The sequence below is a fragment of the Medicago sativa genome, chromosome 6 (genome assembly GCF_051527215.1).
Source record: "Medicago sativa cultivar Bolivia chromosome 6, Bolivia_mono, whole genome shotgun sequence".
NCBI lineage: Eukaryota > Viridiplantae > Streptophyta > Magnoliopsida > Fabales > Fabaceae > Medicago > Medicago sativa.
Window position 1 is genome coordinate 22,225,591 of NC_140754.1, and position 288,358 is coordinate 22,513,948.

Below are 288,358 nucleotides of genomic sequence, written 5' to 3' on the forward strand. Positions count from 1 at the left end.
TCTTTGACACTTATCATGCCCCAACCCAACCCACTTCAACCCGATAGACCAACACGTATAAATGGATTAGAGTAAGTCACTCAAACCGAACCCGACCCAAATAATAGTGGGCTATGCAACCTGTTGGACCAGTTAGGCCCATATCTGCATATAAAAAAAATTATGTAAAAAAAGAGACGCAATATTCATGAGAGCTACTCTTTTTTAGACATATTATTCGTATTTTGGGAGAACCATGGATCCTAAATGGGGAATGTATTGATGCAAATATTGAGGGAGCACAGTTTGTTCATGCGATGTCTATTAACAATCTGATGATGCCTAATGACAAGAGATGGAATGAGAATACTGTCAGGCACGTTTTTAGTGCTGAATTAGCGAATAAAATTCTGAGCACACCCTTTGTTGCTCATGTGCAATCTGACCGTCTGGTTTGGAAAGCTGAAAGGAATGGGAAATATTCAGTTAAGAGTGCTTACCGTTTGTGTGTAGAGGAACTCATTGATACTTCACATCTTTGTTGTCCCGGTAAGTGGTCAAGCATTTGGAAACTTAAAGTACCCCCCAAGGTTCGGAATTTGATTTGGAGAGTCTGCAGAAGGTGTTTACCAACGCGATTCGACTCCATGATAAAGGAGTACAGTGTCCTACGAATTGTGTGAGCTGTGAATCAACTCCTGAGGATATGGCACACTTATTCTTTGCGTGCCCTTTTGCTATACAAGTATGGAACTTGTCGGGGCTTTGGACTGATGTTAGTGCTGCAAACTTGAGTGCAGATTCTGATATAGGCACTGTGTTTACATTACTTGATACGCTTACGGCAGAACAGAAAGTGATTTTTGCTGCTACGGTGTGGAGCCTTTGGAAACACCGAAATTTAAAGATTTGGGAGGATGTAGCGGAAGTGGCAGCAGCTGTTGTTGACCGTGCGCGTGTGCTGCTTTCTGAATGGCAGATTTCTAACTCTAGAACACTAGCTGATAGCCACGCTACTGTAGCAGCACCAAACACGCTGCTGCATTCTCAATCTGCAGATGCTGATTCCGCAGCTGATGCCTTGGCAGTGTGGCAGAAACCAACTTCTGGTCGGTACAAGTGTAATGTCGATGTCGCGTTTTCTTCAACAAACAACCGTACGGGCATTGGTATCTGTATTCGTGATGAGGAAGGGGCTTTCGTTTTGGCAAAAATGACAAACTTCCCTTGTCTGCATCAGGTTACGGTTGGTGAAGCCATGGGCTTATTTGAAGCTCTCCAATGGCTTAGTGATATGTCATTGGATAATATCGACTTTGAGCTTGATTCTAAAATTACTCGTGATGCATTCCACTCCTGTAGAGATGATGTCTCTGAGTTCGGACATGTAATCGCTTCTTGTAAAGCTCTCTTTTCCGCATTCTTCATCAACTCCAGAGTGGAGTTCACTAGGCGACAAGCAAATGGATCGGCTCATGCTCTCGCAAGAGAGGCTACATTTCTAGCTAGTCCCATAATTTATTATCATATCCCTTCTTGTATTGAAACAATTATTATAAATGAAATGTAATGAGTATGTTTACTTCAAAAAAAAAACAACAATGGTAAATCAGACAAATTATTTCTTTACAAGACTATTTACTGGCAACAATGCTTATCATGTGAAATATTGATTAAGAAGGATTGAACCAACTTTATACTCATATGCAAATACATCCACATAAATTAACATTAATTAAATAGACCACATGCATTAATGGAAAGAAAAAAAAATGACACCGCCCCTAAATACGATTTCCTTGTGCATAGCAATGAGGAAAAGCTTTGAACTAAAAGATCTATCTTGATACATAAAAAAATATATAGATTTAATGAAGTGATGTCGTGAGATTAGCATCAGATAAGATAAGATAAGAACTCGTCAAAAGCACGAACATAATTAGGTTTTTTTTTTTTTTAGTTTGTTTAGTTTGAGCCATATATTTTTAAAACATGCTAATTCAAAACTATTTGGTTAGTTTGATACATGTTAGTTAATGCAAAGCACCCACCTTTAGAGGACTTTACAAGTTCTAACTTGACTTAGGTAAATCGTGGATACAATTTTGGAAAGAAGGTTAAAATAAGAGTTAGATATTCACTACTTATCCTTCTTTTCAACAGAACAAGCAATTACCAAGCATCTTTCAAAAAAAAAAAAAAAAAGCAATTACCAAGCAATCATGTCGTTCGAACTAGGTACTAAGAGAACTATTTTATGACATATAATACCTGAGGAGACCACATTTTTAGAGATAATGTCACTTTCTATTTTTAGAGACCAAATTTAAATGAATCCTAGAAAACTACATCATCAAGGCTTTAGCAGTGGAAATGGTCCCAAACATAAGTTTTGTATCACATTCATCTTCAATCTCTAGAATGATAAAGTCTACTAGAAAACTTGACACATTCCACATGTAAGATTACATCTTCAACTATTCCATGAGGGTACATCGTTGTTCCATTGGCCAATCCTATAGCTATTGGAGTTGGCTTCTCCTCAAGCCTAGGAATCTTCCTCCAAGTTGACAATGGCATGACATGAATATTTGAGCCAAGATCACACAAGTTAACAATGGAACACTAAAACATCATGAATCCGATTTCTAAATATATTCGCCTTTGATGGAAACTTCGTACGAATGGCAGTACAGCTTCTTCTGTTGAAATATATTCGCTCCTCTTCTAGTGGATCGAGTCTCAGTTGCAGTAAGTTCTTCAAAATTTTCAAACAGCAAGGATATAGGGGGTGGTGTCTCCTTCAAGTGGAATTGACCTTCAAAAATGGGGTACCTATTGCCCCCTCCCTTTAGATATCATCCCGACCATTACATCGATCCAACATGCCCAACCGCTAGTGTGAAGCTACAAAACAAAAAGGGTTACCCTAGAGAACTTGGCAAAAGGCGACATCAACAAGTTGAAACTTAGCTTCTTAGATAGCTATAAAGTCAAGGTTGTTGGACGAGATGGAGTACCAACCTTATTCTTCCTAATTCCCCCCTAAGAACTTTAACCTTTGTTTGTTTCTAGAGAAGTTGAGAAGAGAGAAATATGGAAGAAAACAGTTGAAAAGAGACGATTGACATTCTTTTGTTTGGCGTAGGAGAGAAGTTGGAGAGAGAGAGAGAGAGAGAGAGAGAGAGAGAGAGAGAGAGAGAGCATAGACCAAAAAAGCAACCCCAAGAGTAAAGCTACTAAAGACCTCACTTTAGGCCTGCCAACTAAAAATATTTTTTATTAATTTTATAAAAAAAAATGGCTCATATACAGACAAAAATTGCCACACATATCCAATATTAAACTTTATTGACCCAACTGTGAGACAAAATTGCAAATTTTTTCTTTTCTCCCTACACTTGCAAAGAAAAACGAGAGAAATACCGACAATTTGTAAAGAGAAACAAAAAAACCTATTTTTTTTTATGAAGGGACTTATTTGTCTATTCAAAAAATTATTATATTTATCTCTTTCTTATTTCTCTTCTATTTTTCTTGTACCAAACAATCAAATCAGTTACATTTTTCATTTCTTTCTCTCTTTTCCGACTCTCTCTCACACATTTTTCTCTTCACATCTTCTCATAAAAACAAAACACACTCTTAACGTTAATCGACCCCTTAATCATACACAACCTCTAGACTCCTATATCCTCGCTATCCTTTGAGGCAACCAACCTAGACTACTCACAATTGCTCCATTACCAACTTTGAATGGAATCATCTTTTAGACCGGATAATATAGACATTGTATTGCAATGTCATCTATGTGACCAATCGTGCTATTATTGTCATCAATATGGTTGATAGGAGTTGGTTTGAAATTTGAAGGATAAGGTTAAAAAAATTATTTTGCTTAGTCCACGACATGAATTGATGTTAGGTATCTTTTCCCATTTTTGGCTATTTTTTCGTACAGCAAGGATCAATGTTTTATATCAGTATAGCTTTTTAGGATTGTCATAAGATATTTTCATATCATCTTTAAGATTTTATTTTTGAAGTTTTCAACAGCATTGATCTAAATTTTCAACAGCATTGACAGGGACTTTACACATTGTATAAAATATACATGAGCTGGAGTTCGAACCCTGAATTTATTACTTATTTGTCAAGGTGAACTTTTTGCCATTATCAGTACCGGCTCAACACATTTTGAAGCCTAAAACGTACTATAATCTAAGGTTTTTTAATGACAGAAATTAATATAAATTCATAGGTTTTATAAAAAAAAAACATTACAATTAAAAAGAAAAATAAATATTGCATACAATTGCATTATATAAGTGAAAGTGATGCAAGTGTAGCACTTCTAACGAAAAAATAGTGCACATTGTAAAGTCGTATAGGGAACTTATGAACCCGTGTTGTAAGCATCATAAAACCTCGCGTCTACCCTCTTTACTACATGACAAAGTTGTATAATTCATTTGTTGTGTAGTCTTTATTCGTTTGATATATATACATAACTTTGTTTATTGTGAGACCTTTATTCTAAATTCAAAATTTAAGGGCCTAAAGCGAGGGTTTAGGTTGCCTTACCCTTACGCCGCCCTGACCATTATGATATTTGACAACAAAAATATATATGATCGTTCTAATACATAACAAAAGCCTCATATTATTTAGAAATTGAAACTAACGTTAGTTCATAAACAACAATCATACTTTTCAACCCAACAAAACATATTTTGCAAAGATAAAATCTTAATGATTCATACAAAGTTAATGGCGGACAATGCTTTGAAACGTAATGTTGTGAACTTGAGGTCAGAACAACTATAAACTATACTTATAAACTATACTTGAATTTAAAGAGTAATTACATTAAATTTTTCTTAACTTAGATAACTACACTTACAATATTGAGGAAGGTAGTAGACCTTTAACCTATTTCAAAGATAAATTTATCTCTACCGACAATATCAATATTGTTGTTATATTTAATATTTTTACCTAAGTTTGAATAGAGGACCTTGTATAAATATCAGATGATGGTTGTCATTTAGTAACCAAAAAAAAAAGATGATGGTTGTCATTTTGTCTAATGAAAAAACAAAAATCATAAACCTATTTCTCAAAAATTGTTCCTTGAATATGGGAGAGAAGAGCTATAGTACTATTACTTTTCTTCACCCACCGGAAACTAAAACAAAGTACGAACCCGACAAAAACATTTACTAATATTTATGACTTTCTAATTTTTTAACAGAAAATATTTATGACTTCTAACTATCACAATCCGACTTTTAACTTCCTTTACCAACTTTCTTTACCAACATAAACAGTGCCTAAAATAAAAATACTCCCTTACTTTATTCTTTTTTATTTATTTATTTATTTATTTTTATTTTATGAAAACCCTACCTTAGTCATTCCTATATAAATTACCTCAACTATACTACTATTGTCTCACACAATATCATATAGCCCTAGCTATCCTTTTCAACAACATTCACACACAAAAAAGAACCAACAATGTTGAAGCATTTCTATATGATATCAAACATAATGAACATTTTGTTCATGTCACTTTTAATAGTAGTAGCTACATCATGTGTAGGTTGTTTTTATGTCAATGATGAATATTGCAATCCTCAACCATCAATATTGATAAAATCATTTTGTTTAGCTACTTCCTTAGTTTACTACATTTTCATGACTAGACCAAACAAAATATACCTAGTAGATTTTGCATGTCACAAACCAAAAAACAATTGTATTTGCACAAAAGAAATGTTGTTGGATAGAGCAAAACATTTTGGTTTTCTTAATGAAGAAAGTTTCATTTTGATTCATAAGATTTTAGAAAGGTCAGGTGTGGGACCCATCACTTATGTTCCTGAAGCATTATTAGAAATTCCACCAAGACTAACACTTGATGAAGCAAGGAATGAATCAAATTTAGTTCTTTTTGGAGCTGTTGATGAACTTCTTGAGAAAACCAAAGTTGAAGCTAAAGATATTGGAATTCTTGTGGTGAACTGTTGTTTATTTAATCCTACACCATCACTTTCAGATACTATTGTTAATCATTATAAACTTAGAGGGAATATTTTGATCTATAATCTTAGTGGTATGGGATGCAGTGCTGGTGTTATTGCAGTGGACTTTGCCAAACGTCTTCTTGAGGTATTTTTGTCTCTCTTTATTTTCTATAAATATCTTAATTTATAGTAAAATAATTAATTATTTGTCAAAAAAAGAGTACAAAATTATTTAAGGAAACTTTATTTTTGTGATATTGCTTCTTGTTTGTCGGTACTATTTTATACTTGTTTGTTGGTACAATTATATATTGACAAGAATACAAGATGTTTTTTTTTTGTTTTTTGAAAGATGTTAAAGACCAGACATTTTCATTTTTTTTTTTTTTAGTAAGTAAGACCATTGAGAGACCCAAATATTTTAATACTAGAGGTAGCATATATATATATATATATATATATATAAAAGAATGTATATACATTATAATTGTTCTATATAGTTTTTCATATTTTTAAAATATTAAATATTTTTATTTTATCTAAAAGGTTATTGGAAATATATTTATACAAACGAATAAACAATTATTTAACCATTCATCAATTTCATATAGTTTTGCATCTAATTCTTTATAATATTAATAGCAGAGATATTCCTTCAAAAAAAATTAATAGCAGAGATATCAATATGTATTTATGGTTCAAAATATTATTAAAAAAATTATAAAAGAGTGGGAGCTAAAGCACCCTCAAGCTCCAACCTATAGGCCCGTATCTGAGTAGGACTAAGGTAGTTCGGTTTTAGTTGTTTTTTTTTGGTTATTTACATATAGCAAAAGGGTAGCTTTAAATATTTATTGTCTCACTCTAACTATTTTTCTCTATAACAAAAAAATACAGATAATTTTAACATAATGATAGTTATTAGTTAATGCTCTCTGCAGTCCCAAATTTATACAAATAAAAAAAGTGTAGTTGGTCTAAATTTAGATCAATAACATTAGCTGTATTAATTTGAAGGAAAATAGAAAAATTTGCATATATTAGTATATTTTAGTGACTAAATAGAAAAATAGTGATACTGTACCAAAAAAAGAAAAAGAAAAATAGTGATACTTGAGTAAATAAATTAAATATTTACTCAAATCATTAGCTATTAATACATAACATATACATAGTTTGTCCTCGTGAGTTTAGCTCAGTTGGTTGGGACAATGCATAAAATAAAATATGCAAGATCCGGGGTTCAAACCCCGGCCACTACCAAAAAAAATAACATATACATACTTTTAAATTTATTGAAGAAGAGTAAATTTATTGAAGAAGAGTTTTGCTATTTATTATGGTTCTACTGAACTTAAAAGATTAGTCTTTATATATAGTTAACCGCAAATGATACAAATTCACACGCAAAAAATAAAACACATAGTACATATGTTTCACCACTGTATCTATTTCACCACTATATGAGAACATTTTTAATTGCAAACAAGTAACTCCATATATTGTTTTCTCATATAATTGGTCCAAAAAAAGTATCTTCCAGTATATGTGTTCAGTCACAGTGTCGATATGTTCATACAGTTTCACTGTCAATCATCATAGGTCCATTATTGAATTAAAGATTCTGACACTTTCATAATAACAATAATAATGATACTTTTGCCAACAAAAAAAACAAAAATAATGATGCACATTGTTTTGAAGTAACTTTAATACTTTTTTTCTTTAATACTTAATTTTATACTAGTACAATACAAGATATTTTATAATTTTTTTTGAATGAAGATATTTTATAATTGATGGTCGTTACTTGTCATACTGAAGTAGAACATGATTGTTAATGCTTACAAAGTTAATACACACATATACAAATAAAACTTATCAATTATTTTCTATTTTTTGAATCCTTAATAAGTGAGCTTAGCACATAACCCTACAAATAAATTTAACAAACATGATCTTCAATTTCCTTGCTAGCTACATGTAATTTGTTCCTAACTAATTAAGCTTGATTATTTATGACATGCAATTACAGGCACACCCAAACTCATATGCTTTAGTGCTAAGTACAGAAAATCAAATCTCAAGCATATACAAAGGCAATAACCCTTCAATGATCCTTACTAATTGTCTCTTTCGAATGGGTGGATCGGCGGCCCTACTCTCAAGTCATCCATCGGACCGTAGCCGCTCAAAATATCAGTTGATGCATTCGTTGCGCACTCACGTAGGCGCCGATGACAACAGTTACAATTGCGTCTTTCAAGAAGAAGACGAAAAAGAAATACTCGGTGTTAAACTATCGAAGGATCTCATGAATGTTGCTAGGGATGCACTTCGTACACACATAACATCGCTCGGTCCATTAGTCCTCCCAATTTCGGAAAAACTCAAGTATGTGAAAAATTTAGTTGAGAGGAAGATTTTGAAGAAGAAGATCGAACCATACATGCCGAATTTTAAGTTAGCGTTCGATCAATTTTGCATGCATACGGGCGGTAGAGCGGTTCTTGATCGGATGCAAAAGAGTCTTGAGCTTGATGATTTTCATATGGAGCCTTCAAGAATGACACTATATAGATATGGTAACACATCATCAAGTTCTGTTTGGTATGAATTGTCTTATTGTGAAGCTAAGGGGAGAGTTAAAAAGGGACATAAAATATGGCAAATGGCTTTTGGATCTGGATTTAAGGTTAATACTGCTGTTTGGTATGCTTTGAAGAATGTTGATCCTAAATCATTGAAAAATGCTTGGATGGATGAGATTGATGATTTCCCTGTTCCATTGCCAATGAACAAACATATGATTAAAGCTTAGTTTATAACTTTCATGTCATGTTTGTGGTTTATGTGTCTAGAAAGAATAATTAGGTTTAGTTTTATGTGTGTTATGTTATTTACTTGAGAAAAATTATGTACTCTAATGTTGTGTGATGTGATGTGTGCTGAGATTATTGATTATAATATTCGGCCAGTTATGTAGTTGAATTGAACTGAAATTTCTATTTAATGATTGATGAAAGTTTCCAACATATATTAGAATATTCACATTTTGAATAGTAATGAATTAAACTCAAGTTACTAGACCACATCTGGTTGGTGTGATAGGTAAAGAACTCAAGTGATTTGATTGAATATTGACTTTTGTGCATAAAGAAACTTGATTTGGAAGAAAAAATCTATCTTGTATTTATAACATGAATGATGATGAAAGGAAATGTGTTAGATGATGTCATGAGCTTGATCCAGGTTCATAACAACATCTGTGTTTAGATTTGCCGTATAATTTTTTTACAGTTTTTTGTTAAGTTTCTAAGATGAGTGATGACAAAAGGGAATGTGTTCAGAACAACGATGTTGGAACTCCTTCCCTCCACCATCACTCATCTTATAATAACCAACATGTTCATAACAACATCCAACATTAATTTTCTTAGTTCTTTGTTGAGTTTATAACAAATGCAACAAACATGCCTATTTAACTAAATTTTTGAGTGTCTTGAACCACATAAATTGTCGGTGCATCATCATTAACCACACAAAAAATGGGAACCGTAACAGTTAACTGTTGCTAGTGCCAACAACAGTTAACTACTGATCTAACCAACGACAGTTAACAGCAGCTGACACCAACGACAGTTAACTGTCGTGGTTTCCTGATAACAAAAACAGACAACTTTCTTGATAGAATTGTTGTTTTATTTTACATATAAACTTTACTTCATTCATACTTTGATTCAATCATTCATAAAATCATCTTACATTCTAACCAAAGCCATTCATTCATATCATTTATGAAATAAATATAATACAATCAAATCATTCATTAACACAAGAAATGATCAAGTCATTAATTTACATCCCCATTAAAACCAAAACTAAAAATGATCAAGTAATTAATCCTACGAATTACATGAACAAGTCAAAACAAAAATAAAGCATTGTGACATGTCCTGCCCTTGCCTCTGCCTCCTCAACTGCCTCCTTGTTCTGCTAATGGAATATGTAGAAGCTGGTTCGTAATCACGGTAGTCCTCATATGTGAAGTCACCACTCAAACCCTCATCACACAAGTTGATGTAACTCATTACAATACTCGGTGAATCTAGCCTATCTTTAGCATGGTCATGCTCAATTATTTGTTCTCATTAGCTGGCCTAAGAGGATCTCCCCCGATAGAACCATACCAAGTATCCTGATGTGTACTGCAATGGAACCTCAACCACCAAACCCCACTATGTCTAAGGTATGACGTGCACACGGAAATCCAAGAAAGCCTGAACTACATGGGCAACACCAAGAACACACACATATAATGGTGATATAGGGATGTCTTGCACTTGTCTGTATTGACTCTTCACCTGCTCAGGTAAGTGGAGAAAAACCTTATCTTGACTGCACATAATTCACCCAGAGTACTAACACCGATCAACTCCGTCATAGGCACAACTCCTACCTCCTGAAGACCTTTTTATTGTGACTTAGCATCTACCCATTAATGGGAATGTGTAGTAGACATGCCACATCATCCAATGTGGCGATCGTCTCTCCCGTAGGAAAATGGAAACTATTAGTCTCCTCATGCCACCTCTTGAACAGGGCAGTAAGCATAGCAATGGATGAAAATTTTTAGAGGGACCAAAAACCTATGAAATATTCTAGGGGGATTAAAATCAAATATTGATATATTTAGGGGGACCATTTACTTATTTAACCCAACATCTTATTATCTCATTATTAGCTAGGCTTGAACAAACATTACTGTTTTTGTGGAGGAAATCTAGATTAGCATTGTCTGGATGTATTGTCTGAGAAAAAAAATGTGATATTTATAGAAATGGACCACAATTTCTCAAAAAAAAAAAAATAGAAATGGACCACAAGGGATGCTGTTACTAAGCATTACCTTTGTTATTTATTACACATTTGCTTTAAATTTAATGACACTGGTGGATAAGCTATTGCTGAAATACTTTATCTTCCAATTAAGAGAAGACACTGACATTGAATCAGGAGTTCGGTCACCAGCTATTCAAGCAAAGTTAACGGTCCAAATTTTTTTTTTTTTTAGAAAAGAAAATAATATATTATTCTATATGAAATATTAACTTTGAGTAGGGCCGACAATGAATTGAATTAACAAGAAACTAGATTGAAACTTAATTTAAAAATTAATTCATTGAATTTGATTTATGAATCAAATGAGCTGAATTTGAATTAAAAATTATGTTCGTTAAATAAATAAGTTAAAATTAAACTATGTATTCGACCCATTTAATTTATAAGTCAACTCATTAAAAGTTGACTTTGAAGTAGGAATAAAGATACTTGACGATGATGTTGCAAATTTCATTTTAAAAAGAAATAAACACCATTTAAAAGTTAGCATTCATAGTTGCAAATCTCATAAATTTATCAAAATTCAATTCTAACAGTTCTTGACAACAAATTATCCTTATCTAGTTAAGTAGTATGCAAAAATGGACAACACACTATATTGAGTAATGTAAAAAAAATAAAAAATATCATATATTAAGTTATACTTGTTCAAATAAAACATTCTTTATATACTCCCTCCGATCATTATTATAAGCAAATTTTTACTTTTTAGATTCATTCAATAAATAATGTATGTAGTCTACAATATAGACCACATACATCATTTATTGAATGAACCTAAAAAGTCAAAATTTGTTTTTTTTTTGAACAAGCCAAAATGAGATATATTAACAAAAAAGTTTTGGTCCCTAGCACAAGGAGTGCCAAAGGAAACAAAACAAGATTACAAAATAGTACTGATCAAAGCCAAAAAAGACAGCACGGAAAAATACATCAGCCAATCCCCAAACAAGCAAGGGGACGCTGCCACCACATATGATAACCAAATGGAAAGCATACATTTTTTGCTTTCAACCATTTGAGAGATGTAATCTTAACCTTTTCAAGTAATTGCTCTGTTGTTTTTGTTGTGTTGGCAAAGAGTCTTTGGTTTCTTTCATTCCAAAGAACCCAAATACCACATAGCCAAATCAAATGAAGAAAAGACCTTCTTGGAGCATAACCAGCTGAAGAGTAAACAAACTGATAATAATGGTCTGAAACCTGTCGAGGGTCCACAGAAAACAAACCAATCCAAGTCTTAATTTGTTGCCATAGATCACCAAAAATAGGACAATGTATGATTAAGTGATCTATTGTTTCATTTTCTCCACATCCTGTAACACATAATTGGGAATCATTAGAAATAACACCTCGTCGCATCAAGTTATCCTTTGTTGGCCATCTATTGCGGAGAAGACGCCACGCGCAAATAGAAACCTTCAAAAGAGCATTCTTATGCCAAGGAGCATCAGAAACGACGTCATGGTTATGTATCTCCTGCCGCATGAGCATTTGATACACACCACAGACGGTGTATCCATCACTAATATTAGGCTGCCAAAGCCAGACATCTAGTTCAGTAACCTGCAAAGTAACGATAGTAAGCATATTCTTAATTTCCACCAGCGACTCCTCCTCCCAAGCTAACAAACGTCGCCTCCACCTCCAAGCCTCCCCATCTTCACCCCAACCTAAAGCGTACATCTCTCCCACCGACAAGTCCTTATGAATCTATAAATCATACAACCTCCTAAATTTGTCCATTAACGACACCGTCCCACCCAACAATCCGACCAAAATAAAGTATTTAAACAATTACCTAAACGTTTTGATATACTTTCTTCAAACCAACTACAACCCTCCACACCTATGCCATTTTGAATTCTAATTAACTCCCTCCACCAAGATGAACCTGTCACGCCACCCTCTCTTAACTGACCTCTCTCCTCTCCATAGCGAGAGGACAACACCTTAAACCACAGACCCTTCCTGTCCACTAAACACCTCCAACACCATTTACCTAGAAGGGCAATATTAAATTCATGTAATCTCCTTACCCCCAAACCACCAACCCCCTTACTCATGCAAATAGTATTCCAATCTACCCAAGCAATTTTTCTATGATCCTCACCCCCACCCCAAAAAAAAATTAAAATAGATTCAATGAAGGAGATTATACCTGCGGGAGCTCTGAAAAAAGAAAGGGCGTAGACTGGCAGTGAAGACAGGACAGACTTAAGGAGAATCAAGCGGTCACCATAAGACAAATTTCTACTTTTCCAATCAGACAGTCTAGATTTTAGGCGCTTTATAACCGGATCCCAAAAACTCAAGCGTCTAGCATCACCACCAATGAGCAGCCCCAAATACATAAATGGAATTTTACCAATTTTACAAGACAAAATAGAAGCGGCTTCTTGTAGCCAAGATTCAGCAATATTAGTACCAACCAACATGCTCTTGTGGTAATTTACCTTCAAGCCAGACATATTCTCAAAGATAACTAGAATTGCTCTCAAAGCGCGGACATTCGCCCAACTCTTGACACCTAGTAGAAGCGTGTCATCCGCGAATTGCAAGTGGGAAAGCACAGTGGGGGTGTGCGTTCCTATGGAGTAACCGGTAAACATATTTAAGTTAACTGCTGAAGACATTAGAACATTCAAACCTTCAGCTGCCAAGAGGAAAAGAAAAGGCGAGAGTTGGTCACCTTGTCGCAATCCCCTTTGCAATTGAAACTCCTCAGTAGGGCTGCCATTTACGAGAATCGAAGCTGTTGCGGTACTGACACATTCCTTCATCCACTTATGCCACAAAGTTGGAAACGCCATTTTCCCCATAACATCATCAAGATAGCCCCAATCAACTGAGTCAAACGCTTTTTCGAAATCAACTTTAAATAAGAGCAACTCTTTTTTCAATTTGCGGGCCTCATCCACAACCTCGTTAGCTACTAGAATACCGTTAAGGATTTGGCGATCTTTTACAAACGCTGACTGAGTGTCTGAGATTATCGTTCCCATTACCTGACGCAAACGGTTTGCCAACAACTTCGCCAAAATTTTATATAAGCATCCCACCAGAGCAATGGGGCGGAAATCAATAAGACATTGTGGATTGTCGATCTTTGGAATAAGAGCGATGAAAGTCAAAATTTGCTTGTAATAGTGACCGGAGGGAGTACCATTTAAAAGCTAACAAAAAGATCTATAGATCAATTTTTTAAAAGCTAACAAAAAAATCTATAGATATTTTTTTTTATAGAAGCATTATCCTAAAATATATGTTAGAAGTATAAGGATTAATATCGCATTTATTGATGAGATCAACTGCTTCTGTGAAAATATCTAAAGTTACAAATATTTTTTTAGAAATAAATTGTGTCATATAAAGCTATAAACAATATTGTACCAAAAAAAAAAAGCTATAAACAATGTCTATAATTCTTATGAATACAATGAAGGTAAATAAAGTTGTTTTAAGGGTCTCATTATTGCTAAGTTGGCTATTTAGTTTCAACACTTAAATATCTCGCAAATATGCAACTTTCTCTAATTTTACTATTGAAGTTTCACATTGAAAGATATAGTCTCTTACGCTTAGGGATGGGAATAGGCCAGACCGGCATACAGGGGCCTAATCTAGCCTACGACAGGCCAGGCCAGGCCAGACTTTTTTCTTAAATAGAGAATGCCTAGGCTTTTTTTTAAGCCTATTTAGCTTAAAAGGCCAGGTCACAGGCTTCTCAAAAAGCCTCTTAAGTCTATTAGGCTGACCTATTTAACTAATATGAATAATATTATTTATTATTATATTATATTTTGTACTTTAAATTAAAATATAAATTTGTAAACCTTTTCAATAATTTAAGCTTTATTAGTATACATTAATTTTTTGCATATATAAATGTATTATTATAAACTAGAATAGAAATATGATACAATATATAGTCGAATTCCCTAAAACCTCGTGTTGATTATCAAAAGATAGTTTAATCTAACTAAACTATTAGTTCGCTAGTCCATTTAAACTTAGATCACTTTGCTTATTTAAAGAAGTTCATAAGATATAGGCTTTTAAACAGGCTAGCAGGCCGTATCAGGCTTTCAGAAGGTCAGACTCAGGCCTAAAAAGTAGGCCTATGACAGGCCGCAGGCCAGGCTTAGACTTTAAAAAATTATGGCAGGCCAGGCTTAGGTCTTGCAAAGCCTAGCTCGACCTAACCTATTCCCATCCCTACTTACGCTCTATTCTTCTTTTATATAAAGAGTATATATGGCCCTTAGTAAAAAAAAATTATTGATATTTGAGATTAAAGTTTAAGAAACAAATGTAGTTCCTTTGTGTATTTTAGTTCATTTGATTGACACTATAGTATTTGTCACAACCATATCTTTTTAAAAAAATATCTCTATATGATCAGAACCATACTATGCAAGAATATACCAACATGTTTGTAACTATGAAACATGGATACTTCAAAACGGAGACGTACCCGTATCGGATACCGATACTCCATGGATACTCGCGGAAACGCACCCACGAAATATCAGAATTTAATTTTTAAAAAATATTTTATTGGATACTTATATGATACTTCACAGATACACAAAGATACTTCTAAGATACTTCACAAATACGTATCCTAGAAAAAGATGAAGGGTGAAAAGTGAGACAATGTTGTAAAAATTCAGTTGAGATGTATATGATTCAATTTTAGATACGCATCAATAGAATTGTTTTTCAATGAATCACTTAAAATATACTTCTTGTGGATGAAGGTAACGAGACATCGGTGATTCAGTTAATCAACATTAGATATAATATGGCTTATAAGAAAATTTTACATTTTTTTATTTTGATCACATGTATTATTTTAAAAAAATTGTGACTTTTATAATAACATAAGAAAATTTTACATTTTTTTATTTTGATCACATGTATTATTTTTTAAAAATTGTGACTTTTACATAATAATGAAGAGAAATCAATGTTTATTTTCTTCACGTATTTTACATACATATAATTTTTATTATAAAAATTCTGTCAACTTATCTTAAACATAATGTATCCTAAACTTTAAAAAAATCGTGTATCCGCGTATCCGTATCGTATCGTACCCACATTCGTACCCGTATTTGGGCTTCATAGGTTTGTACCTTGTGGGGCTTCATAGATGTCTCATTATTTCTAAGAATTTCATAATTTCAATGGCTTTTTGTCAAATGTTTGTATATATTGATATATCCTATGGATGATTCTATTTAATGTGCACAAGTAAAATAGTTTTGTACCATAAACAAATATATTTTTTACCCATTAAATCAATACATCTGATCGTGTCAAATTTGATTAAATGTGAGATTTATTGATCTAACTGTTAAAATTAATTTTTGTATAATGCAAAAATTATCTTAATAATGCATCACAGGATTAACTCATTGGCAGGAAATGTGTAACAACCCCAGGCTAAAACTTGGCTGCCGCCTGCCAACAATTATTACGATGCTTCTCACTCACATCTACCCTTAAAGTGATATATTTAGAATTCTGCTCTTTACCCAACATATTTTGCTCGCGTCCAAATGAAATATCGAAAATACCCCTGCGTAAGTTAATCACGCAGTGTAAGTTAACTAACGCAGGTGTTATACCCAGCGTGAGTTTACTCACGCTGCTTGAGTTAACTCACTCAGGTGTTACCCCCCACGTGAGTTAACTCACACTAATTTTCAAATCTTATTGTGGGTTATGTTTCAATTGATATTATTTTGGCCTAACGTGTTAAAATGGCACTTAGATAGAAAAAGGTTGACATTGGCTTCTTTGGTTTTCCAGTACCCTTAGTTTCATTTTTTATATGTGAAAAACCAACTCTTCCAAAAGTTTAAGGGTGGTTTGTTCGTTAATGGCTACACTGTTAGTTGTGAATCATACCAACAATAATCAATTCCTTCAAGCATCAATAATCAGAGAGCCATGTTTTTTTATTTTGAAAACTAGCGTGAGTTAATTCACGCGGCGTGACTTAAGTCACGCATGTGTAAAACTAAGTCACATTTGTTTTACATTTGTGTGAGTTAACTCACGCAGGGGTATTTTGGAAAGTTCAGTTGGGAACGAGAAAAACATGTTGGGAGAAGAGCAGGATTCATATATTTATGAAAGGAGTTTTTTCTTAAAGAGCGTTGGACCAATACAGAGTCCAACTGAGGAGGTAGCATTCGTCTTTGATTGGATTTTGTTAGAAAATAGGGTCTTGCTAACAAGTGTTCTAAAAACACCTTTTAAGGATTTTCGATTAAGATATTATTCATTGAAAAAGTTTAATGTTCCGATTTCTGTTACATTACATGCACAAGTTTTCATCAAAATGTACTATTTAAAGTCTTTAAAGAGTGTATTTAGAGCACTCGTTAGCATTTTCCTAGAAAATATACTCACTTTTTTTTAATTTTTTTTTATATGTTACTAATTTCATTGTCTGCTGCTAGCAAGGAAGTCATTTAAAGGCAGAGCAAAACTCGTTATGCAATAATTCACAAAAATTAGCATTTTGAAGATTCGGACTGCGATCTTGAAATGAACATATTTCAAAGTCTCAAATCTACATCATTATGTCAACCCTCGAGGGAGACCCCAACTAGTCCCTTACCCCTACAATAAATCTGAATCTTGTCCTTCCATTCACTCTCTCCTTATCCCTCCTACCACAATTTGTTTTTATCTCTTCAAATTTTAGAGAGAATATCAATCAACAGACAAAATATAAGGAAAGAAGATCAAGAAAGAGAGAAGATCAATAGAGAGTGCTTAGAAAGAGACGATCCAATTTAATTTACATCACATAGACCAATTCAAATCATCAACTGCAATCTCCAACTCCTCAACGCCTAAAATAATTCTTCATCATTACTAATCAAACATGTAATGATGAAGAAGAAATCATCCATCACGTTACAACTAGAATTACTTATTCTATAAATTGTATCACTTGGACCGATGCTAATTTTTTAAAATTTAAACAATGAGAAAAAATTGGAGTTTTGAAATTTTAAAATATTGTGAAAAATCTGAAATTTGAATTTATTTTTTTTTGTTTCAAAATTTTGGGAATATTATTTTTCCCTTGAATATTTGTTATAAAAACATGAAGAGCAAATTAAAAGTGGGATTTACAAGAAATGATGGGTATAATAACCTAGGGAGGAGGTTCCATCAATGAATACTTTCTTAATTTAGAATCCATTTTCTTAATTTTGTTGACTGACCCTAAGAAAACCCGTATAATTTTAGGGCTTCGCAGCAATTTAACTCAGATTTACGACAATAAGAATACCGATATTTACTTTTATAAAAATTATGGTGTACGACGACCCTGAGTAGGGAACAACGACGAGAGAATGCGATTGATTGAGTGAGAACGAAGACGATTGAGTTAGGGTTCGTGTGAGACCAGGAGGGGGGAAATGATTATTGAGTGAATGAGAGTTAGGGTTTGTGTAAGAGGGAAAACAAATACGTTTTCTCAGAGAAGAGGGTAAAAACCTTTGAGCATTTTGAAAAGAAAAAAAAAACATTTGACCTTTTTAAATTAAATCCATACATATAACAATCATTTTTCATTTAGTCTACATAAGTAATTCTACATTACAATCTGCTGGTTGGAGAGCAATTTATTCTGTTCAACTAAGTTATTGTCAAATTTGTCATAAATGGCATGTTCCAAAAACAAGATGCAAAATATTCCAGCTAAAAATCTTAGCAATTCCAGCTGAAACCATTCAAGTCAAATTTTTGGCTGTGAGAAGAAGCACCATTGTCATCATGGGAATTCAAGTCTAGTTTCATATCAAAGTTTGCTAGTCTATAATCTTGAGAAATTTTGTCACTATTAAGTTTAAGTTGAACTCCACTAGATTCAGCACTTTTTCTTCTTTTCCATTCCTCACCCTCTAAATCTTCCTTTGTAATATTTCTCCCCCAAAAGTTTTCTTCTTCATGAACTCCTATGTTCATAGACAAGAGACTTGACGTCCTTTCTGGTACTTCATCCGGTCCTATTTATAAGAAATAAAAGACTAAATCACACAGACAAAAAACACGTTCAAAGAATGAAATTTGTCGATTATCAATAGGACATGAGGGAGTAAAAAATTACCCTTTAGTACTTTATCATTTGATGAGGGAAGAAACATCATATTCTCCTTCACTTCTTCACACAATGGGCCATTATAAGCTCCATAATTCATGCCCTTGTTATGTATTTCTTGGTCTCTTTGAGAGTCCTCACTATTGGTTAAGAAACTCCCCATTGAATAATCAATGGTTTCACCTTCTTGTGTTTGTTGAGGCCAAAGTACATTCATTTCTTTTAGTTCTGAAAATTTGGAATCAAGGCTTTCAGTGGATACTCTTGATGCTAATTCAGATAGTTGAACCTTTGCAGCATCAAGTCCCATAGCTCCTAAATTTTGTCTTCCTAGTGTTTCCTTAGCTTTTTCAAGCACTGATTGAAGGTACTTCCCTTGAGCCTCTATTCGTAGTTGTAAGTGTCGTTGTACCTGCTTAAAGACGCATTTAGGTATGTTTTGTAATTTTGATAAATTTAATAATAATTGTGACGGCGCCTCAATTATATTAGGATCAAAATGTTTGTATACTATATTGGAAAAGAAGCAACTATAACACTTGCAAACTTCACTACATTTTGATGGGAAGATTTTGTTATGAAGTGATTTAAAATTTGGTTACTTAAAGTAAAATAGTAGTTACAATTACAAATGATTGTCGGTCATTAGATTAAGTAAACTCGCAACTTACTCCTAGAAGTAGTCAGACATTGTTAGGTAACGAAGCGATTCTCTCACACGATGCAGCAGAGAAACAAACTTTTTTATGTAAAAAAGTTGTACCACATGCAGTAATATGTTGTCTTAGTTAAAAAATCACTGTACTATGGAAGATGATCCAAATCTATTAGGTTAGCGCATAGAATAAGAGAAATAGAAAAGGGTAAACCGTAAATCATTGATCATTTTTGTCCATGTGTTGTCAATGTCAAGCACATATGCTATTCAAAGATATCATTTGAACTAAAATGACCGATGGTTTACAATTTCAACGACTTCATTTGAATTTATCGTTTTTCAAGATCTAATCTAAAAGGTCCTATAGGGGCCAAATTGAGGATTCAAATCACTTGATCTTTTTACAAATGTATGAATATAAGTATTTGAAGTTAAAGTTCAAAAGACCTTCTATACCTCAAGCTGCTCATGTAATCTTCTTTGCACTTCAATTTGCATATTTAATGCTTCATTTATATCTGAATTTCTGGATTGAGAAATTATTCTTGTTAGTGTTTCCTCACATTAGAGAATATTCTTTTATATTTTGAACAAAATGGAAACATTTTGACAATTAAATATTGTTCTTACTTGTTTGTTTGGAGTCCTATGCTTAAATCTTTCATATGAATTCCACTTGATTCTGACATTCTGCTTGTCACTACTTCTGAAGTTGGTGCTAGTAAGATAAATTCATTTTCATTTTTCAAATTATGTGCTTGATAAAAGAAAAAATTTGTGTTGCTCATATTCTTCTTATGAAAGACATGGAAATAATATTTAAAACAATAAAATAAAATAAAAATGTTCCCTTACCAATTTTACTGCTGCCAGTATTTGTTTGTCCATTCATGCTTCTACTGATCCTGTATTTCTGCCATCAAGAAAGTAAATCAATAACTAAACACAATTCCTTCAAATAAAAATAGATGGAAGATTTTGTGCAACACATGCAAGATTTTACTCAAATAAAAATATAGAATGTCCAAAACTAAAAATTATTTATATGGTATAAATACAAATAGTAAAAGGGCAGTGATGTATAATGTATTTACCTGTAGATGACTCTTTAAATGGTATAATGTAAGTCCAGGAATTCCCATAAGTTTCAAAACTGTTTTTGGTGTAGCTTCTGCATGAAAATAGTAATTAAATTAGCTTCAAAATTGCAATTTTCATATGCACTAACAGTCCAAAGATGTTTTACACTTTAAGCATCAATCTTAAAGGTTATATAAATGATGGATCACATTGGTTGACAGTGAAAAAAAATTTACAATTAATTTGTACATATATAATTTAGGTATGAATAGACTCACTATCTGCTCCTCCAAGTTGATTGACTGCTTCAATGAAACGTTCATGAAGATCTGGTGTCCATTTTAGTCTTGGCTTAGCATCAGTTGAAAGAACAAGTCCTGAATCTGAACTTCCATTTCCTCCTCCTTGCATGTGCATCCTTAAAGCATGCATGTTCCTTGCTTGTTGCTGATGTTGCTGATGATGATGGTAGTACATTCTCTTCAATAGAAGGAAAAAAAAATTATCATAGTCATTACTCAAGTCAAGATGCACAAGAAAATTATTCTTCTCAAGATCAAGGTCTTAAAGAAAACAATATTTTAAAAACCAAACTTGACATCGAACTAACAAGACCTTTGGATCATAGTTCAACTGCCTTAAACCGTTAGAACCGGGATGAAATCGCTATTGAACCGTCAAAATAACTGAACCATAGTAAAGGCCAGTTCAAGATTCAACCGATTGAACCATCATGTTCGGGTTAAAACACATAAATAAAGTTTTGAGATCATGATTTGAGTTGCGATAAAGTTCTTTTTTTAGGTTTTTGTATTGACCCGATTTCCACAATATGAAAAAATGTGATGCGATCACGAGCACAATTTAAAACTTGCTAAAGATCATTCTTTTTACCAGTCGACAAATGAAATTGATTTGTTCTAAAATCTTCAAGAGCACTTCCTTAGGGTTTCAACTCAAATTGTGTCAAGTTTCTATAACTCTTGCATCCTTTTTTCTTCTAGACAAAAAAAAAATCTAAATGAGTGTTAGTTGCACTCATAGATATCTTTCTCTTTATAAAGAAAATGCTCTTAGGAGAGAGACCTTGTGATGAATGGAATAAGAAACAACTCAAAACTATACTATAAACTTAATGTCTTAATTCAATATATACACATAAGTACTTAAAAAGATGTGTCATTCTTCTTACTTTTCATCATTGTGGGATCTCATTCACTTCCACTTTTTTATTATAGGAGCAAAGAACTTATCCAATAGAATTGTGTGCAATATACTTTCTTAGAAACCTCACACGTTGCATTTAGAATCAAATTTATTTGTAATAAAAAAAAATAATAAACAATCAAATTTATTTGACCTATGATCAGTTTATGCCTGCATATGTTTTTGTTCCCCTGACAAATGGAAGAACCTTATTCCAAAAGTTAAGAGAAGAATTCAAAGTGACATGAATTATAGAATAAACTTTTTTTTTTTTTACTTTTTCCTTGAAAGCATCAGAAACCACACTTCACATGTTTGTCAAGAAAGATTCTTGACTTGGAATTCTATCAATTAGTCCTTGTCACTCACATAGGTAATTGGGGCAATTTGGAGTATAAATTTTACTACTTTATGTTATCATCAACACTGCCAATGGGAATTGACCAATTGAAATCTTCATTAGATGGAAAATTATGCAATAATTTCATTATATAAAGTTGGACAATCACAATATATATATATATATATATATATATAAAAGGCAGTGGAGGAGCTACAATTTGGCTTAATATAAGGCTTGAGACCATAAACATGACCTTATGAAGAAAATTTAAAAATTACATATTCATAATATATGCAAGAAATTCAATAAATACTACCACATTATTTAAAATTTGTCTCATCGACTTTTTCAAACAAAAAAATCCTTAATAGCCAAAGATGAATGATTTGGAAATTTGCTAAGAAAAAAAAAACAAATCAAATAACTTACGGTGGTTAAAATTACAGTTCGGTATATTTACAAGGATCAAAAACATAATTAAGTTAAAAAAAATTATATTCAATCGTAGTCGTTGATTGGATGTTCAAGGGTCATTATGCTTATAGGATAAATTTACAGTTACTAAAATTAATCGTTTAAGTCTAAAGTTGTATATGCTCACTCTTTCTTTTGAAAGGACTTCTTGTATTAGAGGAATCAAATTTCTTCTTATTAAAGTATCTAAAAATATAAAATATTATATCATAGATAGAATTGAGAATTGAGAATAGTTATAAAAATGGAAAGCTGATGTTCACTCCTTAGAATTTCTTTTTAAAGAAAGGAACAGAATAAGAACACATTCCATTTTGTCTTGTTTGGTAAGTTTGATGGATATGTGGCCAACAAAGAATAAAAAAAATTAAAGGACCTTAGATTCATGATGCCGGCTTTGCCTTGACGAATCCTAAGCAGTTAGAACCATATGACAAAAGAAAAATATTAATGAGTTTATTTTGTTCCTCTATATCATGAACATGCATTTTGATTATTGAATGTGTTATGTGTTGCATTGTCACTAATCTTTAATGTATTAAATTACAAAAATATTTTTAAATGTACTTTGTCTTAGTTAATTTGATAATTGAATGTGTCATTTTTTAGTTAATTTATTCTTCGAATGTGTCTTCTGATAATCAGTTTAATTTGTAAAATTACTAAGCAATGAAAGTTAATAATCGGATGTGTCTTTTGGGAGGGAGAGTACTACTTGTCCTTAATCCTATTGTATTGATCGTGTACCACTTGTACTTATTTCTCATTTGCTAATCAAATCTTCTTTGCTATTAAAAAAATGTGACTATGGTAAAATCTTTCAAGGGTATTTTGGTAATTTCAATACATTCTATGATTATGGTGACATCGTCTTCACATTTAACGACCAAAATAGTGATTAACTTCTCTCATATTGGTTTAAATTTCAAGGAATCTCACAATTTTTAAAATTAGTTCATTTTTTTGAATTTCACGTATATTTTGTAGATCTCACAAATTTTAGAGTCTTGCTAACAAACATCCTAAGGGTATTGTTTAAGAAATTTTGCATATGCCAAATGTAGTATTGATCTAGTGAATTGAATTTTTCAGTGGTTATGGTCGTAGTGTCCCATTGTGTGTGCCAAATTTGTTGTCGAATTTGAAAGTTAGTCGAGGTATAAACTAATAACTCTCAACAATTATTCTCTTCTTCAATCGATCCCTTAATTTGCGAAAGGAACTTTGTCCCTCAGTTGTGACGTGTGGGTTTCTTAAATACTCCAAAGAGTGTTAAGTACGTTATTTTTGGGGTGTTCAAGCTACTAGACTAAGAAACTTATAAATGAAAGATAAAGTACAAAACGGTAAATGGATAAAAAAAAAGCATAAAATGATTTGTTAGATTGAGTTTGTGTGTTGAAAAAGTGCACAAGCTTAGTATTACTAGGAAAACACTTGTTCGGATGGCTCAAACGATGGGTTGGTACCCCATGTTTCGCTTGAATATTCCACTTCGCGACATATTCCAGTGATATTAGCTACATGTGTGCAACTTTCCCTTATAATGTGGCTTCGTGCTCATAGCATACATCAGTTAGTAGCGTTATAAACATGAAACACGAGTTAATTGTTCAATTGTCTAGTTTAATTGAGTTTTAACTAATTATGATGTCCCCGTGACCTTCGTATACCTCATTAGACTTGAAAAAGATTCGACTAACATGTATTTAGATGTATTTGTACCCATCAGGGCTGGCGCTATGCATAGGCCAGGGGTACAATGGCCTAGGGCCCAAAAATAATTTTTGTAGGAAGGGGTGTATATAGTAAAGCTTCATTTTATAGGGGTGTATATAGTAAAACATGTAAATGGACCCCAACAGACTTAAGCCCGATAATTCTTCTCTTTTTTTTTTTTTTGCAAAACTATTTCAAAAAGCCCCAAACCCTAACATACTTAAGTCTTACCGACCTTCAATTTCTTTTTTTTTTTTTTTGAATTTCCTTCTCTCACCCTACTCACTTCTCAAGCGCCTTCGTATTGATCATTTTTACCGTTTGGATTTTATAATTTGAATTTTATTTGTTGTATTTCGGATTTTATAATATGAATTGTGATTAACTAGTTTTTTTTCAAAACAGTGACAAAAACTATTAAAATGACATAAATGAAAATCACAATTTATAAAGACATAATACAAATTGTCAAGAATTGAACACTTTTTATATTTGATCAAGAATTCATAAGAATCAGCGATTTTCTATTGTTGTTTATATGGCAATTACTTTTGTGAAGAATAGATTCGAAGAAACTACAACCTTATGACTTTGAGATAAAAGTGAAGCTTTTTTTTTTGTTGATATTTTGTAAAAACACTTATATTCTCCATGGTGATATATATATATCCTAGTTTATCAGGGCTGGTTTTTTTAGATACGTTTGATATGCCTACATATCATTTTACTTAACTATGTTGGGTTTGATTTGTCCCCCCAACTTTTTTTGATCTGTTATTATTTTTTATTAATATTACATAGGATGAGGTGCATTTGACACTCGATGTTTTGGGATGTCAGCATAGTTGGGATTTCAAAACATTTTATTATGGTAACTTAGGGTGTCAACATAGTTGAGAAGTCAAGTGCCATAATTAATACCTGTCGAATTCATCGTTTATCAAAAAAAAAATTATGAAGTATTATTTAAGGGGCCCTTTTTTCAAATTTAACCTAAGACCCATAAAATGATAGAAACGGTCCCGGTATCCATATAACCTGCCATCTACTAAAAGAAATACGCCTAACCCTAAATCACATGTCATCTAACATGCATTTTTTTAGTTGGAAACAAAATGATTAAGGGCGTTATAAAATGAAAAAAAAATATGATATAAAAAGTAACATAGCTTTCTAGGAGGGTGTATTGGATTAGGATTCTAAGAGATTTTAAAAGACTTTTTAATTATGAAACAATCTTGTGGTATTCAATCAAGACTCTTTGCAACTTAAAAAAAATCTTGTAGTATTCAATCAAGACTCTTTGTCATTTGAGGTATTCAATCAAGACTTTTCATCACTTAAAAAAAGTGTCGTGGTATTTAAAATCATTCAAATTTCGAAGGATTGTTTAATAAATTGGATTTTGATGGATTTTGTTTCTAGTGAAATTTTAGCATGAAAATGTTTTTCGTAAAACATGAGATCTCTTATGATTGTTTTTCTTTTAAAATTTTACTATCTCTCTCTCTCCTCTCTCTTCTCCATTCTCCATCTCTCCCTCTCCTCTCTTCATCTCTCTCTCTCTCTCTATCTCTCTCTCTCCTCCCTTCTCCCCTCTCTCCCTCTATCTATCATAAAAAAATAAGAGTATGTATTGAGAATATTATGATAGAGAATGTGTTGTGATCATTTCATTCCGATGAGTCCTTAAAATTCATAAAATCTATTGAAATATTATAAATCCATAAAATCATTTGAAATCTTTTAAAACCTTACAATATAATCTTAAGAAATTTCATGTTTTCATGAAAAAAGACATTTTCATGTTAAAATTTTACTAGAAAATCCCACAAAATCCATCAAAATCCAATTTTTTAAATAATCCTTCAAAATTTGAATGATTTTGAATACTACGAGACTTTTTTTAAATGATGAAGAATTTTGATTGAATACTAATATACTTTTCTAAATGACAAAAAGTCTTAATTGAATACTACAAAAAAAAAATTTAAATTGTAAAAGTCTTAATTGAATACCACAAAACTTTTTCATAATAAAAAAGTCTTTTTATTATGGCAAGATTTGTGTATGGTGTAAATGACATAATTATATGTTGGGAGAGGAGCACTAGAGACAACCACAAAGTTACTATGCTTTTCATAAGGCTACAAAATGTTAATGTTTCTACTTCTAATTGGAACTTGGTCCCAATGCATGTCTATCACTATGAGACCCACCATACTGTGTTGGTGACTCGTGAGTATCCGATTTGGACTGCTTTGGTTTTTTTTATCGTATTAGTCACTGAATCTGAATTTCATTCATTCCACAAAAAGCTAAAAAAAGGAAAACATAATAATCAAAAAGTGTCACATTTGCACGGTATTTCATTAACTACAATTAATCTCAGTGTTTTGGTAAATAATCTAAAAAATACATCTAAAGTTTAAATGTATAGTACTAATTTTACAATTGAAATCAACCAAATTACCATTTTTTTTAAATCGTGCACGATCCAAACACGACATTTAAAATGAGATTGAGAGAGTAAAGAAATATAATAATGAGATGAAAGAGAATAATTATAATTTTATAAAAAAAATATTATTAATTATTGCTGTGTTTTCTTTTATCATATATAAAAAATCATGTTAAGAACAAACTCTTTAACAGTATTTATTTCATTATACTATCTTTTATTGATCGAAATTCATACGAGTTCCATCAATTTATGTGAGGTCCATTAATTTTTGGTAGAATGCATATAAATTTTAACCAATAAAATAAAGTGAGTTGAAATAAGTATGTTAGTGTGTTACAAGCAGTTCTCTGAATACAAGTCAAATGTACTTTGTGCTAAATTTAGAACAAAAACATTTGAGTTTGGTTTTTGGATTGCTTAATCATAATTTCTTTTTTAAGTAATTTAGTGGTTAAAATTTCATCTCTTAAAGGTGAATAAGTGAGGTGTTTGATGTTCGAACCTCGATTCTGGTATATTATAATGTATTGTCCCTCTTAGTGATTTATTTTTTAAGTTAAACTAGCACATATAAATTGCACAAATGAGATTTGAACATGAAATCTTAAGAAGAAACACACTTCAAGGTCTCAAGACAACAACACCACAACACCAACCCAAATGAGTTAAGAAAAATCATTATTAGTAACGATGATAATGATATTCATAGTATCTTTACAACGATGATTTGAACTTTATCACTTAAGATTACCAAATCAATTACTTATCGGAATTGGACACAATCAATCTTTTTCCACACTCATGCAATCAAGACACAATTAGTCGTCCGATTTTGATCAAATGGCCTAAAACTTGAATATTTATTTTAATTTTATAATTTCAAAAATACCAAACTTACATCTCAATCGTCTAATCATGATCAGACGGTCAAAATGCTCGACTGCCTGACCGTAAAAATTTGGTGAATGCACCAAATCCCTTTTAGGGTAACACTAACACCTAGGCTTCTCCTTTATATTTGACCCAAAAGATTCCCTGACACAAAGCCAGGTTGGTTCGTGTGTTATTGAGATTCACACTCTCAAACTCTCATTGTCACACAAAAATTTTCTTCCATCATCAATCACACAAAAAATTCCACCAACATGCAACAACAACATTTTCATCATCTCCACAAACACCTCACATATCCAAAACCAAACATCCTAGTCCATAAAAAAAACCATTTTCAAACCAAAAAATTCATCACTCACAACACTACCACTTTCAGTTTCACAACCAAACCCTCAAATTTTCTTCATATAAAAAATAGAGTTATTGCACCTGAAAATGACACCAATATTAATGTTGTTGAAAATGACACCAATGTTAACATTGATGTTAATGTTGAAAATGAAAACTTTATCAAGAAGAATCAATGTCCTGAGAAAAAGAGTTTCTGGGGTGCAGTTAGTTTGATAATTGGTGCAGCAGTTGGTCCTGGAATGTTAGGTTTACCATCATTGACAATAAAATCAGGACCATTACCATCAACAATCATAATCTTGATTTCATGGCTTTATGTGATTTCATCAATAATTCTTGTAGCTGAGCTTTGTTTTGATGCAATGGAAAATGATAATGTTGATGAGGTTAGTTTCACAAATCTTGCAACAAGAACATTAGGTCAAAAATTTGGTTCATTTGTTGCATTGGTTTATACAAGTTTATGTTTTTCATTGCTTGTTGCATGTGTTGCTGGTATTGGATCAATTTTAGCACCAATTTTTCCAAGATTTAGTAGTTTGGTTCTTCATTCATTGTTTCCATTTGTTGTTGGAACATTGATTGTGTTTTTCCCTTTCAATACTATTGATTTTGCAAATAGGGTTTTGTGTTTTATGATGCTTGTTTCGATAACCGGATTGGTTGGAATTGGAATTGTTGTTGCTAGAGCTAATATAATAAGCTCTTTTGGTTCAATTTCATGGAAATTTTCGTCGATTTTGCCGATTATACCGGTTGCTGTGTTAACATTAGGGTTTCATGTGATTACTCCGTTTATATGTAAAATTGCCGGTAATACTATCGATGAAGCAAGAAAAGCAATACTAATCGGCGGTGTTGTTCCTTTGGTAATGGTTCTGTCATGGAATTTGATTGTGTTGGGACTTGTTGGGGCAAATAAAGGTCCAAACTTTGTTGGTGATCCTATTACCCTTTTGCTTTCGGTGAATCCTTCTGCTTTATCTGCTGTTCAAGGATTTGCTTTTTCGGCTATGGCGACTAGTTTGATTGGTTATGCTGTGAGTTTGCCTAAACAGATTCTTGACACTTTGGAATTGGTATCTGGAAAAGGTGCGGATAATGAGTATGGAAAGGGAAGAGTTGGATCGGTTTTCTATGGCGGCGGTGATGGTGTTGGTTATTCAGGGAAGGTTGGATATGGAAGTTCAAGAGATTTGATGAATGAAATGAGATTGAATGAAAAAAAATTTGATGGAATTAAATTGGTTGTAACATTGTTAGTACTTTGTTTTTCGGTGTTTATAGCTTCGTATTTCAGGTCTACTTTTTCAAGAGCTCTTGATTTTGCTGGTGTTTATGCAAATTGCTTTCTTTTTGGGATTATTCCTCCTGTCATGACTTATATTCATCAACAATCCAAGAAGGGAAAAATCAGGTATATGGTTTGTGTTTTCCAAGTGATGCTAATTAGAGTTACACATTGATTTCACGGTGTGAAGTACTGACACAGGCACGAATATCAGACACGACACTGACACGTAGACACCAATAATAATTTAAGAAAATGAACTTGTTGAATGTAATCACGTGTGTCAGTGTCGTGCCAGTGTCGGCCACTGTGATGTGTCTGACAACCGGCATGCCTTCAATTCAAAATGTTTGTGTTACAGAGTTTCACATGACAAAATTAAGCATTCAAAATTCATATCGAAGGAATGGCCGGCTGATTTGACTCTGTCACATGTGGATTACTCCATTTTCTCAAATTACTACCACTGTCAACATGTCAGTATTCATGTCGTGTTCGATGTTTGTGTCAGTGCACTTCATAGCAGTGCACACAAGTTATACATATACATTTGTTTTCAATTAATTGATTTTTCAGTCCCTTAGCATTGCGAATGTAAAGGCTGTGGTTACTGATATCTAACTGTCTGTAACAATTGATTTTGCAGGCCATCTTTCATTCCAGGAGGAAATATGACACTTCTGCTACTTTTCATTGTCTCAGTCATTTTGGGAATTTGGCATTAGATGTTCTTCAAAAGACAAGGCTTAGAAGGATTTGGTTCAGCTGCAGTGAAAGTACTCTGCGGTCACTGCAATCGGTAAATTTCAACTTCTAGATTGAGATCGGACAGTTTATATTTCAAATTTGTATTCAAAATATGACATGGTTATGATGGAAATCAGAATATAAGTAATCTAATCTTAATCCAACAGTCGAGATCTATGAATACAGTAAATGAAGAGTATTTTGACAGTAGACAATTCGGATTCGGCCTAGAAACAGGACAAATTCTGTTAAGTACTAATAATGGAGTTATGAGAATAAATCTTTTTTTTTTTTTTTTTTTGCATTCTGTCAAGCATTCAAGCCTTTTTCATCCTTTTTGATATTCTAACAGTTCATAGTCAGTAAAAAAATCATTTGTTTTTTGTCACAATGCAATTGAAGTTTGAAATGATATTAAAGCAACAGGATTTGATAAAGGAACTATATGATTGTCAGATAATGGAATACATGTCACCAACAAATTAATTTTGAGTGAGATTATGTAGTCTTGTCTCCAACTTATTATAATTTATAACCCTGCTATAATTGCATTAGAAATACACTTTAGAATATTCACTTTATAACACTATGTATGTTAGTGGCTGAAATTTGGATTTGGATTGGATCTGGTTTTCACACTTTTCACCTTTGATTACTTTGTCAAAAAAAAAATTGTGAAAAAGTCTAAATCCTAGCCACTTTTTTTTCTTGACTAGGTTGATCCACTTCATGATTGTGGATTCTAAGCAGTATGAAATCACTGTAAAATGTTTTTTATGTTGGGCCATTTAGGACAAGTTGTACAAATCATTTAATATATCAATCATATAATGATTTGAGGTAATTATTTCCCTGAGACTGCTTACTTGTTAAGTATTGAAATTTCAATATTATAAATTTGTTATAGCCAGTGTTACTTGTGGGAAAAACAGGGTAAAGCTACGTACAATATACCAAATGATAGGACCGTTTCCTGAATCCTACATATGTGGGAGCTTTAGTGAATAAGACTGTCCTTTTATAAATTTTTTATAGTAAATGATTATAAATTTGTTATAGTAAAAGTTACTTGTTATAGTCTATAGCGATGAAGTTCGATTCCTACTGATAAAAAAAAAATCTCTGATGACATAGGATTATTGTTAAGACGATTTTAGAGGATCTTAACCTTTAATTTAGAAGAACATATGTTGATTCCTACTTTTTAGTTAACCATGTTAAAGGATGAAGTAACGACGGTCATTAAGCACTAATTAATCATTATTGAGGAACTAATGGGGACACATGAATTCTTCTCTTCCCATCAAATTTTTTTCATACGCAAGAGACAAAGGTTGTTCACAAGGGAAGACGTTCGTAGTGTTTGTTAACGGTTGCAATGATAGGGACTCATTCAACACTTTCCCTGACAGAGAGATAGAAGGGAGAATGAATACATGTCTCCTATGTACAACTTAAATAATAAAAAGTTGTAGGAACATTTGAATTGCTACAAAGCAGGCGCAAACCCGCAATTTCTCTCACTTATAACACAATCGGGTTTGATCAAACTTGTTATCCAACATAATCAATTATCTTCAGTTCGGGTTGGTTAAGATCTCGTAAGTTTTCTTTCAAACCCAAACCAATCCAACACACCGACAAGTATGTTGGTTTAGGTCGGGTAATTTTCTCATAAAACATAAATATGACTGGGTACTCAGAATTTACCTTTTCAAATTAAGAAAAAATAATAATCAAATGCTTTTTATTTCACTTAAATGCTAGTACCTACCAAAGATTATCAATTGAAATTTCAACAGCTAAACTAAATTTAAAAACTTTTAAATTAAATCTATGAGACGCCACCTCAAACGAAAGAGTTTTACATTGTAACTCAAGGGATGAAGTTCAAATTACATATAAGAGAGTTGTAAAATGATCATTATTATCACCGTTATTAATGATAGTTTATTATTTTTCAATAAAAGAACACTTTTAAATTCATTTTTCATATATTCATTGACAAAGAAAGAACTCAAAATTTACTTTTAATAGATTAGGTTTCACATCGGGTCAAAAAATAAATGAATTTGGTACAGATGTTCACGAATATGATGAAATCACAAACTTTTATCCTATCCAAACCATTTTGATGTTGGGCAAAAAAATTCATATTGTTCCAAACTAAAACTAAAAAGTTGAAGAGAATTGTTCTATCCGCCCTTCAAGTATGTCGCTCAACCCCTAAAAATAAGCCAATTGGAAGTTATGTCCTAATAAAAAAAAACCGATCGGATGATAACTCCAGGTAGATTTTGCGATCGGAAGTTACAAGTAAATTCGAGAGGCTTTTGAGCAACTCGAGGGGTGGATAGAGCAATCACCATGATTGAACTAAATACTTTGGGTTGAGTTGGATTGTGAGATAGTTTGGACTGGCCCATATTGCAAACGGCCCTAATAGTGTGGGAAAATTGCTTTTCTCACATGTGTTTTTTCTTAAAAACACATGGAAAACACTGATGAGCCAGCTGCAGTTGGCACATATTCACTTAAGTGCAGTTCCTGGCAGAGCATCAATTGTGATTTTGCGTGTTTCAGTCGAAAAATTAAAATAAATCAAAGCTTAGTCGGAATACTACAAAAATTTCCAGATCCTCTATATGTATTTTTATAGATGTGTCTGCAAAAAAAAAAAAAAAAAAACTTAAAATTTGGTGTCTAGGTCGATGTTTTGATGTTTTGGTGTCTTGAGTTTTAGGAGCGTTAAAAATTCATATTTAATCCGTCCCTTGTCGGAAAATTCAAATTTTTTGTGGAAGATGTTGTTTTTTTTTTCCTAAACATGCGTGCAAAAAATCATGAAAAAATTAATCATCTAGGTTACTTTTTCGGACGTGCACTTGGAAAAAAATTGCGATTTTATTCAATTCGGTTGAAAAATCAAAATAAATCGAGACTTAGTCGAAACTTTACACACTCCTTTATAAAAATACATAGAGAAGATCTGCAAAGTTCCGTTGCATTCTGAATAAGCCTTGATTTATTTTAATTTTTCGACCCGCAAAATCACAATTGATAGTTAACTATCGTTGGAGGTAAAAATGTATTTTCCATATGTTTTTAACAAAATACACATTTAAGAAAAACAATTTTCATAATGTGGAAGGTTTATTATAGATCCATCAACCCATAGAACTTCTGGAAATCTAATTTTATTAAAATAAGAAATATGACAAGTATGATGAGGTTATAGCCATATTGATATCGTTTTCAATGGGACACTCATGAAAATATATGATGGAAGCTCATCATTGGTTGGTGAGCCACCAACACCACCCTTTCACCCCATATTTTCATGCAACAAATCAGGGTTTTCGGATTCATAAACAAGCATAGTTACATAAGCACTATGATCATTTTCCATTTTCTCCCACCCCTAACCCCTTTATAGATGGATATCTATATTTCTCTTTCTTTTCACAAATCATTTTCACTACCTTTCCAATTTCTCACTCCTTATTAAATCTCATGAAATAAAGGTTATAAAAAAAGACACCTAGATCAATTAGTGTAACATTAAAACAAAAGTCTAACAAGTCACCATAACACCGGCCACATATATAAAGAAAAAAACCATAATAATCTTTAGACACACATACACCTCAAGAAAGAAATAAATGATATAATTGATGAAATATATTGGTGATACGATAAAAAAAGATAAAATGAGATGTTGAATAAGTCTTTAAAAATTATGGTGTTGAAATTTAATCACTCAAAAGCGATAACAATTGTTGCTTAAGTGAGTTCAAATGACAAAAGATTGCATAGAAAAATGATATATTATGGCGAAAGTTCAGACGCTCAACGTCTCTATTCTTCATCGTTAGTGTGTGCATTTTGCCACTAAATTATTTAGGGTTAAATATGTTTTTTTTTTTTTGGTGAACGGGTTAAATATGTTTTAAGCTCATATAATATCACGAGTTTTCAAATTTAGTTCCACTACAAAAAACGCGCAAGATTGCGGCGGTTTTTTTGAGGGAGTTTTAGAAAACCCCCGCAAAATGGTTGAATAAGTGACGCATAGGTGACAAATACTAATCAATCTACGGCGGTTTTGAAACCCCCACAAAATTCAAGGATTTTTTTTCGCTTTTCACCTATCCCGCTTGATTTTCACTGGTGGCGCACTTGTGTTTTTCATTTCCCTCTATTTTATTTTATTTCATTAAAAAAAACATATTTATCAATAATATCACTCACTCTCTCTCCAAAACCGTCTCACTTCTCTTCGTGAAATCTCCTCTCACTCATCATGGAAACCCAGAACCTCACCTCATCTCATCAACCTCATCTCATTGACCTCTCTCTGCAACCTATTGCCTCTGTCAATCCTCTCACTCTCACTCTTTCAGAAACCCTACGCAGCTGTCAACCCTCATGAAGGAAACCCTTTCATCGCTCTATCGCCCTCTCCCTCACAAAGGTATTTTTATTCTTTTTCCATAGATCAATTTGTTCTATCAATTGCCCTGTCTTTGAATTATTTTAATGAGATTGATAATTATAGGGTTTGATGTGGTTGATTTCAATGAAAAATTGGGATTAAGAACAATCAAAATTTGGATGCTAAGTCATTCTTCTCACTCGAAACTCATCTATAAAGGTAAGTTAATCACAATACCCATCTTTGAATATTGATTTGTTTGCTGCTAGATTGTGATTTCGGGTTTTAGGGTTTTTGATTTGGGATTTGCTATTCACATGCTCCTTCAATTTGGGTTTTAGGGTTTCTGATTTGGGGTTTTTGATTTATATAAGAGACTGTGTTCCAACTACTTATTCTAGTCTAATGTTCTTATTTTATTCTAGTTCCATACTTTACTTTGTTTTGTAGGAAATTTATGCCAAAGATGCTTTGGCAAAGTCCATATATATGCTTGCTTATTCAACTAATAAGTAAATCACTTATTTAGACATTGTTACTGAAAGTTCTGATCTTTGATTTGGATTTAGTAGCTATTTTTTGTTTATATTTTATTTGTTTTTACTGTTTGAATTCAATCTTGAGTAATTGGATTCCTGAAGGCTTATTTGATTTTCTTTTGGATTCATTATGAATTCATTCAAAATTTTACTCTTTAGTTGAACATGGTTATGACTATGGTTTTTGTTAACTTGTAAACTTCATTGTGGTCTTTGGAATAGCAGCAATATGATTTGCTTGTTATAGTTTTCTTAAACTAACTAAAGCACAAATTTGTAGTATGAAAAGAATTTGCATGAGCTCATTTTCTTTCTGTTTGCATTATTCAATGTTCTTCTCCATGTGATGACTCTTTGACAGCTTGAATTGTTGCTTATGAGATGTTAATTTTATGATTATGATCAGGTATCTAATCAGTACAGTAGGGGATCTGTATAAATCGAATCAAAGGAATCCGTTTTTATGGATTTTTTTTAAGGATCTCGTATAGACGTGTCACGCATTCAAAACCCTGTTCGTGGACTTTCTTGTGTCACACGTTCAAAACCATGTTCGTGGACTTTCTCAGTAGTCATCTCTCTAAAGTTAGTAAGGATAAATTTCTGGATATTGGTTCTGAGTATGAAAGGTAAACACTAATCAAGCATTTTATTTGTTACTCCAATCCTGTAATGGGCAACATTATGTCTATTTGTGTTCTCTTAATTGAGTTAGATTTGAAGTATCAATTACCATGCTTGTATGTAAATCTGAGTCCAAAATATGGGATAACAAATGCTAAGGCCCCCCTGCCACAGATTATTATTTGATAGTTTTGGTAATCTAGAGGGTTAAAGTTTGGAAAGTGGCTATTCAATTCTCACATTTTATGGTTTTTTGGGTTCGGATTTCTGTCGTAGTTTTATGTATTTTTCGGCCAGTTCCTTTATCCGTTCATCATTCTTGATTTTCTTTGATTTTTTTTATTGTAATAGGTTGTTTTTTGGGCAATTGGAAACTGGTTCAAATTATAAAAGCTTGGTTGTGAATACCTTATTGTGTGGTCCATTTTAAAAGCTCTTCAATTTTATTCCTACAGGTAAGGATCAATGATAGCTTGCTATACATGTTTTCCATATTTTAAACAATTCGTTGAGTTTATATTGTTAAAAGTAGATTTGTTGGGTTTATATTGATTTATCTGTTATTTTGATTTGTTGGGTTTATAATAAAGTTGGGTTTGTTTACCTTTTTCATACATTGTGAATGGACAAATATATTTTCTTATATTTATCATGAGTTTATCAATCACTAGTCATTATGCTGAGAATGAGAATTTACTTTATAACAGGACCAAGGAGCAAGAGGAAGAAATGAACTTCAAGTAGTGGGAAGAGGTCTTCTTGGAAGATTGCAGAGAAAGAAGGTTCCAAAGTTGCAGAGAATGGAATTGCACCTTGTGTTGGAAACTGGAGTAGCAACAATACTGTTTGCTAGGAATGTTGTTGGGGATTATGTAGAAAGATTGCATTATGTGCATGTAGCTTGGAAAGAGAAACAAGAGGATCATCTAGTTCTAGGAATGTTTAATGTTTTTTGTTCATTTAGTATAAGATTTCATTTTTGGTATTATGAATCTTGAGTTGTATTATCATATTTTATATTTATAGTATATTTTTTGTTACGATGGCTATACTTTAAATCGATTTTTTTAGTTAAAGTTTTTTTTTTGGTTACTTTTTTAGTTAAAGTTTCAGCATTGTGATAATTTTTTTTTAATACATTTTTTACAATTTGAGGGGGTTTTAAACCTCCGCCTAAAAAACCCCCGCAAATTATATAAGATACCAGCGGTCACCAAAAACCCCCGCAAATAATTTGTGGGATTAGTATAAGCGGGGGTTTTGAAAACTCCCGCAAAACATCTTGTGGAGGTTTAAAACCGCCGCAAAATGGCAAAAAAACCGCCGCAATCCAGGCGCATTTTTTGTAGTGTTCCTATAAAATTTTAATGGTAATTTTAGTCCTCAACAATATTGTAATTTGTAAGAATAGTCCTTATTTTGAAAACTTTTTACAAAAAATGAATACTTTTAGTCCTCCAGAATAGTCTTTATAAAATGCAAATAGGGAATAAAAGTGAATAAATTTTTTCTAAAGACTAAACTTGAAAGCTTATAATTTTGTAGGACTAAAATCATATTTAACTCAATTATTTAAAATAAAAAGTTATATAAGGGGAAGTTAAGTTCTTAACAAGCATAAAAGCACAATGAAAGCTTTGCTTAGAATGGAAAGGAACGTGCATTTATCACATTTTCAATTTCATCAAATCAAAACCCCCAAAAACTCCATAGTCACAAGATCAATGATGGACCTTTCTTTTCTTCCAATATATCCGATATAGCATGCCTTACCCGTACACTTACTTTATATTTCCATTATCTTATCCCATTTATATGATATATATCAAACATCTTTTTAAACTATATACCTTTTAAACTCTTCCTTAATTTGTTCCTTTCTTTCTTTAGTTCACACACTCACATGTATTTTCTAGTTTTGATCTCTTCTCATGTTCTTATCTCTTCTTTAACTTTTCCTCAATTAATGACCTAAGTGACACAAACACAAAAATATAGACAAAAGAAGAGATAAAACAAAAAGATAAAGATAAACTCACACATTTATTTGCATACATAGTCATAGAAAGCATAGCTTGAGGAAGGTACATTCATACCTTCAAGACATGTACCTATTTAAGTTTTTTGTGTGTATGTATATGAAACATGTGTATTTTGTATAAATGTTGGAAAAGAGATGTTTACCTCATAAAAAATGTTGGAACAATGTTTTCTTATGTGTTGATACTACAAAAAAAATTAAGGAAAAGAGTCCCGGTTAATCTGGAATTTAGTTGAAAAGTATATAAAGTGCAGCCAAAAATTGTTATGTATATCCCATTATAGAAAATTGTTAAATAGGACCAACAATGGATTGATTCAAGTGGTAATGGATTTAGACTATTTAAACATGTGGCTAAATGTTCGGTTCATGACTCATGCATATGGAAAAAAATCCGGTTGAAAGTGGAGAACCGACATCGTGTGCCTCACAGATTCCCAACGGAGATTAATCATCGTTAAACGATGGATAAAACTTCGAACCAATATCAAGATAACAAAAAAAACTTGATAAATAAGGACTAATTTAGCAAACAAATTAATAAGTTAAATCGGTTGCTAAATTAATCACTAATATTACCGACTAATGACTTATTGACGTTTCATAAACCAGTCTTTAAATCATCCACGTCGTCATTTAACGATCAATTTAGCAATCTATTAGAAAATTTGATCACTAAATAAGTCGATATAAAGACCGAAATAATTCGGTCACTAAATCAATTGTTAAATAGAATATTTTTAATACCGGCCAAATAATAAGCCAAAATTCTATCAAAATAATTTGAGACATTCAGTTGTTGTTAAATATGTTTTTGGTCCCTACAAAATAAAAAAAAATTCAAGTTTAGTCTCTATAAAATTTTAATGGTAATTTTAGTCCTTCAGAATTTAGTAGTTTGTAAAAATAGTCCATATTTTAAAAACTTTTTTAAAAAATGGACACTTTTAGTCCTCCAAAATTGTCCCTATAAAATGCAAATAGGAACTAGAAGGGAATAATTTTTTTGTAGGGACTAAACTTAAAAACTTATAATTTTGTAGGAACTAAAAACACATTTAACCTATTTTTTTAATCACTTAATCATGAGAAAGTGGTTTAAGAAAAGAAGAAAGGAAACACCCATGATTTAATGCAAAACAGCTTGAATTGTGAAGTTTTTGGGTAGGTAGTAGAGTGTAGGCATGTGACTACTATAAGTTTCTTTGGACATAAGATTCATATAAACGGCAGTCAAGAAACTAATACACCGTTGTTGTTGGTATTTCGTCACTATAAGTTTCTTTTTTCTTAGAAAAGAAAAACTAATGTCGTCACAAAATACAGTACTGTTATTGTACTCTGTTTCAAATACAAAGTATCGGACCGAAAATATGACGTGTTTATACGTCGGGACAATTCTCACGTCACAAAACGATTTTGTGGGGTCGTGATACCATCTTGAAAATCATGGTTAGGTCTAACCTAATCCTACAAAACCAGCTTGTGAAGTGAGGACTGTCCCGCTTATAAATATCTTGTCAATGTGAGACATTTTAATACATCCTCTCACGACCAACGTTGTTGGACTTGGTTCGTAAACATAAATGGTGGTGGTCCGATAACGAAAACCTCATAACATGTCACCTAATAGTTCTTAGAGATTCTGATACCATTTTAGTAACGTGGTCGGACCTAACAAAAAATATAGATTATCAGGGTCATTTTCTCCAAGAACCGCAGTATTAATACACAAAAATATTGCACTCCTTCCATTTTATGATTATGGAAATTCACTCTTAAGAGGCATCTTTTCTGCACATATTCAGGAAGTTCTTCACGTGCTTTGTTCACTTGCTTAACTAGTGCTTACTCATTTCGTTGAATTTTGTTCTCAATTTTAAAAAGTACTCTTTAGTCTTATGGTAATTATTTTATTCTATTGGCAATTAATGCTACTTTGTATGCATGAAAATTGCAGTATGAATTGGTGCCAGCTTTTTGAGAATGTTTGAAAAAACTGACGTAGAAAAAAAAAATAATGAACACAACCAAAAAATAACAACTTGAAAAATGTAAAACCCAAGAAAAAATCATGATTGTTGTCTGTTGACAACAACAAGATGATAACATTGCTAAAATTGTTAGAACATATTAATAACCCTAATATACCCACTCTTTAAAATAAATACCTAATTTAAAATAGGGTTTTACTAACCGGTGTCCAATGGTTAAGGATGTCAATAATAGAAAACTTTCATTAAAAACAACTTTCTGACTTTCATAAAGTTAAACATTTCACTTTTCACCAATTTCCAATGCATAATTTATATTAATCTTCTTAACTAGTGCCCTGCACTAGTTAGCATTTCCCTTTAAAATATTTTCGAATAATATGCATTTTATAACGAAGAACTATAACCGATCATATATAATTAGTCTTGAAATTTGTATAAATTACAAAATCTTTGTACATAAATTTCTATGTGAGAGACTATTCTTGATGAGTTTAAATTTTTCTTAACGATTATTGTATCTCTAAGTTTTTATTTTTTGACTAAATTATCTCAAGTTTTTCTATGAACTAAATCCTTATTTCACTTTGCCATCATATAATATAGTTTATATATAAAATATATTAAGAGCATATATATAATTGAAGCGTATCTTGCGGGGTACTTGAAACATAGAAAGGGCAACAATAGTCATGCCTTGGTGGGAGGCACTACCTGGATAGAGCCACAGTCTTTATTAAATTCTAAAGTTGAAAAAACTAATGCAAAATTTTCCTTGGGAATTAATGCTTCCCACTCTATTGGTGAGATGTCACACATAGATATATTCCACAAATCATAAAATACTATATAATATGCATTGAAGGGTTTTATATTAATCCTAATAATTGATTTATTTTATGAACAAAAATTTAGATTATGATCTTAATTTATACAAGGTCAGATAAAACTATGATCTTAATTCAGTCATCCCTACCAATCTCAATTGATATGTAGGTCCAAAATTACTCAAGAGTTTTTTTTTTTAAGGGAAAATTACTCTAGACTTAATGTGTTTGAAATATCAACAATAAAAGAAATTGATATACAATACAAGTACTTTAAAATATACTAATATATTCTTCAATTACATACAAACCTTGAATTAATTACACAATAGCTGTTAATGAAAAATACATAAGAAAATGAATTAATAAAACAGACCCACAATTAGCTAATATAAACATAAGGAAAATGCATAAGAGCATGATCCAGTCCCTCTCCTAATTGTTATATATATGACCCATGAATTAAAAAAAAAAAAAAAAAAAAAACCTATGTAACTATTAAAATACCTTGATGACCATAAATCTATACATTAATATATGCATAACCAAGAACTAATTCTAAAATCTAAGGGATTTTTTTTTGGTTTTTTTGAGAGAAAATCTAAGAAGTTATAGGATATATAATAATGAAATTGATATGATAAAATCCATGCTTTCTCTCTTGATATCATGTGTCTTCTCTTGAACATTAACTCTTCAATAGCCATTCCCATGATTCAAGATTTGAGAGGGGACCAATTGAAGAAGGTTCCTCAAGTTCTTCATACAATGTTGCATTCCTTCCAATTTCTTGCTTTGAAACAACAGATGATGTCTCATTGTTTATGTCATTGCTCAAACATGTGTCTTGTGAAATGCTCACCATAGAATTGTTGGTAGAGAATTGCTCCATCTTGCACTCTTTATTTTCCAATCCATAAATGTAACCATTGCTATTATTCCCTTGATTCATGTATGAATAATTTGATAACATGTTCTCATTCAAGGGTGTGTTTGGAATTTGGATTTGAGTTTGAGGTTGATGTGATGAAAATGTGCTTCTTTGCATTAATGGACCATTGAAATTGGTGAGATTAGTTTCATTGTTCATTAAGTAGCTTGGAAAACAATATCCATTTGATGATGAAGGTGATGGATTGATTCCTTTGAAGTCATGATCATCAATGGTATTGTTGCTAAAAGGAGGATCCACAAGAGGTGGAAGTGAAGAAAAATCCAATAAATCATCACCTATTGAGTTCACCCTTAAAAGATTGGAAAATGAAGTAGTTTTTTTAACTTCAATGTTGTTCTTGATGAAAACCTTTGACACAACCCAATCATCCTGCAATTATATATCATATCAATATCATGCATTTCCAAGAAAGAAAGAAAGAAAGAAAAAGTGTAAGGTAGAATCTTTGACAATTGAACTCTAGAGAAAGCAAAAGGTGTGATGAAGGGAGAAAGGACCACATGAGAAAGAAACTCATATAACATCACAAAAGTCACTTTATAAAAAAGCATAAACAAAATTATAGCAAAATTTAGATAAAAAGAACTCATAATTTTGGTCGGATTTTAAATTACAGTTGCAGTCGAAATGGAAATTTTGTCGTAATTCTTAATTTGAATTTTGTCGCAATTCGCAATATCTTAAAAAATTGCAGATAAATAAAACTGATGAAGCGAAAATTGCGATCGGTTTCAATTCAAGTACAATGGGTCGATCACAAGTAATGTCTCTCTAATTCATCTAATTTGCGAGGAAGATTAAACATTTTAGACTAATGAACTAACCACAATAAAACATTGCATTAATTTTTATATTGAAATTAAAAACTATTGAAAAGCTTGATCATTTCCTTTTCTAAATCAAAAGAAAATGGTAACAAAAGAAAAAAATTTAAGAGGGTACCTTTGCATCCCTAGGAAGATTGCAAGTTGCTAATGTTCCATCCAATCTAAATTCATGCATGACCCAATTGGTTTTCTCTCCTCTTGGAGCTCTACCTTTATAGAACACAAGAGTTTTCTTCATACCAACAAGTTGGTTACTTTTCCCTTTGTAGATCTCTTTATCTTTTCCAGTTGCTTTCCAATAGCCTGATTCAGTTGCTCTATTAGTTCTTGTTCCAGTTGGATATTTCCTATCTCTTTGACAAAAGAAATACCAATCTTTCTCTCCCATCTTAGCTTTCACTACAAAATATCATAATCATATTCATATTGTTAAAAATTATGAACAAACAATCATATATAACTAACTCCGGATTACCAGAACCCTTTATCCGGATAATCGGAGAGTTAAGATCAAAACATAATAATCATAATTTCATATAAACAAATGAAAACTAAAAAAGAAAATAATACTTACTTGGTAAATCCCAAGGCTCACACCTATTCAAATCAGCTTCACCAATTGCAATTGCACTAAAATTACTATTCAATACCTTCTTAAGCAAATAAAAAGTAATGATTTCATCATCATTAGGGTGAAATCTGAAACCAGCAGGCAAATCAAGAGGTTCATCACTTTTGTTCACCACAATAGGTTCTTGTTCTTCCATGATGGATAATGAAAAAACTATATAGTATATAATAATATGGTTTTGATTTTGAGGGGTGAATTATATATTATAGCTTGGTAGTATATCTATATATATGTGAGAAAATTGGTATAAATAAAAAAGATGAGAATCTTATATGAAAGAGGCAAAGAAATTTCGAAGAAATTAAAGGAAAGAAGAAAAAAATGAAAAGAAATGTGAAGAATATTGGAAGGGAAGGTTTAAAGAAAGGAGAAAGAAGAAAGATATGATGTGTTTAAATAGAGGAGAGAGCTTATGTTATGTGTGTAAACAGCTCACATATAGATACGTGCTATGGAAGACACTTATTGGAGAAGCCTAATTAGAAAATTTTGCTTTAATTAAAAATAAAAATAAAAAATTATGATAAACAAAGGTGAAAATAAGACAAGATATAATATAATTAATAAAAGAAGAAAAAAAGAAAATAAGACAAGATATAATATAATTTATTTTTTTTGGTAAACAGATATAATATAATTAATAAAAGAAAAAAAAAGATTATGCATGTAAAAAAATATAACTAACAAAGAGAAAAAGACTATTAAAATATATTTTTTGTGAAAGGAAAATTTAAACATTTTTTTGTTTTTGGTGTTAATCCTACGGGGTAATAAGGGAAAATGAACGTTGATAATCTCGAGTTAGAATGAAAGAATTGTTCCACCTAAGAATTAAGCTCGAATTCACCAATTTATCATTGTATAAACTCATTAACTATTTCAAAAAAATTGTTTGATAAAATTTGAGTTTTTTTTTTTAAATACGTGTATTTGAATCGTATTGTATGTCCTATCTTTGTGGCATTTGATAATTCATTTGATACTTGCTTCAAAATGGATATGACAAAACCGTCTTTTTTTCGAATAAGATTAAAATTAAAATTTAAAAATACTTAAACAAAAGAATAGAAAGTTTATTATAAAAAAAAAAAATAAATAGAAAATGTCTGCACCAAAACAAGAATAGAAAGTTTGCACAGTGTGGACCCTCTTTCTTTATTTTATGGGTCGTGGACCCCTTTCTAAGGAATGATCAAGGACCCTCGATAAATGAGGTCATTATATTTTAAACATCAAAAATCAATATAATCTAATATTATAAACCACTAAAAATTTTGGTTTTTTTAACAAGACGAGATGAAATATATTAGGGTCTTGTTAACAAGTGCCTCCGGGATACTCTTTAAGTATGCTAAATTAAGCTATTATTTTTTTTAAATGTCAAAATTTTCAATTTCTAATGCACTGATTACACAAACTTTTATAAAAAGTTACTATTTATGGTCCTTAACCAGTGCTTCGGGGGCACTAGTTAACATTTCCCAGTATATTATTATCCGAACAAAGAATTTTACCAATTACACGAAGAGCAAAAATAGAAGTCAAGATTACACCAAGTAAATTATAGAACTATACTCCCTCCGTTTCAAAATGAGTGTCGCTTTAGCCATAAAAATTTGTTTCAAAATGAATGTCACTTTCAGTTTCCAATGCAATAATAACTTTTTCTTTTCAATTCTACCCTCCAATTAATATTATGCACACTACTTCCAAAGTTTACTTTTAAAACATAGTTAATAAGGATAATTTGGTAAAATAATCATTCTCTTTCTTTTAATCATTGCATTTCTTAATATGTGTGTAAACATCTAAAACGACACTCATTCTGAAACGGAGGGAGTGGCAAATATCAAAGTAACAAACAAACGTAACAAGTTGAGTGTCAAAACCCAAATACATAATAGGATTAAGCTACCAATAATGAATATCAAAAGTTAAATGTAGAATTTTTGCTTTCAACCACTAAAATGATAACAACTTTACTTTATTGAAGAAATTAGAATTCCTAGACAATTCATTTCCTTTCAAATAATTCATAAACAAGTTAACCAAATAATATGTAAAAAAAGACCAAACAAATTTATTCGGAGAAGCCTCATAGATTATCAAAATGCAAAAGTTGATAAGACAAATGTAACAGGTTCATTGAGTAAATTCCTAGACAGTGCCTTACGAAGAACCAAATGCTCCCAAAAAAGTTGCATACTAAAAATAGATGATCAATGCTTCCCTCCATTTAGTGGCTGCTAACAGATAGATTGGAAGTTGAATGAATGATTCCACGCCTCACCGTATTGTCTTTTTTACGAATTTGATTCCTTAATAATTGTCAAGCAAAAAGAGATACTTTTAGCGGTACTATTTTGTTCAAAATAATATCATTATGTTTAGCTCGAACTGTAAGCTCGATTGTAGTCAACATATTATACACACCATTGGCGGTGTAACCTTTGTCTGACGCAAGATGTCCTCTCCACCTACGGTTCACACCCACTTGCAAAGAAATGTTATGTAATAGCTCACTACAATCTCATACATGCTCCCCCCCCCCCAAGAAAATCATCGACACCGCCATTCCAAGCATCTCTCGTACATCAGACTAACTCACACATCTTCGCCATTGACAACAATCGAGTCTTGGGTAGATCAAACATACGACTTTACCTATCATATAAAGTACCCCCTCCAACCACACATCCCACTAAAATGAACATTTTGTTCACATCACCAACAACCATTACCAAATTGTCATCAAACCAACTATTCACTGCCAACCCCTCACCCCTACAGATGCCATCATTTGCCCCACCAAGTTAAATAAACGGTCATTGGGTAATCTTCTTAGAACTTTTTTCTTCTTTTCTTGGTTGGTTTGTGAAGTTTGCTATGGCGGTGGATACTAGTTTATTTAGGAAGAATGGTTTTATCTTTAATCATTCTAGTCAAAAGCACCTCAGACGAAATTTTGGGTAGCAATATTTTGTCCTTGAACGCCCCTCATATTATTGTTATGAATCATCTTCAATCTGTGAGCTGGTGTGTTTCGTGAGGAAAAGGTTCTTGTGGAGGTGTTTTTCGTGATTGTCATGGCGTAATTGTAGCAGCTTTCTCTTGCAACTTTCGTAGATGCTCGATAACTTGTGTTGAATTATGCGGTTTTTACAATGATCAATCATAACTAAACATCGTGGTGTTCAACTGCTTTTCAACATCTCTTATCTCAAAGTAAGATGTTATGACCTCTATCATCTAATTTATGTCAGCATCGTGTCTATTGAAAAGCTAGGTTTTGTACTTGCAGTGAGTACAATATCTGAAACTAAGGTTTAGTCTGTTTTGGTCATGCCTTGAGAATGCTCTCAAGAGGGGTATTTATAGTCTTTTGTGGGCTTGTTTTTATGTGACTTAGCCTCCAAGCAACTTGGGCCTTAAGTCATGTTTAGAACGTCTAGATGCTTCTAGAAGCCTTCTGAGGTGGCGCCTTTTGGGCCCTTCTGGAGGGCATTGTGCCATTAATTAAATATTGACGGTCCACAATCTCCCAAACACGAGTCTTGGGACAAAGCGAAGTTGAATTGTGAAGTTGGCGTTCCACAACCCCTCAAACACGAGACTTGGGGCAAGGCGAAGTAGTTAATTATGACCTTGAAGATTTAGATTTATTCATTAAAAAAAATATAATAAACAAAGCTAAAAAAGGTTTTTTTTTATGAAATAAAAGCGAGAAAGGTTTTAATACTTTTTAAATACGTTTCTTCAAAAAAAAAATACTTTTTAAATACGTATATTTGAATCGTATTGTATGTCCTATATACGTGGCGTTTCCTCATTATTTTATGCATCTACATATTTGAAAATGGGATATCAACGAAACTGTCTTTTTCCAAATAAACTTAAAATATTTTGAGAAAACAGTAGAAAATTTGTATCTTGTGGACCCTCTTTCCAAGTGCAAATAGAGCACCCTGGATTAATTGAGGTCGTTGTATATTTAAATATAAAAATAATTTTTATATAAGTTAGATATTTATGTACATTTACAAAAAAAAAAAAAAATAACCAAGGGGATATACAACTCACTTAATAGAAGAACAAAAGATAAGAAAAATAATATATATATATATATATATATATATATATATATATATTAAAAAAAGGTTGATTTCTGTCAAAATAAAAAAGTTGATATAATCATAAATTAAAACAAATTTATAAGATATTCAAATTTTATGAAACCAAAGATACCCTTTTTACTTTCTTTTCTATTGTATTTCTCTTTCTTACCTCATTCTCTTCCACTCTCACATGTATAGTGAGAAAATTATTATTCTATTTTTGAAAGTTTCCATCACACATATTTTCATAGTAAGTTTCCCTCACACATTTTCTACTACCCCTCACGAACTTTCTGTTCATAACTAACTTTGAATACAACAAAATATATACTTTTAGCAACAAAAAAAAAACTGTTTTCTACTTTTGTATTTTGGAAATTATGTAGGAAATATCCTTTGATAAGAGATAGATAAGTGAAACTTTGTGTTTAGTAATCTGTCTTGTGAATATTCATAAACTTTAATACTTATTTTATACATTTATATTCTATTAATACTTAGTTATGGGAACTAATTAGACATTTGGATGGAAATATCATCACCAAATACCAATTCAGCTGACTGCCCCATGTTTTGCAATTTAGATCTTTGTGCGGATTTTCCTAAAAAATAACGATTTCGATGCATATCGTTTGGTTGACGTTTGTTTAGGTTATTTGAAAAGAAACGAATTCTCGATTTTTCTGGAACAAGAAGAAAGTTTGATAAGATTGATTGACAAAGTTAAGTTTAAATCGTTTTGATGGATAAAAGCAAAAAGTTTTGCTTTTATTTACGAAATTAATCAGCGGTGGGCAAATCCATTAGTGTATAGAGTGATTGTAGTTTTTGCTCGTCTAATTTACTAAATGCATTTTAAGGTATACGTAAATCCGATTTTTTTTTTTAATAATGGTATACATGTGAAAAAAGTATTCATCAAAATAATATAAAGTTCTATTTGGATCGATGTCTTTATCTACTGGTAGCAAAATACCTTAAAAACTTCAAATAGGTGCTATTTTAATTACTTTAAAAAGATTGTTAGAAGAACTCTCTTTTCAACACATTCTATCATTGATGGTTGGAATCGGCAAATGCACCAAATCATATCAAGTAATAAAGTAATAAGTTAAAGTTTTAATAGGGATTGTTTAGGTTATTTGAAAAGAAGCAAATTCTCGTTTTTTCGGAAAAAGAAGAAAGCTTGATAAGATTGATTGACAAAGTTAAGTTTACATATCGTTTTGGTGGATAAAAGCAAAAAATCCTGCATTTAATTACGATATTAATCGGTGGTGGGCAGGGACGGACATATTCAAAGGCCATGTGTGGCTAAAGCCACACATCAAACTTCTCTATTTTTTTTTTTGGTACATCTCTATTTTTTTTTTATTATGAGTAATAGTCATTTTAGTCCCTAAATGTGTAACAGATAATCACAATAGTCTCTCATTGTAATAGTTTCTGATTTTGCACTTTGTTAGTCAAAATAGTCCCAAAATGACGAAGACATAGACTATTTTGAAATATTGCCAAAAGTTTCTCAATTAGAACCATGTTTCTATATTTTTTTCACACGACGAGTGACTTAATTGAGAAACTTTTGACAAAGACAGTGACTATTTTGAAATATTAATAGAGTAAGGGACTAATTTGAAATTCACTTACAAAGACATTTATCAAATTGGTGGTTTACTCGATTATTTTGACTAACAAAATGTACAATCAAGAACAATTTAAAATTTTGATACATTAAGAAACTATCTTAACCCCACATATATCAAATGTCTAGATCCGCCTTGGTGGTGGGCAAATCCACTACTGTATATAGGGTGATCGTGGTTTTTGCTTGTCTAATTTACGAGGCACTTTTTAAGGTATACGTAAATCCAAATTTTTAATAATGGCATACATGTGAAAAAAGTATTCATCAAAATAATATAAAGTTTTAGTAGCAAAACAGTTGTGAGATTTTTCGGAAAGGTCATTAACTTAAAGGCAGATGATGATGACGATTATATTAATAATATATTTGACTATATTACATTGTATTCAAATACTTACTAATTCTAAGGCAAATGATGATGATGATGATTATAATAAGAGGATTCTTAATAGAACTCTCTTTCAACATATTCTCTGTCATGGATGGTCAGAATCGGCAAGTGCACTAGATCGTACAAGTAAAAAAGTAGTAAGTTATCATCTCCATAGGGACGGTCGTTTAATTTGGTAATTAGTTTGAATTTATTTGAAAGTAAATAAAAGAAAAGATTTGAAGGTGGTTGCGGGGTTTTAATTGTCTAGATCAATGCGAGATTAGATTTTGTGATTCAGACGACGTATAACAGTGATTGAAGAATCCTTGAATCTCCCTTCCGTCTTTGTTGGAATTAACTCGATTAATAATTAGTTTATGACTTGTCTGTTTAGATTTAAGAAAGTAGAACATGACCTCGCGATGAATCAGTGGAAGTTTATTTTAATATTGCTGCAATTCAACCAGTTACAACTGTGGTGTTCCCTTAAGACGAGTCATAGCCCTAAATTCATACCTAGATTCGATTAGAAGAATTTAATTTAAAAACTAAGCAATTTACTACTGTCTTGCTAGGATGGAATTCAGGTTGTCAATTGTAACACCCATACTAGACGTATCTAGAAAGTCTAGCATGTGTATTAGTTTAGTACTGGATACATTAAAATTTACAACTACGAATGAATATATATACAACCAAATGTGTTCGTACATAATAATACAACTCAACTTTTCTAAAGTATATTAGATGCATCCTTGAATATCCACATCGTCCCGCAGCGGTACGAACGAACACTTGTCGCATCATCCATTCGGCTACTAGCTTGCTAATCCAACCTGTTTATCTGAAACGAATAAGGATTGGGATGAGACATAATGTCTCAGTGAGTTCCCCTAAATCCTAGGCTATAGGTAACCTCAGGGGAAACCTACGGTCACCACGTGCCTACATTACAACCTGACGATTGATTATACGTGTGTGGGGACTTGCATACTTAGACGATAGTGCATACTAGAGCCGTCTTAATCTTATCTTAACTTGTTATAGGCTTCACTTCCTATACGTGTCATGGCAATCGAGGGGGAAATCTAAGACCGCATTGCCAAGAATACGCTCTACGTATCGAGGCCTAAACATAACATATCATGACACTAATCTAAACCGGACGATTAGGGGAAACCTAAGATCGTCATCGGTATCACGTTCTTTACTTGCTCTAATCCATGCCTTGTACTTATCATGTAGCATCTAATGCTCTTGTTCTTGAACATAAACGTGAATGGAGTCATTTTCGCATAATCATAAACATAACATACATATTCGTATCTAAGTTCATTCATTATGTTAGCGTTGAACAAGCAAACATTATCTCGATTCATTTTACGGAGAGCCCCGGGGTGGAGTAAACCCGAGTACAATCCCATACATACCGAAAATACCTAGCTAAGGTAATCGGACTCCCTCAGTAACGTGCGGGCCCCTCTCGAAAGAAGCTTATCCCGTTCTCACGTTACCTACGTCTTACTTACTCATTTACCACGGATCCTTAAGCGATCCTAAGTGTGATAAACTACACATACATATCATGGTCTTAACATTCATAAACATTCATGAAAGGTTTCTAACCTATACATGCATACTCGTTTACCTCGGATCCGGGGTCGATCCGATTAGTAGTAAACTACCTCTATATTCATTCATATTCATATCTATTCATAAGTGAAGAGTTTGCTATCAATTCACGGCTTATCTTACATACCTAATCATTCTTAGTCACGTGCGAAGAGAATATACTTCGCGTCTTAACCTACATAAGGTTCATGCTTAACTTCTAGTTCTCGACAAGCTATATCGAGGCTCTACTTTAATCCCTTTCTTAATTCATTGCTACCCGAGTAATATCAGCTTAAACTCTCTTAATTCACTCTTGCCATTTATGTTAAGATTGCCATGATTTTCATTTCAAGAATCGTTTTATGTTATGTGCATTGCCTAGATGTCGTTTTGAAGTTATAAAGTTATAAAACGTTGAAAGAAAAGCTTCGGAATGCACCACGAACCCTGAACTTTTCCAACAGGCCAAAGCAAGTTGGCCAAGTCCAGAGAGCTGCGCTAATAGCTCAGCTGGGGCGTGGCTCATCCTGAGAATTTCGCTATTAGCATAGATTTCGCTAATAGCGTGGCTCTTCGGGTCTGAGGTACAAAATTTCCAGTTTTGACCCAAAACTTGTCCAGTTTAATCCTGCAATGCACCATAATCATCCAGCAACATATATATACATTTATAAACATATTTCATGGCAAACTAACATGTAATTGACAAGAATTTATCAAATGTACATTAAGGTTTAAAACCTCTCATAAACATAAATCACTACTTTCTAACATGAATTTACACAACCAAGGGAAGGTAAACTATCTATGGAACTCACCTAATCATGTTTCTTGCATCTATTCAAGCTTCAAGCCCAAACCCTAGGTTTTGATCCAATTCTTGATCCTTAGCTTTCAAACCAAACCATGCTTTAATCCTCTTCTTTATGTGTTTCTTGCTTGCTAAGCTGCCTTAATCCATGCTTGATCATGACTTGGAAGGAGTTTGGATGATTTAGAGTGAAGAGAGAGGGCGTGGGTTAGAGAGAAGGACGAGAGAACTCTTTCTCTCAAAACCTAGAGAGAGAAAGTAGAAGAAATTATGAGGTTTTCACCCCCAAAATCACTTATATACTCCCTTGCGCGAGTTACTTAAATGCCCTTCGTCTCAGTCGTGTTTATCTGACCCGGATACTTAACTCATGCTTAACTGATATTACTTATAAATATCTTCCGTCATACTTAACTTTCTTCATCATAATCACTTTCCATGAATCTTAGTCCTCTGATACATTTAACAGATGAAATTTCCCATTAGCTGACGAGCGGGATATTACATCAATCCTACTAAGCTCCATCTAGAGATACAGTATAGAAACAAACATATACAAATTAAATCTAACTTTAGATCATAAACTGTATAAGAAACTTTATTAATTGAATCCAACAAATAAGAAGAGGTTCATCATGGAACCCTGAACAAAGAGGTTTAGTTGCTCATGACAACCGACATTATTACAAAAAATATATAACATACCCTGATGAGAACAAGAAGAAGATAAAGATCCTCTATCTTGAAGCTCTGATGCTTGATCCTTGCCTTGTACCGCTAGCTTTTTGAATGCATAACAGAGTGTGTAAGGGTCTCTGTTTATAACACATCATTACTTAGAGGTTAAGAGAAGAAAACTAGAATTTTTCCACTAAACACATCTTAAAACCCAAGAAACCAACACTCCCTGACCGTGCTCATGCGTCCCCAATACTCCCTGGTCGTGCTCATGCGCAGGGCGCATAGAGTGAGTCGCAGGACCACAGAGGCTGTAGCAAATGCTGCCTCATGCGCAGGGGCGCATGGTGCAGGCTCAAGGACGCTTCTGGCAGCCCCTCCTGGCATGGAAGAAGATGAAGAAAAAGAGGGAAAATTAGGTGGTGATAGTGCACTATTATAAATAATAAACCTCAAAGATCCAATGGTATATTTTTTAACAAATAGATTAAACTGTTAAGATTACAAATTAATAAGGTTTATGGTGGATATCCTATAATGTTAGTGCACCTAAAACATTTGGAGTTAACTCCTTAACGGAAGGGACCAAATTGTGTAACGGAGATATATTTAAAGGACTTAAACGGATTAAAAATTAATTATGAGACCAAAGTGATACCATATTGGAGGATCTTCAAAGGGATGGCTTATTCTTAATTGAATGCTTGAATCCAAAGGCATTACCAAAATGTTAGGCATCAATTGGCATGAATGTATATAAAACATTTGAGAAATGACTTGTACACTAGAGATTTCTCGACCATCAGTTGAAACATAGCTCCATTCCATACCCCCGGCCTAAATAGATAAAAGCCTTTAGCAGACGGGCAAGTGTAAAAGCATAAGGCAGAGAGGACATTTATCTCGCCAAAAGGTAGTTTAGGAGATATGGGAGATTATAAGAGCGGGATAACTGCAAGTGGTTCTAGCCAAAGAAAGCATAAAAGGATCGGGAGAGGAGGAAAGAAGGGGTGATCACTTGGAAAAACATAAAAAAAAAAATTAAAAAAAAATACATCACCCTTGATTGAAAGAATACCATCAAGTATAGGAACGATTGTACTTCTTGCAAGTACAACTTCAATATCGACGACATGACTTGACTTGAATTTCATGACAATGCGCTTCGCACCAGATGTTTTACTTGGTTTAGTTTAAATTATTTAGTTAATTGAATCAGTCGATCCTACAAATACATTAAAAAAAAATAAAAATAAGCAAGTGACCTAATTAAGAATGTTTGTCCATAAAAATTAATAAAAAGCATGATATTTGATTTTTGTATAAATTAATTTTAAGAAAATCATTTATATTATTTTAATAACTTAAATATTTGTATGTGAAAAGAAATCAAGTAAAAAGATTAATATGTTAGCATAATTTTCTTATATAATGTTACTGTGTACTTGAACGAAGTACAATAGCTCTAACCCCAACGACGATGTGCTTTTCTAGAGTCAGAGTGATAGGTAGTGAATTTAGGTCAAAAGGTGTCCTAAGGCATATGTTGGGTGAGGAAACCCTAGAAGAAGTCTGAGCGGGTTTATCCAACGCCTCCTAGGCAGGCCCGTTCTAGTCACGTCCTCTTCGCCTAGATTTCCAGCCCACGCCCTCAGGAGCGAAGACTGAGTCGGAACTTGACTTGGACCCTAGGACTTCAGATAGATGGGCCTTGAGGCCGCTTGTTAGGCCCATGTGCTTCGTCTTAAGTGTCTATGGGCTAGATGATTCTGGACAAACCGCCACATGGAAGACACGTGGGCGGCTAAGGCATTTACAACTGGGTGGGACCTGGGGTTAGTTTCTTAGCGGTACACATCCCCAAACATGAGGCTTGTAGAGATGAAGTGATTGAGTAAGGTATCTTTAACGCCTACATTAAGTGACTAATTCTTGAGTTGGCTGCACATAATGATATGTTAAAATTACAACTTGAAAAATTTTGGTATGCTTTGGTCGAAACATGGAAGGTCCATTATTTGGGTCGTGACATTTCATCCTAAACCAAATGATGTTTCACAGGTTGAGACAGTTGGCTATTAATCAGACAAATGACATTACTAAAGTATATTAAGTATATTGCCTTTTGAACAAGAAAGCTTGTTTTCTTCTTAATCAATGCTCACCGTCCAAATTTAGAAAAACTTATTCAACATAAGCTTACTCATTTTCCATTTATATCAGTTGAGCAGCATTATATACAAAAATAGCACATACTTTTGACACCTAATCAGAATATGATTTTTTATCTCTATTTTAAATTCTATGTATATGATCGAATATACTTCTATCTATAGGTATCTTTAATTAATTTAATTTAATTTTCTCTGAACAATTCAAACTTCAAACATAGACCAATACCTAATTATATGAACGTGTGCCTAATAAGTAGTTATTATATTTATCCTATCTACTTTGGGTCAAAAAAAAAATTTGTCCTATCTACTTACCTTAATTAATGAAATCCAATAATTAAAGAGTGTTTGAGTTATTCAATTGATTTGAGTCAAGATGTAAAAATGTTGAAAAAAAGTACTACTACTGGAACATTAAATATCCAAAAATATAAATAATGATATCCAATTTAGACCAATCATCAGAAAGTACAAAATGAAACATCGTTCTCATTTCTAAGGTTAATCATACTATAGTTAAAGAACTTTGTTCGGTAAAACAAATTAAGAGGATTAACATTGGTCATGCATATTTTAATGGTTAATTAATGTATCTAAAAGTCATGAGTGATATGTCACCTTATAGATTTAGTGCATCATTCATATCTATCCGTGCGTGCATGAGACGTGAGTGAAAATAAAACTATTTAGTATTAAGGCCTTGTTTGTATTAGTTTATTTTAGTGCTTATGCAAAACAGTTAATGCAAGTAAATATGCTTTTATAAATTATTTATAAGTTTGTTACTGTAGTTTATGAAAAAACAGTTTATAAAGGTACAATTTTCGTTATTGAAAACTTATGAATTAAGATAAAAACTTATTTATTTGCATGAACTCTTTTTCATAAGTTCAAAATAAGTTCAATCCAAACAAGGTCTAAATCATGAAGAAAAAAGTATAGGACCAAAATCACTAATTATGTTGATAATATATAGATTTAAGAAAAGAGAAATAGAGAAAGATATATTTATATGTAACTCATGATAGTTACCTTTATTATTTATAAAACAATCAGTTTTCAAGTCAGTTAATGAGTATAAAATCATTATATACACCCTCCGGTCACAAATATAAGCAAAAGTCATATGTTTTAGATTCATTCAATAAATGATGTATGTGGTCTTTATTGTAGACAACATACACCATTTATACACCATTTATTGAATGAATCTAAAATATGAATTTTTGTTTATATTTGTGACCGGAGGGTGTAAAGTTTATCATAATTATCAATATCTTTGAAGGTTAATTTGAAGCATAGTTAGGTATATCAATAGGTCATACGGAAGTCTAATCCTATATTTATTGCTAAGATCCAATTAAGTACGTAATATATTATATACAAAGATTAGTTTTCCTATTTTTTTTTAGTTTTGGAAAGAAAAACAAAAGAGATGGTAGGTAAAGTAGCTTTTGACACAAAATTCAAATAATTTGATTTAATTATTAATCAACGTGGACAAATTCTTAACAATATAGTAGTAGCATGCAATCATGATGAATTAGCTAATAAATACAAGCATAGACTAAAGAAAATACATAGATTATGTTAGAAAAAGCTGTCATTAGTGGTTTTGAATTCAAAAGAAGTAAGGTGCAAATATAAAGTGATAGATACATTAGCAATTAAGAGCAATTAAGGAGTTGAAAAACTTGAAAAGACTGAGGTTCAACAAAATCAAAACAAGTAAGTGGGATCAGCAAAAAAAAACTACAATTTTAAATTAAATAACAACTAGATTGATTACCCGTGCGCCGCACGGGTGTTATGAGCTGAAGATCTTTGCATAATGATAAAATGTAACCTAAGGTTAATTGAAGAGCGGGAGGGTGAAGAGCTACGTGTAATTGCTTTGGAAATAGCTAACCTACGGTTTTAAAAGCAAACTACGTCTTGAATTTTAAAGTGCAAATATCATGGAAGAGCTAACTAATAATGCTAAAACCATGCCTTAATAAATGCATAGGAAGTGGATGGAACGTAAAAATAGGCAAGGCAAATTTCAAATTGAACATATAGAAGGAGGGAATTTTTTTTAGGGTTTAGAGGATTAGCAATTAATGCAACAGAATTAGAGGGGAAAATTAGGTTAAGTGATGGCAATACCTAATAAGCTATAAGAATAAGTGATTCAAAATATTTAAGTTCATCAATGTTTAATAATATATTGTTTACAAGTTTTGTTGATTTTGACTAAAAATTTGATGTTTGTGTTTCAGCAAAATTGTGGTACGATTTCGAGAATTCATTTTGGTTCAACAATAATCGGCCCACGATTTGTAGAAATCGGGGCACGATTTTGGATAACGTTTACTTGTATTGTGTACGAACTGAAAAATTTGGGCACGATTTTGAAAGGATCTGAAATGCTATTTAAGCACTCTTTGACCCATTTTTTGAGCAAGCTTGGTGAATATCATGGAAACCAAAGGAGAGAACTTTTAAGGTATTTAGATACTAAAGGTTGAGGGTCTTTGGGTGAGGTTCAAAACTTTGAGATGTGAATCTTGGAGAACCAAAAGAGGGGGCTCTTGGGAAGATGGTTGGTGCCTTTTAGGGAGAGATTCATGGGGTCGGGAAACACATTAATGAAGAGTCTTTGTGAGCAACTTGGGTGAGTCTTGGAAAACCAAAAGAGAAGATCTTTAAAAAATCAAAGGCTATGGGTTGATTCTCTTTTGGGGGTTAGATTCTAGAGTGAGAAATAATTGAAAAACATTTTGGGTGAGTGAAATCATTGAGTCTCTAGTTCTTGGGAGAAGATTGGAAAAATGCTAGAAATCATGTTTGTTACTGGATAGCTTGTTGAAGCTAATTTCTTCGAACCATTTTGCATCTCTTTGTAAAGAACTCATTGATACCGGATTGAAGAGATCAATCTCTCCTCTAGAGTAGGTCATTGTTGGACCGTACTGGGTAAAGATTTCTTGGTGTGTTGTTTTCTTTTCTCTACCCTCTTGTTTATTTTTTTATTCGACTGTGATTTTGCTTTACACTTGGTTTCTAGATTGGATCTAGATTGTTGTTGTTGTTGCTTGTGGCTATTTTGGTTATTAGTTGACACTAATACTTACTCCACGATTCTAAATTTTATTGATGTGAGATTTGAAGTTACCGAATTCACGAATCCATCTCAAGTTTTATAGTAACCATCACTTTCGTAAATACTTTAAGCACATCATAACAAATCAACAAATCCCAAGTTTGTTAAAATAACAATTCTTTAATTTTTTTTTTTTTTACTCTACACATTACTCACTTTAAAATATCTAAATTCTTGATTTTAAGTCCACATTACTCACATTAAAAGATCTAAATTCTTGATTTTAAGTCCACATTTTCTTAAAATCACATGTTTTGGAAGTGTACTTCCAAACTATAATTTTTTTTTTAAAGGTACATTATCGAATAACACAAAAATTGTACTTTTTACAAAAGCGTACATCTAAAATTATCTTGGAGGCAAGAAAAGTTTCTCCCAAATAGTCTCTTTTTTTTTTTTTTGGGTTCCACAAATGTGTTGGAGCAACAAGTTATACTCCTGCAATTAATTTTTGTTATTTATATTTGTATTTAAGATGTGACTTTAGTCAATTATGTAAAACCTAACTGACTAGAGGTATCAGAAGCCCATGATATCAAGATAAGAAAACACACATTAAGCTTAGCTAATCAATAAATAATTTTTTTTTCTTTCTTTAAATAGAATGAAAGTTTCCAGGGATGTTACATTGATCACTACATTCATCTCTGAAGACTACAAAAAATACACAAACACAATGAATATAAATTAGTATTTCAAAGCTGCAAAATAATTACAAATGGAAAATAATGAAGCCATCTTCTATAGTTTGTTCTTTAAGTGTAGGCTCATTTACAGTCGAATTTTTACCTGATTGTGATTCTGATCATCATGAATGACGGTAATTTCTCCTTCAAGGAACTCTTGAAGTCCTGATAAAACTCATGTTCCAAAATTTTAAGGCATTGGTTCTTATACTTGTGTCATCGTATAGATGATACAGCTTCTATGGCGCTGCCTAGGGGCCATGCAGCTTCAACAAGAGAATCGTGATATTTAACTTGCTTCACTAATGTAATATCCTGCAATGGATCAAGGCCTGCCAACAAAGGGAAAGAAATCAGTGCAGGAAGATAATTTCATAGATTTTGCGAAAAAGCATCATCGTCGTGCACAACTGTTCCAAAACCAGAACAAAACATACCGAATCCATCAACAAGCAATGTATACTGGTATACAAGATCCATGCATAAATATGGAAGGTTCCCATCGTCAACAAATGGATACGTCAATTTGGCATCTTCGAGTTTTGTTTGACAAGCTTGTTTTGCAGCATTCTTAAAATCCACAGGACGAACTTTTGCAACGGGTGACTTTGGATTAGCAAAACCAGCCTAGGAATAAATAGTATGATCATTAGCATGGCAATGTTGTTGCATTAAATCAAGGGATTAATATAATTATTTGGACTAAAGATTGACTTTAGTAATAGAATACCTGAGCAGCCCGGTCGAAGAAAAATGAAGCGACAAAAAGGTTCTTCTGTCCATCGCCGCCGCCACCATTCCATATCCCACCAAAAGTACACTTCATATGTGCACAAGTTGATTCATTAACTGTGAGAGCATTAAGAGCTATGCTTTTGCATTCATTCAAGTTTGAGCCAGAAGGGGAGGATGATGCATTAAATGACTTTCCTCCATACTTGTAAGATCCTAAAGATAAAAAAAATTATATTTAAGAAAAATACTATTTGTTTCTGGCATCAACTCAGAATCTGGTATAAAGAAAGCAAAAGCTATATTTACCATCATAGCCAGCTAAGATGCAAGGGTTTCCAAAATCATCAGAAGCCTTTAAAATCTCTGCACGAGCTGCTAGTAAACCATAGCGCAAGTAACTGAAATCAAAATATTAAAAATTAGTGACCATGGAAGATGAAATTGAATTGCAGAGCATTTATCACTCTGAAAATCACGGTAAACATTACAACAGTAACTTGATACCATATCCTGAAAAAACATAAAATCTCAAATTGCCATGTCAACAGCTTAAGAAGAAAAACCTGTGAACATAGAGGTAATATTTTCTTCCCCTTAGGAACATCTCCTTGACATAGGGTTCTCCTCCATCAGGTACTTTTGGAGCTTCGGCAGCACTTGTCTCTGAGATGGCGTATGCCATTTGAACAGATCCGCCTCCAAGATCAACCACCCCAACAGTTTCTGAATAATCTCTTCCCAACTTTCCCAATAGATAGTTAATAGTCACCTAAAATAAAACAAAAAGCAATCGTAAGACAAAATAAATGCTCCAAAAATGTTTCTATGCAATGTATGGCTTTAGTTACTAGGATGGTATATGAACTGTGTCGGTGTATCTTAACAGGGCCGTCCCTATAAAACTGGAGGCTCGGCTCTCGTAGTAAAAATAGGCCCCTAATAAAAAAAAACGCACAATATTTTTAAGAGATTAATCTTTTATTTAAATTGAAAATAACACTCTTATAATGGTTATTAGCCACCGAAATTAAAATTAGCAATTATTTTTACTAAAGACGTGCTTGTTAATGAAAATAGATGACAAAAAATTCAAGATATATAATAGTTTTCTACATTCATAGATAATTTTGAAATGCATTTTAAGTTGTAATGGCCTAGTAGTTGTGTATGTAATTGAGACTTTTATATTTGGTTCAAATTCACACAAATTCTCGGGATTGAACCTCAAGACCGATGACTCAAGTGCATTCTATTTTACTACTAAACTATTCCAATATATCTATTGATTTTTTATATTTTATTTTATATATCTAACACTTTTGAGTGCTATATTAATCTATTTATTTTTGAGGCTCCTAAGATTGCGAGGCCCGGCACCGTAGCTCACCTTGCACATGCCAAGGGCCGGGCCTGTATCTTAACAACTTGAAATGACAGGTCAGATCTCAAGCTTTCCAGATTACCATTTTCTTTACTTCCAATACAGATATAGAGAACATATTTGTCTCCTAATAAATAGGAGTTCCTATAAGAAGATGCTCTTCCAAGGGTTTCCCCTTTTTACAATAGAAGAGCCACTATATTCACTAGATGTATTTCTTTGAACTAATCAACTACCCTATTTAATCCTAACTACCCTTTATTCTTTGTCCTAACAATACCGCTTCCCCTAAAATTTTACAACTTAAATCACTTTCCATTAAAACAAAATCATCTACCCCTGGGATCTCCCCATTGGGAAAATGAACATAAAACATATGTAATCCGCCACCTCCAATTTTCTGGAAAAGCAAGCCAGTTCTGCAACTTTGGTTTGTCTCCTAATCCTTGCTTGCACATGCATCCTCTCTTGCCATCTCCAGGCATTCCCAACAAATATTTTTCCTTGAAATGTGGAGCTTTATCTGTGTGTTCTAAGACAGATTGTTCTCCATACTTTCTCCTTTCTATTAGGTACTCGGGCTTTGATTATTAAGTTAAAAAAATGGGCTTGCTTGAAAAACATTGCTTATTTTCCATGCTTAAGCTAGAAGAACCCACATGCAAAAAACAATTTGGCTTGGTCCATTAGTGCAATAATTAAGTTCAGTTGGCTTAATGGCCCCCTTTTCTTGGTCTAGATGATTCTCAAAACTGGAATCCTGAATTCTATTGTTTCACTATCTTGCAATTTGTCTATTTACCATGAAAATATATTGTTGTCTTCTACAATATTTGGTTGCTATTTGATTACTTCTCTATTAGGACATTGGAAAATTACAAAATAAGTAATTAGATCAGATTATGTTGATATTTTATTTACTGCCTTTAAGGAGTGAATATTTGCTTTCAATTGCTTCCAATTCCATTTAGACAACTTTCTATCTTTAGATGATTTGTTGAGACATTTGTTGTAATTAGCCTGATGTAGAACCAGCTGTAAATTGTGTACATAATCATGCCTTTGTGCATCAATAGAAGTACGCAATTCTGCCTCATCCTATTTCCTTATGGAAGACGAAAAGGTTGAAGGCAGCAAGATAGATGATAAAAACATTAAGAATGAAAGTGGTTCTCAACTCTCAATCAAAGAAACAGATCTCTCCATATGATCTGTAGTCTAGTAACTCAGGAAACATCATAACCCAGGTACAACTGAAGGGTGGAAGTTATGATGAATGGGCATGTGCAGTCTGATGCTTGTTGAGGGTAAGAAGAAAGTTTCAATTTGGTTAATACCTCCTGATTAAAATCTCTGTCCTTTCGGGTGTCTTTTGTTATTAAAAATCAAATCTCGAAAACAATATGTTCAAAGTCATTGCCTCCTGCTGTTTACTACCCCTGATTCTTGGCGAATTTCTCGATCTGTTTTACTGGTAGTCAAAGGGACGATGTAAATACAGAATTACCCCGATTGGTGGTATACTGCGTAAGGTAATAATCAAGGGGTTCAAATCAGCATTCAAAAACTTGATTCCAGTAATTCAGAATGACCACGGCACCCTGTCAGAATCGTTTTGGTATTCGACTTTGGGACATGGAAAGAGTTTTTCAGAGTGGTCCTTGGCTGATTGACAACTTCAAGCTGATTTTGAAGCTGGCTTTTGAGGAGGAAACTCAGACAGTGCCTCCGGATGCTGTGGAAATACGGACTCAAATCCATCAGCTTCCCTTTGGATTCATGACGGAGCACATTGGAATTTTGGAGGGCAGTCGCATTGGAAAGTTTATCAAATATGATGAATATAACAATGTTGGTGCTTGGAAAGAGTTTATGAGAGTGAAGGTTGCGATGAATGTTCATGAACCTTAGAAGAAAAGTTGGAGTTTTGAAAGGATTGAAGGTGGCACGGTGACCGTCCATTTCAAGTATAAGAAGTTTGGAAATTTCTGTTGTGTGTGGTGTTCTGGGCCACACTGAAGTCCTGTCCTAACAAAGTTGAGCCAGGCTACGTGCAGGTAGAGAAAGGATGGGGTCACTATCTGAGGGCGCACCTTGGAGGTTCAGGGAGCAGCGCCGCCACTAACAGATGGTTGCGAGGCGGTTGTGTCTGCCACTTAATTTATAGTATTCCCCCTTCAGTTTGAGAATTAACAGTAATGCCATTATTGTTTCCGGCTCCTACGTTTCTTCCTCCGGCGTAGACATGATCACCTTGTAGCCATCTGTTAGTTGTGGCTGGCGCTCTGGTAGTGACGCCATCCTTTCTCTACTCTACCTCCTCGTAGCCTGGCTAAACTTTCTTAGGACAGAAAGCTTCAGTGTGGCCCAGAACACCACATACAAAACAAAAATTTCTAACCTTCTCTACTTGAAATGGACGGTCACCGTGCCATCTTCAATCCTTTCAAAACTCCAGCTTTTCTTCAAAGGTTCATGAACATTCATCAGAACCCTCACTCTCATATAATTCCTCCAAGCACAAGCATTGTTATATTCATAATATGGGGGAAGGACGAGTATTATTAATAGTATTTCTAGCCAACTAGTCACAGAGATAGACACTATCAAAACCATTACGAATTGGAAGCTATCTGATTCTGATCTATGCAGTGCTGTCAAATAGCAGCTGTAGCGGCACTTTAGCGGTATAGCACAGAAGAATTTGAGCGAACTGTTATTGTTCCGCGACACGCAATTTAGTACAAGGTGTTGTCAAGTAGCAGCTATAACACTGTAGCATAGCGTAATTTGAACGACGACTATTTTCCGCAATCCGTGATTGACAGCATTGGATTGATGTCACTAAAAGATTGTCAATCCTCATCTAACCTAATTTCTAAATGCATTTAAAAGTTATAAAGCCAATCAGCAATAATTTCATGAAACATACCCATTGAAAAGCACCTTCTTGGTTTCCATCTAGCACAGCAACAGCATTAGGCTCGGATTTTAGAGTACTTCTTTGCTTAAGCAAATCTCGGACCTTACATTAACAAATCATGAAAGCAGCATTAGAATTTTGAGTGTATGTTAGAAAGCAACATTAGAATGCTGAATATCACCAAGCAATATTTACCGCTTGCAAGATCCTATCAGAAGCATCCCCTTCCAAAGCCCTCAATCCTGCAGTTGCCTGCATTAGCATCATTTCATTAGGATACATATAATTCATATGAATAAAAAAATTATAAATAAAAACTATACGCACCCCAACTCTAACAGGTGTCATGGAGCGAAACTCCATAGGAACAACACTTTCCGCTTTATCCAAAAGAGAAACCAGAGATTTTGCTGCCTGTTGTGGATCCTGTGCATAAGCACTCAAACCAGGTTTTATCTGTAACACAATAAAAATTGTTAGCACTAGTTAATAGAATCATGTTTTACATTTGAAAGATAAAATAAAAAATTTGGTTGAAAAAAATATGTTTAATTTAGAATTTAATCCTTCAAATCTTTACCTGGAGAAAAACTGACTAAAAATTGAGGAACCCCAAACACATATATCACATTTTCTTCAATTAAATATATCAAAATTTACTTAACCATAAGTTTCTTGCAAGTGGTTTAACTGATTAAGGATGAATATATTATTCAATTAAAAAATGTTATGTTTGATTAATGGAAGGTACTCAAAACTCAAAATCATGTATGTTTAGACACAACACACAGGCATTGGAACACATTAAAGGAAGGATCAAATTACATTGCTTAGATAGTATTGCACAACTTGGAGCATACCTTCAATGTAGTGTTAAAAAAAATTTAATCAGTGTAGTCAATCATAGATCACAGAAAATAGTGATTTGTTTAAACTCTGCTACGCTACAATGCTATCGTGCCTCTATAGCCAGTACTAAATAGCGTATCGCGGCTATTTGTTCAAATTACTACATAGAGCCAATATTACTAATTTTAGGAACAGTTCTTATACTGAAACAGTTATAAGGCCAAAAAGTGATGAATTGTGAGACCCCTTAACGTAAATTAACAACACAACTATGATTCTTGCATTGGAGTAAAAATGAATAAATGTTCTTAAATCTCATGCGACAACTTGAGCCCACCAAAACAACTTAAATACATCAAACATTGTTCTTTTTTCTCTTTTTGTAGATTGAGTGACAAACACCGCCTGAAAACTCACACACACACAGCGAAGATCCCGGATTTGAACCTACGTAACTACAAACAATATCCAGCCTAACAATCTCAGCTTTGTTTGTAGCACTAGATGAGGGATACAACAATGCTTATACATCCCATTAGAATAAGTAACAAGTCTAATTAACTAACTAGTGTAACTGACTATTGTGACTAACGATTACATCTAATACGTTGAGCTAGACCTTAAAGACACATCAAACATTGCTATTAATCTCCATATGCTTGTTGCTTATTATCATATCATATACGTAAATTTTACAAAATCCATACTTGAATTGAAAGCTTATACTATATAAATCATCTCTATAAAGTTTCTACATAAATCTAAATCATTGAGTTACATCAAAACTAACAACATTCATCGCAGATACTTACGATCTCTATAGCATTTTTTATCAACGTTTCAATTATGTTATTTTCTCAAATTACCATCAGTGTCAACATTTTAGTGTCAGTGTTTGGTGTCACTATCATGCGATTATATTCAATTATGTCATTTTCTCAAATTACTCGTGTCAAAGTGTCAGTGCCACCGTCGTATATGTGTCAGTGCTTCATAGATTATGATTCATTAAAAAACGAAAATCACCGGTTACACAAACCTGCACGAAAACCTCGAGATCATTACCAATTTTCACAAGCTCAAGATTCCGATCAAACCGAAAAACATGAACACGACTACCAGAACTTCCAGCATCAAAAACAACAGCAAACGAATCAGAAATTTTCCGATCAGGCGAAATCTTCCGATGCGTGAGAGCATAATCTTCAATGGATTCGTTCGAAGAAGTGGAAGGCATGATGTAGAGTATGAGTGTAACGAGGAGTAGAGGAAGTGCGAGCATTAGAAACGCGCCGCGGATTTGGTAGAACTTGTCGCTGAAGGAAGATGATGACTCCGGCGATGGTGGATGGCCGGAGTTTTTGAGCATTTTGGTGGTTTCGAGGTCCATTTTGACGGTGGTGATTGGTAACGGAATATCCCCGGCGGTGGTGACCGGTAACGGAATTTCCCGGTGGTGGATTTAACTGTTTTGTTAGGTAGTTTGAAGTGAGTGGTTTTAGTTGTGTTAAAGTGAAATGAAGAAAAACGACGACGTTTTATGGATTCGAAAAATGACAATGGGAAGTGAAAATGATGCACTTTGATTATTCTAAGAGGAGTTAGATTTGCTTTGTCTCATTGTCTCGGATTCGATTTTCGATTTTTCGGTGTCGGTTTTTGTGGATCACTCATTTAGTTTTAAATAGGCTTTGTAAGTGAACGATAAGATTGAATTCTTCGGATTAGTTGGTCCCCGTGCTAGATATGAAGTTTATTTAAAAAGAGAAAAGAGTTACTCCCTCGTCTCAAATTAAACGTGGTCATCTTTGAATTGAGCACGATTTTTAAGAAAATGATAGTTATGTTGATTTTAATGATTAAATTAGTTAGGTTCTTAAGAAAAGATTATGAAGCATGGACTGATTTAGGTATTGTTCCTCCGTAATCGTAGTTATGAATATTTCTTAACGAGTTTTAATATGATCATATTTATAAGTTATCATATCTTGTAAAACATGAGCAACACTGAATTCTATAAGCGTCCAAACCTCTATTTCGCCTGCATGTTGTCTTCCTTGTTTTACCCTTCCTTTAAGGGGTTGTTGTCTAACAAGTGCATAATGTCCATCAAAACGTACCTATAATTTATCAACTTATATAACCACCGTAATTTACAACTAAAAAATCTACCACCACTGAAAAATCCACCACCATAACAACCAGCGAAAAATCAACATAATTATATAAGTTACGGTGGTGGTAGATTTTCGGTGGTTGTTACGTTTGCCCCTCCTTTACTCTAGTGATCACATAATTTTACCGGGTCCCAAATTACTCTCTCCGTCTATTTTAATTGTCACTCTAACATTTTTTCTCCGTTTTAATATAATTAATTACTTCACTAACTACAATTAATATAAGGGTTTTAGTAATAGATAATAATTTTACCATTAAAATCAACCAAACTAGTCGGTTCTTCAAGAACTAGCACAATCCTTAAAGGACGATTATAATGAAACGGAGGGAGTATATAACTTGCAAATTCAACACACCAAAGAAATAACAAAAACTATTGAACAAATTACAAAATGCTTTCATTGATGGAAAAGAGATCTGAATTAAATTGTTTCAAAATTATTGAATCATTCTATTACATGAAATGGACCTGATAACAAAATTATATTATCAGATGAAAGCTAAAGTCCTATAAAGCAGCAAAATACACGAGAATGAACAAGAAGTGATTTTACAAGAAAAAGTGATTATACTAAAAAAAAAGTTACTTATTAATAACAGCTTGTATAGGAACCATTATTTACTATGCCTCTTTACGCTTTTTCTGTTTTTTTACCACTTGTTGTGGCGGGAAAACAGCACGAAACATCCAAGCAGCAAGTATTGCTCCAATGAATGGACAAATCCAGTAAACATAAAATTGATCCCATGTGTGGTGCCAGTTGTCTAAGTATGCCCAACCATATGCCTGCAAAAATAAAAAGTATACCAATCATTAACATGGTTATCAAATAGAGATTCAAATTGCGAATCAAAGACCTATTTTTTGAATTGTGAATCGAAAATTATAATGAATCGTAAGATATATTATCAATAAAAATAATGGATATAGCAAATATAAGCTTATTTTTCAGCTACTAACGTCCGAATAATTCGAGTCATAAATCTAATGACAAAAGAAAAGCTACTGGTTATACAAAATTGACAAAATAAAGTGGTCGGCTACACTAAAGAGGTGATGATTCATTGTAGTGAATCGGGATTTAAGATGACATTCGTGTTCAAAATAGAAACACTAGAGATTTCTATCGACCTAACGTCTGAATAATTCAAGTCATAGATCTAATGACAAAAGAAAAGCTACTGGTTATACAAAATTGACAGAAACATCGTGATAGGCTACACTAAATAGGTGATTATTCATTGTAGTGAATCGGGATTCAAGATGAGATTCATGTTCAAAATAGACACTCACACAAGAGATTTGTATCTTTTTGATTCAATTTAATATCAAATCAAGATACGTCTCGCATGTTTTGTATGATACCGCTAACCATGATTCCTCGTACATCTATGCACGGTACACCCCAAAAGGAACTTATATTATCATCAAATGGTAATGATCACAAGCAAAAAATTGTCAAAAGGATTAAGGATTATCATCATGAGAACGATTAAAATCACGAGAACTTCAAAGAAGTAAGCTACAATGCATGGAGTAAGACTTAATTATTGATTGCTATATTGACTATTAGAAAGTCAATCATAGCATGCTTTCTTTCAAGCTAACAGATTTACATCTACCATACCAATGACATTCAATGAAATGGTTATGAAGTTTGTAGTTGTAGGTAAGATGTTTGCCGTGAAACTAATCATAGCCAAATTAAAGCAAGATTAGAGTAGTTCATCTAGGATTTTTTTAAAGACAATAAAAATTAATGTGAGTAGGAAATCCTGATATATCCTGTATAACACGGCAGTAAAAGAAACATACTGTCGATAGTTTACAGTTGACACTTGATGATAATGCTATCGTTAACAGTATATCGCTTTGGAACTTTTTCCTTGTGCACGATAGAGGAGGAAGAGGATGAAAATTTGCCACCAGTGTACCAATATCATACTGACACAGATACAGCATACATGCACGACACTAACTTGTAAATATTGACGGTAATTTAAGAAAACAGAAGTGATTGAATCTAATTACTATGTTGGTGTCATGTTTTGTCAGCAGTGTTGTCCATGGTGGATAGCCAAAATCCTGCCATACCGGCCGCTTTGTGGCACCGTCATAGCAGATTATAGTGGGAAAACCCACCATATCGGCTGACATTTACCATTGCCGCGAGTCCGAAAACCGCCACCGATATCCTCCATGGCATCAATATTCGATAAAACTGTGTGTCAACACTAACTACATGTTTTCAATCTGAAGTGTTGGTGCTACATAGATCAGAACTAACTCAAACTATTGAGAAAGTGCAGTCCGAGCCAAACTATAAAGAAAGAGGATTTGCATAGATGCATAGGTGCTGGCACATTAATGTTGGACAAATATAGCAATCGTACAAGAAAAAAGAATTACAAAAACAAATGGAACTAAAAAAAATTAGAACGAACAATGCCATAGTAAACTATGATCAGGTTTCCCCTCATTTTAGGTGACCGTCCTATCCTGATTCAAGGGTGTAGATGGAAGATCGGTGATGGCTCTAAGATGCAGGCTATGCCTGATTCGTGGACTAGACATTCCACAACAAACTGGTTGCCCTCTGTGTTGGAGGACCATTTTATTTTGTGTGAGGACATGTGTGGCGCGGACACGATTAAATCCGGATACAAGGTTTGAATGGCTATGATTTTAAATTTATCACACAATGTGGTTCCGGGAGGTTGGAACTCTATCTGGAAAATTAAGCACCACCGAAGGTAAGGAATTTGAGGCGTATTTGTATTTGTAGAGAAGGCCTACCAACTAGAATGAGATTCCAATCAAAAGGAGGGGGTCTGTCCTCTTGTTCTATGTGCAACGATGGAGATGAGGATGATTACCATGTGCTCTTTGAGTTTGCAGTGAGTAAGCAGGTGCGGGAAGCGGCTGCTTTGCTGGGGATTATGTATAAATGGCTGCAGTCTGGCTCTCCAAACATATTCTGATGGACATAAGTACTCATGAAGAGAGTGACATAAGTAGTAAGCTAGAAATGGTAATTCAGTGTATTTGGTAAAACCGGAATAGTTGGATTTGGAACCAGGCGAAACTTACAGCAACACATGAGTATGTTAGCTGCTTGTTGCGTGCATATCGGTTGAACGCTAAGGAACCTCACGGTGCTAAAGTAGTAAGGGCTGTTACCGATTACGTTATTTGGACAAAGCCATCTCAAGCGTGGGTGGTGAAATGCAATGTTTTTCTAATAGGAGTTCATAGCAGGCTCGGTTTTGTTGCAGCCTTCACATCCTGGACAGATGAGGCTATGCAGGTAAAAGAGGGCGAGGCAGTGGCACTACTTGGAGTCATAAAATGGGTGAACATCATGGGATTTCAACATGCTAATTTTGAGACTGATTGCAAACTTCTCATTGATGCTATCCTCGGGTCTTATTGTGAGATTAGCGAGTTTGGACTTTGGTCTATTGTTTTAGACATCAAACACTTTTTATCTATAAATTCCGACTTTTTGGTGAAGTTTATTCGGCGACAAGAAAATATGGTTTATTTATGAAGTGAGAGATAGTGTTCTAACCTTAAATCAAATAGATATCATACATAAGCAAAACAGATTAGGCCACCCACATGATTAACAACCAAAAAGGTAGCTAAGACAGATTAACAACTTCAAAGTTTCAAACTTTAGGCACATATCAGAATATTTTTTTTTTTTTTTGAAAAAGACATCAGAATATATTAAAAAAGGAATAAAAGAGAATTTAGGCCACCCTCATGATAAGATGATGTAAGCATACGAAAACCAGTACACTGAAACACATACGGAAACAATGATAACATGAAAAACGGTGAATGAAAAAATGAATCACTTACAAGGATAGGATTCATTGATGGTCCAGTGTAAGCAGAACCGATGAGAATCATAGCTACGGTCGACACGGACATCAACAAAGTCTTCATGAACTCACTACGAGGACCTCTGAGCAAGATGAAGAGAACAGCAAAAGTGATTGAAAATGTCAACACTCCTTCTGCAATAGCTCCAGTATGCAAATCAACCTTCAAAGCAGGTCCTCCAATCATGTGACTATATTTTGATGGTATTAATTCCTTAATTGCCTTAGCACCAGCCACTGCACCTAATGCCTGTGTAACATAACTCGTTAATTCACTTCAATCTATATAAATTTCTCTAATAAGATGCTCAAATTCTATAAAGAAGCAAAACAAAACCAACACAAGTCACAAGTTAAGCCCTGCAACTACAATTGTCATATGGTTAAAGAAATTTCTGAAAACGCTTGATGACTGCAAAATTTCAGGTCAACATAGGCTATGTTTTCCATGAAATCTACGTGTATCCTCTGCAATCCAGATCGAGATTGGGACCGAGAGAGCAAGAAGGATATGACATCTCTCCAAGTAATATATTTTCTATAAGGATCTCTGCTAAAGAGATATGAAGCACATACACGAACACCAGACATGCCGACAAAAGTAATAATTTTGACGTGTCTGTATCGGATACCGAACACGCCTTCAATCATAAGTGTATGTGCTACATAACTTAAGAGTATCTGAATACAGTACACATTCTTCTAACTTGCAGACCTAACATAATTTCACTAAGCCAGCCTATTGGGTTTGACAACATACCTATAAGGCTATAACATTAAGTGCATGTTCGGATTCACAATGAATTTGGAAAAATCACGATATGCCACCGTGATTTTGACAAAAACTACACTTTTTTAGTTTCAACAATATCAGTGTCCGTGTCATCGTTATTTCATCGAAATTTATCGTGATCTATGAAGAACTGACACGACATAGACACCGGATACAACAGTAGAAATAATTTGAGAAGATGATTGTTTGAATGTAATCACATGTATCAGTGTCGTGCCGGTGTTAGATGCAAACACATATCCGATACGAAACTCACCTTAACATAAATCATCTAAAATCATAATCCAAAATCCAAAAATAAAAAATAAAAAGACCCTTTTGAAATAAATAAAAACCTGAGCAGGGAAACGAATAGCCATAGAGACAAGAGTATCAGAACCAAGACCAGCAGCATAGAAAGAAGCATTTCCTGTAGGGTTGAAACTTGCACCACCCAAAGCATTACCAATGGCAGTAAAAGTAAAGATAATTATGAATATTAGCAATGTTGTAATTATAATAAATGGATAATTAACACCATTATATGTCACAAATTGAAGATCAAAAGCTTTCATAATTTCTGTTGTGACTAATCCAAGTGTTGAAGATATAAACATCCATGTAAAAGTCAACACAAAATCTCCTATTGCTGCTTTTATTGGATTCACCATTTTTTGATTAGATCACACTCTAATATCAAAAAATCAACAAAGTTTCTTGTTTCTTTGATCTTTGTTTGTGAATTTTTAATATGGTAAAAATTGTGACAAATAAGAGAGAAGAAAATAAATAGATCAAAAAATCAACAAAGTTTCTTGTTTCTTTGATCTTTGTTTGTGAATTTTTAATATGGTAAAAATTGTGACAAATAAGAGAGAAGAAAATAAATAGATGTTTGGTTTTGGATCATAGAATATAGATATTAAAAGTATATAGATTGACTTAAAATTTAAGGAAGTTCCGGAATATGTGTTCAGATTCATAGGATGATATTGATGATGCATAGCACTATCTTAGGATAACAACTAAATGCCAAAAACAGAAATATATGTGGTCCCTTAAATTAGATCCAATAATAAAGCACCGATATGTACAATTTTATCTCCCTAGAAAAAAATGTACAATTTTATCATAACACAAATTTTATTACTACCACTAGCGAAAACACGAGCACGTCTTTCCGCTCTATTTTTACTGTGCTAATTATGAATTTATGAAATTTTGATTTTGATTAAAACTAAAAATGTAAATTTTGTTGATTTCTAATTATGACAAACCAAATTAAACATGATTATCTTTTTTTTTTTTGTGGTGGCCGAGGGTTCAAACCTCGAACCTTGCATATTTTATTCATTGTCCATACCAACTGAGCTAAGCTCACGAGGACATGATTATCTAATATCTTTTGTGAGAAACGGGAACTTTTCATATCAGTCATTAGATTTAATTAATGTATAAGATTTAATTATTTGTTTAAAACCTCTCGTGTCGTGTGTACTCACCCTAAAATATTTGACGCTCAGTTTATTGGTTCTCTCCAACATTCCAAATCTTTACCGGATTAGGTTTTACCTAATCTTTACCAGATTAGGTAGTTTCTCTAAAAAAAAACGTGAACAGAAAGGACTAAAAATAGGAACGGAGCAAAACATAGGTGACCAAATTGGTATATAAGTTAGCTTTTTTTTTAGAGAAATTAACAGAAAGGACTAAAACTAGTGACGGAGCAAAACATAGGGGACCAAATTGAGACAATCAATTAAGTTAAGGGACCGGCTGATTGAATAAGCCTAAAAAAAACTTACTTGTATTTTCAAAATACTCAAAGTGACGGTTCATGAAGGTAGGTTCAGTCGTAGGGAATTGAGTCACTCTTAAAATCGGAGTTCCATTTATGTTGTCAATGTAAGACCTTATTTGGCGAATGATCTATAAATACTTTTTTAGGTGTTTTTTTTTAATCTTAATGCAAATATTTTATGACTTATTTGTAAAAAAAAAAATATATATTAAAAGACTAACTTGTTATAATCATATAATTTATAGTACCGCAAATGATATTTGACCAAATGATAACCTGATATTCTAAAAATATGTCAAAATATTACAAAATGACAAAGATGGGATTAACTTGTCCAGTGAAAATATTTTTCCCGTGTTTTGTTAAGCATCAGGGATAAATATTTCTCCCATATTTTTTTGTATATTATTGATAAGTGAAATGTATTTATTAATATTTTTACTTTATACTAAATATTGAAACAATTGTCAATTTCATCGGGTTACCTAAAAAAAATCATAGGAAGGTGGTTTTATAGTATCCAATAGAATGAGATAAAAACACTTGAACATCATAAAACTAATTTTTAGTAAATGTAAATTAAATATAGAACTTTTTGTTTTGCATTGTAAATATAGAACTCGTTTGTTAAGGATTAATAAATTGATTTTGATATTCAATTTAAAGATTATTTTTGAGATATTTAAAAAATATCAATTTTGTGTTTGTTTATCGAAATAAAAATCACTTATTTAAAAATCACCAAATTTACTTTGTTTGTTGCAAAATGATCTCCATCTTTTGATACTTTACATTTATTAAGTAAAGAAAATACGACTCCGCCGCCTCTCCCCTTACCCCCAAACTCAAACTTCCATTCCACCTCCACCAAACCGTTCAAGATGTAGCTTCAATAGTGGTGCGATGAGACTCTTCTTCGCATCACCCCTTCACTGATCTCTCAAATCTAGATCCGTTGTTGTTTCTCTTTGTCAGAACTGGTACTTTGATCTTTTTTTTGGTTGGTGAAACTTGTAACGGTCAGGTTCTTGCAACTTTGTGTCGTCGCCCGCAGAGACATCTTGTTTGATTGTTGTTCTTTAACAATGGTCGATCTATTTTCTGATGACCGTTTGTTCTCCATTCAAAAATGGCAGAACGTTGTTACAGCGTCGTCTATGGCGGCGGTCGTCCATTGTTGTCATATAAACCCATTGTTGCTCTCCAACTTCAACATCAGGGTCGGTTCTTTATCCGAAGGCACAATCCAGAATCCGCCTCTTCTTGGTGGTGGGTGATGGTTTGTGTTGATCGAAACATTGGTTGTTATAGTTGTTGATCTATTCGTCGATGTATGTGTTTGAATATCCTTTTACAGTTTTGGTTTCTCAAGATATGTGTTTCACGCGTGGTTCTGTTCCCCCAAGACCATCCTTAGCGTGGTTGTTACTGGATGTGCTTCGTAACATGTTTTCTAGGCGAGAAATGGTCATGTACTTGTTGTTCGTCTTTGCTGCGAGCGGTGTGTTCGGGTGTTACCGTGTTGGTGGTGCTCGTGGTGCTCAGACCCATTGATTGATCATCCCTCGATCTGGCCTTCAATTGGTTATGAGTTGCTTTCTGTTGGATTTGGATAGAAATGGTCGTGAAGCTTACGGTCGCAGCATAGTCGGTTGCAGGCGTAAGGGTTCTGTATCAATCTTAGCGGTCGAATCTCTCACCTTCACAAAGTTTGGTACTATATAACTTGGGGAGGTTTCAAAATCCTCATCAATATACCTGTTTGATGTTGGACTGTTTGGCTCGAAAGAGACGTTATGCTTGTTGCTGTTGTAAGTTGTTGGTTCTTGGATTCGTTATGTGTTGAAGGTTGGTCCATACACTGCACTTTAGACATCCACTAGTGTTTTTTTTTTGTTTGTATCACCTGATTGGGTTGACATACACTTTGTGTAGATTTACTGGTAAACATTATGTCCCCCCAATTTTTTTTTTTGTATTTCTTTTTTCATTTTTTAATAATATATATGAGTATCTGGCAAAGACTTGAATCTCCAATGTCTTCTAATTCTTTTTTATGTCATTGTGCTCTCGATTTACCAAAAAATCTCCATCTTTTGATACATGTTTTCCCTCCCCTCAACAAAAAATATATTTTAAAAAATGTACCAAACAAATACAATATTCTTTAAAGTATACTAGAAAAAAGACAAGCACTCACATGTCCGTCTTTTCACTCTTTTTATTGGTTAACATTTGAGAATTACTAGACTCTTGACCCGTGCTATCGCACGGGTCTTTTAGAGTTGAGACTCTAATTTTTAACAATTGATATTTAACTTAATATATTAGACTATATGAGAGTACTTGGAATTCATTAACAACAAAAGAAATTTTAGATTGTAAACCGTGCAAAACCTAAGAATGACAATCAATCTGAGACGAAGAGAGCGCTTCAAATGCTTGAGAATTTACTTATACCGAAATCGAATTTACTTTTTCAATCAAAATGAAATTACAAAAAGAAATATATTTAGCTTACATTTGAACCATGTATATATCAATTTATTATTAGAATATAAAACCTGAACTTATATTGATCTCAATTTTCCAAAACATCAGGTAATATATGTGAAGCTTACCACAATCTACCTAGAAAATAACCTTTGTGCTAAGTCACCCAGTTATACTGCCATCCTTAGGGAAATCTTCCCAACATTTAAGAGGTATTTGCTTAAGAGTATCTTGGCTCCATCTTTTCTGATAAAACAATAGCTTTGAAGTACCGACTTTTCATATCTATTTGTAAGTTTTATATAGATCTTTGTACGCTCTAGTGTCTCTGTTTTAAGTTGCACTTCAATTAATTTATGCAAAAATGTATGCCAAGACAGACACTCTTGAAGTCCAAATGTATGGATATTAGCCATGAGTTCTTGAGCTTTGTTGAAGGATTTGATTTTGTTCTTATATCACACCTTATCTTATCATGTGATAATCTAACATAAGCCTTAAATCAACCTTTCATTTGCTAGACAGTGTACAAAAATAAAAACAATTACATATTTTTTTTTTGAATCAGCTAAAATTTATTCACGTCGAGTTGTACAAAAAACCGTACCCCTAGCGGATAAAAACAATAAACGCGGGACATACAAAAGGTGCCGCATATATACGGAACACCTACACACCACAGTGCCGAAGAAAAAGGCCTAGCACAACTAACCCAAATAAAATTCTGATGCTAAAATATGCATCCAAGGAAAAAGAAAGCAATGTTACTAACAACCATATAAATGAATACTAACAGAACCTTTCTAAGCCTAGTTGCGCATACAGAAGCCTCAAAATCACCCTCATGAGACACTGAATCAGTGCATCAGACCAGCAGCTAATCACGCCTAACAGCCACCTGCACACAGTGAGGATCATCCATGAAAATAGCAACAGCAAACAAAAATTGAATGAGCATTTTAAGGCATAAAATTAAAATAATAAAAATTGAACCATATCAACAGCCAAAGCTCTACTCCATAAATCAGTTTAAAATTGTCATTGAAATGTTTCAATTACAAAGGTTAGTATTAGCACACATGTCCATGTGTTTGAAACTTAGATCAGTTGCATACATTTATAAACTCTTAAAAGACACAATTTTTCTATCTACACTCTTAAAGAAGAAAGACACATGATTAGAGGCACACTTTAAAATAGTTAGTAAAACATGATAATTGAGGTAAAGGGATATTAACTCATAAAACAAATTCAAATCAATTCAGGTTTAATATGCACTTACATGATTGGAACAACTTCTGGTTGCAAAAAAAAAAAAAAACCAGATGAAAATCCTTTTATGTTAATGAACAACAACAATTATAAATCTTAAGATACTTAATTAATTAAAACTTAAGATACTGAATTAGAGAGGTGTGAATCTTACCATCAGTAAAATAAACTCTACCATTCTTCTTCTCCACTTTCACCTCAAACTTGGAAATATTTATGAACTACCCACGTGGAACGTCCTCGACTTCATCAAGTCACTTTTCACGACCTTGCACACAACAACAGATGAATTAACCGGCAGCCATAATCACTAGGAATTTCAACATCAGTTTAATTAGTAATGAAACAACACAACAACAAAAAACAAATATGACAGAAAAAGTGGCATATAATTAACTAAACAGTTATACGCGTAAATCACCTAATAAGGATGCATTTGCCAAAGTAAAAAGAGTCTGCAACTTGTACAAATATGTATAAAAATGCAATACTACATTCGAGCATGCTCGACAAAAACTACTATGCAATATGAAAAATGCGACACAGCATATAAGCCTTCTGAATGGAGTACAAACTATCGCATCACTATGCTGATGCAAATGCTGCATGTAAGCCATGTATCTGCTAAACCATCAAGAAGTGAAAGAATTTACTAAGGAAAATAGTGCAGCACTTGAGTATTTTAATTCCACAAATTTAATAGACTCCACAAATTTAATAGACGGCTTTTGCTAAATAATGATTGGCATGCATCTCCTTTGCATTGCAGCTTGCTTTAGAAATCACTTAATACCCACCAAATCATCAAATAATTCAATCTGCAGGAGTTAAAACATTGGAACATATTAAATCCTCATAAAAAGCATATATTTTGTATTGCCAACTGACTAAAATTTCTTGGATTCTCACCTTAAATGATGGGGCAGATAAGACCAAGACTATGACCAATGCATAATCAAGTATATAAGAGATTTTGTACAAATGAGTTTCCTACAAATGCAACAAAGAAGTATATCAGATGTATTGTACATGAGTTTCCTACAAACACAACAAAGTATAAAATAGATTCATCCATAGACTTGGCGATTAAGAGAGGAAAAAAATACAAAGACTCATCATAACATAGTTCATCAACCAACATCTTTAAATATCATGAATGGTGAAATAGCTATGTATGTTGAGATAGTACTCCACCCTCATAAAAGGCCACGAAAGTTAAAAAAACACACTCATAATATAACAATCATACATACATATTAGCATAACTGAAAAGAGAAACTGAAAGTCACCAAAAACATATCCCATTAATTCTACAAAATAAAACCCATAATGCAAAACCATACAATATAAAAAAAATCAGTAAAACTTAAATGGCAAAGGAATTCCAGTTTGCATTCCTTCTTCATGTATGCTAAATTGTTATCTTCCTTCTAATCTTGAGTATTTTTCTTTTGTGCTTCCTCCTTAATTTACTAATTTAATCTACAAACAGTGCCTAAGATTGTTCATATAGCAAATTTTACATCTGGAAGTTGACTACAGGGGTCATCAAGTCCATATTTATTGCAAACCTTTTATAGAACCTTGTAGTGCAACTTCAATAATTTCAATCTTTATCTTCACAAACCAAAACAAAGTATAAAGGATAAATCAATCAATTTTATTAGCTTTACCTTGTATGGACTTATTATTGAGTATAGCATACAAATACACAATTAATTGAATAATAACTACTAAATTTACGTTGTATATACTTATTTCCCTTCTTTAAGCCCCATAATATCCATTTAAATTAAGGAGTCCCTGAGAACCAAAGTCACATTTTCAACATATCATTGATTCAACTTTCAAATATATGTCCTATAACTTAAACCAGAGCAAAATCGTAAAGAATGCATTTACAAAAAATAAATTGAAATGAATCCTTAACACCCGAGAGTTGTTTCTTCAAAAAATTCAAAACTTTGACAAAATCAAATAAAAACTTAAACTAAAAAAAGACATTGGTTTCTTACATAGTGGCAAGGTCAAAAGCCTTTTTTCCTCTGATTCTACCTGCACCTGCACAACACAACAACCAGGAAGAACAAAAACCAAAAATAAAATACAAAAAACCCTAAAATTAGAAATGGTGAAAGGAAGAAGAAATCAAACCTATAACAATTATCATAAGAGAAAGTAGCGACTGACAGACGCCATCAAAGGAAATAGTAGTGGAAATGAGATGCTGAGATAGATCGCAAAAGAAGATGAAAGCAGTGGGGGAAAGAGAGGAAAGCATGCATACCAGGGAGAAGAGAGAAACGAACATGGGTGTAGCTTGGCCGGAGGGGATGGCGCAATCGTGAGAGAGAGGGAGGGAGTTTGAGTTTTGTTGCGGATTCGATGAAAAACTCACACCAATAACAACTTGATGTGTGGAGCAAGGGATAATTAAGCAACCAAAATCAAAGTGTATGGAACAATTAACACAAGCCAAAAGTAGAAAACAACAGCGAGAAAAAAGGAAGAGAGAACACAAAGAATCTGTTTACCCAGTTCGGTCCAAATTGACCTAGTCTGGGGGAGAGAGCAGCCCTCCGTTCCACTATATGATGAGTAACGTTACAAAAGAGATTTCAATGGGTTACAAGAATAAGTCTCCCGCCTAATTCTACCCAAATCCCAGCCTCTTCCCGTAACCAAGAGACTCAATCCTAATAGTGTTTCCCAAGGTGAATCAACCTTCAAACCCTAGTTTGTTGCCAAGAGACAAACTCTATACAAACCCTAGTTTGATTTCTAAACCCTTGTTTCAGCCCCCTCTATCTCTCAAAATAGTCTGATACAAGGCCTATATTTATAGTAAAAGAAACTCCCATAAAATTGTAACAAATCTGGCCCAAAAATACGTTTCTGAAAAATAACAGCACGCGAAATCGGCCACCGATTTTTCCCAATCGGCCACCGATTTTTCCCGAACAGAAAGCCTCCCAAAAGGCAGCCAAAATCGGCCACCGATTTTCCAAATCGGCCACCGATTTGTACTTTCAGCAAACATCAATTTTGGCCTCCAAACTCCAATTTTGAGTCACTTTCACAACAATCTCCACCTTGACTCCAAATTAGTGATGATGCCCATTTAACATCAACACCTTGCTGCTCTTTCCCTTGCTTCCCACTACGCCGAGTAGCTCCACAAGTTTACACCTTAATCTCTTCAATCATCGGAATGCCTTCCGCCCCTTTGAAGATCCTTGTGCCCAAACTACTCAAGGAATTTTAGGTAGTTCCACAAGTACACACCTTAACCTCTTCAGCCATCGGAATGTCTTCCGCCTTCTCGAAGATCCTTGTATCCAAACTACACTAGGAATTTCAGGTAGTTCTACAAGACTACACCATACCTCTTCAATACGAGACATCTCCCGCTTCCTTGAAGATCACCTTGCATCCAATCACCCTTGGACTTTTAGGGTAATTCCACAAACCGTGCTATACATTCTTCAACCTCCGGAATGCCTTCCGTCTTCATGAAGAAAACCCTTGCTCACCACTAGAGCATAGCACCCAAGGTCCTCCATAGTCGTACCACTCCCGGTGTGTTCAACTCCACCTAAAGCTGAGCTTCCAACCTCTCAACTAGCAAATGAGTACATCCCACTATGTCTTCCTTGAACCTCCACCTCAACCGGTAGATCATGAGTATTCTTACCACCGCCTCTCCAGGCTGATGTTGAGTGTTTAACGTCTCTCCAGACGATCACCGCCCCACTAAGCATCAATACCAAGGTGACCAACATCACCTTCATCCTCCAAACAACACCACACCATCAGAGCACCTGCATCCTCATAACCCTCAGTGACAATTTGTGCGGAGTTACCATTAATCTCCGGACAATCCTTCTTGAAGTGACCCATCTTGTTACACTTAAAGCATTTAAACTTTGTCTTGTTACTACTTTTTCCCCGGTTACCTCTACCTCCACCATTCCCTCTTGAAACACTTAGGCCTTCCCCGTTTTCATCAACTCTCAAGTCCTTCGACTTAGTCAACTCCTTGGTTCTCAAAGCTGCTTGAACTTCTTCCAAGGTAACAGTGCCTTCTTTTCCATAGAGCATGGTATCTTTAAACGATTCAAAAGATCTAGGTAGAGCACACAACAAGAGTATAGCTTTATCTTCATCCTCAAGATTCACCTCAATATTCTCCAAGTCATCAAGGATTTTGTTGAACTCCGTAAGTTGCTCCATGATGGCCTTTGACTCCACCATCTTGAATGAGTAGAGTTGTTGCTTTAGGAATTGCCGATGAGCCAAAGACTTTGTCATATACAAAGATTCCAACTTTGCCCACATCGATGCCGCGGTTGGTTCCTTTGCTACTTCTCTCAAAACTTTATCTCCGAGGCACAAGACAATGGCACTCCTGGCCTTGTCCACCATCTCGGTCTTCTCCGCTCGTGTCATGGTGACCGGTAACGGACCTTCACCCTTCAAAGCTTTCTCACACTTCTGTTGTATTAACACCGCTTCCATCTTTACCTTCCATAACCCAAAATCGTTATCGCCGGTAAACTTCTCAATATCCCACTTTGAACCCATGATACTTGATTATCCTTTGACCTTTGCCCCACGGTGGGCGCCAATTGTTGCGGATTCGATGAAAAACTCACACCAATAACAACTTGATGTGTGGAGCAAGGGATAATTAAGCAACCAAAATCAAAGTGTATGGAACAATTAACACAAGCCAAAAGTAGAAAACAACAGCGAGAAAAAAGGAAGAGAGAACACAAAGAATCTGTTTACCCAGTTCGGTCCAAATTGACCTAGTCTGGGGGAGAGAGCAGCCCTCCGTTCCACTATATGATGAGTAACGTTACAAAAGAGATTTCAATGGGTTACAAGAATAAGTCTCCCGCCTAATTCTACCCAAATCCCAGCCTCTTCCCGTAACCAAGAGACTCAATCCTAATAGTGTTTCCCAAGGTGAATCAACCTTCAAACCCTAGTTTGTTGCCAAGAGACAAACTCTATACAAACCCTAGTTTGATTTCTAAACCCTTGTTTCAGCCCCCTCTATCTCTCAAAATAGTCTGATACAAGGCCTATATTTATAGTAAAAGAAACTCCCATAAAATTGTAACAAATCTGGCCCAAAAATACGTTTCTGAAAAATAACAGCACGCGAAATCGGCCACCGATTTTTCCCAATCGGCCACCGATTTTTCCCGAACAGAAAGCCTCCCAAAAGGCAGCCAAAATCGGCCACCGATTTTCCAAATCGGCCACCGATTTGTACTTTCAGCAAACATCAATTTTGGCCTCCAAACTCCAATTTTGAGTCACTTTCACAACAAGTTTGTTAAGGGAGAACTGGAAATACGTTGCGAGAAGAGGAAGAAGAAAGTAGTCGTATCAGGAGAGAGAGAAAGAGAGGGGAGTTTGAGTTCTAGTATGAGAGAGATGATATCAATTAATGATTTGTTTTTTTTTTTTTATGTTTATCTGTTTAGTAGGTTGTGATCAGAATTATTGATAATAGGAGTGATTTGTTTTTTTTTTTTTTTTATGTTTATCTGTTTAGTAGGTCGTGATCAAAATTATTGTTTTTTTTATGTTTATCTATTTAATAGGAGTGATCTGTTTTTTCAAAAAAAATAGGAGCGATCTGTTTTAGGTTATAGTTATTTCGGAAAAATAGGGCTATAGTTGTTTCGGAAAAATAGGGTTATAGTTGTTTCGGTATTAAGCTTTGGCTTAGGGTCAAAACAGGAAATTTAATCCCTAGGGTTTAGGTTAAAATTAGGGCTAACATTAGCTTGCGAGTTAACTTTTATAGATAAATAGATAGATTGATAACAAATTTCGGATATGGCCAAAATCATAAATAAGGATTCGGCTGACCAAAACTATAGCAAAACAAATTTCGGATTTAAGTGAATTGATAACAAATTTCGGATATGGACAAAATTATAAATAAGGATTCGGCTGGCCAAAACTATAGCAAAATTTTTTTTGGATTTAAGTGAATTGAAAACAAATTTCGGATATGGCCAAAATTATAGCACACTTGATAACAAAATTCGGCTGGCATTAATTAAGTAAGATGATCAATGGCTAAAATTGAATGACGCCTAAATGTGCAAGATCCAATGACTCAGAAAAGTGGAGGGAGAAATGGGGGGAAAATATTAGGGTTAGAAATAGCTGTAGGGGTTAAGCTTTATTATATACTAGTATTTGGACCCGTGCGATGCACGGGAAGTTGATTATGTCATTAACTAATTAATGTGGTAGTTTACAATGAAATGAAATAATAGTTATTGTACAAAAAATAATAGTTATTGTTAATTCATGAATTGATACTTCCAAAAGACGACGACGACAACAACCAAACATTATCCCACTATGTGGGGTTGACTACATGGATTGAAATATGCCATATTGTTCTATCACAAACCATATTTAGATTCAACTTATTAATCTATAAATCTTTCCTCATAGTTTCTGTTATAGTTCTTCGAGGTCTTCGTATACCTCTTGTAATATGACTATTCTCTATTTGATTTACTCTTCTTACTACATAATCTACAGGTTTTCACTCTACATGTCGAAACCACTTAAACCTATTTTCCACAGTATTTTTTTTTTGAGCAACACAATATTTATATTATAGGTGCTACCCCAATTATCCTATAATGTTGTAATTTCTAATCTTATCCCATCTAGTTTTTCCACACATCCAACACAACATTCCCATCTCCGCACACTTACTTTATTCTCATGTTGGTTCTTAACTGTCAATACTCTGCTTCATAAAACATCGTTTTTCTGACAACTGTCAGGTATTTTTTTCACTTCAACTTAAACGACACGTTTGTATCACAAAAAACATCTGAGACTCTTCTCCATTTCAATCATCCAACTTGAATACAATGATTTCCGTATGTTTTTATTTCTCCGTCCTTTTGTCCTATGAACCCAATATTTTTTGTTGAAAGAATGAACCCCAGAATATTTAAACTGTGTAACTTGTATGATATGATCTCCAACTTTCATCTCTAATGTCGAACTACTTCGTCTTTTCCTAAATTTACATTACATATACTATGTCTTACTTCTACTCAAACGAAAGTCTTACGCTTCTAAGATTTGTCTTCAAGTCTTCAACATCTCATTCTATTCATCCCTCGACTCTCCAATTAAGACTACATCATCAACAAAAATCATACAACTTGGTGCTAGCTATTGGATGTGTTTCATAAATACATCCAAAACCAATGTAAATAGATAAGGGATTAGGGTTGACTCATGGTCATATTCTTGTTATGAAAAATCATTGATAGGGATTAGGGTTAACCCTTTGGTCCAACCCTTGTTATGAAAAAATCATTGATGATGCTTCCAAAAGACAAATAATAAAATTCCTGAAGTACATTAGACTTCAACAACATTTTCGACTCCAAAAACATGTCTAAGAGACTTAAGAACTTTTATAAATAAGATACGCGATCATTTTCTAAAAAAATAGAAAAACATCAAAAAATTATGAAGTAAATATGGAACAACTTTTTTGACTCCAAAAAGTTGTCTAAGAGACTTAAGAACTTTTATCAATATGATACACGATCATTTCCTAAAAAAATAGAAAAACAGCAAAAAATAATTAGGAAGGAAATGTGGAACAACTTTTTTGGTTCCAAAAAGTTATCTAAGAGACTTAAGAACTTTTATCAATAAGATAAATAAGATACAGGATCATTTTCTAAAAATATAAATAAACAGCAAAAAATTAGGAAGGAAAAGTGAAACAACATTTTTGGCTCCAAAAAGTTGTCTAAGAGACTCAAGACCTTTTATAAATAAGATAAGATACGTGATCATTTTCTAAAAAAATAGAAAAACATAAAAAATTATGAAGTAAATATGGAACAACTTTTTTGACTCTAAAAAGTTGTCTAAGAGACTTAAGAACTTTTATCAATATGATACACGATCATTTCCTAAAAAAATAGAAAAACAGCAAAAAATAATTAGGAAAGAAATGTGGAACAACTTTTTCGGTTCCAAAAAGTTGTCTAAGAGACTTAAGAACTTTTATCAATAAGATAAATAAGATACAGGATCATTTTCTAAAAATATAAATAAACAACAAAAAATTAGGATGGAAAAGTGAAACAACATTTTTGGCTCCAAAAAGTTGTCCAAAAGACTTAAGACCTTTTATAAATAAGATATGATACACGATCATTCCCTAAAAAAATAGAAAAACAGCAAAAAATAATTAGGAAAGAAATGTGGAACAACTTTTTCGGTTCCAAAAAGTTGTCTAAGAGACTTAAGAACTTTTATCAATAAGATAAATAAGATACAGGATCATTTTCTAAAAATATAAATAAACAACAAAAAATTAGGATGGAAAAGTGAAACAACATTTTTGGCTCCAAAAAGTTGTCCAAAAGACTTAAGACCTTTTATAAATAAGATAAGAACTTTTATCAATAAGATAAATAAGATACAGGATCATTTTCTAAAAATATAAATAAACAACAAAAAATTAGGATGGAAAAGTGAAACAACATTTTTGGCTCCAAAAAGTTGTCCAAAAGACTTAAGACCTTTTATAAATAAGATATATATAAGATATATAAGATATAAGATGAACGGTTTTTTTTTTGAAATTTTGATTAAAAGTTAAAATATAAATGCCTTTTCCTTTTAAATTATAACAAATCAAACTAACCATGATTATCTATTTCAATGACAGTAACAATATAACACAAAAATATACTCCCTCTGTTCCTTTTTAAGTGTCGTTTTAGGGTTAATTTTTCGTTCCTGTTTAACTGTCGTTTTGGTATTTTAAGGGTGTGATTTGTCAATTATACCCTTTGTCAATTACTCTTATATTTTTCAATAAAACTAATTAATGTTATATATTTCGAAAATTAAAGTTTGTTTTTTAAACAAAGTTTGTTTGTTTTTTTTTTAAAACAAAATTTGTTTCTTGTTATATTGAAATTTAAACAAAATTTTGTTACCTATGATAATGGTATCATTGATGCTCTCTTATGTCTCCTCTTCTAAGTTATCTTCATATGACTCCTCATAATCAAATATAGGTTGGTTTGTTAATGATGTTTCAACAAGGAGTAAATCTTAACTTTCAAATATATGTCACACAGTGTGAATCTAACATTGGTTTAGGTCATAATTGTAGCCTTAATTTTTATTAAAGGAGTTGGAGGAAAGTTAATTTTTTCTTAGCTTTTGATTAAAGTGAAGTTGGAATAATTTTGATATAGACTTAAAATAATTAAAGATATATGCACAATATTTAGAAAATTGAAAATTGTTTGTTATGAAAAAAAGATAAAGCGCGCAAATAAATAGAAATTTGTTGGAGAAAGAGAGTAGTAACTAACAATCGTTTGTTACATATTGAATTTATTGGAAAGATAAAGTGTGCAAAAAAATAGAAAATTATTAGTGAATTAAAATGAGGGTATAATAGAAAGAAAAAAAAATGCAAAAATACGCTTTGCTATTTTTGTATTAAAATTCTATTCATTATATATGCTATTTGTAGCGAAAATTGAGGGTAAATTTCAAAAGAGAAAAAACCTGTCAAAACAGACAAAACATGTTTTTTTTATCTATATTTATACTATATATAAAGAAAATAACATGTTTTGGCTTTTTGGGATGATTTTTATCTTTCCAAAATTACCCTCAACTTTCAATACGAATAACACATATAACAAATAAATAAAAGTAAATTCAAATATTAAAATAAAAGTGTAACAAACTATCTCTCAAAAAAAAAAAAAAGTGTAACAAGCTAGATGAGTATATCTATACTTACTTTTTCATTATCTCAATTATACCATTTAACAACTTTTTTTATATTAAAGATTTTTTTTTTTTATAATAAAGATTGTTGTTGGTGTCATTAACAAAAATAAAAATTTAAATTATATATTTTTGTTACATTGTTGGTGTCATTGAAATTAAGGATGGCAAAATGGGTTGGACCCGCAGGGTTAACCCATTTAACCCGCCATTTTTAGCGGGGTGGGTTGAGATTTTGAACCCGCTACAAGTAGGGTGCCCGCTCCGCCTAACCCGCTAAAAAGCGGAGCGGTGACAGGGCACGGCGTGTTGGCCCGTTGATATGTCAAAAAGAAACTCTCTTTTTTACTTCTTGTTATTTTCAAGTCACAATAAATTTTCAAATTGTCACCTCCATATAGTGTGAGAAAAAATTCAATTAATTTTATCTCTTTTGTTTTATGATTATAGCATTTGTATTTGGAACAATTAGATAATTGATAACTCATGCAGTTTTTATTTTCAATGTCTTATTGATTTATTATAGAACTTTATAGAAGATGTAATTTATATGTTTGAATAATTATAGAACTTTAGATGATGTAATTTATATGTTTGAATAATTATTTTCATATTTTTAGTGGAGCCAATAGATATATATTTAGATTTTTTTTAACTTGACTTTAAATTTATATATTTTTACATTGTTTATGTGAAGATTTTAATTAATATTTTTTTAAAAAAACATTGACGGGTCAACCCGCCGGTCCGCCATAAAACGGGGCGGGGTGAGATTTCCAACCCTATTTCTCTAGTTGGTCTGCCCTGCTCCTCCCCTTTTTAGACTGGTGACGGGGCGAGGCTAGACGGGACATGTTGGACCTTTTTGCTATCTCTAATTGAAATAGATAATCATGGTTAGTTTGGTTTGTTATAATTTTAAAGAAACAAACAAAACTAACATGATTATCTATTTCAATGACACCAATATAACAAATATAACAGAAATTATTTAAGGGAAATCAACCCATAACTAATTTTTAGGAGATTTCCCCTTTTTGTCCTTATATCCACAAGCGTAGCTTCTCATAGAAGTTAGGGTTTTTTACGCTAATATTTCCCTTCTTATCTTTTCCTTCTAGATTTTCTAGAAACAGTTTTTTTTTTTTTTTAAGGAAGAAACAAGTTAGAAATTTAAAATATTTGTTTGTCTCTTTTATCTTTTCTTTACAAAAACGACGTATTAAAAAAATACATGGATTCATTGATAAATAAAAAAAAAAAGATATTGAAAAAACAAAAACAAAACAAAACAAATTTTTATATATATAAAAAAAGATATAGATTCAAAATAACAAAAACAAAACAAATTTTCATAAAAAAAGGAAGGAAAATTTCTAAATACTCTCTATCGTGTATATATAGGAAGCCCTTATTATTAATAGCTCGCACCAACTTGAATAAATAAAAAGTTTTAGTCTCTCTCTCGCTTCAACTGCAAGGTACAATTTTCTCTTAAACATCGTTCATGTGATCAAATTTGTTTATTTTTTATTTTATTTTTTTATGATGAGTTTTGAACCTAAAAGTGTGAGTTTATTTTGTGTATTATTTGATGTTTTTGTTATGTAAGTGGTTTTAGAACTTTTGAAATTTAAAAAGAATGGTGGATGCAATTGCATTATCTACCATAAACCCTAAATAATCATACGGTATAATCTAATTAATAAGTAATGATATTCCATTGCAGAATTGGAAAATGGGGCAAGCTTTGGGATGCTACCAAGTATTACAGTCCAATGTTGCTATCAAAGAACACTTTGGAAAATTTGCTGATGTTTTGCAACCTGGATGCCATTGTTTGCCTTGGTGTCTAGGTTACCAGATAGCTGGTTGGTTGTCGCTTCGTGTCCAGCAACTTGACATTGAATGCGAGACAAAAACCAAGGTTTGTGACTCTTCGTTTATTAAACCGCGCCTATTCTGCTTCATGATTCTATTATTTTGTATCTGACTGTCATGAATTTGTTTGTTAGGATAATGTCTTTGTGAATGTGGTTGCGTCTGTACAATACCGCGTTGTGGCTGAGAAAGCGCCTGATGCATTTTATAGGCTCACCAACACAAGGGAACAGATCCAATCATATGTTTTTGATGGTATAAGGAGTGATTTTTTGCTTCATTCTATATTACTTTGTTTTCAAATTAAATTATATGAAATGTCAAGGTGAAATCGGTTTAAACATGCATCCAATGATGTGTTACTATGTGAGTATGCCAAGTTACACTCATTAACAATGTGTAACACATAATTGGATGCATGTGTAAACATGTTTACACTAACAATGTATATTAGTTTTATTATTTTGTCTTATACCATAATTGATAATCTAGTTGTTTGCTTCTTAAGCTTACGATATTTTGCATTTTTATTTTCAGTTTTAAGGGCCAGTGTGCCAAAGTTGGAACTGGATGCTGTCTTTGAGCAGAAGAATGACATAGCAAAGGCTATTGAAGAGGAGCTTGAGAAGGTGTTTATTCTTTTTTTTTTCGGCTTTCATCTTTATATATAAAATGTTTCTTCGGTAGATCATCATTGAAGGTTGTAATCATCCTCATTAACTAGTTCGTTTAACCATAATGTTTTAGGTGATGTCGATGTACGGATATCAGATAGTCCAGACTCTCATTGTTGATATTGAGCCTGATGTTAAAGTTAAGAGAGCTATGAACGAGATCAATGCAGGTAATATATCCGAGTTCCTCAACCAAAAACATTTTTCTTAGCATTGTCAAATGGCGTCATGGAATTTCACAAACAACTATTTTCCGCAAATTACACCCTATAGCTTGTTTTTGTGTTGGTTTTGTGTATAAGTATGTTGGCACATTGGTTTAGTTAGTACTTATGTTCGTGGTCCGCTATTTGGTACAAAATGTTGTCAAACATTAGTTATAGACATAGTGGCACTATCGCGTAGGGGTGTTCAAAACCGAACCAACCCAATAGAAAAACCGCAAACCAAACCCATCCAAACCAAAACCGCAAAAAACTGCACTTGGTTCGGATGAATTCGGATGACTTTTGCACTGAACCGCGCGGTTCGGTTCGGTTTGCGGTTTGCATCTCAGCAACCGACCCAAACCAAACCAAACCGCAAGAATAATGAATATTACTTAAATATGCACTGGCCCAATTACATAGCTCAAGAATAATCTCTTTTGATTCGATTTTTCTATCGTTGCACCATCAGGTTCGATTATAATTCTTTTCCATCTCTTTCAATTCATTTCCAGTGATGAATTTGTTTTCTTTACTTCCCAATAATTTGTTTCATGCTTATGTTTCTTCTTAATTTTACATATTTTGATATAAGTTTTACCTAATATTTTATCATATAAACATCAAAATAAAATGTCCTATGTTTATTTTGTAACAAGTTGGCAATATTAGAGTTAATGTAATATTTTTTTATCCCGCGATAAACCGCACAAACCGAACCAATCCAATCCAAACCGCACTGGTTTGGTTTGGTTTGGTTTGGATGACTTTTTAAAAATCAACCGAACCAACCCAAACCGCATGCTTTTTTATCTCGCGGTTTGGATGACTTTTTTGCTCAAAACCGAACCAAACCGCACCGCGAACACCCCTACTATCGCGTAGCAGTGTTTGAATTGAACAAACCGCTATTTTCCACAATCCGTGGTTGACAACACTACATTTGACAGAGGATCAACTCAATTTTGACAATGTTCATAGTGAGTCCAAACAAATATATTGGAACAAACTTTCATGTCTTGTAGCATGTTCTGTTTTATGCCTTTTGTGCGTGTAATTTGATTGTCCATAGCAATTACAGTTATATCTGACCTTTTTTCGATTTTGTCAACAGCTGCGAGAATGAGATTGGCTACGAACGAGAAGGCTGAAGCAGAAAAGATACTGCAGATCAAGAAAGCTGAGGGAGAAGCTGAGTCCAAATATCTATCAGGACTCGGTGTAGCACGACAACGTCAAGCCATTGTGGAAGGAATGAGGGACAGCGTGCTCGCGTTCTCCGAGAATGTACCTGGGACAACAGCTAAAGATGTCATGGACATGGTGTTGGTTACACAATACTTTGACACCATGAAGGAAATTGGTGCATCCTCAAAGTGTTCATCTGTGTTCATACCACATGGTCCAGGTGCTGTTAGGGACATTGCAGTGCAGATTAGAGATGGTCTTCTTCAAGGAAATGCTGCAAATTTATAAGTGTTTTTGGAGTTATTATAAATTGTATACATTAAAATGCTTCTTATGTTTGAATGCTTGCATTTTTGTTCTTATACTTGTGTATTTTCCCGGATTTGTCCGAGTTACATATATAATCTTTTTATTCGTGTTATATATCTTTCAATATCTATATATGTATCTATCTATATATATATATATATATATATATATATATATATATATATATATGGGGTTTGCTAGGATACACCCACTAGTTTTTATTAAGGTGTGTTTTAGCAAAGATATAACTAAAAAGTTGTTAAATACACCTTAAGGTGAATGTTGCTAAAACACACCTTCTAAAAAATAAGTGGGTGTACATTAGCAACTTCTATAGGCATTTGCTAGGATACACCCACTTATTTTTTAGAAGGTGTGTTTTAGCAAGTTATAACTAAAAAGTAGTTAAATACACCCTAAGGTGTAGCTTGCTAAAACACTCCCACATAAAAACTAGTGGGTGTGTTCTAGCAAATCCCTATATATATATAAAAGGAATACCTGGTTTGGGGTGGCGTTTTTATTATTAGCGTAAGACGGACACTCAGACGTCTTTCCACTCTTTTTATTGTGGATACAAGAGTTTTTATGAATTTTAATTTTCATTAAAATTATAGTTATAAATATTTTGCACTTTCATATTGAAAAGTAAAAAAAAACTATACTTATATTTTTCATTGACACTAATAATATGACAAATATAATTTAAATTCTAATATTTTTTAATGACACAATATAATATTCTTATAGGTAAATTTGTTTAAATGTATAATTTGAAGTGAAAAAAAATCCCAAAATCATGTATTCATTTTACCTATAACTAGCAAAAAGACGGGCACGAGTGCCCGTATTTCCACTCTTTTTATTGCGGTAACATTTAAAAATTATGAACGGTGTTTTTTTTTATGAAATTTTGATTTTGATTAAAACTAAAAATAGAAATGTTTGTTGCTTTCAAATTATAACAAACCAAACTAACCATAATTATCTATTTCAACGACACCATCAATATAACAAAAAATATAATCTAAATTCTGTTTTTTTAATTACACCAACAAGAGTATAATTGGGATAACGAAAACGTAAGTATAAATATACTCATCTAGTTTGTTACACTTTTTGACTTTTTAAAAAATAATTTTCTTATTAGGAATTTTTAAAGAGTGCCCTTAAAACATTCATGATACTATTATGAAGGTGTTTCCTTTCTCTTAGTAATTTGTGTTTTGTTTCTTATAACAAAAACTATAGGGTGTAATGATACCCTCGAGAGTAAACCAAAATTCACTTTAGGGAGAGAAATTACTTTTAATTTTGAAATTTGATGTCGAAGGAAAAGGAATTTCTAAATTATAAGGTTTAAATCTGAAGGAAAAAAATTATTATTTTTTAAAAAAAAATCTGGGAAAAAAGGCTTTTTTGTTTTTGTTTTTTGTGTACAAAAATCTTTGTTTTTTTTTATAATAGGATCAATTGCAGCCATAAGCTTATGAATTGTGAGATTAATTAATCTGAATGATGAAAATGTTTGATGCACACTGGCATCTACAAGACCCAAGAATCATAAACAAGACACCACAACTGATAAATTGCTTAGGTCAAAGTTGAACACTTATTCCATTGTTTAGGTTAGAGTTTAGTGTCTGAGCGACCATCCAGATTAGCGTTTGAACACCATAAATTGTCTAGGTCAAAGTTGAACTCAACCGTTTAGATTCATGCACTGGTCACCAAGACTTCCCCCATCCCGTATGCCATGGATACACATATTTTAAGAGTGACATGTATTATCCCGACATTTTTTTTATTTAAAAAAAAAAACAAATATATGTGCATTCAACATGTATGATGTATCAACTACTTCACAAAGTATTCCATACTCCCTCCATTCCTTTTCTTTTGATGTTTTAGCTCTTGACACAAGTTTTAAGGAGTAATTAAAGTATATAAATATTGGTGTGTGTTTTACTTAAATGTCCTTATTTATCATTAAATTCACATGTGATAAACCAAAGGTCACAACTACTTTAATAGTTTATTGTGTTTTCCAACAAGGGTAAACTTGAGAAAACAATAATAAATTCACTAAAACATCAAAAGTTTTGGAATATAGTTGAAGTTCTAAAACATCAAAAAAAAAAAAAAAAAGAATGGAGGGAGTAGTTAATAATTCCATGTAACTCAAATTAAAAACTCAAATTAAAAATACTTGACTGAAGTGAAGAGTAGATGCAATAGATGCAATTAATTTAATTTAATTCCATGTAACTCAAATTAAAAATACTTGACTGAAGTGAAGAGTAGATGCAATAGATTAAATATGTGAAGAGTAGATACAATAGATGCAATTAATTTAATTAAATTCCATGTAACTCAAATTAAAAATACTTGACTGAAGTGAAGAGTAGATGCAATAGATGCAATTAATTTAATTAATTTATTTTAATTTAATTAATTTATTAATTTAACAATAACAAATTATTACTAATCAACACTCCTGATCAAGACAATTGTTTTAGACACCTTGGTGAATATAGACTTGTTTCCGTCGATGTGGGATTATTCTAGTTCATATCTTATTTTAAAGTTGTTAAAGGGAATTTTCTTATTCTCATGTAATAAACCAAAATTATTAGTTGCAAACAGGATATTTTCAATATATAGAACCAAAATAATACACACACACTTCCACCGACCTTCAGATTTATACTGATCACAAACAAAAAATTGTCAGAAGGATTAAAGAGTCTTATGATGAGAAAGATTAAAACCACAAGAACTTCAAAGAAGTGCTAGAATGCATTGAGTATAACTTAATTGTTGATTGCTACATTGACTGTTGGATTGGAAAGTCAATCATAACATGTTTCCATTCAAGCTAATAGATTTGCATCTACCGTAACATCCCAAATTGCTTTTAGGATTGCCGACTAACCCCACAAACCAACACGAGTCTTTTCAGCGTGTTTTGTCCTCACTCGCACGTTTATCGGGAAACTTCCCGGTAGGTCACCCATCCCAAAATTGCTCCAAGTCAAGCACGCTTAACTGTGGAGTTCTTATGGAATGAGCTACTAAAAAGAAGATGCATCTTGTTGATATGGGTAGTACCTAACAATTCTTATAAGCCTTCCTTCAACAATGTACTCTCATACCTACACGGCCTCCGGATCCCTCTCATTCCGATGTGATTCGGTTTCTCTTATTAACGTGGGGTCATCCTTACAGATAGTGCCCGTTCCAACTGGCGGGAAACTTTCGTATCCAATTGGCGGGATATCGAAAGCCACGTCATGGGTGTTACATGCCCACCAGCTTCCGCCTGGTTCGTCCCCGAACCATACCGTACTGGGAGAGGTCTGCTCTGATACTGGGAGAGGTCTGCTCTGATACCTTGTAACATCCCAGACTGCTTTTAGGATTGTCGACTAACCCCACAAACCAACACGAGTCTTTTCAGCGTGTTTTGTCCTCACTCGCACGCTTACCGGGAAACTTCCCGGTAGGTCACCCATCCCAAAATTGCTCCAAGTCAAGCACGCTTAACTGTGGAGTTCTTATGGAATGAGCTACCGAAAAGAAGATGCATCTTGTTGATATGGGTAGTACCTAACAATTCTTATAAGCCTTCCTTCAACCATGTAGTCTCATACCTACACGGCCTCCGGATCCCTCTCATTCCGATGTGATTCGGTTCCTCTTATTAATGTGGGGTCATCCTTACGGATAGTGCCCGTTCCAACTGGCGGGAACCTTTCGTATCCAACTGGCGGGATATCGAAAGCCACGTCGTGGGTGTTACATGCCCACCAGCTTCCGCCTGGTTCTTCCCCGAACCACACCGTACTGGGAGAGGTCTGCTCTGATACTGGGAGAGGTCTGCTCTGATACCTTGTAACATCCTAGACTGCTTTTAGGATTGCCTACTAACCCCACAAACCAACACGAGTCTTTTCAGCGTGTTTTGTCCTCACTCGCACGCTTACCGGGAAACTTCCCGGTAGGTCACCCATCCCAAAATTACTCCATGTCAAGTACGCTTAACTGTGGAGTTCTTATGGAATGAGCTACCGAAAAGAAGATGCATCTTGTTGATATGGGTAGTACCTAACAATTCTTATAAGCCTTCCTTCAACCATGTAGTCCCATACCTACACGGCCTCAGGATCCCTCTCATTCCGATGTGATTCGGTTCCTCTTATTAACTTGGGGTCATCCTTACAGATAGTGCCCATTACAATTGGCGGGAACCTTTCGTATCCAACTGGCGGGATATCGAAAGCCACGTCGTGGGTGTTACATGCCCACCAGCTTTCGCCTGGTTCGTCCCCGAACCACACCGTACTGGGAGAGGTCTGCTCTGATACTGAGAGAGGTCTGCTCTGATACCTTGTAACATCCTAGACTGCTTTTAGGATTGCCGACTAACCCCACAAACCAACACGAGTCTTTTTAGCGTGTTTTGTCCTCACTCGCACGCTTACCGGGAAACTTCCCGGTAGGTCACCCATCCCAAAATTGCTCCAAGTCAAGCACGCTTAACTGTGGAGTTCTTATGGAATGAGCTACCGAAAAGAAGATGCATCTTGTTGATATGGGTAGTACCTAACAATTCTTATAAGTCTTCCTTCAACCATGTAGTCTCATACCTACACGGCCTCCGAATCCCTCTCATTCCGATGTGATTCGGTTCCTCTTATTAACGTGGGGTCATCCTTACGGATTGTGCCCGTTCCAACTGGCGGGAACCTTTCGTATCCAACTAGCGGGATATCGAAAGCCACGTCGTGGGTGTTACATTTACCTTACCAATGACATTCAATGAAATGGTTATAAACTTGATGATAATTCGATCATTAACAGTATATTTCTTTCGAACTTTTTCCTTGCGCACAATCTCATATTGATACAGATACAGGCACAACAACACTAACATGTAAATATTGACAGTAATTTAAGAAAACAGAAGGGATTGAATCTAATTACCATATTGGTGTCGTGTTGTGTCAGCAATGTTGTTCATGATCAAACATGAGACATTGAGAGAACCACACTCCAAAATGTCAAGCCAACAGTTTATTATTTTCTTATCAAATTTCAATAATTTTGTTTAATTTATATTAAACTGTTAATTGACATATAATTTGGGACAATAATGTTTATTTTCTCAACAAATTTCAATAAAACAAATTTCAATAAGTTTGTTTAATTTATATTAAATTGTTAAATTAAATCCACGTATAATCTGGGACAATATTTTGAACGTATTTCCTTCCTCTAAATGATTTGTATTTCATTTCTTATAACAAAATCTAAATGGAGTAAATCAATATTCACTTAAGAGAGCGAAAATACTTTTAATTTTAAAATTTGATGTCGAAGATAAAATAATTTTTAAATTACAAGGTTTAAATCTGAAGAAAAAAAAAATCTGTTTTTTTTTTCTTCTGTTTTTTGGGTACAAAAAAATCTTTGTTTTTTTTTTAATAGGATAAATGGAAAAAAAAAATTGAGAGAATAAATGGGAATTTGGTGACAGAGAAAAACAGTGTTACATAATTCCCATTTCCATTAGAATCACACGTAACAAAACAACAAATTGAAGCCATAAGCAGCTTATGAATTAATCATCTGAATGATGAAACTGTTTGATGCACACTGTCATCTACAAGACCCAAGAATCATAAACAAAGCACCACAACTGATAAAAACAGCACAAGACAGTGGTGTCTTACACTTTGCTGTTAACGGAGTTTCTGAACAAGATTGGTTTTCTGTTAAACAGTTGTCGGTTACTTACCCTTCTGTTCTCCCTTCCTTCGGTCTCCATCCCTGGTTCGTTCCTTTTTCATTCATTCACACTTTTCTTATCCTCTTTTTTTGCTTAATTTAATTCCATGTTCTATATTTTTTTTTGGATAACAAGTAGTCACGGAAATTTCAAAATAGTGTTAGCAGCCAACACTTGGTGGGATTTAGTCCCAAATCGGATATATAGGATTCTTGAGAAGAGTTCATAAAGAGGAGGCACTCCTCACCGTATAAGCCGGTTTTGTATCGATGAGTTAGGCCTTAGATTTTCATTTCAATTGTTCATTTTGTTAGTCAAAATATTCATATTAGTCTTTCAATATACTTACTTACTCATTGTTATATTAGTCTATTTACTTATTGTCATTTTAGTCTCTATATGAAACGAGTTATTGTGAATATTGGGAGATTGTTTTAGCGTCAGAGACTATTTTGACTAACAGAGTGCACAATCAGACATATTTTGAAATTTTGATACAGCTCATCACACATTCACATATTCAGGGACTAGAGTGACTATTACCCCCTATTTTTATATAAGTCACACACGCCGTCTAATATAATTATTAATCCGTGCTCAGGGTCACCACTAACTGTAGAAGTATAATGGGTTAATATATGTTTACCTTGTAACATTAGCGGTTTCTGGTTTACCCCTGTAAAAAGATTGTTTAGATTCCAACCCTATAATTTGAAGATTCTTTGGTTTTGGACCTTCATGAATTTTGACAGTACATAATCTATATATGACGGGGGAAAATCGAAATTCGCTCAAATTACACAGTGCTACAGTAATTTAAACAAATTTTTTTACAAAGGTGAACCAAAAACAGCTAATATTACACGAGGTAAACATATATTAACATTTGTGGTTAATTAAGTTGAATCGATGGTTAGTGAGCTATCTGATCTTAAAATACTAGTTAGCCATTTATTAAACTGCGTTAAGCACGTGTTTGAACTGCATTAGCCATTCAGAAATTTGTTGAATTTTGTTGTCTCAAATCGATGTTCAAGTAACATTTCTCTGTAATTTATATCCCATGATGCACATATGCAACACATGATATTGATACCGTAAACACTGAAAGGGATTGAGTGTAAACACATGTGTTGATTTTGGAGACTGGCACATGTTAGACATGCCGTCAATCTAACTTGTCAGTGCTATGTAAGTTTATATCTGGTCTATATTTTTCAGGTATGTTGCAGAGAGGAGCCCCAATTGGTTGAAGACGTTGAAGGAGTATTTTGACTCTACACCCTCTGCTGCAGTTGGAGAGGTATTTTATTGTTCTATGAACACAGTATTGACAATGTTCTATAAGTATGTTATCAATGCTTGAGATTATTATTTACTTTTATGTTTTAAAGTGAATTGCTTGATCTAGAAAAGCCAAACCTTGATTTTGTTTGTAAATGCACTGCATGAACAAATTGAAAAATTAATTATGCACTTTATTTTATATTTTTTCCCTTGTTGTTGTTTTGTGATTTTCATGTAATAATCTAGCAATGACAGTTACCGTGCAATTTCATTGTTATCAACATTTTCTTTGTATTGACTATAGATGATAATGTGTGCGTTGAATTTGAAACTTGAAAGTACAATAAAGGATAAAAGTGCGTGACTCTATCTATGTATATAGTACCAAGATAGCAGGTGTTTTTGGAAGATTACAGCCTCAATTCTTTTCACTTTTAGATGCAGAATATGCCGTAGTTCATGTGGCTGGCTTCAATGCATTTACATGAAGATATGCATGTTACTAGTTTTTTAATAAATTATAAATGAAATTGGCTTTGTTCTTATTTGAACACGTCTAATGTAAGTTGTGTACGAGTATGACTCTATTGAATATCGTGAGCTTAACAATTGATGTGACTGAGTTTTTCTTTTCTTCCACAGATTGGATTGGACAAAGGATCCCAAGGAAAGAAGATTGATTTTTCTCAGCAGGTATTAGCTAACAGCTCCCCATTCGTTGGCTTTCCAATGTATTTTTCGTTGATGATTTTGAAACTCTAATCGGTTCACTTGAATCAATAATTAGATGCACTTTTCTCTCGCTATTGTTTATGTATGCATACTACTGTAATCTGACTATTTATGAAGAGTTTGTGAGAAATTGCGAGAAATTTGAATCTTTCTGAAAATAGAATTTCAGTTCTTATGTGAGTTAGACGATATAAGATGTTTATAGAAAGGCCTAATAGAGATTTAACTGCAATAGAATTTCATAATTCTATTGTAATTTAATAGAAAATCATTATTAAAATTGTGTTTAAATTCAACCTCTAAAGTAGTACATACATCTCATATAAGGATTCAAATCCAATCCTATGACCTCAAAGCGAAGAATGTCATTTAATTTCCATATTATCAAATAGAGTTCTGGACTTCGTGAAAACCTGATTCTATTGAAGATAAAATGACACGAAGCTGTAACTTTAATGTGAAACACATTGACTAATCAATAATCATGTATCAATGACAAAAGACGGTCCTTTCTTGCTGAAGAATGTTATCTGAATTGTTGGTTGGCTAATGCATTAAGACATCGTCTCTATGCAGGTTGAAGTATTGAGGCAGCAGCTTGAACTTGCTAAAGAGTTAAACAAGCCAGCATCTGTACACTGTGTTCGTGCTTATGGTGATCTTCTTGAGTTAATGAAGTATGCATATCTATTCTTCTCTCTTTTGTTGCGATTCTTACTTTAAAAGATTACTTGACAATAATGATGTGAGGACGTATTTTTTAAATGGCAAACAACAATATTGTCAAAGTTGAGTTTCATGTTGGAATACAAAGGAGGGGAGGGTGTGTGGGATCATACAACGAACCATAAGATCCGCCGAAATGCAAAATCATATATATACTTGTATATTTGCATAGAAAACAAAATGCATAAAATAACATAAATCACATAAATGACTTAATAAAACTTAAATTGAAAATTCATTAGATCTTATAAAATTCATAAGTCACCTCAGTTTTTGATAACGCATAGAACCAAAACCTAAAAGAAAATAGTCCAAATCTAGAGATCTAGAAAATCATTCAAGCAATGATCATAATATTCATCCTTCATGTTATTTTCCGTCTCCATTCTTTTCCATGGCATCTCAAACATCTTCAAGTTCATAACCTAAATTAAGAATTTCCAAGTTATCTACATGTGCACCTCTATTATTAGTCAGTTAGTCTATGCAAACTGACTGGAATTCCATTTCTTGGATGTGAACATTCTTGGCAATGTTCCCTTTTTGTCGTTCAATTCAATCAAACCCGTTCCTTTGGTAAAGTGATGCAATAAATAAATAAGACCGCTCTTTGAACATACGATGGTTGTAATCCTCTTATGATGTGAAGCTGTCTCTTTATGGGTGAGTATATTCTTCTCAAAGTTCTGCAATATTAAGTCAAAGGAATGAGATGCGCAAGGTGTCTGTCCAATGTAGCTTTTTCCTTTTCTCCACTAATATCTCTCTTTATAGTTTTCTGCATTATTCAATCTACAAGAGGAGTAATTAGTGTTTATTCTCTGTGCTAAGGTGCGTTGAATCTATTCTACTTCTTTACAAAGGATTTAAGATAGGCGGAACATTAATTCTAAATCTATTTCCATCACTACCCCTCAAGATGGACGAAAATGATACATAAGAGTGTTTTCTCTCTTCTTCCATTTCCTCTCTTAACAAAAACTAAAGACTTGTTTGGATTGACTTATTTGAGTTAATCTACTAAGTACTAACATAAGCACTTGCGAGACTGTTTGGGAGAGCTTGTGAAAACAGCTTATGACACGTTCATAAGTTGTTATCAGCTTCTCCCCATGCTCTCCATGATGGCTTATGATAACAACTTATAGCTTATATGCAAACAATTTGAATTTATTTTTTCTCTATGCTAGAAGTGCTTAATTAAGTTGTTTATTCAAATAAGGCCTAAACAAATGCACCAATGATTAAAAAGAACAATCCATTTTAATTCAAGAGAACATGAACAGTTTAAACAATTAACTCAAGCATAAACATACTAGAAACTGAACACAGAACAAAAGCAGAAACATACATGAAACAATTTCAACTATGATCATCACCAATACAGAACACAAAAAGGCAAAGGATTATTTGGTGATTATTACCGAAAAATCAAGAGATTCAACACTGTGAGTTTTATCGATGGCAGCATAAGATGGAAACGTTGGATTTGTATGAGTGGTAGCATAGTTTAAAAACCCCGAAGCAAGTTGTGATTGCACCAAGTTTGGATTCAAGAATCGCACCCTTTGCGCTATTTTGTGCATATCCTCACTTGCACTTTCGTATCCACAAAAACTTGAACAGTTCACACCAAAGAACGTTCCCTTTCCTCCCTGCATTCATCTCCTAATTTCCCTCCAAAAAATCTCTCCCGAATACGGTTTGGGATCCTGATAGAGATGTGAATCAAGTGGTGGACATTGACAGTGGGCCCAAGCCAAAGATTTGGAGGGTCTACATGAGAAAGAAGGGAGGACAAGGCAAAAGGAATGATGACGTGGCTACTAAAGGGACTTGAATATGCCTATTTAAGTGAGAAGGATCAGAGGGAATGATCAGCTTAGCTTTCTGTTATTTGTGTGGGGTCACTAGTTGAGTGATTTCTTGGGGAGCACTGCGTGCTTGGGGCTGATAGCTCACTATCAGTTTGTTATTTTGTTTTATTCTCTTTATCAGCCTTGTAATTGTTCTTCCATTAATACAATTACAGAATTTCTTTCATATCAGTTCCTTATTATTTCACTGTTCCATTCATCAAATCACACACACACCTATCAATTGGTCCGACCTACCGGATCCAAATCACCACCGTATCAGAATAGTAGATGCCAAGAAAGCCTAAAATGGCAGATCGTGTTGATGCTTTAGAAGAGCAGATGGTTGGTTTCAAAACCACACTGGAAGCTTTAGCTCAACAGATGCAGCAACAAAGTTTGATTCTCAGTGAACTAAGCAAACAAATTGGTCTGAAGGGTACAACTCAGGAAAGCAATTTTTCCACGGGAGAATCCTCACAAGGTGAATCTCGTTTATCGGGGAAGAAGGTGAAGCTACCGCTGTTCGAAGGTGACGATCCCGTTGCTTGGATCACACGAGCAGAGATCTATCTCGATGTGCAAAACACCACCGATGACATGAAGGTGAAGCTGGCTCGCCTGAGCATGGAAGGTTCAACCATACACTGGTTTAATCTTCTGATGGAAACAGAGGACGACCTATCCTGGGAAAAGCTCAAGAAAGGGTTGATTGCGCGCTATGGAGGGAGGCGATTGGAAAATCCTTTCGAAGAACTGGCAACGCTGAAACAGAGTGGAAGTGTTGAAGAGTTTGTGGAGGCCTTTGAACTCTTGTCCTCGCAGGTAGGACGTCTTCCTGAAGATCAGTATTTAGGGTACTTCATGAGTGGATTGAAGCCACAGATTCGTAGGAGGGTTCGTACTTTGAATCCCCAGAATCGGATGTAGATGATGCGTATTGCGAAGGATGTGGAAGAAGAGTTGAAAGAAGATGATGATGAAGTTGGGAGGTACGGAAGCAAAAAGGGGGTGCAGGAACGATTTGGACGAAATGATTGGGCTGGGTCGTTGCTTCGGAGCCGGAGCGGGTTTAACCCGAAAGAAACAAACAAATCCAACCCGAGTCAAAAAATTGGATCTACTGGGTCAAACACAGTCTCTACGTCTTCGCTAGCTTCTACTGGAAAGAAAGGAGAGAACGAGACAAGATCTGAGAAGTGGAAAGGGATCCGCAGTATCCACTACGACGAGATGGCGGAAAGAAGAGCCAAGGGCTTGTGCTTCAAGTGCGGGGGTAAGTATCATCCTACCCTCCATAAATGTCCAGAGAGATCTCTTAGAGTTTTGATTCTGGGGGAAGGAGAAAGTTTGAATGACGAAGGTGAAATCATAGCCATGGAGGAAGCTCAGTCCGAGGAAGAAGATGAGGACGAGGTGGAATGTAATTCTATGGGGGTATTGGGAAGTTTGGGAGAGCACCGTACTATGAAGATTGAAGGGAAAATTGGGAACGTTGATGTATTAATGCTGCTCGATAGTGGTGCGAGTCATTGTTTCATCTCTCCACAAGTAACGAATGCATTGGGGCTAGAAATCACGCCAGAACCGTCACGAAGAATCAAACTAGGAGATGGGTACAGGGTACCTTCTCTAGGTGTGTGTAAAGGAATTGTTGTGAGTATGGGATCTGTGCAGATCAGTATTGATGCAATAGTTTTTGAATTAAGTGGCTTGGATTTGGTTCTGGGCATGTCGTGGCTGACTACTTTAGGTGAGGTAATTATGGATTGGAAGGCTCTCTCTATGCAATTTATGTATGAAGGAAAAATGGTGAAGGTGTTGGGACAAGGTAGCAGCCTAGAGGAACACAGTTATCTTAATACATTTCTGGGGGACAAACAAGGTAGGGTGGGAATGGATTGGTGGTGGTCTCAACATCAGCAGTTAGAGGCTAATGAAGTTACAGTGCCAAAGGAGCTGCTTGCAATCTTGGAACAGTACCCTGCAGTTTTTAAGGATCACATTCAACTACCTCCAGAAAGATCCCATGTGCACCACATCAAGCTGTTTCCCAACCATGGAACTGTCAATGTCAGGCCTTATAGGTATCCGCATCATCAAAAAGAAGAGATTGAGAGACAAGTGGCGGAATTACTGCAAGCAGGAGTAATTAGACCCAGCATGAGTGAATTTTCTAGTCCGGTGATTTTGGTAAAGAAAAAAGACAAGAGCTGGAGGATGTGCGTAGACTACAGAGCTCTAAACAAAGCCACTATTCCAGATAAGTATCCCATTCCCATTGTAGATGAGCTGTTAGATGAGTTGCATGGATCAAATGTGTTTTCAAAAATTGACCTTAAATCGGGATATCATCAAATCAGAGTGCATGATGATGATATCCCCAAAACAGCATTCAGAACTCACAATGGCCACTATGAATATCTAGTGATGCCATTTGGATTAATGAATGCCCCTGCAACTTTTCAAGCAACCATGAACGACATATTTAGACCTTTTTTAAGGAAATTTGTTCTTGTATTTTTTGATGACATCCTCATTTACAGTAAAAACATGTCAGAACATCAGCAACATTTAAGGCAGGTCTTATATGTTTTGTTTGAACACTGTTTTGTGGCTAACCAAACTAAGTGTAAGTTTGGTTGTACCCAGATTGATTACCTGGGCCATATCATCTCTGGTGAGGGAGTGGCTGTTGACCCTGAAAAAGTGAGGTGCATCTTGGATTGGCCTAGACCAAAAAATGTGAAGGGAGTTCGTGGGTTTTTGGGACTCACTGGGTATTACAGGAAGTTTGTCAAGGACTATGGGAAATTGGCAAAACCTTTGACTGAATTGACCAAGAAAGACAACTTTTCTTGGGGTCCAGAAGCAGATGCAGCTTTCCAGCTGATGAAGAATATCATGACTTCTCCTCCTGTGTTGGTTTTACCTAACTTTTCTCTACCTTTTGAAGTAGAGTGTGATGCTGCTGGTAGAGGAATAGGAGCAGTTCTCATGCAACAAAGGAAACCTATAGCTTTCTTTAGCAAAGCTTTATCTCAGGGCAATCTGGCCAAATCAGTGTATGAAAAGGAATTGATGGCACTGGTCTTATGCATTCAACATTGGAGGCATTACTTATTGGGAAAGCAATTCACAGTGTACACTGATCATAAAAGTTTGAAGCATTTCTTGCAACAGAGAATTACTTCACCTGATCAACAGTGTTGGCTAGCTAAATTGTTGGGCTATCAGTTTGAAGTAAAATATAAACCAGGAATGGACAACAAAGCTGCTGATGCTTTGTCCAGATGCTTTGATGATACTGAGTTGAGCACTATGATTTCTTATCCACAATGGGCTGACAGGAAGAAATTATTAGATGAAGTCAATGATGATCCAGAAATACAACAGAAAGTTCAGGAAGTTTTGTTTGACCCTTCCTCTAAACCGGGATTTTCTGTGCAGCAAGGGGTATTGTTTTATCATGGAAGATTGGTTATCTCTTCTAAATCTGCATCTATTCCTCTCCTTCTGGAGGAATATCATTGTACTCCTGCTGGTGGTCATTCAGGGTTTCTCAGGACTTATAGGAGGCTGGCAGATAATATTTACTGGGTGGGAATGCAAAAGGCTGTTAGAGATTTTGTGAGAGCTTGTGATATTTGTCAGAGACAAAAGTATGCTGCTACAACTCCTGGAGGGTTACTTCAGCCTCTTCCTATTCCTAATGGTATTTGGGAGGATCTCTCTTTGGATTTTATCACTGGGTTACCCAAGTCTAGGGGATATGAAGCTGTCTTAGTAGTGGGACTTTCTAAATATAGTCACTTTCTTCTGCTTAAACACCCTTATACAGCCAAATCCATTGCTGAACTATTTGTGAAAGAAATAGTGAGGTTACATGGTATTCCCAATACTATCATTAGTGACAGAGACCCCCTGTTTGTTAGCCATTTCTGGATGGAACTGTTTAAATTACAGGGTACTAAGCTGAAAATGAGCTCTGCATATCACCCTGAAACAGATGGACAAACAGAGGTCATAAATAGGTGTCTAGAAAGCTATCTGAGATGCTTTGCATCTGATCAACCAAAGACCTGGTCTAATTGGATTCCTTGGGCTGAATTTTGGTATAACACCACCTACCATGTTTCTATTGGTAAAACTCCTTTTGAAGTGGTTTATGGGAGACAACCACCTAACATTTTGAGGTTCTTATCAAATGAAACTAAAGTTGCTGCTGTGGCTCTGGAGTTGAGTGAAAGAGATGAAGCTCTTAAACAGCTCAAAGTGCATCTTCAGAGAGCTCAAGAACAGATGACTATTTATGCTAACAAGAAAAGAAGGGATGTGAGCTTTGTAGTAGGAGAATGGGTTTTTCTGAAATTATGCCCCCATAGGCAGCATTCAGTGGTCAAAAGGATCAACCAGAAACTGGCTGCTCGTTTCTATGGCCCTTTTAAGGTTCTGGCTAAAGTAGGAGAGGTAGCATATAAGCTGCAACTGCCAGCTCAATCCAAAATTCATCCGGTGTTCCATGTTTCTTTACTCAAGAAAGCTATTGGGGATTATCAGGTGCAAGGAGAACTTCCTAGAGAGTTGGAGATTGCAGAGGAAGTAGATGTCTATCCAGAGAAGGTCATGGGCAGCAGGTTAACTGTCAAAGAGGGTGTGACTGTCCAGCAGAGTTTGATCAAGTGGAAGCACAAGTCACTGGAGGATGTCACCTGGGAAGATAATGCAGTGCTACGTGGACAATTCCCAGACTTCAGCCTTGAGGACAAGGCTGTTTCTAAGGAGGTGGAAGTTGATAGAGATGTGAATCAAGTGGTGGACATTGACAGTGGGCCCAAGCCAAAGATTTGGAGGGTCTACATGAGAAAGAAGGGAGGACAAGGCAAAAGGAAGGATGACGTGGCTACTAAAGGGACTTGAATATGCCTATTTAAGTGAGAAGGATCAGAGGGAATGATCAGCTTAGCTTTCTGTTATTTGTGTGGGGTCACTAGTTGAGTGATTTCTTGGGGAGCACTGCGTGCTTGGGGCTGATATATCAGTTTGTTATTTTGTTTTATTCTCTTTATCAGCCTTGTAATTGTTCTTCCATTAATACAATTACAGAATTTCTTTCATATCAGTTCCTTATTATTTCACTGTTCCATTCATCAAATCACACACACACCTATCAGATCCCCCTTCCTTTCCCTCTCCTAATTCTCAAACAAAGTCTTACAGAAACTACATTAAGGATGCTGATCCAGAGTTGAGAAACTTCTACAAAGAATGAGTATTGTCCAAAACCATCCAACATACACAATAATTGCCTCGAAACCCTCGTTTATATCTTATACTGTGAGTATATAGCAACTACATGACTGTTCTGCGTAATACATAACTGCCACATTGCCGAGTTTTGCATCCTAAGCCTCCTTTAGGCTATGTTTGGATTGATTGAATGTGATGGAATGGAATAAATTAGGATTCCATTGTTTGGATAGTCATTAAAAGGATGGAATGGAATGGAACTCAATGGTATGTATTCCATCACATTCCATCACTTACTCTTATTTTGGTTACCCCCCAATTTGGATGGAATGGGATGGAATCCTCAATTATTTTATTTTCTAAATTACAAATATATCCCTACCGTCTCTACATTAATTATATTATAATTAGTTAATCCTATTAATTCTATTTGTTCAACTCTTCCTTCATCTGTTCTATTATTTTTTTGTTCGAAATATATAAGTAGTCTGTTTCTCAAAAAAATGTAGTCTATTGGTTCATAGTTACAGAAATTATCATCGTGGCCTCCTCTCAGGCCCGGCCCTGAGGGGGTGCAAACAGCTCAACAGAGCTGGGCCTCCCTCAGCCATGGGCCTCAAAAAAAAAAAATTAATACCCACTAGTACTACTGCCCTCCAATTTTTTTTTAACACCCCCAGCCATTTTGTGTCCCCTTGTTTTAGCCTTTTAGGCCTATTAGAATTAGGTCCTCTTGCTTTTGGTGTTAGGTGGGGGTTCCTCATGTATACAGTAGTAATTTTCACCTTTGGGTGTACCGCATATATACGGCACCTTATATTTATCTTTTAAAAAATATAAATAGAAGATTGCTCTTTTGAAAAAAAATACGTTTTGATTTTATCACTGACCTCTTTTCATTCCAAGAGCCGAGCCTCCGAATTCTTAGGGACGGCCCTGCCTCCTCTACCAATTTTTTTTAATCATCGTAACTGTCACAGTTCCTAGCGTCATTTTTGTTTGACAGGAAAAAAAAAAGCTTGCTGCACTTTTTAATACCTATTATTAATAAGAGAATTAGTAATTTTTCTCCATTTCATCTTATTATACTCTAATACGGTTTAGAAAATGTAGGATTTCAACTTTTTTATTATAATTGTATATTTTGTAATCATTTTAATATAAGGGTAAGATTGGAATAAAAAGTTATAACTTCCTTTCCGTTAACTTTCCAAACAATGGAAATGTAAATTTGTTCCGCTCCATCATAAAATACCCAAACAATGGAATGGACTCTCTACTCCATTCCGTTCCGCACCATTCCGCTCCGCTCCGTCACACTCCATCAATCCAAACAGAGCAAGGTTAGACTTTCGAGTCTAATCAAAAAGTAAGATATGCTTTTCCATTTAGAAGTCTATGCGTTGTGTGGATTGTTGCCATAATGTAGACATATAACTCGTAACTGTGATGTAATAAGGAAGAAAGCATTCTGGAGAAATAGAAAAGCTGTTCAAACCTATAAACATCCCTGGACCTTAAAAAAATTCTGCGCCCATATGTGTTTTTTAATTCTTATTGTTATTATGGTAATTGATAGATACGTAGATTCTCTTTCTCTAATGGAATGCAATGGAAAGTGTTTTAGTGATATTATCAGTGATTATTATGTAGCAACCTTAAAAAATTCTAAATGTTCCAGGTCTGTGGGACCTTTTCCTGCTGGTGTTATCCTTCATTCTTACCTAGGTTCAGCTGAGATGGTTCCTGAGTTTTCAAAGCTTGGTGCTTATTTTTCCTTCTCTGGATTTCTTATGTCACTAAAAGCTAATAAGGCGAAGAAAATGCTGAAGATGGTGATTTTTATCACTTCTATTCTATGATTGATGCTCAATGTAATCTTATACTATAAATGTCAAAACAGTGACATTCTTATATTCTATTCTATTTAGGTCTCTTCTGATAGGATGTTGTTGGAGACAGATGCACCTGATGCACTACCAAAGTCGAACATAGATTCTCTTTTCTTTGTTGAAGGAGATACTTCTCTTGACAATGTGCTTCATGGACAAAGAACAACTTCATCCTCAACTTCTGATTCTTCTCCCGCTAATTCGTCCCAAGTCCTAACTGATGCTTCGATGTTACCGAAAGATACACTCAACCATCCGGCTAACATTCATAACGTAAGTGGCTCAAGTATTTTCCTTTATTGTCACTTTTCCCTTTCAAAATAATCATCTCTTATATCATCAACTTGGAGATATATTATCGTTTTAACTATAGAATTGAAAACCTTAGTTTGAGCTTGCTCTCTGGGGAAAAAAAAATGGTTTTCTGGTAATTAAGAATACATGAATATATTGCATTTTCTCCCTCGTGAGCTTAGCTCAGTTGGTATGGACAATGCATAAAATATGCAAGGTCTGGGGTTCAAACCCCGGCCGCCACCAAAAAAAAAAATTGCATTTTCTCCCTTTGAAGCTTTCGAAACCTAGTTCTCAGCTGCTTCTAGTGTCAGAAATCTTTCTCTTGATATAGTTTCATGTATGGAAGGTTTTTTGAAACAAATTCACCAGTAGGTTTCTTTCCCCATAAGGAAAGTTGTTCTCATGTCAAATATACTTTATTAACCCGAAGTATGAAAATGTAATGCTATCTTCAATGCATGAGGGTGTTTCCATCTTAAATTGCAATTTTAGGGATGAAGGATGGCAAAGCTTTAGAATCAATGTTTTCAAATTGAGACTGAATTTGTTAGTTCAACGAGTTGAACCGAGAACCGGCTAGTTTGCTGGTTGGTTTGACCCCCGTCGTATTGCAGTCTGGCTAACCGTTTCCCATTTTTTAAATTTACTTTTACTTTTTTTATGCTTTTTAACTTTCTTTTTATGTATTTGACATCCCGAATGAATATAATGACATGGAAGTCTCACTGGTTTGGTATCGGTCCGATCTTTAAAACATCATTCTGATAAATTGACATTCTTGATTTCATTTTACATACAGGTACTTGATTATGTTGCATCTATGCTAGAGATTACAAAAGAGGAACTAGCTGAATTAAGTTACCAGAATGCAGTTCGCTTATTCTCCTATGAAGGATCAAAATTACTTCAAAAATAAACAAATTACAGGTTCTTGTAAAAAAGAAAAAAAAGATTTTGAGCATAGCAAAGCTACTACATTTATGTTGATGACAGAAAGAAGTAAAAATAAATAGTTTCGAGATAATCCACCTAGACACTGTCTTGCATAAAATTTAGTCGCATTTGTGATATCGACTGTCGAGTAATGTATATTTTGATGATGTAGAAATGAGTTGTTAGGTGAGAATCTACGTAAATTGCGCCGCATTGACTCAACTACTACATAAACATCGCATTTGTCACATCATCAAAATTTAGCCTCAAAACATAGGCATCTTGAAAACTTTGAGGCAAAAATTGTCCAATTCCAGTGCCCATTTTAAAATTTAGTGTTCTTAATTCCTTAATTTAGTCCCTATAAAAGCAAAATAGAATAAAATTGGGCAAAATTTAGTCAGATAAACTTGAGAAATTGTGAATTTTATTAGGATTAAACATATTTAACTATTCATACTAGAAAAATTGAGATTTTTTTTTTTATCAACTTGAAAAATTGAGATGATTATTCACCAATTTTAAGTATGAAATATGTGTCATAATTTTTTTCAAGGTAGACCAGATCAACAGTCATATGATTTAACTAGTAATTTACAGGTTTAATAAGTGATCAATTGTTTTGTCCGAGTTTGAACTCAGGACCTCTAACTCTTTATTTTTAGCTCAACTAGTTGAGCTACTCAACTCCCCAAAATTTGAGTCAAACTTTTTACTCTAACTTTTCTTAGTATTGTGATTTTTGTTAGAATGTCATATATAAAGAAATGAGGGAAATACCATATAAACTATATCAATATATTTAAGATTGAGAGCCTATAAGGAAAGAAAACTAAAAATTTAAATATTGAAATTCATATTTAAACCTAGATAAATAACCATAATGACGTTAACAAGAAATATAAAAAACTAAAATTGTTATCTCTTTTTTTGTGGTGGCCGGGGTTCGAACTCCGGATGACGTTAAAAAGAAATATAAAAAACTAAAATTGTTATCTCTTTTTTTGTGGCTCTTTTTTTGTGGTGGCCGGGATTCGAACTCCGGACCTTACATATATTATGCATTGTCTATACCAACTGAGCTAAAATTGTTATCTAAAATTAGAGAAAGTCTTACATAGATACAAACATAAATAAAATCATTTAGGCGCGCACACAATAATGAAAAAAAAAAATAAATGATGGTTTTTTCACATCGTTCAACATCATCAAACCTATTTATCTTTATAAAAAAAACATTTATTTGAGTGTGCTCAAACCTTTCATATTTCTCCTAAAATTAAATTAAGATATTCCTGGTGTAATGCTGCCAATCAAATATCATGCTTTGCTTTGTGCTTTAAATTATACTATTCTTCAACATCACCAAATATCAACAAAAGGATAAGAAAATATGACCCAAATCATGAAACAGTAACACACAAAAAACAAAGAAAGAAGGCCCCCACCAACTTTTTACATAAAAGAATCCCTTACCTTAATAAGAGTCATCATTCATTCATTCCAAAAAAAAAAGTAGTGATATTTTGACAATCATTTTGGTACAACTTTTAAGATAACTTTGTTGTTATCTTGTTTCATTGATCAAAAATAATAGAGAGAAAAAAAGAAAGAGAGAGAATAAAAACATAATGTGAGTATTAGAGATAAAGTTGTACAAAAGTTGTACCAAAATGGTTGTACAAATATCATTTATCTTCAAAAAAAAATCTTTGAATATCCATCCATATGTAATGTGTTGTCCCCTCATTTCCCAATCACAAACAAACAAACAAACACCTAGCAACTCTTATATAAATAAAATTTATTTGAGGAGTGTTATTTGAACAACTATTTGGTTGACAACTTATAAGACAACCATAATTTACAAAGAAAAAGTAGGTATTTGAACAAAAATCAAAGCAATATAGAGATAAAGTAAAAAATAATGCGAGTATGAAAGAAAAAGTTGTAACAAAAGTTATCACAAAGTGAATATTCAAATATCATTTCTCAATTTATTTATGTACACATACGAATGATAAAATTTAAACGTGTGTAATGATGCTAATTAAGTAATGTGACTAAATTAGTTTTCTTTTAAATTTTATTATGTGTTGGTCTAAATACTTTTGATTTGAAGTTGTGTCAAACCAAATATTTTTCACAAACACCTTCACACTTATTGCAGTTGCATATCTACATGAAACAACGATAGTACAAGGAAGAGTGTTCAAAGGAGTGTGACCCAAGACCAGAGAGAAAGATTGACTTTTTTGTTTTCTTTGTTTTATTTCATTTTCTTCTTCACTAGTTTTGTATTTTTGAAATAAATTACACATTAGGTTCTTTAAATTTGAGGTTTATAATAGATTGATCTTTTAAGTTATTTTAATCACATATAAGTCATTTAAGTTTGAGGTTAGGAAAAGATTAATACGTTAAGTTGTTTTGGTCGCACCATTAGTCCTTTTGTGAATATTAGATATTTTGCAAGCGTACGTGTCTTTTCTATATTTTGTGTGTACGTGTCATGTTTTAATTTATGGTATCAATTTGGTTAATACTTTTTGAGAAGAATCTTATGAGTAGTGTCGCATGGAAGACACAAGCTTTTGATAAAGTATAGAGATATTATGAGAAGCAAAGGCTGCACCTGATGAAGGTGATGTTGTGGGAACCACTTCAATGACTCTTACTAGTATTCTTTATCTCTTAAGTATTGAAAATTGTTGTATAAACATTTGTTTAGGTTGAAAAACACATGTAAATTACTCAAATTCTTTTCGGCAATTAATTGTCGAATTATAGAATCGGCTGCAGTTAACTACCGAGAAAAGCTTCGACAGTAAACTATCGAGGAAAACTTCGACAGTTAACTACCGCAGAATTTCAAACCTGAAATTAAATAAGGAAATACACCTAAATTTCCCTAAATTAAATTTAATTCTTTAATCCTTTTAAGGAATTAAACATAATTCTTTTTATGATTTCATTCTTCATATGATTTTGTTGCCATAAATGAAGAAATATGACAGATGAATAATATCTGCAATCGGTAGTTAATGGACCTAAAATGATGATTCAATTAAAAAAAATGCAACAACAAAAACGTTACAAATGATAAAATAATTATATTTGTAATTATTAGTAATTAATTTCATTGATGTCTTTCATTATTCATAGGTTTGACTAACCTATTATTACTTTATACTAATATTTCAAATATTATTACTTTAATTAACATGAAAAACGCAACAACAAAGAAAAATGTCTGCCATCGGTAGTTAATTGACATAAAATGGTGATTCAATAAAAAAATGCAACAACAAAAAAATTATAAAAAGAATCATGTATTAAAGAATTAAATTTAATTAAGGGAAAATTTAGGTGTATTTCCTTATTTAATTTGAGGTTTGAAATTCCGTGGCAGTTAATTGCCTAAGTTTTCCTCGGTAATTAACTACCGAAGTTTTCTTCGGCAGTTAACTGCAGCGTGTTTTTAATTTCTCGGCAGTTAACTGCCGCGGAGGCATTTACATCTTTTACTGATGTTTTTCAGCCTTCTCATGTGTCAACCGCAATTTTCATAAGTATTGGTATAAGAAATTTGGTGTACTTGGTCAAAATTTTACTTGACCTAATTTCGTTACCTAATTTTGTTTATATTTTGAGAGGAAAGGATGATCTTTTAAAGATACGCTATTGAGCTGTTAGATAAGGATTCCTTTAACTATTTAAGGGTGTTCGTGAATAGCATCAATTGTGATGAGACTTACTATTTAATCTAATCAATTTTTATTATTGGTTTTTGTTGGGTAAAAAACTAGCAACTTTCTTATTCAAATCTGAATCTTGTGATGAAGATATCGGTGTTTTTGAAACAAAATTGATCCAAAATCATTTTTTAAAAGAAGAAAATTGAAGAAAAAATCTAATGAGAGAAAACTAGGACCGACTTATTAGAGATTGATAACCTATTACACCCTTTAATGGCAAATGACTCCAAGAAGGTTTCGGATGCTTTTACTACAGGTGTAGGTGATAATAGTGAGATTGGTTGTATAATAGATGCATGATGTAGGTTGTTGTTTCAAATTAAATTTTAAAACTCTCATGTCGAGTTTAATAAAAGACAAACTAATAGGGTCGCTCACAAGTTAGTTCAGGTAACACCATCCAATGCTAGCTCCCACACTTATGATGTACCGTCATGTATTCAACATATTATAGATAATGAAAATCGTTGCTTCCTTCAACAAAAAAAAATTGTCCGATTTCGATACCCATTTTAAAAACTTAAGTGTTTTTAATTTCTTTATCGAGTCCCTATAAAAACAAAATAGATTAGAATTGGACGAAGTTTATGTAGAGACTAAACTTAAAAGATAGTGAATTTTATCAGGCCTAAGTATATTTAACTCGTTTTACTTGAAAAATTGAGATGAGTAATCACTACAACTTTTTATAGAAAAGAAACCTCAACCCTGTTTGAGTCTTCGTTCATTCCATAAAATATATCCATGCGTAGTAATTGTTTTTTTCAATGGATATCCATGTGTAGTGTTGTCTCCTCCTTTTCCTACTATCATTCTTAAATTTTAAGTATGGAATACGTGTCATAAATTTATTTTATTTTTTTTCAACATAGCCCATATCAACAATTATATGATTTAATTAGTAATTTACAGATTCAATGACTGATTCATTACCTTGATCTAGTTGATCACTAGTCTGGACCAGATAAAATCAGATAAAATTTCTCTGAATTATCAAAAAAATTATATTAATAAAATTATAATAATCATTGAAAACTCACACATATGTAGAAAAATTGAAATTTAAGCTCTAATCACATCATTTGACCTAGCAATTTTAACATTTTTTGCAACTAAGTTAAGACTTATGAATCAATATCATGCTTTATTGAGCTTTAAATTAGACTATTCTTCATTGTCATTTCCTTTTTACAAAAGCACAATGGTATTCATTCATTCAAATTGATAGAATACATCAGATACAATAATATGATCAACATTACTAAAAACGTAAAGGGTGAATCTGCGAACAAACTCACAACACACAAGTTAATAGCATACAACGACAAAATGCCTACAAATAATATGATAAAATCTAGGTTTAATAGCAGTTTTGGTCCCCTAAGTATTAGGAAGTTGCGATTTTGGCTCCCTAACAAAATAAAATACAATTCAACCCCCCAAGTACTGTCTCTTTTGCAGTTTTGGCCCATAGGCCAATTTTCACCAATTCAACGCCGACGTGGACGCATCCTGTGTAATTTTCAATTTAAAAATAAATAAAAATGCCACGTGTGTAATTCTTTCATTAAAAAAATAAAATTATTTTTTTAAATTTTTTAATTAAAAATAAAATAAAATAAAAAACAAAAAAAATTAAAAAAATTACACACATGGCGTCCACGTCAGCGTTGAATTTGTCAAAATTGGTCTGGGGGCCAAAATTGCAAAAGAGGCAGTACTTAGGGGCTGAATTATATTTTTTTTTGTTACGGGGCCAAAATCACAACTTTCTGATACTTAGGGGACCAGAACTGCTATTAAGCCTAAAATCTAAATCACCAGAATACCCATTCTTTCATATTTGCAATGTTGACGCCCAAATTTGAATATGTGATTGACTGAGCTCGTCTTTTAATAGGAACCAAACGAACACCGCAACAATACGCGAAATCAAACAACACCGCACAAGACGACGAACAACACAATGCCGCACTCGGATGCCGAAATCACGACAAAACATAAAAGAAAAAACTTGATGTACGTGGAAATCACTTATTTAGATTGAAAGAAAGATAAAAAGGATGCAGATAAATCATTATAGGTAAAAAAAAATGACCTAAAACCACCATCCTAGACTAGTGAAAGAGAAAGAAAACTTAGAGAGAAGATAAAGTTTTTCTCACTAAAAAATCAAGTCCAACTATTCTTCATTGTCGTGAAATATCAACAAAAGGAGAAAAAAAAAAGAGTCAAGATCCTCTTCATTTATTAGTCCATCAATTTCTTTCATTTGAAGAGATATTAACATAAAAAAGATTGAAAATAATTTAATAGCAGTGAGACTCACTTAATGATATGACTCACTCCATACTTTTTTCTATCTATCTCTCACCAAATGACTCGATCCATTTACTTTTAGCAAATTTACGTACATGCTCTCATTGTGATATCTCTCTGGTTTTCGTATCAATACATACATTTATTTGTATACCTCTGATTGTCCTACATGTCCTAAAAATGGTTGTTCAAATAAGATATCTCATGATTAAATGACCTTTGAAAGACACTAACACAATTGATAGATGTTAATATGTCATTTGCGTAGGTAGAGTCCAAATATATTCGTTCAAGATTATACACATAAAACAAAACAAAAATAGTGACCAAAACCTAAAGCAGTTACCAAAACAAATTTGTCACCCTTAGAGAGAGGCCAAAAAGATATTTACTCTAAAAGCAACACCATCTCCAATTCTATATTTGAAGACAGTACCATCTCCAATCTCCATTATTTCTCCAGTCATCTTCATCCGTCGATCTGAAGATGGAGAAACCGCTGTCTCCAAGCCAAGTGTTTTGAGCTCACTGAAGAATTTGGCACTCGACTTGGAGCAGAGCGTTTTGAGGTCTTGGAAAATTCTGAAGCACCAAGATTTTCTACTGTTTCATATTTCCAGTTCCACCTGCACTCATCAGCCATAATATCTGTGAAAAGCTAAGTCCACAGAATTTCATATGATACAACAGATTTTTGTTTTTAATTATGAAGAAATGTTTTCAAAATTGAAAGTGAAAACGAAAATCTGAATTGTATTGAAAGAATGGTGGTTTTTAAATTATTTATTGTTCTGGAAAACCAGTTTTTCCATTAGAAAATGTGGTTTATCATTGTTTATATATATATTAGTTGGAATTTTATGTTATTATTCATATGTAGAGAGAGAGAGAGACCTTTAATTTTTTTATCCTTAAGTTGCTAATAATAAGGAGGTTTGATTTTTTGGGTTTGCAGTTTGTTGGCGGCAATGATTGGAGTAGAGAGATGATATCTTGTTGAGCCCTAGATCTGCACCATATGTATGTATGTATATACTTAGGGTTCCTTTTTACTTTACTAAATTTATACATATTATTATTATTATAACCCCTGAAAAATTTATACATATTATTATTATAACCCCTGAAAATATACATGGATAAAACTTTTTTTTTTTCATTCATATGTTAGGTTATTTCCTCTCTCTCGTTCCTTTCATCCACCAAAAACATAATTTTTAATTGGTTATCGAAAAAAATTATAGTGATTCATATCTTAAATTGAATCATATACATCTCCATTGAATTTTCACAACACAGTCTTTTTTTTTACACTTCATTTTTGCCAGGATACGTTTCTATGAAGTATCTTATAAGTATATATGTGTATATGTCGAATATCTTATAAGTATCCAATAAAATATATATTTTAAATTAAAATAATTAATTCTGATACTCCATGGGTACGTATCCGAGAGTATCCGCGGAGTATCGGTATCCGATACGAGTACTCCATTTTAAAGTATCCGGGCTTCATAGTTAAGTACTATATATTTTTTCCAAGATTTTTTGTGTTTTTATCTCTCCAAATGGAGGAAATTGAGACAATTGTAAAAGGAGAGGATCTTGACTCACTTTTTTTAATCTAAGTGGATAGGATATTAATTACTCCCTCCGTTTCAAAAATGAGTGTTGCTTTAGCCAAAAAAATTTGTTTCAAAATGAATGTCACTTTCGGTTTTCAATGCAATAATAACTTTTTCTTTTCAATTGTACTTTTCAATTAATACTATGTTACAATACTTCCAAAGTATTATTTTTTTCTTTAATGAAAAACAAACCAATAGTTAATTAGGATAATTTGGTAAAATTGCTATGACATTTGACTACTTTATTCCATTCCTTAATGTGTGTGCAATTGGTTAAAGCGACACTCATTTTGAAACGGATGGAGTAATAAAAGATGACCTAAGTTGGCCCATGTATAGAAAATATACCCTTGCCTTATTTGAGTCTTCATTCATTCATTCATTCATTTCCAAAAATATCTACCTATCCATGTGTTGTCTCCTCATTTCCTAACGACAACTCAAACAGACATACAAACATTACCTCATTTCACATACAAATATTCATTCATCTTCTTCATGCAGTTGCAGCTGATCTTGTCTTGTAGTAAAGGAACAAACAAACAATAGTTACAAGGAAGAGTGTTCAAAGGAGTGTGATCCAAAATCAGAGAGAAAAATATCGACTTTTTTGTTTTCTTTATTTTTATTTTATTTTCTTCTTCACTAATTTTGTATTTTTAAAAAATAAAAAGTCCTTATTCAGTTTCTGTTTTTGGATTGTTTGGTGAGTTCAACGGACATCTCAAAATTGCAATTATCATTTTCTTTATGTAGGTTGGTATTCTTCTTCTCCTTATATTATTGCTCATTATTTTCTCTTCTCAATATTTAGAATATATATTGTTGTTTTTTATGACAAAATATATACTCCATATTGTTATTATTAGCAGAAAAATCTATGAATTTTTTTTAAGGATATACTATTATTCTTAGCACTGCTAATTTTTATTTCAATAAAAAACTATGGCTATCAACATTTTTCTTGTAAAACTGTACTAAATAAAATGTGATACTGTGTTGTACAAAAAAAAATAATATATGATACTGTATAGTTATTTCCTAATGTTGGTTCATTGTACCCCTGGCATGATTTTATTGAGCCTATTTATTTTTTTAAAAGGATTTTTTGTGTGTTTTCTTGAAGCCCCATTTTTAGCAATATTTTGGAAGGAAACTCTTCGCTACTAGCAGAGGTGCTTTGATGTTGTTGTAATATACTTTGGTACCTCTTGTACGACGATATTTCGGACTTCAAAGGAAATATACTTGGCTTTTCAAGAAAAATAAAAATAAAATATTAATGTTAAAAAGAAAGAAGAATAAACAAATGATTCTTCCCTCAAAAATAAATAAATGATTATCGTAAAAAAGAATAAATAAATGATTGTTAATGTTAAATAGATATATTGATATTGTAGTGATTTTTGGTAGTGTTTGGTAAGATTCATATTCAAAAGATAACTAGCATTGGGAAATAATTCATAAATTTGATCAAATGTGATATATGAAAAATAACTCGTAATTTTGCTTAAAGGGATAGATAGACTGCCAAAAGTTGCTTCAAATATATCTTAATTGACTAACGATGAAACAAGACAACAATAAAAAATAAATACACAAGAGAAGAAGAGATGTCAATAAATAGTTTATGAGAAAGATGCATCAACAATAATTCTTTAGGTTTAAACACTTCAAAAAAATTAATCTAAAAAGGATTTAGGATAAAAACAATTTAATCAATTAAATTTCATTATAATAAAATCAATAAAATTAAATATTTATTTGATAATATTAAATTCCAAAAAAATTAGTTAAATACGATAAAATACATTTAATTGTAATAAAAATGTGGAAAGAATGACATTAATGTGCTCATCTTAACGCTAATAAGATGAAATAATGTTAATGAATTTCTTAATGGCACAATTTAAAAAATTTATATAGTAAACTTTATAAAAACTTGTGAATCAACACATCAAAAATCGAAATATTAGATTTTTTTAATTAATATGTTTTAATTGAAAATATTCAAAGAGTGCTCTAAGAGCATCTTCAATAGAAACCTAATTTTTTTGATACTTAAATGGATTTCACTTGTACACATCACTCATTTATAATTTTTTTATAACTAGTAACTAATAAGTATTCAATTCCTCCAACTCAGTATCTTACACAATTTTTTTAAATGGAACTCACAAATCAACTATCAATAACTTTATATCATTACATATTAATTTTTAAATATTAAAAGGGTCATGTTAACTTGTGCCCTAAGGGCACAAGTTAAAGAGCTTAAAGTAGAAATTAAAAATAAATTTTATATTGAAAGTATAACGTTTATAACTTTTAAGACATTGAATACACAAGTTCCAATAAAAACCTTTTATATTTGGTTTCTTAACTTATGCCCTAAGGGCACAAGTTAACATTTCATATATTAAAAAATGAGAGTCTCAATTAAGATTAGGGATCTTAAATGAAACCATTGATCTTATAGAACTCCTAAAATATTTCTCTTCAATGAAATACTCCCTCCGTTCCTTTTTAAGTGTCACTTTTGGAGGAAATTTTTTGTTCCTATTTAACTGTCACTTTCAAAGTTCAATGCAACAATAAATGTTGTTTTACCAACATTACCCTTAGTTATTTATTGTGGAGAGAGAAATATATGAAATAAGATATTAAATGACTAAGACTATTATAATAAAAGTATAGATTATTGTATAAGAAAAAGTAACATTTATTGAGTGTCTTGGTTTGTGTAAAATGTTAAAAAGTGACACTTAAAAAGGAACGGAGGTAGTATCTATTAAGAGAAATGATATTTTGACAACCACTTTTGACAACTTTTGGACAATTTTCTCTCTCATACTCACATGATGTTGTTATCCTCTCACTTCCTTTTTCTCTCTCCATTGTTTTTGACCAATAAGAAGTGAGAAAAACAAAGTTGTCAACAAAGTTGTCATCAAATGAATGTCAAAATATCATTAAATACGGAGTCTTAAATGGTTAAGACCAACAATTGAGAGATTTAACTACACTCATAAAGCGTATCTACTTTGAAAAAAGCTACATAGAATTGTGTGAACTCTTGAGAAGGTAGTGTACGTGTCCTATGTCACCAAGCAGTTAGATATACGTGTCTTGTTTCATGAGTAGTGCCCACGAAAGATAGAAGCATTTGACAGAGGTGTTATTACATTATTTTTGAAAGGACAGAGGTGTTATTACATGGTCATTGGATCCTTAAAAAAAAAGGATTACATGGTCATTGGTCAGAAGAGATATAAATATTTTTATGCTCCATTCGGTTCTATTTATAAAAGAAAATTGACTTTTTAGATACATTGAATAATATATGTATCTAGTCAAAAATCTAAAACAAATACATAAATTATTGAATGTTTCTAAAAAGTAAATTGTCTCTTGTAAATAAGATCAGATGGAGTATTTAAGCAGACCATATTGAAACTTTGTCTTTTTAACCTTTTCTACAATGAATGTGTGTATTTGAATAACTCGGTTGTCGTAGATAATATGTGTTATATTTAAAAATGGGGTTTGAATTCTGAATACTTTATTTATCTATTTTAAAAAGTGAATTTTAACCATTAAGTTATATTCCCTCCGTCTCATATTATAAGCAAAAAAATCACACTTATTAAGAAAACTAAAACATAGTTTGCAACATAGTTTTTTGTGTTATCCTTGAAGTAAATTTTATAGGAAGATATAAAAACAATTTTCATTGGTTATTAGTTATTGAGAAAATGAAAGAGAGAGCAAATTGAATACACTTTGCATTTAATTTTCCTTTGAAAAAGATAATTTTTTGAAACAACATAATTAAATATGATAAAAGTTGGTCTTTTTTGCTTACAATTTGAGAAAAAATGAGTTTTTTTTGGCTTATAATTTAAGACGGAAGGAGTATAAAAAAAAAAGAGAGTTATGTGGTTATATATATATATATATATATATATATATATATATATATATATATATATATATATATATATATATATATATATATATATATATATCCAACCAAGCTCAACTCCTTTTAATAAACAAAAATAAAATATATTAAGACTATCAATACATTCTAACCGGCACAAAGAGTGACAAGGAAAAATACAAAAGTAACATTGATTGCTTTCAACCACACAAAAAAATAGTAACTTAATTTCATGTACAATTGTTGTAAAGATTCCTTTGTATCCTTAAAAATTCTACCTTTTTTTCCTTTCAAAATCACCACACACAAACAGATCAAATAAAAGATAGAAAGGATCCAAAAGTTTTACAAAATCCCCCCAACTGACCAAATTGAAGGAAATGGTCTGATATCGTATCGACATAAATTATACCAATCCAATGTCGAATAATGTGCCATATAACTCTTTTTAATATTTTCTCTAAAAAAAAAACTCTTTAATAAAGTAGAGATATTATTAGAAGCAAGAGATATTATATCAATGTTATTTAATATTCAAAAATCAACAATTAGTTGACAATTGTATAATTACATTATTTATAATTAATTATTGATGTGACTATAAAAAAGAAAAACATTTAATTAAAAAATAAAATAATACTTATACACACAATCACGGTGTTTGACATTAAAAAAGCTGTTAATTTAAGGGTAAGATATCAGGGATCCTTTAAGTTTGAAGTTTGTAATAAATAGGTTATTTATGTTATTTTGGTCATACATAAGTCCTTTAAGTTTACAAACAGTTTCAATTTAGTCATTATGATAATCAAACATTACAAAAACGATGATGTGATATTACGTTTTTGTATGATGTGACAGTTAAGGAGATGATATTAGCCACATCATATCACAAAAATGTCGTGTTTGACCCATCAACATGCCAAATCATACACTTAAAATGACTTATGTGTGACCAAAATAACTTAAATGACCTATCTGTTACACACCTCAAACTTAAAGGACCCTTGATATAATTTAGCCTTAATTTATAAAGTTTCTCTTATGAGATGGGGAGTCTTTGATGGTCTCCAAATTGCCAGAGAAAGAGGTTTTGCGATAGTTGAGTTGCACATTGATTCGAGTGTGGTGGTGCATATCCTGCATACAACTAAGGATTGTAGTGTTGTTGGTTGGCGTCTCATTTAAGAAATCCGCTGATTGGTTGCTTTGGAGTGGGAAGTGAAGATTTGTCATTCTTATCGTGAGGAGAATTCGTGTGCAGACGCTCTTGCAAACATGGGTTGTGAACATGCGTTTGGGTTGAGTGTGTATGAGCAGTGTCCAACTAGACTTAGTTATCTGGTGTTAGCTGATGTTATGGGGATAACGACCCCTAAAGTTATCTTTGTTTAGTTTCCTCCTTACTAGGGTTTAGGCCCCTTTGTTTCCCAAAAAAAAATAAAAGTTTCTCTTATGAGAAGTGTTGCATGCACGGCTGGACATGTCATGTTTGACTATAATTGAGAAATGATGTTTTCATGCAATTGATAAGTTCAAAACCGTCAAATTAAGTTCAAATGACTCAAATTTCAAAATTAGGATTTTATATTAAACTTAAAAATGTCTTTGTTGACCAAAAAAAAAATATCTTCAAATTTTAATTGTTTGATCTTGATCGGACGACAACTATCTGCATTTAAGGTCGGTCATACATCAATATGTGCAACATGGGATATGCACACGACCTCCAAATTTTGAAGGCTCAAATTCCCCAAAACAATTAAATAAAAATGCTTAAGGGTTCAAATTTTAATCAAATTTATTTATTTTATTTAATTATATCACTAAATATCAAATTTTGAGGGCTCCAAAGTATGTAGGTCTAAATCATGCATATACTACTTTTGAAGTGTTCAAATTTTTGCAAATATTGTTTTTAACCTCCACTATTAAAATACACCGATCATTTTTATTTATAATTTAATTCTCATTTTCTCTCTTATGCTTGATAGTTGATATTCCACGTAAGAAAATTGAGAAAAATTTCAATAAAAAGAATCCAAATCCGAATATATACACGACAACTACATAGCCATCTGTTGCGGATTCGATGAGAAACTCACACCAATAACAACTTGATGTGTGGAGCAAGGGATAATTAAGCAACCAAAAATCAAAGTGTATGGAACAGTTATAATCACAAGCTAAAAGTAGAAAACAGCGAGAGAGAAAAGAAGAAGAGAGAACACAAAGAATCTGTTTACCCAGTTCGGTCCAAATTGACCTAGTCTGGGGGAGAGAGCAGCCCTCCGTTCCACTATATGATGAGTAACGTTACAAAAGAGATGGATTACAAGAATAAGTCTCCCGCCTAATTCTACCCAAATCCCAGCCTCTTCCCGTAACCAAGAGACTCAATCCTAATAGTGTTTCCCAAGGTGAATCAACCCTCAAAACCTAGTGTTTGTTCCAAAGAGACAAACTCTATACAAACCCTAGTTTTGTTGTTGCCTTTCTAAACCCTTGTTTCAGCCCCCTCTATCTCCAAGTTTACACTGATACAATGCCTATATTTATAGTAAAAGAAACTCCCATAAAATTGTAACAAATCTGGCCCAAAAATACGTTTCTGAAAAATAACAGCACGCGAAATCGGCCACCGATTTTTCCCGAACAGAAAGCCTCCCAAAAGGCAGCCAAAATCGGCCACCGATTTTCCAAATCGGCCACCGATTTGTACTTTCAGCAAACACCAATTTTGGCCTCCAAACTCCAATTTTGAGTCACTTTCACAACAATCTCCACCTTGACTCCAAATTAGTGATGATGCCCATTTAACATCAACACCTTGCTGCTCTTTCCCTTGCTTCCCACTACACCAAGTAGCTCCACAAGTTTACACCTTAATCTCTTCAATCATCGGAATGCCTTCCGCCCCTTTGAAGATCCTTGTGTCCAAACTACTCAAGGAATTTTAGGTAGTTCCACAAGTACACACCTTAACCTCTTCAGCCATCGGAATGTCTTCCGCCTTCTCGAAGATCCTTGTATCCAAACTACACTAGGAATTTCAGGTAGTTCTACAAGACTACACCATACCTCTTCAATACGAGACATCTCCCGCTTCCTTGAAGATCACCTTGCATCCAATCACCCTTGGACTTTTAGGGTAATTCCACAAGCCGTGCTATACATTCTTCAACCTCCGGAATGCCTTCCGTCTTCATGAAGAAAACCCTTGCTCACCACTAGAGCATAGCACCCAAGGTCCTCCATAGTCGTACCACTCCCGGTGTGTTCAACTCCACCTAAAGCTGAGCTTCCAACCTCTCAACTAGCAAATGAGTACATCCCACTATGTCTTCCTTGAACCTCCACCTCAACCGGTAGATCATGAGTATTCTTACCACCGCCTCTCCAGGCTGATGTTGAGTGTTTAACGTCTCTCCAGACGATCACCGCTCCACTAAGCATCAATACCAAGGTGACCAACATCACCTTCATCCTCCAAACAACACCACACCATCAGAGCACCCGCATCCTCATAACCCTCAGTGACAATTTGAGCGGAGTTACCATTAATCTCCGGACAATCCTTCTTGAAGTGACCCACCTTGTTACACTTAAAGCATTTAAACTTTGTCTTGTTACTACTCTTTCCCCGGTTACCTCTACCTCCACCATTCCCTCTTGAAACACTTAGGCCTTCCCCGTTTTCATCAACTCTCAAGTCCTTCGACTTAGTCAACTCCTTGGTTCTCAAAGCTGCTTGAACTTCTTCCAAGGTAACAGTGCCTTCTTTTCCATAGAGCATGGTATCTTTAAACGATTCAAAAGATCTAGGTAGAGCACACAACAAGAGTATAGCTTTATCTTCATCCTCAAGATTCACCTCAATATTCTCCAAGTCATCAAGGATTTTGTTGAACTCCGTAAGTTGCTCCATGATGGCCTTTGACTCCACCATCTTGAATGAGTAGAGTTGTTGCTTTAGGAATTGCCGATGAGCCAAAGACTTTGTCATATACAAAGATTCCAACTTTGCCCACATCGATGCCGCGGTTGGTTCCTTTGCTACTTCTCTCAAAACTTTATCTCCGAGGCACAAGACAATGGCACTCCTGGCCTTGTCCACCATCTCGGTCTTCTCCGCTCGTGTCATGGTGACCGGTAACGAACCTTCACCCTTCAAAGCTTTCTCACACTTCTGTTGTATTAACACCGCTTCCATCTTTACCTTCCATAACCCAAAATCGTTATCGCCGGTAAACTTCTCAATATCCCACTTTGAACCCATGATACTTGATTATCCTTTGACCTTTGCCCCACGGTGGGCGCCAATTGTTGCGGATTCGATGAGAAACTCACACCAATAACAACTTGATGTGTGGAGCAAGGGATAATTAAGCAACCAAAAATCAAAGTGTATGGAACAGTTATAATCACAAGCTAAAAGTAGAAAACAGCGAGAGAGAAAAGAAGAAGAGAGAACACAAAGAATCTGTTTACCCAGTTCGGTCCAAATTGACCTAGTCTGGGGGAGAGAGCAGCCCTCCGTTCCACTATATGATGAGTAACGTTACAAAAGAGATGGATTACAAGAATAAGTCTCCCGCCTAATTCTACCCAAATCCCAGCCTCTTCCCGTAACCAAGAGACTCAATCCTAATAGTGTTTCCCAAGGTGAATCAACCCTCAAAACCTAGTGTTTGTTCCAAAGAGACAAACTCTATACAAACCCTAGTTTTGTTGTTGCCTTTCTAAACCCTTGTTTCAGCCCCCTCTATCTCCAAGTTTACACTGATACAATGCCTATATTTATAGTAAAAGAAACTCCCATAAAATTGTAACAAATCTGGCCCAAAAATACGTTTCTGAAAAATAACAGCACGCGAAATCGGCCACCGATTTTTCCCGAACAGAAAGCCTCCCAAAAGGCAGCCAAAATCGGCCACCGATTTTCCAAATCGGCCACCGATTTTCCAAATCGGCCACCGATTTGTACTTTCAGCAAACACCAATTTTGGCCTCCAAACTCCAATTTTGAGTCACTTTCACAACACCATCAGTTTAATTAGATATTGAATAAAAGTTCTTTTGAGAAAACTATTTATTCGATCTAATTAAATTTTATCAGTTTGACTTGGATCAAAAAATCTGCAACTTAGTGAAACGCAAACCAACTCGGTATTGTGATAAGCGGGTTGATTTGAAAAGGGGAAATTGGTTGTCATACAATCACCAGGCACGAACAAAAACCCCTTTTAAAAAACCACCCAAATACAAAAGGATCAACCCAAAGAGTAATGACGCAAGGATATACATTTGACGAAAACACATGCATACCCCTGCGTTAACACCAAAAAACCACCCTAACTACCAAGGGGACCCAACAAAACCAGCCGGAAAAGGACCCCAACCGACTGCTGCCGCAAAACAAAATCAGCAAAGAACAGAAACAGCTGCTGCAGAGACTAAAACGCGGCACACAACACAGCCAAAAGGAACCAGACACCCAAAAAGAAGCCGAGGCCAAAATCACTCCAGCATAGACAAACCATAAACACAGACACGATGACAGCAGAACCAGCAGTCCAAAAACACACCAGCAGCGCCCATGCTCAAACAGACGAAAGGAACAGCGCATAGGCAAAAACAACACCAAGACAACAAGAGTCTATAACAGAACAGCAACAGAAACTGCTGCAACAAACCAGAAGCCCCTAAGCCGGACCTCCTATCTCCCAAACCTCCTACCAAGACATGAAATTGGGTCCCAACACCACTCAAAAAATAGGCAAATTGTCGTCTTAGTCCTACTCAACAGCCACTTCCAAGACAAGACCTTAATCTCTTCAACAATATCATCAATATCATAAATCACCCCATTAAAGATCTTATCATTTCGGACTTTCCACAACACCCATATCGTTGCTAACCAAATCATCCAGCGCCCCATTTTAATATTTTTATTCCTTTCAAAATACCCCAACACTCCCAATGGATAAAAAGATTGGGAGGGATAAGAAAGTAACCATCCACCCACTTCATCAATTTTAACCAAACCGAAACGGCCAACTCACAATGAAGAAAAAGATGTAGCGATGATTCCACCTCCCTGTCACACAGCTCACAAGCAAGAGACCCATCCGGAGCAACAACATTCCGCACGGCAAGGTTGACCCTGGTGGGAATACGATTAAGGAAAACTTTCCAAGCGAAGGCCACCACTTTAGAAGGCACGGGAGTTTTCCATAAATCTTCAAACACCCTTCTCTCGGCTAAATTCCAAACACCCTCACCCAACACCAAACGCTCCAACTTATCATAAGCCGATTTAACCGAAAAATACCATTATCTTCAACATTCCACCACCACTCATCCTCGTCATGGGACCAAACAACACCCTCCAAGTCCTCCTTAAGGCTAACCAATAACTCCTCCTCCCACATAAAAAAATGTCTTCCAATCTGTTCCATCCGTCGTAACCGCCCCCATCTCCCCCACTAACGCATTCTTTTGATTCGAAATAGAGTAAAGTCTTGGGTATTTAAGGCAGAAGCATTTATCACCCCTCCACCTATCCTTCCAAAAACTAGTCGTCAACCCATTTCCCACCTTACGCACCACCTCCGAATTGAACCAATTGTCACAGCCATAATCACCAAGCCGCACTAATTCTTTCCACCAAAGGGATGTATATCTAGGCCACACCATGGTACGACCTTCCAACAAGGAGCCATATTGGATCCCATATTTCTCATGAATCACCCTTTTCCATAAGGTCATTTCCCCATCTAGCCACCTCCATCTCCACTTAGCTAAAAGGCTAGTGTTCATAACCCGGATATCTTTTACCCCCAATCCCCCATTTTTCTTCTTTCGACACACCGACTCCCAATTCACCCAACTAATCTTCTTCCCTCCTCCAACACCTCCCCAAAGGAATTCCCTTTGGATCGTCACAATCTTTTTCCAAACTTGGGCCGACAACTTTAGAAAAGAGAGATAGAAAATAGGCAAGGAATTAAGTACCGAGTTGAGAAGAACAATTCTACCACCAAAAGTAATGTAACGATGACCCCAAGAATTGAGTCTTCCTCCTAAACACTCCAACATAGGTTCCCACGTGGTCACACTCTTTGGATTAGCGCCCACCGGAAGCCCCAAATACTTGAACGGAATAGAACCCGCACTACAATTCAAAAAGGTACACGCCATATCCATAAACTCATTCCCCACATTAACCCCCATCAAGGAACTTTTGGAGAAATTAATCTTTAAACCCGACACCATCTCAAACCCAGGAAGGATAGACTTCATAGTCCAAAGATTTTGCACCGTTGCCTTTCCTATGCAAAGCGTATCATCGGCGTATTGCAAATGGGACACCACCAAATCATTTTCTCCAATCCGAAAACCTTCAAACAACCCTACCTCCTCCACCTTTCTCATCAAACCACTAAAACCTTCCGCAAACAACAAGAATAAGAACGGAGCAAGAGGATCCCCTTGTTTTAAGCCTCTATGAATGCTAATTTCCTCCGTTGGACTACCATTAACAAGAATGGACATACTCCCTCCAAAAACGCAAGCCCTCATCCAAGCCACCCTCTTTTCACACAACCCTACTCTATACATCATATATTCCAAAAAAACCCAATCGACCGAGTCATAGGCCTTTTCAAAATCCACCTTAAGAATCAAACACTCCTTTTTAGTTTTTTTTAGCATAGTCCACCAACTCGTTCACAACCAACACACCATCCACCAACTGTCTACCTTTGAGGAAGGCCGATTGAGTAGGAGAAATAATAGAATTCATAACGGCTGCCAATCTCCTTGCAAACACTTTAGCTAACAATTTATAAAGACTCCCAAGTAACGAAATAGGCCTATAATCCTTTAAATCCAAAGGTGATGAAACTTTCGGGATTAAGGTTACAAAATAAGCTAACATACCTTTAGGCAAGACGTCATTAGCATGAAATTGATCAAACATAATTCTAACTTCATCCTTAATTAATTACCAAAACTCCTTAATAAAGGCGAAGTTATAACCATCCGGCCTCAGACTTTTATTTCCATCACTATCTCTCACCACCGCCTCAATTTCCAACAAAGTGAAAGGAGCCACCAATATACCATTATCACCATCGGGAAGAGTTTCAAAATACACCCCATCTAATCTCGGGCGGTCCCACCTCTCATTAGCGACGAGAGTAGTGAAATAATTCACCACTTTCCTCTGAACATCAAAAGGTGACACTACCCAACCATCATTATCCTTAAGAGCTTTTATGGAATTCCTACACTTTCTCAACTTGACACAATTATGGAAATATTTGGAATTAGTGTCTCCCTCCTTAAGCCACCTTGATTTGGATCTTTGAACTAAAAGTGAATCCTTAGCCTTAAGTAACCGCCATAGTTCCACTTCACTCAAGCTCTCTTCCTCCCCTTTTTCATCAATCGCACTAATCTCTTCAACCAACCTTTCCACCCTCTCTTCCATGCCACCATATTCCTCCTTATTCCACTCCTTGATAGTTGCTTTAAGGCCCTTCAATTTTTCTTTTAATATAAAGCCCATCCATCCGTTAACATTTTGATTCCTCCACACTTCCTCCACCACCCCTTTGAACTTCCGATTTTGAAGCCAAAAATTATTGAAACGAAACGGTTTAGGCCCACAATCCCAACCACCATTTTTAAGAACTAACGGGCAATGATCCGAGATATCCCTAGGCAACACCCAAAGAGAATTCTCCCCCCAAACTTGAGACCACTCTTCCAAAATAAGAACTCTATCGATACGGCTCATAGATCTACCATTAGGATGAAACCAAGTGAAAAGGCGACCCAAGACATTAACATCGTCCAACTCTATTTCTCCAATAAAATTATTGAACAAATACATCTCCAAAACTTGCGCCGTCGACGCCTCTACATTAACCCCCCTCCGTTCATCTCTCCTACAAACAACATTAAAATCACCAACGACGCACCACACCCCATCACCTCTCCTACCACGCTCTACTAAGAGGCACTCCCACAACCTTTTCTTTGCCGCCAAATCACACCTTGAGTAAACATTTATAATCGTACAACGCTTCTTCTCCACCCCCCAATCCAAAGTCACCCCAACATAACCTTCTCCTTGAAAAGAAGAAACTAATGTAGCACAAGATTTACTCCAAATTGATAGAATCCCACCACTACTACCCTCTGACGGACGGAAAACCCACTCACAATCATTGCTCCCCCAAAGTGAGTAACACAAGGATGGAGTAACCTCCTCAAGCTTCGTTTCTTGTAAAGCCAAGAAATCAATTTTATTTTGTCTAACAAGATCTCGAATTTTGCTCTTCTTCACCCTCCCACCCAAACCTCTTACATTAAAGGTTGTCACTATCATTGACACACCCTGACAACCTCCCTATCGGCGTTTATCTTCGCGGCCACCTCTTCCAGAAGGACAAGTTTATCAATAATCCCTCCCTCATTTGTCGGGAAAGCGACTTCTGCCTTCTTTTGTGTTTCAAACACCCTCTTGGCGGCCAGCACCTTCAAAGTCTTCCCACACCCACTTTCACCTTGCAATTGTGATTCAAACACTGACTCAGCTTGTGTCCCTTTAAATAAACGGATACCAGAACGTCGAGACCCACCAAAATCCAGAGACAGCTTGTCTACCCATACACCCATCGCTCCAGTCTTCTTCTCTGATCAAAGACTGTGAGGCCGCCCTTCTGTGCGTCGATTCAATATCATAAAAGCGCTTCTCACTTTTACCAGAATTTGTAGAACCTTGTGCTTGTGTTCCCGCTGCCCTCCCCAGCTGCTTCTTAGAGAAGGCGCTAGACTTCTTCTTCTTTCTAGATTTCTGCATGAGCTTTAATAACCTCTGATCATCCCCCTCAAAATCCTGGATGGAGTCACTACAATCAGATAAATCAGAATCTTCATACAAGAATCTTATGTGTTTATTCATTCTCAACTCCTCCCTTCCTTCCTAAGACTTCTGCATAAAATTATCCCCACTTAATGCCTTACTGCACCTCCCTGAAGCACTGACTTCAGTAGCAACCTCTGGTTGGGCTTGTAACTGCGGCCTAAAAATCTGAACATGAGATTGAGGCCCATTAACACTATCCAACAGAATAGCCTCATCAACCTGGCCCCCACCCAAAGCCCCACACTCTGCCTCGTGACTCTCCCATTCCTTCTCAGCCTGTCCTATCAACAGCAGACCATCATCCCCATTTTCCCCCTCCAACCTAATACACCTATCCACTTCCTCTCCCCTCACATCAACAACCTGCTCCATAGCCTCCACTTGTCCACTTTTTATTTGCAAATTCAAACTATCATCCCTTTTCAATGAATGGTCAGACTGGGACCCACCTAAAGTCACCTCATGCAATAGCCTTTTACCCCCTGAACCTCTAGTTGACTCTATCCTAGGTTGTCCCATGAGGCTCCCTAAGTGTGCAGAACGCAGAGACCTAGGACTAAGCCCTTCTTCCTCTGAACAAAATTCCACTCACCACCATCCACGTCACCCTCCCTGGACCCCACCGAGGTAACATCATCCATCATCCTCTCTTTGTCCACCGGTTCCCACCGCCTGCCACCTCCCTCCTCCACCACCCAGAGGCAGAACACCGCCCCAACCACTGATATCTCTACATGCTCATCTATCAAACCCTTCCTCGTCGTCGATACCTTAATCCTGGCAAAATCCAAACGGTTTCTCGAGGCGGTATCTTCATCAAAATCGATGAAACCCCCAAAAAGGTTACCAATAGCTTTGAAAATTGGCTCATCCCATACATGTATAGGGATGCCATGAATCTGTAACCAGACCGACCTCCTGGAAACAACCATAGGAGGAGACCAGATACTAACCTTCAAGAACGAAGCATCCCACCACAGTTTATGGTTGGATATGACTCCTTGTAACTCCTTGTTGCCATCAACCTGCAGCAATAACATCTTCTCTCCTATGGTTGTAACCTTCACCGCTGATAGCCCCTCCAAGACCAACATCTGTTGCACCTCCTTGGCCTCAAGATTCTGATGGAGCTCTCCAACATAAGACCATTTGAGTAGCTCAAGCATCTCTTCAGAAGGCTGGACCAACAAACATTGTCGCTCCTCCGTCTTCCCTACAAACTGACCCTTCTCCCTTCCAAGTGCTTGTTTAAACGATTTCCCAGTCACTATGGAAGGGCCTTCACCGGCCGCGACCACCGTTTTCCTCCTCTCTGCAACACCCTCCTCCACCAACTGTTGTTTCTCTCTTCCAAACCTGGCCCTATTAACCTTCAACCTTGTATTCCATAGCCAAACGTCTTGTAGGCGCGACCCCAATGCCTCCTCATTAGCCACATCCTTGAACTTCACATAACCAAATCTTCTCCCCCACCTGTCCAACTTGTTTGGGATAAAAACCTCCACCACCTGACCATATTTCGCGAACACACTCCATAGATCTGTGTTATTAGCTTCATCTGGAAATCTGGTGAAAAGAATGGTGTTGTTGTGCTATCCAGATACCGAAAATTCATTTTCTTCCCAGGTACAACCATGGTAGAATTAGTCGGAGCAGTAACCTTTTGTTTTCCCCTCTCATTTGTCCTAGTAGGCCCTACCCCCCCTCCAGAGCTTCTCTCACTAGTTTCTCACTCATCTTTTTCATATTGCTAAAAAGGAACCGTCACTGTAATTGGTTTATTAAGTCATAAGACATAGGTTTTCTTAAAATATATTTTTTTTGACAAAAACAAAACGATATTCATTCATTGAAATTGATAGAGTACATCACATCAGAAACAAACATCACTAAAAACGTAAAGGATGAATTTGCGAACAAACTCACAACACCCAAGTTAATAGCATACAACGAAAAAATGCCTACAAATAATATGATAAAATCAAAGTCACCGAAATACTCATGCTTCTGGATCTGCAATGTTGACGCTAAAATCATTGATTGAATTTGTAATTGACCGATGTTGATCTTTCAACAGGAACTAAACGAACACACGACAAGACGCGGAATCAAACGCCGCACAAGACGACGAAATCACAAAAACACAAAAGGAAAAACTTGATATATGTGAAAACCACTTATTTAGATTGAAAGAAAAGAGGAAAAAAGATATAGAGGGGTGATTTTAGGTCAAAAAAATATTCTTAAAAAGCATATAATTAAACTATATTTAATTTCATAAAAATTATAATACTAGACTAAAATTTTACGATTTAAGGCCGACATAGGTTTGCGTAGGAGATAAAGATTCAACCAATATCTTACAAGAAACTTGGTTCAATTATCTTTACTAGTATAAGAACATCGTAGATGAATAATATGTTAGTATTTTTGTTAACATTTTTTGAGCCTTGAGGCTTTCATTGACCCTAGTGAGAGTCATCATAACACAACTCGCCTAGACTTAATGATGTAATATATTTTTTAAATCCATAACTTAATATTTTATCTTTTGAACTAAATTAAAATAGTTCTAGATTCAACACATAAAAATCTTAAACTATACTAACAAAAATTAAAAAGAACAACACAATTTTGGTTTCAACGGTCGGATTTGCAATCAAAATTATTAACTTGTTAGCCGAACCAAAGTACTTCGACCTTTAATTGTTTAAGTTCATCTCAAATTTTGAAAAAATAAAAAATTCGAATCAAACATTTAAGATTGGTTTAGATCATCAAATTTATCAAATAGGTTCTTCTACCGCACTTGCAACATTGTGTGCAAGCTTGGTAGGAGATCCAATCCACTTTAAATATATTTGAGAGTAAGTATATAACTAACATAAAATAATGAAAGCGTTGAAGTTATTATTGCATAATAGTTTTTATGAAGTTTTTAACATTGCCAATGTCCATTTAATAGTGTGTCTAATTGACATTTCTTTCTCTGGTTAGATTTTTTTTTTCCTCTCTCAAAAATCTCTAGTTAGGCTTGAGAATGTGCTATGTTGTCTCGTGTCATTTGGGCTCTATAGGCCAAACATTGGTCTTGAAAAATTTCAAGTTAGGTATATTCATACAATTTACAAGCATGGGAAGCTGGCCTGTGATAAGCTGAGGTTATTAGGTAATTACGTTTGCTGACTTGTGATAAGCCAAAGTCCTATTTATTTTTTTTAAACTGTAAAAATTTCATATAAAGAAACATGGAACCAGGTAAGGAGTATTGCATCTACGCCTAATTGCTTCCTAAGTATCACAACCTTGCGATTTTGACCCCTATAAAAAACAATTTTGCCATCATTTTTCAATTTTTTTTGATTTTTTAATTCAAAGTTACAAATGTGGCTTTTTTAATTTTTTTAATTAAAAAGTTACACATGTGATCTGCTACTCACTTAAGTGAGGTGCCACGTGTGCGTTGACTAGGTCAAAATTGAACTAGGGGACCAAAAGTGCGAAAGGGGGTAAATTTAAAGGCCTGGTTTGTTATTGTTTTTTATAGGGGACAAAAATCACAAGATTGTGATGCTTAAGGGGTCAAAAGGGCAATTAAGCTTTGCATCTAAGGAAAGGATAACGTATAAGAGATACTTTGCCCAACCAAAAATAAATTATTGGTGCCACAAACTATTACAACAATGATACCTTAGAATATTTAGCCAAAAAAGTTTGATAGTACATACAAGTAGGGCTGGGCATCGGACGGGTATTGGCGGGTTCGGGCCCAAAGTGGCAGCCCATCCCAACCCGAAGGGTTCAAACCTCTAGCCCAATTGTGCCCAAAACTAGTAAGCGGGTTGTTCGGGTTCGGGCTGCTGGGTTGTTCGGGTTACCGGGCGGATATATACGGGTTGTTCATATGTATGTAGATCTACATCATCAAACAAAAAAAAACAAAAAAAAGATGAGCTTTGAGAAGAAGAAGAAGAAGAAGGGGAGGTTCTTGCATGGTTGTTCCACATAGAGGAAACAAAGAAAGAGATGGAGTGAAGACTAAATCATATACTTTTTCTTTCATTTTCTCGAAGAAATTGTAGTAAGGGGCAGCGATGATTGAAGAGTTTGTGGTTTGTTTTTTAGAGAGAAGATTGGGTATTTGAAATGAAGCACAACCTTTGCAATTCTAGACTTGTAATTGATCTAGGCAAAAAATATTAAATTGGGTAGAGATAATTACTAGAAAAGAAAATACTACTCCAATTGAAAAGCAAAGAGAGAGAGTGGAGTAATCATGATACGTTGAGTGAGTGAAATGAAAGAACAAAATGAGAAATTAGGATGAAGACGGAAGTACTAACTGAGAATTGTGAAAAACTAGAGATGCTTGCACCGTCTCTCTAGAGAATAAATTTTCAGAAAAAAAATAAATTAAATGTGTGTGGTGTTGAGAGAATTTTGATCTAAATTGGAATTTTAAACGATAAAAAAAAAATTGAAAAAATGTCACATTAATGCACACAGGTTTTCAAGAGAGATAAATTGGTTAGTGGTTTTCTTTTGGTGGTTTTCAAAATGCAGGTGGTATCCACTTTTTAAGGAAATTGATTAGTGGCTTAGTGCTATTTTCAATAAAAAGAAAGTCTGAAGCTTTGTGTGTCTCGAGATACTTTGCTGACATGATTAAAATATACATTATAAATCGGGTAGGTTCGGGTACCCGCGGGTGAAGTTCCCTTACCCGCCTCCGCCCATTCATACCCTTAAATACCCATAATTGTGACCCGTTTGACCTGTGGACCCGCTTTAACCCACTCAGTTCGGTTTTCTTTTCTGGCTTTTTTCGTGTTGGACCGGGTCACGGGTCCTTGTCCATCCCTACATACAAGGCTTCCTAGAATATTTAGCCAAAAAAGTTTTCCATGAAGCGCATATTATGCTATCAATCACCTCCTCCACGGAATGATCCTTGGAAGAAAAGATGACTAAGTTTCAAGCACACCAAATTACCCAAATAGTTTAATGTCATACCAATAGTAACCTTTCAAACTCTTTATTTTGGAATTGGCCCAAAAAAGCTTCTAGTTGCATGGAAACCACACCGGAAAGTACCGTAATTACTCCGACCCACTTTAGAATTCCATACCAAACACCACTTGCAAACTTACACCTCACAAAAAAATGATCCTCCGATTCGACCGTTGTTGAGCACCAAACACAACCTCCTATATCGTTTACCACAAGTACACCTCTTCTACGCAAGTTAACCCACGTTGGTATACGACCCAACAACACTTGCCAAGCAAACACAATTGTTTTTCATGGCGCGCAGCCCGCCCACAATAATCCCAGTAGACGACATCTTCATTCTTCCAAAGTTGGATACAAAAGCACCTTTGAAACAACAATTGAGTAACATAAATTAACTGTGAAATCTCCGGCATCCGAATAATACCATTTCCAACTATCTTGGATAGGTACCAATCGAGTTTGCATCACCAAATTCTCATCGACATATTGTAAATGTGATACTACTTCATCATGCCTCCCCACCTTAAAACCTTTAAAGTAAGTAACCCATATTTACCGCTTCCTTCATTAAACCACCTGAAAAACACAACTAATATCCAACTAGAGTCATTAAGGAGTACACTCCGACATTTTGTCTTACCATCGTCCTATTTGGGCCTTTATATTTTGCGTATAGTGTGTCTTTAAGGACACTCATATTTCCACACCACTCTTTCATAGTACTAGATTCAATATTTTTGCTTCATGATTCTACTGTTTTAAACCGCTCAAACCAGAATGAAACATCTTTCGAACCGCTCAAATAACCAAACCATAATAGTGTTAAAGTCATGGTAGAATTATATGCTTCGGTTTTTAAAACATTTGATTGCCATTGTTAAAGTACATACCGATTGGCGTGATAGTTGTAGTACATAGCCATTCAGACCTTTTAAAATGTGTTCAACCGTAATATAAAGGTTCACAACATAACTTGAACCGCAATCAAGATCATTGCTCGACTAACATAACTTTCGCAGCGTGAGTCCTTTGTTGATTTCCAAACTTGTGAGTTTTATTATTCTTCTCCTAAATCATCTCTGATCTCATCAAATCAAGTCCACCTTTAGGTTGTGGGATTGATCAAACTTTTTGGAATGTCGAATGATCTTGCATGATCTTAAGTAGACTAGCAATATTAAAGTTATCATGTGTTTGAAATGCCTTTTCACGTATTCAACCTTCAAAATATCAAGAATCCTAATAACCTTGAAGAATGACAAAATATCCAAAAATCTTGCTTAGGATGAACCTTCTAACTTCTAAATAAGCATATGTGTTTGGTTGTGTTATGATTTCATGCAAGCTACAACACTAAGCTTCTACATGGACGTGGAAAAGTTGTCATGATTTTGAGCAATTTAAGGTTCTAACTTTCAACCTTCTAATTTCTAAATGGATGTTCAACAATATATAAGTGGGGGATCCATAGTTCTAACAACTTACAATTTTTTCTTAAGATATGGCGTGCAATTCACTTGTGCAGTTGTTCAAGGTCCAATATGATGATTCTTCGAGCCCTCTCATGAACCAACAATAATGACCTACAATTAGAGTATTAACACAAGTTGGGCTGAATTGGTTTTGGCGATCCCAGTCGCATCATTGTATTGCTTTTTGTTAAGCCAATTCAATCGGATGATTAGAAAATTGATTTGAGTCGGGTCAAAAGACATCAAAGATTTAAAAATATATATAATAAAATGACATTCTATTTCATGAATATTTCTAAAATTTAATTTATGCTAAATTTTATTATTTGAGCTAAATTGTAACATTTCTAGATTAAACACATCTTAAATAGTACTCCCTCCGTTTTAAAATGAGTGTCGCTTTAGCCAAAAAAAAATTGTCTCAAAATGAATGTCACTTTCAGTTTCCAATGCAATAATAACTTTTTCTTTTCAATTGTACCCTCCAATTAATACTCTGCACACTACTTCCAAAATATTACTTTTAAAACTAACCAATAGTTAATAAGGATAATTTGGTAAAATAATCATTCTCTTTCTTTTAATCATTGCATTTCTTAATATGTGTGTAAACACCTGAAAAGACACTCATTTTGAAGGCAGTATTAACAAAATAAAAATTACATCTTCCTTTCAACTGCTCTAGTTTGCGGGTTTGAAATCATAACTACGTTACCAGAATCAAACGACTTTGAATTTGGTTAGGTTGGTTTTAGAGTAAAAATCTTTACTCTTTGAAGATATTTACTCGAAAAGCAACACCATCTCCAATTCTAAATTTTTTTTTTCTTCTGACCCTATAACCAAAAAAATTGATATGTCTGCCCTTAGTTCAAAATTATTAATACAATTGCCCTTGTGCTTTGTTTCATTTGGCGAACATACACTTTTTTTTCAACTTATGCAGGCTTTTTCTGCAACTTCTGACTGCTCCATAAATGAAATGGCGAACATGGATGGTTATTTTTTTTTCATTTAATTTTTAGATGTATGCCATTCAAAATGGCGAGCATGTTCCCTTTTTTCCATTTTTTTTTTGCGGTCTTACCTTTTTTTTTTTTTTGGTTTTAGGATTTTTTTTAATTAAAAAAACCACCTTTTTTAAATGGCTTTATCGCCATTTGAAATATATAACTTGAAAAAAAAAACAAAAAAACCTATGTTCGCCATTTCATTTGGGGAGCAGTCAGGAGTTGCAAAAAAAGCCTGCATGTTCTCTGTTTCGAAATAAGAACATGCAGAAAAAGTTGAAAAAAAGTGTATATATGTTCGCCAAATGAAATGAAGAACAAGGGCAATTGTATCAATAATTTTGAACTAGGGGCAAACATATCAATTTTTTTTGTCATAGGGTCAGATGAAAAAAAAATTCCTCCAATTCTATATTTGAAGACAGTACCATGTCCAATCTCCAATATTTCTCCAGCCATCTTCATCCGTCGATCTGAAGATGGAGAAACCGTTGTCTCCAAGCAAAGTGTTTTGAGCTCACAAAAGAATTTGGCACTAGACTTTGTTGTTTTTGGATTTCCAAACTGTTAAATTTGGATTTCCAAATTCTGTTATCTACCGAAGTTGTTACTAGGTTGAGTCACGACCAGGTCGCCCTCTTTAAGACGTTTCGTGGCACTACCCAAAGTTGTGCAAGGTAGACTATCAACCACGCCGCCTCCAGGATAAAACAAGCCCAACTACAACTGTTCGATTAACTACTACACTGTAGAAAATCGTTCGAGAATTACACCCTCAAATATGGTTCTAAGACCACTCTTTAATATTGAAACCACTCAAATTAATATGGTATTATTACCATTCTATTATGGTGCTGAGACCACTCAAATATGGTGTTACCACCATTCTAACTTTAACTTCTCCAAAACATCAATACGGCACTACGACCACTCAAATATGGTGATACCACCATTTCTCATTAAATAGAAAATTATTGAAATAATTTATATACTGTTAAGATCATTCTTAATTCCGACGGGACATTAGTATTATGAAAAGGGATTATGATCTTAATAGTACTCTATATTCCGAATGGACATATATTATCGAATGGACTATGAACTTAAGACCACTCTTAATTCCGAAGGGACATTAAACCGAAAAAGGGACTTTGGTCTTAAGAACATTCTTAAAATATGGTTCAATCGATTGATCGAAGCCACTCGATACGGTACGTAACCGCTCTATTTGAAACGGAAAGGGACAGAAAGGAGTAGAAGCAGAAGAAACTTGTTAACACAAGTCGGAGGGAGAAAAGAAGAAAAGAATTCCCGACAACTCAATGAAATTCTTTTCGGTGTGTAGAATGAGTGGGGCGAACTTCTCCTTATATAAGGAGAGTTTGTAACAAAAAACGAGTGACTTGGGGATTAAGTCTGCTTAATCCTTAAGCAAACGCGTTTTGTTTCTTAATTGGATATATCCGGAAGTTTCTGGATACGCGATTTGGATCGGGTCGGATCGTAACAAATTTATTTGTTACGCGTAGCGCTTACGGATAATGATTAAATTAATTAATTAATTAATTTAACATTTTCAAGTAACAAAAAATATATATATCATTTTTTTAATCCACGACCCAAGCCCGGTCGGCCGGTCGGACGGCGGCGTCGTCGTCGTCGCGCGCGTGATATATATATATATATATATATATATATATATATATATATATATATATATATATATTGTAAGCGTTCACCCGTTCACAAAATTGGGTACCCCAAGGGCACACCCTTGGAGGTCACTTTGCCCATATATAAACACTTACTAATTGGGGTGACCCTTCAATGTGGGACATTTTTAAGTCACACCCACACACTAGTTCTTTCATAGTGTTTTTCTTTCCAATTTTCTTCACTAGAATTAAATAGTGTTCCAACAATCCCCCACTTGACTTCAAAATGGTTTCGTAAATCGTTTCCATAAGATTCGCTAATATACAAAGGTGTCGCCAACAACTTGAACCTTTGCATAATGGAAGGTATTCTGATTGAATAAGAGTTGCTTACAGCATTGAACTCTATCTCAGACATAGAATCCACACACAAACCTTTTCATAGGTGTATTCTAAAAGCCCGTGCGTTTTAAGGCCCTGCACCTGTATCCCGGTTTTAACGAATGCTCTAGGAATTCTGCCTCAAAATTCCATAGGACCGGCCTATGTTCCACATTCGTATAGGTGAGTCTATCAAGGGTACTCATGTAGCTGTCTACCCTACTCAACATAGAGTATAGATCTCATTAAGAGTTACTATTACCTCATCCTTCTTTCGCTGCAGGATCATGATTTCTATATTCTTTCTCTCATAGCATGTTCTACCACTTCATGACTTGTTTTTACCCATTGAACCTAAATCTTGGGATCTCCAGTCATATAGGTTGGGTTACCATCATTCAGTGGGCTATAGACATTAGTCCCATCCTACTGGATGTTTCTCGGACTTTCTCTCTATTAAGTCCTTTTGTCAAAGGATCAGCTAAGTTTTCATTCGTACGTACAAAATCAACTCTAACCACTCCATTAGAGATACACTCTCTAATCGTGCTATGTTTTCGCCTTATCTGTCGTCTCTTACCATTGTAATGACGATTCTTAATCTTTGCAATAGCCGCAGTACTATCGCAATGAATTAACATAGTCGGTAACGGTTTCTCCCATAAAGGGATTTCTGCTAGCAAGGATCTTAGCCAACTTGCTTCTTCACTAGTTTTCTCTAGTGTTCTCATCTCCGATTCATTCCATATTGGACTGAGTCAATATCATTTGTTTTAACAAACAACTCCTCTAGTGATGCTCAATGTGCAAACAATAGTCGCTAAATATTCATCTGAAAGATGTTCTATTTTATATCTTGTACCCTTTAAGTACAATATGTTACTCCTAGTGAAGTAATCTTAGAGTCATAGTCTTCTTAAGGCACCTCATGACTCTTTCTATAGCATGGCAATGCTTTTCTTTTGTCTACTAGTAAACTTGCACAAGAGTTTTACGACATCGACAATGTCGGGTCTAATACATTCATTGGCTTACCTAAGGACTGCCAATGATGCTCGCATATTCTATTTCTTTAACTTCATCTCAAGTGTTCTTACACTTGGATCATAATATATGCTTGCAAGTTTACACTCAAATAATAACATTTTCTTAAGATCTTCTCAACTTTGTGAGATTTATCAAAAAAGTTCTCTTTTCTGATCTAGTAATCTTGAAACCAAGAATTACTTCAACTTTGTCTAGGTCTTTCTTATCAATGTTATTGATAAACAATGATTTCACATAATTCATAACATGAATCTTTAAACCAAATATGAGCAAGTTGTCTTCATAGAGACATATGATAGTGCAAATATTATTTGTCACTTTCATTCACTTTATACTCATTCGATAACATTAGAATGTCAAATTTTTCATGTCAATCCTTAAGAGTTTATTTTAGACCTCACAAAGAATTATCTAACTTACATGTCTTGTTTTCTTGTCCATGAATCGCAAAACTTTCAAGTTGTTCCATATAGATTTCTTCTTCTAGTTCACCATAAAAAAGGCAACTTTCACATTCATTTGAAGTACTATCAAGTTATGAACGGCGGCTAAAGGGACTATTACTCTTATGGATATGATTTTCGTGACTGGTGAATGAATGTCGAAGAAGTCTATATTTTTCTCTTTGTCTAAAACCTTTGACTACAAGGAGAGCCTTGTATTCATCAACCGTACCATCAGGTTTTAGTTCCTTTTTCCAAAATCCAAATACAACCGATTGGTTTTGCAACTATGAGACAAGTCAACCAAGTGTCATGTTTTTGTTAGACTCTAGAAAATTCATTTCATCGTTTATTGTTTTTGCCATTATTCAGCATCCAATGAGGATATAACTTCTTTAAGGCTTAATGAATATTCTTCCAATGTATAAATCAAGTTCATACTCTTTAGTAATTTTAGCTTTCTTACCTCGTTGAGGTTCTATAACATCTCGTATGATGTTTTCATAACTATTTCTAATTACATGAATGTGATTAGATATAGTGTCCCCCACTAGTTCTTAATATTTTAGAAGGGAATTTATTTTGCCCCCACTAATGTCGTGCTCCCATTAGGGCTCCCACTAGTGCCCCCACTATTCTTTAGTTAAAGGGGTAAATATTTACATAGAATTCGACATCTTTTAAATTCTATGATCACTTTAACATTTAGGTCATAAAACCTATATGTTTCGTTATTTATCGCATACCCGATGAATACATATTCATAGGCTCTACTAGTGAGTTCAACTCTCTTGGGGTCCAGGATCTAAATATAGTCCAGACAATCCCAAGTTCAAAAATAAGACAAGTTGGATTGTCTTTTCTTCAAAAATTTCTTAATTAGAATTTTTGTTCTTAGACTTGGGTACTCTATAAATTTCAATTTTCGTTATAAAAAATTGAACATTCAAGCATATCAATTTTATTTTTCCAAAGTTCACAGTCATCAATAAATATGATAAAAAATTTATCATTTCTAATTTATGTGTCATCAATTTAACACGTATCATAATTTATTATGTTTAGAGATTCAAATTCTCTAAATTCTGATTTATATGAACTTTTTGGTTCATATATCTTGACTGCAACAAATAAAATTGTCTAATTATATAACGTTGGAATTAAGTCCAAGTTACTCAAAAATTAAACTCTTGTTCATGATCTATTTTGATATGTCAAATATTAAAATTACCCAACTTATATAGAAAGGGAATTTAATTTTGAACATGTCATCAAAGGCACAACCTTTTCCCACAAGAATGCATGATACACAAGTCTTTCTTTAAGTCTGAGTCAACTCAGTCTTATTCAATAAAATCTGAAATTCAGATTCTTTCTAATATTTAGAGCATCCAACATGTCTATACATCCAGCATGCCATTTTATGGTAATTCTTGTTGTTGTTTTAAAATAACACGTAAGGGACATTAAGTTTTATATAAAATAAAACTTTATCATTTTCCATTCTTTGTTGCTATTTTGTAACAAATGGAACTAAATTATTTTATCTTGTTACTATTTTGTAACAAAAAATACGCGACGCTCGCATTATGAGCTCCAAACGTTTTTCTCATGTTTTGTAACAATCAAAACTTGTTTGGTTCTGTAACTAATAGTTTGTTTTGTAACAAATTATTGTTTTCATCAAATAAATTTTTAGTGTTGTTGATTGAAACAACAATCACTTCATCGTTTCATTCAAAAGATGTAAATCTATAGCTTGATTTATCCTTAATGTATTTAGGGACAACTTAACCTCAATAAGTAACTTCTTCAGTAGACATAGCAGATCGAAACGTCTTAAAATTGTTGTTTTTGGATTTCCAAACTGTTAAATTTGGATTTCCAAATTCTGTTATCTACCGAAGTTGTTAATAGGTAGAGTCATGACCAGGTCGCTCTCTTTAAGACGTTTCGTGGCACTACCCAAAGTTGTGCAAGGTAGACTATCAACTACGCCGCCTCCAGGATAAAACAAGCCCAGCTACAACTGTTCGATTAACTACTGCACAGTAGAAAATCGTTCGAGAATTACACCCTCAAATATGGTTCTAAGACCACTCTTTAATATTGAAACCACTCAAATTAATATGGTATTATTACCATTCTATTATGGTGCTGAAACCACTCAAATATGGTGTTACCACCATTCTAACTTTAACTTCTCCAAAACATCAATATGGCACTACGACCACTCAAATATGGTGATACCACCATTTCTCATTAAATAGAAAATTATTGAAATAATTTATATACTGTTAAGATCATTCTTAATTCCGACGGGACATTAGTATTATGAAAAGGGACTATGATCTTAATAGTACTCTATATTCCGAATGGACATATATTATCGAAGGGACTATGAACTTAAGACCACTCTTAATTCCGAAGGGACATTAAACCGAAAAAGGGACTATGGTCTTAAGAACATTCTTAAAATATGGTTCAATCGATTGATCGAAGCCATTCGATACGGTACGTAACCGCTCTATTTGAAACCGAAAGGGACAGAAAGGAGTAGAAGCAGAAGAAACTTGTTAACACAAGTCGGAGGGAGAAAAGAAGAAAAGAATTCCCGACAACTCAATGAAATTCTTTTCGGGGTGTAGAATGAGTGGGGCGAACTTCTCCTTATATAAGGAGAGTTTGTAACAAAAAACGAGTGACTTGGGGATTAAGTCTGCTTAATCCTTAAGCAAACGCGTTTTGTTTCTTAATTGGATATATCCGGAAGTTTCTGGATACGCGATTTGGATCGGGTCGGATCGTAACAAATTTATTTGTTGCGCGTAGCGCTTACGGATAATGATTAAATTAATTAATTAATTAATTTAACATTTTCAAGTAACAAAAAATATATATATCATTTTTTTAATCCACGACCCAAGCCCGGTCGGCCGGTCGGACGGCGGCGTCGTCGTCGCGCGCGTGATATATATATATATATATATATATATATATATATATATATATATATATATATATGTATATATATATATTTTGTAAGCGTTCACCCGTTCACAAAATTGGGTAACCCAAGGGCACACCCTTGGAGGTCACTTTGCTCATATATAAACACTTACTAGTTGGGGTGACCCTCCAATGTGGGACATTTTTAAGTCACACCCACACACTAGTTCTTTCATAGTGTTTTTCTTTCCAATTTTCTTCACTAGAATTAACTAGTGTTCCAACAATCCCCCACTTGACTTCAAAATGGTTTCGTAAATCGTTTCCATAAGATTTGCTAATATACAAAGGTGTCGCCAACAACTTGAACCTTTGCATAGTGGAAGGTATTCTGATTTAATAAGAGTTGCTTACAGCATTGAACTCTATCTCAGACATAGAATCCACACACAAACCTTTTCATAGGTGTATTCTAAAAGCCCGTGTGTTTTAAGGCCCTGCACCTGTATCCCGGTTTTAACGAATGCTCTAGGAATTCTGCCTCAAAATTCCATAGGACCGGCCTAAGTTCCACATTCGTATAGGTGAGTCTATCAAGGGTACTCATGTAGCTGTGTACCCTACTCAACATAGAGTATAGATCTCATTAAGAGTTACTATTACCTCATCCTTCTTTCGCTGCAGGATCATGCTTTCTATATTCTTTCTCTCATAGCATGTTCTACCACTTCATGACTTGTTTTTACCCATTGAACCTAAATCTTGGGATCTCCAGCCATATAGGTCGGGTTACCATCATTCAGTGGGCTATAGACATTAGTCCCATCCTACTGGATGTTTCTCGGACTTTCTCTCTATTAAGTCCTTTCGTCAAAGGATCAGCTAAGTTTTCATTCGTACGTACAAAATCAACTCTAACCGCTCCATTAGAGATACACTCTCTAATCGTGCTATGTTTTCGCCTTATCTGTCGTCTCTTACCATTGTAATGACGATTCTTAATCTTTGCAATAACCGCAGTATTATCGCAATGAATTAACACAGCCGGTAACGGTTTCTCCCATAAAGGGATTTCTGCTAGCAAGGATCTTAGCCAACTTGCTTCTTCACTTGTTTTCTCTAGTGTTCTCATCTCAGATTCATTCCATATTGGACTGAGTCAATATCATTTGTTTTAACAAACAACTCCTCTAGTGATGCTCAATGTGCAAACAATAGTCGCTAAATATTCATCCGAAAGATGTTCTATTTTATATCTTGTACCATTTAAGTACAATATGTTACTCCTAGTGAAGTAATCTTAGAGTCATAGTCTTCTTAAGGCACCTCATGACTCTTTCTATAGCATGGCAATGCTTTTCTTTTGTCTACTAGTAAACTTGCACAAGAGTTTTACGACATCGACAATGTCGGGTCTAATACATTCATTGGCTTACCTAAGGACTGCCAATGATGCTCGCATATTCTATTTCTTTAACTTCGTCTCAAGTGTTCTTACACTTGGATCATAATATATGCTTGCAAGTTTACACTCAAATAATAACATTTTCTTAAGATCTTCTCAACTTTGTGAGATTTATCAAAAAAGTTCTCTTTTCTGATCTAGTAATCTTGAAACCAAGAATTACTTCAACTTTGTCTAGGTCTTTCTTATCAATGTTATTGATAAACAACGATTTCACATAATTCATAACATGAATCTTTAAACCAAATATGAGCAAGTTGTCTTCATAGAGACATATGATCGTGCAAATATTATTTGTCACTTTCATTCACTTTATACTCATTCGATAACATTTGAATGTCAAATTTTTCATTTCAATCCTTAAGAGTTTATTTTAGACCTCACAAAGAATTATCTAACTTACATGTCTTGTTTTCTTGTCCATGAATCGCAAAACTTTCAAGTTGTTCCATATATATTTCTTCTTCTAGTTCACCATAAAAAAGGCAACTTTCACATCCATTTGAAGTACTATCAAGTTATGAACGGCAGCTAAAGGGACTATTACTCTTATGGATATGATTTTCGTGACTGGTGAATGAATGTCGAAGAAGTCTATATTTTTCTCTTTGTCTAAAACCTTTGACTACAAGGAGAGCCTTGTATTCATCAACCGTACCATCAGGTTTTAGTTCCTTTTTCCAAAATCCAAATACAACCGATTGGTTTTGCAACTATGAGACAAGTCAACCAAGTGTCATGTTTTTGTTAGACTCTAGAAAATTCATTTCATCGTTTATTGTTTTTGCCATTATTCAGCATCCAATGAGGATATAACTTCTTTAAGGCTTAATGAATATTCTTCCAATGTATAAATCAAGTTCATACTCTTTAGTAATTTTAGCTTTCTTACCTCGTTGAGGTTCTATAACATCTCGTATGATGTTTTCATAACTATTTCTAATTACATGAATGTGATTAGATATAGTGTCCCCCACTAGTTCTTAATATTTTAGAAGGGAATTTATTTTGCCCCCACTAATGTCGTGCTCCCATTAGGGCTCCCACTAGTGCCCCCACTATTCTTTAGTTAAAGGGGTAAATATTTACATAGAATTCGACATCTTTTAAATTCTATGATCACTTTAACATTTAGGTCATAAAACCTATATGTTTCGTTATTTATCGCATACCCGATGAATACATATTCATAGGCTCTACTAGTGAGTTCAACTCTCTTGGGGTCCAGGATCTAAATATAGTCCAGACAATCCCAAGTTCAAAAATAAGACAAGTTGGATTGTCTTTTCTTCAAAAATTTCTTAATTAGAATTTTTGTTCTTAGACTTGGGTACTCTATAAATTTCAATTTTCGTTATAAAAAATTGAACATTCAAGCATATCAATTTTATTTTTCCAAAGTTCACAGTCATCAATATATATGATAAAAAATTTATCATTTCTAATTTATGTGTCATCAATTTAACACGTATCATAATTTATTATGTTTAGAGATTCAAATTCTCTAAATTCTGATTTATATGAACTTTTTGGTTCATATATCTTGACTGCAACAAATAAAATTGTCTAATTATATAACGTTGGAATTAAGTCCAAGTTACTCAAAAATTAAACTCTTGTTCATGATCTATTTTGATCTGTCAAATATTAAAATTACCCAACTTATATAGAAAGGGAATTTAATTTTGAACATGTCATCAAAGGCACAACCTTTTCCCACAAGAATGCATGATACACAAGTCTCTCTTTAAGTCTGAGTCAACTCAGTCTTATTCAATAAAATCTGAAATTCGGATTCTTTCTAATATTTAGAGCATCCAACATGTCTATACATCCATCATGCCATTTTATGGCAATTCTTGTTGTTGTTTTAAAATAACACGTAAGGGACATTAAGTTTTATATAAAATAAAACTTTATCATTTTCCATTCTTTGTTGCTATTTTGTAACAAATGGAACTAAATTATTTTATCTTGTTACTATTTTGTAACAAAAAATACGCGACGCTCGCATTATGAGCTCCAAACGTTTTTCTCATGTTTTGTAACAATCAAAACTTGTTTGGTTCTGTAACTAATAGTTTGTTTTGTAACAAATTATTGTTTTCATCAAATAAATTTTTAGTGTTGTTGATTGAAACAACAATCACTTCATCGTTTCATTCAAAAGATGTAAATTTATAGCTTGATTTATCCTTAATGTATTTAGGGACAACTTAACCTCAATAAGTAACTTCTTCAGTAGACATAGCAGATCGAAACGTTTTAAAATTGTTGTTTTTGGATTTCCAAACTGTTAAATTTGGATTTCCAAATTTTGTTATCTACCGAAGTTGTTACTAGGTAGAGTCACGACCAGGTCGCTCTCTTTAAGACGTTTCGTGGCACTACCCAAAGTTGTGCAAGGTAGACTATCAACCACGCCGCCTCCAGGATAAAACAAGCCCATCTACAACTATTCGATTAACTACTGCACTGTAGAAAATCGTTCGAGAATTACACCCTCAAATATGGTTCTAAGACCACTCTTTAATATTGAAACCACTCAAATTAATATGGTATTATTACCATTCTATTATGGTGCTGAGACCACTCAAATATGGTGTTACCACCATTCTAACTTTAACTTCTCCAAAACATCAATATGGCACTACGACCACTCAAATATGGTGATACCACCATTTCTCATTAAATAGAAAATTATTGAAATAATTTATATACTGTTAAGATCATTCTTAATTTCGACGGGACATTAGTATTATGAAAAGGGACTATGATCTTAATAGTACTCTATATTCCGAATGGACATATATTATCGAAGGGACTATGAACTTAAGACCACTCTTAATTCTGAAGGGACATTAAACCGAAAAAGGGACTATGGTCTTAAGAACATTCTTAAAATATGGTTCAATCGATTGATCGAAGCCACTCGATACGGTACGTAACCGCTCTATTTGAAACCGAAAGGGACAGAAAGGAGTAGAAGCAGAAGAAACTTGTTAACACAAGTCGGGGGGAGAAAAGAAGAAAAGAATTCCCGACAACTCAATGAAATTCTTTTCGGTGTGTAGAATGACTTGGGGATTAAGTCTGCTTAATCCTTAAGCAAACGCGTTTTGTTTCTTAATTGGATATATCCGAAAGTTTCTGGATACGCGATTTGGATCGGGTCGGATCGTAACAAATTATTTGTTACGCGTAGCGCTTACGGATAATGATTAAATTAATTAATTAATTAATTTAACATTTTCAACTAACAAAAAAATATATATATCATTTTTTTAATCCACGACCCAAGCCCGGCCGGCAGCGTCGTCGTCGCGCGCGTGATATATATATATTTTGTAAGCGTTCACCCGTTCACAAAATTGGGTACCCCAAGGGCACACCCTTGGAGGTCACTTTGCCCATATATAAACACTTACTAGTTGGGATGACCCTCCAATGTAGGACATTTTTAAATCACACCCACACACTAGTTCTTTCATAGTGTTTTTCTTTCCAATTTTCTTCACTAGAATTAACTAGTGTTCCAACAGACTTGGAGCAGAGCGTTTTGAGATCTTGGAAAATTCTGAAGCACCAAGATTTTCTACTATTTCATATTTCCAGTTCCACCTGCACTCATCAGCCATAATATCTGTGAAAAGCTAAGTCCACAAAATTTCATATGATACAGCAGATTTTTGTTTTTAATTATGAAGAAATGTTTTCAAAATTGAAAGTGAAAACCAAAATCTGATTGTATTGAAAGAATGGTGGTTTTTTAAATTATTTATTGTTCTGGAAAACCAGTTTTTCCATTAGAAAATGTGGTTTATCATTGTTTATATATATATGTATATATTAGTTGGAATTTTATGTTATTATTCTTATGTAGAGAGAGAGACCTTTAATTTTTTTATCCTTAAGTTGCTAATAATAAGGAGGTTTGATTTTTTGGGTTTGCAGTTTGTTGGCAGCAATGATTGGAGTAGAGAGATGATATCTTGTTGAGCCCTAGATCTGCACCATATGTTATGTATGTATGTATGTATGTACTTAGGGTTCCTTTTTACTTTACTAAATTTATACATCTTATTATTATTATTATAACCCCTGAAAATATACATGGATAAAACTTTTTTTTTTTTGAGAGAATGGATAAAACTACTTGAAGGTCCCTTAATTTAAAACACAGTTTTAAATTTCGTCTAATGCTTTTTTGTTAAATATTTTGATGAAGATTTTGACTATATCTTATCCTACTCGAAAGATTAGTCTTTGTAGTTGTGGACTCACTAGTGCACACAAAAATAAATATAACATTTTAACTATTTTTTAAAAATGTTTTAAAGCTTATTTATGTCCTTTTTTCTTATAATAAATCATACCTTTTCCTTCTCCCTTTCCATCCAAACATACCTTTAAGTATAATATTAACACCGTTGAACGTTTTTGTTTAAGTTAGTCTTTTAAGTATTAAAAAGTATCAGGTTAGTCCCTTAAAGATAAATGATAAATAGAACATTTATAAGAGATTTCTGGACCAAAGATATACATTACAAGTGCATGTTATAATATATAGGATCATGAACCGAAATTCTAGCTTCGTCTAGATTATTAGTTACTGCCACCATAGTCCGAATTTGGAGAACACTCATTCCCTATAGAGTGTTGGATACTTCTATGAAAATATTTTCTATTTTCATTTTGTTAAGTTTGTGTTAGTTTTACTTGTTAACAAGGAGAACAAAGATAAAATGTTAGCTATAGATGATGCATTTTCGGAAATATTGAAAATAATTCTTTCGCCATTTTCATTATTTCCAGAAATGCAAAACAATTGTTCACTTCAAAAGTTTTTTTTTAACCTTATTAACAAGTAAAACTAACACAAATTTTAGAAAATGGAAATGAAAAAATATTTTGACAAAGTAAACAAGCCCATTTCCAATTCATATTCCTTAATAAGCAATTGAATTTTACAACTTTATTTATTGAAATATCTATATTTTTTTTCTATGCAATAAGATAGTTAATCATCATCATAACCTTCTTCCACCAGAGCCATGTTCCCTTTGAATGTTAAAATAAGCAGCAGCAGCCGGCGATCCTAAATTGTAAAGTTCTGCAAAATCTCTAGTGTTGAAATTCTGGCGCCAACCTGGAGCATAAACCGTGTCTCTACCAAGTTGACGAAAAATCACAAAGACGATGCGATGAATTCCCATCGAAGGTCGTGGACTCTCATAAGGTACCACTTCATGACCTGTGAAAATAATCATCAATTCACAATCAATCATATGTGTGAAAGTTAAACTTTTTTAATGATTTAACGATTATGATTGACTGACCGTGTATATGAATTGAATCCTAAAATAAATTGTCATTAGCATGTATAACCATGTAATAATAGGTTTCAATTGAGCATCAAGCATCATCTCTTAATTTGTTCCTATTAGGATTAGTATATATCATAGTTATTATATTATTATAAACCCTAATATATGAAGCAAAATTTCAGAAGACCAAGGTTAGGTGTAATTGAAGTTTTAAATTGCACTATAGCCTCAGTTGTAAAGCACTCTTGGAGGAAGATAGCAAAAATCTCATAACTGAGAAATATGCAAGTATGAAGGGGCCCTTGTAACCAAAATCATGAACTGTACTTCTATAATTATTGAGTTTATTTGGTTTGCACTGTCAGTGTAAAAGGGCCTTTTACATATGGATCCCATCACATTTTTACAACATAGATATCTAAGAAGATAGTTTAGAAACTATTATAACAAAGTGATAAAATGATTTGATATGATTAGATGCATGTGTAAGGTTTACTTTTTGTTTAGAACATCTAGATAAAATAGAACATATAAACCAATTTAGTTTTTAGAATAATTCAAAGCTTAACATTCATCACAAACAAAATAAATAAATGGATGAACAAACATACCAAAAGTAGGTCCAGTAGTTGCAGGAATATCAGTCACCAACCTGATGTTAAAAAAATTAAAAAAAAACTGAATTTTAAAGCTAGTAAATCTTCTTAGAAATGTTATTTGATTTATGTATAAGCCATAAGCATGTTTTCATGGCATTTTCAAAGCTTATAATTCTGTTGCTTACCAGTGAAGATACTCCCTCAAATTTGGGTTACTAGGGCTAGGTGCATCTGGATCCACCATGACCTATAATGAAAGAAATGAATTCAAATAGGGTTCAAGTAGAACAATTACTAGGAAATTTAAATGTTAATTAAAATCAATGGCGTAAAATAAAAAAACTGTCTCTAAATTTATTGACAAGAATTTGAGACAAGTTTAATTTTGTCTGTCTGTAACACTTCTGTAGCAAAATCAAAGGCTTAAAATAGAAAATTCATCAATAAATTTAGTGACAAGAATTTGACATAGATTTTATTTTGTTTATCCATGATTTTTGATGATGTATATAGTTACTAGAATATGTAAATGACACAAAATAAAAAAAAAAAAACCAATGACAAAGAAATAAAACATTTATTTCTAACATTTATTTTGTTGCTGTATATAATTTTATTGTCTTTCTATGTTCTCTGTTACTAATTCAATTATTATTTTGTTGCCTTTCTATGATTTCAGTTGCTAATACAATTTATTTTCTTTATTTATATATATACAAACAAATTCAGTTATGGGACATAATTTCAGTTACCAGAGTATAGAAGTTTCTAAGATCATCTCCACCAACACTAACCCTTGGTTGATTGACAACTTGGGAAGGTTTGAATTCACAGCCATTGTTAAGTTCTTTACCATTGTAGGAAACTCGTATAGGTATAGAGCTTTGAAAGGGGTCCAATACATCACCAATTACACCTCCAACAACAAGAGGGTCTCTACTACTACCACTCATAACTTGTGGAAATTGAATATAATTGCACTAGCTCTATTACAAACTAGGTTTTAGTCACATACTCATGTGTTTTTGGTTATAATATTCATACCCTAGAGGTGGCTATTTATATACTTTATTTAGGGAATATAATGTCACTTGTCAAATCAAAGTGTACGGAAAAAGTTGGATCAATGATAAAACAAGACCACGTGAAGAGATGGTATCATCTTGCACTTACACTTTTGATAAACTCAATTTATTGAAATCCTCTTTTACACCTAAAAGATACTTTTCTCCGTAACAAAATATAAGTAAAAAAAAAAAAGTAAAAATATGTAATACAATTATGGACCAAATAAGTAAACTTTTTTTTGTTTGTATTTTAAGAGATTAGTTTTAAGTTTTACTTTATATTTGCTTATCACAGGTTATGTTATGAATGACATTGTTTATTCATTTTTTTTTTAACTTTGAAGCCATATTATATAAATCCATAGTTTTGACATATACATATAAAAATATATTCATCAATTTAGAAAAAAAATCATTTCAATTGTGTTTCGTCAATAAAAATGTTTTTACATTATATTAATACCTATTAGCCTAGATCCAAATATTGTGAAATAACACTTTGACCCATTTTTTGGTGGATAGGGGCATAGCCCAAACGCCAAACCTATATATATATATATATATATATATATATATATATATATATATATATATATATATATATCATACACACACACAGTTTATGTTAGCCTTAAAAAAATAGTTTGTACATTATATTAATATATTCCATAATTATATAAATATTGTATTTTTTTGACAAAATATATAAATAAATATATTTATTTACAAACTTGTCAACCAAAAAAATTAAATACATACCTCAAAAATAAAATAAAAAAGACTGATTTATTTACCTTTCACTTAATTAATTTTTACCATTTTATAATTCTTTGTCAATAAAAATAAAAAAGACATTTTAGTACCCATTTTAACGTTAGTCAAAATATTTTAAGATAAATCTTGCAAGCTCCAACCAATTTCTCCACTTTAATAAAAAATGAACATCAAACTCCACGTCACTCGCTTATTCCATGCACATTAGCATACTTTGATAGAAAATTCAAGTTTCAAATTGGCCACACAAAAATCAATCAATGCTGTATCTTGTTTTAATTGGCTCTTGATAAAGTGATTTTTAGACTAGAATAATGTGTTCTACCTTTATCTTTCCTTCTATTGGTTTACCCACATTATGTGTGATTGAAAGTGTATTTTTCATTTGACATTAAAAATACTTTTGCAATTTCCAACCTTAAATAAAGGCGGCATTTAGGATACACGAATCAATTGATTTCTATATCATGCGTAAAGGCAATTAAAGGCATTTTTTACCATTGATAAAATATACGTAAATAGTTTAATAGTCAATATTGAAGAAGGGGTAATTTCTATAGTAGGCTTGGTGTTATATTAGGTATTTGCAACTAGGATGTTCAATAATAATAAAACTGTATTTATGATAAAAAAAATATTTATTATGTTGTGGAAACGAATGAATTTTTTTATTTTTTTCTACACAAATGATAGTCGATTCTTAAAGTGAATACATTTTGCTAAATATTAATTAAAAACTATTACTTAAGGAATGAATTTATTTTTTCTACACATATGATAGTCGATTCTTAAAGTGAATACATTTTGCTAAATATTAATTAAAAACTATTACTTAAGGAATGAATTTATTTTTTCTACACATATGATAGTCGATTCTTAAAGTGAATACATTTTGCTAAATATTAATTAAAAACTATTACTTAAGGAATGAATATTTTTGAAAGACTATATTTAGTATTCATATAAATTAAAAATATAATATAATTTAAAATTTAATAAATTTGAATATTTACTAAAAAATAATATTAATTAAGGACTGGGAAAGAATGAAAATTATATTGAATATTAATATAAATGATAATTTCAATATAATTTAGGAAAGAATGAAAATTATATTGAATATTAATATAAATGATAATTTCAATATAATTTATCTATAATTTGTCAAAAAAATATATAATTTATCTATAAAAAATTAATATATTTTCATTAAATATTGAAAACAATTATTAAATTAAAGACTGCGTGCTTATAAAAAAATATTTAGTTTTTTTTTTTGACAAGAAAAAAATATTTAGTTAATAATTATTGAATCTTTTAAGTGTATTTACTCCTTGAAAAACTAAAATTTAATTAAATAATATGGTAATAAATAAATTAAAAAGCCATTAATTTGGGGATTAAGAGTTTTTTTTAGCAGAGGGGATTATCATTGCGAACAAAATACATTTTGTTCCACTTCAGTTTGAGGCTTGATAGAAAGGCTTTGAATCGTCAAATATTGATATAGGTGGTAAAGGACTCGGGTCCCTTAAGTATGTGAATAGAGGTTCGATTTTTGACTCATTTATATGAAAAAATCCGGTTGAAGGGAGAGAACTCACATTGTTTGTCCCATAGGTTCTCCAACGGAGACTAGTCACTCTAAATGATAGTGGAAACTTCATACTACCATCAAGGTAACAAAAATAAACTTTGAATCTTTTTTCAAATAAATAAATTATGTCTATTAATTTTTTTTTTTTAATGAATCAGAACTATAAGGGTAAAATAATTGCACCTTACTCTTGATATTTAAAATTACTAGGTCAACTTGTGATATAATATAAATAAAAGTAGGTTAAGGGGTGTACTACTATACACATTACTGGTAAACTGTCTACAATGGGTAAAATAATTTTGTTTGTATGACTTGTGTATTTTAAACGTCAGCCTTAATAAAACGGTGTTAATATTTCATTAGCCAATGTTTATGCAATCTTTCACCAATTTTGTATTAGTCTCAAACAAACAAAACACTATATAGAAGAACATTAAAGAAACATCAAAGTTGATATTTCCTCCATTATATATCTCTTGATGCTTAAGATTGATGTAAGCAAATAGAAAAATTATTAATTACTATATTTAGATTAGAAATATCTCAATTTTACCCTCTTAAGGATTGATGCACACTAGAAGAAGAAAACAAAACATGATTTTTATAAGCAATTTTACTAAGAGAAACGATATGTGTACAAGTATTTTGTGCTTTTGAGACAACTCTTTATCTCTCTCTCTCATACTCTCACTGTGTTACTACTCTCTCTTTCTCTATTGTTTTGATTTTCGTGTCAATACATATATTTCTTTGTATATCTTTGGTTGTCTCATAAACTATCATAAAATAATTGTTCAAATAGCATACGATTTTATTAGTTGATACTCCAACCCATTGCATAAAAAGGTGTTCAAAAATTACAAACTTTAATGACATGAAATAGGACTGCTACACCAATTTGAGAACCCAATGAATTGCGTTTGATGTCTAGTCTCTATAGCCAAACAAGAGTTTTGACGTCCTTCCACCACTTTTTCAAATTGGTTCTTACAAAAAGAATGTGACATTATTTGGAGTTCTCACTGGAAATCCATTTCTAGCTTGATGAAGATGTTCAATATGACATATGAGGTTTTGTCAAATATTGAGAATGAATATACAACTCCTCCACGATATGATGCAAATATATACAGGTTCCCTTAGGCTGTTGGTTTTTTATTTCTGTTTTGTTTATTTCTTTTTGAGGGTTTTGGTCTTGTCCTCCTTCTTGTATATACTTTTCTCCTTTTATGATAATTTTTTTGAGATTGGCGGCATAGAATGGGGGTTCATCGAAGTGTCAACCTAGTTAGGATGTCGTTGCTTCCCCTTAATGCATGTTCTTTCTTCCAGTTTAGCAAAAAAAAAATTATTTCTGAATGACTTGATTGGATAGATAAAAAAAAAATTGAATTTTCACCATATAAAAAAAAAAATCCTTATTTTGAACTTATGTACAAAAATAGTGTCTTGGTATAATACTTTTTCTTTCAATTTTACCTTTCACTTAATTAAATTTTGCAGTTTTATTGGTCTTTGTCAATAAAAGCAGAAATACGGACACATTAGTACTCGTTTTGACGCTTGTCAAAAAATTAAGATAAATTTTCTGAGCTCCAACCAATTTTTACTCCTAAGAACAAAATGTCAATCTTTATTTTAATGAAATGTGGGTAGCAAGCTCCAACGTCATTGACTTATTCCATGCAGAATAGTAAACTATGATCGAAAATTCAAGTGCCAAATTGGCCACACAATTTGCTGATAAAATAATAAAATTGCTTGCTACCCACATTGTTAAAATATTGTTAAAATAATGTCAACCAATTGCATAAAAAGGTTTGGAACATTTTTTAAGTGGGTATATGGACGAAATTTTAAATGATTAAAATTTGGCAGGGCAAAATGTCAGGATTAAGGAATACAAGGACCATTTTTTAAATGACCCCTATTTGCAGGGACTAAACACATATAAAAGCCAAAATTAGACCAAACCTTTAACCTTTTTATGAGATCATTAATTCATCTGTTTCCATTCATTTCAAATGAAAACACAACAAAATCTTATAGATTAAAGATAATTCATTCATGAGTTAATAAGAAGAGGGGGTTCAAGAGTGAGATGAGATGACGAGGGAATAAGATAGATTTATGGGATATATGAGATGGCGAGGGATAATAAGAAGATGGATAATTCATTCATGGGCACAATATCATATCGTTTTGTTGTTGTTGAGAGTGAAATGATGAGGGAAGAAAAAGGGATTTATGGGTTTTTACATAAAGAATCCGGGTTTCTAGGGATTTAAGAGTTTGAGGGTCGGGGATGAAGACTTGATGAATAAGGACATTTTCATCTATTCATATTTGTATGAAACTAGTAAAGGAATTTTCGTCTATTCAACTCAGTTTTTAATGTGTCAGCATCATTCTTTCATAGTCATCACAGACACATCAACAAAAACGCATCACACCAATAGAAAAATGAGCTCATGGACCAAATTAAAAGTGACAAGTAATTGCAGGGTTTGTTAGAAAGGATTAGAAATTACATGAACCAAAACTCAAAATGACACCTATTTGCAGAGACAAATTACATATTTAAGCCAAATCCTAATAATTAAAACTAGAAAATCAAAAGCATACGCCTAAATACATATAGATTAAAAAAACATTGATATATTAAAAGGAAAAAAAAAAACTCAAAGAAATGAATTAAAGATAAAATATTTAAGTAGAGACTGAGAGACTCAACTCCTTCTTCCATTTCACAACTCTTTGATTAATTATATAGCTCAAACAATTACATACAACAATAATAACAATAAGTGATATAAATTATTAACAACCACATTGCATCAACACCCTAATGTGTGATCAAGAAAGTATACATTATATAACTTTATGGGTATTGTTTTAGAATTGTGGTAGCAACATAATCTCTAATACACTATTCACAACATATTCTCTTTTATTGGTTGAGATTCATAAATTTCTCACTAAATTTATGTGAGGCCTACATAGTGTAGTAGAATTTATATGAATTTCAATCAATATTAGAGTTTGTGTTGAAAAAAGTGTGTTTGAGAAAGTGTTGTTGACAATTCCCATTAATTAATCAATACATGAAAGTAAAATCTCAATTTTATCCCAAATATAACACACATATGAAGAATGAATATTCTCCATAGTAGTATAGTATATGAAAGTTTAATTAAATGTCTCTGTCTCTTGTACACTCTTGAGGAACTTGAGGGTAACGTTTACGATCGTTGCAATAGTTATAAATTGTGTATTTTTGACGCACCCATCTTAGCCTTTGCCATTGAGCAACATCAAGATCATGAAATTCAGGTTGATCCCACCATCTTTTTCCTTGTGTGTCACAAAATTTTGCATTCACAGAAGCTTCACAACCATCAATATGAAACCCTTTGTAAGAGGCTATGAAGGGTGCTTTGGACCAATCTGTTTTCTCCAATCCACCCCTTGTGGCCCAATCATCAGCATTCCATAAACTATTGTATATTTTCATTGGTTGGCTAAATGGGTATTTTACCCCTAACTGATTGATGTTCTTGAACACCCTTATTGGAATATCATCCACAAAGAAACTGCATTCCATATTTGAGTTTTTATAAGAGAGAATATAGACTACAACTCAATATTGAAATATAAACAACAACAAAAATCATGTTAAAAGGTTTAAAATATAAATAAACAACAACTAATTTTTGTTTATTTACTTGTATTATTTCTTATATATCATTATATTGTAATAACCTTTTTATTTTATAGAACAATTTCCCTTAAACGATAATTTAGAAAATAAAATTCATTGCTTTTTATGATATTAAGAAAATTAAATAAAATTATCTAAGAGTTAACGCAAATTAATTACTTCATTTATATTCAAAACAAAATTTATAAGAGTTAACGCATCAACATTTGGATTAAAAAAAACGTAGGCTTTTGAGAGGGATAAACATTAATACTTTGTTACTAATATTCTTTTTCATTTACTCTACTTATTAAAATTAGATTACTTGTTATAAGCAAATAAATACAGCTTCTTATATTAGAAAAAAAAAACATTTTTAAAATCAAGATTATATTTGTTATAAAGAATGTAATTTTGGTAACAATTAATTTGTAAGAAACAAAAACATTATTATCTTTCTTGGTAATTCTTTATCATAAAGATTATTATGATCATTAGAGTCAAAGTGGAGAAGGAAAATGATGAGGTATATGTCCTAAAATTGAACTGATCTAAAGTTTGAGGTAAAAATATGGATGATGAATAGTGTAGGTAAAATTATTATTGATTATGTGAATGATGAGATCATAATAAAGAATTAATAAGTACTTACACAATTTGGAACATGTTCCACAACACAGAATATCTGTGATAAGCTTTTGTTGGATCAAACCAAAGATAAATCCTTTGTTCTCTATCACCTTTGCCACCTGTGAAAACATTTGTTTGTAAAATGTATGGTTGACCTGTTCTGTTCCCTAAGAACTCAAAATCTATCTCATCATGTTCTGCATTTTGGGAAGATAACTGCATGGTACCAATGTAAAGTCAAAATAAGTTAGGTGAAACAATAAAATAAGAGTTTAATTTTTTTATACGATAGTCTGAAAAAAATATTGTTAACAAATTACAATCAATCATATGTGTGATTTTCAAAATTGCTATGATTAAAGTCAAATATGTTTAATAATTTGACGGTTATGATTGATCAATGATGTAATTATTTTTTACCAATGGTATATATAAATCAAATCATAGAATAAAATAATACAAAAGAAATATTTGTCTTACATAGAAAGCAGTGACTGTTCCAGCTGAATCACCAGGTACCATTCTTATGTACATACTGAAGTGACCAAATAAATAAGACCCTTTGGATTGGAAGCCAGTACCTGTTATGTACAAAAATTGCATTGATATTTAACAAAAATGAGTTTTATTAGGTATAACTAATAGACAATTAGGAAAAGGAAAACTATGAGTAAAAAACCTCTTAGTTTTTCTAAGAAAATATAAATAGTGTATACTTTTTTGTATTTTTGAAGAGTAGTTTACAGTGTATACATTCATATTCTTAGAACTGGGGACATAATTAATTAAGCTTTTATCTACCAAAATTCATAATAATAAAACTCTCTATTTTTGGGACCCTCTAATTTATTTTGAAATAAAAAGAAATAGAGAGGATAAAAAGATAAAGAGTATTGATAATTGAATACAAAAAATTAAAATAAAAAGTCAACTCCATATTTTACACCCTATAAAAGTACATTCCTTATAAATGTTGATGTAAGAAAAAAAAAAGTAGTAATAAGGATTAAATACAATTTTTGTCTACATATTTTGTCTCATTAGTTTTTATTTTCCTATTTTTATATTTGTGATAAAGTTGATAACATTAGTTAAAGTGAGTTGTTAGTTGATAAACCACTTAGATACTGCAAGTTTTAATAGATTGAAAATTAGTTGTTAAATAAGAATTGACCTAAACAATATCACATCGTCAAGTGACTTGCCACATAAGTTTATCACTTACTACACAGCTTATCAAACATTTTGAAAATTGTAGAACCAATATTATAGATTTAAAATAAAATAAGAAACTAAAGTCGTAACAAGTCAAAGTAGAGAAACAAAATAAAAATGTAAATAATAAACTGAACTTGATAACGCAAGTTTGAGACCTAAATAGGACATTAAAATGTTGCAAGTTCTTTTGACGTGTGCCAAAAAAATGTAAATAAGTAAGAAAAATCACATAGTGTTCGCTAGCAACTCAAATAAGATCACATCACCATAGAAACCTATAAAAAAAAATATTGTTCTAATAAAATTTCTTGATTTAAAAATGATAATTAGCATACCAGTGGATTTATCAAGATTAAGCAGAATTTCAGAACCACCATTTAAGTATATATTTGATATGATCATAAGCCCAAGTAGGCACATAATTACGACCAAATGGAACATCAACAGGAGTCCTTGGATTTGCAGCAAAAGAAGCATATACAAATGATGACAACAAAATCAAACAAATCCACAAAGAAGAATTCATGATCTTTGTTGTGTATGATTGTGTTTTTCTTTATGCTTTTGTGAATAAAATAAAGCAAAGTATATATAGGCATAAGATACTGTGTTGGACCACAAAGTCTTAAAAGAATGAGAGGCTGTAACCCTTCACTTGCAAGCTGGTTGTTGGTCATCAATCACATTCATGGTAGATTAAATGTGTGTCTGTATGATTTTAGTATAATTTTGTATCTTTAATTAGTTTCAAGCAAAAATTGTTTTGGCTCCAAACTCGTTATATTATACTACAAATGATTAAAAAAAAGATGAAGTTTGGATTAAAAAATTCAAACCAACGTGATTAGTTCAAGTGGATGAAGTTAGTATCTTACCAGATAGAAAATTAATATTCAAATGTTGATTGAGAGATTTATTCATATTTAGAGTTCGACAACACTCGCTTTAACACTTTTTTTTTTAACATTCAATCTATTATTGTGTAAAATTTATAGAGGGTCTAACCATTTTATGCGAGGCCATTTTTGAAATGAAACCTAATAAAATAATAGAATAGTGTTGAAAAAGAGTGAAAGAGTGAATATCATTAGAACTCGTCAAATAAATAAACCAATGGAGTTATCACATACTCAAGTATGTGATTAGATTATATTATGATATTCATTTACATAGGAGTACGTCACTTTTAATCTAAATTTTTTATAAAAAAAATAAAATAATATATTGTATTGTATATTATATCAATTCAATTAAAAATTAAATTCATTAAAAGCTCACTTGAGCACATACTATCGCGTTTAGATGAGATGAGACGAGTTTCTTTTAGCTTAACCAAGGTCTGGGTTCGAATCTAGTTTTTGGCATGCGGCAGTGTTAAAACTCTTAGGGAGAGCTTGCCGTTCATTTGGGTTCCACGATGCTCGAGAGATTAGTCCCCGCAGTTGCTCACGAAGGATACACAATTTACACCAAAAAAATACTATCATGTGATCAAATTTGAGTTGTGACGCCTTTTTTTTAATCAGGTAACCTAGTATCTGGAGCTCACACATATTAAATGTGGAGAAGTGGAGTGTCCGGGGTTCGAACGCCGACCCCTACATATATTATGCAATGTTTCTACCAACTGCGTTAAGCTCACGGGGACGAGTTGTCTTTATCTTGTAGTTAGTACAAATAAAATTATGAGAAATGTTGCAATCATTTCTCTAATACCAACTTTCTTATTAGGCGAAAATCAATGTCGATTCCACATTTTGAAAATAGGTTGTAGATAAAAGGGTTAAATATGTATTTGGTCCCTATAAAATTGGGAACTTCTAAGTTTAGTCCTTACTTAATTTTAATAGGTTTTTTAGTCCCTACAAAAAAAATTACTTCTAATTTTAGTCCCTATTACAACAAAGTTTGTTTAATTATCCTTAAACTCTTAAATTTTTGTACGATTTTTTTGAGACAAGTTTAGAATACTATGAAAGGATCATTAACTAAAATTTAGATTTTTTTAACATGAAACAAATTAAATATGAATATTTTTAAAACGACAAAAGTTAAAGATAAAATTAACAAAATCTGGTCGTAGAAACCAAATTTTGCGACAATTTTGTGCAGAGGAACTTTTAATAATGTTCTTAACACGTCTGCAAACAATTGTTCAAAAACTCAAGAGTTTAAGCATACATTAAACAAATTTGAATTTAAGAGGGACTAATACTGAGTGTAGAAAAAAAATTAGGGACTAAAAGAACTATTAAAATTAAGCAAGGACTAAACTTAAAAGGTCTCAATTTTATAGGGACCAAAAATATATTTAACCCTAGATAAAATGGTTGGACGCTCATGAGTTTCATCCAATAAGAGAATGAATGATAGAGACAGTGTTAGTGTTCCTAACGCTTCTCGGAACATTATATATTGCAGTACAACACTAGAATCTCTTCCAATTAAGAAATTAACATTCTGAGACACTTTTTTTAGACAAAATTATATGTTCTTCCTTAACTTAATTTCAGATAATGATTTGGTCTTTTATCTTTTATTTTTCACGTCATTTTTGTTCGTTTGCATATGAACTTTTGTTAGAACAGCAACTAGTAATAGAGATTAATTGTAAGCGAAAGTAAAAGACAATGAGCACATGATCTTTGTTAACACAGTTCCGACAAAGATACATACCTCTGCAACTATAGAGCAACTATAGTTCCATTTGTATTATTGTAATAAATTAAGATTTCAGTATTACAAGCAATATATAGTACTACTACAAATCAGTTTACAATATTACCCTTGAACTGTACCTCGCCCCTTGCCTTCTTCAGTGTATATGAGCCATACTTTAACAATTTTCAAGCTTCAAATCTAAGATTCTTATGAAAACATGGGTGAAGAACCACACATTTGAAGATTGAGAGTTCACAAGAAAATAAAATGATAGATTAGAAACTTAAAAATTCATATGCAAATGAACCGAAATGACCAAAATGACGTTAAATTAAGTTATCTGAAATTAAGGACCAAATAGATAAATGACTAAATCGTTATATGAAAGTAAGTTAAGGATCACTAAAGTAATTTCTCATTTCCTTTTGCAGGCGAAGACATTTGTTTAAAAGCTCATACTTTTAGGTTGAGTAACTCATCTGATCTGAGCTAATAAATTAAAGAAGTTAGAAGACATGAATTCAAACCTAATAAAGGATAAAAAAATACTAACCTAAGAACTAGTTACTAACATTAACCGTTTAAAAAGGCTTATATTGTTTTTTAAAATAAATAGAAGAAGTGAAAGATAAGCAATGGAAAGAGGTAAAGGGGGGTTGGAAGTGTACAGATGATTGGTATAGTGTAGACTGAAAAATTTAGAAGAATAGTTGTCATGGAAAGATAAATTTGTGAAAAGTAAATTTTCCATGACATAAAAGTTTGGAAATTTTAATCGAAATCCATTTGTTTGGGAAATCAACTACAATTTCCAAACAGTGATAAATATTGATGCAAGTTCTTAAAATTCAAGAGATATATTTCAAGAGGTGGAAAGATGTATCTATATATTGTTGAAGAACTCTAATGAAGTGAAACTTTTTGAAAATGTTAAATAATTGATATACGCTATATGTCAAAATCGTAAAATGAAACTATAAAGTCAATTTGTGACAATCATAAAATGAAACTATAAAGTCTTGTAAAGAGTTGAAACATCCCAATCCAAGAGTGTGTGACTTTGTAGTGGTGTGAATCTCTTTGAATTGTAAGTGAATTAGTGTATCAATTATTATTTGTAACTCTTGAGTAGGTTACCATGATTTGTAGAGTGTTACAAAATTTAAAGTGATTTACAATAGTTATAATATTTTCTTTCTTTTGTGTTAACCTCCTATTTTCAGGAAAAAGAGACCTGCTAATCGAGAGTACGGTTGAGAGATAAGTAAAAAGTAAAGTCTAATAAAAAATAGTTATATTTTTATTTGGTATATTGAATACATTTTTATATTCTAAAGATAATTAGAACCATTCCATGTGGCGACATAAGTTGGAAACAAATGTGATTCCTTTAGTTTGGAATAGCAAGTTTGAGGAAGGTACAAACATGCACACATGATTTGGTTAAGATAAGCCATGCTTATATTTATTATCCAATGGGGGTTGAACAATAATTTTGGGTATTATTGGTTGGTATAGAATTGTTGGACCAAATCTGATTGGTTTTGTTCATATATAATCTCTAGGTATAGGGATCCAAAATATAAATGAAAGTTCGTATACGTTGTGAACTTTTTTGTGATTGATCATAATAAATTTCTAATTAGGTTTGACAATGAGAGGAATTTTCTCCCCCCACCCTTGTACTAGAGGCATAATCTCTAGGTATTCATCATAATAATATAAGAAATGATATTTGTACAACTATTTTACGACAATTTTTGTGATAACTTTATCTCTCATACTTAGATTATGTTTTAACTTTCTCTCTCTATGGTTTTGGTTTCCGTATCAATACCTATTTTTATTCGTAAATATATGGTTGTCCCCAAAAGCTGTCATTTATGGTTGTTCAAATAACCCACCTCAATAAGAAAATATATACCTATTTCTTCTTCACTCACTCAAGACAAACCATCTCTATGAGATTTTTTTGTTTTGTTGAAGAAACTAAATTAACATCGGAGAGAATCGAACCTGAGACATTGAAGAGGGGCACATCTCTATGTGATTATCTTTATGTGTTCAACCACCATACCCATAAAATCGCCTCCTTCCGGTAAAAATTATTATTTTTTCTTAAAAAATTATCGATTGCTTACTATACTTAATTAGACAGTAGTATTAATACTACGAACCGACGTGTATCAAAGCTTTATGCTTCCATACGTACCTAACTATTCACATTCGCGTCGCAAACCCGTATCCATACTACGTAGAAACAAGTTATACAACTCCATTCTTTTATACCGAACCCTCCTTAATTCCTCGATGTAAATATTTGGTCCTAACTCAACCAGTACACCTTCTTATCATCCAAACTGTCAACCCCATAGAAAAATTCTCTGAATAGTCATGAGTGGCTTCAACAATTACTTAGGTGCCTTCTTAAAGGAAAAATGAAACATAGGCAGAATGGACAATAATGAAATTATCAATACAATTCTACCACCCATGGACAAATATTTGCCACACCAAGCAGATAATTTATTCTTGATAGATTTAATTATAGGTTGCCATTTGCCAATGATGGATCTTCTTGAATTATCAAACCTCATCCACATATAGGATATAAAGTTTGATGCAACCTCCACGATACTGTTTCACACAACAAAGCCAACATAACATCCTTCACAAAAGTAAACATTGTCGTGAAAATACAAATCAATTAAACATGTGTAAAAGTCGTAATCACATAATTTTTTATATAAAAATTATTATTTTAATTGCTAAAATAATGTTCTAAAAGGACATTTGTTAGCATTTTCTAATTTTTAAATCCACAATACCAAAAACCTCCTTTTTTCACTTCCTTAGATTGATTTTTAGCATTTTAAGCTTCTCCTTCAACGCGTAATTTTTCTAACATTTTATTTGACACGAAATCCAACATTTTAAGCTCTCCATTTCTCAGTTATCCCTTCATTCATGATAAAGCGATCTTGCCCATTGCTTTACCGTCCAACCTTGTACTTTGTGATTCTCCTATTCTTTTTCTCTCAGACCTTTTGGCCATCGCATTCAAATCGCCACAAATACGCAATTCACCATCTTCATTTGAAATTTAAAAGACAAGAGTTACCTCCATAATTTCCTATTTCTTGGGAGATCACAAGGTGAATAACAAGGTATTTTTATAATAAAAAAAAAAGTTAAAATTTATAAATAGATTTATTCTTTTTATTATGTAAAAAAGAGAAATAAATCAATATTATTCAGTCATTTTCTTTAGTTTCATTCTTGATTTTCTCTCATTTTTTCTTGTTATTGCCATACTATCTCTACAATTGAATGGCTCAAAATGAGTTGCCTATGGTTATTCGAATATAATGAATGACTAAAATGGCATATTGACAAGGAAAAAGAGAAGTTTAGATGTCTTATCCATGATTGTAGACTTAACACCTACACATACAAAGAACGTGCATTGTCTTCATATTGAGAATCAACAACACATGTGCTTTAATTTCATACCGGACAAAATAGACCACCAGCAAAACTATTTAGCAACTAGCTTGTGTATCAACAATTAACAGTGGAAACGTCATGTCACTTGTTTTTATCAATCTTAGTAATGAAGTATAAAGAAAGTGCATACTCATAGCACTTTCTATGGATTTCAAATTGAAAATTTATCTATTAAAAAAGTCAAACAATTAAACTTCCAATGCAAAATAGATTAATCATCACCCTCTCTCAAAATAGATTAAATCATGGTCACAAAATGAAATCAATAATAAGTTCGAGAGTGTATTGGAGTCTCTACAGCTGATTTGTATCACATACAGGATCACTTTGTTCAGTTTATTCACTTCTCAGGTGGGTTGCAAGTGTGCCGTTCTTTTATGCAACTTATTTGACTATCTTGCGCTTAAGTTATGTGGAATGAGAGAAATAACAAATTATTTAAGCATAATGAAAACTTCATACAACAGTTATTAGACAAAGTTAAGTAACATTCCTTTTGGTGAATGAATGCTACTCATGTTAATTTTAGTTTAAGCTTTCATATTTGGTGGTCGAACCCAATTGTTTGTTTGGGTATCAGCTAATCTAGTTTTGTAAGCTTTGATTGAGACTTATGATGTAAACTTTTGAGGTATTGCCTTGTGTTAAAGCTGATTCTCCTTTGGTGTTAATATATTCCATTTTTGTTTGTTAAAAAAAAAATATTTTTCGTAAAAAAAAGGCAATAATAGTATTTGAACCACTTCACTTACAAATATGTCCAATTGGTTTTTCTGAAATAAATTTTTAAAATATAGATCACTCATAACCAATTATTGGGATGACAAATAATATATATATATATATATATATATATATATATATATAGGACATTTCAAATGAGAACACTTTTAAAATGAGAGGGTGAGAGGAGTAAATAACAGCCCTTAGATCAAATTGTACGGTGCATAATAAAAGTTCCAAACACTTCAAATTAAAAATCTCCCCTCTCCTCCCCTCCAAAACTCTCGAACCAAACGGAATCACGACCAATTTCTCATTCTCAATCACGGCCAATATCTGGAACCCATTATCTGAATCTATTTTGCCTCCATATCCCCCATGTTATTTTAAGAGGAATCATGAACGCTGCTGCTCCTCATCTCTTTCTTATCACAATCTCATCTCTCATATTGATTTCTTAATATTTTGCATCTTTCTTTCAATTAGATGTCCAATAGAAGCGTTGTTGTTGTTGATTTAGTAATTTCCAGAAGGTGAAGGCATAAGATTTCTATCTCTCAGATTTAAAAAATTAAGTTTCTTCCTGATGCCTCTTCATCTCTTTCCTTTCCATAAGCAAAATCCCTTCGTTAGATTCATCTTTTAATTTCTCCGTGAATCAACTTAGAAAACTTCATCTAAATGGATCATTAGTTTGATAGTATTGATTGTTATCAATTAATTTTAGTAGGAAAGAAATATTGAGATGTTGAAAGAGATCCTGCTAGTTGTGCTCCTGCTATTGCATGATTCAAGTAGCCTTGTCCAAGAAATCCAGTGAAGATGCAGAAGTTTGTTTCTTTTCTTTTCTTTTTTTAATGAAGAACGGAAAGGTCAGAGAAGGGAGAGGGGATGAATGTTACACTGCAGTTGTTAAAATTAATTACCATGCACAAGATTAATCTAAGGGCTATTATTTACTCCTCTCACCCTCTCACTTGATATGCACTATATATATATATATATATATATATATATATATATATATATATATATATATATATATATATATATATATATATTTTGAGGAAGACAAATAATATATTTTGTATAGGTGGTCAATTGTGGAAAATATATTATTTTTAATCTATTCCCTTCTCCCACATCTGATTTTTCAGTTCAATAACAATTATTTGTTTACAATCTTATTTAGTTCTACATTATCAATTTCGCGCAAAGTAAATGTTCAAATTAGTATTGAAATTTCCTTAATGGCGTTGTGTTGGACTTCCAGTAACAAGGATTTCAGTACTCAATGACCCTCTAACAGGGGTAAAGGAAGAAGAGATCACATCGACGTGATGCCACTGTTTCGATGCAGTCGTTGTGGGTTGTAAATCTAGATTGATGGTCCGCTATAACCATCGCTAGGGAGTCAAATCCCACATCTAATCGATGGATGAAGCAATTCTCCCCACCACCACATTACGAAAAAAAACTACATGTGTTTTCAAAAGTATACTTTTAGAAAACATTTTCTCTAAAAATGTACTTTCAAACGACACAAAATTAATAGTTTTTTGTGATGTGTACATCCGAAGTGGTGTGAGAAGTGTTTCCCACATATTGACATTGCACGAGCTTCGGAGATGTTTTCCGAACTCCATCCAATCAGACGTCATCAGGATTTGGATCCTCTCCTACAAATTTTCGCTGCATCCCTCAACATTTTATTTATCTCTATCTTAAATATTCTCTCCTACAAATCATCTCATTTTCTTTCATATTTTCCTCCCACTCAATTTTTGTTCTTGGAGTGGGATGCAAGCAGGAGAGGATGCAACTCCGGTGTCGGATTCAGATATCATTCTCAAGCTAACCTTTGATACTCCAGGAACAATATTGTAAATAATACACATACTAATACACATTTCAAAGGGGGAAAAATCAATACACGATTCGCTTCACAAAGTAAGTTTTTTGAAGGAAAAAAATTATATACAAATCACAATGAGCTGCTCTATTCAATATAAGATAGGCATGATTATAAACAAAATTAACAAAAAATTACCATGAGTATAATGTAAATAATAGTAAAGGGAAAAAATTATCGAACAAGTGATTTCTCCCGCGCCGGTTTGCTCCTAATATATCTACAACCTACTTCATCTTTGATACTTTGGAAAATATAGTTTCAAGTTTCAATTCTGGCAGTTTATCTTTCACTGAATAATGTATGCTTTGTATTCATATCTGAATACTAACATTTTAGATATTATATGCACCATTCGATGAGCCATACACGACACTACATCTTCTAGAACAACCAATGTTTCCTCCTTGGTTTGTGCTGGATTGGTGCAGCTAAAATAAACACAAGATAATATATCAGTTACTAATAATATGCTTATGCTTAATAGAGGATCGGTTTTAGTGGTGAACAAACCTCGAATTTCATAAAGTGAGTTGTAATGAACCTCGGACCAGAAGCTCAACCACACTTCTGCATCATTAAGAAAATAAAAGGAAACAAAGGAGTAAGAGAAATATTATTGTAGTACTATAAATGAGTAAATATTCATTTTAGTTCTTAAATGTGTGTGGCGTTGTCACATTAATCTTTCGATGTATCAAAACTACAAAAACATACTTAAATACGTCTTTCGTTAGTCGGTTTGTTCTTCAAATGTGTTTTTTTTTTTTTAACAACAGCGCCACATACAATTAGAGACCGAAATGACTTTTACTCACAAATAGGGATGCTTTTGAAATTGCGATATATTCAAAAACTAACAGCAACAGTTCATTCGATGAGGGGCCGAAATGACTTTTGGGGCAAATAGTCTTTTTCATAATCAGACGATTAAGACAGAATGAAGTTATAACAAGATATAACAGCGGTGAGGTCTTACCGCGCTGCGGTGCTTGGTACAGTGGCATAATTTCGATGAAACAAGTATCTCTGAATGATGTCAGAAGGCATATCTTAGCTGCAAACTACATTAAAAAATAAGAAACAGGAAATGTTATGTGATATTTTGACAGCAATACACAACAAATAACATCATATTATAATAAACATAAAAAACCTTAATTTTGTCAAGAGAATTCGAAAAGGAAAATGTAAATAGTTAATAATTGGTAGCAACCAACAAAAAACCTGATTCAAAACAACATTACGAACCTTATCAGAAGCTGCCTGTAAGGTAACATGGTCACCCCATTCTCCAGATCTGCACAAGGTCGAAGAGAAGGTGAATACTTGATGCAAATGCTTCTAAAGGTATCGAAAAATGCGATGGCTCATTTAATATATAATAGCTTAAGTGACGGTCAATTTGAAAGTACATACTTAGCCATTCTCTTGTAATATCGTTTGTACTTCATTGGTACATAGGATTCATATAAGGAACGGTGATCTTTAAGCTGGCAAAGAGAAACATTGTTCAAATAAGCATATCTCAAATTATCCATTTTCAATATTCAACGGGGTAAATAAATTTAAAATTGATCCACTCTTCTTGTACAAAGAGTTCTACCACATCCCACACATGATTTAAACACCGTATTTTTCTTCCCTAAATATTACAGTATATAACTACATTTTGTGCATCTTTCAATTTTCTTCTCTAGCAGGACGTCTTTGCTCTAAGGTTACTATTTACTACAGGCATCCTTGATCAACGATAAAGAACAAATTTCAGGTACTATTGAAGAACAAAAAATTCGTTTTTATCTCCAATCTTTTCTTTGGAATATCCACTCATAGACTCTAAACACAATCATATATAAATTAATACATTTCACGGGCACTATCCATTGCACACAACCAAGATAAGCACAACTTACCTGTTTTACAATATCTTTACGAACATGCTTGTGGTGTTCAGGTGACCGGTACAGCTGATCTGAAAGTGCACGGAACTGCAACGGATGTAGAATTATCAGAAAATTTAAAACTATATTAGGATAATTATCATGCCTTGTACACAATTGCAATAAAATCGCACCTGACAATTTCCATCTCCAGATACTCTAACTTCACAAAGACCATAAACATCCAACCTAAAAGAGTGAAGATAAAATGGTTTAATATTCCGATAAAGAGTAAATCCACAGCAAGAGTAGTTATATGACATTTTACTAGTTGAGCTTATCCTCGTTATTTTAAAAATCTAGGTTCATCTAAAAGCCTTAACTTTGAGTTACTTGCTTAGGTGTTTCAAAACATGTATCCACTACATCATTAAATAATCCAAGTACTTATTGTAACCAGAAGAATTTCAGTAACTTATCCGGATACAGAAAGGTCGCTGTTTGATTTGCCCATATAATACTTCGTTAACCATTTCTCTTACGACTTGTGAGGCATCACGAATTCCTATCTTTGCTTATTCCTTGAGCTTTGAAGAATGCCAGTATGCTGTTCTCGTCGAAAGTTTTTATGGCAGTTTTGTTATATCTTATTTTGCTAACCTCAACTGCACCGTCTCCCAAAAGTACAACTATATCTACAATAATGGCCCAAACTCTTTCCTACACTAGAAGGAATTATGTGCCTATCCTCAAGTCATTTTCATACGAAGAACCAAGTTATATGCACTGTTATCAATTGCGGATTGGGGAAAATAGCGGTTTGTTCAAACTCCGCTATAGAACAGTGCTATAGCTCCGCTATAGCCTCTATTCAGAATAATTTGTACTAAATAGAATATCGCAGAACAATAGCGTTTTGTTAAAATTTCGCTATGTGATAGCGTTATAGCCCCAAAATTAACAACACTGGTAATATGTGCTATTTGAAATGGAAAACTGAAGTTAATTTTACTTTACACGTTGTGTTCAATTTTACTTAATAAAAGTGCATCATTTCTTCCCGTGGTCATTACTATTAGTAGCTGTATTTCTACCAAAAGGGCATAGACGATAACTTCAAGGTTTAGAATGTTCCTCACAAGAAATAGTAGATTCTACATAACAGAATGGCATACCTCTGTAGCAGACGCTGATGATCCATACTGGCGTCATTTATAGTGGGGATGAAGGTATTTATGCGGGGCACATGCTGTGATTTCAAGAAAATCAAATCAGAAGAAAATAAGAAAAACCACAAATATTGAAAATTCCATATACTCCTCCCACCCCTTTTCAGAAAAGGGATGTGCGAGTATTCACCCAAAAAGGGGCAGGGTGAGATTCTCAACCCTATTGCTAGAGTTGGCTAGCACTGGCCCTCTTAAGATCGGTTAATGGTGGGGCGGGATAAACTGTATGGTCATCCCTACTATCGGGTTAAAGCACATAAACAACTAGTCATTCATACGATTCCTATGTAAGATCACTCGGGCTAAAAGTGCGGATACATCCAACTAATCTTGTTGCAAAATTTAATTTTTATTTAGAATAGCGAGGCAAGGATTATATTCTAGACCACGAGCTTACATGAAAGCGCATAAATAATTTTATGTCTAACATGAAAAATACATCATTAGCTATATCCGCGAGTGATTTAAAAAGAAGAAACAAAAACTGATAGTTGTACTATGAAACTATAAAAAAAGATCAAATTTTATTGTTAAACTGTGGGTGGAGCATAACAGAAAAAGCAGGGATTCCTACCGGAACAGGTGCCAAGTTCGAAAGGCGCCGACCAACTGCTCCATCTAAATTGGCATACTCTTCCGATAGCACAAGAGCAATCATCTGATCATCGTCAACATCCTGCTGACTACTAAGCGAAGTTGAAGTTGAACTCGAACTTTCACCCCAATTTTGAGTCTGTCTTCCATTCATCATATCCAAAACCGAAAACTTTTTGAAACTTCGACCTAAACAAAAACCTCAACACAATCCACAGCCAATAACCCTACAACAATTGCATAAACATAGTATGAACAAAAAAGATCGAATCGGTTCACACTCTCAAATTTTCCTAACAAGTGATAAGTTTTTCCACATTATTAATCGTAAAATTCTAATAACCATGAGGTGTGTCAGCTCAGTAGTATGCGTTTGACTTTGTCACCTCAACGGACATTGTTCAAATCCAATATGAGACGGTTGTAAAATGGTAGTCATTGCTACCGTTATTAATAATAATAAACTACGAAGCACGTACATTGGACACAACACACAACACGAACAAGACACATCTCATAGACACCGTTAATAATTTCAGAAAATGGCATAATTCAATGTAATCACATTTGTCGGTGTCTGACATGCTCACACACGTTGGACACCAGACACACGATGCGCCGGAGCTACAGAGATAATAATTTCCCAATCCAAAATATTTTTCTTGTAAAAAATAAATAAGTAATTTAAATTAAAAAAATCCTAAAATTCTAATAGTACAATCAACTAAGAAACTCACAAACACAATGTACACAAAAACCCTTCAAATTCAAGATTATAAAGAAAATCAAGATCAAAATTTGAAATAATCACAAAATCAATGTTAATAATAAAAATTGAAATTCACAAAATTGTTCTTGATATATACCAAATCAATGATAGAAAATGATCATAAATTGATGAAATTTAATTAATAAGAAGAAATTTTTCAATCCAAAATCAGATCGTAAATTCTAATCACAAAACCCAGAATACATAAATAAATAAATAAATAAAAAATAAAAAAAATGATGGGTCATATTAAAAATCAAATTTTGAAAAACAAAATAAGAAATTTAATTTAATTTATATATCTGTAATTAAAAAAAATATGAAGAAAGGGAAGGAAAAAAAAAACCTGTGAGCGATTGTGTTGGGATTTAGAATGAATGGGTGTGATGAAGAAGGAGGAATGAATGAATGAATGAATGAATGAGTAAAATGTGAAAATTAAATTGAATTAAATTTGATTATATAAAAGTAAAGTTTTCAATTTGGTGTTTTTGGTTAAGGTTGATGGAAGAAGACACGGTATTAGTAGTTGGTAGTTATTTATTGCTTCCATACACGCATAACAAAAAATATAATATTATAAATGAAAAAATCTATATACTTTACTATCATGTCCATAAATCTTAAAAAAAAAATAAAAAATAATATCATGTCCCTAAATGTCAAAAGAGAATCATATTAAAATAAACTCAATAACACTTGTATAAGATGTTAAAGATTTATTTAGACTCAATTGAAGTTTCTAGATTTGAATTCAGCATTAACATGAGATATATGTTTCAACAAAAAATATAAAACAAAAATACTTAGATGAAATGATAAATGATCTGTTTCAGTTGAACAGGATGTTCTGGATTCGAATGACATCATTAAATTTTTTGGTGCAAAGTATTAAAAAATGTCTTAGATGTCACATTTTGTACTTTTGGTTATTGAGGGTATTTTTCTACTTTTTGACAAAAAAAAAGGGTATTTTATTTTCTACTAGCAAGTCAAAAACTGATCTCTTTTTTCATTTTGTTGATAAAGTGTCAAAAACTAATCTCTTGAAAGACAAGCAAATGTTTTTAATAAGAAAAGGATAGTTTGAGGCACAATATTAATAAGAAATTTTAACAATAATTTAGATGATCAAAAAAATGAAATATTTAATTTGTTACATTTAATGGATGATTAAGATACTATATATTAAGATGTTGAACTTATTAACCGTCCACTAAAATTAATTAATCGTGATTTTAAACTTCGATAAAAATAACAATGAATCTATATTCATTGGCCTCTGTTTTTTTCTGTAAAAAAAAAATTTGGCAATTATAATTTAATTTGTAGACAACGAATATGAGAATAAACAGAACAAAATCAAATATAAAAAATATTGATTATTTTATTTTAGCCACTGTTTTGTTTTGGTATGCAGTATACGACTTTTTCATTTTACTTGCACTATATTTTATTCTGTTTGAATAGCAACTAATGTATAAATTATTGGGAATTATGAAGTTGGGCACATGTAGTTTAATATCTTAATATTCCAACATTGTGTGGTTGATACTTCTTAACAATTTGGTCTACGATTCGGTTCTGCTCAAAATAAGTCTTTGTTGAGAGAGATTAACCCTGTAAGTGGATCTCAGTTATTTTAAAAGGATTAGTCTCGATAGTTACACGCAGAAATGAAATATATTCGATGATGGAAATGGAAAAATTTAGAGTTCGAATCTCAACTTTTACATATTAACGTCCTTGCAACTTACAAGAAAACAACTTAATAACGACTATACTCACACACTTTAAATGTGAAAAATTTAGAGTTTTCAACACTTACATATTAACGTTCGTGCAACTAACAAGTGAGTTGTGCTTACCGAGAAAAACAACTTCAATTCTCTAAAAGTCTAAAATTACATTTTGGATGAAATAATTTATGCAATTTGGAACTTGGTAAAGGGATGACAGTCGCAATATTCTTTCTCAAACTCTGTGGCATCAGTACTTCTGATCAAAGATGTGTCCGGTCTCTGATCTCTGACTCTAACACAAGTTAGTGTCTGACATCTACGCACAAACAAATATGTGATTTTCTCATATTATTATCAATGTTGACATATTAATGTCCGTGACATGTCTGTTATCTGTGACTGGGTATATGCTTTATGTAATTCAACAACAACAATATTCTGATACAACAGAGGCAATAGAATCTAACACTTTTCTTCAATCTCATACTTTATGTAATTGATTACAGTTACAGGGTTAAACAGATATTGTGCTACACTTAAATATGAAGAAATCTTCATCTTTCAAAGGTGTCATCATATACATGCATTTTCTAAGTTAGCAAAAAAAAAAAATTAAGTCTAGAGTAAGCAAGTAACAGAAATTCAAAATTCATCATCTATATTTTCTTTTCTTTGAACCCTTTCCTCCAGAGAAAACCCTTGTGGTATACTGTGAATTGATAAGCTCCCGAGGTACAGCGGCGGCACCCGACTTTAATACATCGACTAACTCTGCAAAAACATTCTTATTCTCATCGTTTACAAAAACTAAGGCTTGACCTTCCTCTCCCATTCTAGATGCCCTTCCTATTTGATGTACATATTCCTTAATCGAATTAGGCATGTCGAATACAATAACTTGTCTTACGCCTAATAGATCAACCCCTCTACCCAAAACTCCAGTAGCCACAACCACCGGGAACTCGCCGACCATAAATGACTGCATTATTTCTCTCCTTTCGGTCATAGATTTCTCGCCGTGAATTGAAACAGCTTTAACTCCTGTTGAAACTGTAATTGCGTTTGCCAAGAGATCTGCCCCGAGTCTCGAGCCGACGTATATTACAACAGGTGGCTTAAAATGTTTCTGGCTTTTTAAAATATCAAACAGTTTCTGCTTCTTTTGTTTCGACTCGACCCAAATTGCTAGCTGTTTCACGGCCTTGTTTGGTCTGTTAGGTTCACCAACGGTTATAACCACTGTATCTTTTGCCATAGAGTTTGCCATCTTCTCTAAAGAATCGGACGTTGTTGCGGAATACATTAAGACCTGAGGTTGTGACAAAGCCGTGAATATCTGCAATACCTGATCTCGAAAACCCCTTTGAAGCATGCAGTCCACTTCATCGACAACAAAAGTCGTCACGTCATCTAAATCAATCTCATTTTTTGTTAAAAGATCAACAAGCCGTCCTGGTGTTCCCACAATCAATTCAACTCCTTGTTGAATGCGGTAAAGTTGTCTAGCCATGGCATCACCACCAACCACAAGTGCAGTTTTAAACAGCAAACCTTTTCCGAGCAATTTCGCGTGCTCTTCAACCTGTATACTGAGCTCTCTCGTAGGTGTTAACACCATAGCTAGAGGCTTTTTGTTATCCGAAACATACATCAAACGATGACTTGCACAACGAGATATTATTGGAATAAGAAACGAAGCAGACTTTCCTGAACCTGTATCGGCCAAAACAAGCATGTCCTTCCCCATCAAAGCAGCGGGGATTGCTTGCATTTGAACAGGCGTAGGCATCTCATAACCAGCTGCTTCTATGTTCTGCAGGAGTTTGTCAGGGAGGTTACATGAAGCGAACGACATAACCGGTGCCGAAACAACACCCTTCACATGAATGTCGAGTTTCTTTCTAAGCAATTCAGCCTGAACCTGATCACCTCCTAAAGACGGCGTTCCTGATTTGTTGTCAGTATCTCTAACATAAATGCACTCGTCGGCTGCAGGTAGCTTTTTAGGTGGTGGAAGACATCCAGCACTGGATGAGGATTTGGAAATTCGAGATAGTACCGATTGTTTACATTCCAAACTACAAACATCATCATCAGTTTCATCACATATATATTCACCGTATCGGCCACATACAATACACTGGGGCTCCCCAGGAAGAGCATCTCTCTGGTCCTTAGAACTCACCTTGACATCGTTCCCTGCATCTAAAATAAACAAGATTAATTGGCTTCGTATTTTGAGAGACTTAACATATCGCAACTTGTCCACAATTTTCCGCAATAACGACAATGCAACACATCGCAACCAATCATGGCACCAAAATTCACTAGAGAAACAATGAACTTCTAACTTAAATTAACAGAAAGATTGATCACTCTACTGGCAGTCTGGCACTGAATGTGCAATACAACACCAACAGTAACAACCATGTTTGGATAAACAACTTAATTAAGTGCTTATCATATAAATGTTTATGTATAAGCTATTACTATAACAAAAGATAAAATAAAGTCAAATTGTTTTCATATAAGATATCATGGAGAGCTTATGAACATAAGCTACAAATACCTTATCAACATGGCGTAAGCTATTTCCATAAGCTCTCCCCAATAGCCTCACAAGTGCTTACGCTAATAGATGAGCTCAAATATGACAATCCAAATGGGTTGTTTTCAAAAATCTCAAAAGAAAATAGAGAAGAAAGTACTGAATCTATATTCTATTCTATCAAGTTTATTAGCTAAAATGAAAATAAAAACAGAAAACTCAAATTAAACTAGCCCTAAAATTCCAAAAAGGGTTTTCTCATTACTAGCATAAGTTTTGTGAAAGTATTGGAAGAACTTACGAAAACAGCTGATGACATTCTTTATAAGCTGTGTTCAGCCAATTTTCATGAGTTTGCTAAGATGACTTATGAAAATAGCTTATAACTTATACGAAAACAATTGTGTATGTTTGCTTCTGTAGTGACAAGAATTGATTTTGAGTCAACCGATTCCATCTAAAAGTGAATTGAACAATAAATTTTAGAGTAAAAAATCAATTTTAGAATCAAAAGCTACAAATCCTAACTTCAACTAGAATCAATTCTTGCGGCAAAATCAATTCTACTTGAAAGCAACCAAACATGTCAAAATCAATTATACACCTCTATAATCAATTTTACATCCTCCAAAAGTGGAATCAAACATACACTTAATCATCTGCTATAGAAATGACTTAATCATAAGCTCTTATTTATTATATAAGCTGCAAATAAGTTGTTTATTCAAACATGGTCTCCCTTATAATTCCAAAAGTAGACAATTTGGGAGAAATTACAAAACAACTTATGGCATTCTTCATAAGTTGTTTTCAACCAACTATCATAAGTTCTCTAAAATAACTTATAAATATAGCTTATAACTTATACAAAAAGCAATTTTACCATTTGTTAACACTGAATTATACAGAATCAAACCAAAATTTGAAAACAGCAATTGAAATATATTCAATCAACAATACCCAGAAAAAAAAATGAAATTGAATATTGAAGAATAGATTTCAATACAGGAAGACGAATTAGGAACATTACCATTAGGTGAATCGGTTGAAAGCGATTGAAACTTTGATGGGTCATCGTTGGAATCATCAACCATGTTTAGGGTTTTGGAAAATGGAGAGTGACGTAAGCATGCATGTGATTTTTCGATTTTGAATCAAATACGATTCGAAGAGGAACATGTACAATTTTTAATGAAACATTTTTTTTTTTTTTTGTTTTTCTTTCCAAAGTTTGCATATGAAGGTTCTCGAAGTGATTTTATTAGAACCAATTAAAAAACACATGCATGCTCAGTTGGTAGGACAATGCATTATTATATGCAGTTGGTAGGACACTCCACTTATTCACCTTATAAGGTGAATTCTAGCCACTAGGCTAGTGAATTCTAGCCACTAGGCTACCTGACCAAAAAAAAAAAAAAAAACTAGATCGTCTACCCGTGCTGCCGCACGGGCCATAAAAAGCTAAAAACATTACTTGCTATTCATTGTGAATTGTCGAACGAAATTAGCGAAACGTCTATGACACACGCGATACATTATAATGTACTGTGAATAATTAAATTAATGTGGTTATTATTACATATGTTCTTATGGATGTAAAAATAACATAGAACTGCAACCACCAATGGACATCATACCATACTCCATTACCATCACCTTCTATTAGTTCAAAGACATTGTAACAGCAAGATGAGTCTTATATCTGACATTACGTTAGAAGCCTTTTTTCTCTGCTTCTCCCAAAACCTGCAAAAGTAAAATTCAGTGGCACAACACAACACAAAAACCAGGAAGAACAAAATAAAGAACTCTGACCACTCTCCGCCACTGTCTTCGATTCCTCCGCTTCAACGTTCAAGAAATCTGACCAACCATTTCAATTAACTCAATTTAATCTAACCAACCAATTGGTTTGGCCATGGTGATGGCAGCAGGGTCGTTGAGAGAGGGAGAGATAACCGACCGTGGCAATTTTCTTTATTGGCATGGAGAGAAAGTGAGAGAGAGAGAGAGAGAGAGATAGGTGTAATGAAGTGAAGCTAGGCAGAGAAGAGAGTTTCATAAAAGGAGTGTCTTCGAAAACAAAATAACGCGTGGAAAAAGAAAACTCCATATACCTACCTTTCCTTTGAAATTGGAATTTGAAATTCAAATTTGAAAGAGGCATGGCATGTACCTAGGTGCATGGAAACAGACCAACATAAATTCTGAGTGGGAAGGCTAAGAAGGGAAACATTAATTTCGAAATTCAAATTTTTAGAGCCATTTTTTTAGGATTAGGGTTAGGCAATTAGGGTTTGCATGTTTGCTAGGATTAGATATAAAGGATAGTTTTTGAATTTGTATAGATTGAATTTAGGATTAAATATGTATTTTATCCATATTTATGTTAACTTTTTGTTTTAGTCATTCTAAAAAAATTCTTCAACTTTTAGTCATCTTTTCATCTTCATTTTTGGTCTTTCCTTTAAAGTAAACTCATATGTAGAATTTATATTTTTGAATACAATTTTGCAAAAAAATTTATAATATTATAAGAATCTCTTCAAAAGTTCTCGTGAGCTTAATTCAGTTAGTAAGGACAATGCATAATATATGCAAGGTCCAGGGTTCGAACCCTGGACACCTTTTTCATCCATACCCCCAATATACACCTCATGTAGCACTAGAGACATTTTAGTAATTTCACCTCATCATCACATTATCTCTTTTATCCTCGTATTCTCTCTTTTCTCTTTGAACACATATCACCTTTCATCTCACCACCACCATGGCCACCACTCTCTCATTCACCTTCCCACAACCGTCGTCGTCGTTCTATATCACTACCACCTCGTCGCTGCTCTGTTGTCACCAGTGTGAGAGTTGTGGATGGAGAAGAAAGAGTGCATGACATAGAGAAACTGAGGAGAGAGAAAAGGCAATGTGAGAGAGATGGGTGAGTCTAGCAACAACGAGGTGGTGGAGGGAGGCGACAGGTGGTCAGAGAAGAAAGAATATAAAGACATGAGAGAGAAAAGGCAATGTGAATGGGAGAGGATGAGTTCAGCGCGCGACTGTGTGAGAAAAGGTCGTGCGAATGGGAGGGGTCAAGGAGGGAGGGAGGGAGAGAGAGAGAGAGAGAGAGAGAGAGAGAGTTGAGTTGACATATTTTATCTTAAATTTTTGCCACGTGGGGGTGTAGAATAGAGGGATTGCTACTTAAGGGTATCTAAATGCCAAGACTCTTTCCAAATGGTTTTGCTACTTCGCATCATTTAGATATAACAAAAAGTTTGATCGACATCATAAAAAATTATTGCAAATTTAGTTCACCAACTTTCCTTTTTTATATAAAATAAAATAGTTCAAGTCATTTCGTTAATAATAAAATGACTAATACATGGAAGAGAACGTTAAACATAATACTATGGAAATGGATAAGGTTGTAACTACACTATTCCTTGCTCTAATTCCTCCTAATAATGGAAATCCTCAAAAGACTTAATGAGCGCATGCCTATTTTACTTATTGGAAGCTTATGCAACATTTAAGTCAAACTATTGGCTAATTGTTTGAAGGTGTTTCACAAGGTAATTTCTATCAACCAACCAATCAACCTTTATTGATGGCCATCAAATATTAATGGTGTTTTTACGAGGAATGAAATTGTGGATTTGGTTAGAAGAAAATGTAGCAAGGCCATCAAATATTAATGGTGTTTTTACGAGGAATGAAATTGTGGATTTGGTTAGAAGAAAATGTAGCAAATTTTTCCTACTTAAAGTAGACTTGTGGAAGCCATATGATATAGTGAGTTGGTATTACTTATTTTGTGTTATGAGATACATGGGGTTTCGAACACAAATGATTGAGTTGGATGAAGGTATGCAATAACACGCTATTTTAGCTTCACTATTTATCAAACTTTATGTCCTATATGTGGATGAGTTTTGAATGGGAACATCATGGTTTAAGGGTAAATCATTTCATTCAATTTGGATATATTTTTAGAGATAAAAAGTATAAAATGACTCACTATTTGATTGGGAAGCACTTGGGTGACATAATGTCACCGTGACATTAAATCTAGACCACACAACACACATTGCCACATAACATCTGGGCCACACAACACATACAACACATCTGGGCCACACAACACAACACATTTGTGTGGCCTCAGGGACGGACCCACGTGTTCCACTATGTGGGCCGTGGCCCTCACTTAGTTTAGAATTTTTTATTTTAAAATACATGTTTGGTGTGAGGTAGTGTTTGTGACTGTGTAGCAGTGGTTTTAAAATACTACTACCTAGTAGTTAGTACATTACAAAGCCCTCAATATAAAACAATTGTATTATCCAATTTCTAATATGACGTAAGAGTTAAGACAATTGGATTTAAGAATATGTTGGCAAACAGCTCCAGGAAGTGAGCTTTAAGAAAATACAAAAACATAGCCAATACTATCATAACTCATGCATAGCCAAAGAACATGTGAGTGGAAATAGAAAGCAAGAAATAACCCCATTTTTTTTATTTTTAAGAAGAGAAAAATAAGTCTATTTTTGAGAGCCTGAAAACTATTTTTTAGATGTATGCTCTAACCGTTAATTTTTAGAATCAGGGGGGATTGACAATCTTTTTATAAAGTTCATTGACACAAAAAAAAATATACAGTGTATCGCTAGTATATTTACTTGTATTACTTTTGCAAAATGCAATAACGGAAAGACATTTCTTTGCTAGGATATTGTAAAAATTTAATGTGAAATTGCATGTAAAAAGTGGCCAAATTATGGGTGTATATGTGGCCTACACTGTCCAAAATTTCTGGGTCCGTCCCTGTGTGGCCTAGATTTAATGTCACGGTGACATTATGTCACCCGAGTATTTTCCCTATTTGATTTGATTAGCCACTGTTTGTTCAATTTGGCTCCATCAAAATGGGATCATTTTTTAAGAGAATGATGAGGTTGATATGGACGTGGTTGGACACATAAAGGTAATCTCATAGGGATGATTTATCTTGAGTGACTGAAGAAAAAAAAGGTATATATAGATTTTTTTATTAAGCTTCGGAATCCTTTTTGTTGTTGTCTTACTGAATCATTTTAATTAAGCGTTTGAGCTTTAATTTATATATGATTTAGAGTATCTACTGTACTCTACACTTGTATATCGTCTTGATTATCTAAAAAATATTATTTGCTCTTACTTTCACTGGAAACCTCGCTTTGACCAAGTGTTGCTTCTGGCTTTCCCGATTTTCAAAATCGAGAGCGGAGATGGGTGTGTTGATACCCCAACCCACCTCCTCCTTAGTAAATCAATATTTTTATTTTTTTTATACTCATATACTTATTCAATTTATTTAATATTTAATCTTTTTTGCAATTGAAAATATAATTTTCGTTTAGTTTTAATTAAGTATTATTTAATAATTATTATTCTATATATGTATGGGTGAGGCGAGAAAATCCAACCCTCATCAAAACCAAAATCAAAACCCAAATTCTAACCCATATGAAAAAACTGACAAGTGCCAGATTTTTACAGAGTTTGGTATTAGACTATAGTTAGTTAGAGTGTTTGAGAAGCTTGGTTAAGAGTTAGTTAGAGTTAGTTACACAACTAAACTCTATATATAGGAACACTCATGTATCATTTCATTCATCTGTTATCAAATCTAGTTTACTCTACTATGAGTCACTATGTGTATCTCCCACATGAATACACCTATGCTCTCTTTCTAACTGATCACTATGATCTTTATCCCTGGGATTCCATGATTCATAACATGGTATCAGAGTGATACCCTAGGGATGAAGATGATGATGCTTCCGCTTCCGGCTGACATTGATGAAGATGACGACTCCGATGACGCAACTTCTGCTTCTGCGATTAAGGAACCTTCAGCTTCTCATGATTGCATCTGATTCGGCAGTTTCGATTCTCCAATCATTCCGGTTTCTACTCCTTCAATCGAACCAAAATTCGATGGATTCTCCGTCAAGATTGGTGAGATTTCATGCGTTTTCGTTGATTCTTGCACGAACATCGTCGATTGTGACGATTCTATGTTCGTTGCTTCCGAAGAAGACGATTACGTGAAGGTTCTTGAACCAACATTGAAGAATTGCGACTCTGTTTTTTATGTCACTGAAGCTTCGGAACATTTCATCATACACACAACTCCGGTGAGATTGAGGAGCTCTGTTTACGGCGTCGCCGCCGTGAGGCTTTTCGCCTCGTGGTTGTTCGTCGGAAAACAGGCTGAACCACCTGTTTTCACGTTCAACCATCAGCTTAAGTTTTTCGATTTACATGATGAGTACATATTGGATTTCGATCCCGGTGGAAGAACTGGTCCGTGTTTGCTGTTCTTCGTTTTCAAAGTTCTCCAACAAATCCAATTACGTTTGTGGTGGAGGCCTTGGGATAGAGGAAAACAACGTCTGTCTTTGTTCGATACACACTGTAAGACACCATTGCAGAAGCTCTCGATTCAGAATCTTAACATATCAAGAAACAGGACCACGCCATTTTGTTCTTCAAATTCAATGACTCACCGTTCAGCAGTGAAAATCGATTTCGATTCAAATTGGATTCGATCATCAGTCTCAAAGATTCACAGTTCTGGATACTTTTGAGTGAATTGAAATTTTGTTTTTCCACTATTGTTATTGAACGAAACTGGTATGGTTTGTAGCATCGCGTTTTGTTTTTTGCTATATCCTGCAGAAGCGTGTTTGGGAAAGAGATTCTTGTTCCAATTTTCAGAGGAGGATCACGTTTGCAGAGTTTTGTTACCAGAATCGTGTTTGCTACAAGTCAGTCTCGAAGTCCTTGCAAAACCACATCTTAGAAAAGCTGATTTTCAAAATCGCATTTTTACATAAGTTGTTTTGGCTGAGAAGTGCGTTTGGAACTCAGAATCGCGTTTCGTAATTTCGTTTCAAATAAGTTGTTTTTTTTTTGCAAAAGCACTTCTGGAATAAGCATGGTTAAGGTTCTTAAGAGGAAGAAGAAGTCAGAAACGCGTAAGAGGTTTGAGCACAGGGTTTCAAGCTTTCTCACATGTTCTCCATCCTCCACATTACTGGGCTTCACTATGGGCTTCATTAGCTTTGCTGAATTTTTTGTCTTTTACTTAGTTTACCCTGCACTTTACTTAGTTTTCGGTATAGTGAATAAACTGTCATTATCATTGTATTTCAAACTCAAATTGGTGAATTTCTCCACTGAGTTTGAGGGGGACTATTAGACAGATTTTTACAGAGTTTGGTATTAGACTATAGTTAGTTAGAGTGTTTGAGAAGCTTGGTTAAGAGTTAGTTAGAGTTAGTTACACAACTAAACTCTATATATAGGAACACTCATGTATCATTTCATTCATCTTTTATCAAATCTAGTTTACTCTACTATGAGTCACTATGGTAATTGGTTTGACTTGTTAGATTCAACACGCATGCTCGAATCACATAATTCAATTTTTTCTAATAACAATGTATATAATGGAGACTCAATCGAACAATTTATTTTTGTCATACTTGATTTAGAAACTTGTCATGAGACTAAACAATCATGTAGCAATGGACTTCACAAATTTAAAAAATATTTTCTTTCACCAAACTGTGAGACAACTTTGTGTTCAAAGTACAAACTATCAAAAATGTCAAAATACTCTTTTTATGTTCCAACATAAAAAATATTACATCTCAAGTACATATCTATACATGTTTTGTCAAATACTTGTTGTTTGGTGAATCCAACACACCCCTTAACGTTTAACCTATTTTAGAGAGCTTTTCGAATTATGTAATTCAAAGACGTGCGAAAAAGTTTAACTAAGCCCACCAAAACATTGAGCCCATAAATAATGAAAGCGCAACAAGGGTTTAACTAAGCCATGTGAGTGGCAAAGAAGCGCAGTAGGTCGTAACCCTAAAATCTGAAGTTCGATAAAATAAATAAATATCCTTTTTCTTCATTTCTCTCCCTCTCGGTCGATCGATCGATAGAACTCGCGTCTCATTCACCTCTCTCTCATCATCTCACATGGCTGAAGAAGAAGAGGTTATTGTTGCAGTACCAGGTACAAGCCTCGTTTCTTCTGATTGTAAGCGCAAGTTCGAAGATCTACTACACTCTCAACCCACCGAATCTAACACTGACGGTGTAGAAACTGAGGACGATGTAAACAAGCGTCCTCGTCTTGACGACGATAACCGGAATGACCTAGGTAAGGAAAATGACAAGGAGCCATCTAAAGCAACTGAGCAAGACGCTTCTTCTGGAGACAAACAACCTGATTCCAGCTCTATTGACCCCACCTTACAGAATGACACTTCTTCAGGACAAAAGCAACCTATATCCGGGTCTGACACAACCACACAAAAAATCGAGGTTCCTAGCAATAAGGTATGTGTGTATTCTCTTAGGCTTGGATGCGTAGTATTGAGCTCAATCATGTTGCATGCTTATTGTCAATCTTGGACTTTGTGTACAATCAAACTCGACAATGTTTTTTTGAAGACCATGATGGACTTCACATATTACCTCTTTTGTTTACCGATCAATTATATGTCGTGAAGTGCTAGCAACACTTTCTTTTGAACACTCTCTCTAATACTCACTTTCTTATTCTTTTAAATCATTGTGGGTCTACACTTTGGAAATAGAACCTATACAAAGTGGCGGGACATACATTGGTTACATCCAATAAAAGAGTGAGTGATAGAGAGAGTGTTGAAAAGTGAGTGCTGCTAGCATTCCTCTTATATGTTTGATGTATGCTTTAACTTGATTTCAAAATTGGACTCCTAATGTGCATCATGTCAATTGTTTTGGACTATGTTTGTTTTTTACCGAGTTGAAATAATCAAGCCTGCCTGAGTTCAGTGGCGGATCTTGACTTAAATATTTGGGGGTGCCAAACTTCTACGAAATATATATTAAATGGTTTCAACCAATAGCAATAATTAACAACTGGCCTAGTGGTATGAAACCATTTAATAGAATTTGTTGGAGCCATGCAGGTGTCGAACCTGCGACCTTTACAACATTGTGGCACCCCTCAACCACTGCAGCGGATAGAATTTGTTGGGCAAATTACATCTAATATACTATATAACCAAAATCTGGAGGATGCCGTGGCCCCCGCCGGCCACTGAAGAGATCCGCCACTGCCTGAGTTCATGGCACTCGCCAAAAAAATGCCTGAGTTCAAGGCACTCGCCAAAAAAATGCACGAGTTATGGACACTGCCAATTGTTTTTTCTGAAGTTCAAATGATCGCACTTGTCCAAGTATAGGGATTTTTTTCCACCCACTTAGTTATATTGAGCAAGATTGTGAGGGGGAGAGTACAGGAAAAAGTTAAATTTGGCAGAACATTATGATGGTTGAATGAATACAAAAACATGTTTATAATTGATTACACTGGAGATTAAGCTGGGGTAAACACCCATTTCAAAAAAAGATGATGGAATCTAGTTGGATGATTCTGTCATGTGTGGGGAAGACCTATTGAAGCCTGCTAGGATTAAAGTTTGCAAATTTTATTTTGAATGAGCTTCATTTTACAATCAGTTTCAAACTGAGTTTCAAGTCAAACTTAAGGCAAAAATCAGTTTACAATCAGACCCAACTGAAAATTAATCAAGAGGTTTTTTTTGTCAGTTTTTCTTTTTCAACGGATAATAGTCCAATAGGAGGTAGAGGGTGATTAAAAAAATTGGATCAACTAATTAATGAAGATCTAAATTTATAGTGTTTACCTTTAGACATGATCTTCAATAGGGCATTGATTGTTTGGCTTTTAGAAAAATTCATATTTAATTCACTACATGTTAAAAAACTAAAAGATTTTATAAATAAGTTATTGTTGAAATTAGATATTTTTTGGCTATTTGCTTGTATTACTATTGAATTCTATACATAATATTTATATACAGATTGACTGTGCAAATTTTTTGTATCCTCATCAAATCCCTAAGATAGAGTCATGATATTCAAAAGACAGACTCTAGTTTCAACCAAACGCCTAAATATATTCTCTAAACCATTTTCTATACTTTCAATTGCATTCTCCAAAGCCTCAAATCTTTCATGTGCAACATTAGAACCTTCACTTATAAGGGTTCTCAAAGATTCCTTATAATCTGGAAATAACAAAAACATTCCGGATTATATAAGCTGAACAGCACCAGAATGCCTATTTGGAGGGTTTTTTTTAGAGAGATTTCATGGAAAATAAGTAATAAAGGCATAAAAAAACAAGTAAACAGCTTAAAACAAACATAAACAACAAAGTATTATAGGATGATGTTCGAAGAGGAGCTTTTGAACTCGATCCAGCTGACCTGCCAACTGACATATTTCTATCGGAAGACCAATTGGATCGAGTTCATAGAAACCTTTTCGGATTTAGATCTGCAACATAATGATGAAAGACAAGGTGTTTCAAGCGGATTATATATTTTTGACAGCATGTTGAAGATTACATAATGTCCTCAAATAGAGAGCTATCTATTTGCGACAACATTAGATAGATCCTCAACGCAATGGCAAAAAATTTCATGGCTTCTTTGATGTGTTTTTTGTCAGTTCGCACCATCTTTTGCTAAATCGTCATCTCATTTAACCAGTCAGCACTGCCAAGTCATCTGACTAGTGACATGGCAGTGATTAACTGGGTGGAGGGACCAAATTTTAAGTGATTAAATTTTGCAGTGGCGAATTGAAATAATTAAGAAATATCCAAACTTAAAACTCGCCTTATTTGCGGGGATTAAAAGTGTAAATAAACCGTTTAGAAATTTGGGATGAGAATGAACAAATTTGTTTGGAAGAGAGCAATCTTCTCAAACAAATTATGAATAAAGCTCCACCACTTTGGTCTACGCAATGAATGAGACTTATCACCCACATTGGCCTCATAATTAAATTTGCACCGTGTCACACATTACAACTTGAGCTAACCTCAAAGCAGTGTAGGATACATATCAAAACATAGAAATTTGAATGTCATCAAAACAAAGAATTTTGAATGTCGATCCTAACTGCATTGAAGCTAAATTCAAGTAATAGTGTTAGCCATCCATGAATCTTTAGTCAAGCAATTTGTTCTGTTTTATACCACAAGCTCCATACTATTCAACCTTAGCAGACCGATGTGGGACATATATAACAAAGGACATACTTGACTTTTAAAAAAATTTAAAAGTATTAATATATTTTCATTGAGATGTGGATATATTTTCAGTTAAAATATTCATTCCCATTTGTAGTCTTATGATTGTGTTATTTTCTATTCAGATATTAATATATTTTCGTCTAAAATAGTCGATGTAGAAAAATGTTCATAATCTTGTGTGTAAACTTATTATTTTTATATTTTTATTCTGATATTAACATATATTCCCTTCTTTTGTAAAAAAAAAAAAAACATATTCTTCTAGAAATTGTTGTCAAAAGCGAAACCAATTTTTTTCCATGTTTTTAGTGTTTTGAAACCACAAGGTATTTAGGGTTTGGTGTGTTGTTCTTTTTTTGATCAAGTTTGGTGTGTTGTTCTGATACATATAAACCGGGCATAAAATAAAAAAATTGCAAATATTATTTTAGATCAATATTATTATTTTTAGATGAAATATCAAAATATTGGTTTGGGCCTTTTATTATAAATAGCAACAAGTTATACAATTGAAGAATTGATTCATTACTTTAGCGATGAAAAAAAGAAGGGAACAACCAGAATCGAGGGTTCATTCAACCTATTCTTCTACTACGGTTAATTGTTACTGTTTTGTATATCTGTTTGAGAAAATTATTATAGTAGTTTTATGAAATAATCATAGTTTTTATTCATATTCAACTAATTAAAAATTATTTTTCACTGCAGGGAAACAATTTGGTTGACAGGATCAGCGATTTACCAGATGAGTTATTGCTTTACATTCTCTCTTTTCTCCCAGCCAAACTGACGTTTACTATGGCCTTTCTTTCCAAGCGGTGGACCCCACTTTGCTATCCACCCTCCAAAATATTTTGCTTCGAGTGTCCTTTTAGAAACCATCAAAAAATTTATAAATTTAATGTGACAAAATGGCTAGAAGCCGCAATACAATGTCATATGGAGGAACTTCATCTCACTTTGCCTTCCCACACCTTGACGCCCGATCTTTTCGTCTCAAAAACCCTTGTTGTTATAAAAATTGAAAGAGTATATGTTGGAAAGGATACTTCATGTGTTCATCTTCCATCACTCAAAACCCTAAGCTTGATATCAGTTTCTTTTGAAAATCGGAATGATTACATAAATTTTCTTCATGCTTGTCCTATCCTAGAAGATTTGCATGCTGAACCTATTTATTTTATTCAACTTAATGAAAAAACTGCATCCAAATTAGAAGTTCTTAAACCCTTGACATTGGTTACAGTACTGAGTGTAGGGATAATGGATGGTCTGTTTAATAATGTCAAGTTTCCACTCGTAGATATGGAATGCACAAAAGAGGTCTCTTTGAGAGCCATTCCCCTCTTTCCAAAATTAATTTATATTAAACTAGTGTTTCCTAGTTATTCATATATTTGTTGGGATGGTGTAGTTGAACGGCTCCTCCATTGTCCCAGGCTTGAAATTCTTTTCATTAAAAAGGTATTTTAATTTGTTTGCTTGTTCTTTTTGTCCATATATATATTTTGATAAATGTTATTTGATTGATCATTATGGTGTCATTCGATCCATGCATAATAATGTAGCTAAACTCACTTAGTGGAATAATGTTTGTTTATTTATTTTTGTCCCTTTGGCAGTGGAGGTTTACGAGCTTATCCGAGGAATGGAAATACCCAATTTCGGTTCTTGAATGGGATTCGTCTAACCTTAGATCATGTACTATATTCAACTTCGATGGCTCGGAAAATGATCTTCGATTTGCAAAATATATTTTACAGAAATCGGGTCTTCTACAAGACATGACAATTGGCAATACTACTAAAAAAATGATGGTTTTGCCAGAAAGTGAAATTATAGAACAACTGTCCTCCTATCCTAGGAAATCTCCAGGATGTACACTTTCATTTTTAGCTTGATAGTTTTGACAACATACATAGGTTTGGTCCTATTGCACAAATTAACTGGGATGGCGATCTTCAGTATTTGATGAATTCTATGGTAGATTCTGTTTGCATGCTTTTAATTTTATATGCTTTTAAAGTAGAAAAATAAGAATAAATTTATTGTATTTCCTGCATTATCCAATTTTAACATTGCAGGTAAGGAATGTTATAGTACTGTTTTGATGATTCATGCTTAACTAGTTTTCTCTCTCTTTTTTTTTTTTTATAAAATGTCTAGGACCCTCTAGATTCATATATTTTTTCGGTTGATATCTTGAAATGTGTATTTTGTGTTTACACTAATAATCATATTTAATCATAACTTTCATAAGTACTACTAAAGTTAAACATATGATTGTCCTCACGAGCTTAGCTCAGTTGGTATGGACAATGCATCCGGGGTTCAAACCCCAGCCACCACAAAAAAAAAAAAAACGTTATACATAATTACATATGATTCATTGTAATTTGTTAACTATGTAATTTTTTTTACGCCGCACCAATTATATAAAAGAAAATTGCTACTTTTAGTGAAAGAAATCCAACGAAAACTTCACGATAGCTACTCCATGTATCATAAAAAAAAAAAAAAAAAACTGCCCCGTTACCACCCATGATGTTTTCCGGCCAGCAAGCAAGTTTATTGGCTAAGTGTTGTTTTGCGATCCACTCGGAACACATTCTCTCGCAATGCTCTATATATAAACTGAGATGAGAAATGCTCGGGCAATGCTCGGAACACGACGATTAAGAGAATTATAAAGGAAATTGGAGAATAAACTGAGTGAGATGTCTGACTAAAAAGAAGAAAAGAAACGAAAAATCAAAATGAATCAAACATTTTTTTTATTAATTTTAAGTGTATCAAAAGATAAAAGAGAAGGTGACAATCTATAACCCTGGTCAGCCGCGATAACCCGTCGAATCTTTCCCTCCTATATTGCTGGCCGGTATCAAGTTCTGTCACCATTGCAAATGGTGTTGTCTTCTCTATCTCTCTATTTGATGTTGTCTAATTCCTTTTTCCTCTCTCATCTTCACTTCAAGGCATCAGTCGCCCATTGCTTCCTTACCAATGTTAACTGCAAATTCATATATGAAAACGTATTCTGAAATAAATTAAGAAGCACTAACCATATGTGATATGATCGATGATGCGTCGAGTACTTGGTCCAGTGCAGCCTCGTTGTCATGTGTTCCTTGAACACGTGACGACTCACAATTTAGATTTGTCAATTCTTGAAATGGCATCATGGTAATGGGAAGGGAATTGATGAATATATAGGATAGCAAGATGAGAACGAAAGAACGTATTATTATTAATTGATTCTTCCAAAATTGATGAATACATTTGAAGAGAAGGATAGCATATTCTTTCAAGCTGCACAACGGCGCAGACACAAATACCTACGCTAGTCGCTAACTTTTTGTATTTTCTTCCATTTTCATTACAAAAATGAAAATGATTTTGTCAACATGTTAGGCTAGTTGTGGAAAATTAAATTTTATAGCAATTGTTACAGAATGCATGGAAGTAGTAACCAAAAGAATTATTATAAAAGCAACCAAAAAAAAAAAAATGCATGCAAGTGGGTTAGTTGTGTTTTCTAACACCTTTAACTAAATTTTCACCCGGTAATTTTTAGAACAATGATATTTATACAATCATTCGATTCATTCCATATTTTCAACTACCATTACCACTTTTTCCTTTGTCATGTACAGTGTTTCTTTTAATATATAGGTGTTAGTGGTTAGTTTGTTAGGGGGAGAAAATTTGTCAACGGCATGGATCGAACTTTGAACCTTCTCGTTTAATGCCTCAATTCCCGTTGATTACAAATTCAACGACTCTGTTATGTATAGCGTGTTTGCTTCTATGTCCGTTTTTCATCAAACTAGTTGCTCTGTTGATTCATGAATGTCCAAATTTGATATTCCTCTTCAACTATGTCGAAATTTGGTGTGTATATATATATAGGATCATCTACAATTAGATGAAAAATATGCTAAAGGGAGGTTAAAAGTAATTTCTTGCAGTAATTTATGATTTGGATGTTTAACAATTATGGTTTATTAAACACCCAAATATTTTACTATGAAAGAAATGAAAAGGACCATAATTATTCAAGAAACTATCTTTAACTTCTTTAAAGGTTCTTTCTGAACTCTAGTGGTATATATTGAGGTTCTTGAACTCAACTGGTAAAAACATGGCTCTCCATTATGTTTCATACACTAATTAGAATGTTAAATCATGTGGCAACTTTGTATCAACTAAAAAAATATGAAAATTGTTGTTCCCACATCAAAGGAGTCTAGGAAACACCACGAAAATACCAAAATAACCTCATCGACAGTTAACTGCCGATGGATTTTAACCGACGGCAATTAACTTCCGATGAAAATTGAGGTTAAATTTGTCATTTCATGGTGTTTCTTAGCCTTGTTCAAGGTGTAAACAACCATGTTAAAAAAATATGCCATTTACCTTAAAATCTCGTCTAATGTTATTGGACCATTTTCTATTCAATCAACCCTCTCCTTGATGTTTGTCCAAGTCATAAACCTTGTGAAATAATGGCATAGACCGTCTTTCCGTTTTTTCTATTGTGTTTAATTGTATGTTTATTTTATCGCATTTAGTTATCATTTTTTTGAAATATCCACAATCCGATAAAGATTTAACTTATACTGTTCTTATTGTAGTGAAATATTATAACCGAATTTAACTTTTTTTAAATTAAAGATTTAAATATTATAATGAGGTTAAAATTGTAATTGCAATAGTTTAAATGAAGGGCAGGATTGAAAGAAAAGTACTACACCAACATCATGCATACCCTTTATATATATTTGCATAAGAAGTACATTTAAAGGAATGCATCTTCTTTTCAATTGTTCAAGCAAAAATTTACAAGTATATACAATATACAACAATTTTTTTTATCCTTTTTTCCTTAGGGGGGAAGAATCATGAATGCTTAATAGAACAAATAATTGAATTATGAATGGTTTATATCTCATCTACACCAATCATTAAAAAAATCGGAGAAAAAAATAAATCGAAAACCTGGGAAATCCTACGGCGATGACTAACAAACACTATCAAGGGCTAGGAGGAACAGTTGAATTAGTTTCAAGCAATTTTGTTGCATCTTCATCCATAGGTATTTTGCTCCAACCAGAATTTCTCATCGATAAAATTCTTGACCGTTCGAGTCCATTGCCTCTGAAGCCATTCATTCTTGATGACATCATTGGCATCACAAGAACTGAAGATGCATTTATAGTATCCTCCCCAAAACCAAGAGATAGTGCACAAGAAGTCTGCAAATAGACAGAAACTTGGATTGTTACTTATCGAAACTGATAGCATCGGACAAGAATGTTAATGCAGCCAGTCATAATGATATACCTTTGCCTTGACCAGAATATCTGTAATCTTTATCAAGACTCCCTTGACAAAAGATCTCGCGTCTTTGCTGTGTGCTTCTTCGGACGATGCTACTAGCCTATATCAGATAAAACAGTATTGGCATTAGTGAAAGTCGCCCATAATAAGCAACATGTGCTTAAGCATCACGACGAAATCAAATTGTGTTTAAAAAAAATTGACGTTTTTCTTCTTAAAAGATCAAAGCAGAAGAGAAGAATATACTAGAAGTTTCTTAACAGATATTTTGATGATAACGATAATATAATAGTACTTCAATCATTTAGTTTCCTTTCAGGGACGTCTTTTAAATATGATAATTGTTCACTTTTGGTAGTTAAACATTTCGTATCATACCTCTTTGTTTCTGTTGAAATGGCAGGAGACACTACGGAATCCAAAGAACTATCTTTAGTCTCGGAAACTGAAACATTTAGAACAAGTTACATATTAACCTTTGAATACCTCGGTTTATAGTAAAACCTTAAAACAATTTTGTATTTATAATACCTTTTGATTCATCAGGTGCCAGCAAAGAAATACCAATGAACACACACATCATTCCAAGTATAAACATTGTTGTCCTTAACGTGTCAAATACCTGTTTTCATGAAGATAAGGTTTAGACGACACCTAAATTTATTATGAAAAAACATTCAGTATTTATCAAAGCAACGATACTAATATTCATCAAACAAAAATTAAAATAAAAAATAAAAGTTGTAGAAGTGATAGGTACGCAAATATGAATTAGAAAACTAATTTGAATTGATACTTCTTGAATGTGAAATAAGTAGAAGAACATTGTTGTCCTTAACAGAAAGCATACTAGGAGGTTCCGGAAGGATGTCTACTTATTAAGAATAAACGGAGTTATGGAGCAGTTATTAGCCGCATACCTCACCTAGCAGGCATGCAGTCAAGTTCATGTTCTTCAAAATTTTGCCGCTATTCATTAGAAAAATCCTATCGAGTTTACGTTCTTCGTAATTTTACGACTACTTCATAATAATCAAAGTTGGTTTCAACCATCTGAACAAAACTTACAAAGTTAAAATTAAAATAAAAGTACAGTTAAGAATCATCATGCAAGGTTCGTCAACAATCCATATTGCCGTGTCCCATTTGCATCCCTAAAATTTTCAATCTATAATCCTAGTTAACTCAATGAATTTAGAAAAGTATTTAATATACCCTTTAATAGTGTACTTTCCTAATATACCCTTTAATATTTCTCATATTAAGTTATCTAAAAAAACATTTTCATAAAAAACTCACTAATACATTTGCCAGTGTATTGTGTATATCTTGGCCTGATTACATGTAATTGCATATTGAATAGTTATACAAACTGATAGTTTCACTAGTATAGAAAAATCGAAAAACAGAGATGATAGAAGGATAGGGGACAAAACCATACATTCAGACCTGGGCGAATTCATGGGCACCTGTGTTATCTCTTTTCCTAACTGAATTCGTTCCCAGTAACTAACTACCTACTCTGCTAAACCCCCTATTTATAGTATTTCAATTTCATTTACAATTAGTTATCGCACTTCTTATGACTCCTCTTCACAAATGCTTTCGTAGCTGCCGTGTACCTATAAGTACTTCTCCATAAAACGTTCACCTTGTCCTCAAGAGGAAAATAAGGTCTTTTGTAAGGCCTCAAAAGATTCCCATAGTTGTCACAGTCCGGAGATATGCCGATTTAATCAGCAGCTCACTGACTATTGTCTTGAAGAGCAAGGATGTCTTCCAATTCCGTCGGTCCCAGGAAATAGCAACATATAAGCCCCTGATCCTACCTTCGCTAGCACCTCTAATGGATTGTAAAAACGAGGGCTTGACCTCTCATTCCTGAATGTGCCAACGATTGCTACCTCAACTTGCTATAACAGTATGGTACCTAGGAAGTATACACACAGACATGGCTGAATTTTTAAACACCCCATATTCTCTTCTAGCCGAATTCTTACTCAGAAACTACCTCCCAACCTACTTTGCTGACCCCCTATTTGTTGGGGAATACTAGATCGCTGCTAATGACAGGTATGTAGTGACTCACTTTTCACATCTCTTCCAAACAACACCACCCTTTCGTAACTGCCACATCTACCAATAACACTACCAAACCAAGTATTTTGAAATTATTTCAGCGATGATATGGAAGTCGAGTTTTTGCATGATATGTTTCTCTCAATTTCATATCTTGAGTTACTAAGCGACATATTTTAATATTACAAATACAATGGGCTTAATCTGTCAGCTAAATATAATTCACCAAAGTAAGAGTAGACTTATGAATTTTAGGTTCTTAAATATATATCCTAAGGGAGTCCATTTCATCAAAGTAGGAGTAGATAATTTTTCCATAAGTTTGATTTTAACTTCTTCGAGTGTCCGTGGCAAGGAGAAGCTATAAATGTACAGATTGAGAAGATTAAATAAGTTTATAATATGTATAACTAGACGTGAAATTACCTGATATTCCTGAAAATATATAAATCCTGTACAGATTGAGAAGAATGTCCATGCTATTTGAAACATGGGAACAATAAGAATTGCATCGAACATGGATAGTCCTTCATTCAACCTAGTCATCTGCAAAATTAGAAAAGTTTATCAGATCAAAACATCTGCAAACATTTATGAAGGTCCTAAGAATTTTTTTTACCGAAAAATAGGCCTTACCCAAAATCCAGCAGTACTGAGAAATAAAAGAAGCATGGAATACGTGAACCAGCTGTGCAGCTGATAGCCATTAGACATAGCCAGTCGTAAGAGGTTAGAACTGCCAAAATGAAGTTGCCATTAGGAATAAAGTACACAGTCATTGTTATTGCGTCATGAACTACTAAGCACTGACACGAACACCAAGACACTGACACATCCGTAAAAAATTTGAAAAATTAATTAATTAAATGTAATCATGTGTCGGTGTCGGTGTCGTATAGACGCGTCGGACACCGGAGACACTTTCCATCAAAGGTGTCGGTGCTGCAAAGGTCATGAAGCATGACAGCGTGTCAGAGTAGCAGACTTACAGTGATTTGGCGAACAACACTGAGCATGAACCTATAGCCCCCGAAACTACAGCATATGAAAACGGCAATAGCATACCCCAAATGGGTTTGAGGTCATGTCCTGATATAGCAAGCAGAAGTTCACCTCGCCTGCACATTTCACATTTTAATCAAAACGATTTTTATTTTGTTGAATTGAACTAATAACAAATAATTAAATCTTAGCCGTTACTTGTAAATGGAGTGATGCAAGACGACAATTACAATCAAAGCTAGAAGGTACAGAAGGAACGCGACATTGGTATATTTCTCTGTCAACTGCTCTGGAGTATATACTGAAACACAAGCAGACCGTCACATAAATTAGTTTGCACCATTGAAATGAGCATTTTTTCTCTTAATGATAATATGACTTTTTTTTTTGAAGCTTAATATGGCTATCAGCTTAATTAACATATGAACATTGATTTCACAAGGACACATAGAATCAATGTTTTGATTGAACTATGAAATACGTTACATACCAGGTGATTGGTGATTTCCAAACGCAACTAGAAAAACATTTCCAAGAACAATGAAAGCTGTGGCAACCAATACCCTGTTTAAAGGACAAATATTAAATTAAGCCACAAGGATTTACATTGGTAGAACAATTTTGGTGAAAAGGAAAAATGAAACAGTAATCTCAATTCAAATTTGACATACTTGACTGTCACCATTTTGTTCAACACAAAGTAAGCGAATGCGAGGTTAGATACAAATTGAACAGATCCCAAAGCTGCAAGAAGTGACTGCGGAGGAAATAGAAGACATAGGTAATCAGAAGAAAAGGCATTACATTGCATACATCAAATGAACTTTTTTTTAAGGCTATGAAGCACTGACACGAACATCGGACACGACACTGACACGTCGACACCATAGTATTTTAAGAAAACGACATAATTGAATGTATTCACATGTGTCGGTGTCGGTGTCGGTGTCGTGTCAGACATTGAACATGCCTTCGATCAGAAGATTTGGTGCTACAAAGTTTTAAAATTTCATTAAAAAATAATGTAAAACTACTGCACACTACAATCATAAAATTACATATGTTAGGAAAAACATCCAATAAGTATCGTGGAATGGAAACATACCTGAGCAGCATAGCCAAAGGAAATGAAATTAAGGCAATTTCCAAGAAAGAAAAATAGGATACCTGCATATCAAAATTTATACAACCAAAAACAAGAATCAGCAACATGGTTAAAATGTGAAAAATCCACATACATATATGCAATTACACCATACCGATTCTCCAACTCTGAAAGTATATAATAGGCTTCAGAGTCAACTTTCCATGTACCCCATCACTTCCAAGTAAATGTCTTTCTCTCTGCGAAAAAATTAACATAGTCTATTCATTCATGTTTCCAGACTAATTTGATATTGCAACTTAAAAGAAATAATTAGAGGGTTCTGTCATTGTTGCAAGAAAGCAGAAATTGTGCAGATTGCAAATTAATATTGGCATTCAAAGAAGTCACATGACATGAACAAAAATCGGTTGGAATCAAATGTTACAAAATGTTTCAGTGCTTTACTTTAAGGGTATGTTTGGATGGATAGTTTCGGAGATAGAGTTTTGATATATATTTGAGATTTTAATTTTTTTGAAAGAATAGCATGATAGATTATCATATAACAATTAAATCTCACTTAATTCAACTTCAGAAATATTTTAAAACTTCCTTAGTTTAGAACAAAAGATAATTCCTCCTCTCCCCTACTCCCAAAAATCCTCCATCCAAACATACCCTTATAATGTTGAAAATCAATGTCACATTTAAGTGCTTTTTAGTCACAAGTGCTTTTTTGTCCCTCCTAATCCAAAAGATATACCTCAGCACCTTATTCACAACATTGCTATCAAAATTAATGATGTAAGAAGATACAAATGAGGTAAAAAAAACTATGCATTAACCAATTGATTAACTCGAGAATTATCTTGTAAGCTGAAATCTTATAAGGAATACGTTACAGCAACACCACCAACAACCAAGTCTTATTCCACCAAGTAAGGTTGGTTACATCAATCAAATGACACCACAATGTTCTGTTATATATAATATCTCTATCCAACCCAATAATCTCTGTCTTAACAGTTCCTTTTAAAGTATTTCAAGTTCTTCGTTTACCCCTACCAATTTCAATACTCTCTATCTGATCGACTCTACTTTCTATAGGTCTTCTCTCCAAATGCCCAAACAACCTATACTGAGTTTCCCATCATCGTTTCTACAATATGTGCCATCCCAACACTCTAGTCTAGTCTTACCAACGCAATATTCGTCTCAATATTCATCTCATGTTTGTTTTCTACTTCCCAACACTCCGTCTCATTCAACATTGCGAACTTACAGTTGTAAGATAAAAAAATTCCCTTTAATTCGAACGGTAGTTTTCTACCATCACATAAAACACCTGAGAACCATTCAGCTTGAACTCGATGATTTGCACCTCCTTCTATTTCTCTGTCATTTTATACTGTGGACTCGAGATACTTTACCCGTGTCACTTGTGGTATATGATCTCAAAACCGTGCGACCGTGCATATACATACATAAAAGTACATCACAAACGATTCAAAGATGAAAACAACGACTTAAACCATACCTCATTGTGTCCTAATTTGAGAAGATTGGTCCCAAAGTTTATAGCAATACTACCAAAAAGGTTGATGAAAGCTCCAACAACCCACTCCCCCATGGATAAAAGATGTTGTACCACAAAACAGACACCACATGCAGCACAAAATTTGATTAAACTTTCCAACACAACCTAGCTCTCAAATTCTTCACACAAAGTTGATTTTGCAACCTTAATTGTTGTATTGTATCAACACCAAGCGAAACCAGTTTCAAAACAACGCTATAATCCTGTTTCATTAACAAACATAAATCAAATAATTAAACCAAAATCCATAAACCTTAAAAAATGTAATCAAGTACTAATTAATTAATTATTCACTTAAAAATTGTTCATTGACTAATAACCTCATTAAATAGTTATTATTTTCCATATAAAAACACAAAATAATTTGATCAAAAAAGGGAATAAAAAAAAAATCAGAGAATCAACAAAATTGCAAAATTTGAAGACACAAATCTAACTAAATCAAAAACAACAAAAACCCAATTGAAATAAAACCTAGATCTACTAAATTTGTAGGAAAAAAAATCAAATTTTTCTAAAAAAAAAAAAAGAAAAAACAGATCCAAAGAAATTGCATTGTGTATGAAATGATGAATTACCTGAAATTGAAATTGAAATTAGGTTAGCGTGAAATTGAAATTGTGATGTTGGGTTGGGTTGGGTTGAATTGAATCGAAGGTGAATGAGAATTTTGAATTCAAAGGGAAAGAGAAAATAAGGGTTTTAATAATAAATGAATAGAACTAGAAAGATTAATTAATTTTAATTAAATTAATTAATCAATGAGTTAATTAAATGAGCCAAAAAAAAAAATAAAGAAGAATTTTCTTGGTCCAAAAAAGAGGTTAGTTTCGAGAAGAAGAAAGGAAAGAGAGAAGAAGTTATGGTGTCAACGTTGTTGAAGTACAAACAACGTGTGACTTTTGACCAACCGTGTTTACCGCCGTCGTTTAATTTTGGTCAATGTTTTCATTTTCAACTTACTTTTACATTTATTTATTTATGTATTTAAAATAAGATTAGATTGGATTATTATTATTAAGAAAATGCTAGTGAGTGTCTTAAGAGTTAAGACACTTTTTAAAGATTGTAATTTTTTATTTCTTCAAAAAAAAAAAAGATTGTAATTTTTTATTTAAATTTATGCATTAATGTTAGAATTTTTTATGGGGTTAACTTGTGTTCTTAAGGCAGTTAAGAAACAAAAATTAGAAATAAAATCTTGAAAATTGTGTATAAAGAAGAACAACTTTTATCATCATATAATAATCTTCTTCAAAATCTTCATCAAACTAAAAATAAAAATAAAAAAGAGCAAAATTAAAATTTCACATTGAATTTTCAATCAACTTTCATACATATCATCTTTAATAAAAGACATCAACAAAATTTCAAACTAAATGAAACTCAGGTATTGAATCTCATTCATCAAAGTTGAATCCCACAAGTGATAGCCAAAGTTGATTCCCATTTATAGCACAACTTCTAAAATATTTATTGTTCTCAACAAAAACACAAGTTTTCATCAAATTTCAACATCTCATGAAGTTCTAAAGAACAATACGATACAATGCAAAAACTTTCCTCTCACCAGTCACCAAGTCACCAGTTCTCACACATTTGATGCGCAATAGATGAAAGAAAACAAATGCTAATATTGTACATAAAGCCGAAAAGAACATTGTCGCCGTGAAGATTCAGTTGACAGAGACATTGTATTATATATGTAGCGTCAAGGTTACAACTTCGGATTCCCCACTTATTCACTTTAAAAAGATGGAATTATAGTCACTAGACTAGTTGATAAGAAAAAGACCATCAAAGAATTAATGACAAACAATGAGAATACATTATTCATTTTATTAATGCTACTACTTTTTGTGTTTCTATTTTTCCTTTCAGAATAGCTGCAAAATTAAGACATGTGATGGAAAGTGAACAATATAGCAGGGGATGAATAAATTTCACTCACAAGAAATAATAAATAAATTCTTTGTATAACATTTACAAATGATGAAATTTTAAAGCCGATACATGTAATGAAATATCAAAAATTGCACACATTCAAGACATCAACGTCGATTAAAATTCAAGTTCGGTATTTTAAATGATTAAGCATGGTTGCGATGAATGCGGGGAATCCAATTCCCATTAGGATCTGATTTATATGTACAAACACAAATATTGTTAATTCCCATTAGGATCTGATTTTTATGTACAAACTCAAATATTGTTTGGTAACTCACATAGTAACTAGCAAACCATTACCCCTATAAACCATAAGGTTGCGCTCAAAACCATCCATCTAAACCCTGAGATAAATTGGTCTTTTAAACTCTATAAAAAAAAAATAATAATAACGAATGAAATAACAGGACTAAAAATGCACGACTACGCTTGATATTGCAAATCATAAAAATCTGTAATAACCAGATTGCAAAACATGTTCACAAATATTTCAACAAGAGTAAATTGATATAGCCAAAATCCAATGTTTGTAGCAATGTATCCTCCAACATATATGTTAGAGCTTTGATTAAACACTGCAACAATTTTTGGAAACCACTGCAACAATTAAAATACATATTGGCTTTTTGTCACAAAATAAACTACCATGCCTCACCATATTTTTCCCTCCACCGCAGCAGTCGACCATTAAAGGAAATATATACTATAATATTATACATAATTACCAATGTAGATAAATACAGTGCGAATCTTGTGATGTTCACAATGTATCCTTTCTTTTGCGAAGGAAATTCCAATATTCGTTCAGCTTGTGATCATGTGGTACAACTTCATCCCACTTGCCTGTACAAAATATCGCATATGCATCCGCCGCATACCTGATTAAAAGATATAACCGATATCAATCAATGTAAAGAAAAGATAATATTTAATGTCACGTAAGTTAAAAAAAAAAAAAAGCCTAATTACAATTTTCGTTGCTATAGTTTGAGTTATATGCAATTAACGAAATATGGACCTACCATCAGTTGTGTTTCACATAAATCCTAAGTCTACTTTTTTATAAAAATATTTGAGGATCGACGATGGATTTGAGATATAAAGTTTAAAAGCAAGAAATTTGAATTTTTTTTGTAGATATAGAGAGTGAGCAACCATGTTCGCTTGCCTCTGAACAAACTTAACCTCAAAGTCACAACTCAAGATAGAATACGTCAACAACTTCACTAAACTCAGAAACGTAGTCTCTATATCAGCACAGATAAAACAGATAGCATTACTCGGAACATGTGAATTAGCCAAAAAAGTCATACTATTAATTCCCAGTTCTTGCACCCAGCAGACAGCTTTCAGCAACATATCAGTCTCACCTTCTGGCACACTGAATTCAAGTTGGCACCACCCTGTAAGAACCTTAACAAACTGCCAGCATTTATAACTCATCATCAGCCCTTCATTACGGAAAAAGCCAAGATCAACCGCACATGTATAATCAGCTTGCAAGGTACTGTGACTGCTAGACACACTGTTGCTGCCTAAAGATCTGTGACTGTCCAGAGGTGAAATCCCTGCATGCAATTGTACTGCTCGCCATTCTGCAAACACAGCCTGTGTCGCGCCTACAATCTGAACCGGAGGCATGTGTTTGAGGTTCCAGATTCACTCATTTTGATTATGCAAAATTACCCAAATTATTATTAATACATGACACACAATCGCCTCTTCACACGCACACACATCCAATAACACAACACTCAATAATGTGTCGTTATTAACACACGACTCACAATCACCTCTTATTCTGCAGGCGGTTTGGACAAGGGAATGCCGTTCCTGCAACCTTTATCCCATCGGTAAGCATTTTCTCCAAATCCGCTAGATAAGAATATAGATTTTCAGAGGGACATGGGTCTACCACAACCTCCGCCACTCCCCTTGCACATAGCATTTCTTTTCATTCATCAATTCTTGCATCACAAATATGTAGCCCGACCTACTGTGTATTTACCATGTAATTCTGCATTCCATATCACTATGTCATCTTGATCTTCCAAAAATAAAGGGATAGATGTGATAGCTTCAGACATAGGGTCTTGTATGACCTTCACCTTTATACATCCCCTATTCACCATCTAGCCTTCAATATTCTAGCAACCAAAATATCCGACTTGCATAGCATATTCCACCCTTGCTTGGTTAACATGGCTAAATTGAACATCTTTGAGTCATGAAAATCTATCCCTCTCTTAGCTTTGGGACATGATAGTCTCTCCCAAGCCAACCACCGAATTCCTTTGCTCCGATTACCTCCTCCCCACCAAAAAGCATTAAGCATCTTCTCCGCCAAAAAGGGTTTTTTGTTTTTAGTTAAAGTTGATATTTTAATTGTTAAATTTTAAGTTAAAAAATGTTTAAATCAATTTTAAAAATTCAAATTGTACATTTTTCAATTGATTATAATAATTTGAGGGTTTTAAAGAGATGAAAAACTATGAATGGACTAAAATCACTAAAAAAAACTAGAGGAACCAAAATTACACATAGCATAAAATACTAGAGGGAACAAAATTGTAATTTAGCCTAAAAGTAACTTTAAAAGTGAAAAATTGACATAAAAAATGTTAATAAAAGAGCACACATACTTGCCAACACTGTGCAGTTCAGTAACATAGGTCCAAGTCTCAGTTAAGTATTCACGAGAAAAGCGTTGCAAACTTGCTGACCTTTTCACTTGAAGACCTAATGTCCTTATTACCTCTTCTATTTCCTCTCTTCTTACTTGCGTACAAGTTTCTGCGTCTGGACATAACTCGAAAAAGTTATCTAAAACTTGTTTTGCCTGCATTTTGCAAAATAAGAAGCTAACTCAAAATAGGATATACAAAAGTAGCAAAGCAACACAAAGACAAGATCTTTTAACAAGAGCAAAAATGCAACAGTTGTCAACGACACGCAAGATGTTGGGACAAAAATTTACCCGTTTCCTAATTTAACATATTCTCAAACCATGTATCCACCTCATTTGACATTACTCAAATCATGTCATGATTGAATAAAATATCAGCACTCTTTTGAGACATTCATAGATTATAGATAAAGTCACTCCAAAAAATTGCAAATGGTACATTCTAATAACATCAGAAAAGAAATAAAGCCATCAACAAGCTTATAATAGAAGCAACAGGAAGATGGAAATAACATGTTTAAACTGATAAAGAAAAAAATAATATCCGCAAAAGCATACCTCAACAGAAATTGTATAACTTATTTCCTCCTCTTTAGTATATTCTTTTATTCGAGTGTGATCATGTATAGGACAGTTATGGATATGTGTGGTAGTTATGGGACAAGGGAGGGAGGATTCGATCAATTGGATTAATAATTAGGAAACAACCTTGTAACTACATTAACATTATTTCTCTGAATTTCTATGATATAATCGTGTATGACTCTTGTAATAAAATTGAAGTCCTCTGTTTGACATACTGTAACAGAGTTTGTTTGCATTACATTATGTTCAGTAGACACCAATAATGTTAGATATTGACACAGAGAGTTTCTAAATTATTCTATCATTAGATACCAGTTATTACAAAAAATTCCATTAATTGTAAGCTGCCACTAAATCCAAAACTGAACTGTTCGGAATATGATATTTCCATTAATACTCCCTCCGTCCCTTAATGTAACCACCCATTTGATTTTATTTTTGTCCCTAAATGTAACCCCCTTTTCAAATTACTAGATGCATTTATTACTTTTTTCCTAAACATACCCCTAATTAATACTACTAATTTGTCTTGAAATATGAATAGTCAAATTTATTACACAAACAAACAAAGGACAGTTTGGTAATATCAATACACAAAACAGACACATTAATTACACTGACAACTTTTCTTAAGAAATGTGAAAAAAGCAAAGGGGGGTTACATTAAGGGACGGAGGGAGTACTATGCTGCCATTATATCCAAAACGGAACTGTTTTGAAAATGTTGGGCACTGTTTGGTAACAAATCAAGAGTCTGCTAAAATCCTAATACATTATCCTTCTTTACTTCTAAATTACGAATTTACAATTAATATTTTACATGCTGGAAATTTTTCTACAGAACTACAAAAAGGTTATCATGTGTAAAAGTGTAGCGATATGTGCAAATGCAATAAAACCTGTCCAAACAGAGTATTGCAGAGCAGAATTCACGTTCAATTATAAGTCTTTAAAAAAGAGAAAAAGGCCGCCACTGTGCTACTGTTCTTCTTTACGATGAATTCAAAATGACTCAAAAGGATTTTTATTTTTTATGTTATCTTGTGTTTTCTAATATTCAATAAAACTCAACTGATGCAAACGGTTTGCACCTCTTTCAACATGTAGTCATCAACAAGCTTCTAACAGAATCAGCAGTTCAGCACCAAATTCTTAATCATAATTTCGTAAGCAAGACCTCAAGAAGATAAATTTCAAATATGACATTATAGCAATACAATCCGAAGACGATTAACAGTTTAGAAAGCCAAAACAACAAACAATAGTAGTAAACCATTGTAAAGCAAATCAGAAACAATATTCATTAATCTATAAAATAGAAAAATACAGTATCATAATAAAGTCAGGACCGACAGTAAAACATCAGCATAAAATACAAGGGATGCGATAAAGAAATACGTCGATGAATGTACCTGTTTTCCTTGAGTGCGGTTCAAGAGTATACATATAGCAATCACCCTCCATGGATCATGGAAATGAAACTCTTGAAGGAGACGCTTTTTAACGAGAGGAGGTGTAGAACGTGGAGGCACCCAATTATTATCCGGTGTTTTCCTTTTGTAAGCCTCCCTGCATCTATCAGCCTTAAGAAAAGGTTTAGTTTTTCTTTTGGATTTCATAGGCTTTTCAACTTTCGGTCTCTTTCGAGAGTCATTGAAAATCTTAGGAGGAAGTTCACTGTTCTTAACACACTCTCTGAGACTTGACACTTTTTCACTCTGATACCTAAACTGTTCTAAATCTTCAATGTTCTTCGTAGAACGAGACATGATCCTCTGTGGATGCTCCACTTTACACTCTTCTTCGACTTTATGAAAATAACGAGACAAGACCCTAACTTTACTCTCTTGTTCAACTTCACTCTTTGTAAGATGATTTCGCTTATACGCATACTTACTGAAAGGATAGTCGACGTACGCAAACTCATTGTAATGGTTACTTTCCATTCTCCCTGTGTAACAACAGAAAAATAAAAAAGAAAACTAAAAAAATTACCCAACAGGTAAATAGAGGCCGAGCTCAGGAGCATCGACATTTCTGATCGAAAACATGCCAGTCTCCAGCTACAAACATAACAATTACATTGTAATTGTGTTATTTTCTCAAATCATTTCTGATCGAAAACGTGTATCGGTGTCGAGGTACAAACAAACGTACTAATTACATCAAATAAGTTACTCCCTCCGTCCCGGTATAATTGACCTACTTTGGTTTTTCACACAGATGAAGAAAAGTGTATAAATAAAGGGGAAAGTGGAATATATTGTATTGGGAATGATAAAAGTAGTATTATTTAGTGTTATATTGTATTGGGAATGATGAAAGCTGTATTGAAAATTGAAATGTGTCAGTTATTTTGGGACACTTTTTTTTAGAAAATGGGTCAGTTATTCCGGGACGGAGGGAGTATTTCGTATCAGTGTTTGATAAATGGGTCGGAAATGCAATAACCGAAGAATAGAAAGAAAAACATGAGAGAGAAATCACTACCTGATAAATGGATCCTGTCACCGCCGGTCGAAAATGCTTAGCGACCCGGAAATGAGCATGGGTCGGGTCGGAAATGGAGAGATAGAGAGAGAGCGCGCGCTGTGTAAAGGGCGGCTGCAGTGAAATGGAGAAATGAGAAATGAAAGGCCGTATGGTTTGCTTTAAGAACGAGAACCTTACCTACCTACCTACTAACCATTTATTTTCTTTTTTAACTTTTTTATTTTTCCCTTCAAAAAAAAAAACTTTTCGAATTTTTATTTCTATGTAATTTTTTTTTTCCCTTTGTTGCTAAAATCACCTTTTTAATACCCAATGACACTTACTTAGATGAGATGACACATTTATCTTCTAATTTAACCAAGATATTGAGTTTGAATCCAGTCTTAGATATTCAACAACATTTAATTTTTTTAAAGAGTTTGTCGTCCATTTGAATCCCACAAGACTCGAAGGATTAGTCTCCCCAAATCGCCCACGAGATACCCGGTTTACACAACAAAAAAAATAATGAACTTTTAATTTCAATTTTCACAAACCTACGATTTTAATCCTTTACTTTTAAAATAACACAATTTGGCCCTCCCTATCTCTAACTCTTTTGCAAAAATATTGGTCCTCTTTAATTTTGATCAAGTTAATGTATACTTGTACATATATTTAACTTAGTCAGACACGTGTGTAATTTTTTATTTCTAAAAAAAATAAAATATGTTCATTATTGATTGAATTAAAATAATTAAAAAAGAAAAACTCTTATTTTTTTCTCTCTTCTTGTCCAAATTAAATGAGAAATAATATTTTGACAACCACTTTTTGACAACTTTTGGACAATTTTCTCTCTCATACTCACATGATATTGTTATCCTCTCTCTTTCTTTTTCTCTCTCCATTGTTTTTGACCAATAAGAAGTGAGAAAAACAAGGTTGTCAACAAAGTTGTCATCAAATGGATGTCAAAATATCATTACTCAACTAAATAATGCAAAATCAGTCATCCCCTCACCACACCATTAGTCCAGCACAACACCCATAAATTCACAAATCACAAACACCAATAATTAGTAAAGTTTGTTCAACTCAATCACCATGATTTCGTCTACTATCAATAAGAAATAGAGGCGAACAATTCTATCATAAGTAACCAGCAAATCATAATGATGGTGTGAACCATCCTGCCCGATTAGTTATGTCGTCACGATAACGTTTATTCAAAGTTCTTTTGGAGCGCGAAGAATTCAAGGAGACAGACTTTAAGACTCAAAGAACTTAACGATGATATCAGATGTTGAACTTACATCCTTATAAATTAACTACTTATTAACTAATGTATATCCTTGTTGATTTATAAGCTTTTAAGAAAAGAAAATTAACAACCTCAATTTTGTTTTTCAAATCTAGGGTTCGAACTCCAACTTATGCATATATAATGTGATATCCCTAGCAACTAAGCTATACATTTTTCCGCTTGTTTAAAATAAATAAGACTAAGTAGGCTTTTTCGTCCTTCAATTTATATGCACTGTCAATATCATCCCCATATTAATCGAAATAGTCAATACGTCCCCGAATTTTACGGAGTTCAGTCAATTTAGTCTCTCTGTCAAGTCTCGCCGTTAACAATGTCAACATGTCACGTTAAACGTTGACGTGAAGTTCAAAGTCAGCTTCCACGTGTACAAGGACATATTTGATAGAAAATTTTGATTTTTTTTAACTTCTTTTTAAATGAAAGTCATTATAAATTCTTACACTATCAAATCTATGTCTGAATTATTCATTAAAAATCAAACTAATATAATGAACTTTTAATTTCAATTTTCATAAAGCTACAATTTTAATCCTTTACTTTTAAAATAATACATCTTACTCTCTATCTATAACCCTTTAGCAAAAATGTCGGTCCCTTCAATATATATCAAGTTAATGTATATGTGTACACAAATTTAGCTAAGTCAGACACATGTGTGCAATTTTTTATTTTTAAAATAAAAAAATCTGTTCATTATTGATTGAATTAAAATAATTGAAAATTAAAAACTCCTGTTTTTTTCTCTCTTTTTGTCCAAACCAAATAATGTAAAATCATTCCTCCCCTCACCACAGTCTGCCACAACACCCATAAATTCACACATCACAAATACCAATAATTGGTAAGGTTTGTTCATCCCAATCACCATGATTTTGTCCGCTACCAATAAGAGATTGAGGCGAACAATTCTATCACAAGTAACCAACAAATCATAATGATGGCATAAACCATCCTACCCGATTAGTTATGCCGCAACTATAATGTGTATTCAAGGTCCTTTTGGAGCGCAAAGAATTCAACAAGGTAGACTTTAAAACTCAAAGAACTTAATAGTGATATCAAAAGTTGAACTTACGTCCTTGCAAATTAACTCCTTATTAACTGAATGTATGTCCTTGTAAATTTATAAGCTTTTAAGAAGAGAAAATTAACAACCTCATTTTTTTTTGTCAAATTTAGGTTCAAACTCCAACCTATGCATTTATAATTTAATATCTATGACGATTAAGCTATCAATTTTTTTCCGCTTGTTTAAAATAAATAAGAGTGAATATGCTTTTTCGTCTTTCAATTTGTACACAACGGTCAATTTCATCCTCATATTAACTGTTCAATCAATTTAGTCTCTCTGTCAAGTCTCGTCGTTAACAATGCCAACATGTCACGTTAAACATTGATGTTGAGTTCCAAGCCAACTTCCACATGTACATAGACGGATTTGATAGAAAATTTTGAATTTTTGCCTTAACGTGAAACTTTGGTGCTAGCTAAAATTCTCTCTAAATATAATGGTCTCTACAACACCATGCAGCAGCTCTAGAGGATCCAAATTCTTCTGATTGGTGAACTAAAAGGTAAATGTGTCAGGAAGCTATGAGAAACTTCTGTGATGTGCTTGGATGATACTGTTGTAGATGAGATTGATGATTAACCTCTCTTTCATATTTCTTATAAACAACTACTGTAATAAGAGAATTGTCATCAATGAATTTCCATTAATACCCTTGTTGTTGTATTACAATTTTAGGTGCAAATGTAGCTAACTTTGTTGCATAAATGTTGCTAAATAGTGGATAATAGATTATTTTGGTTACAAAATAGTGGATGATAGATCAATAAGTAAAACATGAATATATTTGATTTCTAAGATTTTAACAAGCTAAAATTGTTTGATAATGAAAATAACAAATACATTGTAAAAAATCAATTAGTAGTTGTACATTTGAGATGAAATATTGTTGTGATTGCGAGTTCGCCACTAAAATGGGTGGAAAAGTGATTCCGAAAAGAAATAAAAAACACTAAAACTAATCAATTTTTTACGTTAACCTTAGGAAAGGATCCTTGATAATTTGGAGTTTAATCTTTGGGTCGAGAGATATGTAAAACTTTTGGAATTTTTATTGCTCAATAATGTAATTTTTTTTGTTGTTACTTAAATGAACTTTTAATACCTATGATTGATTAGATGAGATGACATAGATCTTCTCTAGTTTAACTAAGATATTGAGTTCGAATTCAATCTTGGTCATTCAACAATGTTAATCTTTTGGGAAGAATTTATCGTCCATTCGAGTCCCACAAGATTCGAGGGATTAGTCTTCGTTAACTGTGCACGGAGATACCCGGTTTACACACAAAAAGTGAACTTTTAATTTTAATTTTCACAAACTTATGATTTTAATCCTTTACTTTTAAAATAACACAATCTGGGCCTCAATCTATAACTCTTTTGCAAAAATATCGGTCTCCTTTAATTTTGATTAAGCTAATGTATATGTGTACACAAATTTAACTTAGTGAGACACATGTGTGCAATTTTTTATTTCTAAAATAAATAAAAAAATCGGTTCATTACTGATTGAATTAAAATAATTGAAAAATAAAAACTCCTGTTTTTCTCTCTTTTTGTCCAAACCAAATAATGCAAAATCATTCCTCCCCTCGCCACACCACTAGCCCGCCACAACACCCATAAATTCACACATCAAAACACCAATAATTAGTAAGGTTTGTTCATCCCAATAACCATGGTTTGGTCTAGTATCAATAAGAGATTGAGGTGAACAATTCCAGCATATGTAACCAGTAAATCGTAATGATGGTATAAACCATCATACCCGATTAGTCATGCCGCCTCGATAACGTGTATTCAAGGTCCTTTTGGAGCGCGAAGAATTCAACGAGGCAGACTTTAAGACTTAAGGAACTTAACGCAGATATTAGAAGTTGGAACTTATCTCCTCGCATAATAACTCCTTATTAAATGAACTTGTGTCCTTATTGATTTATAAGATTTTAAGAAAAGAAAATCAACAACCTTTTCTTTTGTCAAGTATAGGGTTCGAACCCCAACCTATATACAATGTAATATTCCTAGCAATTAAGCTATCATTTTTTTCCCTTGTTAAATAAATAAGAGTGGATATGTTTTTTCATCCTTCAATTTGTATGCACCAGTCAATTTCATCGTCAGATTAATCGAAATATGAATAACCAATTTAGCCTCTCTTGCAAGTCTCGTACGTTAAACACTAACGTGGAGTTCCAAGCCAACTTCAAAGTGTACCTGGACGAATTTGATAGAAAACTTTGATTTTTTTTGAACTTTTTTTAAATGAAAGTAATTACAAATTGATTCTTGAAGTATTTATTAAAAATCAAACTAGTTCGTGAATCATGTTACTCACTGTCAAATAAACTGATCCCTGATACAACTCATAAACATTCAACCATCATCAGAATCACAACCCATATTCGCTAAGGAATCGTTGCAAGAGTTTGTTTCACCATAAGAATGACAAATTCGATTTATGTGATTGTGTTACTACATATGCGAGGGATAATTGCAACCATATGAATAAAGGTCATACAAAAAGAGAAAAGCATGACATGGGACAACGTTGTAAAGAGAAGAAAATGAAATATCAAATTCACTTCAATGTCCTTTAGACATATGCATGTATAAAAGAGTATGACCATCTCAATTCTCATCACTTAATTATTATTTTTTAATTAATTATGACGGTGTCATGTTGGATACATTAGTGAAATGAAAAACAAATTGTCCCCATATCTTTTGAAAAATTGAGAGTACATCTCACATTCATATTTCTTGTAAACGACATTAATTATATTTATTAATTCTAACAATGACTACTGGAATGAGAGAGTTGTCATCAACTTCATTTCCATTAATTCCTTTGCATGAACTATAATTTTGAATGAATGATACTAATTTTAATCTATTGAATTGAACTCTGCATCAGATGTTGATTCAAAAGAGGGCCGAATCCATGTTGATTATAGAGACTACAATTGTAAGAACTATAATTAAGAGGAATAAAAAATTGTGGAGATGATATAAGTGTCAAGTAATTTATTTTTTAAAATGTTAAACTTTTCAATTTTCAATACACCGATTACATAAACTTTCATAAAAATTTACTATCTAATGTCCTTAACTAGTGCCCCTAACTTAATTAATCAATCTAAGCTAGTAGGCACTAACTCAATTTCTTTTCGAAAACAAAAAATCAAAAGTGTCCCATCAAATTATGTTGTGTCCCAAAACTAGAGAACACGAAAGGTTTTGGTTCATAGCGGGAAGGGTTAGTACACCTTTTCTATTTATTTTGAACAACACCGCACACCAACAAGCAAACACACATTCACTACTTGTTTTGTTTATTTTCATCATGAATCACTCATTACTTGTAATATGGCACAAAGAAGAATAAGAGTTAAAAAAAGGGTTTGCGCCATTCGTCGAATTCGTGCTCTTGATGGAAGTGCCTTTTTCAAATGGTATGCATTAATTCAATTCAATGTTCCTTTTCTTCTTTCTTTCATTTTTTGTATTTTATATTTTTGTGCTTATAGGGTCATGTTACATTTGCCTTATACTTAATATGATTAAATTAAATGTGTATGTATGTAGTGGAACTTGTGGTATGTCCGTTGCTATTGCATTGGCTGTGACTCCAACAACATTCAATTCAAAAGGTTACTCGGAATTGTTCCCAAGCGAACTAACTCGAACATTCAACAATTGATGCAGGACCAACCCATTTCGCCTTATCACATTTTTATGTAACATTCCTCACTCTCAATTCCATCTTTAGTGTTAAATGTACTAAAGGAATTTCAACCTTTTAGTATGTTACTCAATATATGCAGTCAGGGATTCCCCACATTCACGCAATCAAGACACCTGTAGACGTTCAATCAATTCATATTAAAAATAGAATCTGCTTTTTTTTGGACCATCTCATCATGATCGAACAACCACCTATGTCCAAACTACATGAATGCAGGACTAGGAAATCCAAATTCACATGTAGGATGTTGTTTTCCATTTTTCAAACTTGATCTATTTAGATGCCTATTCAATTTGGTTTATAAATTATAAATATGATATGATTTCTATTCAATCTTGATCCTATAGCTTCTTTATGCTAACAAAGTTATTACTATAACTAAAAGTGGCCTCTTCATAGCCTTTACAAGGTGGTAAGATAACTTGTCAACAACTTGCAATGTTCTATAGTCCCCTTGAAGTTATTTTTGGGTCTAATGTGGAACAATAAATGTATTGCTACCTTCATATGCCATATGTGATTATAAAGGTAATTGGACAATAAACACTTAATTTCATTATCTCTTCAGAAGAGGCAACCATTTGTTTCTCATGCTAGAGAATTGGACTATAAACACCAAGATGCTTTGAAACAAGAGGCTTATGAGATCATAAAGCTAAGTTGAAAATCAAATGTTGATCTTGTTTTTTAATATACGTCAATATTGAAATTATACATTGAAGTTTATATTGGAGAATTTTTGGTTAGTTAGTTTCTGTTTTGAAATAAGTTAAATTGCTATTCAGTTATTAAGTGGTTGGTTACTCTCAATTGTTGTTAGTTGTAAGTTATACACACTTGCATTCTTTCATTATGGATCAAGTTCTAATAGTTTCAAAACTTTTTCTCTCTTGAATATTTTTACTATTGTATTGATCTTTAGATCGTTTTAACCAAAGCTAGACTATTGATTCATCTTCTATTTGGTAAGATGTTACATAATTTAAGTTTGAACTTTAAGAAAAACTTAGAAAGTAATAAAATGAAAGATGGAATCTGAGAAACAAGTTAATTAAGATGTGACACATATAGCATACTTGGACAAATTCAATATTCTCAAAAGTTGGTCACTGATAATATATAGAAAAAACCTTTGATATTTGATTCACTATCATTGATTATGGTTCACTATCTATTAGATTTTTTAGGGAAATTGGCGATTCAATTCTTCTTGAATGTACATTTTGTTTACATTAACTGACGTGTCAGAATCAGAGTCCGTGTTGTGTTTGGCGTCTGTGTCGGTGTTTCTTCAAACACTTGTAAAAAAATGAAAAGTTGAAATACAATGACAAAAATCTTCTAAATAATTTCTTCCTTACGTAAGTTGAGATGAGTTTAATCATCTCACTTTTTTTCTTCATATTTTCCTTTTTCTAATTTCTTCATATTGATGTACCACTTTTGAAGAAGCTTTAATTCTGATCAACCTAGCCTAGTAATTTGCATAAGGTTTTAACAGAAGAAGCATTTAATGATTTAACTTGTTTGTAAAGTATCAATTATTTCTAGCTTTAGATAGATCAAGGGTTGTATAAAAACTTAAGTCAAAATCTACTATATTTGGTAAATTGTTTCATATAATAGCAAAATAAGAGATACAAAGAAAAAAATATGTTATTAATTTTGAAAGGACAAAAATTGTGAACTAAGATTATACGTATTATATTAATTTTTGATCTACTTTTAGTGCATATGATTTTTTATTTGATTAGATTATTAATTTGATATGAGTAATTTAATTAACGAAAATGCTAACTGGTGTCCCAGGTACACTGGTTGAAGATGCCAAAAAAGGAAATTATATGATAGTTATTGCATTGAAAATTGTGTAATTAATACTAAAAAAGTCATCCTTAAAAAAAAAACTAAAAAAGTCAAAAATATTTTCTTTTGTGGTAGTAATGTCCTTTTTTGCCATCCGTAACCAGTGCCCGCCCCGGAGGCATTGGTTAGCATGACCCTTTAATTAATTAGTGAATTGTTAATTTAATTAAGTAATTGATTAGTAATTTAATTTAATTTAATTAAGTTTAAAAAGAAAATTTTATCTTAAAGATTATGCATTTAACATCTTACAACTTTCTTGTAAAAAAACTTTATCTTAAAACTTTTTTTTTTGACAGAAATTATCTTAAAACTTTGAAAAATGATTTTTTTTACATAATTTTTTTTTCTTCTTATTAAGATTACCAAAGAGGCAAAGACTTGTTGAAGTGTCTTTCATTCTTTAACGAGGGAAACTCTCTTTTCAACACTCTTTTAACATTCACTCTCTTATTGGATGAAATTATTATATGACTCTGTTTGGCAAGGCCTGGAAGCTAACTTATAGCTTATAGCGGATAGCTTATAAGCTCGTTTGACAAAAAAAAATCTGCTTGGTTACGGTCTTTTCACAACGAGCTTATAGCTTGTTTCATGAGCTTATAACTTATTTTTCATACCCTATTTCAAGTAGCGTTTGAGCTTATAACTTATATTTTTTCTATTTTTACCCTTATTATTTTATCTAAATTCTAGTTTTACCCTTTATAATTTATATAATAATAGATACAATTACGTTATAAATATCCATTGCCTTGCGTTGTTGTATTACTTGTATATATTTTGACTTCCGTTGTTTCTTGAGTGCAGTATTTTTTTTCTTTCATATATCTCCACCACAGTCCGTTTAAATATTTTTTCTCATAAATTACGTTATAATTTTTTTATTCCTGCCATTTTTTTAACAAGCTTCCAGCCATTTTTATGGAATGGAGTATTAAGCTTTGGAATGGAATACGTTGTTGTATAATTCTCGAGTGGAATATTAATCTTTGTGAAAAAGTTAATGACATTGTTGTATATCTATTTTTTCTCTCTTAAATTATGTTATATCCATTGCTCTTTATACTTTACTAATAATACATAAAAAAATTATTAAATTAATATTAATTTATTAAATTATAAACACTTAAATATAAATTAATAAATTTTACTATGAATAAATAATGTCATTTTATATTTATAAGTTAGTTGTACCATGAATTTTACCAAACACTTCAACTAGTTATCAGCTATAAGGCCCCGTTTGGATAAACAACTTATATAGATGCTTATAGCATTAGGGCTTATAACATTAGAGCTTACATCATAAGCTCTTATACTTGATAAACTATTTATGTTTGGATATGTACACTAAAAAGTACTTACATAAATTGAAGTGTTTGGATGTGACATTACATAAGCAATTATCGAAATTTTAAATATTTTTAATTTAACAAAAAAATCAAAGAATCGAAACACAATTATCAAGATTTTTTTTGATAAAATTAGTCAAGATGTAAAAAAAAAATTATAATATATTAATTATTATTATATATATAGTATAATCAATATTCATCCTTAAAAAAAATATCAATATTCATATAAGATAAATTTAACATTAGAGGTGTAAATAAACTTACCATATATATAGATATTAGTGTACATTTTGTTACCAAAAAAAGACAAGTTAAGTTTGTTTTTTTATTCAGTTTCTTTTTGTTATGTAACAAAAAAAATAATAAAAATCTTCCTTAAAAAAAATAATAAAAATCTTAGTTACGTGTGTTACTTAAGATAAGTATATAGCAATTTTGTTACTCATGCACCGCCAAATATAACTAACATTATAATTAAAATATATGTTTCGAAAAAGTGGATCTAGAGAGAATAGAAGGAGGTTACATAAATTCATAAGCTCCTTGTTAAGCTGGAGGGTAAGCTGAAAATTTAGGCTTATTAAAATATGGCATAAGCAGCTTATGAAACTATGATAAACTATTTTTATTTATTTATTTATCCAAACACCTTTAAAAAGGCTTATGGGAGTAGATAAACCCACATAAGCTCAAAATAAGCCAATCCAAACGGGGCCTAAGTCATCAGCTATCAGCTATCCGCTATAAGCTATTAGTCATCAATCATCAACTATAAGTTCTCAGCTATCAGGTATCCATTATTTTTACCAAACAGAGCCTAGGTCTCACCACTTTAAGTGGAACCCATTTTCAAAGTGTAAGACTCACCTTGATTAAAACCAATAAAAAAGTGGGTGTTTGAGAAGAAAGTGTTGCTTTGGTATAATAGAGATAGCGAACATATGTAGGGTCTGTTTGGTAAAGTCATGAAACGAGCTTATATGTTACAGCGTATAAGTTTGTTCGGTAAAAAATGATCTGTTTGGTAATGATCTTTTCACAACGAGCTTATAAATTATTTCGAGATCTTATAGCTTATTTCTATACGTTATTTCAAGTAGCATTTGAGCTTACTAACTTATAACTTATCCTTTTTTCTTCCATTTCCAGACTTATAATTATATCTAAAATCCATTTTTACCCTCTATAACTTATTGTAGTTTAAAATAAAATATATATTAGCCAAACACCTAATTACGTGTTAAAATCCATTTTGCCCTCTACATTAAATGGATGTTTTGCATTTTTTTTACTAATGAAAAAATGTAGGATCCTTTTTTGTCTATTTGGCGGGAAAGCTAAAAGATAAATTAATGAAAATAAAAAGAGAGAGAATGAAAAGACCAAAGAAAGCAAGTGACGCAAATGACGGTACAGTTCCTTCCTTCCTTCCAACATCAGTGAGAGAAAGAAACACAACTTGTTCCATTTACGAAGAACCAATTCTGTCTCAAAAGCAACCTAACTTGTTCCATTTACGAAGATTTTCATTCCAATCACGATCCTGAAACCCTATCCATAGATTTTAATATATCAGTCAATGAAAAATGAGTAAATGGGAGATATTCTCCGACGTCGACGCTGACGATAACCGTTTCAAGTGGCGGAAAATCAACAACCCTTCGAATCGTGTTATTAAACCTTTACCCTCCTCAATCGCCTCTCCACTTCCTTCTATGTATGATCTTCTCCTTCATGCTTCCACCTCACACCTTTTCCAACCTCAAGGTAACTCTCATTCTCATTCTTGAATTCATTAACCATATAATTTTATTTTATTTTATTTCTTCGTTTTATAACCGATGATAACAATTGATTAGTATGAAATGATAATCTGTGTGTTATCGTAACCGTAATGGCCCCAAATCTGTTATTTTATAATTATTTTTATTTCAATAATGAACATGATAATGATCAATGAGTGGAAGTTGCTGCTAGTGTGGGATAATATATGTCCTGGTCTATGAGGCACGGACACGGACACAGACACTGACATGCCGACACGCTAATAATTTAAGAAAATCACATAACAGAGAAAATCACATTATATGCGTCGGTGTCGGACACTGACACACGTCCGACCCCAGGACACAATCTCTCATTTTCGTAAAAGATGGTTGTTACATTGTTGTGTTTTTCGCTTCCATAATAGTGTGTCGCACTCGTAACGGAGTTTTACGGATGTATCAGCGTTTTGTCACAGTTTTAACTGGCGTTTTGGTGTGATTTTACTTTCCACCTTGAAAACAGGTAAAAAGGGTATTGGTGGCTACCTATAACTTTTTGTCGCGGCCGTTTTCGCGGTAATGGATCCGTATTTAAAACCTTGCTAGGAATTGAAACAAAATACCAAGTCTTCTAATAAATTGAAAACTTTTGAACTACCCTGATGATAACAATTGATTTATTATCTATATTTCGGTTTTTCACGAAGTCCTACAAGGTGAATTTTGAAGTGTCTTCATTTGTATTAATGTATATTTTTCTTTTTTGCAGATGAAGAAAATGTGATAGATGAGACTTTTGGCTTCTCGAATTCTCTTTTCAAGACAGGTTCAGGAAGAAAAGTTACTCTATCTTCTAATGGTCTTGTTAGAGCAAAGACGTTACTAGGATTTGGATTGCAAGAAGAAATCATTGATAGTAATAATCATACCCCTAAGAATGCCAAGAAGTTTCATGGTTATGATGAAGAATCACCTCCTTTCGTTAGCAAATTGAAGAATGGTTTTGAGAATAAAATTGTGCAAATAGAGAGTGATAGTGGTTATAAGAAAGCTCCGATTAAATTTCAAACTCCTCAGAGTGCTAGAAGTTTTAATGCTTTTGAAGAAGAATCACCCCATTTACAGTTTATGAAAAGTTGTAAAATGACGAGTGTTGCGTCATTTCAAAGTCCTTTAGTTGGTAGATCGAAGAGTGGTTTTGAGAATATAATTGTGCAACCAGATAGTGGTAGTGGTGCTAAGCAAGCTCAAGTTAAATTCCAAACTGCAGGTGGGAGGTCATTATCCATTTCCAGTGATGCCTTGAAACGCGCTAGGAGCCTTCTTGGTGACCCTGATTTGGGAGATTTCTTTGATGGAGAGGATTCACTTTTCTTGTCTTTGGATATGAGACAAACTAGCACAATCACATCCTCAGTTGAAAGAAGTGAGAGTAATAATTATACTTATACTCCTTTGGTCCATCAAAAGACACCAGAAAGCAATCAAAATAACGTGACAAAAAGTTTCACATACCCTTTGCAGCCTTCGAGACAAACAGAATTTTCAAGTAAGTTGCTTGGCCATGAAGGTAATGGGAATAATTTAATCATGAAATTTGATGATGTTGCGAATGAAAGTGATTATGGCTGTAAAAGTAGCAACACTCTTCGACAACAGAAACCCTTGTATAACATGAATGAAGTTGTTGACTTAACAAGAAAAAGTTCTTCATTGAACGACTTTTCTTCAAGAATGGATTCATGTGGAAAACCATTGGGTAGGACATTGGTTGATGTTTCCAATACTACTAAGACAGCTCCTACATATAATAAACAACCTACTATTGGGAAAAGGAGACTAGGATTAACTGCAAATGTTTCTTCCTTCAAAAAGCCTCGCATTTCCAAAACTTCTGCCTCTAGCGACCAACATGTTCAAAAATTTCATAATGGTATGCATGATTTAAGAGTTTTTAGTACATTCCTTTCACTTTTATCTGTTGCAAGATCGATTAAACTCATTTCAATATGTGTGGTTCTTAAGGTTTGTCTAAATTATCATCTGGTGCTTCTGGATGCAAAATAAAGGTTTCCACCCGATATCCATCTCAGCATGCAAGGATACACATAAAGGAATTTTTTGCAGTTCCTCCATTAAAGAAAAAAGTGGTTAGTTAATCAATATATTATCAAAGTTGTTTACCATATTCTGCTAGGACCTCATTTGTTATTGTTATAAACTAAAATGAAATTCATTGCAGCATTTTCCGAACCCGGTCAGACAGGTGACATCTGGTAATGCAGGAGAGTACATATTCTATGATGGCTCTGATGATAATGGTATTGGAGGAGAAGCTTTCATCCATCTATTGGCACAACAAGGGGCTTCCCTGCATTTTGCTTCAAAAGAGTAAGTTGCTTCTATCCTCTGTTGTTAAATTTCATAATTCAAGTAGGTGAGTTTGGTACTTGGAAGGCACTTTGTATGTAATGTTTTACTCGTTGCATTTTACTTAAAAATGTTCTTTTGCCTAGTCTTAATTGGCAGAATTTTTCACTTCTGTTGCACATCTCTTTAGGTGGGTATTGAATCATTACAAGTGGATTGTATGGAAACTGGCATGCTATGAGAGATACTATCCAGCTAGGTGTGCGGGAAAATTTCTGACTGTATCAAATGTGCTTGAGGAACTAAAGTACAGGTATGTAACTGCTTTTAGACAACATATTTTAGGTTTATAAAACTAATTGCAAAATTTGGTGTATAGATATGAAAGAGAAGTGAATCATGGCCACCGGTCTATCATCAAGAAAGTTCTTGAAGGGGATATACCGCCTTCTTCAATGATGATCCTTTGCATATCTAGCATTCACTCTGATCATGTGACCGAAAGTGGGACATTATTTGAGGCACAAACCGGGAATCAGAGCAGGGAGGCAGTAAAAGTTGAACTAACTGATGGATGGTAAGAATTTCAACTGTGCCGTGTGAAAATAAAATAGGTTCCCTAAAACACAGTGATTTTCTTTCACAGGTATTCTATAAATGCCATTTTAGATGTTCCATTGTCAAAGCAACTGGATGCTGGAAGATTATTTGTAGGACAGAAGCTTCGGGTAATGTGTTGGTCTGAATTTTGTCTATGGCTACAACACACTTAATACTTGATACTGAATTTTTTTTCTTCATATTTTTTGTGCAGATCTGGGGAGCAGAATTATGTGGCTGGAACGGGCCAGTTTCACCCTTTGAGGTTTTTCTGGCTTAAGATTATGATTGAGTATCTGTCTGCAATGTCTTGTTGGAAGGTTTCCTCATATTCTGCTATAATATTAGGTGTCATCAACAGTTAGCTTATTTCTTCACATAAATGGAACATATAGAGTTCATTGGTCCGAGCGGTTAGGATTTTGTAAGCATCTTTTTGTAAGCATCGGTTAGAGAAAATTAGTATCTTGTTCCTTGAGCTTATCTTCTTGAGCTAATCACAGGTAAAGTTACCGGTCCGCCTTTGGCTTTCAAATGCATAAAAAACAATGGAGGTTTAATACCTCAGACCTTGGCGGGAATTACCCGTATATATCCCATTCTTTACAAAGAAAGGTAACTTAAATTTGTTTTCTGTAGATATATTTTTTAATTATACTATCCAAAAAGTTAAGAACTGTTTTCCTTATTAGGTTAAGCAGTGGACGGTCTGTTGTCTTATCAGAGAGGATGGAGAATAAAATGATGGAGCTGCACAATCAAAGGTGACTTCTCATATTGCCATCAGTCTCCTTTTTCTTCGTCTGATGCGAAAACTTCACTCTGTGTAGGTTTCACACTAGAACACATTAGATTCTGCACACAATTATGGTTTGGTTGGCCTAATATCGTGTTATTTTTCATCTGATACATAGTATACACATAATTTTAAGAAGTGTTTGGATTTATTGAATGCTAACTATAAGTGTACAATACAATTAAATCCTATTGATATCTTATACTCTGAGATGGTGACATGTACTTGTTCTCACGTTTTTTTATAATGTCTAAATTCTATTGATAGTTTCTGTCATTATTTTTTTGTTGTTTGATTTCTATCTGTTTTAAACATATCATTTTTCATCTGAGGTGAACTCTATTCTACCTTCTCATATCTGCCTTGAAAAGCATTTTTGTTTTGGAAAGGAATTTGGTGTGTGACAGAATTTACTATCAATAAGCGCCATTTCTTTTTATGTTTTGATCTCAATGGATTTCTTTTCAAATATGCCTGATCTAATAATTAAATGCTGGAAAATCGAGTCACAATGCAAGCATTCAAAAGAAGAATTTCATTAAAAAGGTGTCGAAGAAGTGGAGCTTTTCATTAACTGGACATTATAGAAAACTATTGCATGATAGCAGTAGTCATTAGACATATAGATTGATTAAACCTGAAATTTCTGAATACAAATTTAGTTTGAATTTTGAAGATTAATGGGCCTCCATTGAAAGCAGCTATAGCTAAATCCTTTTCAAATTATTGCTTGCATTTCAAGAATTTATAGGTACTCTTAAATATTAAATAGAATTGGTTTCATTTCTTAGCAGAAAAGGTTACTGGAAGGTTTTGTTTAAAAAAAAGCTTGTTTGGTTCATTTCCAAGTTCCTGCAGCCCATAAAATATTTGATTTTTATTTTGACATTCATTGTTCCAAATCTTTTACTATAACTGCAAAAGTTTTACATTAATATATATTACTTGTGGTTTAGAATCCAAATCCTATTTATAGCTTGTCTTGTTTCAGTTAGCCATGTAATATTCATTATCTAGCATAAAACTTGTCTTTCATATGTGTTTTGTTGCAAAGAAACTAAATTGAACAACTCAATTGAGAGAGAGAATGAAATGAGAGAGTAATTTTCTGATTTATCATCTAAATGATAATGTGGCCTCATACATCTCTTTATTGCTTGCGCTGTAAGTAACTGAAATTTATCATCCAAAGAAGAGTGACCTTAAAGGCCACCGATCTTCTGCTCATAAAAGTTCTTTTACAAAGGTGTCAGAGAAGTTGAGCTTTTCATCTAACAATAAAACTAACACTCTCCTCTCTATTTATTGATCATCTTGCATGATACTGATAGTGGTAGTTATTAACCATATAGATTTTGGTTAATCCTCTGAAATCTTTGCGTACAAATCTAGTTAGTATTTAGAAGATTAATAGGGCCCCATTGAAAGCAGCTAGTAATGCGGCTTTGTCGATTACTAGTGAAGCGAGAAGTTCGTAGGTTATATATATAAATGTACATTGTTATATACATGGAAAACAATCTTATAGTGGCAGTACAACTTATTTAGGATGTCTTCTTTACTGTAAAGGGAAATGCTTTTCAATTTTCACATTTTCCAGAACTTGGTTTGTAGAAAATGACTATCTAGTTGTTAGTTTATTCTTAAGTATTTAATAATTTGAATATCATATCTATTCATTTCAAGTGGTTTAATTTGGTTATTTTTCATGTTCATTTATCATTTGTTCATTTGTTCTATGTTCATTTCCATAAAAACACTGAAGGAGGTGAGAAAAAATAAACTAAATCAGAAATCCAATCTGCTACATGCATTCATTTTAGCTATAGAGTCTTAAAGACATCGACACAGTGTGTGTGTGTGTGTGTGGGGCTTGGTACCATCTTAACAGTCTTTACTTTTATCCCGTTAGACGCTCAGCTGTTGTGGATAACATTGTTTCGGAGTATCAGAAGGAAAGAGCGGTTTCACATGTTTATGATCATGACGATAGTGAAGGGGCTAAGATTTATATGATGTTGGAGACAGCTTCAGAACCTGAATTCTTAATGGCGGATATGACTCCAGAGCAGCTTCGTTCTTTTGCTGCGTATAAGGCCAAATTAAATGTGAGGTTTTATATTCTTTTTTATTTTTATTTTATGTGACGCTATGCCACTTTAATATGTGACGCTATGCCACTTACATCCAAATGCACCAAACTGTAGCCATCTACATTAAATGTGAGAATTTCCTATCTTTCTTACCACCTTTGATACCACAGTGTTGCAATAAATGAGAACATGGGTTCTGGTATCGAACGAGTCACATGTCAAGCCACACTCCTGAATGTTGCATTCTGGAACTTCCAAGCCATCCATGAATTTGATTCCACACAATAATACTTATTGGACAGATTCTGTGGTTGAACTGCTGTAAACGCAGCTGAGTTGATGTCGTGACGTTAAGATGCCTCTCTCGTACGAATTTTCCTTCGTTGCGAACCTGACATGCAACAGCCTCCAGCAGAAAATGTGAATTTTGCTAAGGACTGCACTGTTCCACAGTTTCAACCAAACCTGAGTCGGGACGTCGTCATTTGAATTCACCCTAAAAATGCCTTCCTTTGTCAACCAGTGGTAGCAAGATTTAACTGAGAAGCCTCTAGCAGCGTCCGACAATCAAACTCCGTAGTCTGGTGTATTTATAACCAGTGATATGCCAACATTGCAACATAGATACCTCACCTTCCTCCCTATCTAAAAAAGTCATGCTCCAACATAAATTCCACTTCCAACTCAAACCAGACCAACAACCTGATTCTGCAACTGTCACAATTTTGTCCGCTACAGGCAAAAAGAGGCGAGGAAATAACTCTTTTAACACATACGTATCAAGCCACACATCTTTCCAAAAGCTAGTTTTTTAGCCGTTGCCCAGCCTGAATTTAAAAGCACCAGCTAGCGAGACATTTTATATTCTAGTTTATATGCATGAAATATATTTATAGTTTCATGTCCATCTTCAGGCAACTAGACAATCACAAATGGAAAGTTCGATTGAGAAAGCTTTGAAAGATTCTGGCTTGGGAAACCGAGATGTAACGCCATTTATGAAATTGCGGGTCGTTGGATTAACTTACAAAAATCGACGAGATAAGCCTAAGGAAGGCATAGTAACAATCTGGAACCCAACACAGAAGCAGGTGAGTCTGATCGTCGAATTGCAAAGAATAATCATATTTCCCAATGACAACAAATTTTCAACAATTTTCTAGCTAGTTATTATACAGTACTTGATTTCCTTTCTGTCAATTCCTTAACATACATGTTTATCATGGACATCAGATGATTGCTCACAATTTCATTATATTGTGTAACAATGTGACAGCGTCAGGAGCTGGCAGAGGGAGAAGCATATGCAATTGCAGGACTCACACCATATGGATCTGATTCGGATGTCCTTCGTTTGCAGACTAGAGGATCTACTACCAAGTGGTTGCCATTATCTTCTGACGCAAAGGAACAGTTTAGGTAGGTATCTAACAATTAGAATAGGACGGAAAAAAAAAGAGAATTTCTACTTCACTTTACTATGGTTATGTCAATTCTAAACCCATCTTGTTGTTGTTCTTTGCAGTTCATTTTTCAATAGTCGGAAATCAATCCCATTGTCAAGTTTGCGTGACATCCCTCTGTCCAAGTAATTTTATCGCCCTAGTCCTTATATACATATATCTTTCTACTAGCAGTCAAAAAAGAACATCCAAGAAAATATCTGACGTTGTCTTATTATTCTTATACAGCGAGTTCGATATTGTTGCATTTGTTGTGCATGTCGGAAAGGCTTATACATCAGGTCAGCAAAATAAGCAATGGGTTTTTGTGACTGATGGATCGATCATGAAAGGTCTACAATCAGAAAAGTTTATAGACACATTGCTTGCTATTTGCTTTTGCTCCCCATTGATTGATCATGATTCATTTCCACCAATCAACCATAACCTTGTTGGATCTACGGTAATTACATTGTTCTATAACTCTTGTTACTATTGTTTTAACTATCGGTCATGGACTGTGATTCAATTCCATTGTTTTAAGCTGTCTAGTTTGCAAAACACTACTTATTTCGTATCAATTGAGAAATTAGATAAAACATGTGTTTTTGTTATATGCAGGTTGGTTTCTGTAATCTTATAAAAAAGGAGAAGGATTGTACAAACCAGATATGGGTTGCTGATGCTAATGAAAACTCAACTTATTACTTGAAATTTGATTCTCCACACTGTTCTCACCTCAGAAATCCTGCCAGCTCCGTCACAAGATGGGCTAGCAATTCTAGCTTGGTATGCATGATGGAACCTTATTGATCTAAACTTGAGTTGCACGGTTCAATTTCTAATAATGACACTTTGTTTCTTTTTTCTTCTTCTGCAGATAATACAGAAACTCAAGGAATGGTTGTTGGGTATAATTGATGATTGTGAAACCTAGGTGGAGAGAAAGAATTGTCTAAAGATATGTGCATGTTGCTATACTGTCTACATAGTATTAATGTGCTTGTGAAGTTCATGACCACATTGACGTAGTTAAAGTTAACAGGTCTTTTGAAAAATATAATGTCAGTGTGTTCCTTTTGAATATCCCAAGATGAGTGGTGTATTTATCTACGACCTAAAATATAAAGTTAGTGTGTTCCTTTTGAATATCACAAGATGAGTAGTGTATTTATCTACGAGATATTGGTAAACTCGGATTGGTGATGATATATTATGATCAGCACCGCCATATCTCCCGAGTAATTCTATCCCGACTGCATCACGAAAAGCAATTTCAGTGATAACAAATAAAAAAAACAGGCTCCATTTATTATAATTGTCAGTTACCACGATTCAAGGGTTGTTTTATAAAGGTCGGGAAAACCTCGGGAAGCTTGTTTTCGGGACATTCAGCATTTCCCTATTATGATATATACATTTCATTTAAAGGTGGTTAGATTATGACATTAATAGTCTCTATGAAAAGCTTTACTATAATATCATAGTGACATGCCAAATTTTCCTTCTAGAAATGGTAATACTCATTATGAAGATGTTTACTATAAATCTCTATCACATATTTGCATTAGAAGTACTTGCATGATCGTTGAGAAATTTAATCTTTTTGGGACAATTTTTCTTATAGAAAATGAAGATAGGTATTTATGCGTTTGTGGATAAAGATTGTGTTCAAATATTGTTGTCATACTAAACTTTCTCCAAGCTATGTATCCCATAAACTAAACAATCCGAAATTTTAAATTTTTCCATAACAATTTTTTTTTTACATATCCTCGGTTCAAACATATGTGATATTGTTCAATCTAACAATATCGGTATTATTAATTGAGTTAGACTTTATAAACTATTTAAAACTTTTTTAATTTTTGGAAAATCTTTTAAATTTTGCAAAAATTTCTCATGTCAATGTATTAACGACCATAGATATATATATTTTTTATAGTAAACTAAATTTCATTCAAATGCTAAAATAAGGATAATACAACCAAATTAGCCGAGTTGGGATTTGAGACATTCTCCAATGGTTAATAATTTAATTAGTCAATCATACGTAACTTAATCTTTCATCCCATACTAATCTCACCATAGAGATCTTTATCCATTAGTCAATCGTAGTTTAATTTAATTTTTATTTATTCCTACTTTGTTCAAAACAAGAACAGGAAGGATGAGATGAAATAAAATATTGAGGCAACTCCTTCAGAATTCATTCAATAACACACATAACAATAAAATTCTCAGAATTTTCAGTTTTTACAGCATAGATAAGAAAAAAAATGATGAAAGCATCCATATTAGTTTAAGTCAAGAAAAGTATATACACACCGAAAGAGAGGCGAATTTAGAGATTTACAGATTCTATACAACCATTAAAAATGAAATGTGCGGAAAGAAATCCACGAACAATTTTCACAAATTCATAAGCCATGCAATGAAGATCAAAGAACCAAAAGTTTATACTATGAATAAACAATATAAAACAACTGTCATTCTTGGCATTGGCATTAAACAAGAATTATCATTCTTGGCATTGGAATTAAAAATGAAATTTTAGGGATCAACATCTGTCTCGTCTACATCCTCATCTTCCCGAGCAATGCCAGAGAATTCTGGCTTTGCACCCACATTGGTCAAATTAAAACTTGTACAGTTATATACCAGTTGTTGCAGACAATGAAATCTCTCTAACACAATGCCTTCTTCGGTTCAAAGGAAATGCCAGAGAATTTCTCTAATAAAGCATTTGTATAACAGAGAGATGAATGAAGATTGCAAAGGAAATGCTTCTATGAAAGGCTTATTATCTTGATTTGTCCAAAGCTACCTTGTTAGGGTGAATGATCAAATATCAAAGATAGACTAGAACACAAAAAATATCCTTACCATATCGATATTTGTTTATATAAACCAGAAGGGACAAATACATGATTCATGAAGAGAGAATAAATAATTAAACATAGTATATACTTTCAAAAGTTTGGCGATATGATCTTAACCATGTTAGAACTCTGTAAAACTAAAACCTTTCAAAATTGAAGAAGGAAAATTACAAATCCCTTAAAATCATTTTTTGGAAGATTTTTCAAAAAATAAAACCAATCAATGACATAGTAGCATTAAATTTTTGAATGCCATTTATCCCTTCAAGTCCACATCACGCTATATCACCTAAAAATGCTACTGAAAAATATTCACTTTAAGTTCAAGTATATGAATTTAATTACTTATTATACAATTCTTATAACGTAATGAATATCATTTTGTGGAGGTAATTTCTCAAACGACAAAATATGCAAAATTCTTAATATATAGGCAGATAAAACAAGAGAAATGGGAGAGGTTTGAGTTTGAGTTTAAATGAGAAGAAGCTCAGAGTTTTTGTCTATAAGCAGAATTTTATTAATACCGAGCAAGCTAGCACAAGATGTGCAAAGCGGCTCCCAAACCAAAGTACGACTAAGCACAATACAAAGAGAAGGTCACAGAGCTAAGAACAAAACAGCCTTGCAGATTGCAGTGCATATCATAAACAAACACAGAAGACTAATTCGACTCCACGAATCCAGCTGCAATGTTATACAACGGGAATCAGTAACAAAATAACTAATAGCAGATACATAACCCTGCAACAACACAGAAACTTTACACGCAGTAGAAGCGGATCGCGCCACTAAGAGGTATCAAGGCGAGTCAAAATGCTTTGAAGATAATCTCAAAGATTCTGAAAATATATCTATTCTCAAATTTCACCCATCATAGTTTCAAAGTTAAGCCAAGACTATATCAATTCTAAAGGTCCTCTCTTGTTCTCACCTTTTCTTCAAATAACATTAGACCCATTTCGATCAAATGTTTGTATTCTATATAAAATGTAAAATTTACATTGGAAGTACAAACTACAAAGTAAAAGATGTTGACACCAGCAAAAAATATGAACCAATCTAATCAACATCCTCTATCATAAAACAAAACTCAGCAAAAGCAAACCGGTACTCTTTTCATGCTTCATGATTCCTGTACAACAATCAAACAACATTCAATGTCTCCATGATACAAATATCCATAGTCCAACATTACTAATTTGATGAGACCTATGAAATGATTGTTCATTCAATACATGAAAAGATACAGTTAGAAAGATATATTTACCGTCATTAAATAACAAGTCATACTTAAACGGAAGATTATTCTTTTGAGTGATTCGCTGAAGATTCTCTAAAGATCATTTGGGTCTGCAAACCATTCAAACAAACCAAAATTGAATACTATTTTAATGAATAGGTTTGAATCATAGTATCATCGAGATTTAGTAGAAAAACCTTAATAACCTTATCAAGAATCTCAACCAGTCGTGAATTTGCTCCATACTTTATCTAAAATAAATACCATGTCAAAGATGAGTTTGTATCTCATAATTACATTTCATTATAACAAGTGATGGGGGGTTAGGGTCACAAATACAACATTGAATATAGTTGTCTGCGGCCAAAATACCCTGCGGTCATTGCAGTCGGCATATCTTAAGTTCTTAACCATTGGATTAAAGATGAAACGATTAATTTTTTAACTTAACCAAATCATATTTCAACTTTCAGTACTTGACTCGAGATCCAAGATGTGCTAACTGCAATGATTGCAAGATATTTTAACCACATCCAGTCCAAATCTATATGGCAACAGTGCGAACAAACTGAAGTTTACAAATTAGACTCCACTTCCGTTTCGTCTATCATATTTGCTTACATTAAAATCAACTTTATTAACTACCAAAATCAAAGGATAAGAAACGAGGCAAGGCGCATAAATAATGATTTTTCAAACTGTGTTTGAACCACAATCACTATAAAGGTTCAAAAAATCTCTTCTAAAGAGTCCACCATATGGGAAGCACATAGGTGACACATGCAAGACAAATCTAACAAATCTAATGATAGAAGCAATATCCAGATTTCCTTCTAAACTGAAAAGGAGCAGCTCTGGTTTTCTTTTAAACTATTTTTCATCCTCAACTTTTTTTCCGATAATTTCTTGTATACAAACTAAACTCGGGCTGAGACGGGCTGACACAGCCAATTCATCTCTGTTACAGAAGCCACAGCAAAAGCTAGATATTCATTTGTCCACAACAATTTCTCCATTCTTAACCAACACTGGATCTATATAATTTCCTAAATCCTAATTACACTTGACTTTTGAAAATGATGTATTATAACTTTGACTAGATATCTAATCACAATGGAATGAAATGGATCATTAGGATGCAATGTAAGCATAAACATTTCAAGGATGTCGAATTGAATAGTAAAAACTTTACATGATGCTAAATTCTTTTGTCACTTAATAGCAACAAAAGTTTCATCTTCAAGCAAAGGTAACTTGATTATCAACTGATTCACAACTTATTTCATAATAATCACATTAATAATAGGTTATACATGATGTAGAAGTATACAGACCAAAAGTGCAAGTTAAGGTAGCACAATAACACCTATGGAAATTGTGAAATTACAAAGATTTGATTGTTCTCATTTCATTGGAAAAGTAAAAGTGAAGTATTCCATGTGCACAGAGAGACCTTATATACCTAAGTGAAAACAATTGAAATTAACTTACAAGTTTCAACTAACTTATAAGAAACCTCTAATAGTACTTCCACAAAATAACTAACTTTATCAATGACATTGGAATTTCATCAAAAACTTTTCATGTATAATTAAAATTTCTCAGATGCAATCAACAAAAAATAAGCTAAAATTGGAACATATCACAAAGACTAACACTAAAGTGTGTCTCTACACCTCATATACAAAAATGTATAATTTCAATTACAACATATACTAAAACACAAGATCAAGATTTGCATTGTGAAATTACCTTAATGATCCCAATAGCATCCTGTTTCAAAGCTTCTTGGTGCTTATTGTCCAATTCTCTAGCATGAGAAACAAATGGTTGCTTCTCCTGAAGAGAAAAGGAGATTATGCTCAACAATTTTGACTCATTTGAGTTTATCTAAGCGTTTATTGACCAATTACGTTTATGATCACATATATATGGAAATAAAGTTAGGGCAGGCAGGTAGTTATTTTACCTCCTTTGACATATTTTTCCACTTTTCAAACCCTATCCTATCAAGTTCAATATTATAGTTTTCCATGTCTTGACCCTTCATGAAGCTTTCCCTGATATGAAAACTATATAGTCAATATAACATAACTTTTACCAAAAAAATCAAACCTGAAAATTTGATCAAGATTGAATAGGATCAAACAACATGGAATAGGCATCTAAAATACACAAATCGGTCAAACACTCCAATCCTAAATTACTTATAGTCCTTTCAATTTCTTTCATAGTGAGATATTCTGATATCCCAATAACAGAACAACAAACCATAGTTGTCAAACACTCCAATCCTAAATTACTGCAACAAATTACATGACAGAGTTGTTGAATTTGTAATCAGTGGGAATTGAGGCATTAAACGAGAAGGTTCAAAGTTCGATCCATGTTGTTGACAATTTTCTCCCCTTAACAAACTAACCACTAACACCTATATATAAAAGAAACACTATACATAACAAAGGAAAAAGTGCTAATTGTAGTTGAAAATATGGAATGCATCAAGTTACGTCTCCAAGATTGTAACCAAGTGAAATTAGGAATAAAATTAGCTTTGTGAAAATTTAGTTAAAGGTGCTAGCAAATGCAACATATGTCTATTCTACACTCAATGTTGTAGATTCTCGTAACACATAATGAACATGTTCAAATAGTCTTGCAAGTGATTTGTATTTGTAACTAAGTTTCCAAATATATTTGTATTTGATATGAATTGATCAAACGTCTCCAAATGTCTTGACTGCGTGAATGTGGGGGAATCCCTGACTGCGTATTAAGTAACATTTAACACTAAAGATGGAATTGAGAGTGAGAGTGAGGAATGTTACATAAAAAGGCGATAAGGCGAAATGGGTTGGCTCTTCATCAAACGTTGAATGTTTGGGCGAGTTCGCTTGGGAACGATTCCGAGTAACCTTTTGAATTGAATCTTGTTGGAGTCACAATAATGCATATCAGTCAAAGCAATAGCAACAGACATCCCACATGTTTCACTACATACACACACATTCAATTCAATCAATCATAATAAGTATAAGCGCAAACACTAAAAATGAAAGAAAGTAGAAAAGGAACATTGAATTGAATAGATACCATTTGAAAAAGGCACTTCCATCAGGAGCACGAGCACGACGAATGGCGCAAACCCTTTTGCTAACTCTTCTTCTCCGTGCCATCAGCAGTGATTGATTGATCGATGATGAAACAACTAAACTGCAGTGCCGCTACTTTCTTTCTTTGCTTTAAGGGATATGAAATGAAAATGAAATGAAATTAGGAAAAGGGTTTCCCGCTAAAGAGTAAAACTTTTCCTCTTCCTGATTGATGATGGGACAGGTTTATTTTATTTTTTTATTTTTTTAAATAAATGGGTAATACTCTCTCCGTTTCAAAATGAGTGTCGTTTTAGGTGTTTACACACATATTAAGAAATGCAATGATTAAGAGAAAGAGAATGGTTATTTTACCAAATTATCCTTATTAACTATTGGTTAATTTTAAAAGTAATACTTTGGAAGTAGTGTGCAGAGTATTAATTGAAGGGTACAATTGAAAAGAAAAAATTATTATTGCATTGGAAACTGAAAGCGACACTCATTTTGAAACAATTTTTTTTGGTTAAAACGACACTCATTTTGAAACGGAGTGAGTAGATAATCTCTAACGTTAAAATTGAAATTAACTATTTTTATATAGGAATTGATATGGCAGAATAAGTACTTGTAGAGACTGATATAACAATAAATAAATACATTGAAGGACTATTAATGCAAATTACTATTTTGATTTACATATTTTAAAAACTTTTATACATCGAAAAACTATTGTGACTACTCATTATACGTTTATGGACCAAAATGGTTATCGTTAATTTTTTAAATGGAGTTAATGTTGGCTAGTTTTATTAATTATAAACGAAATTTAAAATATCTCTTATAATTATTTATGGACAATCAAGATTTGTTGGTCCGAATTATTATCTAATGAGATTCAAGGTGTGTGTCCATCATAGAATATTGTCTAACTTCGGATCCCAAATCGGGTTCGGGACTAACAAGATTGGACATTAGCCCACTCCAAAAAATTGCTCCCCAAAGTATTGAAATTTATTTGTTGGTCAAAATAATCTTTAACTTTAAAATTGACATTAACTTTTTTTACATAGGAATTGATATGATAGTAAATACTTCTTCCGTCTCTATATGTAAACCCCTTTTATTATTTTCACAATTCTTAAGAAAAGTTGTTAGTGTAATTAATGTGTCTAATTTTTGTGTTAATATTACCAAATTTTCCTTTGTTTCTATGTGTATTAAATTTGACTTTTCATATTTCAAGATAAGTTAGTAGTATTAATTAGGGGTATGTTTAGGAAAAAATAATAAATGCATCTAGGAATTTGAAAAGGGGTTTATATTTAGGTACAAATTTTTAGTCAAATGGGTGTTTACATGTAGGGACGAAGGGAGTAAGTACTTATAAAGAACGATATGACAATGAATAAATACGTTGAAGGACTAATATGATAATATTAACAACGTATTTTAATGCAAATGACTATTTTGACTAACATAATGTATAATTAAGGACTATTTTGAAATTTTTATACACCAAAGAACTATTGTGACTACTCGTTATACATTTAGGGATCAAAATGATTATTTTCAATTTTTTAAATAGAGTTATTGCCGGTTAGTTTCATTAATTATTTTTTAGGCTTAATTACATTTTTGGTCTCTTTTTCATAATTTTAAATTTAAAAATGATCATATATGAAATTTTTATGGGACTTAATGGTTGTTGATCACTTCACATCGTCAAATTATATGAGACGACATTTAAAATAGCTCACATAATTATTTATGGACAATCAAGATTTGTTGGTCCGTTTCCCAAAAAAAAAAGATTTGTTGGTCCGAACTACCAGCAAAATATTCTCTAACGTTAAAATTAATTAACTATTTTTATGTAGGGATTGATATGACAGAATAAGTACCTATAGAGACTGATATGACAATAAATAAATACATTGAATGACTGATATGATAATATTAACAAAGTATTTTATTGCAAAAGACTATTTTGACCAACATTGTGCAAAATCGAAGACTATTTGAAATTTTGATACAGTGAGAAACTATTGTGACTACTCGTTACACATTTAGAAACCAAAATGACTATTGCCCATTTTATAAATAGAGTTACTACTTGCTAGTTTTATTAATTATTTTTTAAGTTTAATTACATTTTTTATCCCTCTTTTGTATTTTTAAATTTGAAAATGATCATATATCATATTTCAATTGAAATTTTTTTATGGGGCTCAAGGGTTGTTGATCATTTCACATCATCAAATTGAGCCGACATTTAAAATAGCTGACATAATTATTTATGGACAATCAAGATTTGTCGGTCCAAACTATTATTCAATGAGATTGAAGGTGTGTGCATCATATGATATTGTCTGACTTCAGGTGTAACAAGATTGGACATTAGCCTAGTCCAAAAAAGTTGCTCCCCACGGTAGGCTGATGGAGTCATGTTGTAGCTTGATATTTAGATGGAAATAGAGTAAATCAAGGGAATGTTTTAAATATAGATAAGAGTTTTAAAATTTAACTTGAGAGTGAGTAAATCACGAGAATTTTTAGAATCAAGATTGACATTTAAAATAAGAAAAAAATATAGATTTGAAATATAATCTTTTTAATAATGTAAATTAATTTTTCAAATTTTTGAATTAATTACCTAAATTTCAATTTCAATTAAGAGTTTATAATTAAGTTTATCGAAAAATATGTTAACATAAAATTAGAAATAAAAAAAAAAATTGTTAGGGTAGAACGATTTTTAAATGTGTACTTTGTTGACATATTCATGCTATATTTTTGTAGGAAATTAATGATATATATATACACACACACATATAAATGCAAAGGTTTAGTTGATACGGTCAAAGTAATGTGTGTGGTTTAAATTATATATAACTTTTTTTTTTATTGTTTTTAGGTAGACGGACAGTCAAATTAATATTTTGATGGGGTATGAAGCCCGACCACAACATCTAATTAACAATTTTGATATTTTATCCGATTGAGTTATAATTTGTGTATAAGTCTAATTTACGGCGCCCTTCAGCGTTAAGACGAATAACTTGCACTTAACCGCGGTCCTCGCACGATGGTAGTCGAGGATAGTGTCCAGGTGTTCCACTTGCTCGTCCGGATCTGCAACGCCATAATAGGTTTCCAGCTTTGTCGGTTTCGCGAAAGCACGGGGGACAGGATATTCCGCTATCCTTCTGGTGAAAAGTATTTTGTGGCGGTTCCTGTGATGGCGCCCTGGAAAGCATTCCACTTCCTTTGGACGACTTTGGGGTGGAGGAGAATCTTTCTACTCGCGGTGCTTCGACGGCTTATAACGTTGAGGACGGTGCGCAGGTGGACCGCTGCTTCCTCCGTCCGAATCACCAGGAGGTTTCTTGCCTCCTCTTTGGCGGTCACTGGTGAGGAGGTGGCGTCGTCTACTGCCAGCGGCGTTGTACGACCTTTTCTTCATCGAACTTCTTCGATTTAGACGGACGTCGATCGTAGTACCGAGGATAACGTCTTCTTCCTCATGATTCACCGGTTCGAGGATCAAAACCGTTCCACTTTGGAGGACTTTAATCGTTGAACGCGATGCTTGAGAAGCGGAGGAACATCTCGCGGAGGGTCTCCGAGTTCCAGCTATTACTTCAGAGAGTGGATCAGTAATTGTTAACTGTTGCAGTGGAGGAACGTGTAACTGAAAATGGTTACAGTGGAGATGCACGTAAACGAAAACGGCTATGGTGGAGGATCGTTGGATCGTTGCGGTTAGAACGATCTAGCCGGTGAGAACAATTGAGTGGAAACGGCAGCCGAAAATGCTCTGATGTGACGGTAACGACTTCCAACACCGCAACGATGGGTCTTCGCGGTGGGACGAAAGGTGCATGTAGGCACGTCAGCACTCCTTAGTAATGGAACTGAGAAAGAGTGTGTAAGAAGTGTTGTGAAAAGTGATGTGTACCTTGAGCGTGAAGCAAGTTCACCCTTATATAGGCGCGCCTTGGCCATAACCGTGTCCTCATGCGAGGGCACGCTTCTGTGTGGCATGGTGCACACAAGCTGACGTGCTCCTTTGAGTGCGGAGCCTTAAGGCAGTGTATCTTATGCCACGTGTCAGCGTGCGGTTGGTCTTTTGATCGGTCCAGAACAACATGCATTGGCCCAAATTTATTATCATTTTCTTAATTTTTTTTAAGGAAAACAGGGACTAAATATCATAGGGTCGCAATATTAGTAATATGGTGTAGAGACCCAACACATATCTATTGTTATTATAGTCAACAGATGTGCTATATTATTTTCCTTTCTATGAATGACACACTAAACATAAATCTAAAACTAACATTAAATTTTTTCTCTTAAATTTTATCACATTATTGGGTGCATCGATTCGTGTATTTTCTAACCGATTCAGGTTTTCTTTGAAAAAACCCAAAACAGTTTTCTTAGCTACTTTCATAAGTAAAAAGGAAAAACAAAAAAGGGTTGAATATGTTTTCTTTCAATTAAAAAAAAAAGGTGTTGAATATGTTTTTGATCCATGTGAATATTTCAACTTTTAATTTTAGTTTCCTTAAAATTTTGCATAGATTTAGTCCTTTAAAAATTTTCCATCTCCACTTTTGGTCTCTGCTTTTCAAGCAACTCATGTGTATCATTCAAAATTTTGAAAGAGTTTTTGTAGGAATGTTTATAGTATTATAAGAATCTCTACCAAAAAATACAGTTTTTTTTTTATAACAAAACATGAATTAAATATGAATTTTTATGTTTTTTACGTTTAAAAATTCATATTTGATTAAAATTTTATGATTTTTTTTGGAGAGATTCTTATAGTATTCTAAATATTTTTGCAAAAACTCGTTAACAATTCAGAAGGTACACATAACTTGACTTAAAAGCATGGATCAAAACTGTAAATGGAAAACCGTCTAAACTTAGAAGGAAAATTTTAGAGTGACTAAAACTTTTTTCTTTAACATTTTTAGAGATTAAAAAAATATTTAACCCAAAAATTAATCTTTTAAACTTTTTCTTTAAAAAAATATATATTGTAGACTTACCTTAGTAATCAATTGTAATAGCGAGATCATTGAAAATATTATACTCCCTCCGTTTCAAAGTGAGTGTCGTTTTAGCCAAAAAAATTGTTTCAAAATGAATGTCGCTTTCAGTGTCCTTTGCAATAATAACTTTTTCTTTTCAATTGTACCCTTCAACTAATACTATGTTACACTACTTCCAAAATATTATTTTTTCTTTAATAAAAAACAAACCAATGGTTGATTAGAATAATTTGGTAAAATTGTTATGACATTTGACTACTTTATTCCATTTCTTAATTTGTGTGCAATTGGCTAAAGTGACACTCATTTTGAAACGGAGGGAGTAGATGATTTTTTTTAATTTAATCTTATAATCAATATTACTCCCTGCGTCCTGCAATAGATGACCCATTTGAAAATTTTCAATTTTGACCTAATAATCAATATTAATTGTTAAATCATGACAATCGTTTGACTTTCCTCCCACAAAAATATTTTACTTTTAATCGTAACTTCTTCTAAGAATCAATAATAAAACTCCTCACCATGGATGCTTAAGTGAGTCTTGCATATAGACACAACTCATTTTATATTTTTTAATAGGAGGATGTTAAACAGTGCCCCCGGGGCATTGGTTAAGCATTAAAAGAAGTAAGTTTTTGTTAAAAAGTAATGTAATTATTACTTCATGAAAAGTGACAGTTTATAGTTCCAAGACAGAAAATTCTATTTTTGGATTCCTTAACCAGTGCCCCGGGGCACTACCAGTGCCCCGGGGCACTGGTTAACAAGACCCTTTTTAATATTAGGACTTAATAAACTCTCAATCTCTTAAATTTGACACCTCTAAAAAAAATTACTTTAGAAAAAAAACACCTAAAAATTACTCTATTTTAACAATAATTTTTTATTTTTTTTTGGTAGCTAGAAGAGATGGCAAAGCCATCATAAACTCACACACACAAAGTGGAGGTACGCCAGTTGAGCTAGGACTTATGAGACAACAATAATTTATTTATTTATTAAATTATAATTACTATTTATGAAAGATTGAATTAAATTATATCATACAACAATCAAGTAATCAAGTGGTTGGTTAGTTGGTTAACAATCAAGTAATAAAGTGGTTGGTTAGTTGGTTTCTGTTTTGAAGTAAGTTAAATTGCTATTCGGTTATTACGTGGTTGGTTACTCTCTATTGCTGTTAGTTGTAAGTTATACGCACTTGCATTCTTTCATTATGGATCAAGTTCCAATAGTTTCAAAACTGAGCTCTAGATATACACTTGAAGTTATAATAGTTTCAAAAAAACTTCTCTCTTGAATATTTTTACTATTGTCTTGATCTTTAGATCGTTTTAATCAAAGTTAGACTATTGATTCATCTTCTATCTGGTAAGATGTTACATAACTTAAGTTTGAACTGTAAGAAAAACTTAGAAACAAATTAATGAAGATGTGACACATATCAGCTGTGATTTAAAGGATAAAGCGCAAGAGTATGTATTCCAAGAATAACAACACTGAAGTAAACATCCATGGTTAATATATTTGTGTTATTAGTTGGATGGCATTGAAATTTGCACTTATTTGATTCACTATCAATGATTATGGTCCAAACATTGATGTTGAGTAACAGGAAATATTTGTTTTCATAGCCCAAGTAAATTGTGAATACTTGTAACCATGAAATAAGGAAGAGAATAATGAACCTAGATAAAGACATGCTTCTTGTAGCATGTGTCAATAGTGTGACCTTGCTTACTGCAGAAACTACATTGTCTACCTTTACCTTTACCAGAAAACTTCTTGCCCATGAGAGCTTTGTGCATCAAACGCGCCCAAGAATGATATATAGTTGTGACAAGAGAAATCGCCGGATTCTCATTTGGATGAGTAAGGGCTCACCGCATTTGGAATCACCACATTGGAATTTTGGTTGTTGCGCACCATGATGAAAGATATAGCGAGAAACACACACTTAGAAAATTACTGATACCATGATATGATTCAAGGACTCTCGGCCGATCAAGCAAGAGGAACGGTTCAGTTTGAGAACAACAGTTTTAAAATGTTTGTGTAATTTATAGTTATAGATTAAGGGCTGTTAATGAGCTTAGCATAAATGAAAATTAAGTCATGCAGCCCCTTCCCCAATTGTAAAAGAAGCTTATATAGTTTTAATTTTTAAACTTTAAACTATAACAATTGCATATTAATTTTTATTAGTTAAAGATATTTTTATCTTTTCAAAAATAACTAGACTTCTTGCTTTTTATTCAACCAAACTAAGAGAAACAATCATACTTCTCTATCTTCTATTTTTCCTCATCTTTCACTTATATACAAAAAAAATAGTTGAAATCTACTATATTTCTTACATATTTATTTCTTTTTCCCTTTTTCACTTCCAACATTCTTCCCACAACCAAACATACTTCCAAAAAAATAGTTAAAAAATAGTTGAAATCTACTAAGTTCAAAAGAAATTTTGATCTTAAACATTGTGCATTTAACATTTTAAAACTTTGAAAATTTAATTTTTCAAGATAATTTTTTTTTACTTGACAAATGTTTTAGGATATTTGTTAACATGACCTAAGATAAATAACTACACGAGGAGTTGTGCTTTGTACTTCAACAACATCTCATGAAGTTCTAAAGAACAATACAAAATGGGAGTTCTACTTAAAGTTCACAGCTTTTTTACTAAACCATATCAAAATTAAGTATTGTTGTTGCCACTTACAACAAAACTGCAACAATTAAAATACAATAATTTGATTATCCATATTAGTATTTTGCCAAAAAACAAAACTACATAGTTTTCCCTCCTTCCACCATCAGCAGTCCACCTTTAAAAGAAATACATATCATAATATCATATATAATTAACAATCTGTGTTTATGGATGTCTTTCGCGAAGGAAATTCCAATATTCGTTCAGCTTATAATCCCTTGGCACAACTTCATCCCACTTGCCTGTACAAAATATAGCATATGCATCCGCAGCATACCTAATTAAAAGAGATGATAACCAATCTTAATCAATGTAAAGAAAAGATAAATACAGTTAGTGTTTTTAAAAAAGGCTTGGTTAGAGTTTTGGTTGTTGTAGCTTGAGTTAAATTCAATTTTGGTCCCTCGGGTTTTTTCCGAGTAACTTAGTCCCTATATTTTAAAAATTAAAGAAATATGGTCCTACCATCGGTTGTATTTCACATAAAGTTTAAAAGTAAGAAATTCGAAAACTTTTGTAGATATAGAGAGTGAGTGAGCAACCATGTTCGCTTGCCTCTGAACAAACTTAACCTAAAAAGTTAAAATTTAAAGATAGAATATGTCTAATACTAACACGACTCACAGTCGCATCTTCTTCGCACACACACACGTCCAATAACGCAGCTCCAACTGTGTCAAAATTCTGCAGACGGTTCTGAATGTATTGCGACAAACCTGCAATACTCTAGCACTCAATACTAGTCACACATTGGAAGAAAACATGCCAATCATTCTCTAAATAATCTTGGTACAACTCACAGTGGTTCGGCAAGAGAATGTCATTCCCGCAACCTTTCTCCCATCTGTAAGCATTTTCTCCAAATCTGCCAGATAAGAATACAGATTTGCTGAGGGACATGGGCCTTCCACAACCTCCGTCACTTCCCTTGCACAGAGCGTTTCTTCTCATACGACATTTCATGCATTGCAAATCTGTAGCCCGACCTCACTATGTATTTACCATGTAATTCTTCATTCCATATCACCATGTCATCTTGATCTTCCAAAAATAAAGAGAGAGAGATGTAATAGCTTCAGTCATGGCAGTAGAAATAATAAAATCCTTAATTTTAGGTACATTCCATCTCCTCTCTTCAGGAACCATCAAATCTTCGTGACATTGTGGGGATCGCGCCAACTTAGAATGATTCAAACTCAACCAAGGGTCTTGCATGACCTTCACCTTTATACATCCCCTATCCGCCATTTCGCCTTCAACATTCTAGCAACGAAACTATCCAGCTTGCATAGCATATTCCACCCTTGCTTGGCTAACATGACTAAATTGAACGTATTCGAGTCACGAAAACCTATCCCTCTCTAAGCTTTGGGACACGATAGTCTCTCCTAAGCCAACCACTGAATTCCTTTGCTCCAATTACCTCCTCCCCACCAAAAAGCATTAAGCATCTTCTCCACTAAAAAGGGTTTTTTTTTTTTTTAGTGAAAAAATGTTTAAAGCAATTTAAACAATTCAAATTGTAAACTTTTCAATTGATTATAAGAATTTGAGGGTTTTAAGCAAATGAAAAGGGATGAAGGGACTAAAATAACTAAAAAACACTAAAGGGACCAAAGTTACAAATAGCATAAACTACTAGAGGGTCTAAAATTGTAATTTGGCCTAAAAGTAACTTGTTAAAAGTGAAAATTTGACATAAAATATGTTAATAAAAGAGCACGTACTTGCCGACACCGTGCAGTTCAGTAACATAGGTCCAAGTCTCAGTTAAGTATTCACGAGAAAAGCGTTGCAAACTTCTTGATCTTTTCACTTGAAAACCTAATGTCTTTATTACCTCTTCTATTTCCTCTCTTCTTACTTGCATACAAGTTTCTGCGTCTGGACATAACTCAAAAAAGTTATCTAAAACTTGTTCTGCCTGCATTTTGCAAAATAAGAAGCTAACTCAAAATAGGATATACAAAAGCAGCAAAGCAACACAAAGACAATATGTTTTAACAAAAGCAAAAATGCAACAGTTGTCAATGACACGCAAGATGTTGGGACATAAATTTACCAATTCCCTAATTTAACATATTCTCAAACCAAGCATCCACCTCATTTGACATTACTCAAATCATGTCATGATTGAATAAAATATCAGCACTCTTTTGAGACATTCATAGATTATAGATAAAGTCACTCCAATAAATTGCAAATGGTACATTCTAATAACATCAAAAAAGAAATAAAGTCATCAACAAGCTTATAATAGAAGCAACAAGAAGATGGAAATAACATGTTTAAACTGATAAAAAAACATCCGCAAAAGCATACCTCAACAAAAATTGTGTAACTTATTTCCTCCCCTTTAGTATATTCTTTTATTAGTGTGTGATCATGTATAGGACAGTTATGGTTATGTGTGGTACATTAACATTAGAAACAAGTTCTTACTAAAAATTTCATTAATTGTACACTGCCACTATATCCAAAACTGAACAGTTTTTGAAATTCTAGGCACTGATTGGTAACCGCGTATCAAGAGTCTGCTAAAATCCTAACATATTTACTGCGAAAATCCTTATACATTATCCCTTCTTTATTTCTAAATTACTAATTTAGAATTAATTTGTTACAGAACTACAGGAAGGTTATCATGTGTATGAGTCCAAACAGAATATTGCAGACCAGAATTCACGTTCAATTTCAAGTCTTTAAAATAGAGAAAAAGGTAGCCACTGTTCTTTATCATAAATTCAAAATGACTCTCAAAAGAGTTTTTATGTTAACTTGTGCTATCTAATTCACAGAGATTAGGAGTAAGGGCTGGCAAGACTATTTTGTGTGGCAATGTTGTATATCAAGAGGTTTGTGAGTAATTCAAGAGGTTTTAGTAGAGAAGGAAACACACAACATGTTTACATCTCTTTCAACATGTAGTCATCAACAAGCTACTAACAGAAGCAGCAGTTCAGCTCCAAATTCTTAATCATAATGTCCTAAGCAAGACCTCAAGAGGATAAATTTCAAATATGACATTATAGCAATACGATCTGAAGACAATTAACAGTTTAGAAAGCTATAATATCATAATAAGGTCAGGACGAACAGAAAAAACATTAGCATAAAATATAAGGGATGCGATAAAGAAATACTTCAATGAATGTACATACATATAACTATCACTCTCCATACATATAACTATCACTCTCCATGGATCGTGGAAATGATACTCTTGAAGGAGAGGTAATTCAAAACCAGAAGGTGGAGGCACCCAGTTATTATCAAGTGTTTTCCTTTTGTAAGCCTCCCTGCATCTATCAGCCTTAAGAAAAGGTTTAGCTTTTCTTTTGGATTTCATAGGCTTTTCAACTTTCGGTCTCTTTCGAGAGTCATTGAAAATCTTAGGAGGAAGTTCACTGTTCTTAACACACTCTCTTAGACTTGACACTTTTTCACTCTTATACCTAAACTGTTCTAAATCTTCAATGCTCTTCGTAGAACGAGACACGACCCTCTGTGGATGCTCCACTTTGCACTCTTCTTCGACTTTATGAAAATAAGGAGACACGACCCTTTGTGGATGCTCCACTTTACATTCTTCAACTTTCTGAAAATAAGGAGACACAACCCTCTCTGGATGCTCCACTTTACACTCTTCGACTTTCTGAGAATAACGAGACAAGACCTTCCTAGCACGACAAGAATCCACCTCAACAACACTCTTTGTAAGATGATTTCGCTTATACGCATACTTACTGAAAGGATTGTCGACGTACGCAAACTCATTGTAATGGTTACTTTCCATTCTCCCTGTGTAACAACAGAAAAATAAAAAAGAAAACTAAAAAAATTACCCAACAGGTAAATAGAGGCCGAGCTCAGTAGCATCGACATTTCTGATCGAAAACATGTCAGTGTCCAGCTACAAACATAACAATTACATTGTAATTGTGTTATTTTCTCAAATCATTTCTGATCGAAAACGTGTATCGGTGTCGAGGTACAAACAAACATACTAATTACATTAAATAAGTTATTTCGTATCAGTGTTTGATAAATGGGTCGGAAATGTAATAACTGAAAAAATAGAAAGAAAAACTAACGGAGAGAAATCACTACCTGACCTGACAACCACCGGAAAGTTCCTGTCACCACCGGAAATGAGCTAAATGGGTCGGGTCGGGTCGGAAATGGAGAGAGAGTGAGAGAGAGCGCGCGCGGTGGAATGTGTAAAGGGCAGCAGCAGTGATGAGAAAGAGAAATGCAATGTGGTTTTAAGCTGTCTACCTACCAAACCCATTTATTTTCTTTTTTAACTTTTTTATTTTTCCCTTCAAAAAAAAAAAACTTTTCGAATATTTGTATTTAATAACACTTTCCCTCAAAAAAATATCCAATAACACTTGAATGAGATGACACATGTATCTTCTAATAACACTTCAAAAAAAACTTTTCGAATATTTGTATTTAACCCATTTATTTGTATTTAACTAAGGTATTGAGTTCGAATTCAGTCTTGAACATTCAACAAAGTTAAATTTTTTGGGAGAACTTGCCGTCCATTTGAATCCCACAAGACTCAATGGATTAGTCTCCGCAAATCGTGCACGAGATACCCGGTTCACACAAAAAAAATAATAAACTTTTAATTTCAATTTTCACAAAGCTAGAATTTTAATCCTTTACTTTTTAAATAACACATCCGACTCTATCTATAACTCTTTTGCAAAAATATCGGTCCTTTCAATATGGATAAGTTAATGTATACGTGTAGACAAATTTAGTTGAGTCAGACACATGTGTGCAATTTTTTATTTCTAAAATAAAAAAAAAATCGGTTCATTATCAATTGAATTAAAATAATTGAAAAATAAAAACTCATGTTTTTTCTCTCTTTTTGTCCAAACCAAATAATGCAAAATCATTCCTCTCCTCGCCACACCACTAGTCCGCCACAACTCCCATAGATTCACACATCAAAACACCAATAATTAGTATGGTTTGTTCATCCCAATAACCATGGTTTTGTTTAGTGTCAATAAGAGATTGAGGTTAACAATTCCATCGTATGTAACCAGTAAATCATAATGATGGTGTAAATCATTCTACCCGATTAGTTATGCTGCAACGATAACGTGTACTCAAGGTCCTTTTAGAGCGCGAAGAATTTGACGAGGCATACTTTAAGATTTAAAAAAACTTAACGCTGATATTAGAGGTTGAACTTATGTCCTCGCGAAGAATATTGTCCCCATATTTTTCGAAAAATTGAGAGTACATATCACATGTGTAAAAATTGAATTCTTGTCACAGGTGTAATTAGAAGAAGTAACTGATTGACAAAACTTTGGTGTTAGCTAAAAACCTCATATGACCAAAAACCTCATATGACCAAAAATGTCATCTTCACCATAGGGCTCGAAAAGAAACTTTTTTTGCTAGTTTGAACTTGAAGGTAATGTGCAAAACTGTTATTTATTCTAGTTGATGAACAAGGCTTTGGTGGAATAAAACTTGTTTTTATCAAAGAAGTTGACAATATCAAGGGATCGATTTGATTGTTAGATAAATAATTCAAAATCGATTTGATAGTGAGTGACATAATTAAATGACTAGTTTTATTTTTAATGAACAATTAGGTGTTCAATTTGACAATGTAACAATTTGTAATGACTTTCATTTCTAAAAAAAATTAAAATTTCGATCAAATCCATCCCTTCATACGTAGAAGTAGACTTGGAACTCCATGTCAGCACTTAACGTGACACCTCAGCACTGTTAACGGGAAAACTTGATGGTCATATTAATTTGATTGAAAATTATAAAATTTAAAGACGTGTCAGCTATTTCGATTAATCTGGAAATGAAATTGACTGATGCACATACACTTTTTAAGCATTTTAAATTAAATACTCATATAAAAGTCTTGCTAACTAGTGCCTCCATGACACTTTTTAAACATTTTAAATTAAATACTTATTCTATAAAGTCCTTTAACCAGTGCTCTAGCTCAATTTCTTTTTGAAAACAAAAAATCAAAAGTGTCACATCAAGTTATGTTGTGTCCGAAAACAAAGTCCTTTGATAGTACAAATGTACATTTTGTTTACATTAACTGATGTGTCAGAATTAGAGTCCGTGTTGTGCTTGGCGTTTGTGTCGGTGTTTCATAGGATAGAATAGAACTGAATTTTGTATTTTGTATTCTGTAGTGATTATAACTGAATGTGCATATAATAGAAGCTACTGTGACTGATAACATCCTTTAGTAGCATTCTGTAGTGATCTTACAGTGACAAAATCTTCTAAATAATTTCTTCCTTACATAAGTTGAGATGAGTTTAATCATCTCACTTTTTTTCTTCATATTTTCCTTTTTCTAATTTCTTCCTTACATAAGGTTTTAACAGAAGAAGCTTTAATGATTTAACTTGTTAATGAGCTTAGCATGAGACTTCTTAACAAATGTGTTAGGATATTTGTTAACCAAAGTACGACTAAGCACAATACAAAGAGAAGGTCACAGAGCTAAGAACAAAACAGCCTTGCAGATTGCAGTGCATATCATAAACAAACACAGAAGACTAATTCAACTCCACGAATCCAGCTGCAACGTTATACAGCGGGAATCAGTAACAAAATAACTAATAGCAGCTACATAAGCCTGCAACAACACAGAAATTTTACACGCAGTAGAAGCAGATCGCGCCACTAAGAGGTACTCAGCAAAAGCAAACCCGTACTCTTTTCATGCTTCATGATTCCTGTACAACAATCAAACAACATTCAATGTCTCCATGATACAAATATCCATAGTCAAACGTTACTAATTTGATGAGACCTATGAAATGATTGTTCATTCAATACAAGAAAAAATACGGTTAGAAAGATATATTTACCGTCATTAAATAATAAGTAATACTTAAACGGAAGATTATTCTTTTGAGTGATCCTCCGAAGATTCTCTAAAGATCATTTGGGTCTGCAAACCATTCAAACAAACCAAAATTGAATACTATGTTAATGAATAAGTACTTAGAATCATAGTATCATCGAGATTTAGTAGAAAAACCTTAATAACCTTATCAAGAATCTCAACCAGTGGTGAATCTGCTCCATACTTTATCTAAAATAATCACCATGTCAAAGATGAGTTTGTATTTCATAATTTCGTTTCATCAAAATCAAAGGATAAGAAACGAGGCAAGGCACATAAACAGAGTTTTTTCAAACTGTGTTTGAACCACAGTCACTATAAAGGTCCACAAAATCTCCTCAAAAGATCAAGATTAATAAAGCTTGTAACTCAGGTTTTCTTTTAATCTATTTTTCAGTAACAACATATACTAAAACACAAGATCAAGATTTGCATTGTGAAATTACCTTAATGATCCCAATAGCATCCTGTTTCAAAGCTTCTTGGTGTTTATTGTCCACTTCTCTAGCATGAGAAACAAAGGGTTGCTTCTCCCGAAGAGAAAAGGAGATTATGCTCAACAATTTTGACTTATTTGAGCTTATCTAAGTGCTTCTGAGACAAAGAAATTAAGTGTTTATTGACCAATTACATAAAGTTAGGGCAGGGAGGGAGTTATTTTACCTCGTTTGACATATTTTTCCACTTTTCAAACCCTATCCTATCAAGTTCAATATTATAATTTTCCATGTCTTGACCCTTCATGAAGCTTTCCCTGATAAATAAAACTATATAGTCAATAATATAACATTATTTTTACCATAAAAATAAAGCCTGAAAATTAGATCAAGATTGAATAGGAATCATATCATACTTATAAACAAGATGGAATAGGCATCTAAATACACAAATCGATCAAACACTCCAATCCTAAATTACTTATAGTCCTTTTCATTTCTTTCATAGTGAGATATTCTAATATCCCAATTACAGTAAAGAGCACCTAACAGAATAACAAACCATAGTGAATATCAAATTTCAACATATATACCTTTAACCTCCTACACATATATACCAAATTTCGACATAATTGAGGAGGAATATCAAATTAGGACATTCATGAATCAACGAGGACTGGTGGTTGTAAACTTGTGTCTAAATAGATGAAAAATGTAGACAGTGACTGTATAGCAACTAGTTCGATGAAAAACGGACATAGAAGCAAACACGCTATACATGACAGAGTCGTTGAATTTGTTGTAATCAGTGGGAATTTAGGCATTAAATGACGAGAAGGTTCAAAGTTCGATCCTTGTTGTTGACAAAATTCTCCCCCAAACAAACTAACCACTTACACCTATATATAAAAAAGAAACACTATACATGACAAAGGAAAAAAGTGCTAATGGTAGTTGAAAATATGGAATGAATCAAGTTACATCCCCCAAGATTGTAACATGTGAATTTGGATTCCCTAGTACAGTCAGGGGATTCCACATTCACGCAATCAGGACATAGGTGGTAGTTCGATCTCTAATCAAAGGAAATTCTAATTTTAATATGAACTGATCGAACATGTCTTGACTGTGCATTGAGTAACAACACTAAAAGATTGAAATTTTATTGAGGGTGAGGAATGATACATAAAAAGACGGCAAGGCGAAATGGGTTGGTTCTTCATGGATTGTTGAATATTTGGGAGAGTTCGCTTGGGGAATATTCCAAGTAACCTTTTGAATTGAACCAAGAAACTTGCATAGTCAATAACCTCAACTGTGTAAACTCTCATAGCACTTCTAAATGGAAGCTGAAAATTTTCAACATATGAAATTGAGTCTTTCTCTGTGAGAAACTCAGCTGAAGACTTGGGCAGCCCTCATCACAAATTCCACCAAAGGCCATGAATTATGGAAACCAAAGTAAGCAAAGGTAGGAAGAAACGTTACAAACCACATTGTCTCGGGCAGTTGCGTTATGTCTAAATATAACCTACTCAACGTTCTGAAGCAAAGTAATAAAACTTCTCTTTTTGTAGTACTGCTCCATGCTTTCGGTCCTAACATATCACATTGCTAAATCTGAAATTTCTTTATTTGGAAAACCACAATCAAGATCAGCACACAGTTGCTCAAACATTCACTCCAAAAGACCAAATGTTTTAATCTCAAGAAGGTAGCAATAACTTCAAGCGGACTAGAGAACATTGCAAGTTGTTGACAAGTTATCTTACCATGACTACACAATAATGCATAAAGAAGCCATAGGATCAAGATTGAATAGAAATCATATCATATTTATAATTTATAAACAAAATTGAGTAGGCATCTAAGTAGATTAATGAAACATCATTGCATCTCAAAGATCATAATAATAGTATCTACAAAAGGAAAATATGACTATACAAAGAAGAATCTCAAATAGTTATATCATATCTATAAACAACGCAACAATATTCATATAGGATAATGTCAAAGAAAGAAAGATAGGAAAAATGGAAAACACATCCTACATGTTAATTTGGATTCCCTAGTCCCGCATTCACGAAGTTCGGAGTTCAGACATAGGTGGTTGTTCGATCAAGATGAGACGGTCCAAAAAAATGCAGATTCTAATTTTAATTTGAATCAATCGAACACTAAAGATGGAATTGAGAGTGAGAGTGAGGAATGTTACATAAAAAGGCGATAAGGCGAAATGGGTTGGCTCTTCATCAAACCTTGAATGTTTGGGCGAGTTCGCTTGGGAACGATTCCGAGTAACCTTTTGAATTGAATCTTGTTGGAGTCACAATAATGCATATCAGCCAAGGCAATAGCAACAGAAAACCCACATGTTTCACTACATACACACACATTCAATTCAACAATCATAATAAGTATAAGCACAAACACTAAAAATGAAAGAAAGTAGAAAAGGAACATTGAATTTGAATACATATGTATACCATTTGAAAAAGGCACTTCCATCAGGAGCACGAACACGACGAATGGCGCAAACCCTTTTGCTAACCCTTCTTCTTCGTGCCATCAGCAGTGATTGATTGTCCCCAAATTGATGATGAGCACGAGCAGTACAACTTTAAAGGGATAGATGAAATGAAATGAAATGAAATTAGAAGAGTAAAAGGCAACACTTTTCCCTAATTTGAAGAGTAAAACTTTTCTTCTCTTCTTCTCTGCTTGATGATGGGACATGTTCAAATAAAAGGGTAATAGTCCATTGAGTAGTCACGATAATATCTTAAAGTATTGAAATTAATAAAAAAATAAAAAATTGTGCACTTCGTTAGTCAAAATAATATCTAACGTTAAAATTGAAACTAATCTATATAAGGCTAAAATATGGTTTTAGTCCCCGGCAAATATGCCTCGTTTTGGTGTTTTAGTCCCTGCAAATATGCCTCGTTTTGGTTTTAGTCCCTGTGAAAAAAAAAATTGTTTTTGGTCCCTACAAATTTTTTTATTTATTAAAATAGTCCCTAACCCCATTTTTGTGATGATTTGCATACGTGGCACATTATGACTGAACCCATTTTTAAGTTTTTGGTCCCTGCAAAATATTTTGTTTTTTAAAAAGGTCCCTGCAAAATTTATTGTTTTTTAAAATAGTCCCTCAAAAAATTTTGCAGGGACCAAAAACAAATTTTTTTTTACACAGGGATTAAAACCAAAACGAGACATATTTGAGGGACTAAAACCATATTTTAGCCTCTATATAATATAAATTTACGGCCTATTTCATAGCTCTGTATGGAAATGTTTTTCTTCTCTTCTACTCTTGACACGTGTCAATAGATTTCAAGGTTTTAAAGTTTCATTCAACTAGCGATATGTGGCACTCTAATGTTGCTCCATTCTCAAGCATTTGTATATTAATTTTTCTATAGAACCAAGTGTTTTTTATTTTTGAAAGACCAATTATATTGTATTATTATTTTTTCTATCGAACCATTTTTTTAAGACCAATTTTATTGTATTATTATATTATTTGTATAATCGTGTAATGTAGTGTTCTAAATTTTCTTAAAAGGTTCTAAATTAGCAAAGTTGTATTTTTGTACACTATTGGTTCAGTTGGTAAGAAATTGGCTCATACTTGCGAATATATGGGTTCACCTCATGATGCCAAAGTTATGATTTCGTTGGTGGGTAATTATTAAATATCTTTGTAAAAGCATTTAGAGTTTTAAACTTTGCCTTGTTCAATTCTCCCTGCTATATTATTTGTTAGCTACTTATGGTGATTAGGGAGGTTGTCTTAGTGTTGTTGTTGTGAACAATGTTGATTATAATGAAATAAATCCATGGGAAGTGCAAGGAGAGTGAATGTAATCTCAGTTATAAGGTGAACCAATAGAAATACTCTGTGTCATCTCTTATCTCCTATATCTTTATTTTCCGTTGCTATCCATTTTCCAGTATCATAAAAAGAGAATCAAAAGAAGACCAACACAATTCAAACCCCATTTCTTATGCTTTTCTCGCCTTCAGGTTCTTCATGATGAAACCTCCAAGAAGGTTAATCCTGAAAAGAATAAAGAAGGAAAGCCCCCAAGAGAAGGTCGAGGACCTCTAGCTCGACTACGTGAATACACGCCCCTAACAATTTTCAGGGATAAAATCCTAATTGAATGCACCTCCACAAGATTCAAGGAAGTTTGAATAAAGCTTCTAAAATATCAGCGTCCAAAGCAAGTGCATATAAAAGCAAATATTGTCGGTTCCACAAATGTCATGGTCACAAAACCAAATATTACATCCATCTTAAGGATGCAATTGGAGTGTTAGTACAACGAGGAAAGATAAGACAATACACGAAGAACTCATCCCAAGAAAGGAAGAAGATTGAATCCCCCCATTCAAAGAAGATGAATGAAGCAACCATCTAAGGTGCATAGGACAAGAAGGACCTCATGATGAAAATTTTAGTGTTTAACCATAGATCACTAGATACAAATTATAGCATATCATCAATAACAAAAAAGAACAAGAGATTGTGTACCTTTGAATTAGGTTGATGAAGGATAACCGTAGACAACGCCGACAACTATGAGAGGGGTAACTACCCTCATTCCGTCTAGCTCTAGGTTTTCTCACCAATCTTCAGAATAATTAACCGTCTAATGGGATGACGTTTAAATAGCTAAACGGCTGAGGGCAGGGACCTCTCATTGGGCTTATCTAAATGGTCCAACCCATCATGGTCCATTTAGTAACAAAAGCCCAATCACTCAAATTCATCATATAATTAGTGCTTAACACAATAGACCATAATTTATATCATGACATCAACTTATAATAATTGATTATTGTCAATCCATAATTGATTAATTAAATAATTAATCCAACAATCTCCCACTTGGATGACAATACTCAATTACTGAAAAAATAAAAAAAAAATTCACTTGTCATAAAGAATTTAAAAATTTAAAATTACATGTATGGTCAAAGCACTAATCATTCAAAAGAGAAGTAAGCTTTAATGCTGCAGAAATTGAATCCGATAGGGAAAACAAATCATACAGATCAAAGACTCACTTTTCTAACAAATGATGAATCTATAGTGACACGTTTGAATTAAAAAGAATATGTCACTAAAGAATAGCCCAAGCATTTTAAAAATGCTATAACAAACTCCCACTAACCCAAAATAACCTAGACTTAATCAAATCATTATGAGTTGCAATACTCATATATAAGTATGTGATTAGTGGTTCTGCCAATGAGTTTTCAATTTCATAAAAGTCATATATCCACATAGGTATAAGAGTAGTAATTACTTATAGGGATAGCCTATAAAGAGATAGTAATTACATTTAGTCAAAGTCGATAAATGTTCTATAACATTCAATTAATCCAAGTTTTATAAAAAAAATGTGACTATGAAAATCCATAAAAGCAAAATAGGAAATTCAATAATCCCCAAATTGGATTAACATAGACACGTAGTTTAAAGAAAAATATGTGGATTAATGTGGCCACTAGAATGTCAATAACAAAAGAACATTTATGATTATCTCAAATTATAAGTACCACAAGAACACAATATCATACTCGATAGGAGTATTGATATTATACATTGTACTTACTATTTATGACCTCAAAAATGTGGAATGTTGGTAAAACAGAAACACAATGTATATTTGCATGCCAAGAAGTTATTGTGCATATTCCAACAAAATTGACTTAAGCATCCAATTATGATGCTCATTGAGATCGATAGAATTTTAACATATATCTCAATATAATAGAATGAGACTAAAGTTTAAAGTCTCTTAAGCTATGTCATATTTTATAGTGTGCACAAGAGTATATGGCGATAACGACAATAATATTGTGTACACATTTCTCTTGATCTCATATATATATATATATATATATATATATATATATATATATATATATATATAACAAGAGTGAGATTTCTCATTTGAGCTCATAATATATAATATTGTGTACACACTCCCACTGATCCCACATATATATAAACAAGAGTAAGTGGAATTCTCATTAGTGATCACTGATACAAAATATTATAATAATGTAATATTCAACAGTGGGATACTCAATTACTAGTGCAAGATCATCAACATAAGTGGTTATATAATTTTAGCCAATAGAGTTTCAGGAACTCAACCACATATTTTGCACATGAGCATAGCAGAATTATTAACACAAGTGGTAACTCAAAGATAATATGAAACCCCATAAATACATATTTTATCAATGACAGATATTATCAAGAATTGGGTTTTGTAGTTAACCACATATTCTGCATTTACAATTAAGGAGAATGTAAATTTTCATTTAAGAATTTTATAACACAAGATCTCCTTTTCACAATTAAAATTCCACATAATTTTATAAACATAGTAACCGTTATATGACAGAGTATAATGATTATATAAAAAATTTATCATCATATGAGTGAGATGAGTCTCTAAAAATAGGATATAAGACTGTTCACAATTTTAATAACTCACTCAAAACTCAAACGCTACAATTATACTTACACAAATTTGAGAAACAATTAGGTTACAAGCAGCGGAAATACACAAGACTTATATTTTATTATTATTGAGGATATAAGAGAAAATAGTCATAAGCTTCCATAAGTATTAAAGAATAGCAATAACATAATTAATATCCTCAATATAAGTCTTTATTTCATATCTAAAATATGAAAACAAATAAATATATTTGTTTATGAGATATAGTTAGTTGACATGTAGAATTTTTCTCACTTGTTGAAGAATGATAGTTAAACTATCTTACCCACAAAAGGATGATTATGTTAAGTAATGTCATACCGATAGGGTATGTCCATCACGTTACACAATACATAGCAATGATTCTCCCACTTGATAGAGAATAGACAATGATAGTTGAATTAAAAAGGTTTGAAAGATATTTTAAATAAAATATTCAACTATTTCTCTATCACAAAATGATATGTTAAGTAACGTCACACCGATAGGGTCCGTCACTCACATAACAAAGGGATAGTAGCAATCCGATATATTTATATATATATATATATATATATATATATATATATATCACATTTAGGTAGAAATTTAATTCAAAATGTAATAATATTGGATTGCAAAATTTATACAATTTTCTACATGTCTTTAACTATGTAACTTACTTATATTAATCTCATTCAAGGATCTTAACGATAATAAGTAAGAATTATATCATCACAATATACCATTCTTATGTCTTACAAAATTTAAACATTGATAGAGTATTCTAATTATAATTGACATAAGTATAAACATTTTAGGTACATTGAATAATAACAATTATATTAATAACAATACACCAATAGGGTATGACTGTTACCAATATAATGCTAATCTATTTAACAAAATTTGCATAATTGTACCCACGATAGGTGAGATTACAATTATACAAATAAATAATGTTTATGCTTAAGAGAATATGATACAATAATATCATGCATAAACAATTATACTTAAATTTACTCAACTTCGGTCATATTCAAATGATAGAAAAATGTGCTTAACAATATTTTAAATTAGCACATCATAAATATGACTTTAGAATTTCTTTTATATGAAGTAGTATAATAACAAAAGTTGTTATTTGGAATAGAAGTGTGTCAAATAGTTTTCTAATTTATCCAGAAAAGAACTCTTAGAATAAAATTTTTCAATACTCCCACTATAAATTAGAAAAAACACAAATACAAAATGGAGCATTATAGTAAGAAAATAGTATATAACAACAGAGTTCTGTTTAGAATATTCTGAAAAAGGATTTCACTTCTATATAGGATATCATAATTGCACAACAAAAGAGAAGAAGAACTAAATTTCTTCATATGTGCAATAATAAGCAATAAGTCACAAGAGGATAAAATAATAAAATAACAACTTACCTCGCAGAGTGTGACATTCATCCTTATACTTAGAGCCACTGAATTTTGATGACTTAACGAGAATATCTTATAATATAGTCATCTCAAAAATATTCATCAATAGAGAATAAGCAATTATAAATAAGCATATGTGAGACTCTAATTATAAATCAATATGATTTATATAAGAATTCAGATGTAAGGATGATACATATTTCAAAAATTGCCTCAATTCTTAATAAGTTGTTTTGATAATAATTAACTGATAAACAACAAAGAGACGTACAAATTTTAATTCATAATTAGAATTTTAGCATAAAAAATGCAACAATGCATTATTCACTATATATAAAATATATAGTTTAATATTATTGTGATCCAAACATTTAATTGCGACAAGACACATAATCATATAGTTAATGGTGTTTGTCACAAAATTTAGAGTAATAAACTACGGGTCTAGATTAGAGAGTATAGTAGAAAGCATAATGTATATTAAAGAGAAATATGCCAATTTTAGATTCAATTAATATAAATGACATATATATACAACTCACTATACTCATTTTGAAAACAAAATATTATGAAGACCCTTTAAAACAATTTGTGACAAAAAATCAAAGACAAGTGTCTTAGTTTAAACATGTCGTCAAAAGAATGATCAAATAGTAAATTTTGGATCTTTATGCTAAGACAATATGAATTAAAGAATATCTTATATTAGAATATTTAAAATGCCAAGAATTTTTAAAATCACAAAATTTAAATCAACTATATTTGGCATTAGAATTAGTAAAATTGAGCCTTTCATAGTAACAATTTAATTGATCAAATAGATAGTGTTACTAATATAAGAATAAAAAAGGAATTTTTAAAACAGTTTAGGCTCAAAATTGAGAATATATGATTTGAAATTAATTATTCTCAATTTAACTGATATATGATCTTTTTAAGATTTGACAAAATTTTGAAACCCACAAATCAAGAAATCAAGAATATTTATAGTATAATAGTCAAGTTATTCTTGTCAGGACAAATACTTTAGAGGGTATCAATAAATCTCAAAATATATATTAATATAGAATATTTGATGCAAGAATATACAAAATTGAGTCTAAGAATTTTCACAATCATAACACTTTAAAAGAATATATTAAAAGTGTTATTACTATAAAAAAAATATATTTTCACATAGTATATTTTAGGCTCAAATATAGAGAATATACGATTTAAAAGTGTATATGATTCTCATATCAATTAACATCAAATATTTAGGAATTTCATAAGTAATTTCAATCCCAAATTTTAAGGGTGTAAAATAAATCAAATCTTCCAAATATTTTGGGTACAAGAGAAAATTATATTTTTATCCTAAAATAATATAATATTTACTAGTTAATTAGGGATGAAAAAATTCCTCACTGACACATTAATTAAGAGAATGAGAATTGTCTCAAAGTGTCGTAAAAGAGTAAAGCATCTTCGCGCAAAGTGAGAGAATATGATAATTTAAAAAACAATTTATCCCCTCATAAAATCATGACAAATATGTACATAAGTCAAAAAATTCCAAAAAGGTTTTACCAAAATTTTAGAATAATAAATATTATTTATTTGGTAAAAATAAAATGAAATATGGAATTTTAAGGGTTAGCACCTCTCAGTATTGTAAAATCGAAAAACATAAAAGTTAGATCTCTCATGAAACCGGCAACTTCTGATTGGGATTCCAAAGGTTTGATCGCCGAACCATAGAAAATTTGGAACACGAAAAAACAGTTGCTCACGACAACATGCTATTCATAAAACCCTTGAAACAATTATAGCATTCAGATTTGAGAATTAAAGCCATATATTAAGGGTTGAAAAGATACACAACAACTTGCAAAACCAATAGTGCACACCAAGATTTGTGAAAGAAAATCGATAATGACACAAAACGGCAAAAAAGAAACACAATCGGTTTTAGATGTGAAACAAGCACTATGGATTCAATAGGATGAGAATTTGAAAAAAAATGTAGATTGATATTAACCATGATTCAATAGTATGAAAATTGATTATTCCATTCAAGATTACGATTCAACCATGATTTCAATAAAGTATGCAATTTTATATATATGGTTACAATCATAGTCAAGTATGAATCATATGAATATGGTAAGTAACTAATCAATAATTCGATAACACAAAATAGCCACGATGATGGATTGCAAAAATATGGCAGAACAACCGATTTGATTTGTACAATTCATAATTTATACAATATAATAGGCAAACAACAATAGTCATAACATGTATCTATTTGGCTCTGATACCAATTGATGAAAGTTTTAGTGTTTAACCATAGATCACTAGATACAAATTATAGCATATCATCAATAACAAAAAATAACAAGAGATTGTACCTTTGAATTAGGTTGATGAAGGATAACCGTAGACAACGCCGACAACTATGAGAGGGGTAACTACCCTCATTCCGTCCAGCTCTAGGTTTTCTCACCAATCTTCAGAATAATTAACCGTCTAATGGGATGACGTTTAAATAGCTAAACGGCTGAGGGCAGGGACCTCTCATTGGGCTTATCTAAATGGTCCAACCCATCACGGTCCATTTAGTAACAAAAGCCCAATCACTCAAATTCATCATATAATTAGAGCTTAACACAATAGACCATAATTTATATTATGACATCAACTTATAATAATTGATTATTGTCAATCCATAATTGATTAATTAAATAATTAATCCAACACCTCAAAGTTGTTATGGCGATCACTGGCACCGAAAGTTTTGTTTGGTTTGGTTTGCAAGTGAGGATGTTGGTTTGGCTGATCCTTTAGCTCTTAATCAAGCTGTTTCATGTTACCAATCTTGTCACTTTATAGGAATGCCCGAGTGCAATGTCATTCTTGCACAATGTGTTGCTTACCTGGCTTTGGCACCTAAATCCGTAGCAGTTTATAGAGCGATTGGAGCTGCTGAAAAGTAGTGAGCGAGTCAGTTGGACAGAATGAAGGAGTGCCTCTTCATCTCAGGAATGCACCAACCAAGTTAATGAAGGAAATTGGGTATGGGAAGGGATACATATACCCGCCTGACAACCCTTCTTCATCACAAAACTACTTGCCACCCTCCCTTCAAGGGTTCAAATTCCTCAATTGGCCTGACAAGAATCCTTCTGAATCTGATGGGTAAAAATGTTCAATTCCTTATGGGAGTTTTTATATGTCATTTTGTTCATCCACTCACCTTTTTGGCATTGCAAAGAAGTGTCTTGTGTGTAATATAAGTTGAGCAGTGGTGGGAGAATGGCTAATGCAAGTGTCACCTCAATTAAATGGTCATTTTGATGAACTTACTATTATTTGCAAGTCTAATATATGATGTGGATTTGACTCAATTAAATGCTCATTTTGGTGAACTTACTCTTATCTGCAAGTGTAATGTATGATGTAAATTTTGACCAATTAAATGCTCATTTTGATGAACTTACTCTTGATTGCTCCAAAATTGGTTCTTCCACTTCTTCGAGATTTTTTTATAATATAAAAACCAATTAGTCAAGCTTTCATTTCCTTGATTTTCTTTTCAATTTCCCATTGCTACTTGAATTCATTGATATGATCAGTGATTTTCATGAAATTTGAATCTGGATAATGCGAGTTTTCTCTTCTATGTGACCGTTCAGTCTCTGTTTGTATTCACTTTAATCATTGAGGGAAAAAATTGTTTACATTGTTGCAATATGCATATTTTCATTCCTATTGCAACTATTTTCATTCCTTTTGCTTCTTTTTTTTATTCGAACGAATATTTGCAATATGCATGCAACAAGAGACATTGATTGTGTTACATTGAATAATATATTTGTGAGCTAACATTATCTGAAAACTTTTGAACCTTTTATAGCAAAACTGATCTTTCTTGCAAAAGTGCTGATTGAGGGGATGATCGCTAGAGTTGTGTTAGTGGTAACGGTATGGAAGTTCACTCGTCCTTTTTCTATTTCAGCATTTATTCATTTTTTTGTTGTTGTAATCTTCATCTGGTTCTGATTATTTGTGTTAGTTGAATTATCTTTCAATATCTATATAGCTATTAAATACTTTGCGATAAGTAAAATAAAATTGTTTATTGTTCTATTATCTGACTTTGATGAAAAAGATGTTGATAAGAAAAATATGGTTTCAAAATATATGCATTTGGTTTCTCAAGAACATATTGCCTCTATCAAAACATTTATAGTCCGTGTTTTGTTTCGTAATTTTTGTTGATATATCTCAATTAAGCTTTTACAACTCGAGAGTTTACCTCAACTTGTTTTATCTAGGTAAACTCGACTCGAGAACTCGTATGAGTTTACTTAAAATTAAAATTATATACAATTTATTATATACATGACATAGGTTAGGGTTTCAGTTTTGAGAACGTTGATGAAGGACAGGAGAAGAGTGTTCCTCTGTTGTGTTGTACGTTTTTTTAGAAGAAGAAAAGAAAGGTCACACGCGTTCATGACACTGTCTGATGCCATAATTGGGCTGAGCTTTAAAAATGAATTGGATTTTAATTGAAAATCGGCCGCCCAATTTTTTTTTTTAAAAAGGTAAATTCTTAAACTCGGATGAGTTTACACGATTTTACCGATTTTACACCGTGTTAACTCGGTCAACTTTCCGAATTTACTAAAAAACTTGTTTACGTTCTGGTTAACACGATTTTGACACCTAAACATAAACTCGAGCGAGTTTACGAGTTAACACTCGATTTGTGGAACATTCATCTCAACATACAGCATTTCACTATTAGGTTGGATTATGTATGTGCCGGATAATGGTCAATATATCTCAATGATACTATGATTCTAAGTAGTAACTTATTCATTAAAATAGTATTCAATTTTGGTTTGTTTGAATGGTTTGCAGACCCAAATGATCTTTAGAGAATCTTCAGCTGATCACTCAAAAGAATAATCTTTCGTTTAAGTATGACTTGTTATTTAATGACAGTAAATATATCTTTCTAACCGTATCTTTTCATGTATTGAATGAACAATCATTTCATAGGTCTCATCAAATTAGTAACGTTTGACTATGGATATTTGCATCATGGAGACATTGAATGTTGTTTGATTGTTGTACAGGAATCATGCTGAGTTTTGTTTTATAATAGAGGATGTTGATTAGATCAATTCATATTTTTTGGTGCTGTCAACATCTTTTACTTTGTAGTTTGTACTTCCAATGTAAATTTTACATTTTATATAGAATACAAACATTTGATCGAGGATAGAGAGGAATCAAAGGCGTTTTCAGGATAAACAGCCACCTATGGCTAGTTTAATTCATCACTTAATTGCTGAAGTTCAGATGAGCTATCCTCTATTGGTGTGGTTTTCCAAAACTCCTGTGCTCAATTCCTAGGGGGTCTGCCTTTCGCTGCTCAGGTTTACGAACTAGATGGACAAACTGTTTGCATCTGGCTAGTTCTTTGGTTTTCAGGTGGCTAATGCTCTAGCTCTTAATGGGCAAGGCCTAGCTCCTTTTGCTTCTCAATGGTGGGATATCCCCCCTGGTTTTGTAGCTCAGCTTTTAGATAGAGATTGAATTGGTCATTCCTATTTTAGGCTCTCTTATGGATAACTGATTTTGTATGTGGTTCAGGCCCTAACCTGGATTCTTTTATTTTAATGACTTGATCAAAAAACAAACATTTGATCGAGAGGACCTTTAGAATTGATATAGTCTTGGCTTAACTTTGAATCTATGATGGGTGAAATTTGAGAATAGAAATATTTTCAGAATCTTTGAGATTGTCTTCAAAGCACTTTGACCCGCTTTGGAATATTTTTGTGTTCTTGTCTATATTTGATATTTTTTGGTATATTTGATATTTTATATTATAGATGAAAATTGAAACACAGAGAGAACTAGCTTTGGACAAATCAAGATAATAAGCCTTTCCTTTGGATTTCTTTCTACACATTTCATTTTTAAGGGATTTCTTTTGGTGTGTAGATACTTTTCTTGACTTAAACTAATAAGCATGCTTTCATCAATTTCTTTCTTATCTATACGGAAAATTCTGAGAATTTTATTGTTATGTGTGTTATTGAATGAATTCTTTCTTACTATGATAGATATTATAGTAAAGCTTTTCATAGAGACCATTAACGTCATAATCTAACCACCTTTAAATGAAATATATATCATAATATATCATCACCAATCCGAGTTTACCAATATCTCGTAGATAAATACACTATTCATCTTGTGATATTCAAAAGGAACACGCTAACGTTATATTTTAAGTCGTAGATAAATACACTACTCATCTTGGGATATTCAAAAGGAACACACTGACATTTATATTTTTCAAAAGACCTGTTAACTATAACTACGTCAATGTGGTCATGAATTTCACAAGCACATTAATACTATGTAGACAGTATAACAACATGCACATATCTTTAGACAATTCTCTCTCCACCTAGGTTTTATAATCATCAATTATACACAACAACCTTTCCTTGAGTTTCTGTATTATCTGCACAAAAAGAAGAAACAAAGTGTCATTATTAGAAATTGAACCGTGCAACTCAAGTTTAGATCAATAAGGTTCCATCATGCATACCAAGCTAGAATTGCTAGCCCATCTTGTGACAGAACTGGCAGGATTTCTGAGGTGAGAACAGTGTGGAGAATCAAATTTCAAGTAATAAGTTGAGTTTTCATTAGCATCAGCAACCCATATCTGGTTTGTATAGTCCTTCTCATTTTTTATAAGATTACAGAAACCAACCTGCATATAACAAAAACACATGTTTTATCTAATTTCTCAATTGATGCGAAATAAGTAGTGTTTTTCAAACTAGACAGCTTAAAACAATGGAATTGAATCACAGTCCATGACCGATAGTTAAAACAAGAGTTATAGAACAATGTAATTACCGTAGATCCAACAAGGTTTTGGTTGATTGGTGGAAATGAATCATGATTAATCAATGGGGTGCAAAAGCAAATAGCAAGCAATGTGTCTATAAACTTTTCTGATTGTAAACCTTTCATAATCGATCCATCAGTCACAAAAACCCATTGTTTATTTTGCTGACCTGATGTATAAGCCTTTCCGACATGCACAACAAATGCAACAATATCGAACTCGCTGTATAAGAATAATAAGACAATGTCAAATATTTTCTTGGATGTTCTTTTTTGACTGCTAGTACAAAGATATATGTATATAAGGACTAGGGCGATAAAATTACTTGGAAAAAGGGATGTCACGCAAACTTGACAATGGGATTGATTTCCGACTATTGAAAAATGAACTGCAAAGGACAACAAGATGGGTTTAGAATTGACATAACCATAATAAAGTGAAGTAGAAATTCTCTTCTTTTTTTCCCGTCCTATTCTAATTGTTAGATACCTACCTAAACTGTTCCTTTGCGTTAGAAGATAATGGCAACCACTTGGTAGTAGATCCTCTAGTCTGCAAACGAAGGACATCCGAATCAGATCCATATGGTGTGAGTCCTGCAATTGCATATGCTTCTCCCTCTGCCAGCTCCTGACACTGTCACATTGTTACACAATATAATGAAATTGTGAGCAATCTTCCGATGTCCATGATAAACATGTATGTTAAGAAATTGACAGAAAGGAAATCAAGTACTGTATAATAACTAGCTAGGTGTGCATGAGAAAATCATTTTCATAAATTCTGCAACCATAGAAATGCTGAAAAATTGTTGACATTTTGGGAAATACGATTATTCTTTGCAATTCGATGATCAGACTCGCCTGCTTCTGTGTTGGGTTCCAGATTGTTATTATGCCTTCCTTAGGCTTATCTTGTCGATTTTTGTAAGTTAATCCAACGACCCGCAATTTCATAAATGGCGTCACATCTCGGTTTCCCAAGCCAGAATCTTTCAAAGCTTTCTCAATCGAAATTTCCATTTGTGATTGTCTAGTTACCTAAAGATGGACATGAAACCATAAATATATTTCATGCATATAAACTACAATAAATTTCATACATAAAAACTAGAATATAAAATGTCTCGCTAGCTGGTGCTTTTAAATTCAGGTTGGGCAACGGCAAAAGAATTAGCTTTTGGATAGATGTGTGGCTTGATACGTCTGTGTTAAAAGAATTATTTCTTCTCCTCCTTTTGCTTGCAGTGGACAAAAATGGGACAGTTGCAGAATCAGGTTGTTGGTGTGGTTTGAGTTGGAAGTGGAATATATGTTGGAGCAGGACTTTGTTAGATAGGGAGGCAGGTGAGGTTTCTATGTTACAGGATATTATTGTCGGCATATCACTGGTAATAAATACACCATACTACTGAGTTTGGTTGTCGGACGCAGCTAGAGGCTTCTCGGTTAAATCTTGCTACCACTGGTTGACAAAGGAAGGCATGTGACTCGTACAATACCAGAACCCGTGTTCTCATTTATTGTGTGGATGGCTACAGTTTGGTGCATGTGGCTAAGTAGAAATCAAATTATCCGGTTAAAGGAAACTCAGTGGATGTAAGTGTCATAGTGTCACATGTTAAAATGGTTTCAGTGGATGTAAGTTATTCTAGTTGGTGGATAAATCATTTGGAATGTGTTTAACAGCTGTACTCATTTAACTTGGGGTTGAGTATGCTTTTCACTCCCCCCTAATAAAGTGGTTGCTTATAAAAGAAAAATAATAACAAGAATATAAAACCTCACATTTAATTTGGCCTTATACGCAGCAAACAAACGAAGTTGCTCTGGAGTCATATCCGCCATTAAGAATTCAGGTTCTGCAGCTGTCTCCAACATCATATAAATCTTAGCCCCTTCACTATCGTCGTGATCATAAACATGTACTGAAACCGCTCTTTCCTTCTGATACTCCGAAACAATGTTATCCACAACAGCTGAGCGTCTAACGCCATGCAAGTGTGATCAGTCATAGCACAAAAACCAAATTCATATTAATGGAATGTGAAAAGAACAAACATGCCAGTATTGTGAGAGCCTGATCAATTTTCCAGCATTTAATTATTTTACAATGCTTTGTGTTTCATGTTATTTCTTATGCACTTCATTATACAGCCAACACAAATTATCCCCCCCGCCCCGCCCCACACACATACATATTTACACTTGAAGCCCTATTTTATGTCATATTAGATCAGACATATTTGAAAAGAAATCCATTGAGATCAAAACATAAAAAGAAATGGCGCTTATTGATAGTAAATTATGTCACACACCAAATTCCTTTCCAAAACAAAAGGATACCCTCTCTGATCTCTCCTTTCAAATAGAGTTCACCTCAAATGAAAAATTATATGTTTAAAATAGATAGAGATCAAACAATAAAATAAAAATGACAGAAACTAACAATAGAACAAGTACATGTCACCATCTGAGAGTATAAAGGTATGGAATTTAATTGTATTGTACACTTATAGTTAGCATGCACACAGCACCCTGATGAATTTGCTATAAGATATCAATTTTTTTCCAAAATACAAAAATAGTAAAGTATTTCTTTCTTTGCTACAGATGTTGAAAAATGGTTTTCTTGTGGAAATGCTTTTCACAATCCTTGGTAGTTGCATGCCAATGATCCATGATTCTTACATATAATTAAGACGATATTGCTAGGAACTAAATCAGAAAGTTCTAGTTATTATTCATGTTTTTCATTCAATAAATCCAAACACTTCTTAGAATTATGTATATATTATGTATCAGATGAAAAATAACACGACAATTAAAAAAACTAATGTGCAGAATTTAGATACTATGCCTACCAAACCATAATTGTGTGCAGAATCTAATGTGTTCTAGCATGTATATTGGAAAAGGAACATGAACTTTAAAATACAGCCCACAGATAATTTGCAATCTAGTCTAGTGTGAAACCTACACAGAGATAGAGAACCGAAGTACAAGCACAAAAGCTATAAATACTGAGTGCAATATGCAAAGATTTCAGAGGATTAACCAATCTATATGGTTAATAACTACCACTATCAGTATCATGCAATGATTTTCTACCATGTTCAATAAATAGAGAGGAGAGTGTTAGTTTTATTGTTAGATGAAAAGCTCAACTTCTCTGACACCTTTGTAAAAGAACTTTTATCAGCAGAAGATCGGTGGCCTTTAAGGTCACTCTTCTTTGGAGGCTTGTGTCAAGACATATGACCAATTTCAGTTACTTACAGCGCAAGCAATAAAGAGATGTATGAGGCCACATTATCATTTAGATGATAAATCAGAAAATTACTTTCTCATTTCATTCTCTCTCTCTCTCAATTGAGTTGTTCAATTTAGTTTCTTTGCAACAAAACACACATGAAAGACAAGTTTTATGCTAGATAATGAATATTACATGGCTAGAAATAGGATACGATATGTATTATTATTTAACAAAACATAATTATTTGGCATAGAGAATCTTGAAATCTTGACTTCCAATAAGAAGTTTCATCAAGCGAGCTGATGATAACAGAAACCAAACAGATGCTATGATAACAGAAACCAAACAGATGCTATAATAACAGAAACCAAATTCAATTCTTTGAAAAATGTGCACATTTTATTTATCTAGAACAGATACATGATGAATATGGAACTAAACTACATATTAATTCTTGAAATGCAAGCAATAAATTGAAAAGGATTAACCAATAGCTGCTTTCCATGGAGGCCCATTAATCGTCAAAATTCAAACTAAATTTGTATTCAGAAATTTCAGGTTTAATCAATCTATATGTCTAATGACTACTGCTATCATCAATAATCTTCTAAATACTGACTAGATTTGTATGCAGAGATATCATGCAATAGTTTTCTACAATGTCTAGTTGATGACAAGCTCAACTTCTTTACACCTTTTTAATTATTAGATCAGGCATATTTGAAAAAATCCATTGAGATCAAAACATAAAAAGAAATGGCGCTTATTGATAGTAAATTCTGTCACATACCAAATTCCTTTCCAAAACAAAAATGCTTTTCAAGGCAGATATGAGTAGGTAGAATAGAGTTCACCTCAGATGAAAAATGATATGTTTAAAACAGATAGAAATCAAACAAAAAAAATAAAAATGACAGAAACTATCAATAGAATTTAGACATTAAAAAAAATCGTGAGAACAAGTACATGTCACCATAAGATATCAATAGAATTTAATTGTATTGCACACTTATAGTTAGCATTCAATAAATCCAAACACTTCTTAGAATTATGTGTATACTATGTATCAGATGAAAAATAACACGATAAATAAAAAACTAATGTGCAGAATCTAGATACTATGCCTACCAAACCATAATTGTGTGCAGAATCTAATGTGTTCTAGTGTGAAACCTACACAGAGTGAAGTATTCGCATCACACGAAGAAAAAGGAGATTGATGGCAATATGAGAAGTCACCTTTGATTGTGCAGCTCCATCATTTTATTCTCCATCCTCTCTGATAAGACAACAGACCGTCCACTGCTTAACCTAATAAGGAGAACAGTTCTTAACTTTTTGGATAGTATAATTAAAAAATATATCTACAGAAAACAAATTTAAGTTACCTTTCTTTGTAAAGAATGGGATATATACGGGTAATTCCTGCCAAGGTCTGAGGTATTAAACCTCCATTGTTTTTTATGCATTTGAAAGCCAAAGGCGGACCGGTAACTTTACCTGTGATTAGCTCAAGAAGATAAGCTCAAGGAACAAGATACTAATTTTCTCTAACTTAAAAAGAATGACATCCACAAACTAAAAGATGCTTACAAAATCCTAACCGCTCTGACCAATGAACTCTATATGTTCCATTTATGTGAAGAAATAAGCTAACTGTTGATGACACCTAATATTATAGCAGAATATGAGGAAACCTTCCAACAAGACATTACAGACAGATACTCAATCATAATCTTAAGCCAGAAAAACCTCAAAGGGTGAAACTGGCCCGTTCCAGCCACATAATTCTGCTCCCCAGATCTGCACAAAAAATATGAAGAAAAAAAAATTCAGTATCAAGTATTAAGTGTGTTGTAGCCATAGACAAAATTCAGACCGGCACATTACCCGAAGCTTCTGTCCTACAAATAATCTTCCAGCATCCAGTTGCTTTGACAATGGAACATCTAAAATGGCATTTATAGAATACCTGTGAAAGAAAATCACTTTGTGTTTTAGGGAACCTCTTTTATTTTCACACGGCACAGTTGAAATTCTTACCATCCATCAGTTAGTTCAACTTTTACTGCCTCCCTGCTCTGATTCCCGGTTTGTGCCTCAAATAATGTCCCACTTACGGTCACATGATTAGAGTGAATGCTAGATATGCAAAGAATCATCATTGAAGAAGGTGGTATATCCCCTTCAAGAACTTTCTTGATGATAGACCGGTGGCCATGATTCACTTCTCTTTCATATCTATACACCAAATTTCACCATTAGTTTTATAGACCTAAAATATGTTGTCTAAAAGCAGTTATATACCTGTACTTCAGTTCCTCAAGCACATTTGATACAGTCAGAAATTTTCCCGCACACCTAGCTGGATAGTATCTCTCATAGCATGCCAGTTTCCATACAATCCACTTGTAATGATTCAATACCCACCTAAAGAGATATGCAACGGAAGTGAAAAAATTCTGCCAATTAAGACTAAGCAAAAGATTACATACAAAGTGCCTTCCAAGTACCAAACTCACGTACTTGAATTATGAAATTTAACAACAGAGGATAGAAGCAACTTACTCTTTTGAAGCAAAATGCAGGGAAGCCCCTTGTTGTGCCAATAGATGGATGAAAGCTTCTCCTCCAATACCATTATCATCAGAGCCATCATCAAATATGTACTCTCCTGCATTACCAGATGTCACCTGTCTGACCGGGTTCGGAAAATGCTGCAATGAATTTCATTTTAGTTTATAACAATAACAAATGAGGTCCTAGCAGAATATGGTAAACAACATTGATAATATATTGATTAACTAACCACTTTTTTCTTTAATGGAGGAACTGCAAAAAATTCCTTTATGTGTATCCTTGCATGCCGAGATGGATATCGGGTGGAAACCTTTCTTTTGCATCCAGAAGCACCAGATGATAATTTAGACAAACCTTAAGAACCACACATATTGAAATGAGTTTAATCGATCTTGCAACAGATAAAAGTGAAAGGAATGTACTAAAAACTCTTAAATCATGCATACCATTATGAAATTTTTGAACATGTTGGTCACCAGAGGCAGAAGTTTTGGAAATGCGAGGCTTTTTGAAGGAAGAAACATTTGCAGTTAATCCTAGTCTCCTTTTCCCAATAGTAGGTTGTTTATTATACGTAGGAGCTGTCTTAGTAGTATTGGAAACATCAACCAATGTCCTACCTAATGGTTTTCCACATGAATCCATTCTTGAAGAAAAGTCGTTCAATGAAGAACTTTTTCTTGTTAAGTCAACAACTTCATTCATGTTATACAAGGGTTTCTGTTGTCGAAGAGTGTTGCTACTTTTACAGCCATAATCACTTTCATTCGCAACATCATCAAATTTCATGATTAAATTATTCCCATTACCTTCATGGCCAAGCAACTTATTTGAAAATTCTGTTTGTCTGGAAGGCTGCAAAGGGTATGTGAAATTTTTTGTCACGTGATTTTGATTGCTTTCGGGTGTCTTTTGATGACCAACAGAGGATGTGATTTTGCTAGTTTGTCTCATATCCAAAGACAAGAAAAGTGAATCCTCTCCATCAAAGAAATCTCCCAAATCAGGGTCACCAAGAAGGCTCCTAGCACGTTTTAAGGCATCATTGGAAATGGATAATGACCTCCCCCCTGCAGTTTGGAATTTAACTTGAGCTTGCTTAGCACCACTACCACTATCTGGTTGCACAATTATATTCTCAAAACCACTCTTCGATCTACCAACTAAAGGACTTTGAAATGACGCAGCACTCGTCATTTTACAACTTTTCATAAACTGTAAATGGGGTGATTCTTCTTCAAAAACATTAAAACTTCTAGCACTCTGAGGAGTTTGAAATTTAATCGGAGCTTTCTTATAACCACTATCACTCTCTATTTGCACAATTTTATTCTCAAAACCATTCTTCAATTTGCTAACGAAAGGAGGTGATTCTTCATCATAACCATGAAACTTCTTGGCATTCTTAGGGGTATGATTATTACTATCAATGATTTCTTCTTGCAATCCAAATCCTAGTAACGTCTTTGCTCTAACAAGACCATTAGAAGATAGAGTAACTTTTCTTCCTGAACCAGTCTTGAAAAGAGAATTCGAGAAGCCAAAATTGTCATCTATCACATTTTCTTCATCTGCAAAAAAGAAAAATACGGAAGGTTTTAAATACGGATCCATTACCGCGAAAATGGCTGCGACAAAAAGGTATAGGTAGCCACCATTACCGTTTTTACTATTTTCAAGGTGGAAAGTAAAATCACACCGAAACACCGGTTAAAACCGTGACAAAACGCCGATACACCCGTGAAACTCCGTTGCGAGTGCGACACACCGTTATGGAAGCGAAGAACACAACACCGTTCATATGAAAAAATGGAAAATGAGAGATTGTGATGAGCGAGCAGTAACCCCTATTTTCGTGTTGTAAAGTTGTAATTATTATATGGGTCATGTTAACTTGTGCCCTTAGGGCACATGTTAAGCAACCCAAAAGTAGAAATTGTTTCTTAAATTTTGTGCATTCAATTAGTTAAAAGTCAAAAAGTTAAATTCAAATACATTAATTACAACAAAACATTTCTATTTTTACTTTTTAACTTGTGCCTTGAGGGCACAAGTTAACATTAGCCTTATTATATTTATTTGAACCATGTTATAATGTATGAAACATTATTTCAATTGAAAATTTTAATAATACTTGTGCATTGTTGTGATTAATTCACACTACAACAACCACAATCAATAATTTAGAATACCTAACAGCTGAAATCACGAAACCTTAACGCTACCCCAACGAAAACGGCGACCGTTGTTTAAAACCTTGATTCCTAGTACTATTCATGTTTGAGTGTTCTATTTAGTAATTACTAACTGATTATTGATTCTAACGCTTCATTTCTATGGTGTTTTCATTGAATCTTCTAATCTAATATGAAAATTTCTGAAACATGGATTAACAATATGAGGGCACAACTTAACTTATCATTGAAAAGAAAACAATAGATTAATGAATTTGAGAATGAGTACCTTGTAAATTAACATAAAAGCTTATTTATTTGCGTAAGTTGTTTTACATAAGCTCAAAAAATAAGCCTAATCCAAACGGACCCTTATTTATTCATGTATTTATCAACCAGAACCTATGAAGCATAGACACTTCACAGATTATACGTGTCCCGGTGTCAGACATGTGTCGTGTCCGACACCGACACCGAATTATGTGATTTTCTTAAATTATTAGCGGTGTCAGCGTGCCAGTGTATGTATCGTGTCTGGTGTTCGTGTCCGCATACGTGCCTCATTAGACCAGGACATATATTATCCCACACTAGCAGCAACCGAGCAACGTCCAGTCACTAATCATTATCATGTTCATAATCGAAATAAAAATCATTATAAAATAACAGATTTGGGGCCATTATAGTAACACACAGATTATCATTTGATACTAATCAATTGTTATCATGATCATTATAAAAAGAAGAAATAAAAATAAAATTAAATTAAATTATAAGGTTAATGAATTCAAGGATGAGAATGAGAGTTACCTTGAGGTTGGAAAAGGTGTGAGGTGGAAGCATGAAGAAGAAGATCATACTCATTTCTATCGTCGGCATCCGCATCGGAGAATATCTCCCACGTACTCATTTCTATGATCGTGATTGGAATGAAAATCTTTGTAAATGGAACAAGCTAGCTTGCTTTTGAGACAGAATTGGAAGAGGAACTGTACCGTCACTTGCGTCACTTGCTTTGTTTGGTTTTTTCATTCTCTCTCTTTTTATTTTCATTAATTTTATCTTTTAGTTTTCCCGCCAAATAGAGAAAAAAGGATCCTACAATGGACATCCCTACATTTTATCATTAGTAAAAAAATGCAAAATAATTGTGAATCATCCATTTAATGTAGAGGGCAGAATGGATTTTAACACGTAATTAGGTGTTTGGCTAATGAATCATTCATTTAATATATATATATATATATATATATATATATATATATATATATATATATATATATATATATATATTTTATTTTAAAGGGGGCTGCCAACTTACTCCCACCTAAAATCATGAAGGAGTAAGTTAGCAAGCCTACTCCCACTTGCCTTTTACTAAAAACTCCCTTGTGTCTTTAATTGTTACTACCTCCGTCCCGGTATAATTGACATACTTTGGTTTTTCACACAGATTAGGAAAAGTGTATAAATAAAGGGGAAAGTGGAATATATTGTATTGGGAATGATAAAAGTAGTATTATTTAGTGTTATATTGTATTGGAAATGATGAAAGTTGTATTGAAAATTGAAATGGATCAGTTTTTTTGGGACACTTTTTTTTAGAAAATGGGTCAGTTATTCCGGGACGGAGGGAGTACTAGTTTAATGAATGGACATAATTGTAATTTACCTTTTGTAACAATTTTGTTGTTTGAAACATTTTTTTTAGGCAATTTCTACGGTACACTCAAAAAAATTAAGTGTACCGGTACACTCATGTATTAAATGAATAGTTTAATGAGTTATTTTTTTTAGAAAAAATATAGTTTCTATCGGTTACAATTATAATAATTATATTTTTATTTCTCAAAAGTGTCGGCGAATCAAAATTCAACTTTTTTTAATTTTTAATACTAATAATAGTGAATATTGATTATTTTTTTGATAAAATGTTAAAAAATTAGTATGATACTTATAAAAAATGAAATGATGTTTTTTCTTATGAAATAATATTTTCTAAAATATCCTTCAAAAAAAAAATATTTTCTAAAATATAAAAGTCGACAAATATCTCTTTATTAGATAAAAATGATCGGTAACTTATTGATTTATGAAATAGGTGTACCAGTACACCTTAATTTAAGGGTGTACCATAGAAATTCCCTTTTTTTTAACGCTGTTATTGCCACCACGACACTGTTTTCCCTTCTGTTGCCCGTTCTTATGTTTTCATTTTGTCCATGTTTTGTGTAATTTTCTGGAGACTCACACAATTCATCGCAAATCCAATGGATGTTTTTTTTTTTTGAGTAAACAAATCCAATATATTTTCTCAACCATGGAAAGTGTACCAAAAAATAAAATATTAATAAAGAAAACCATGAAAGTTCCACTGAAACATCTACTTGATGCATCTTATATTAAAATGATCTTAAGCATGTATCAATATTTTCGACAATCAAATTAAGATTGCTTGTTAGCTTCAGTGCATAGAATAGTAGTAGTGGAATAAGTTATATAAAAATAAATAAATAAGAGGGCAAAATCCAGAAGAAAAAAAAAACTGTGCAAAGTCAACACAAAAAAAAAAGTTCCAAAAAAATGTCTGGAGGAAGGCTGGAGTAAAAAGAAAAGGAAATTAATTAATTAGGTTTTAAAAGAAGTAAATTCCTTTATTACCCTTTGATTTAAACTAGTTTAAAAGGAAATAGTTGGGTTATTGGTCAAAAACAAGTGGAGTAGGGTTGCTAACTTACTCCTTCATGTTTTTGGGTGGGAATAAGTTATAGAGGTAAAAATGGATTTTATAAGTGTAAAAATGGAAGAAAAGATGATAAATTATAAGTTGTAAGCTCAAATGCTACTTGAAATAGCGTATGGATATAAGCTATAAGATCTCGAAATAATTTATAAGCTCGTTGTGAAAATATCATTACCAAACGAATCATTTTTTGCCGGAAAAACTTATACGCTATAACATATATGCCTGTTTCATGACTTTACCAAACAGACCCTGACATATGTTGGTTATCTCTATTATACCAAAGCAACACTCTTTCAAACACTCACTTTTTTTTTTGTTTAAATAAAAGTGAGTCTTACACTTTGAAAATGGGTTCCACTTAAAGTGGTGGGAAATACATAATTTCATCCAATAAAAGAGTAAATGTTTAAGAGAGTGTTGAAAAAAGAGTGTCTCTAACATTTCTCTTGTTAAAGAATGAAAGACACTTCAACAAGTCTTTGCCTCTTTGGTAATCTTAATAAGAAGGAAAAAAAATTAGGTAAAAAAATAATTTCTGTCAAAAAAAAAAGTTTTAAGATAAAGTTTTTTTTAGAAGAAAATTGTAATATGTTGAATGCATAATTTTTAAGATAAAATTTTCTTTTTAAAATTAAATTAAATTACTAATCAATTACTTAATTAAATTACCAACCCACTAATTAATTAAAGGGTCGTGCTAACTGGTGTCCCCGACACTGGTTAAGGATGCCAAAAAAGGACATTATTACCATAAAAGCAAACATTTTTGACTTTTTTTAGCATTAATTACACAATTTCAATGCAATAACTATTATATAATTTCCTTTTTTTAGCATTCTTAACCGGTGCTCCGGGGGCAACGGTTAACATTTTTCTTAATTAAATTACTCATATTAAATTAATAATCTAAATCAAATAAAAAATTCTATACACTAAAAGTAGATCAAAAATTAATATAATACGTGTAATCTTAGTTCACAATTTTTGTCCTTTCAAAATTAATAACATATTTTTCTCTTTGTATATCTCTTATTTTGCTATTATATGAAACAATTTACCAAACATAGTAGATTTTGACTTAAGTTTTTATACAAGTGAAAGATGAGGAAAAATAGAAGAAGATAGAGAAATATGATTTTCTCTCTTAGTTTGGTTGAATTGAAAGCTAGAAGTCTTGTGGTAAGCTCATTAACAACCCTTAATCTATCTATATTCTACAGCTATAAATAATTGATACTTTACAAACAAGTTAAATCATTATAGCTTCTTCTGTTAAAACCTAATGCAAATTACTAGGTTGATCAGAATTAAAGCTTCTTCAAAAGTGGTACATCAATATAGATAGGCTTAAGTTATAAATGCCAATGAAGAAATTAGAAAAAGGAAAATATGAAGAAAAAAAGTGAGATGATTAAACTCAACTCAACTTATGTAAGGAAGAAATTATTTAGAACGTTTTGTCATTGTAAGATCATTTGAACTTTTCATTTTTTTACAAGTGTTTGAAGAAACACCGACACAGACGCTAAACACAACACGGACTCCGATTCTGACACGTCAGTTAATGTAAACAAAATGTACATTCAAGAAGTTTTTTTTTTTGAAGAAGCTAAATTAGTCCACTCAAATTGGTACCAGAGAGAATCGAATCTGAGACCTTGAGGAGGAGCACACTCTCCAGTCCCAAGCCAATACCACTAAGCCAACCCAAATAGGTTTACATTCAAGAAGAATGGAATCGCTAATTTCCGTAAAAATCTAATAGATAGTGAACCATAATCAATGATAGTGAATCAAATATCAAAGGTTTATATTATCAGGGACCAACTTTTGAGAATATTGAATTTGTCCAAGTATGCTGATATGTGTCACATTTAATTAACTTGTTTCTCAGATTCCATCTTTCATTTTATTACTTTCTAATTTTTTCTTAAAGTTCAAACTTAAATTATGTAACATCTTACCAAATAGAAGACGAATCAATTGTCTAGGTTAAACGATCTAAAGATGTTGGAACACTAGTTAAATCTAGTGAGAAAATTGGATAGAAAAAACACAATGTAAGAACTAGTGTGTGTGATTTAAAAATGTCCCACATTGGTGAGCCACACCAACTAGCAAGTGTTTATATAAGGGTAGAGTGACCTCCAAGGGTGTGCCCTTGGGGTACCCACTTTTGCGAATGGGTGAGCGCTTAGAAAAACATAAATATCACGCGCGCGACGACGCCCCCGCCGACTGGGCCGGGGTTTGGGTCAAAATGATATATATTTTTTTATCACTTGAAATATTTACGCGTAACAAATAAAATCGTTACGATCCGACCCGATCCAAAATGCGTATCCAGAAGTTTCTGGATATATCCAATTAAGAAACAAAACGCGTTTACTTAAGGATTAAGCCGACTTAATCCCCAAGTCTCTCGTTTTTTGTTACAAACTCTCCCTATAAAAGGAGAGCTCCCCCCACTCATTCTACCCACCGAAATTCACACTTGATGCTTCATGTGCTTTTCCTCTCTTCTCCCATCGACTTGTGTTAATGAGTTTCTTCTGATTCTACTCCTTTCTGTCCCTTTGGTTTCGATTAGAATGGTTACGTACCATATCGAGTGGTTTTAATCAAACGATTAATCCATATTTTGACGAGCGATTACATATTGTGCAGTACGTACTCGTAACAGTGATTTGAGCTGTTTTATCCTTGAGGCGGCGCGGTTGTTAGTCTACCTTGCACAAACTTGGTTAGTGCCGCAAAACGTCTTAAAGAGAGCGACCTGATAGTGACTCAACCCGGTAATTCCTTTGGTGGTAGTTCTGATTTTTAAAACACGAAAACAACAAAAGATCAAGACAATAGTAAAAATATTCAAGAGAGAGAAAGTTTTGAAACTATTAGAACTTGATCCATAATGAAAGAATGCAAGTGTGTATAACTTACAACTAACAACAATTGAGAGTAACCAACCACTTAATAACTGAATAGCAATTTACCTTACTTCAAAACAGAAACTAACTAACCAAAAATTCTCCAATATAGACTTCAATGTATAATTTCAATATTGACGTATATTAAAAAACAAAATCAACGTTTGATTTTCAACTTACCTTTATGTTCTCATAAGCCTCTTGTTTAAAGCATCTTGGTGTTTATTGTCCAATTCTCTAGCATGAGAAACAATTCTCTAGCATGAGAAACAAATGGTTGCCTCTCTTGAAGAGATAAAGAAATTAAGTGTTTATTGTCCAATTACCTTTATAATCACATATGGCATAAGAAGGTAGCAATACATTTATTGTTCCACATTAGACCCAAAAATAACTTCAAGGGGACTATAGAACATTGCAAGTTGTTGACAAGTTATCTTACCACCTTGTAAAGGCTATGAAGAGGCCACTTTTAGTTATAGTAATAACTTTGTTAGCCTAAAGAAGCTATAGGATCAAGATTGAATAGAAATCATATCATATTTATAATTTATAAACAAAATTGAATAGGCATCTAAATAGATAAAGTTTGAACACGAATCATATCATAGTGATAAACAATGCAACAAAATTCATATAGGATAATGTCAAAGAAAGAAAGAAAGGAAACATGGAAAACAACACCCTACATGTGAATTTGGATTCCCTAGTCCCGCATTCACGTAGTTCGGACATAGGTGGTTGTTCGATCAGGATGAGACGGTCCAAAAAAATGTAGATTCTATTTTTAATATGAATTGATTGAACGTCTACATATGTGTGAATGTGGGGAATTCCTGACTGCATATATTGAGTAACATACTAAAAGGTTGAAATTCCATTAGTACATTTAACACCAAAGATGGAATTGAGAGTAATGAATGTTACATAAAAATGTGATAAGGCGAAATGGGTTGGTTTTTCATCAACTGTTGAATGATTGGGCGAGTTTGCTTGGGAACAATTCCGAGTAACCTTTTGATTTGAATGTTGTTGGAGTCACAACCAATGCAATAGCAGACATACCACAGTTCAACTACATACATACATACACATTCAATTTAATCATATTAAGTATAAGCAGAAAAATATAAAATACAAAAAATGAAAGAAAGAAGAAAAGGAACATTAAGAGCACGAATACGACGAATGGAGCAAACCCTTTTTTTAACTCTAGTTTTGGGACACAACATAATTTGATGGGACACTTTTGATTTTTTTGTTTTCGAAAAGAAATTGAGTTAGTGCCTACTAGCTTAGATTGATTAATTAAGTTAGGGGCACTAGTTAAGGACATTAAATAGTAAATTTTTATGAAAGTTTATGTAATCGGTGTATTGAAAATTGAAAAGTTTTACATTTAAAAAAATAATTACTTGATTTAAAATGTTTAAAAAGTGCTTCGGGACATTTGTTAGTAAGACCCTTTAGTTATTTATTTGAGTCGATGAGCTTTTTCGTCCTTCAATGGGTATGCACGTTGAAGGACACATGATTTTTTTTCTCTCTTCACAGTGTCACAAATGGTTTTTTCCTCTGTTCACAAGAAAATCTTGCTTTTTATTATTTTTTTTAAAATAAATGGTGACATGTGGCACTTTGTGGTTGGTCAATGTCTCATTACATTGGCACTACAATGTCACTCAAGTGTTGTCCAAATGAGTTTTTAAAATAAATCTTAATAAAGTAGGAGTAAGACACAACAAGAACAATATTATCCAATATAAAAAATTTACTATAATTTTATTTGTTAAAAACTTTTTGATTCATACACAATAATATCGTAAATTGTAGTACAATTTAAATGATAAAAGTTACAAATACGTTTTTTATTTCACAGCTAGACTCTTTCAAACCAAAAAAAATATAAAGAACTAAACACTAATACTACTAATAATTTTATTAAATTATATTTATGAAATATTAATGTATTTAATATTATCATAAATATCTTTCAAAAAAAAATATTATCATAAATATAAAGTACGATAGAATTGGCACGGATATGCATTGTTATATGCAGGGGCCGGGGTTCAAATCCCGGACACCCCACTTAAAGTACGATAAAAGTTTCTTTTTGAACCCTATGGTTAAGATGGAATCGAAGCAAAATACTCATCACCATGACATATTTGATGAAGAATCAAATGAGATTTAAAGATTTAAAATGTGAAGATGGTAAGTATGGAAAGAAGCATAGTATGAAAACACCTTATTTGACACCTATATCATCTCCACAATTTTTTATTCCTCTTAATTATAGTTCTTATAATTGTAGTCTCTATAATCAACATGGATTCAGCCTTCTTTTTGAATCAACATCTGATGCAGAGTTCAATAGATTAAAGACATCACATCCTTCAAAATTCAAGTTCATACAAAGGAATTAATGGAAATGAAGTTGATGACAACTCTCTCATTCCAGTAGTCGTTATTAGAATTAATAAATATAATTAATGTCGTTTATAAGAAATATGAATGTGAGATGTACTCTCAATTTTTCAAAAGATATGGGGACAATTTGTTTTTCATTTCACTAATGTATCCAACATGACACCGTCATAATTAATAAAAAAATAACAATTAAGTGATGAGAATTGAGATGGTCATACTCTTTTACAGGGCCGTCCCTGTGAAATAGGAGGCTCGGCTCTCTTTTTAAAATAGGCCCCTAGTAAAATAAAACATAATTTTTTTGTGTAGCTAAAGTTCATTAAAAAAAATCAGAATCAGAAGAACTTCTAAACATGAAAGGAATTAAAAAAAAATAAAGTGAAAGAGGTGTAATTTATCTAATAGTGTCGTTTGGATTTGTCATTCCTTTGTTGTGGAAAAGGGGAAAACGAATGGTTTATGCGAAGAAAAAAATGATTGTTGTGATTCTTTCAATGAAATAGTTTTCCAAATTGATTGATTAAGTGATTATACAGATTAGGGGTGGTTTGATAGAATCAGATTTATGTACAAAAAGGAGAACTAGAGTCTAGAAAAAAACTCAAACGTGTACTGAACAAAGAAAATGATATAACATATATTTTTTTTTATTTAAGTGGGGGGTGGGTATTACACTTAATTTTTTATTTGAGGCCCGTAGAATTTGGAGGCCCGCCTGGTTGAGCACCTTGCACTCCCCCAAGGCAGGGCCTGCTCTTTTATACATGCATATGTCTAAGAATTTTGCTCTCCACCCAGCAACTTTTGCTCGCGCCCTGCACTGCTTCCAAATATACCCTTGCGTTAGTTAAGTCACGTAGCGTGACTTAACTAACACACGTTGTAAGCCATGCGCGACTTAAGTCACGCAAGTTGTAAGCCATGCGTGACTTAAGTCATGCACCACTGGCCTATGCGCGAGTTAACTCACGCACGTTGGCCGGTGGTCAGAACTGAAGAACAAACGTTTTTTTTTGGTCTGTGGTCAATGTTTCAACATTCAATCCACACGTTTTCTACCAAATTTTACACGTTTTTTGACCACATTAATGGTATTTACCACCTATACTACCATTCCCACCTATAAATACCCCTCCATACTTCCCTAATTCCTCACACCATACTACTTTCTCCCCCTCATCACTCTCTCCCTCTATTTCTCTTTCTTTTTTTTCTTTTCAATATTCTCTTTGGGGTAAAAGGTGATCAATTTTCGTCGGGGTAAAGTAGTGAGTAGCCGACTTGGGGAAATGATCGACCCTTGGGATAATTTTAAACCTGTTTTTTTAACCGCAGAAACTTTTTACCGTGGGTAAAAAGAACTTCGTGTGGTAAAAAAAACAGTTTTAAATTTAGCCCAAGGGTTGATGATGTATTTTCCCCAAGAAGGCTGCTCACTATTTTACCCCACGAAGATTGATTACTTTTTACCCCAAGGAGAAAATAAGTAGATTTAGTGAATAAGTAGATTACTTTTTATCATATGAATTATTGTAATGTAATTTATGAATTATTAATAAAATGAGAGATTATTTATGCCTCAATTTTGTTCCTTTGTTTTATATTTGTTGTATTTAACTTTATTTATATTTGTATTGTATTTACCTTTATTTATATTTGTATTAATTTAAAGAATAATATCGATTTAATAATTTAGAATAAAATTAAGAAAATAATTTAGATTAATGTAAACAAAATAATTTCAAAATAAAGTTAATAAAATAATTTTGAATAAAGTTAAGAAAAAAACATAATTTGAATGAAGTTAATATAAACAAAATAATTTTGAATAAGTTAATAAAAATAATTTGAAAAAGTATCGTTGCGCCACTTAACTTGCGCCACGTGAGTTAACTTGCGCAGTAACTTACACTTGCGCAAGTTAACTAGCGCATGGGCATTTTCGGCATGGCTGCAGGGTGCGAGTAAAAGTTGCTGGGTGGAGAGCAAAACTCTATGTCTAAATGAGACATATCTTGAATCAACGTTGTCCCATCATGTTTATCCTTGTTCATATGGTTGCATTCATCCCTCATATTTGTAGTAACACAATCACATAAATCCAATTTGTCATTCATTTCGTGAAACAAACGCTTGGGACGATTCTTTGGCGAATATGGGTTGTGATTCTGTTGATGGTTGAATGTTTATGAACTGTATAGGGATCAGTTTATTTGACAGCAAGTAACATGATTCAGGGACTAGTTTGATTAGAAATCGTATCATATTTATAATTTATAAACAAAATTGAATAGGCATCTAAATAGATAAAGTTTGAACACGAATCATATCATAGCCATAAACAATGCAACAAAATTCATATAGGATAATGTCAAAGAAAGAAAGATAGGAAAAATGGAAAATAACATCCTACATGTGAATTTAGATTCCCTAGTCCCGCATTCTCGTAGTTCGGACATAGGTGGTTGTTCGATCAGGATGAGACGGTCCAAAAAAATGTAGATTCTATTTTTAATATGAATTGATTGAACGTCTACAGCTGTCTTGATTGCGTGAATGTGGGGAATTCCTGACTGCATATATTGAGTAACATACTAAAAGGTTGAAATTCCATTAGTACATTTAACACTAAAGATGGAATTGAGAGTAATGAATGTTACATAAAAAGGCGATAAGGCGAAATAGGTTTGTTCTTCATCAATTGTTGAATGATTGGGCGAGTTCGCTTGGGAACAATTCCGAGTAACCTTTTGAATTGAATGTTGTTGGAGTCACAACCAATGCAATAGCAGACATACCACAAGTTCAACTACATACATACACATTCAATTTAATCATATTAAGTATAAGCAGAAAAATATAAAATACATTGAATTGAATTGAATTAATGCATACCATTTGAAAAAGGCACTTACATAAAGAGCACGAATACGACGAATGGAGCAAACCCTTTTTTTAACTCTAGTTTTGGGACACAGCATAATTTGATGGGACACTTTTGATTTTTTGTTTTCGAAAAGAAATTGAGTTAGTGCCTACTAGCTTAGATTGATTAAGTTAGGGGCACTAGTTAAGGACATTAGATAGTAAATTTTTATGAAAGTTTATGTAATCGGTGTATTGAAAATTGAAAAGTTTAACATTTAAAAAAATAATTACTTGATTTAAAATGTTTAAAAAGTGTTTCGGAACACTTGTTAGTAAGACCCTTTAGTTATTTATTTGAGTCGATGAGCTTTTTCGTCCTTCAATTTGTGTATGCACGTTGAAGGACACATGTTTTTTTTCTCTCTTCACAGTGTCGCAAGTGGTTTTTTTTCTCTCTTCACAAGAAAATTTTGCTTTTTATTATTTTTTTGAAATAAATGGTGACATGTGGCACTTTGTGGTTGGTCAATGTCTCATTACATTGGCACCACAATATCACTCAAGTGTTGTCCAAATTTTAAATAAATCTTATTAAAATAGGAGTAAGACACAACAACAATATTATCCAATATAAAAAATTTACTATAATGTTATTTGTTAAGAACTTTTTGATTCATACACAATAATATCGTAAATTGTAGTACAATTTAAATGATAAAAGTTACAAATACGTTTTTTATTTCACAGCTAGACTCTTTCAAACCAACAAAAATATAAAGAACTAAACATTAATACTACTAATAATTTTATTAAATTATATTTATGAAATATTAATGTATTTAATATTATCATAAATATCTTTCAAAAAAAAAAATATTATCATAAATATAAAGTAGGATAGAATTGGCACGGACATGCATTGTTATATGCAGGGGCTGGGGTTCGAATCCCGGACATCCCACTTAAAGTAAGTACGATAAAAGTTTCTTTTTGAATCCAATGGTGAAAATGGAATCGAAGCAAAATACATGATGCAACATCTTCACCATGACATATTTGTAAGTACGATAAAAGTTTCTTTTTGAATCCTATGGTGAAGATGGAATCGAAGCAAAATACATGATGCAACATCTTCACCATGACATATTTGATGAAGAATCAAATGAGATTTAAAATCTGAAGATGGTAAGTATGGAAAGAAGCATAGTATGAAAACACCTTATTTGACACCTATATCATCTCCACAATTTTTTATTACTCTTAATTATAGTTCTTATAATTGTAGTCTCTATAATCAACATGGATTCAGCCTTCTTTTTGAATCAACATCTGATGCAGAGTTCAATAGATTAAAGACATGACATTCAATAGATTAAAGACATCACATCCTTCAAGATTCATGTTCATACAAGAGAAGAGACGCTTAGGAAAAAAAAAATGCAAGATAGGTTAATTATAAGCAATATGAAAGAGAGGTTAATCATCAATTTCATCTACAACAATATCATTCAAGCATATCACATAAGTTTCCCTTAACTTCTTGACACATTCACCTCACCAATCAAAAGAATTTGGATCCTCTAGAGTTGTTGCATGGTGTTGTAGCGACCATTATATTTAGAATTTTTTTTAGCTAACACCAAAGTTTTGTCAAAAGATAAGTTTTTTTCTTCTAATTACACCTGTGAGAAGTAGGGGTGGGAACAGGCCAGGCCGTCCGACAAGGGCCTATGGTCTATCCTATTTAAAGCCTAGCTCGGCCCAGCTCGTTTATTAACAAGGTCAGACTCAAGCTTTTTATAAAGCCTATTTAATTAAATAGGTCAGGCTAAGGCTTACAAAAAAGCCTATTAAGCCCGTTGGGCCGGCCTATTAAGCTTTTTATGTATAATATATATTCCATTATTGATATCGTTGAAGTTTTTTTCTCATAAACTCAAGCCTTCATATGATTGGTTATTTAGTAGCACATATATTGGTGTGATTAGACCATCATAAGATTTCATTATTTCGTTGCAGAGATATTCATGTGCTTTAGGCCTTCGTAAATTTTGGCCTATTTAGTAGTAGACTTACATGTGTTGCTAGACTTTAGTGTAAAATAAGTTTTTAAATAGGCTTTCAGGCTCGAGCCTTTAAATAGGTCAGGTCAGGCCTCGAAAATGAGCCTATGACGGGTAATAGGCCAGACTCAGGCCTATAATTTTTGAAGTAGGCCAGACTTAGGCCTTACAAAGCCCGGCCCGGCCTAGCCTATTTCCACCCCTAGTGAGAAGAATTCAATTTTTTACACATGTGAGATGTACTCTCAATTTTTCAAAAGATATGGGGACAATTTGTTTTTCATTTCACTAATGTATCCAACATGACACCGTCATAATTAATTAAAAAATAATAATTAAGTGATGAGAATTGAGATGGTCATACTCTTTTATACATGCATATGTCTAAAGGACATTGAAGTGAATTTGATATTTCATTTTCTTCTCTTTACAACGTTGTCCCATGTCATGTTTTTCTCTTTTTGTATGACCTTTATTCATATGGTTGCAATTATCTCTCGCATATGTAGTAACACAATCACATAAATCCAATTTGCCATTCATACCATGAAACAAACGCTTGTGACGATTCCTTGGCGAATATGGGTTGTAACTTTGTTGATTGTTGAATGTTTATGAGTTGTATTAGGGATCAGTTTATTTGATAGTGAATGACATGATTCGGGGACTAATTTGGTTTTTAATAAATAATACATGAATCGATTTGTAATTACTTTCATTTAAAAAAAAGTTTAAAAAAATCAAAATTTTCTATCAAATTTGTCCCTGTACACTTTGAAGCTGACTTGAAACTCCACGTCAGTGTTTAACGTGACATGTTGGCACTATTAACGATGAGACTTGACAGAGAGACTAAATTGATTGTACTTAGTAAAATTCAGGGAAGTATTAACTATTTCGATTAATCTGAGGATGAAATTGACTGGTGCGTGCAAATTGAAGGATGGAAAAGCCTATTCACTCTGATTTATTTGGCAAGGGGAAAAATTGATAACTTAATTGCTAGGGATATTACATTATATATGTATAGGTTGGGGTTCGAACCCTATACATGACAACAACAAAAAAAAGATTGTTAATTTTCTTTTCTTAAAAACTTATAAATCAACAAGGACATAAGTTCAGTTAAGGAGTTACTCTGCGAGGACATAAGTTCAACTTCTAATATCAGCGTTAAGTTTTTTTAAATCTTAAAGTATGCCTCGTCAAATTCTTCGCGCTCTAAAAGGACCTTGAATACACGTTATCGTTGCAGCATAACTAATCGGGTAGAATGATTTACACCATCATTATGATTTACTGGTTCCATACGATGGAATTGTTAACCTCAATCTCTTATTGATACTAAACAAAACCATGGTTATTGGGATGAACAAACCATACTAATTATTGGTGTTTTGATGTGTAAATCTATGGGTGTTGTGGCGGACTAATGGTGTGGCGAGGAGAGGAATGATTTTGCATTATTTGGTTTGGACAAAAAGAGAGAAAAAACATGATTTTTCAATTATTTTAATTCAATTGATAATGAACCGATTTTTTTTTATTTTAGAAATAAAAAATTGCACACATGTGTCTGACTCAACTAAATTTGTCTACACGTATACATTAACTTATCCATATTGAAAGGACCGATAGTTTTGCAAAAGAGTTATAGATAGAGTCAGATGGGTTATTTAAAAAGTAAAGGATTAAAATTCTAGCTTTGTGAAAATTGAAATTAAAAGTTTATTATTTTTTTTGTGTGAACCGGGTATCTCGTGCACGATTTGCGGAGACTAATCCATTGAGTCTTGTGGGATTCAAATGGACGGCAAGTTCTCCCAAAAAATTTAACTTTGTTGAATGTTCAAGACTGAATTCGAACTCAATACCTTAGTTAAATACAAATAAATGGGTTAAATACAAATATTCGAAAAGTTTTTTTTGAAGTGTTATTAGAAGATACATGTGTCATCTCATTCAAGTGTTATTGGATATTTTTTTGAGGGAAAGTGTTATTAAATACAAATATTCGAAAAGTTTTTTTTTTTTGAAGGGAAAAATAAAAAAGTTAAAAAAGAAAATAAATGGGTTTGGTAGGTAGACAGCTTAAAACCACATTGCATTTCTCTTTCTCATCACTGCTGCTGCCCTTTACACATTCCACCGCGCGCGCTCTCTCTCACTCTCTCTCCATTTCCGACCCGACCCGACCCATTTAGCTCATTTCCGGTGGTGACAGGAACTTTCCGGTGGTTGTCAGGTCAGGTAGTGATTTCTCTCCGTTAGTTTTTCTTTCTATTTTTTCAGTTATTACATTTCCGACCCATTTATCAAACACTGATACGAAATAACTTATTTAATGTAATTAGTATGTTTGTTTGTACCTCGACACCGATACACGTTTTCGATCAGAAATGATTTGAGAAAATAACACAATTACAATGTAATTGTTATGTTTGTAGCTGGACACTGACATGTTTTCGATCAGAAATGTCGATGCTACTGAGCTCGGCCTCTATTTACCTGTTGGGTAATTTTTTTAGTTTTCTTTTTTATTTTTCTGTTGTTACACAGGGAGAATGGAAAGTAACCATTACAATGAGTTTGCGTACGTCGAC

At 33.1% G+C, this 288,358-nt stretch overlaps 24 protein-coding genes, 3 long non-coding RNA genes and 1 pseudogene across 39 annotated transcripts in view; 11 read left to right on the plus strand and 17 right to left on the minus strand.

Annotated features, from left to right (window-relative positions):
- Positions 1-296: 296 nt before the first annotated feature.
- Positions 297-1,549, plus strand: LOC146913730 (uncharacterized). Its single transcript, XM_085720976.1, has 2 exons — positions 297-528; positions 570-1,549. Exons 1-2 carry the CDS (start codon positions 297-299, stop codon positions 1,547-1,549), a joined length of 1,212 nt encoding a protein of 403 aa, XP_085577102.1.
- A 3,886-nt stretch (positions 1,550-5,435) lies between these two features.
- Positions 5,436-9,043, plus strand: LOC146913731 (3-ketoacyl-CoA synthase 20-like). The gene is made up of 2 exons (XM_085716944.1): positions 5,436-6,153; positions 8,044-9,043. The coding sequence occupies exons 1-2, from the start codon at positions 5,500-5,502 to the stop codon at positions 8,827-8,829; spliced, it is 1,440 nt and encodes a 479-aa protein (XP_085573070.1). The 5' UTR covers positions 5,436-5,499; the 3' UTR covers positions 8,830-9,043.
- Positions 9,044-11,840: 2,797 nt separating this feature from the next.
- On the minus strand, positions 11,841-12,665 carry LOC146913732 (uncharacterized). The gene has a single exon (XM_085720419.1). It carries the CDS (start codon positions 12,594-12,596, stop codon positions 11,844-11,846), a length of 753 nt encoding a protein of 250 aa, XP_085576545.1. The 5' UTR covers positions 12,597-12,665; the 3' UTR covers positions 11,841-11,843.
- Positions 12,666-18,478: 5,813 nt separating this feature from the next.
- Positions 18,479-21,905, minus strand: LOC146913733 (myb-related protein 2-like). Of its 2 annotated transcripts, none has more exons than XM_085716946.1 (8): positions 21,677-21,905; positions 21,061-21,262; positions 20,797-20,873; positions 20,558-20,615; positions 20,333-20,408; positions 20,159-20,228; positions 19,054-19,456; positions 18,479-18,952 (listed from the first exon to the last, which is right to left on the minus strand). In XM_085716946.1, exons 2-8 carry the CDS (start codon positions 21,257-21,259, stop codon positions 18,654-18,656), a joined length of 1,182 nt encoding a protein of 393 aa, XP_085573072.1. In that variant the 5' UTR covers positions 21,260-21,262; positions 21,677-21,905; the 3' UTR covers positions 18,479-18,653. The 2 variants fall into 2 exon arrangements, with proteins under 2 accessions (XP_085573072.1, XP_085573071.1); XM_085716945.1 differs by having other exon boundaries at positions 20,333-20,420.
- A 6,125-nt stretch (positions 21,906-28,030) lies between these two features.
- LOC146913734 (Tryptophan/tyrosine permease) lies at positions 28,031-30,607 on the plus strand. The gene is made up of 2 exons (XM_085716947.1): positions 28,031-29,650; positions 30,171-30,607. The coding sequence occupies exons 1-2, from the start codon at positions 28,134-28,136 to the stop codon at positions 30,247-30,249; spliced, it is 1,596 nt and encodes a 531-aa protein (XP_085573073.1). The 5' UTR covers positions 28,031-28,133; the 3' UTR covers positions 30,250-30,607.
- A 3,935-nt stretch (positions 30,608-34,542) lies between these two features.
- LOC146913735 (uncharacterized) lies at positions 34,543-36,910 on the plus strand. Of its 3 annotated transcripts, none has more exons than XR_015013793.1 (5): positions 34,543-34,745; positions 34,830-34,925; positions 35,652-35,874; positions 36,221-36,324; positions 36,577-36,910. It is a non-coding gene; the product is annotated as an uncharacterized LOC146913735 (long non-coding RNA). The 3 variants fall into 3 exon arrangements; XR_015013794.1 differs by having other exon boundaries at positions 34,870-34,925; XR_015013792.1 differs by having other exon boundaries at positions 34,543-34,925.
- Positions 36,911-40,989: 4,079 nt separating this feature from the next.
- On the minus strand, positions 40,990-43,556 carry LOC146913736 (NAC domain-containing protein 87-like). Its single transcript, XM_085716948.1, has 3 exons — positions 43,088-43,556; positions 42,629-42,912; positions 40,990-42,055 (listed from the first exon to the last, which is right to left on the minus strand). Exons 1-3 carry the CDS (start codon positions 43,278-43,280, stop codon positions 41,420-41,422), a joined length of 1,113 nt encoding a protein of 370 aa, XP_085573074.1. The 5' UTR covers positions 43,281-43,556; the 3' UTR covers positions 40,990-41,419.
- A 14,707-nt stretch (positions 43,557-58,263) lies between these two features.
- LOC146913737 (apyrase 2-like) lies at positions 58,264-65,785 on the minus strand. Of its 2 annotated transcripts, XR_015013795.1 has the most exons (10): positions 65,316-65,785; positions 63,755-63,883; positions 63,623-63,679; positions 63,437-63,529; positions 59,687-59,892; positions 59,430-59,521; positions 59,119-59,336; positions 58,826-59,015; positions 58,492-58,720; positions 58,264-58,356 (listed from the first exon to the last, which is right to left on the minus strand). XR_015013795.1 is itself a non-coding variant. In XM_085716950.1 (9 exons), exons 1-9 carry the CDS (start codon positions 65,664-65,666, stop codon positions 58,605-58,607), a joined length of 1,452 nt encoding a protein of 483 aa, XP_085573076.1. In that variant the 5' UTR covers positions 65,667-65,785; the 3' UTR covers positions 58,264-58,604. The 2 variants fall into 2 exon arrangements, 1 of the variants encoding a protein (XP_085573076.1); XM_085716950.1 differs by having other exon boundaries at positions 58,264-58,720.
- Positions 65,786-66,830: 1,045 nt separating this feature from the next.
- Positions 66,831-72,151, minus strand: LOC146913738 (aquaporin SIP1-1-like). The gene is made up of 3 exons (XM_085716951.1): positions 71,474-72,151; positions 70,323-70,595; positions 66,831-67,241 (listed from the first exon to the last, which is right to left on the minus strand). The coding sequence occupies exons 1-3, from the start codon at positions 71,786-71,788 to the stop codon at positions 67,077-67,079; spliced, it is 753 nt and encodes a 250-aa protein (XP_085573077.1). The 5' UTR covers positions 71,789-72,151; the 3' UTR covers positions 66,831-67,076.
- Positions 72,152-88,258: 16,107 nt separating this feature from the next.
- Positions 88,259-90,757, plus strand: LOC146913739 (hypersensitive-induced response protein 1-like). The gene is made up of 5 exons (XM_085720977.1): positions 88,259-88,447; positions 88,536-88,656; positions 88,939-89,030; positions 89,149-89,245; positions 90,396-90,757. The coding sequence occupies exons 1-5, from the start codon at positions 88,259-88,261 to the stop codon at positions 90,755-90,757; spliced, it is 861 nt and encodes a 286-aa protein (XP_085577103.1).
- Positions 90,758-96,253: 5,496 nt separating this feature from the next.
- On the plus strand, positions 96,254-109,633 carry LOC146913740 (TatD related DNase). Its single transcript, XM_085716952.1, has 7 exons — positions 96,254-96,613; positions 97,791-97,872; positions 98,499-98,549; positions 99,165-99,265; positions 108,102-108,255; positions 108,352-108,585; positions 109,409-109,633. Exons 1-7 carry the CDS (start codon positions 96,414-96,416, stop codon positions 109,523-109,525), a joined length of 939 nt encoding a protein of 312 aa, XP_085573078.1. The 5' UTR covers positions 96,254-96,413; the 3' UTR covers positions 109,526-109,633.
- Positions 109,634-115,951: 6,318 nt separating this feature from the next.
- Positions 115,952-117,963, plus strand: LOC146913741 (uncharacterized). Its single transcript, XR_015016430.1, has 2 exons — positions 115,952-116,643; positions 117,752-117,963. It is a non-coding gene; the product is annotated as an uncharacterized LOC146913741 (long non-coding RNA).
- An 11,235-nt stretch (positions 117,964-129,198) lies between these two features.
- Positions 129,199-130,590, minus strand: LOC146913742 (uncharacterized). Its single transcript, XM_085720979.1, has one exon. It carries the CDS (start codon positions 130,588-130,590, stop codon positions 129,199-129,201), a length of 1,392 nt encoding a protein of 463 aa, XP_085577105.1.
- Positions 130,591-131,657: 1,067 nt separating this feature from the next.
- LOC146913743 (uncharacterized) lies at positions 131,658-132,810 on the minus strand. The gene is made up of 2 exons (XM_085720980.1): positions 132,791-132,810; positions 131,658-132,696 (listed from the first exon to the last, which is right to left on the minus strand). Exons 1-2 carry the CDS (start codon positions 132,808-132,810, stop codon positions 131,658-131,660), a joined length of 1,059 nt encoding a protein of 352 aa, XP_085577106.1.
- An 18,785-nt stretch (positions 132,811-151,595) lies between these two features.
- Positions 151,596-153,491, minus strand: LOC146913744 (protein VERNALIZATION 3-like). The gene is made up of 4 exons (XM_085720420.1): positions 153,244-153,491; positions 152,677-152,738; positions 152,504-152,544; positions 151,596-151,819 (listed from the first exon to the last, which is right to left on the minus strand). Exons 1-4 carry the CDS (start codon positions 153,442-153,444, stop codon positions 151,596-151,598), a joined length of 528 nt encoding a protein of 175 aa, XP_085576546.1. The 5' UTR covers positions 153,445-153,491.
- Positions 153,492-158,626: 5,135 nt separating this feature from the next.
- Positions 158,627-162,038, minus strand: LOC146913745 (xyloglucan endotransglucosylase/hydrolase protein A-like; annotated as a pseudogene). The gene is made up of 4 exons (XR_015013801.1): positions 161,816-162,038; positions 160,743-160,843; positions 160,285-160,478; positions 158,627-159,525 (listed from the first exon to the last, which is right to left on the minus strand). The product of XR_015013801.1 is annotated as a xyloglucan endotransglucosylase/hydrolase protein A-like (transcript).
- An 8,214-nt stretch (positions 162,039-170,252) lies between these two features.
- Positions 170,253-175,274, minus strand: LOC146913746 (Cysteine proteinases superfamily protein). The gene is made up of 10 exons (XM_085716957.1): positions 175,105-175,274; positions 173,970-174,216; positions 173,342-173,415; positions 172,361-172,415; positions 172,200-172,274; positions 171,703-171,776; positions 171,535-171,583; positions 171,263-171,347; positions 170,797-170,853; positions 170,253-170,714 (listed from the first exon to the last, which is right to left on the minus strand). The coding sequence occupies exons 2-10, from the start codon at positions 174,144-174,146 to the stop codon at positions 170,668-170,670; spliced, it is 693 nt and encodes a 230-aa protein (XP_085573083.1). The 5' UTR covers positions 174,147-174,216; positions 175,105-175,274; the 3' UTR covers positions 170,253-170,667.
- Positions 175,275-176,956: 1,682 nt separating this feature from the next.
- LOC146913747 (P-loop containing nucleoside triphosphate hydrolases superfamily protein) lies at positions 176,957-180,210 on the minus strand. Of its 3 annotated transcripts, none has more exons than XM_085716959.1 (2): positions 180,079-180,210; positions 176,957-178,699 (listed from the first exon to the last, which is right to left on the minus strand). In XM_085716959.1, the coding sequence occupies exons 1-2, from the start codon at positions 180,140-180,142 to the stop codon at positions 177,153-177,155; spliced, it is 1,611 nt and encodes a 536-aa protein (XP_085573085.1). In that variant the 5' UTR covers positions 180,143-180,210; the 3' UTR covers positions 176,957-177,152. The 3 variants fall into 3 exon arrangements, with proteins under 3 accessions (XP_085573085.1, XP_085573084.1, XP_085573086.1); XM_085716958.1 differs by having other exon boundaries at positions 176,957-178,705; XM_085716960.1 differs by having other exon boundaries at positions 176,957-178,705; positions 179,070-180,210.
- A 6,815-nt stretch (positions 180,211-187,025) lies between these two features.
- Positions 187,026-192,361, plus strand: LOC146913748 (FBD-associated F-box protein At4g10400-like). Its single transcript, XM_085716961.1, has 3 exons — positions 187,026-187,457; positions 190,942-191,697; positions 191,856-192,361. The coding sequence occupies exons 1-3, from the start codon at positions 187,095-187,097 to the stop codon at positions 192,132-192,134; spliced, it is 1,398 nt and encodes a 465-aa protein (XP_085573087.1). The 5' UTR covers positions 187,026-187,094; the 3' UTR covers positions 192,135-192,361.
- Positions 192,362-194,969: 2,608 nt separating this feature from the next.
- LOC146913749 (magnesium transporter, putative (DUF803)) lies at positions 194,970-202,217 on the minus strand. The gene is made up of 14 exons (XM_085716962.1): positions 201,920-202,217; positions 201,282-201,544; positions 199,917-200,001; positions 199,763-199,824; positions 199,329-199,414; positions 199,148-199,221; positions 198,856-198,958; positions 198,645-198,773; positions 198,292-198,391; positions 198,082-198,201; positions 196,108-196,198; positions 195,955-196,021; positions 195,580-195,676; positions 194,970-195,491 (listed from the first exon to the last, which is right to left on the minus strand). The coding sequence occupies exons 2-14, from the start codon at positions 201,372-201,374 to the stop codon at positions 195,270-195,272; spliced, it is 1,329 nt and encodes a 442-aa protein (XP_085573088.1). The 5' UTR covers positions 201,375-201,544; positions 201,920-202,217; the 3' UTR covers positions 194,970-195,269.
- A 1,472-nt stretch (positions 202,218-203,689) lies between these two features.
- Positions 203,690-209,231, minus strand: LOC146913750 (methyl-CpG-binding domain protein 4-like protein). Of its 2 annotated transcripts, none has more exons than XM_085716963.1 (4): positions 209,050-209,231; positions 207,972-208,510; positions 205,931-206,127; positions 203,690-204,166 (listed from the first exon to the last, which is right to left on the minus strand). In XM_085716963.1, exons 2-4 carry the CDS (start codon positions 208,503-208,505, stop codon positions 204,049-204,051), a joined length of 849 nt encoding a protein of 282 aa, XP_085573089.1. In that variant the 5' UTR covers positions 208,506-208,510; positions 209,050-209,231; the 3' UTR covers positions 203,690-204,048. The 2 variants fall into 2 exon arrangements, with proteins under 2 accessions (XP_085573089.1, XP_085573090.1); XM_085716964.1 differs by having other exon boundaries at positions 207,972-208,622; positions 209,050-209,175.
- A 10,567-nt stretch (positions 209,232-219,798) lies between these two features.
- Positions 219,799-228,665, plus strand: LOC146913751 (protein BREAST CANCER SUSCEPTIBILITY 2 homolog A-like). Its single transcript, XM_085716955.1, has 18 exons — positions 219,799-220,172; positions 220,941-222,104; positions 222,197-222,321; positions 222,414-222,562; positions 222,732-222,854; positions 222,921-223,118; positions 223,188-223,269; positions 223,356-223,406; positions 223,490-223,565; positions 223,645-223,756; positions 223,834-223,905; positions 225,850-226,045; positions 226,945-227,121; positions 227,307-227,449; positions 227,556-227,618; positions 227,722-227,935; positions 228,094-228,261; positions 228,353-228,665. The coding sequence occupies exons 1-18, from the start codon at positions 219,992-219,994 to the stop codon at positions 228,407-228,409; spliced, it is 3,351 nt and encodes a 1,116-aa protein (XP_085573081.1). The 5' UTR covers positions 219,799-219,991; the 3' UTR covers positions 228,410-228,665.
- Positions 228,666-230,963: 2,298 nt separating this feature from the next.
- LOC146913752 (high mobility group B protein 7-like) lies at positions 230,964-234,914 on the minus strand. Its single transcript, XM_085716966.1, has 7 exons — positions 234,691-234,914; positions 234,426-234,590; positions 233,567-233,657; positions 233,350-233,436; positions 231,804-231,848; positions 231,625-231,707; positions 230,964-231,489 (listed from the first exon to the last, which is right to left on the minus strand). The coding sequence occupies exons 1-6, from the start codon at positions 234,771-234,773 to the stop codon at positions 231,660-231,662; spliced, it is 519 nt and encodes a 172-aa protein (XP_085573092.1). The 5' UTR covers positions 234,774-234,914; the 3' UTR covers positions 230,964-231,489; positions 231,625-231,659.
- Positions 234,915-242,416: 7,502 nt separating this feature from the next.
- Positions 242,417-246,740, minus strand: LOC146913753 (uncharacterized). The gene is made up of 4 exons (XM_085716969.1): positions 246,585-246,740; positions 245,649-246,275; positions 244,202-244,424; positions 242,417-242,751 (listed from the first exon to the last, which is right to left on the minus strand). The coding sequence occupies exons 2-4, from the start codon at positions 246,268-246,270 to the stop codon at positions 242,640-242,642; spliced, it is 957 nt and encodes a 318-aa protein (XP_085573095.1). The 5' UTR covers positions 246,271-246,275; positions 246,585-246,740; the 3' UTR covers positions 242,417-242,639.
- Positions 246,741-248,778: 2,038 nt separating this feature from the next.
- Positions 248,779-252,659, minus strand: LOC146913754 (high mobility group B protein 7-like). Of its 3 annotated transcripts, XR_015013804.1 has the most exons (8): positions 252,326-252,659; positions 252,055-252,219; positions 250,066-250,156; positions 249,849-249,929; positions 249,538-249,591; positions 249,365-249,447; positions 249,153-249,229; positions 248,779-249,072 (listed from the first exon to the last, which is right to left on the minus strand). XR_015013804.1 is itself a non-coding variant. In XM_085716967.1 (7 exons), exons 1-6 carry the CDS (start codon positions 252,406-252,408, stop codon positions 249,400-249,402), a joined length of 522 nt encoding a protein of 173 aa, XP_085573093.1. In that variant the 5' UTR covers positions 252,409-252,659; the 3' UTR covers positions 248,779-249,229; positions 249,365-249,399. The 3 variants fall into 3 exon arrangements, 2 of the variants coding, with proteins under 2 accessions (XP_085573093.1, XP_085573094.1); XM_085716967.1 differs by having other exon boundaries at positions 248,779-249,229; XM_085716968.1 differs by having other exon boundaries at positions 248,891-249,229; positions 249,547-249,591.
- A 7,918-nt stretch (positions 252,660-260,577) lies between these two features.
- On the plus strand, positions 260,578-263,502 carry LOC146913755 (uncharacterized). 2 transcript variants are annotated; one of them, XR_015013803.1, is made up of 3 exons: positions 260,578-261,222; positions 261,680-261,747; positions 263,035-263,502. It is a non-coding gene; the product is annotated as an uncharacterized LOC146913755 (long non-coding RNA). The 2 variants fall into 2 exon arrangements; XR_015013802.1 differs by having other exon boundaries at positions 261,680-263,502.
- A 564-nt stretch (positions 263,503-264,066) lies between these two features.
- On the minus strand, positions 264,067-273,735 carry LOC146913756 (protein BREAST CANCER SUSCEPTIBILITY 2 homolog B-like). Its single transcript, XM_085716956.1, has 18 exons — positions 273,529-273,735; positions 270,991-272,115; positions 270,774-270,898; positions 270,533-270,681; positions 270,272-270,394; positions 270,008-270,205; positions 269,855-269,936; positions 269,717-269,767; positions 269,558-269,633; positions 269,353-269,464; positions 269,204-269,275; positions 266,497-266,695; positions 265,573-265,749; positions 265,203-265,345; positions 265,035-265,097; positions 264,718-264,931; positions 264,401-264,568; positions 264,067-264,313 (listed from the first exon to the last, which is right to left on the minus strand). Exons 1-18 carry the CDS (start codon positions 273,626-273,628, stop codon positions 264,257-264,259), a joined length of 3,234 nt encoding a protein of 1,077 aa, XP_085573082.1. The 5' UTR covers positions 273,629-273,735; the 3' UTR covers positions 264,067-264,256.
- Positions 273,736-287,851: 14,116 nt separating this feature from the next.
- Positions 287,852-288,358, plus strand: part of LOC146913757 (uncharacterized) — a 4,071-nt gene continuing 3,564 nt past the window's right edge. Inside the window, exons 1-2 of one of the 2 annotated variants that reach the window (XM_085716970.1) lie at positions 287,852-288,005; positions 288,315-288,358. The exon at positions 288,315-288,358 is cut by the window's right edge and continues 615 nt beyond it. In XM_085716970.1, coding sequence (XP_085573096.1) covers positions 288,320-288,358 — 39 coding nt within the window. In that variant the 5' untranslated portion in view covers positions 287,852-288,005; positions 288,315-288,319. The remainder of the gene's footprint in view (positions 288,006-288,314) is intronic. The other variant, XM_085716971.1, reaches the window with a different exon arrangement.

Excerpts from the sequence above, each read along its gene's own strand:
- LOC146913730 (XM_085720976.1), top strand. The coding sequence starts at position 297 with ATGTCTATTAACAATCTGATGATGCCTAATGACAAGAGATGGAATGAG. Across the intron at positions 529-569 it reads TTCACATCTTTGTTGTCCCG|GTTCGGAATTTGATTTGGAG; the intron begins GTAAGTGGTCAA and ends GTACCCCCCAAG.
- LOC146913731 (XM_085716944.1), top strand. The coding sequence starts at position 5,500 with ATGTTGAAGCATTTCTATATGATATCAAACATAATGAACATTTTGTTC. Across the intron at positions 6,154-8,043 it reads TTGCCAAACGTCTTCTTGAG|GCACACCCAAACTCATATGC; the intron begins GTATTTTTGTCT and ends ATGCAATTACAG.
- LOC146913732 (XM_085720419.1), bottom strand. The coding sequence starts at position 12,596 with ATGTACGCTTTAGGTTGGGGTGAAGATGGGGAGGCTTGGAGGTGGAGG.
- LOC146913733 (XM_085716945.1), bottom strand. The coding sequence starts at position 21,259 with ATGTACTACCATCATCATCAGCAACATCAGCAACAAGCAAGGAACATG. Across the intron at positions 20,874-21,060 it reads TCAACTTGGAGGAGCAGATA|AAGCTACACCAAAAACAGTT; the intron begins GTGAGTCTATTC and ends ATTTTCATGCAG. Across the intron at positions 20,421-20,557 it reads TACTGGCAGCAGTAAAATTG|CACCAACTTCAGAAGTAGTG; the intron begins GTAAGGGAACAT and ends TTATCTTACTAG.
- LOC146913734 (XM_085716947.1), top strand. The coding sequence starts at position 28,134 with ATGCAACAACAACATTTTCATCATCTCCACAAACACCTCACATATCCA. Across the intron at positions 29,651-30,170 it reads TCCAAGAAGGGAAAAATCAG|GCCATCTTTCATTCCAGGAG; the intron begins GTATATGGTTTG and ends TTGATTTTGCAG.
- LOC146913736 (XM_085716948.1), bottom strand. The coding sequence starts at position 43,280 with ATGGAAGAACAAGAACCTATTGTGGTGAACAAAAGTGATGAACCTCTT. Across the intron at positions 42,913-43,087 it reads TGAGCCTTGGGATTTACCAA|TGAAAGCTAAGATGGGAGAG; the intron begins GTAAGTATTATT and ends GATATTTTGTAG. Across the intron at positions 42,056-42,628 it reads ATCTTCCTAGGGATGCAAAG|GATGATTGGGTTGTGTCAAA; the intron begins GTACCCTCTTAA and ends ATATAATTGCAG.
- LOC146913737 (XM_085716950.1), bottom strand. The coding sequence starts at position 65,666 with ATGGACCTCGAAACCACCAAAATGCTCAAAAACTCCGGCCATCCACCA. Across the intron at positions 63,680-63,754 it reads TGACACCTGTTAGAGTTGGG|GCAACTGCAGGATTGAGGGC; the intron begins GTGCGTATAGTT and ends ATGCTAATGCAG. Across the intron at positions 59,893-63,436 it reads AAGAAGGTGCTTTTCAATGG|GTGACTATTAACTATCTATT; the intron begins GTATGTTTCATG and ends GTTTTATTTTAG.
- LOC146913738 (XM_085716951.1), bottom strand. The coding sequence starts at position 71,788 with ATGGTGAATCCAATAAAAGCAGCAATAGGAGATTTTGTGTTGACTTTT. Across the intron at positions 70,596-71,473 it reads CTATTCGTTTCCCTGCTCAG|GCATTAGGTGCAGTGGCTGG; the intron begins GTTTTTATTTAT and ends TATGTTACACAG. Across the intron at positions 67,242-70,322 it reads CATCAATGAATCCTATCCTT|GCATATGGTTGGGCATACTT; the intron begins GTAAGTGATTCA and ends TTATTTTTGCAG.
- LOC146913739 (XM_085720977.1), top strand. The coding sequence starts at position 88,259 with ATGGGGCAAGCTTTGGGATGCTACCAAGTATTACAGTCCAATGTTGCT. Across the intron at positions 88,657-88,938 it reads CCAATCATATGTTTTTGATG|TTTTAAGGGCCAGTGTGCCA; the intron begins GTATAAGGAGTG and ends TTTTATTTTCAG. Across the intron at positions 89,031-89,148 it reads TTGAAGAGGAGCTTGAGAAG|GTGATGTCGATGTACGGATA; the intron begins GTGTTTATTCTT and ends ATAATGTTTTAG.
- LOC146913740 (XM_085716952.1), top strand. The coding sequence starts at position 96,414 with ATGATGAAACTGTTTGATGCACACTGTCATCTACAAGACCCAAGAATC. Across the intron at positions 97,873-98,498 it reads CCTCTGCTGCAGTTGGAGAG|ATTGGATTGGACAAAGGATC; the intron begins GTATTTTATTGT and ends TTTCTTCCACAG. Across the intron at positions 108,256-108,351 it reads CGAAGAAAATGCTGAAGATG|GTCTCTTCTGATAGGATGTT; the intron begins GTGATTTTTATC and ends TATTCTATTTAG.
- LOC146913742 (XM_085720979.1), bottom strand. The coding sequence starts at position 130,590 with ATGATAGTGACAACCTTTAATGTAAGAGGTTTGGGTGGGAGGGTGAAG.
- LOC146913743 (XM_085720980.1), bottom strand. The coding sequence starts at position 132,810 with ATGAGAGGGGAAAACAAAAG. Across the intron at positions 132,697-132,790 it reads ATGAGAGGGGAAAACAAAAG|ATTTCCAGATGAAGCTAATA; the intron begins GTTACTGCTCCG and ends TCTTTTCACCAG.
- LOC146913744 (XM_085720420.1), bottom strand. The coding sequence starts at position 153,444 with ATGAGTGGTAGTAGTAGAGACCCTCTTGTTGTTGGAGGTGTAATTGGT. Across the intron at positions 152,739-153,243 it reads TTAGAAACTTCTATACTCTG|GTCATGGTGGATCCAGATGC; the intron begins GTAACTGAAATT and ends CTTTCATTATAG. Across the intron at positions 151,820-152,503 it reads AACTACTGGACCTACTTTTG|GTCATGAAGTGGTACCTTAT; the intron begins GTATGTTTGTTC and ends TTATTTTCACAG.
- LOC146913746 (XM_085716957.1), bottom strand. The coding sequence starts at position 174,146 with ATGATGAATGGAAGACAGACTCAAAATTGGGGTGAAAGTTCGAGTTCA. Across the intron at positions 172,275-172,360 it reads CTGGAGATGGAAATTGTCAG|TTCCGTGCACTTTCAGATCA; the intron begins GTGCGATTTTAT and ends CATCCGTTGCAG. Across the intron at positions 171,777-172,199 it reads GTAAAGATATTGTAAAACAG|CTTAAAGATCACCGTTCCTT; the intron begins GTAAGTTGTGCT and ends TCTCTTTGCCAG.
- LOC146913747 (XM_085716958.1), bottom strand. The coding sequence starts at position 180,142 with ATGGTTGATGATTCCAACGATGACCCATCAAAGTTTCAATCGCTTTCA. Across the intron at positions 178,706-180,078 it reads TTCAACCGATTCACCTAATG|ATGCAGGGAACGATGTCAAG; the intron begins GTAATGTTCCTA and ends TGTTTATTTTAG.
- LOC146913748 (XM_085716961.1), top strand. The coding sequence starts at position 187,095 with ATGGCTGAAGAAGAAGAGGTTATTGTTGCAGTACCAGGTACAAGCCTC. Across the intron at positions 187,458-190,941 it reads TCGAGGTTCCTAGCAATAAG|GGAAACAATTTGGTTGACAG; the intron begins GTATGTGTGTAT and ends TTTTCACTGCAG. Across the intron at positions 191,698-191,855 it reads AAATTCTTTTCATTAAAAAG|TGGAGGTTTACGAGCTTATC; the intron begins GTATTTTAATTT and ends TCCCTTTGGCAG.
- LOC146913749 (XM_085716962.1), bottom strand. The coding sequence starts at position 201,374 with ATGGGGGAGTGGGTTGTTGGAGCTTTCATCAACCTTTTTGGTAGTATT. Across the intron at positions 198,774-198,855 it reads TTGCATCACTCCATTTACAA|GCGAGGTGAACTTCTGCTTG; the intron begins GTAACGGCTAAG and ends TGAAATGTGCAG. Across the intron at positions 195,492-195,579 it reads ATATTCTGGTCAAGGCAAAG|ACTTCTTGTGCACTATCTCT; the intron begins GTATATCATTAT and ends GTCTATTTGCAG.
- LOC146913750 (XM_085716963.1), bottom strand. The coding sequence starts at position 208,505 with ATGGAAAGTAACCATTACAATGAGTTTGCGTACGTCGACTATCCTTTC. Across the intron at positions 206,128-207,971 it reads ACCGCACTCAAGGAAAACAG|GCAAAACAAGTTTTAGATAA; the intron begins GTACATTCATCG and ends TGCAAAATGCAG. Across the intron at positions 204,167-205,930 it reads GAACTGCACAGTGTTGGCAA|GTATGCGGCGGATGCATATG; the intron begins GTATGTGTGCTC and ends TCTTTTAATCAG.
- LOC146913751 (XM_085716955.1), top strand. The coding sequence starts at position 219,992 with ATGAGTAAATGGGAGATATTCTCCGACGTCGACGCTGACGATAACCGT. Across the intron at positions 223,906-225,849 it reads ATGGAGCTGCACAATCAAAG|ACGCTCAGCTGTTGTGGATA; the intron begins GTGACTTCTCAT and ends TTATCCCGTTAG. Across the intron at positions 226,046-226,944 it reads CGTATAAGGCCAAATTAAAT|GCAACTAGACAATCACAAAT; the intron begins GTGAGGTTTTAT and ends GTCCATCTTCAG.
- LOC146913752 (XM_085716966.1), bottom strand. The coding sequence starts at position 234,773 with ATGGCACGGAGAAGAAGAGTTAGCAAAAGGGTTTGCGCCATTCGTCGT. Across the intron at positions 233,437-233,566 it reads GGAAAAATATGTCAAAGGAG|GAGAAGCAACCATTTGTTTC; the intron begins GTAAAATAACTA and ends TTTTCTCTTCAG. Across the intron at positions 231,708-231,803 it reads TGGTTGAGATTCTTGATAAG|ACCCAAATGATCTTTAGAGA; the intron begins GTTATTAAGGTT and ends AATGGTTTGCAG.
- LOC146913753 (XM_085716969.1), bottom strand. The coding sequence starts at position 246,270 with ATGGAAAGTAACCATTACAATGAGTTTGCGTACGTCGACAATCCTTTC. Across the intron at positions 244,425-245,648 it reads GATAGTTATATGTATGGAGA|TTAGCTTCTTATTTTGCAAA; the intron begins GTGATAGTTATA and ends TCCTATTTTGAG. Across the intron at positions 242,752-244,201 it reads GAACTGCACGGTGTCGGCAA|GTATGCTGCGGATGCATATG; the intron begins GTACGTGCTCTT and ends TCTTTTAATTAG.
- LOC146913754 (XM_085716967.1), bottom strand. The coding sequence starts at position 252,408 with ATGGCACGAAGAAGAAGGGTTAGCAAAAGGGTTTGCGCCATTCGTCGT. Across the intron at positions 249,930-250,065 it reads GGAAAAATATGTCAAACGAG|CAACCCTTTGTTTCTCATGC; the intron begins GTAAAATAACTC and ends CTTCGGGAGAAG. Across the intron at positions 249,592-249,848 it reads ATGCTATTGGGATCATTAAG|ATAAAGTATGGAGCAGATTC; the intron begins GTAATTTCACAA and ends TGATTATTTTAG.
- LOC146913756 (XM_085716956.1), bottom strand. The coding sequence starts at position 273,628 with ATGAGTACGTGGGAGATATTCTCCGATGCGGATGCCGACGATAGAAAT. Across the intron at positions 270,206-270,271 it reads CTTGAGGAACTGAAGTACAG|ATATGAAAGAGAAGTGAATC; the intron begins GTATATAACTGC and ends TTTGGTGTATAG. Across the intron at positions 269,937-270,007 it reads GTTGAACTAACTGATGGATG|GTATTCTATAAATGCCATTT; the intron begins GTAAGAATTTCA and ends TTTCTTTCACAG.